Genomic DNA, 288,358 nt, shown 5'->3' on the forward strand with positions numbered 1-288,358 from the left:
GCGTTGGATGAAAGAAAGCTGTGTAAAGTCCCGATGCTTGTGTGCGTTGCAATCGATATCCCATTAGGAAAAAAGGGCTGAAGTATTGCGTGAGCTTGTGCAAACGTGCTTCACAACTAGATTGCTTTTTCAAATTATTATTCAATTCAGTCGTAGTAGTTTTATCCGATCTTTATTTCTTGGTGAATATTTCGCGCTATTAAACGCCATCGCTACTTTAAATACACTTCGCAGTGGAAATTTAATTCAATCCCCGCAGACGCGACTGCGAACTAAAAAGTATCATCTTGATACGAATAACGCATCTAAAACTCTGGCCAACTTTACGTTTAAAGATCTAAGCCACTTTTGAAGCGTTATCCAGTTTTCAGTCAGGCTACATCATCTTACAATATCTTACATCCATCTTGACGATTTTATTTTCGATTTAGTTCGACGGAGGTGACACAAAGTTGAAATCGTCTTCGAGAGTGGTGAGATTCTCTTGGAACACGCCTCCCAAAGGTAATATCGCAATGAAATCTGGTTTAGCCTCTCAACCCTGCTCCAGTGGGGACTAGCGTGCCCCCGTGGTTTATCCCTGAACCCGTCGTAATTCCCCCTCAACCTCTCGTACACCACGATACACGTTGTGCGTAACGCAAATTCATGTCGTCGGGGTATTCTCTGTCAAATTAGAACGGACCATAATGCATACATTATGGAAAGCAACGTAACTCCCACTTGGATCATCTTGTCCTCTGACGATGTGCCCGGGTGAAATTGCATTGCACAACAAAATTGACTCTTCCTTCTTTATTCGAGCCTTGGACCTGGCCAACTAACTCATTGACTTTTAAACGTTGATTAAACTTTTATGCGACTAAACTCGATAAAAAATCACGAATATATATTTAGAATATGGGTTGTCGCGATTCGAGTAGATGAAGAATTTTTATTGTTGAATATTCCGATTTCTTTATCGTGACAAAAGGAAGAAGGAGAGTGGAAAGATAGATGCTTACGGCTGTGAAGGAAAGCAACGACAAAAGATTGTTTAAAATACATGAATATTAATGACTCGCGAACACCTCTGAATGTTTCCGGAGAAAGCAAGCAAGCCGGTCAAGGAATTTATAACATTCATTGTGTTACAAATAAAAGAGCAAATGGAGAAGCAGTACAGCATTTAAAAAAATGTAGCTGAACTAATGGGTTGAAATTCTCGGCATTCCTCAAGGGAACAATACCGTAAGACTCAGGAACGCGTAAGAATATGTTAAGGATATCGTGTCATAAAAGCTTTATAATTTTTACGATAACCAAAATATATTATAATATAAAGAATTTGAATTATAAAACTCAGGTCCATTTTTCTCGAAATTGTTATACGAGGTGTCTCTAGTGTACATATCCTACACAATGACATTAAAGAAACAGAGTAACATTAAAGAGACTACAGCGTTATATACTCGTACTAATTTCAAGCTACATTCTCTATGCACTGTAAATCTCGTTAGTCTTCAATTATGCTCAAAGTTTCGAGATATGAAACAGTCATTAGGAGAAGGAGCTAGCTAATCGCGTCTGCTCGATGATAGATACTATCTACTTCATAAATGAACTGTTTGCAGAAGATTGATGAATGATGCTTGAACCAAACGCTTACAGTTCAGAAGTTTAATCGAATCCAACTTATCCTATAATTACATGTCGTCTCATTCTTCGTACCTGCCAACTCTTCCTATATGCACTTTTAATTAAAACGTAGTCTGCAGATCGCTATCTCTTTTCGTCGACTCCTTGAGTACAAAACTTCGAGAAACGTGACGACGACTATCCCCCCAGCTCGCATTCAGATTGCAACACAACATCCTGCAGTAATGTAACAGGGGAAACATCTGGGCACGCCAGCAAGTTAAACTAAGACTGATGACGGAGCCAGACAGGAACTTCAGTCGCCATAGCGGTGAACCACACGAATCCCGTTCAGCCTTTCAACATACCTATCCACGGGGATACCGGCTGGTGGCACACTTCCTCTTCAGAAACGGATCGACAAGTTGGAACTCGCCAGGCCAGAAGCCACGGCGAATATTAATCCCGTTTCCTTGGTCGACATCCTGGTCAGCTTTCTCCCCCGGTGTACTCCGTAGAAATTTCCGATCCCTTCGTCGACCTTCGATGTTATTGCAGTCACGTTAGGAGGGAAGGTTACCAATAAAAAGGCGACATTTCACGCCCCGGGCACTGGATATAAAATCCACGACTTTTGTGGACTAAGAGAACGCGAATTTGACGATCTCCCTTTTCAACTATCTTGCGCCTTACCGCCACGATATTAAATCTTACGAGCTACTTGTCACGCTATAGCCTTGAGAATCGACACGTTATCTTTCTATTTGCTTCAAATCGAATGGACCGATGTGCAACAAGCCTAAACTATATGCGTTAATCCACTTCGTTTAAATTGTATGTAATTTCATAGTTAAACTATATCCAGGCGCTGTTAGTATAATTTTGTTCTTGAGATTAAATTAACAAATGAGTCGCTACCGACTAATAAGGTTCATTTTACGGTAAAAACGAGAATGGAGGAGAATGAAGGAGTCTATTATTCGTTAATACAAAGGAAGTTCATAGCGAACTCAAACAACGGTTGAGACAAAGGCATGGAGAATATTTTAAGATTCGACGTAAGAACGAACGGAATGACAGGTGAAGATAGAAAGGGATGTCGGTGTCGGGAAGATGGTCGCGGCTGGCCCGGAAGATGGTATTAATCAAATGAAGCGGTTTCTGTTACAAGCGAGGCGAAGATGGGTCTGAGCTGCCTGCCGGTACCCCGGGGATAATCAATCTGGAGAATTAGATCAGATAGCTGGTTGTACGTGAGCCAACTCCGTCTCCTTAGATTTATCCAGTCGCTAAGAAGCCTGATAAAGTACGCTGCGCTACCTCGATATCGAATAAATTCTGCGCTTTTGCTTATCAGATGGGCACAATCGTTCGCGGCTTTCAGCAAATTTATCAACTCACGATTGACGCTTAGATAATCATGCTGTCAATACAATTTGATGGCTTTATGCTATTTTTTCTAGCATCAAATTGAAATGTTATTTTACCACTTATTAAATTTTCTTTCCAAGCGTATAAATCATTTCAGAAATATCGAGTAAAGTTATAGTTGTACGTCGTTTCTTCTCCTTAATTTACTTTAACGTGGATTCCAAAAGTTTCCTCAAATTGAAATTTCAAATCGACAATTTCTACGTGTTAAAAAGAGGAACGCCACAGGAGCATCTTGGCCGCAGTGTATTACGAGGATGAATAATAACAAAAAATAACGTTTCTTCTCTCCCTTTAGTACAGTCTTATTTTCACACGACCTCTTTTAAGCGTGATATACGAGGATAGCTTGGTGCGCCGCTTTCAAAGCTGCGCCCTGTTTTCATCCTACTACTACGTACGCAGGGAAAATGGAAAAATTCACGAAAATACTAGATATACAAAACATGTTCACCTAAAACCGTACCTTTCTCCCATTTTCTCTCTACTAGTTGGAGAATGAATCTTTTGCTGTAAGAATTTACGTACGTTACTCTACAAAACTGGATTCCGTGGGTGTCATTACCGTGTTACAAGAGGAAACATTTGTGGCGAGGAACTGCTCGCAACTTTGTGCTTCTTGTACGTATGTGAAAGAAAAAGTTTCCACGGTTTAAACTTAGCAAATAATTTAAACATTGAGACCGACTGCAGAAAAAATTCACCGCGGAAGGAATGCTTTCGTTATCCATTTGAAGCGGTTCCGTGCGTAACATTTACATTATGCAAAGCTATTTTTAACTATCCTAATTAAAGGAAATTAAAGGAGGAGTAGTAGGAAATTTGTCGAAGGTAATAAACATCCTAGATTTGTGATCTAGATTAGTTGATATAATAGACAATCGCGAACTCGTGTTTTACTAATCATAATATAACGTGGAACTACAAGCTAGTAAGATAAATTATACATTAATTGAACTAAAGCAACAGCAAAGTGGATTATGGTTATGGATAAAGATAACGTGGAATTAGGAAGAACTTGTGAAGAAACCTTAACTGTTGGATGAATACCATTCGAAATTTTATATTACAATTCTTTTATTTGATTCTAAATACAATTGTATTCGTACATTTCATTATGCTTCCCTAGTGACAAATAAAACCTTCCATTAAAATTTCTATTAAAATTAAAGATTCAATTTTCTATCCACTAGCTCTTTATTTGTTTGAAAATCCTATTCTAATTCTCCTGTACCAGTTCTGTGATAATCCTCCAAAGTATGTAATCTTCACGAAAACGAGACCTTTATTGTCGATACATACAAGCTTTTTGGCTTATATAAAAGGATAATTTTTTAATGAGAGAGAAATGCGGTAAAAATGACCGCAGAATTACTTGGCCAATTAAAAGATACTTATATTTGTGGTAATAGTGCGCTAACAAATAGCACCATACAAAGTATGAATGTTACACAGCTATGTAGGATACTACCTGGTTAAATGAAATCACTACATCTTAAACAAATCGCGTACATTAGCTGACTCTATAATGAATATGCTACGACCTGGTATACTCTCTAAAACATTCAAACGAGGATTACTTTCGTCGACTTCATTTTATGAGAACTAAAATCCTGAGGTCAATATACCGTTAACTATTAAAATAAACTTATCAAGCAATTTATATTACGAGGTTACGTTTAGTATAAGGCGCAAAGATTCTCGTTACACGACGACAGGACGTTTGGTATTTTGATTACTTATTAACCTACTACTAACATCATATTAGTTACATCTTAGATACATAAATACAATTAACAGCTAATTGATTATATAGTAGCATAATAACTACATGCCTTTATGCATATATGTATATAAATATGATCTATTGGAGTTGAGATAAAATAACATCCACTGGAGGAAATACTATTTACCAAAAAATACACTTTCTTATGTTGATATAAAGATTGGTTAGTTTGATTTTTAGAAAATTCGCATGATATTTGAGATTTGTGGAAGAATCTGTAATTTACACATTTACCATATTCCACCTCATATTTTATTACGTCGTTCTATGTCTTTGCATCGATCGTGTTAGTATAGCCTTATTATTATTAATACTAAATAAGATATTAAAATCAAAGAATCTGTCCCTTAAATTTGCAGTCTTTTGTGAATAATCACCAATATTCACAATTTTGATATATCTAAATGCAATATTGGACAACTTATTAAACGCAAGGTTCTACGTAATTTCCGGGGAACAGACCCGTTATACCATCCATGACCCCCTCCCACCACCCATCGTCATTCTTTTTTAGTACATAAATTACAGAGCTTTCCTGGAAGCTCAATTCATCCTCCTTGTCGGCATAATAATCATAAATTGCAACAACTAAAATGGTAATATTTGATTACATCTTAATACTACTTAGATATTCTATGGTCTAAAAAGTATCACAACATACCTTTTTCGATATAATTCTTTGGCACCCAACCAGGGAGATCTTCCTCATCCGGTACAATAGGCATAATAGCACCACTAGATTGTGTAGGTCTACCAAATTGCGGATGTTCTTCTTGTTCTGGTGGTGGTGGAGGTGGTAATGGTGGGCTACTTGCACCACTACTTCGACTAACTTGATGACTCAATCTTTCTGACAAAGTGTGATAACTGGTAAAATCTAACGTATTACCAGTTATACCGACTAAGGGCGAAGGTGGCGCTAGAAATGGAAACGGATATTTATATAATTCCATCGTTTATTACTTAAATCTAAGTCCAATCAAATAAGAACTTACGAGGCATACTATTGTGTTGTTCCTGGGCATACCCTGCTGTTACGCTAGGTGGAGCTGGTGGTGGTGTTTGCGGATGACTTTGCAATGGATGAACTGTTCCCACTTGAGGTGGCGAAGTATGTTGGGTTGCAGTGTTTGTATGTGTATTGTGATTAGTATTGTGTACTGCGTGAGATGTGGTATGTGCATGTAAAGGCAGAGTACTATAACCAGGACCACGTTCTCTTCTTGGATGACCTAGTGGATAATTAGGAGCATAATGACTAGGAACTTGAGGCGGAGCAACTGCAGGTGGTGTTCTGTATTCTCGGGATCCTTTGCTCAATGTTCCTAGAGGTAAAATAGAAAATTCATATTAAATAATCTAATGTCATTTTAAAGTAGATATATATGTATACATATATATTAGTTTTATATTTACCAGTTCTTACTGTCTGAGGAGGGGTAGGTGGCTTAGTAGTAGGAGCTGGTCCTACCATAGCAGCACCTAAACCAGAACCAGTGGAAGCTGCACCTAAACTTTGAACACTGCCCTGACTTCCACCACGTTGCTTACTTCTTGGAGTACCACTACTACGTACTCCATGTCCAATATCATCCAAGATTGTGTAATCAATACTCTTTCTTACATATTTAATTGGTTTTTCAGGATTTGCTGGTGCAATAATTTTGTACTGACGTACTGTAATTTTATTAGCTGTTAATACTCCAATTTCTCTTCTAGCTACTTTCTCTTTGTGTATCATAACTGTTTGAGCAATATGGTTCATTTGGCTTTCCATCTCAGCAAGCTGAGATGTTTGTAAATCCAATAATTGTAAAAAATTATAAGCAAGGGTATTTATTTGATAGGCTACACTAGCCAATGACTGAGTAGTAAAATTTTTGGTTTCTTCTAAAGCTATTCTCTTGTTTTCAGCTTGAAAATAATTTGCTTCACAATAATCAGCAACCCGTTCAAGATTGATATGATTATCAGCCAGGTTGTTTCTTCCCTCAGGAATTTCCTGGCCGAGAAATGCTGCTAGCTCTGCCATAACCTCAGAGTCACTGCCTACCCCTGATGATACACAATAAGAACCGGATCCTTAAGAGAACCAGAGTAATTGTATTTAAGAAGATTTGTACATTTTATTTATGTTTGATGTAGATGACATTCTCGAGTACATCGTGAAATTATTATATACTTTAAATGATATTATATGCAATAATCGAAGTAACAAAGTAAAACAAAAAGCTATGAGTCAAAAAATTCGTTTAACTTTGAAGAATGAGGTTATGTAACTTTCATAAGAAATTCGCAAAAGATTTCCCGAATAACTAGAATAATATTTAAGTGTGTTTTCGATAATTTTATGTTGTTAGGACGAAAAAATAAAGAATTATTAACTATGTAATAATTGTTTGGAGGGCGGTGTCCCGTATGTAGGATGCAAAATGGAGGTGGAACTTAAATCTAAAGATTAATCATGGAAAATGAAACGTCGATACAATAAATGATTTGAAAAAAATAGAAAATGAACTAACGGTACTCAGCCATGTCGTAACTACCAGCTATTACACCTTCTTTAATTCATAATTACCAAGGATCTCAGAAACTGATAAAAAATAAATAACGATTTACGTTACGCGACACGACACTCAGTATGAACAAGTGATGCACCGAAACACTAGTGACGGCGTACACTGCAATTTCCATGCAGTTAGCACGAATGTTCTTGATTTTGGTTAAAATTGGAGCACGAATACGATCGCGGTATACTCGTATAGTAACTGACTAGCAAAGACATATTAAACGATAAGATTGAAAAAAGAAGATTGTACAAAAGAGAAAGAAAATTAGCTTTCGGTAAAGTATTAAAAGAAGGGAAAAATGACAGATTCTTCGAGACCTCGTGTGGTTCGTATCGATTACTCTCGAGACATCGAACAATATTACAAAATACAGTAATTACATTGTAAATTTGCAAAGGTAGGCCAGTAAAAGAAACATTCGTTGCGATTGAAATACTAGATATTAATATTGTAAAATACAAATAAAGATTTTTATTAAATTATTGTATATTTAACTATGGTCGATAAAAAGTGATATACTCCCTTTTAATTGAGTGTTCAGATCATTCGACGCCAGATTCGTAGAGTCAACAATTATTTCGTTGATTAAAAGTATGAAACAAGGAATTCGGTTGAAGTACTATCGTTCACGGTAATTCGAAAAATGATATTTTCTGTGTGTACTTGCGGAACTAATAAATCGTTGCGAAGAAGTTGATTCGCAATATAGCAATCATTATCTCTTGTCGAACTCCTTGACGAATAATTCTTAAAATGAATAGTCTTTTAAAAGAATTGGAAGCTTTAAAAATTAAGGGCGAATTTCATGAGGAAAAGTTATGGACAAAATGCAATAATCTTATAGAAATGAGTTATGTTCCTGAAAGAATCGACGGTGCTAGTCGACCATGCGAAGAAAATGACTTCAGAGGGTATAGACAAATTATAGATAGAAATTTGCAAGATATCAGATCTATGATTCAGCATATCATTTACTGTCGTCATGAAGGACACGTGCAAGTAAAATTAGATTCATCGATAGTAAAAACTTTAACAATCAATTTGTTAATACTCATTGGAGAACAACACGAACAAAATGTTTGGAACACAACAGAATCTGTGTCCATCACCAAAGACTTGACTAGCAAAATCTTGAAGTTATACAAATATCAAAGCATCTCACAACTTTTAACGGAACAAGATAACTTTAATGCAGTATTATTAGCACTAAGGCCTAAGTTACAGAAAGATATTTGGAAAATTAATCCAGCAGCTGTAGCAAGTTACAAATGGTTTTTATATCAAATTGAGGTTCGTAAACCAAATTCAAGAGACAATGATCAAGTAATTACGTGTTAAAATTTATAATTTATATTTATCTTTTTTAGAAACCAGCTTTATATAACCATATTAGTGGTGTGCTTCCAACAGCTTTAATAATTATTGATGATTATGTGCCAGAAAACATTGTACTAGGTCTTGAATGTTTGTATCAAATTATTCAACATTCTCACTTGGTAAAAATTTATATTATATAATTTCAAGTATAATGTTGTTCACCAATATAAGTTACTAATTTTATGTTTGGATATTTAGAAAAAAGGATTGATTGACATCGGATATGCCAAAGTAATTTTTCATGCTTTAGAATGCTTAAGTCATCAAAGAGAAGCCAAATATGTAATTTTGATATATAAATGCTTAACAAATTTATTAGCTACCATTGAACATTGGGATAATACATTAAATGTTTTTGAAGTAAGTTTAAGAAATTAGTATTTATATGTATTAATTTAAGTATAAATCTTGTAATGTTTTGTATTATTACAGTGGACGAAGAGGGATGATATTTTAGCTGTTCTACTAGACAATATGGAATTTGAACAAAATGTGGAATTAAGATGTGTGTATATGTTGAGTTTACCTCAACTGTTGACTAATATTGGTTGTGCCAAGTGGTGTGAAAGATTAACAAGAATACTTTCCGAGTATTGTGAACATCATACAGATCTAAAAACATTAAAAGCAACATTGGAGGTAAATACCTTCATTATATATTTTACTTTTATTATATGTTACCTTTATTACATATTAAATATAATTTTTTAGACTGCAAAAACTTTCCTCTTGATGTTTCATCTTCGAGTGGCAGCTCACTGCGTACCTCTGTATACTGCTTTTTTAAAGCTGCATTTTGATTTAACAAAAACTCCAGTATTTGACAAGGAAATAATGCAGAACTTGGACGACTGTATTTGTTTATTATATAAATTATCCCCAAATGTAGGTTGTACAGTAATGAATGATGATCGAATGCGTTCAGTGATAAAAAATAGTTTGCAAGTAGTATGCTTAGGTGATACTAAGTATTTTCAGTGAATGAATTATATAAATCTGTTTTAAAACCTAACAATAAATATATTATTTAAGAAAAGAAAAGATTATTTTTTGTAGAGAAAGAGTTTTAGAATATAGTATGATAAAATATAATAAACAGTATGTACTTAGATGTTTTATGTTGTGATCTAATAAATTCGAAAAATTTATGATACTTTGTATTGTAAAATAGAGACTTTTATTAGAAATTTTATTTTTAACTACTCTTATACCTCATATGTAAAACACATTATTAGATTACAGAAATAAGATGGATATTTAATCACAAAATTGGTACCTAAGTAAACTTTGTAATTTCTAACATTTTTGATACTTACATAATTCCAACTAATATATGCTTACATATATAATCAGTATTATGTCTAATCTTTATATTAATACTATTTCTGAACACGAAAGATAAATAAAAAACAATTTTTCTTTCAAGTTATTTACTTTATTTTTTATATTAATCATCTTGTATTAATATTAGTTATGAAGAAATTAAAATTCTCGACTTCGTACCAAAAGATAAGATATATATACAGATTTATCTGAATACGCATAAACAACATATATATATATATGCACATATGTTATTAGAGAGATATTAAATAGGGGAAGAAATAATTATTGATGATCATTCTACATTCAGAATTGAAGAAAGAATGTCTCCACTTCTTGTTATAATACTAGTTTTATTACTGGGATATAAAATCTACAAAAGTATAAGTACACTAACAAATACACCACCATGTAAGTTTCACAACATTAAAATAATTCCATGCGTTATATTTAAATTATCTGCATTCATTCTCTTTTATTACAATTTAAATATTTTACCATAATAGGCATTTCGCGATTGCCAATAGTAGGATCTTATTGGTATTTATTATGGTATGATTACAAATATCCTTTTAAAGCTATGACGTATTATGCAAATAAGTTGAAATCTAAAGTCTTGACATGCCACTTTGGTGGTATTGTGACTGTAGTTGCGAATGATTATAACAGTATTAAAGAAGTACTAACGAAAGATGATTTTGACGGAAGAGCGTGCACTTTAGACGTTCTCTTAGCAAGATCCTTTGGAGAATCATTAGGTATTTCCTTGTGAAGAAAATTTGATACGTTTATAAAAGGGGAATGCCAAAAATAATGCTTCACATTTGTAATTGCATGAAATTCCAGGTATCTTTTTCGTCGAAGGTTTATTTTGGCAAGAACAAAAAAGATTTGTTTTTCGACATATGAGAGATTTTGGATTTGGTAGAAGACATGAAAAATTTGAAACGATCGCAATGGAAGAAATTGCAATTCTCATTGACATGCTGAAAGAAGGTTCCATTAACGAAAAAGAAAAGGTACTTGAGGACACGATGAGAATTATTTTAAAATTGAAAATTGATTACTAATTGACGTTTCAATGAATTTATTAGACAATCTTAAGAAGTGGTTCCGCGCGATTTCCGGATATTCTGTATCCATATGTTGCGAATACTATATGGTATATAATGTTTGGCGAAAAATTCGATCGTTCAGAATATCATAAACTGAGATATTTTTGTGAATCTGCTATGATGTTTCAAAGAGCATCTGACACTACTGGAGGAGCTCTTTTTCAATTTTGGTTCTTAAAGTATTTTGGAAATATGTTTGGATATAAAAATATAATGCTAGGAAATTATCGTATGGTAGATTTCATTATGGTACATATCAATTTTACGTTTATACTTATAAATTATATTATTTTAATATACTAAATAACTATAAAATATCATGATTTTAAAGGAACACTTAGACAAGAGAAAATACTCAGATAATGAGGACGATAAAGGTTTAGTAGATCGATATTTAAAGGTTTTAAACGGAAACACTAAAGGAAAATCATTCTCCGAGAAACAACTTATTATGATTCTTGTGGATATCATGTTTCCAGCTTTATCTGCGGTGCCAAGTGCTCTTCTACACACAATCAAGCTTATAATGCATCATCCAGAAGTAATAAAAATTATAAGAGAGGAAATAGATAAAGTGGTTGGAACTGGAAGACTCATTACGTGGCAAGACAGGAAGAAGTATACATTATTCGTATTGTAATTATCATGTGGCAGAAAATATTTCACTGAAAAATCTTAAAAATGTTTTAGTTTACCATATATCGAAGCGACAATACGGGAATCGCTTAGATACGAAACATTGACACCATTCGGCGTATTCCATAAAGCGTTAAAGAAAACTACTCTTTCTGGTTTTGATGTTGCCAAGGATACAATAGTAATTACCAATTTAGACGGACTAAATACAGACGTCGATTTATGGGGTGATCCCCATAATTTTAGACCTGAAAGATTTCTCACAGAAGATGGTAAACTGCGTAAAGATCTCACATTTTCTTTTGGATTTGGTATGTAAAGAATTTTTGGAAAATTTTAACAACACTATCAGTAATAACGTTTTATCTCTCTTTGTACTAGGGCATCGTGTGTGTATGGGTGAAACCTTTACGAGATATAATATGTTCGAGATAATCGCCGTATTAATACAAAACTTTAACTTTTCGTTTATAGAGGGTGAACCAAATAGTCTCAAAGATAAAATGCCAGGTTTAATTGTTAGTCCAAAAGAAATGTGGATTCGAGTGGAACCACGTTATACCTAACTATTTTTATATAATTTTTCATTCAAATATTTTTATTAACATATAACACACTAACAATATATTTAACCTTACTGAAACAATTTTTATTCTAATTTGAAATGATAAAAACTACGAAACTGTAAGGATTAAAAATAGAAAATCATATATAATTTGTGTACTATAAATTTATTTCATAATCTGAGATAGAGACAAAAGTTACATTGCATTGAATAAACGTAATTAATATACAAAGATTTTCATAAGAGTTGACTACAAACAAGTTTCATTGATGATTGGTTATACTATGTTAAGTGGTCTACAAAATTGTCAATATTTTTAAAATATTCAGTGCCCATAAAATAAAAACTTTATATACATATATTGCAACTTTGAAGAAGGTAGGGAAGATATGCTTAATCTTATGAGCATATCATATCATATCATATCATAAAAATTAAGAGCTTACTTAAATATATACATTTTAATGTTTATTTTCCCAAATTTTCTATTCTTTCTTTTATCTTTTATACAGAATATTTATTGATTTTATGATCTCCCAATATCGAAAATAAGCGTAAATTAATTACACTTCCTACCTGTTCAGTGATATAATAATTTTTACATTATAATTAGAAAATACTGTAAATGCGATTACAAATATAAAATATTGAAACTCTTGGTATTTGTATAATATATTATATTGTTAATGAAAATTTTTGTAAATAATTTATGAAACGAGTTAATGAATTTTCGAAAAACAACATTAATATTAATTGAAAATAAAAACATTTGTACATTTAATTTTGCCAATAATGGCAGAACATTATTTTTTAATACAGTACAAAAGTACTGTTGTTTTACACATATACCTTAATATTTTCTTATTACTATTGTAAATATACATACAATTCTGCAAAACTATTATGTTATTAACCTCTTGCATAACAAAAGGTTCTTCAAGTGGTACGAAATCAACAAGACATAAAATCACATTGTACATAGCTTCACATGTGTATTTGAGTTATGAATTAGGATTTAAATTTACAATGCACTTTTTTTGTAAATGTTCAGATAGTCTATTTCATATAACTTCCCATATGAAATACCTTTATTCTCTGTGTACCAAAACATATAATCCCAAAACTGATAATACTGCATATTTAAATTTGGGATATTCATTCATACATATTGTAACCATTCCTACATATGGCAAAAAACCCCTTGCTCTGCCAACAACGTCTTTATGTGTCAACCATAATTGACCAGCTGCATATAAACCTCTATCATCAACAGAATTATTATCACCCTTTGTTAGAAATTTAACAGTATTATTTTGATCACCCCTAAAATACATAAATTATTTTTTTTAATAATTCGATGTATATCTACTTTTTATTCTTGTTGTCATTAAGATTTAAAAGATACTTACTTCTCATGTAGTTTAAGTACTCTGTGTACAATTGGAATATCTCTACCCTCAACTTTAAAAACAACAATTTCTCCTACCCTGACTGGTTCATCTTGGTAATTGGTTAAAAATAACAAATCTCCCCTATGGAAAGCTGGTTCCATACTACCACTATAATATTAAAATTTCCATGCATAAAAAATCATGTTTTAAAATACTGAAACGTTAAATTAAATCTATAAATTATGCAAAAAGTATAAAATTTAATGTTTCTCTATTATTAATATTATCACACAACTTATGATTCTTAAATAATACGTAATGCATAATCACTCCAATACGTAATGATCCATTGAACAAAACATAGTTAATAGTATATAAGAAATCGACACCGTGTACAAAATTTAATAGAAAATCAATAACATTACAGATGAAAACTAGATTTATTCGCGCGAAAGATGCGTCAAATGTAACTATTAGGTTAAGTATTCAAATACCTGAGAACGACCACGATCGGACTTTCACTACCTGTTACAACCATTAAGCCTTTCCATATCATCAGAGCAGATGTAACGATCATACCAAAACTTAACATCTGATACAGGAACTGTAAAAAGAATCGAAAACAGTGATAAAGCCTATTTATCGACCATATGTGCTCGCTCTAAGAATCTACGGTAATTCGAAGGAAGAAATTCGTTTACCTGCCGTTTATTCATTCGCCGTACATCGTCGAATATAGATTGCAACATTGTCACAACTGTTTTCTATAAAAATCACGATACCAAGTTAAACAAAACAATTTCAACTTTACTCCGCTTGAACACAACCGGCAACAACCAGTAAACGTATCGTTCAATGTACCACGTCACGTAAACAATGAATAAGGAACGTTGGAACAATTGGAACGGTCCAAATGGTATAGTCCACATCCGTTAGTGAACGAAGGAACGCGCGCGGTTACACTTTTGAATAACGTACTTCAGATATTTTTCACATTAAACTATTATTAGTGCTCAAATATTGTTTTAAACAAACCAATTTGGGTCAAAGTTGTTGTACAATTGTAGTCTTGCAAAATTATATAGTATGTGCCGGTAATCCTTCAAAACTTTTGCAATCACTTTCCGATATCCGTAGCTCCTAGAGAAGCGTAGACATCTTGCCTTAATTCGAATGCAACTGCATTATGAAAATTTCTCATGATGAATGGAAATATCTTTCACGGAGTAACAACATGAAATAATGTAAAGGTATGTATATTTTTGTACGATAGATTATTTAATTATTCAAAATGGTGTCTAAAATTAAAATTTAAGATATATGTAAATTATAATTCTGATTCTAATATGTGAGAAGTAATACGAATATATGTATATTAAATGTATCCCGAAAACGTTATGAAAAATATTATTATAAGTATGGGGAGAGATTTATCCATAAAGTTTATCTATTTTTGTTGGATCGTCGGATTTGAATCGAGCAACGAATATTTCTGGCGCCATATTAACTTCCGCGTCTATCTTTTGCAATGTGTGACGATTGAGCATATTATTCTCATTGAAAGTATTGAGTTTCTGAGCATTTGCAGCAAAATCGGTTCTTCTGATTGAATCACCATGGTTTTCTTCGTCGAGATACCATTGTGATACCATTTCTTTCAGCGGTTGCAAATGATTCACATTTTTTTGAACTTTCTCTAATTCCTCGTTACAAAGTCGTTCCACTTCCATCAATTTCTGCTTATACGCGTTTGCTATCATTTTCCATCGGGCATTATAACGCTTTTCCGCCTGAATAAATGAGTATTCGTCTTGATATTTAGCCAAACGTTTCTCGTATTCGAGTATTGTCAATTCTCTGAACGCATCCTCTGAGGAGATATCTAAAACATCCCCTGTACCATAAATTAATCAATCCGTTATTAAAACATTATTCAAATATTTTACATCTCGTTTCCTAAGAAAAATTACCCAAATTGTTAGATAATGGCGATTCGGCAGCATAGGCTGCTGCAGCTGCACGTGCGGCTGCAGTTGCTTCTTCCAAAGCCAATGCATCATCCTTTTCACGTAAAAATTGCAATTCTCCTTTTTCTTTTTTCCAAAGTTCTATTTCCTTCCTTAATTCTTCTTTTAAGTTCCTCATTACTTCACTGAGCGACTCTATTCGCTCCCGAAGAATGTAGCTATTAGTTACGAAAATTATTCAATATAACGTGTGATATTTTTTCTTTTCTTTAATTGACAAAGGTTTTTTTTAACATAGCGTGTACTTTAAATCTTTATCGTCTTGGCCATCTTCTACTGACTGTGCGCCCTCTAAAATCACCGAGTCTTCTGGCTGTTCAAGAACAGCTGAGAGCTTTTCTAATGAATCATCATTCTCATTCTCAGAAACACGATCATAATTTGGCAACACGCTTCCTAGATCCAATGTTAAATCGACGTCCGCTTGATCCTTTATCCTTTGCTCCTCATTGGATAATTCTATGCATTGATTGTTAACATTTTGAATGCTGTCGGTATTACTTGAGCTATCTGTTGAAATTTCTGTCGAAGACTCATGCTCGTTTTCCATTTATGATATTTTCTTAAAATTACTGATTTGACAAACTTTCTAATCAATGATGGATTATTTAAAATTCTGGTTGACTGAAGTTATTTCACTTTACATACGTCATTTTTTGATATGACATTGTTTTTTCATTATGTCTAAGTTACTATAAAAAACTTGATTCCATATATGTTTATAAATATCATACATTTGTAAGGGTAGATATTCAAGGTGATATAGTAATTTTATACCAATTGCCTTATAAGGAAGATAAAAATATTTAAAGTCGCTTCACGATTGTCTATGATGCTCCGTTCTAAAAGAAAATCTCCTAACTCTATACAACGTGGGTATGTGTGTTATATTGAATTTTTGATACAGGATGACTGTACCGGTAGTGAGTAGTGAGTGACCTCTTCTGCTATCGGTACTATGTTAATTTAGTAGGTTATTATTGATTTCTCTTTGCTCAAGTTAAATATTTAAGAAATCTCAATGATTTTTCTGTAATAGCAGCATAGAAGTCGAAAATTTGTTAATTGTAAACAAACTGAACAGATGAGTTTATTTTCCATGTATCAAAATTAAACTTTCTGTCATACATGTATATTAGTTACATTATTGCACAGGTTATGTGCATTGATTTTAATTGTAATGGTGAAAACAGGAAAACGTATTTATCGAAATACGTTTCAAAGTGTTAATTTCCAAGTCTCATTATTTTAAATTAGTGACAGAACCTGTATATGTCGAGATACGATGACAGGATGAGGTTAATTAGCATTTGAATATAAAAAAATTTTGTACTCGAATTTTTCCTGTATCAAGGTTCTTAATTATCAGAAAACATGTTTATATACTTCTGGTCATTGGTGTGCTGGTATTTCAGACCCATTGTAAAATGGTTATTAAGACACACAACACGAATGTGTGAACTTCAAAGAATTTGTTATGGAGAATTACCTGGAGCACCGAGAACATTAGCTGTAGAAGAATCTCTTAAGTTATCTAGGAATGCTAATATTAAAACTCTTATAGTCTACTTGAATGATCTCGCTGATCAGCGTGCAATCACAAAACAGACAAAGCAAAAGATTTTGAAGGAAGCTATTATAACCATATTGGTGACTAAGAAAGTAAATCCAACAGCTCATCCTGACTTTGCCAAGTCATTTGGTAAATGTATAGAACTAATTTGGGGCTATAGACAACTTTGTGTGGAATGTGAAGAGCTTAGAAAAACACCATATGACGCTGACAATTCTGAGCATGAGTTCCTACTATTAAAATTATGGAATTTGTTGATGCCTTATGAGCCTTTAGATGCTAGAGTTACCAAACAGTGGCAACACATCGGCTTTCAGGGTGATGATCCAAAAACAGATTTCCGTGGAATGGGCATTTTGGGATTAGAAAATCTAGTTTATTTTGCTCAAGAGTATCCCAGTGCTGCAACACACGTGTTATCACATTCTACACATCCACGTTATGGTTATGCATTTGCCATAGTAGGCATAAATTTAACAAGCATGGCTCTAAGATTATTAAGGGATGGAAGTGCCAAGACTCATATTTATAATTCTTCAAAGGGTTTTCCAACAATTCGCGCATTTCATCAACTTTACTGTTATCTTTTCTATGAATTTGATGGATTTTGGATTGATTCAAAACCAAGCAATATGATGGAATTTTCATCCATACAAGAAAAGTTTGAAAATAGTATCAGAATGGCATTAGCTGACTCATCTACTGTCTTTAGGATAAATATATCAATTGATAATGTTTAAAATAGATGCAATATTTTCTGTTAATAAGTCTAAAACTATCGCAGAGAGTGAACATTTTCTTATTACAATGCACAAAGCTACTTGCTCTGATATATGTAGCACAGAGTGTCTTGTGAATGAATAGAACATCATTATTGCAAATTATGAAGAATATAAAATATAAAGCAAAACATAAATATTATGAAATAATTAAGTTACAGAAAAATACAAAGAATCTTGATGCATTTGATATTATATTTTTACTTTATTTTTCTACTGGTAATAAAGGTAATAAAGGAATTATATGTGTTACCTAACGAATGTGAAGGGGTTCACATATAAATTCATTCAACATCATTTATTTATCATAAGTTAAAGTACAACGTTTACCCAAATAAATATATTACTTTCAATCTACTTTTATTTAATTTTTTAAATAGGTATATGTAAATATAAAATTTTATTATAATTTTATTATATGGATTCAGATGACTTTCTTGGGGAAATGCATATCATGTTTAGTAGATGCCATCATGTGTGTAACAGCAATAATTTTTATTCAAAAGTGTTTATTGTAAAATATAGGAAACATTTGTGTTAAAAAAAGATTAGACGCAGTGACTATTATAGATATTTTATACGAAATAGAAAATGCAATTGTTAGAAATAAAAAAATATATATACATATACATATAAATATATATATATATATATGTTTTTGTATCTCTTTAAAATATTCATATTACGGGAGATGATCAAATATATATATATATATAATTATGAAAATAAGAAATTATGCGAATTGTTAAAAGTATAAAAATAAGAGATTCACTGTAAGTAAGAACTTTATTCATCTTATCTATGTATATACATACATTGTGATTTGTACAAAATCATGATCAATAATAACTTGATGCAGTATCCATAATATATGTCTTTGATACATGAAATGGCTAGTCCCTTTTTTGTGCCATTTCAGTTGTGCGTCTGAATTTAAAAACTACGGAAATTATAACAAATACGCTGATTGCTATGCTACTGATCCATGGTTTTTCACGTAAGAAACTCGCAACTGTATCTCCAAGGTCATCGCTGAAACGGGAACATATTTATATCATAATTGTACTACACTAATATCCATGTACAAAGAGTTGAATCTACTAATAAATGTGTTCAAACTTACAGTCGACGTCGTGGTACTGGGACAGTCTCAGCATGCGCATTTTTGTAATATTCTTTTGCAAATGATGTAAAAGAATTAATGTCGTATTTTGGAATCTGATAACGATACATTTTACCATGTCTAAAGCTACAAGTACAAAATAAATTATGTTAAATATTAAAACATCGTATTGTATCATTAATTCTGTTTATTATTATAGCATCTTATGGTGTGCTTACTATTTATCTCTTATGTACTTACAATATAAATTCTGGAGTTTCATAAACATTAAATCTTCTTGCCGTGGATGCTCCAGTTGTGTATTTGTCGATACGTGCTACATTAACCCTTCGTTTTAGTTTTGCACCTACAGCCTCCCACCTTGGAATCAGTCTACTACATTCCACACAGTCTGTACTGCCACTGTTTTTATAAAAGAATTGTACTTTAAATATCTGCCAAATAAGAAATATGCATACATACAAAACATGAGGAACCTAAGACTTACAACATAACAAACCAATCCCCGGTTGTAGCTCCACTACTTGCTTGTGTTAGATGTTCAAATGTATCGTCAGTTAATTCCTTCACTGTAGGTTCCTTGTTTTCACTGAACATAGTTAAAATTTCTTCAGCATTCAAAGGTCCTAAAAAAGATGATTAAATGGAAATTGATAAGTTAATAAAAGCATTTTTTATTAAGATATATTATTTTTAATGTTAATGACTATACCATCATATAATAAAGGCACACCATGCCTAAAGAACACAAGTGCTGGTTCTTTATCGTCACTATAGACACGAAGCAATTGACTGTCAATAGCTTCCACAACCAAAATAGATAAAGAATTTAGATCTTGTATTAAATGAATCATTTCATTCTTATAGTTATCACACGTTGTGCATTGACGCTGTTTGCTTGCTGTAAATATTATCCGTATTTGAACATTTTACATATAAGAACTGCTAGTTGAATGAATTATAATTTTTAACATGAGAGAGTCAAGGAAAAGGGAATTTAAAAAAAGATAAAAGTTCAGTCAATAGGTTATGCCAAGATTTCTTTAGAGTAAATTTTATCGAATTTCTCACTAAAAATATTATTTTTATTATGATATTATATAATTAAATATTAGATATTATTTATATTATAAATAAACTTAATATCAATTATCATGGAAAATGTTCTTTTATTCTGATAAATGAAAAAATACGTGTAAACATTAATCAAAACTTACTAAAAAGCGCGACTACATATTTCTCAGTTTTTATAAGATTTATAAGTTCTTCATCACTCACTGTTTCGAGATTGGCAGAGTGAACGCCAACGAAACTACATATCAATATGAAAAATATTATTTGTAACATTTCGTATTGAATTAGATCAACAGTATTGGCTGGAATATTTTTACCGACAATCTGTTACACCAAAGAGGTTAACATGTTCTACTTCATCTTATTTTATTCTACTCTAGAGGAATTGTTTGAAATCCGAGAAATTGTAATTTATTTTCTGTTTTTACCAACGGGTTAAGATCAAGTAGATTATTCTGTCACTCATAACTTTTCTCAAGATTTATAAAATCTTTATAATAAATAATTTTTCGTAATACTACATATTAGTATTTAATGTACATGATGTATAAAAACAGGGAAAGAATTACGAAATAATAATATTTCACCTTATTTCATTGCATATAGAAGTGGTTAAGATAAAAGTTCAAATTTAATGTGTACAAATGTATCCATGTTCTTTTCAAACCTTTGCTAAAAGATTTTCAGAACAAGTACCATTATTTTTCTGTACTTTATTTTTCGAACTTTTCTTAATTTGAATTTGAAGCTCACATTGCTTGTTTTTCATGTCTCTAAAAATTTATACGTATGCTTGTAAATCCCTTTCTGCAAGCAGCATGACAGGAAAGTAAATATAAGAAAGATACTTTAGCAGAAAAATATGCTTTACGTGTTCGTGCGTAGTACGTTTAACAAAGAGAACAGGTGATTTTGTGCAAATAATTGTATTCCAGCGATAGTTTTTTCAATCTTTTGTCGTAAAATAGTTTCAGATGATATTCCATTGTTGCATAATATGAATCACAAGAATTTATTTACGTCCTCTGAATTTACGCATTTACATTTAAATAATCTCGGAGTTTTTTTACAAATTATATCATCAATGGTAACAGTAAATATAGCAATTATATAATTAAAGAAATATTTTTCAGCATGATAGTCATGTGTACTTAATAGATCGATATCATGGTAAAAGGTTAATGACATATGATAAATATATCTAATTATGCAACGTCTGTTGAAATTTAATATCATTGAGATATGCAATATAACTTACTATCGACTAATTCCACAAATTGTACACCGCAGAATTGTACAAGTCAAAGTCAGAACTAATCTTAGCACGCAAACCTAAGTAAAAATTGACTCGATTAATATATTTAAATCAGACTAATTATATGAATGATATAATTGATCATTAAGATCTTGATAAACCGCAGTAGCTAACGTAGCAAATCCACATCCACAATGTTGGTCAATAAGTGCTCATCACATGGCGCAAACTATTTTCTTGAGTAAGCATACTTTAAATATTTTTTATTCTGAACCAATGCTCATAGATTGCTTTTGTAATCGCTGTCTTGATGTTAGGGGTGCTTCCGTGAAACTTCACGGCCCTGGTCACGAACCAGCAGTCGAAGGTCGAGTAGTATAGTGGTAGATGGTAACGACGTGAAACGTGACGCATATAGTAACAGTGTACGTCGAGGGGGATGTACTGGTATGTAGAGTGTAGAGAATCGACGTCGGGAACCAGCACAGGGTGGCTGACTTCGTCGAAGCGACGCGACGTCAGGGTGGATTCACGGGGTGGTTGGTAGTCGCGTGCTCTTATCGTCAGGTGAACAACTTTTGTATGGATATAATCGGTTTACCAAATATTTTTCCGAGTTACTGTTACCCGTATCGGGATCTAGCCACGTCTCCGTGACACGCAAAACTTCTGCATCGTCGTGAGTATTAAAGTTAATGTTACCTTTTGCAAAATAACGGCGCACGAGCTCGTAGAACAGGAGAATGTTAGAGCTTCGGTCTGATTCTAATTGAGGGCAACGTGCACTTTATCGAATCAATGAGCGTCCCTCAAACGTTTAAAGAATTATCTTGCATTTAAGGAAGATAATCGGAGACAATTACTCGAAAACTATATAAGTCATGCGATTACGTAATTTACATATGTTCTCTCCATTCTCATAATAATTAAGTGTTTAAAACACTGTTTCCTATAGTTATCACAAGTAGTATATTTCTTCTTCAGTGATGAAGGAATTTCTTTTCCCTTCTTTGCGGAGGAACTTGTCGCTACGTAATCTTATGCAGAATGTTTTATTCAAAAGTATTTAATTTTTTAACAGTTATCTCGAATCGAATGTATGTTCTTACTGTGTTTGATCCAGGGTAGAGAGAAACGATTTTGTGGCTTATTTGAAAGTAAAATGTTTAGCATTACAGAACGCAACAATTGTATATACATTGTTAATGGTCTTAACATTGAAAAGCACGTTGCGTTGAATTCCTTGCGAATTTACTCGTCTACGTTAATTTGAAAAATCATTACGTTCTTTTAAATATGAAAATTCTCTTATTAAAAGATTCATTATATTCGAAAAATTCAAATGTACGATGATAATCTTTCATTATAAAAATGAAATTTTCGAAGCACCTCGTAATACGACCGTTGTTTCCACATAAAATGATATTGATGGTTTTATGCAAACATATCCTGAAGTTTTTTTTCATTTTACTCCCAGCTATTCGCATTCCCCGCTCGAGTACGTTATGAAAATATTTTTATGGATAAATCGAACGTAACATTCTTTTATGTTACTCGTATTTCTATTGAATGTGTTCCGAATGGAACCAATTTTCAAAGATAAATTAAAAATTTAATTAATATATGTATATTAAAATTAACGATAGGAGGCAATGATTATATTGTGAAAATGAACTTTGCCCGTCCGCTAATCGTTCTTCTCGTTGTATTTTCTGTTTCAAGCCAATCAAATTAGCGTAGTTATTGCCTAAACTTTTACACTGAATACGTTTTATGCTATGTTAAAAAATGAAATAAATGAATTTTTCGTACGAGTCGCGAGATAAATTTTCATCATACAGAAATTCACTTATTGTTAGTAAATTGTTTCATCACGTAAAACATGTTTACTTGTTGTTTTAATTTGAGCTATATTGTACAAAAGTCCGGGAACTTTCATTGTAATTGAAAATTATTAAAAACATTGAAAGATCGATTGTAACATTGAGTTGGAAGAGAATAGAAATAAAAGTATCGTGCGAATCAGCGAATAACTCTAGGCATTGATATTCCTACGTGAGAGAGATTATTGTATAGCCATGCAGATTAGTATCGTGTTTTCTTTCATAGAATAATACCTTGTTAAATCGATAACAGATGATAACGGAACCAAGTGCCTTGTTATGCGACACGATGCTGTCACATTATCTTGATATTGTCTCTTGATATTGAATATCTGCATCCGTAATTTCCTCGATTCGCCTACTTGAAGATAAATAGTAAACATTTCAAGTTCTATCATTGGGAATCAATGTAATGTTATCAAGTGCGTAATTTTATCACTATTATTTGATAGTATCTAATCAATTAATAATTAGTCAATAGTTATCAAGCAAAATCTTTTCACAATCTTAACGATTAGTACACTAGGAAAATTACAAGAGTTTTGCAAGAGTTTCAGCAAGAGATATAGATAAAGCAAGCTCGTTCGTTCTCTAACCACTTTTGAGCAACGTCCATTTGATTTTCAGCATAACTGCTCACGTATGTAGCACGTGTTCCCTTACACGCGATGCTCGTGATTTGTTCGTCCTTTTATTAAGAGGAAGACACCGGGACCGAGATGGCGCAGGATATCCCGGAGGCGACGTACGTACCGGAAGTGGAGGAGGATGCGAGAAAGGAACGAGAACGGCGGGCTGTTGAAGAGGGAACGGCCTCGTGGAGACGACGAAAGGAGGAGTTGCAACGTCAAAAGCACCGTGAACAGCGAGAAGTATGCGTCGTAAATGACTATTATGTTAACTCGAGCACCGTTTATGTCACTGGCCTTTGCTGACCACGAGCCTCTTTGGCTTTACCAATTTCGTTTGGTGTGGTTGTCGGCGATCGGATGAAGATCAACACTGTACTTTCGTATCGGCAACAATCCTTATTTTTTCCCTTTGATGGCATTTCTTCGAAAGCTTGGCAATAACCGTGGAGATTTACGAGGCCGTGTAAAAGATTCTTCACGCTACAATGGGATTTCATGTGGTCACAGCCATTCAAGCCCTGTAAAATAGAAATGGGGAACAATATCGAGAATGGTAGATGGCACTTAGGCTTGTCATCATAGTTTATTGCACGAAAATAGTCGAAGAGTAAAACAGTATGTTTTTGGTTCTCTCTCGACTGTAAATTTTGCCAACAACGTTTGATACACAATTTAATGGAAATGATTTATAGCGGAACGTTTTATTAAAAGGCACTAAAATTTTCAGTAAAGTGGTTTATACCTCGCTACGATTCAGATTTCGTTGCAATTGAAATGTTATTTCTTTTTTTACATGGCTCGCGAATGTTAAAGCGAATCGTTGAGCGTAATTTGTATAAACCGTATCATTAGTAGCTGTGCTGTAATTACTGCGTATATTTGCCTTGGTAGTTGTAAGAAATATTTCACTAACGAGCGCAAATGTTTTCACTGGTTTTAATGGAACTCGCATGTACCTTTAGTTATTGTTAGTTGGACTACATTTTTATCCATCATTTCTAACGATATCCAATGTAAATGGATTATATTTCTTTCGCTATGATGAATCGCAAACTGTTAAACGACAACTAGGTTGACAGGCAGGCATTTCTATTACATTAAAATAGGAGACCATTATTTAGTATGATTAAAAGCAGATAAAAGTAATAACTCCTTTAGTTACGTTCCTAAATTTTCTATGGGTTTTAATGATATATAAAAGATGATAAAAAATAAAAAATAAAAATACAAAACAAAATAGTTGCAAGGTTCAAAAATTTTTTTTTTTAATATAATTTAAAATTTTTTGATTTTAGTTCTAATGCATGTTTTAGAAAGATGGAATTTCTCTTTAAAAGGATTGTAAATATCCATTTTATCACAAAAACGCCAGAAATGGGTATTATCAGAGTGAGCTCGAATTTTTTTTTACTACAGAGAACAATTTCTGGTAGGAGATACATATGTGTGTAGTGACTAGCCCGTGAAATTCAATAAAACATTAAAATATTCAGTGTTGTAAAGTGCATCCGAATTACTTATCTCGAAGCGTCAACGTTGGATTAAGAACAGTTGAATATTAGTAGCATGCTACAAAGGCTGTGCCAAGGAATTTTTCTCTAGATATTAATAAACAGGAGCATTTATCTGTAGATTACAGTGATGAATCAACATGAGAATTCCAAAATCCGTGAACTGTACCTCTTGTGCGTTAAAAGGCATACCTCATTGCGATGCTCACAGAAAGGGATTACTCGACATTCTAATGAAAATGTTTCGCTAAAACCGAGTTAGAACAGGAATTTAAAGCGGTTCATTTTCTTTTTTGTTTTAAATGGCATTTATTAAGGTTTAGCATTATTCAAGTTTTTTCTTATATAACTCCGTAATTCTTTAACATAGAATTACGCGGGAAAATATTATAAAATATTACACTAAGCATTAAAGTGATCTTAATGCAAAATATTAAAGTTAGTTTAGTGCTATTCCAACGGAATATATTCGGGCTTTAAATTTTCCATCTGCTAAAGTATATTATCAAAATATTAACGTACTTGTAACCGTGTTTTGGGAAAAGTTATTATCTCATAAGATTTCACTGGAGAAATATTGATATCCACGGTAAGCTGGTGAAAAGAGAAAGTTCAGTTTCGTTCAAATCTTCAGCAGATTTATAAAACCATGCTGAACGGTATTGAAGGAAACTTCGCCCTTTAAAACTGTGCGGACAATATGGACTCGATAAGCGCTCAGTAGAATCAATCTGTGTAGCGTCAGACAAGCGGAACGCGCCAGTACAGTATTCCCAACAGTGTTACCTATTTTGGATACATTTATTTTCATGTTAATTCTAATTAGTTCACATATATGCTTTTACATTTACCTACACTTTCTCATTATTAAAAGGTAGAAATTTGTAAATCAATCAATGAAGCAACAAATTGAGTAACTGTTTCTTCCTTTTTACAGCTCCAGCAAATCTTGGAGAACTATTCGCCTTGGGGTAAACCAGGTGGTGGTGCTCCTTGTGCTGCAACCCTTAGAAAGAAAAACGTTCCTCTAGAACCCCCGGAATTATCAAAATGTCATAATTTCAGCCAGGTAAAGTTTTAAACAATTTATGTATCATTTAAATAAAAAAATATCGAACTTGGATAAAGAGATATGTCATAATTTTCACTACATTTGACATAAATTCGATCGTCTCTGACTAGATAACCATTGACATTTTTTATGCGATACGTGGTTATTCCCTGCTTTTTTGCTATTTTTGCTGTCATTTTTACGTTGCTACACTGTCGATTCGCAGGCAATGGATTTCTGTCAATCAATGACATTCTCTGTTCTTGATAAAAAGGTTGTTGCATGCGCAATATCTTTCTCATAGACACTGGGATTACTAACCTAATGATTAAAAAATACATGCAAATAGTCCAAAGTATGAATGAAATTAATTATTAATCACGAGCGTAAATATTTAAACGAGCTCTTTTTGCCGATTTTCGAGCTTTTCAATGTTCGTAATAAATTTCAATTAAGGACGAATTAAAAAACTTGCCACTCCTACCGCATCGCAGAGATGGACAAAATCGCGATAATAGTGAATATATTTTCGCAAATTGGATGCTATTCATTCATTATGAGTGGCGTCAAAAACAAAAATTTGTAAATCGATTTCACGGGGAAAACACACGCGTCGAAGTTTCGATTTTTATTAATCAATCATATATTTAAATTTTATTAATTGATTTTTTACAATCACTCAATTTTTGCATTAAATTAAAGAGTTTTAATCAATCGACCGCTTGGCATTTTTGAACACGTTCATTGCTTTTTCATTAAGTATTTTAATATTAATGCATGAAATGCGCTAACAATTTGCAAAGACATGAATTAATCATTCTCAATCTACGGTTTTAATCATAACTAGCTTTTCAAGTAGATACGATTAATTATCATCAATAATTTAACCTATTATTCTCGTGCTAGCGATTTTGTCGTTGCAAGTAAATATTTAATTATACTTTTCTAATTCATTAGAACAAATAATCTCATTTTTCTTCCAGCGATACCTTATCTTCTATCCATTTAACGTGCTTTACTCTTACTAGAGAGCTTCTCCTGATTAAAAATTAACAAAATCATACGAAGCAGACGAAAGTCGAAGTTCTTTTATTTTTAATGAAAATGAAATTCTTTTAAAATTCCTTTGTTAATTCAATCTGAATGATATAATTCACTGTGTTACCTGAAATCCTGAATGAAATTTGTTTCGCTCGCCTGAAGTAACGTTACCATGTTAGCCATACCAACAACTTATCAAAGCAAAAGCCGCGCGTGAAGCCAAGGACGATGAGTTCACGAAATTCCGGGCACGAAAATCTACGAATAATATTATTCCTTGACGTGACCTTATATACAAATACAAATGGAGGAGAAAGTGGGACAGAACCGAAGATTGTTGGGGAAATTAGGGCGCCCTTGTTTGCAGAAAACAGCGAGCAATTCGCGTTGAAGGATGTCGTTCTAACCCTTATTATCCTGCCAATTACGAGAACCATTATCATCGTAAAGATGCATTCGCCGTTGCCCGATAATAACCGTGCAAATGTTTGCCTCCGATATGTTTCCAGTAACGTAACTAACCCGCGATCGTTCGTGATCGTGATTCGGGATCTAGTTCACGAAGATTATTTGCAATTCAAAGTTATGATAAAAAAAGATAGTATGCGACTGTTGTTACGTCTCACATATACTGGTCTGTTATTTTCTGTTTAAAACGTGTGATCGTGGAGTGGGTGTTTTATAGCAGTTCTCTTTATAGCCTCTTCGACTAGCAAATGACTTCGATCATTTCAAGAATACATTCAATATTATATGAAGATTGCAGAAGAAGAGTATGACAATAAGACGAGAGTACAAGAATAAGACAAATTTTCTAGTTTTCACAGGAAAGTTATTTTAAGATAAGGAATGAATTTTTAGTTAGTTTTCGAATTTTACATGTATCTTTTGATACTCTTCATAATTTTTAAAATATCGTTTGTCATTATGTTAAGATATCGTTTGTCTTGATAATTATCTTTGGCTTCCAATTGTCGTGCTTCATATATCTTAAGTTTCATTTCCGTTAATGTTCTCTTTGATTAAAAGTCGAATAAATTCTTCGAAAATCAGTCCCATTGCAATTAATATCACGATGATGTCGTAATAGAGAGTGGCTGATAAAAAAGATTCGTTCATGACAAGATGGTGGAAAAATTGGAAGGTAGTCATCGTTATCACGGTTGTACCGATAAGATCCGGCGATATCGCCATCACTCGATGACGGTGCCTTTCATTAACATCTCAAGCTGCCTCGAGCACGAAACCTTTCCGCTATCTCGATGGCTTATCGATCGGATCATATTGATGTTCTTTACATGCTTAACGATTGTTAGTTAACGAACTTCGAGTAGATCTTTCTTCACGATAATTCTCGATTGGTAAGTTAATTTGCTTGTATAGCTTCTCACAATTTTGTATTAGATCGCAGGAAATTGAGTACTATACGATTATTGAGAAACTTATTATTGCAAAAGCTCGATGTTTCTCAGAAATCTTTTCTTCTAAGCAGTAATTAGTCTTAAATAATAATAATTAACGTTTCCAATTATCGACACTTTTCGTAATCCATTAAAAGTTTAGGATATTTTCTAGTTGCTACAAAGATGAATAGTTCGTGCAATAATAACGTAATACTATAAACGTTTCGAAATGAGCGAAGTCCGATCGTAGTAGTTTGCGTAAGAGAAATTTCGTAATGGTCTTTCCTTGTACGGTAAACGTGAAACACCTTTTTCGTAGCAATAACGTCGATAAAGAGAGAACGTCTACATAGTCCGTTTCCGGTCAGACCGTAGACGTATCGTTCCCCGATCACGTAAAGTTAGAAACGTTTCTACTAGCTTCAGCAAGAAAGTCAATTTCTCTTGCAGGGAGACGCGAAAATTTCCTTGGAAAATTCCAACGAAAAATAGACCGCAACGTCGCGTTGTCCCTTTGTTTTAGACATTAGTCATTCTGAATCGACCGTTGAACTTTCTTTTGGGAAATTAAATTACATGAATAAGAATCGAAAATTTGATAATGTTGCGGGATGGATTTAACACTCGAACGTTCGTATCTCCTTCGAAGAAAATTCCAGTGACATGTTTCGGAAAAATCATGTGTACAAAGGTGTCTAAATGTGTAACAAGTAAATGGTCTATTAAAAGTTTATCGTAATGCTCGAGTGGTGAATTCATCTCGAATATTAGGATACAAGGTGCAATGATTTCGAGCACGTGCTTGAATGCGAAGCAGCCACCTTGTGGGTGTAGGAAACGAACCTTGGAAACTGCTTAATATGCTATGACGCCGTGTGCTTAGCTGGCACCGCTCTGGCCGTGGGGTCGACCTGGTCCGGGTGGAGTTCCTTGGAGGGATCCCAAGTTGCTGGGTGCGCGCTTCCTCGAATCTCTGGTACGCATATTCCTCGATGCGTTAGGTACTAGGACCCACCAACGATCAGCTTGTTAGTCAGGCTTTGTTTCTCGTTCTCAAATTTGCCTGTAATTAGGGACTTTGGGTTTGTGTTCTTATAAATTTCACATTTATGTTTATTTATCTCCGGTCCGTTTAATTTTCATTTATAGCTAGGAATCACCTTAGTATACACCGATCATTCACTCGTTCATAGATTCTTCTTACCTGAACGTTAAGATTTGTTGGAAATTGGCTGGAAAGTTGTACATAGGCTTTGTTCGTACACTTACATGGAGCTTGTAGATCGGGATTGCATGAGCCATTAGCAAAGGGAGATTGAATCCTCCGAACCGTACAGAGACGAGATCAAGGCGTGCTGGGTTTTCCGTCTGAATTTTTACGACTTGTGCATACGCAGGTTAAAGTCCCGTGATAGAAACGAATGCAACGACGCGTACCGTGTCGGTAGGAACGGCTGTAGGTTTTTCTATCGAGCTGGAATATCATCGTACACGGTGGGTGTTGGTAAACAGCGTTTGATGTGGAAATTAGCGCTTATATGAACATGCTTTCGAGGCACGGCGGTTGCGTTTCCGTGGAGACGCGGCTTCAATCGAGCACGCTATCCAACCCTAGTTTCCTTTCGGGCTTTCCTCTGCCTCTTAGCCTCAACTTGGTCAACCATCCTCAAGGACGAAACTCTTAATTTTTAATTAACCGCCGTAGCATCCCCGAACGACAAACACATAACTGTGCCACGTTACTGCGTAATTGAACGATCCTCTGACCAGCTTCCACAGCCCGAAAGTTTAAACTGAAATTTATTAGCCCGTTCTACTTCAGCCAAGTTTACTTCTTCCTGTACGTAAACTCGTCCTCTCACTATCACCCTTCCTACTCCCTGTTTCTCTTCATCCTTTCCACTGGAGGTCCCCCAGCGCGTGAATCTTCCTTCACCTCTTCAAAACCGTTACGTCTTCTCTCTTTCTCGGCATGAAGCTGCTTCCGGGCATGAATTTATGGAAGGTTTTCTGTTTTTCTTCTTAATAAACCACACAGCCTTACTGTAACTAACCAGCTAACTAGAATGACGTTGATGAATGAACGATGCAACCGCGTTAAGTCAAGCCTAGACTAGCTAAGCGATTACTGATTATCTGATGATAGATTTTTCTTGTCAGCTCTATTGCCCTTCCTCGTGATTTATTCTTTGATTTTCTTATTCGTTTTTAGTTGTTTGAAGAATTTTTCCCTTTAGTTAATTTTTCAACTTTCTGAGCTTCGTTTTTTCCTTTTTTTACTCGACATTGCAGATTGAACGAACGATAGTTTCAGTGGTTAAGTCAACGCGAATCAAGATACGATTCTAATTTCAGTTTCATCGGATTTCGACGAACGATACTCAATAAATGCCGCTGTTACTTTTATCAAGATATGAATCCTAACTAGACAGCGATGGATTTAACAAGATGTAAAAAGTTGGTAGACTAGAAAAAGTTTGAAAGATTATATCTAATGGCACTTTGTTAGAACACTGCTACGTTGCTAGATGTTAGAAGCGATGAACTCGAATCGAAGACGCGAATACCAATGAACTCCTGTCTGTCTTAAGTCGATTCGATTTGCACTGCACAAGCTGCATCGGTTGCAGCGAGTCATCACGTTGAATCCTTTCAGGGCTGGACGAGCAATTCGACCATCGAAAGGTTACACAGAAGGAGTATTAATCCTTTGCCCGTCACGAATATGAACAAGTTCTTTGATGATAAAGCAGAACCAGGTAAACGGATGGAAATTCTCGGTGTCGGCGTGGGAAGGTCAGCATCCGGTTTCTAGGTCAGTCTATTTCCTAGGTATCGCTACGGATATGCAGCTGATACAGGATTCAAAAAATCCCTACAACGAGGAAGTTCAGGTGTACGAATTGACTGGGGGTGTGGAATTGGTCCCGCTTTTAACTAGCAGACGATATTGCTCGCAATCGCAATCGCAAAACAATCGTCACGTTGCCACCGATGCCACTCGACCTGGATACATGATAGACCCGTACGTATTATGTTTTGGAAATGAATTTTTTAGGTACTCGTTAATGCTTTATTACATGCATCATTTTCACTTTTGATATCCGACTTTTTATACGTTTTCGTCCATTCTTAATTTTGTTATTGTACTTCAGCGTTTTATCTCATGGATCGTTTTGATTTGTAGATACGTTCTCCATTCACGATTTTTGTTCTGTTGCTTGGTAATGAATAATTTTTAGTTTCCTCCTCAGGTGTTCAAAGTTTCATTATCGTGTCGAGTTCAATCTCGACGTGTCGAAAGACACGCCATATCAAAATGCGACGAACCATGAGCCTACAATGCAGGTCTGGTTAGCGTTGTTACGCTACTCGGAGGATGTAACTGCATTACAGCAGTAATCAACCCATTGACCCGAACTCTCTCGACCTCGACAAGTTCAGCTGACGGTTCCTCTTTAGCATCCCTCTTCCTCTCGAATGTTTGTCAACGTTACAGTCTGTCGCTCTGTATGTTCGTCAACAGTTTTACTTGCAATATCTTCTCGCTCCTCTCTCTAATTTTCTCTAGTTTCAAGGTGTTTCGGCAACTAAGTGTTGAAAAATCATTCGAGACAGCTGCCTCGTCGAGTATCGTCGTTCACGTCAGTCATTTCCCTTTTACTTTCTCCTTGCACTTTAAGATATTGCTTTTCTTCTCCGCCTCTCTGTGATCTTACGCTTTCCGTTTTGTATTATGACTCGATTCGTGTAATACGAAACGAGCGTAAGCGCACGACTAATTCTACTTGAAACGCACGCTTGTTTAAAGAAAATTTATTTGCGACAGTTTAAATCACTGTTCGTTAGAATTTGCACATCTTTGAGGGTTTTGGCGGTTTTCAGATTGATCATAAATATTTTTCATTGAAAATGTTTTTTGAATCCTCTTATATATGCGCGTTATAATTATATACCAATATATCAATCATGAATTTGAAATGTCAAAGACTGAGAGGGTTTTCCTCTCGGGAATGATGCGTCTTGAATAATTTAATCACGATAATAATTACTTTATTGGTTCAATAAAATATCAGCCGTAGAATATAGAATTATACAATAATATTTTCATAGATTCTACAATTATAGAACTATATTTGTGGAATCTAAAACTATATCCTACAGTTATTCCATAATTTTAGATTCAAAATCCATTATTCCTGAGAGGATAATTTTCTCAGTCTTTGACGTTTCAGATTCATTATTGGTATATTGATGAATGTTTCTATTCGCTGACAACATGCACGTCTATGACTTTTGAATCAGCGCAAACTTCCGTCAAAGTTTGCACATGAAATTTTGCAAAGTAGCATCATCACGTTGTCAATTAATCGTTTTGCCATTCTGTTCTCATTGAAATAATATAGTGGAGGGCATAGGGAATATTGTTTTATCATGACGTCGTTGTACCGATTACAGATAGGAACACTGAGAGACTAATGTATAACGAGACACTTTGATAGCGTTTAATGGAATTTTGTATGAAGCAGCCGCTAGCGGCGTGTTACGTTGTTTATAATATGATTGGACGTCAGCAGAACACTGTGCAATTAATCATCGTTGATTATCGACTCCTTCGTAGAAGAAAAGGTGACAGAATCGATGCGATATATTTTTCTTTACGCTCTAAAATGAACCTTTCGATAATCTATCATTTTTAATCTATTACACCATTGTCTTCTTTTCTTTCATAAAATAACAGCGAGAAAAGAAGATATGTAAAGAAGGAAAATTCCAGAAATGGGTGTTCTAATTCGATTCTTGCGTTCGTTAATGAAGGTACTTTTATCTCGTAGATCGATTCTTGAGAAAAGAAAAGATAGCGGAACAATGTCTCGCACTTATTTCTACTGTTAGTCCAGCGACTACACAAAATTTGATGTTGAGCCAAAAGGACACGATCAGCAAACCTCCCAACAGTTTCTACCTTGATCTTCTGTAACTTCTTTATAAAGTTACAAGTTTAAAACAAGTATCTCTGGAAGATAAAAAAATTCTTTTCCATTGGCTCGTTGCGTGTTTCCTTTTAATTAGTGGTTCGTGTTCCATTCCAGTTATGCAGATTCTAAATATCTGGAAAGTTGGAAGTTGCCATTTTGCAACAACTCGATAGAACTTCAATTTATTCCGAAAGTTTTCTGATCGTTATAACCTCCGTTGTTTTCGTTGGTCTACTTTCGATTTATCTTTTATTCTCTTCTTTACAACACGGAGGAAGATTTCTTCCAGCTAGTAAAAAGCCAACCCATCCCAATCGCAAGAAAGAGGGATTAGCCCTTGTAGAATAAAAATATTGCACTCTCATCGGAGTTTCTGGACTTTTATCTGCATAATGTCTCGCACGTTAGTAACTATTAAAAAGTAAATACCCTCAGCGAATCGCTGTCCGACGTAGTCTCGTAGAGTAACATCGCGCTTATCTCTTCTTTGAGAGGCTGGTTAAATCTTCCGGGACAGACGGACAAGGAATTATTTCAAATTCACGGTTGAATTTTTAAAGAACGTAAATTGATTTTTATAATTTTTTATAGTACTTTATTCATTTTACAAAAACGAAGAGCAAAGTCGTTTCATTACATTTTATCATGAATTTTATTTACTTACTTTTACTGAATTGTTGCATCATCGTACGAGCTTCTTCTAAATTGATCAAACTGATCAACTTTTAACAATTTCTTTCTACGATTTCCAATTCAAATAGTAAAGTTCAACTTGCATAGTAAATTCCAAGATAAATTAACAAAATTGTTTTCTCAGTAATATCACTATTTTTTCTGCTTTTCAATTTATGAAGTCGAACAATGTGGGTTCTAAATAGTTCATATTGCATCAGTTTTACATTACTGCATGAAATTTATTTGCTCGCGAGAAAACATTGATAAAATTGCACGAAACTACGGTACTTGGATAATATTCGCGTAAAAAGTCAAGTATGGTTCACAAACAATATTGCAATAGTTTTCTGAGGGCTGTAGAAGTTTGTATTGCGGCAGGTCTCTCTCGTAAGTGGAAGCGCGGTAACAAGTAGTTGGCAAACGTGTTTGCTTCATACATTAACGTCGTAAAAAAGGCTGCTATCGTTGCGGCGACCATTGTTTTGTAGACACTTTTCTTGCTTCTTACGATTCTCTTAACGTGCTTTCACATTACATCCTGACGTTTGCCAACTTTTTCAACAACGTGACTCGATGAAAGTTTTATAGATTCCGGTGAAGTTTATCGGAGAAATAGAGAAGAGTTTTCCTTTCAACAAGAAAGCTGTTTCAAGAGCCGTTCTTTCTTCCTTGTTCGCCATTTATACTCTACTTTGTCAAAATATTAGTCTGCTTTCTGCGGTGGATTTTAAAGTCCATTCCAGCGGATTAAAACTTATTTTCTTGTATTGAAAATAGCATTTAAGAGCATTTGAAAATAGCCCGCGTTCGTTTTGAAGTGAATTTCACAACATTGGCATTATCGTAACTTCCCATACAAATCGTAATGAATGTTGCGGCCATTATCTGAACCGGCGAAATCAAAAGTTATCGTCGGAATATTTATATCAGCCGTTACAGGCGAAAGCCTCACCTGCAACTATCCGCAACTTCACCGCAGTTTTCAATATGTGCGAAGCGATTATAGACCACAATTTTGGCTGTTTCTGATCGAATGTTCGATCGATAACCATAATTTCCGGTTAATCGTTTTGGGAAAAGATGTTGTTCACGCACGAGCGGCCTTCTTTGAACACCAAAAATTCAGAACACGCGTGATTCGTTTCGGCGAAACTTTGATTTGTTGCGTTACACGAAACACGTGTCTGGGATGCAGGAGCAAAACAACGCGGAGCTTTCGTGTCACATTTTTTTTCATTTGCCAAAGTTATTCGGATCAATGTGTTTGAGAAGCAAGAAGACGTAATGAAAGTGAGGAACGAGTGGAATGATATTGAAAATATTGAAATCTGCCAAGTTTATCTGCGTCGCTTTTGTAGATTGCGATCGTTGGAGGTTGAAAATCGCGAATACATCGCTGAACTCGCCGAGCAAGTACAACGGAAACGAGAGAAGGCATTGGTAAGTGTATTGCAATCGATAACACGTTAGACTAACTCGATTTCTAATTAACAGACGACTTGATAAAATCAAACGATAGCGTACTATGTTCGAAAGTAATATTTCCAATTTCTGAGTGAACAATAATGTATTAGCTATTTTGAGATTTCATCAAGTTTCGATCGGCAATCGCTTAATTTGATTCGATTCTACGATGTAGCTTGTAAAGGGATGATTTTTATTCCAGGAGGAACAAAAGATTGAGTTGGAAAGCTGTCGAAGACATTTCGATACCTGGAGAAAGTTGTGGGGTCGGCCGGGTCACGGTGCACCCATAGATCACGCCCATCGTAACAATCTCTACAACATTCTCTACCATCCAGCTATCTATTGAATTTCTACTTGCTGCACTGTGCAAAATCAGAACTGTATCTTCCACTTTCTTTTCGTGCAATGGAGGAACTTGTACGAAATCTCTTTATGTTACGAGAAGAATTGCTACAGGGCGAGCAACTATAAAAGATAATAGGTTCGCGATTCTACAATACAATACGACGATAGAACGACGGAGTTGCAGGTTTCCTAGGAGAATAGATCTAGGAAGAATGGAATTTAGTAAGTCTTCGAGTTGATAGAGAAATGATGGGTTGTTATGAAATAGTTTGAAGCTGTTTGCAGTGAAACAAGAGGAGAATGAATTGAAAGTTGTGGATCAGAAGCGTTCAGCGTAACACGATGTAACTTAATAGGTGGAAGTATGGAAATGATGATAATGTGTATGATAATACGCGAAGCAGTGTATATTGCGAAATTAATTAGAGATTTTGTAGAATGGAGAATGGACCGCGGGGAATGTAGAATTAGTTAATAAGATTTTCATTGTGCTTTCGAGTTTCACACAGATTCACGTTTTTATTGTTTGACACCGTATCTCGTTATTTTGAAAAAGAAGCACCAGAAATAGCGTGTTTTAATATTTTACATGCGTATTAGGCACATGTCGTCATAAATGTATAACGAACTAGCTGAAATTAGCCGTGTTTGCACACGTACGGGAGATGCTCTATTTTGAGTTGTTTTTTAAATATTTCGTCTGTCCATAGAAATATGGAAGAGAAATCAGTACGAGTGGTTTTCGCAAGGTAATACATGTCGAATCGAGTGAGAAGAGATGTCGGGTGAGCTATTAAATTTTATGAAAGCTCTCCAAGAGCGGGAGACGTTTGATAAGGTAGAAACGTGCTACGATTGACCACATTTCAAAGGAGCAATCTCGAGAGAACGTGACTACCCTTCAAACCGATGATTTTTAAATTTCATGAAAGCCAAAGAATTTGGATCTATTCGTATGTGTGTATTTTGTGCGTTTAAACGCATTGACTGATCCAGGGATTCCAACTTCGAAGATAGTCAAAAGAAATGAATCGCTGCTGTCGATACAGCTGTCCTCGAAAACCTTTATTGGTTGCTTCGGTTCACGAGCATCAAAGGACGAAAGCTAACGGGTGAGAGGAGAGAGGAAAGAGAAACAGCCGGGCTTATAAAACAGTTTGCAATATCACATGCCATGCTAAATGGTTGTGCGTTTGAACACGGCGTTCAAAGATCTCCAGTGTTCTATAATATTTCAGGAAAATACTCGATAGAGGTTCGACCTGAAATGCTCTCGTTACTTGTGCTGCATTGAAATTAAACGAAATTGCATTTAAACGATCTGGGATACATAAATACAAATATGATTAAAAAACAAATTTTCGCTTTATTTTACAAACAAGATATAAAGTGGGAGAAGTAATATCGTATAAAGTGTACCTTTCACATCCTGCAAGTTCCATGTCTGTTTCTTCGTTCCTGTAAATGATTTCTTCCTATTTGAATATTTATTGGTAAGACATTGTAGATTACTCGAACGAAAATAGTTTAAGACAAAATATACGAAAATTATTTCTTCGTTAGAAACACTGATTGTTATTAATGAAAGCACATGTAAAGTATAACGAACCTAACTAACAATAAGAGAGTTATTCAATCCTTGAGCAAACATTTGCAGGTTTCTCTATTGAACATCGGCTCAATAATACGTTAATTAAATTTGCGATTAATGATCAATTAGTGGCCAATCTGAGAAAAAGGACAGAATTCGCTCGATTCCACTGGACGTCTCGAATTTAATTTGGATGTTGTTCCGACAGCACGGTGCAGTTTCTATTCCTAAACGTGTACCTTTGTTCCGCCGCCGGGCATAGAGAACGCTAGTTTCATCCTTTCCAGGGTACGTTTTCCTCCCCCTAGAAAGCCACGGAATCCAGCGCTGTCGCGCATCTCTCTGGTTACGATCTCACCGTCCGAGCCGCAGCCACCGCCGGCCGAAAGCTACGCTTTCCCCATTGTCTGACTATTGTATTCCGTTACCACTGTGTGTCCGTTCGTTTGTATAAGAGTGATTCATTTTCCGCGAAATATCAGTTCCTGCGCCGCATGAATTGCAACTCGCACGGCCGCGTAAAACCGCCGCGCATTGCCAACCCTTCCTCCCTTCAACACATCCACCCCTGTATTCCACCCTCTTCCTCTCGTTGTCCTCCTCTTCTATATCGTTTATTCATTTCTATCTCTTTTCGTAGAGAGCGCGCATTGTCGCGAAATTGGGTCGGTCGCTTGCCTGAAATGAGATACGCGACCAGTGTCGGTGTCGGTGAAAATTGGTCATTGCTATCTCGTTTTCTCCTACATTTCCCCCTCCCCTTTTTTTGTACCCTCTTTCTTTTGCGTCCCTGTTTGACGCGTATTTAGGGAGCGACGCAGAATGGAAAAACATCGCCCTTCCTTCCGGTTAGTTGTTCGTGGAAGACTCTTTAATTTCCGGCTGAACATTCGAGGAGAGCCGAATCGCAACCACGAATCGTGTATCCCAAGTGTACTTGGCATTGTACCCTTAAACAGGGATTGCAAAGCTACCGTATGAATTTATTTTTAAAAATTAACAAAGGTTCTACAGTCCTAAAATAAAAATCCCAATGTATATTTATTTACCAGCGTGTAAATAAGTTCTATGTACATTTATATATGTAAGTTTAATAACATGAATTGGAAGTTATATTTAAAAGATTTTTTTATGATAATCATACAGGTAATGGCGTCGAATGGCGGATATAATTTGCCAGCTCTTCTTCCACACGTCCTAGAAACGTCATCATTTTTCCTATGTCCTCTTCTTTCTGGGCCATACACCATCTCCTTCCATATCAGTTGGATTGTGAACGCGACATCGATAACAAGTTTGACAGTTTCGTGTATGGATACGAATACATGCTCGTATATTCCGTTCGCACGTGACGCTCTCCGCGCATAGAAAACGCACGTGTATCATCGTAATAGTATATCGATAGTTTGGTGTGCGTGGAATATAGTTTTCGCGTGTGTGCGTTACCTTTTTCTTTTATGTGCGAACGAAATGAAAACCTGGATTAAAGGGATACTTTTTGGAATCTGAAGCAACATCGTGTTATGGTCTACGAACGGTGAGTCATAATTCTTATTTCTCATTCTTTTTTTCTTGGTGTCTCGTAAATAATTATTCGTATATCGTTTGAGATCGAATAAAAATTAATAGCAGCGCGCGGGAAATTTATTAACAGCCAGTAATCGAAGCGAATTTTCGTATGGCGTTGCCAACAAACACGAATAATTTTGTCTCATACAGAGATACGTGACCGTGCAAGCGACGGAAAAATTTCAGTCGCACCGACCACGAGTCCGATGATTAACAGCTCGGCCCTTAACGAGCACTTCGGTTCTACTTAATTAGAGATCGGGTAATTTATACGGCAGACGCGTTTCACGTTCACCGGTGACGTTCCTTTCTTCCTTTGTAGCAACGCTTCCTCCCCTATCTCACTTTTATTTTTCACCGTTAATTGTCCCGCGGCCTTAAAGAAGTGTAATAAATTTCCGTCTCGCGAACCTTTCCATACGGGCGAGGCGGCGCAGCGATTAATTATTTTCCGCTGTTTTATATACAGAACTCGGTTTCTTTGTTCACGTGGCAGAATCGATCTGCTTGATCAATACGAACAAAGAAAGCGCAGGTAGGTTTTTCCTAGCCATCGTAAAGGCGAGGAATATAAAATATTTCTTTTATATTAGAACTTTTAATTTGATTAGATGCGGCCCTTTTTATCGAGATTCAACTAGTAATTTCTGTAAGAGCCACCGTAACAAATTTATTCGATGAAAAGCCACTCTCAGGAGCCCGTAGCGTTGCACGCTGTGAAATTTATTAGTTTTAGAACCGATAGGAGATTCTCTATTGTATCGTCGATAAGCTTTTTGATAGAATTGGTTGCTCTCGAGAATATTGCCACTATAAACAAGAAACGCGATCAATTTTTAATAGCCATGGATTTTTATTACGTCACGAGGGAATTATTGACCGTTAAATGAAGTTAAATGAGTTTCTTATTGTTTCCCTCTGACCGAGCAAACAACTTAAAACGAAGTTTTTTTCTGTAAATACGTGAAAACTATCTTAAAGGCCGGCCGAATTTCAAGTGGCCTGAACGCGAACTGAAAATAAGTGGGTCGAATCGCAATTCTACTCGGCTAGTAGGTTTCTTTTTTCACGGGCTGGCAGACGGATCGATCTTCGTCTTGCTGAGATCTGCGTCGAAATCGGTTTTCCTAACCGGGAGTTACCGCGAACGCCGATAATTGATTTTACAAGTTTCAGTTGGCAAAGCCTTTTCTGTCTGTTTGTAAATCGTCAGCTCCGGAGTGCAAGCAATAGATCGCGAAATCACGAAACTTTCGCCTGGCGCACGAAGCCCATATCGACCGAACGTTTCTCCAACCGTATAGATAGGAACGTACGTAATATTTGTTTTGCCGCGATTCAAGAGTTGCTTAGAACTCGCTGCTATGATTGATCGCTATTGTTTGAAAACCGTAATTCTGATTAAATACGAGTCGATCCAAGTATGAAGAACTGTTAGAATAATCGAGGCTTTCAGAAACCATGCTGATCAGCTCCACGAAATTCAAACGTAGAAGATGACACTATGTTAAATAACTTTTGTCGCGTTTCGATTGTTTGCTGAGATGTAATGCAAGTGATTATTTTATTTTTTCTATCAAAGAGTCTTTTGATTGATAGAAATGTTGACGTTGCTGATGTGGCTGAAGGATCACATTATTATAAGACAGGATATTTATTTCATGTACTTCGCGTGATTGTTAGCTGTTCAAATCTCTTCGTGTCAACATGGAGCTCGGTCATAAAATCTCCAAAATTATTCGAATTTGGTGCGCTTTATTGGTATGTGATTTACGATAACCAACGATAATCAAGAATAACGTGGACTGAAATGGTATATATTACTTTGCGATAGTAAATTCTAATTTCGCGGCTATTTCGCTCGCGCGAGAAATGCGACAGAGAAAACATAAATTATCGGTGACGATCGTTGGCAAGGAGTTGTACACGTGCTCGTCTTACGCGGTTAGAAAACTTCTCGTTCACGTCACGGAACGTACCCGGTGAATTTAAATTTCGACACGGCCCTGATTCTGATTTTCATCTCTGCTCGTTGGCTTCACGTTCGTCCATTTGTCTTCGTATCCACGTTTGTGCCTCTACCACCATTTTTATCGAGTTTGCTGGTGCAACCGGAATTCAAGTAGATACGAGCTCGCGGCTCGAGATCGCGCGGAATACCGTTCAATTGAATTTCAGTTAGAAGAGAATTGCGTGTTGCACGATCGATGTCGTTCATCGTTCGCGACTAGCGCCGTTAACTTTTCCTGATTCGACTAATTTTCAAGAAAATCAGAGATTACTTTCCAATGATATTCTATTATTCTTCTTCGTATCTCTCTATTTCCGAGTAAGTTTGTTATCGCCTTCTTTTCAATCTACGAAGCTCCATTTTACTGATCTAATTGTTTTCAGTGCTCTACATAAAGATTTCCAAATTTACTGCATCCTGTCTCTTCCGTCGAATAACATCCGAGTTAAATCAACTCGATTTGACTTAATTAAATGTAAGTAAAATGAATTAAAGGATAATATGGTTTGACGAGAAGGAAAGTTCACTGATTTGCCCATATCCAATTCCGTGTCGAGCCGCGGAGAACATGGAATAACTTGGTCAAGTGCATCAAGATTTATTCAATGATCTTCACGATGCAAGATCGTCTCTCTTTACAGAGACAGCATCTTCGTTCACTCTTTTATCAATAAATCTTCTTAGTGTCAGGAAATATGCAGAAAATACTTCAGTCGTGTGTTTCATCCCCAATATTCGCCTATCTGTTCGTTATTTATTGTACGTAGAATTCGAATTCGATGAAATCCTGCGATATCGGGAATTTCAGGAAAAATATAATGAACGAAACAACGAATCGCTGATAAACGGGGTGGAAAAGCAAAGCGACTCAAAGAGTGAGATAGCTGCATGGATCGCAACAATTTGCAAGCTATCAAACTGTTGAATCGATACGATCCGATACCTGTATGACAGCTGCTATTGAGAGCGTTGATGACTAGAAGCTTAGTAAAGCGCGCTTTTGTCACTGAATGGGTATTTTATCATGGAAAATCGTGATTAAGCGTCGAGATTGTAATATCGATCGATCGACCCTTTTGGTTCGGCGTTCGTTTCCTCAAATTTGATATTTCCCCAGCCAGAGGGAATAACAGTTATACAGATATAAAAATGAAAAAGGTCACGAAACTTTGGATGCGGTCGAGCTTTTTCTGGCGACGGCCAGCAAGTTGGATAACCGAGAGCGCAATGACGAAAGAAGGAATGGTGTAACAGGAATTTCATCAGGCAAAACGTTACAAACATCAGCCTGTGTTATTCAGCCACCGCCATGGAAAACACTCGCACGATTTTGCTAAAGTTACATTAACCTCGATGCATTCGAGACGCGAGTTATTCACGGCATTTCGAGTAACGCGGTACATTCTCCAATTAATTTATCTCGCTGGAATACGAATTTCCCCGTTACATCCGGCAGGTTGAGGCTGATGAACAAACATCCGTTAAAAAGAAACAATATACGTGTTTCGGAATGTTACAATTTATGTTTACCTCTTGACATAACGCAATGGCGATCGATTCAGATTAAACGACTTCAAAAATAATTACTTCTTTATCTTGAAAATTTTCTGTATATCTACATCAGATGTTGGGTCGTTCGGAAAGATTGTATTATTCTTCATGGTTGATAGATTTTATTGTGTGTTCGACGAGGTTGCAAGGAAATTGTTTATTGCGTCGTTTTGATAAATAATAAAACGTTGAGTTCTTAGTCAGGCATTAAGTACAATATTTACATCTTAAACAATCGATGCTTTTAGCTTTTCATAGGAAATGTATTGTAATGTTTAACAGAATTTAACATAAAAAACGACAGTAAAATAGATGTTAGTGATAAAAATTACTGTAATAAGGAGTACTAATTAAAAACATATGCGAATGAACTGACGGGTATTAAAAAGTGACTATGGAATATATGCAATTTCAAGGTTCCTACATCGTTGTTGAACGACATGGTATATTTTTCTGAAACGATTACAGGCATTTCTGTAGGTCAAAAATATCGATCGGTGAATTATTTTGGGTCAAGAACTTCGGGATATTTACAGGCGGTAGAATTTCTTTATTTTTAAAAATATTCAAAGTGAAATTCGTGGGCCTACGTGTTTCGTCGTCGCGTCTCGATGCACGCGACAGCTCGAGTTTTCGTGCATCACGAAATTTGCTGGAAAATCCTGTTGCCACGTTGATGTATGAATAATACATGGATGTTTTATCGAAACAACGACAAGAGATGGAACGAGTGTTACTTTAGATACGATCAAGTCAGCTCGTTCAACGAGAGCAAAGAAAATGGTTATTGTTTAATTAAAACGATTTCCATTTTCTGATCGCAAACACATTTCAATGTTTGTAACAGTAGAAACGAGAATGGGATTACGAAACAGAAAGACAGCTTGTTTCTTGGAAATATGAAAAGGGTATTTGATGCGCGGATATAGCGAATGGATGGCTTCGATTGATTCGAATAAAACCACATAATTCTCGTTCTCTGTACACTAGAAATCTCATCAAAAGCGAACCTTCTATAGCGATACCAAAGCCATGCTTTTCCGACTAAATTTAATACGTCTGAATTAAAAAATGTGACATGCGGTTGATTTTTCGTTCTGGAAATATAAATAATGTGTGTGTTATAAAAAATAATAATGGATGAAATGCGATGAAAGGGAAGTGTATGTGTGCATATCAGTTAGCAAACACGTTCGATTTTAATTAAAATACTGGTTAATAAAAATAAGGTATTATAAAATCATTTTGCGTTTGATGTTTCAGTATTGACAAAAGCTCTTTGTACACGAAATATCCAAATGCAGATAAATATTAAATAATAGGGATTAAAACGTGTTTCATCTACCGTTTTCCAAAATGCGGACGAATAATGTGCATAAATTTTCCCGTGCTAAGATGGCCAATGATGACCGAGGGAGCTATATAATTTCATGTTAATCCGATTTCATCATCATTGTCATAATTTATAAGTTGCATGTGGCTTTCTACTCTTAGTTGCAGCACCGGGAAATCTAATTGTCATCTTTTTGTAAAGATTGCATCATTGCATCGATATAATATTATTAGAAATATTCGAATATGGTCTATTCGTCGTAATTGTTAAAAGTACACTGCTAAAAGATGAAAGGAAGGAAAAAGAAAGCGAGGAACAAAATCCCGGGTTGAACGATGCAAAGCCAACGATGTTGCATTAAAAAATATTTTGGAGAAAAATTTTACTCCGGGGATAATATTTAGTAGCCTATTACCCAAATGCACTGATTATACGCGTCGCCAAAGATATTGTTCCCGGGAGGAAATTAAACGAAATAAAACCCCCGGCACATGCTCGTCGGATTATTCCACTGGAAATCCAGCTGGAAAGAGAAGAGGCCGAAAATCGTGCCACGCTTATGAATTATCGAATATGTCGTTCATTCGCGAACGTGTTCGTTGCACGTAGATCCAACGTAAGATTTTTCAGTTACGTATAGGTAGTCACAAAGGTCAAAATAAACACAAAAGTACAATGAAATTGTAATAAAATTGGAAATTTTGTAATTACCAATACAATTTTATTTCCAGGTGCTGTCGTATTAAATGTTCGTTATTTCTTAATTTCTTTTAGAAAGATGTTAATGTATCGAGTAAATTCAAATTAAATTACTAGAAATAGTAATTACGATGTTGATATAAATAGTCACGAGACCGATAATTATCGAAGATAATGTACGATTCGTGTATTGTTAACAGTGCACTGTACATTTGATCATTCCCATTTCATCAGGAAATTAATTGAAAATACAATCATGGTTATCGTTCTCATTATTGTTTGACATACAAGCTATCATATTTGCTAATCATAATAAACCTTAGATATAACGCTCGATATCTTCGTTTATTCAGTTTCAATAGAAAAATGATAACGCTCTATAGGTTCTATAAATCGAGCAAGTAAAATTTGTTTCACAGAAATCTATCGATCGTTTTATAAAGATAATTTAATTGAGTTTAATTGACGGTTCAGTCATTAAGCTACGAGAAGTTTAACTTTTGTCCTTTGGTATTTTATTTAACCTAACAGAGTTACTTTGCAGTAGACATGGAACTTGTTAATTTCTATTCATTGCACAAATGAAAAATCGCGTCGAGAAATGTTACTCTCTTGTAAAGTTCTCCCATGGGGAAGCAGCATATCGCGGTTTTGCTGTCGTCCAACAATCAATTGAAATCGCCGAAAGTCAGAGTGAAAATTTTTTGTTCGCTGTCATCGATTTTTCGATTTCTTCCTCCATTTGTCGCTCGGCTGAATTTTTACGAGGCAATTTTTTTTACAAGTGAACACGAGTTCTCATGGCGAGAGAGGGATGTTTGCAAATTTTCGATCGCATCGCTGAACAGCCGGTATATGGCCGAAAGCTGATGTTTCAATTCCTTTTAAGGTTCAATTGTTCTCCGTTTTGTGCACTCTACATGCAATATCTCACTTTTCAATGGTATATTGTTCATTGTTTGTAAATTATCAATTAACTTTTCTCGACTATCTGTGACTCTGTTATCGTTTTTGGACTTTTATATCCAATCTCATTTTCATTTTAATCGAAATCTCCATGGAAATCAATAAACCGATGATCGGTAAATCAACATTTTGTTTTAAGAAACACATTAGCATCCACTTCGATATTTTTTTCCAACCTAAGGAACAAGAGATACGATTGTTTCCAAAATAATTCAGAAAACAGCAGGATTAACAAATAGAAACATGATCGAGATTACATTTAATCAGATTGGAGCGCCAGAATAACATGCAGATTTGACGATGAAATGCAATTATTTGCGAACTATGGAACCACGCGAACACTCAGCTATCTCACGAGTTCCTCGGATCTTGTCTATCGTTATCGACAACCCCGATTCCCATTCGCAGAACATGACGCTACGAATCGTGCATGTAACACCGTTTCCAACCAAGAGCTCAACATTTCAGCTAAGACCGAATCCGTCTTATACAGTGGAAGGGTAATTCCGTCACTGGGACTTAATCGTGGCAAAGCACGTGTTGCGATCGAAACAACATCTATCCAGCCCGTTTCCACGCCGAATTTCAAGGAAACGAGCCGTCTTCTCTTCTTCCCTGCCTCTCTCTCTCCTTCTCTCTCTCTCTTCTCCTTCGAATAGAAAGATGGACCATCGATGAAATTCGGTGGTCTAACTTGTCATTGGTGACGAGTAACTTGGAAGTTGGCAAATTCGAAACTCTAAATCGAACTAATACACTTAATGGAGCAAAAGTGGGGGAAAATTGTTTGGTTTCTAGCGGTGAACTAATGGCAGCGAAACTGTAATCAGTCTTAATGCTGATTTTGCGGCTTTAGTTTTCCGGTTGTTTGGCTAGGATCTCTTTGATTCCTTTAGTTCTCTGAGCACGATAGTCGTATTGCCACCGATATTTACGCAATTTCATATTTTTATTAACCGACGCTGAACATTAACTTGTTCGAATGAACAAAGTACGTACTATTGTATTTTATTTTGGACATTTTAATATAATCTTGTATATTATATGCATTTTATATATTTGTAGGTATTTAAGCTTCTTATAAATACATAAAAATTCGTGGTCTAGCGATAGCTAGCTGCCTTGACAGGGTACGGCTTTTGAGAAAAAGCCTTGTTTGCTCCATTTGTGTGCTTTTTAATAGCGATAGAGAAAAAAGAAGGTTAGAGAGCGAATAGGTTCGCTTGAAACCGCAGTCAAGATCATGATAAACGAGTGAAGTACGTGATTTTAGCGAGTTACGTAATCTCAGCCGGGGGCTTTTCAGCTAACCGTTTGGTGTCGAATCGGAAAAGTCTCGGACGTAATCGGAATCGTGAAGAAGAGAATTATGTGGGAGAGCGGAAAACGAACGAGTAATATCGATCCGCGGTACTCGAAGTGTTAACCGAGTTGGCGCAAGTCCGACGCAAGGACAATCGGCCACTGCGTTAGTGCTCTGTCTGCGGTTCCAGGATTGTTTCCGAAAGAAGTTCCGTCTTCTAACTAAAAACAAAGGATCTTTAAAAAGTTTCTCGGACTTCTTTAGCTTCGAAGAACAGAAAAAAAGGAAGGGTTGAGAAAGAATTAATTTAATCAGACGCGCGATTCCTGAAAATAAGTAGCTAACTTTGTAGATTATTTTCTTCAATTCGCAACAGTAGTTATTTACGGCTATAGTTACTCGATAAAGGATGTATCAAGCAATCTGTGAAAACCGTTCCAACGAATTTTATTTTATTTTATTTTTTTTTTTTTTTTTTTTTTTTAACAAAAGCCACGAAGTATTACGTGAAAAGGATCGATTTATGCATGGTGCTCGATATTTCTGATAAATAGCGATGGAGAGGAGAGAGTTGGAGGAGATCGAAATTTCATCGATAGCGACCGATAATATGTGAGAATCGAGCGCTCGAAGGTACCATTATTTTCGACGAGATGTCGAGATAGGCATTGCGGCTCCCACTATCACAGACATTTCTATCAGTTCATACAACCCGCGGCACGATAAACCGGCTTACAATTAGTCCTGCTTCAGTCATTATTCGGACCAAGTAATTAAGAGCGACTTTAAACGAGGCGCTATCGTTATTAGAGTAACCGGTACTCGTTTGAATTTTCATGAAATATGTTGGGAATTAATCCTCTGCTAATACAACAAAATCAGCAAGTATTTAGAATTAAAAATTTTGAAAGTGATTATTTCGCATATCTATCTATCGCAATCAGATACAAAAAGTACGTATCTTTAATTCTTTGTAGATAGCAAAATTAATAATTGAGTCGTGTACTATGGTATTTAATATAGATAGTAGCTGTCTAACAGCCGTAATTTAGATGATTAAAACGATACAGAGATTGTGTTGAACAACGAATTCAATGTAATCGTGCAGCTGCTTTAGCAATTAGGTACTGCGGAGAAATATTTTCGACGTTATCTCTAAACGTTCTGAAAAAGTCGTTTATTGTTTTACGGAGTAGCTATTGAAATACCGCTTTGAAAATAGTTACGAGGGCATGATGATTCAAACAATTTCAATTTGCGTTGAATGCACCGTCTTAGAGAAGTTTTCTTTGAAAGCCACTCCTTGTACCTTTACACGTTTCTACATTTTGTCGTAAAAGACACGTTGTGTTTTTACCCGTTTCTGCTCGTCTTTCCGTGCGACGCTTCTAAAGTGGCAAGATTAGAGAAAGTTTTTTCCAAGGCTGTTTCCCGGTTCTTTCCGTCACATCCACCGCGCTCAATCCGAAGCTTGTCTAGCTTTTAGGTAAACTTTTTAAGCAACAGCTGTATAAATAATCGAAACGCAACGTACAATTCCACCGTGTTTTATCTTTCTTTCTGATTGAATTTGCTGATTGAAATATCAGCAGGTTCGAATTAGGAATCTGAAAAATTCTGTAATTTACTATACGGTTAATACCGAATCATCGACATGGTTCGAGATGAATCATTCTGTAAACTACCCAGATTTTTAATTTAATAACTTTAAAAATTTGTTTGCGATATATTAAAATATTTCCGAGTGACTGATATTACTAAATAAATTAATAATTAGATATCCTCGATGAAGATACTTTGTTATTTAAACGGTCGATATTTTAATTTTGAAATTGTGAAAGGCGGAAGATCTCTTGTTCAGTTAAGTTTTCAGGTTGATCAAAGAGCTGGTGTTTTTGTTTGTAATAACGTGATTCGAACAAACGAACCGGCCACTTTTAATGCGAGGTTTTTTTTCAGTAGCATTCGCGCATTTGAACGTATCCGCGATTAATGGTCTCCATTTAGAATGTAACTGTAGGACAGTAGGTGGCTGGTGAAGCGTGCATCAAACGGGATTAAAGAGCGAAACGAAAAACGTTTGGACAGCTCTATCAGCCGAGAAAAATGTGTACGCTGTGGATGGTTTCCACTCTACGTTTTTGTCCTTTATTTCACGCAATTTCGTGTCCTCTGTGAACGACAGCCCACCGCCCTATCACCGCGACATCTTCGCAACGCGTTTCTCGTCTTTGACATCTTCCAGCAGAAGTTCTGATTCATTGTTTCTCGATATATGATAGATCGATTGTGATTAATTTGTAAATTACAATTATCAATTACATTACGAATCGGTGGTTAGTTTCCGGTTGCTGGAAAAAGGGAAGCAGAAAAAGAAAGAAAATCAGGTTAAGATTGTCAGCAGGGATTAATGCAAGGAAATACGATAAGTGGACAGGAGACATTTCGTTGAGACGCCGGAAAATTTATATAAACTACGGAGAATCGGGTTGAAGAGATAGAAGCGAACCGAAATAGTTGGGAGTACGCGGCTTATTTTAAGGATTCCAATTATCCGAAACATCCCGAGTATTCTATCGATTTTTCTGCTTCGAATATTTATTTATTTGAATAATTTTAATATTTTTTATTTTAACATCCTATTCATGGAATTCATATTTTATTCTATTTTATCTGTCGGAGATTCGTCAGTCATTCGAAACGTAAAATTATTCTTGGAAATTTTTGATAGCTGGATATCTTTTGTTTTTTGGAAAGTGGATATCTTTGGATGATAATAATTTAGAAGGGATGCTCATACAACAAGTTGTTGGTTAAAAAAGAATTTGCATTTTTATTACAGTGACATATGTATATGTTACAGTACACAGCATGTGAGATCTTTCACGATGCATTCGAACATTCACGATACACACTTATCGACCGTATCCGGTTCTATTCAACGCAACGAGCAACATGGCCTATCGCAGTTACATTCTCGCTAGAGCCCAGTTTCTCTTTGTCACCTGAACTACGATTCGCTGGTTATTACGCAACCTAATTTCCAATGTATATTCTGATAACATCCGTGCCGTTTAGCCTATGATACAGCAAAGAGGTGCGATAGTCCCACAGTACCAAATATTCGTATCCACGAGTGCACGTTTCCACGATGCAACAACGATATCAACGATATACTCGAAAAGTCGCGAACTCGAAGAATCAATACCGGCGTTGTATGTTTTGCTTAATTCACGAACGCGAAAAGACGTTTTTCGTTTTTGGCGAGTCGATTTTAACTTCTACGTCGAGCCAAGCGGAATCAATGCTTTCAGCCTAACTGAGCTACATTTTGCTAAATGAAGAATCGTTGAAATTGTTCGCCTAAATTGTTTAAATTCTTCTTGAACGTCGCTGTTCATCTCGCAACAACGATTCGAAACTGTTCACTTATGTACAAACGTGTCTCGTTACCAGCGTACGAACGATCCACGAACGATGATCCTCGCACGATAGTGTCGTACCTTCGCCACGCGATTCATCATCGTCTGACAGGGTAACTGGCCCCTTGCTGCGTTGCTAGCGGAAATTCAAGAACGCAGTTATACGAAACGACGCGTCGCATTGTCCGCTGTTACGCCGTTACCCATGCGACCGGTTTGCCGAGCCATTTAGAAAACACAATACACCATGCTTCGCGCGAGTCCGAATGGGTCCTTGCGTACCATGTTTATACTCATAAATCGTCCAGAGAACGCGACTGCTGCGTAATGAAATTCTCCGATCCTACGCAGACCACGATGCACCGAACACACTTGCCGTACAGAGCCTGTTACGTACGTTCACGATCCACCGAGTAAAGCTACATCGAATAAAGTTAAGACTCGTAGAAAATTCACATATAAAATGCTCGGTTAACTAGGTCGTTCACTTTTAATGTTTGCACAAACGCGACACAAACTTTTTGGCTGAAGTTTCTTTTCGTCGCTTCAAAGTCAACGATCTTCCTTGAGAGCTTTTCGTTTCGGTTGATTAGTTAACTTCGATTTGAGGGTTCGAGTTCGATCGAGAAGGAGAAAACTGCCACGAGTCGGGAAGGTTACGCGTTTGACGATAGAATCCAGGAGGAAAAATCATCCAGATCTGTTCAAACGTTCGAAACCTCCACGCCTCGGGAGTTTTTTAACTTGTCTCATACATTCAAGTTAGTGTTGCCCATACTGTTGATGAAGTTCGAGTGTTGACCGTCTTGGCTGGCCTGTCTGGCCGCGTGTCCAGCTTCTCCGCTCTGAATGCTAAAGTGTCTGTAGGAAATGTACTCCGGAGGAATCGGTTGTTCCCTTTTCACGGTCTCTCTTTGCTTCTTCACCTTCAGATAGCCGAGAACGGACACGAGAAGCAAGAACACAACGAATCCCATGCAACAGCCGACTATCAAACCCAAACGTCTTGTCAGGAAACTGCTGACACTACCGACATCGCCCATCGACGAACCATCGCTGCTGATTACCGCGTCCGGCGATTCCAGGGTCTTCACTTCGGTGCAACGACTCGTAGACGAATCTGCCATTTGCATATCCGACGGCGACTCCAATGTTTCGTGGTTCGAGAAGTTAAATTGGTCCATCGTGTCTTCTTCGAGACGTTGGCCCATCCAATTGCCCAAGCCAAATACGCAGATCAAATACCGGGTGTTTGGGGAGAGCTTTGAGAGTTTCGTCGAACGCGAATTTGGCTCCAGGATCTTTGCTCGGATCTGAAAATTTTATCGAGAAAAAGATGATTAACAAGATTAGAATTTTTTTTACAGAATACGGTATACTCATAATATATTAGAGACTAATTCGTAGATCATGTACCTCTATGAATCTGATCGTGTCAGTCACGATTTGATGCGTTTTTAATCGATATAAGCTCTCGTATATAGATGTAGGTATTTAGAATGATCGAGAAGAAAAACACGAAGATGTAAAGAGAGGTACATGAAAATTAATCACTGAACATTGTACAAATTGAGAAATTCCATAGAGGCCGAGGATCAATAAATTAGCTATTACTATATAAAGGCAATGTCTTGGTGTTACCTCATCGATGTTTTCCATTGTGTGGTAAGCCACTTGATAGCCGCGAATACCCGAGTGATTTCTACTCTGCCACGATACCAAAACGGAGAACGGTTGGATATCTTGAATCGCAAGTTTCAAGACGAGAGGCGCGGAACAGAAGGCGTGCGGGTCCAGCTCGAGGAACACCAATCCTTGTAATTCTGGTGGCTGTTGGCACCTGAGTAATCCGCTGTCCATGTCGTTCATTCGCAATCCACCCCCTCGATTCCGTGTTACGCCACCGCCCACCAGCTTCTGATGATCACGCAGCCACTCCCAGAGCTCTTGAGATTCGCAACCGCAGTGCAGTGGGTTCTCTATATTCAGAAAAACGTTTAATCTTGCATAATTACTGTTTCACGAGAGATGGATGAATATCGCTGTCGTAGAAGTAAAGGTTGCTACACTATACCTCGGGAATGTTAATAACAATTTTACACTTTTACGGCACGTGCTCTCTATCTAAATCATAATTATCCAGAGAATTATAGAATTTCAGGGAATCTTAGAATTTATCTTTGAATTTTTCTGAATGTGAAGTGGATCGTGCGATGGCAGTTAGCACCATCGACACAATGCTGACGAAACGTTTGGAACTCAACTTCCTTAGAAACGTAGTTCGTATCTTAGATTCTACAAACTCTATGATATCAGCACGAAAGTCTCAAATCTTTGAATAACTGTAACTGAAAAAGGTGAGTAGGAAAAAAATATTTAAGTAGATTACCTTCTGCACGAAGACTCCGTATTTGCGTTTCCAGTGGTCGGAAGGCATTCAACGGCAAATTCTCTAAATAATTCCTACTCAGATCGAGAATTCTCAGTTTCTTCAAGGGCTTGAACGCATCCGGAGAAATGGAAGATATCCAATTCCCGTAGAGATGAAGTTCAGCGAGATTCTCGAGATGTTGGAACGTGCTCTTACCCACACCGCCGATCTGATTATACGAGAGATCCAGCACTTGTAGGGCCTTTAGATCAGGCGGGAAATCCTCGAGTTCTTTCAAACGATTGTGCGTGAGATTAAGTATCCTGAGGTGTTCCAGTCCTTTTAATCTCTCCTGAGGCAGTAGTTCGAGCTCGTTCATGCTTAAGTCTAAGGTTAATAGTTCGAGCAAACTGCGGAACGCGCTCGGCGACACTCGCGAAATCATGTTGTTGCCCATGAACAAGTGCATTAACGCTGGGAACGCTTCGAAGTCCTGGCTCGTAACGATCGTCAGATTCGTTCCAGAAATGTGAATCTCCTGAAGAGCAGGATACTTTGCTTTTGAACTAATCTCGTGTATCCTGACTAATGGATTGGCCGTGACATTCAACCAGGTTAAGTTTGGGATATTTTGCGCGGACAGGGCGACAGCCGGGATCTGATGAAATTTGTTAGCGGCCAACTCGACTTTGCGAAGTAAGTTGGATCGGGCAAAGAAGTTGGCCGGCAAAGCAGCTAGATGATTGTGACTCAGGTCTACCGATATCAATCGAGAGAGATTCACGCCGGCGAACCCAGAAAGAGTCATGATGTAATTACCACGCAGATCCAATTCCCGTAAATTGGTCAACCCGTTTAACTTTGACATGTCTACGTTTACAATCACGTTGTTAGCCAGTGACAGAAACTCAACGGTAGTTGCGTTCGCGAACACATCGTACGGTATCTCTTGAAATCTGTTACCGTCCAGTTTTACTTCTTTCAACGAGTCCAAACCAAGGAAGAGAAGACTAGGTAGCATCCGGAGGAGATTGTTGCTTAACAGAAGTTTACCAAGATTCTTATTCTTCGAGAATATCTCTGGTGGCATTCTGTAGAGCTGAGAAGAATCCATAGCCAGATGTTGAAGAGACGGTAGTCCGTCTAAAGAATTTCCATTGATCTGACTAAAATTGTTGTACGATATTCTTAACACCCTGAGTCCAGGAATGTCAAGACGATCCAACGTAGAGGCAGTGAGATGATTGTGTTCCAAATTCAATTCGTACAGGTTGTTCAACCCTCTGAACGCTCCGTTTTCGATTACGCTAACGGTACAGTTCTTGAGATTCAACGTCCGGATCGGTAAGCCCTCTTGGAAGATCTTGTCGTGCAACACGTTCAGATGATTGTTGGCCAGGTCAAGCACGCGAAGTCGCTTTAAAGCGGTCAATGCATAAGGGTCCAAGCGACGCAGCCCATTGTCCTGCAGATAAAGTTCTTCCAGCTCGTGTAATTCCGAGAAAGTTCTCACTGTGACGTGGCTTAAGCGGTTCATGCTTAGCTCGAGGAACTTGAGCGCCTGCATCGGCTGAAAGGCGGTGTCCTCGATTCGTGAGATGGAGTTATTTGTTAGATATAATCGCTCAACCAGCAACAGGTCCCGGAACAAAGGAGCCTGGAGGCGGGTTAATCTGTTGTGGCCGAGCCACATGATTCTGACCGACGCTTGGCCTCTTAAGGAATCATTGTGCAGGACACCGAGGCCGTTGTTGTCTAACTGTATGGAGACCAACGAGCTGCCGCTGTTCCCATTTTGTCCGACATCGTTCGACACTTGGAACACATCGCCCAACACCGCCAAAAGATTACCTTGAAGATTCACGTGTTGGAGGCTGTGCAGGGATCTCAAAGCGCCGGTTTCCATGTCCGTTATCGCGTTATTCTGTAAATGCAGTTCCAAGAGCGATGGTAAAGGCGCGAAAACGCCTCTCTTTACTTCGGTAATCTGATTGTCTTGCAGTCGCAGCTCTCTCAACGACTTTGCTTTCGCGAACGTCCCCACCTCCAGCTCGCGGATGTTGTTTCCATCTAGAGACAGGGTCGAGAGATTGTCGCAGTGCTCGAGAAAGTCTCGCGGCACTTTCTCGATGTAGTTGCCGCTCAAGTGTAGCTGTGTCAGGTGGCTTAACGTCGCTAGACCGCGCGCGTCGATTTTCCTAATAGCGTTTTGTTGAAGATACACCACCGATAAGCTTGTACTTCCAGCGAACGTTTCAGCGGGTATTTCCAGGATGTTGTTCTCCGCCAGGAATAGCTCCTTCAGCTCTGGTAACTTGGAGAACACGCCGCGGATGTAATGAATGTGATTGTTACTAAGATCGATGGACCTAAGCCTCTGGTTTGCTCTGAACGTGGATACATCCAGTGACACGATCTTGTTGTGGCTTAGATCGATGGACTCGAGATCGATCAGTGATATGAACGCGTCCTTATCGACGAACTCGACGGCGTTATAGTAGAGAGACAGAGTCTTGAGGGACGGACAGCAGCGAAAACAGTTGAGCGGGATCTTCTTGAAGTTGTTGCTGGTTAGATCGAGAAAGTTTAGAGCATCTAATCTCGAGTATCCATCTTCTGGAAGCTCGGATACCTCGTTCCAGGCTAGTCTAAGCGACGTTAGGTGTTCCAATCTCCTTAAAGACGTCATAGGAAATACTCGGATTTTATTTTCAGCCAGACTTAGATCCGTCAGAGTATCTTCCAAGCCTGCGAACGCGTATTCTGATATTTTTATTATCTGGTTGCCCTTCAGGTTCAATTTAATCAGAGAAAGTCCGTAGAAGCTGTAACTAGGAAGCTCGTGCACCAGATTCGCCTCTAAATCCAGAGCTTTCAGGGAACTCAAGGTTGCCATCGCCTTCTGTGGCACGTGTGGAAGTCGACCAGACACCAGCGCCAAGGATTCTAAACTTTTGCTTAATCGTTTAAACGCATCTTCGCTTATTTCGCGAATTGCCGAATGAGATATCTGCAGATGCCTGATCTGAGAACCGGCTGGAAAGGCGATAGATCGAAGTTCCTCCACTCTTCTGTCTAGCTCGTAAACGCTTAGGGATTGAACTATCGCTCCTGGAACAGTCGTTATCGTAATTCACTCGATCTACTTAACCAAAACACGTAGATTATACGCTGAATATGTGATATAATGGATTCAAAGCTATTCGAGACGTAATATCTGTTTGCATAAAAACCAATTCAGCGAGATAAACGTAGGAGTTACTCAAGATCCCTTAATTGAGAACACAATCTAAACGTATTCGGGTAATTATTCCGTGCGGTGTTGAATACAAGCTCGCTTAATCGGGTCTCGGGACAAAGGGGAAGAAAATCCCGTCCGGCGGAAACGAAATCCCTTATTTATCCTAATGTATTCCCTCGTCATAGATGGTGGCCTCGCGTAATACGTACCTTCTCCTCCAGCGGCGTGTATTACACTGGACAAAGCGGTCCTGAGGGATTCCTCGGTGGCCCCGGCACATTCCAGGAACAGCCCGTCCTCGAAATTGTAACAAGGGCAGCCAGGTATCGTGTCTGGTGGTGGACACTTGGCGCTCCTCGCTTCCTGTGCTGCCATGCAAGCTGCCAACACCACCGAATAGATAAAACGAAAACCGTCGCGGTTACCACGAGTCTCGTGTCCGCCACGCGACGAGTCCGAGTCCCGCCACTTGCGTCTCGTCCGCGGCCAAGTCGTCCACATATTATTATCGCGCCGTTCTGGTCCAGGATCGTCCCAATCCTCTCATCGTTTCTCTCGACGACACTCGATCTTGCTGCTGTGCCCCTATACAAACGCGTTATTCGTTGTATAAATAATGCACAGTAATTCACAATTTGGGAAATATGTTAGCCAGTGTATAATTTAATGATTTCTACTGTATGTATAATTCATAGTACTACCTTTTATAAATTTCTGAATATTTCTATCTACGTGATAAAATAATTATCGTAGCAGTTAGCTATGTGCTACTCCTAATCTCTCTCACGCCTAATAATCATATCTTCGATAGCCGATAATTGCATGATTTAGAGTCACTAATCATCGTAACGCATCTGCATAATCTCACACACGCACTCTAAGTACCTGCCATAAATCATCCGAATGCAGAATAGCTTTGAGATAGTTTATCTTTGATGGCCCGTAAAAATACGTCGTTGGAAATGAGAGATAATTAGGTAGAAAAAATTCAGGAATTCGGCTATCAGAATTTTACGTCCTTAAGCCAAATTCTCAGGTATAGAACTTCCTCTTATAACGCGTTCAGTGGCGTTCACTCGCGTACACGTAACAGCTAACTCGAAACGCTATGTGGAGCGTTGATTCTTCCATAATGGTAGGTTAATAGCTTAGTCGCGTGCCACGTGTTATGAAATATTCCCACCGACTTTATGATTTTTTTCACTTATACTTTATCTTGGCGTTGTGTTTCTTCGTATCAAAGTCGAAAGCGAGGGATTTGTAATACATTTAATAACAGGTGGAAATTACTAAGAATCGAGCCATGTTTGAATTAGAATAATCGATTCTTCGCACGATCTGGCAATGTATCGTTTGTATGGAGTCCTAAAAGAATACGCGTTATCCGCTTGGATGAAAACTTCTACGCTTCGCGACAATATTCTTTGATTCATACGTAATTCGTGTGACCCGAAAAATGGAACACGTACGTTTGAGATTGTTAACCGATGTGCGTGAAGAAATATTCCAAGAAAATGTTAATGTCGGTAAAACGTTGATAAAAGAGCGAAGGTTGTTCACGCACGCGAACTTTTTCATGCGTAATTCCATATGCTTGCGAGTGGATTACATTTACGATTAATCGATACCTGTGTTCTACTATTCGTGTACCTCGTTCAACGTAAATACTCTGAGAACATTTACAACGTTACGTAAGCTCCCACGGAATCATCAGTTCGATGATCAAGATAACTTAGAAACCGCAGTGTGTAATTTCTGCTACAGTATAGTATTCTTATCACACGCACATTTGCATAATGACGCGATGCAAAATAATACGAGATAAAATCGTGCGTAAGGCGGGAGTAGAACTGGTCGGTTACTAGTCAGACATCGGGACGCGAGTTTACTCGGCGAAGTAAAATAGGGTTATCACGCGGACGAATATTGATTATAACTAGATTAAAAGGCGAGAACAGCGCGCGACTTGGTCAACGAAGTTCCGATTGTAGATGTACAACTTGAATCATGCTCCAGAGGTGGAATAGGTTCGTCAGCGCGCGAGTAAATACACACCGACTATGGGTATTTCAGCAAGTAGAATCGTACCGTTCTTGAATAGACAAATATAGCGAGGCTGCACTTGACACAGCAAGTAGAACGAGACGGTCTTCTCTGGACGAATACGCTGCCAGCCAGCATAAACGGCCAGGTGGAGTATAACCGTTCGTCGTTACGCAAATACACTCAGCCTGAACCTGATTCAGCGAGTAAAGAAGACCTGTTTATGACTCCGAATACATATCAAAATTGCGGAGCACCGTAGTAAAAACTATTTAAATATGTATATTCACACATAATACGAATATATACGGTCCCATTTATAAGTATTAGGGCATTTAGGAAAAACGAAGCAAATCTTTAAAATGATTAGGAAACAATGCTAGAAGATACTGAAATTTTTATCATTTTACAATGTTTTGTTCTATAAGTGCTATAAAATTGTGAAAGTATAATTGTTTATGGCACGTATAACGAGAAAGTTATTCATCTAATTTACAGTTACATTGTGAAAACAACTAAATAATTATTCGTTCGTTTTTCACCAAACGTATATTTCGTACAATATTTTCATTTATTATTTGCATAACGATACCAGTTCCAATGGGTATCAGAAGTTTCATATATCAGACACGGGATTCTGCACCTTGGCTTGCTCCAGTTCGTACAAAGAGAGTCGTGATCCCCAAGATCAGCCGGTCGTAATTTAATGTCCGTGGTAAATCTTCGGGGTTCGGATGTCGTCAGGTGCGCAATGACCCGCTACGTTTGGAAAAATATGGCTGGATCGGCTGACTGTTGGACAGGATTTTCAAATAGACGTTCGATAATAGTCAGCCGATTGTGTGTAAGGCGGGTGTGTTCGGAAATACAGGAGCGTCAAGACTCGTAAGTTCCCAGTAGGTTATGTTCAACATTAAGTTAAGGAGAACAAGTTTGTTAGGGGTTGCGCTTACCGCAGGTTAGACGCCCGGAGAACGGCAGTGAAGTAGAAAAATCAATATTTCCTTCGGCGTTACGAGCCACGGCTTTGAGCTTTTAATTAATGCGTAATGCAGATTTTTAATCATTACCGGTAGCGTGCGACCGGCTCGAGCTCGGGCCTGATTACGCGCAGCAACGCGCTGTTTATTAATATGATTTTTCGTGATTCTTTCGTGCTCGTAATGCTTCACATCGTTCGCAATTCGATATAAGTGCTTCTTTGGAATTCGTGCCTGCGTGGAGTTGAAGCAGGAAATACAGAGCTGGATTCGATATTCCTCCTTTATTCGCGTGCACTTTCTTGGAATAGCATCTCGTAAAGTTTATACGACCTCACAGACTAACTGGCTTGTTAGTAGACATTAGAAATTACGAATTCGTGTTCTCGCGAGATAGAAGATATCTTGAGCGGCGATAAATCGGCGGCCATTAATTTCCAATTGGTAGATGTCTGAGCGGAATAGGTAACTGAAGAGAGAGAGAGAGAGAGAGAGAGAGAGATCCGCAACTTCTCCGAAGAACGTAGCCTCTGGAGCATTTAAAGTTTAAGCTTGAGCCTCAACTCAGTCAGCCAGTTTCGAGTAAAAATTTTCCGCCCAAAGTATCTTGAAAGAGGACTATTTAACTTTCTCGTTGTCTTCAGCGAGCCGTTTCAAACCAGATTTCCATAAAGCGCGTGCTTCGTTGTCGTGGATTTCTTTGACCGCTACGCGTGTAGTTAATGTTTTGAGACTCTGGAGATTGATTACAATTTAAGCAGAATCCCGTTGGTGTATCGTCGACGCACATCAGAAACGTAGCACGCACGTGCGCCGATTCTACACACGTGACTATCGTAATGATCGTGTTACTGTTTTCCTCGTTTCGCCAGTTAATGCCTTCAAAAGCGTACAGGTGTCGTGGCGGTAGGGTGATACGAAGAGAGAGCCTCGTCGTCGCTAGTTTCTCGTGGAAAATGCCTCGTATGGGGAAGGACCGAAATATGGCAGGGTTTAATAAAGGACGCCGGCTTTCCCTGCGAACCCAAGCACAGCTGCATTGCGAGAGACACTCGTGCCGCATTTAATTAAGCGTTGCAGCGACGCTTAATCTTCAAACTGCATTCGCCAAGTCGAAATACGCCAGATGAAATTGAATACTTTCCGTGGTGCATATCTTACGTTCTGCCGTTTATCGCTGTATCATGGGAAAAGGATTCGTCCGTAGACCACTCGCGGATCTAACCTAGATTTACTGTCTGTTCAGAATTCCATGCATGAGTTTGTGAGTAGAGAAGTTGATAAATATTGACAGGAAATACTGGCACGACTGTGTCTTTCCGGAGACTGGTTTCTACTGACACGGTTTTTAAAATGTAAATTTTAATATGTCGTATTTCATAGAATCGTAAATCTTCATCTCGCTGTTACGAACGTTGTCCTGCAACTAAATTTATCGATCTACGTGCAGATAGCAAAGCAGAGCGAACATTTTTCGAAGGAAATAAGAGCAATTATTTGGCAAAGGCATTTGGAAAGAAAACGACAGATTTTAATTACCTTTTGTTAGCTTGTGTTGAAAAATTAAAATAAATATATTTGTCTTCGAACGAAGGAGTTTTGTTTATGAAGCAACATCTACGAAAATCAACGACGAAGGATGGTAAACAGCATGGCAAATACAAATCTGCGACCGCGGAACAAATTGTAATTTCTATTTCAGCTGTGAATTCAGAAGAGCCGAAGTATACTTGAGCTTCCATTACTCGAGTTTCGCAAAGTAGAATTGGCTTTGTGTTGTAGGAGCAAGTTCCAAACAGATCAGAATTAGGGTACAGAGATAGATCCTTTACATTCATGAGAGAGGAATATATTAACGAAACTACATGCGATCAATTGACATAAATCTATCTAAATAAATATTTTATCGATTTTGTAGACACTCACAAATAACGGTCGGTTGAGCAATACAAGAAATTGTTTTCGTAAATCCTAAATCCTTCTGCATTTGTCAGGTCACTAGGTTCGAATATTTAAATAGAAATTGCCTGATATTCTGTTACTTGGATCCTCTTACCATCCACCGTTTTATCCCTTATTGATCCCGTACAGTTGAATCCCAGAGCGTTACCCACAATACACGCCGCTCATCTTTGCTACTTCAGCATCCAGAGTGCGTCGAGTGCCGTGCAAACTTCTCGGTTACTTCTCAATGCTCGGTGAACTAGTTTCAGCAACGATAGATTATTAGAATTCCGTATCGCGAAATAACTCACAGCGTCTATGTAATCAGGGTGATGTTAGCGAACCGCGTATAGGAATATCTATCACGAGATCGTTACAATGTATCATTAGATGAACGATTATCAAAATTATCTTCTTCTCTTTCAAAAACACAACAGTCTGAAGACATAATAAGTGGAAGAAATATAATTTTACAACCCTTGGGCAATCCTTACAGATACGTAGTCGGACAAATTTAGGCGACTATTATAATTTTAGTTTGAAACCATCGACTCTAACAGTCCAAATGTGCAATATTTCAATTAATCCATAAAATGTACAACCAAGACGATTATAGCGACCGTAGTTGCGCGAGAGAGAAGCAATAAGGTGGTTCGGGGGCAGTATCGGTTATACGAAATTCTCAATCCTCTTTTACTTGGATTCGCATTCCGGATGAATGGGGTTGATTCATTGTATATAGTGGAACGTTCGACCACAGACATCCGCGTGCAAGCTTCTCGATTACTTTACGATCAAACCTCACAAACCGGTGGCGGGTTAGAAGATCCGTAATCTGGATAGGACCCATACGATTCGACCAATCTGGCAGGATCACGGACATCGATTCTCGTCGTTGCGCTGGCGGAACGAGCCATCGTAGAACTCGCGGTCTGGAACGTTTTGGTCCATTAAGACCACAAGAAAATTGAATTCCGGCGCGACAGCGAGCGCGCAAGCTCGGATTAAATCGTTGCGGTGCACGGACGAAACCGCGTTCGCTAATGAAGCGCGCTGCGTTGAATATAAAAGGGATGCCACAGAATCCTTCCGACCCTCCCGCGACATCTTCCAGCCATCCTCCTGTCCACCGCTGTCGAAAGGAAGTGCAATTAACCCTGCCTCTTGTCGGGGCCTTTTAGTTTTTTCGAGCTTCCAACCCTCGAATTGAAGGAGTAGGTGTGACCGTTATCGCGCGTGAATGGAATATTTGAGAATTTGTCGTTCCATAATCGTTCGTAACGTTGGAACCGAATCTCCCATTTGTCACATTAACGATTTCCCCTTTCGCTTGCTTCCCCTTGCCACCTCACATTCTGTCAGTTACTCAATTTTCCAGTGCCTCTAATTTCCGCAAAAAGCCGCGCATCTCTAGGCGCTCTCGAAATTACTTCGTCGTACGCGTACCAAGCAAAAGTTTAATTGCACCACGCGTTTTCTACCGCTGTCAGGTCATTTCTTTTCGTTGAAAATGAACGAACGAAACTCGTCCTTTAACGACAAAGCACGGCTGCATTGGAGTCGACTCCTCGTCGAATCAGCCAACTTCGGGACGAACCAAAGAGCCACGTCTAATAAGCCACCGAGAGGCTTGCAGTTGTTCACCTATTTAAATAGCACCGACGATGGTAATGAGAATGCAAATGGCACGGCACGACCAAGCCAGCTTTCCTGCACACGTCACGGAATAATAAAAGGGAGCGGTTCCCTTCCCAGGACTTTGCTTCCTCGGGACACGTGTCTTGGTACTTTCTTTCTAATTGAGAATCGTGGTTGTAAAATATCAATGGAAACGTCGGAACTCGAACGAACTTTGGTAGAACTGCACCTAGATATTCTTGATATCGTCAGGCTACTATTTTTCTTTTAATAACCAGACTACAAGCATTTACGAATTCATAGAAAATAAACAGAATTCACGTAATCTTAAGAAATGTATAAAATGTCCAACGTACGATACTGTTTATTATATTTAGTGGACGAAACAAATGTTCACCTTGATTCCATTTCTTTGCTCTTGTTGATAAAAATATGAATTTGTACAAATATCTGTCGTGCATTATAAAGATACATCATCGATGTCATAATCCATCACCTATTTCCCTCAATTCTGATCTCAATTAACTCAAAGAGCCCCGGACACGTCTCAAAGTGATTAATCGTCGTTCTGTGTCGTAACACTGACATGCTAGATTCTCTTACGATCGAGAATATTATTAAAATCTAAAATTACGATAATGAATGCAGTGTTAGCCTCTGCCGTGTTATAAAAACTCCCGGTTATGCTAATTTCAGAAACGAAATTTCAAAGATTCGTCGCATCGTTGACGGTGCCGCGGGCCAATATCACAGACACGCCGCTAAGCCATGATGAAAAACGCTTTCCAGGCCACTGGACATGATTATCCTCTTAGGGCAACGACTCCTTATAACGCGGGCGAAAAGCAGCTTCCACAAACGCCGACACGAAGCTAGCAGCTTATACCAGCTGCCTGATTATTAAAAGTTAAACCTTACTTTCCAACGGTAGGGCAAGGAGAACAGGGAAGTGAAAGAGAAAGAAAGGAAGAGATAGAAAGAAGGAGAATAGGCCAGGATGGAGAAAAATCGGAGGTGGGGATTTGGGCTGTAACCTCTTTAACCTCTTTGCATAAAATTAAAGCTAATCATATTCATTTTGCCGGTGCAGTTCCTCGAAATCCTCGAAACTGTGCCGGAACATTACGACTCTGAATTTATAATGATGACAATGAAAATTTGTACCGCCGAGTTTCGAGGGTTTCTTGCCGGAATTTCAACCTCGCCGCCTGCACGATAATTAGGTTGAAGTCTCTAGACACGACGATCGTCGAGAACCTGCCGTTTGTGACGCAGATTTCTAACAAGTAAACGTGCGTTATTTCTCCCTTCTATTTCCATATTCTGGCACAAACTACGCTATTCTAGGATCGAATCAAAGATCTCTAGGAACACGATGATTCGGCGAAAGTTGCGAAATATTGGCTTATTTCGATGCTTATAGTCGGTCCTCCGTGAAAAAAATCCTACAATAATATTACCTTAATAATATTTAATTATCGTGGAAACGATATACACGGTGATTCTAATTTCGTGATACAATTGAAGTGAGGGAGATATTATACTGTGGCTCGAAATAAGAGGGAAATCAAGACCGACTGAACTTGAAAAATACATTCCACGCGTTCAAAAGGATTAACGGTTTTGAAACAAGTTCAAGGACTAAACGTAGATCCCGAGTAGCGTTGGAAATTGAGAAGGAGCATTGCTATACGGTCTTTGAGGTCGGGGAACAAGCTCCTTTGATACTCTTAGAACACGAGGCACTCGTCAGACGCGGCGAATTCCATCGGGAGGAAACGCCGCGCGGAATTATAGAAAATATTCCTTTCGTTAGCCATCCGTGCCGGTCGCGGCATTCGTGCAAAAGCTGCTCGGGATTCTTCAAAGGGCCGACGCAGGTACCAAGTACATACGCGAATCTCTTTACTGCACGGGAAAAAAATTTGTGTATTCTGCTTAATAAGAAGAGAGGGATACCAGAAGAGAGAAGATAGTCTATTAGAAAGGCGATCTTCCTTGGGCTCTGCTGTGAGCTCTGTAACAGGTTCGAAATCGATCCGAGATAAAACGAGAGAAAGCGAGTAACCGTTGGTTCTGTGTTTCTTGAAAAATTAACAACCCGATGGGTAATTCGCGAGATAATTGAAAAGGAAAGGGAACGTCGATTTCGAGGAAAGAGGAATTCTTGTATGAATAATTTAAACCGAAAAAACGATCGTGCTACGTAAGAATTTTTCAGAGCTATACCGTACGCGCACGTTCCACGTTAACGACAGAATTTACTTAGGAAATTACATTTAGCGTAGATTAATACTGTTAATTGAAAAATTTTTTGTTCGCTTTGGAGAGGATGAAAAAAAGCTAGTGGCTGTGGCAGAAAGGAAAAGAACGTTAAATTAATTGTTCCAAGTGCAACGCGCGCGAAGACGAGAACAGTTTCTTGATTCCTCTCGAGTCCGCTTCGTCATGGCGAACGTCGTTAGCTAAGGATAAATAAAAAAATCACTCCCCTTAGGGAGACCGGAACTTGGGAAAAGGCGAATTAAAACTGTCGCCGGGAGAAGCATTTATCAGCATTCGAAGAAATGATTCGTACTTTACTGCGCGGAGTTCTCGATCGATCCCGTATTTTCTTCGGAAAACAAAAAGTTTGGAGCATCCTCGTCGTGTTTTATCGTCAAGTTACGACTCCTTCGGTTCGATATCACCCCTTTCTTTTCTTCCCGTTTCGGAAAAAAGTTGCCGAGACACGCAAAATCTTGCTGGAGCTGCTAGTAGTAAAACCGTCATTAGTCAGGCGTAGGCTTTTATTTATGTTGTTCGAAGGATTATGGCTCTTAAAGTTTGCCACGGAAGAAGTAATATAGCTTTTTCAAACATTAAACCACGTATATCTCATTCTTCGTTAATGTTCTCTTTTTTCCCTTTCTGCTCGATTGTTTCGTGGCGTAAAACGAGCAGCTAATATCCTGTTTTGTGAACTTTCAACCTTGTATCGACCACCAGGAACAGGATGTAACTCGACAAGAAAAGAAAAGTGGCCGATGTCTTCAAAGAACGTTTAATCTCGTTGATCTTATAAAAAGGCTTCTGCTACAGAATTAGTATGCCGGAGACGAGGAAAGAATCTCCGACGTGGAAAAGATTTTATTACCGATAATTAGAGATTTTTAAAGGCAATTAGTAGACGAAGTAGGTTGGTATATTGCAAATTGCAACAAAGTCGTTCTCGGAAGAAAGTTCGATTTTATCGACGTCGTGCGCATGCAATTTTATTTCGCTGCCAGCCGGTCGTTAATTTCCCTACAGAAAAGACATTCAAACGTAGAAAAAGCATCCCGTGTAATTTTTTCCTTTTATCTTAACATACTTTTCCTAGGTTTCAACGTTATGCAAGAACACGGTTTACGATTGAATACACTTCGTGCAAATATTATTTCAAATACGAATGAAATACAAATTTGAAACGTATAAAATGGAAATTGCATAACTTTCGGTTCACATGCTTTACGCGAATATTTTACGCTAATTACAGAATAATGGAATTTTCCATTGAAACTTTCAAGTCAATTGTTTCATCCAGTTACTCGTCTCTTTATATTCGTTACTTTCGTCCGATTTCGAATAATTTTTGTATTTCTCGTTTTTGAATAATGGTATTACAGTCGTGTTCGTTGTTGTTCGTCAAAGTAGATAGATTTCGACGTTAGCACGAGAAAATCGTGATCGACAATGACTTCGTCGTAGTTGGTTCAATGGAGCTTGGAATTTTCAAGTCTGGAGAAGTGCTTCTTTAACTTCCAGCCAGGTGAACGTTGAGTAACCAGCTCCATCGATTTTCCAACGTGTCTTCGGGCATATATTAATAATGTAAGCAGACTTGTGATATCTCTCGTTCCATAAAATATTCATAGAAACTTCTGTCTTACGTTTATTGATACAACTTTAATCGTATTCTGACAGGAAAATTTAAAGTTCGCAATCAAGAAATGTCAATACATCGACGTATAAGGCCAAACTGATCAACTCCACTTTTTCTCAGTCTCTTAATTTCGTTATATCGTGGTACACGACGAATGTTCAATTTTGAGATATTGCTTTTTAATGGACACGATGATAGGTTAAACTAGGTATCACAATAATCGTGTCACGATATATATAGTTGCACAACCGATCTTGTGATTGTGACACGTTGATACTGCGTGTTCCTCGTGTTACGCTGAAAACAATCCTTGTCTGTGATGCGCTTTGAATAATGACTGTCCTCGCCAACACTCGACACAGGTTCTACACGATTTAATAGTAGAATAATATGGGACCATGAACACCTGTTACAGGAGCCGTACATGCATGCAGAAGAAAGATATTGCAAATATGAAGCTAGTAGCGTGTTAAGTTTGCAGAAAGTTTGGAAACTTTCTACGCGTTTCGTTGAAAATCCTATGATTGTATACCAAAATAAAAAATACGAAAGAATGCGTTAAAAATATAATATACGACAGCAGCGTGTTACAGATATGGGATAAAAATAACGTGTAGGAGAAATGTTAGACAGGGATCATAAATATAAAGCAAATATTCGCAATATATGGTTTAGTAAACAGAAAATCGGAAAATGGATTACGAACATTTGAATATTTAAAAATGCTTTTTAGATTGAATCTGTTAGTAAAAAGATAGTAAGCGTGGTAAAATAATATTTCAAAAAACAGTAGATGATGTATATAAAAAATAGTAATAGAAAAATACATGGAATACTGAGAATTCGTATTGATCAGATTTCTGGTGAAAGATCGCGTAGTAAAATAATATTTAAAAAAATAGGAGATGATGCAAATAAAAAATAGTAATAGAAAAATACACGGAATAGTGAGAATTCGTATTGATCAGGTTTCTGGTGAACGATCGCGGCTTTCAGGGATCAAGTTTGAATAACAGCGATACATGCAAGGATTGGAAGAAGTTGTAGGAATATCGGCGGTAGGAGCAAGGATCCTGATTTACACTATATCCGATTTCTCCGTGCACAATGTCTCTAACGTGGCTACCTTGAGAACCGATACCAAATACATGTACATACTATCGCCAATAGCGGTTCCTATTCTCCGACACATTAAAAACATACACATTCGTAATTCCTGCTATCCGTATTTGATACAAGTCTTAAATAATCCCATTGAATAGCGTGGTCGATTTACGAGGCCTTACGATGATCTCTCAAAAGATGCTTTTGAAATAGTTTAACGGAATTTGATAGATACCATGGAAACCGTAACACAGCGGCGCTGCAGCTTGTAGCTCGGTCGAATGAATGCTTAATTTCATTGGGGATTCAACTCTCATACCGCGTCATGGCGGACGTGCTATAACTAATAAAATTAACGAGTATTCCAGCACAATTCTTCCAAGTTATTTTAATTATTTTTACTAACTGAACGAACGAATCGAAGCAAGTCTCGTTGGTTCTACCATATGTCAATCGTATAAAATCAATCAATGATATCAAATATGTAAAAATGGAATAATACAAAATAATAAAGGTAATAATTTTGCATACTTTATATTACTACAATATGTTTCCTCGGTCCAGATGAATTTCAATGAGTAACGAATAACAATGAATTTCAATGATTATAATACGATATCGTCTGGAAATATAGTTTCGTATAACTGACAATGAAATGGAGATTTTGAATGCTGTTATAAATCTGTGAAAAACATCTATATTTCCAGCCAGGTTATTTATGGTTGAACAGAGGCAGCTGATCTATGTGCGAGGAATATACACACAGATATTTCTATTGCTTGCTTCTCAATCTACCTCCAGATTTTCGCATCCACATGTTTGCTGCCCGATTCTAATCACGGAAAAGATGTTAGCTCTCGGCGAAATAAGTCGATAGAATGGAACTTCACGAGGAACCACACGTCCATTTCGTTTGCTTCTTCGCCAAACCTCTCGAAAGACGAACTGGTATTAGATGCAGCATCTAGAAAAAAGGTTTCAGCAAGTTTTCTTCTCGAGCGGCATCTTTGCGATCCGCATTCACTCCTGATCAGGATGTATTCGTGGTCTTTACGATCAGCGGAAATTTTCTCAACTTCTTCCGGAAGGTGTTCGTAACCGGGAGTGAAAGCTCGGGCTTAAGAAACAGGACTAGTAGCGTCTCGCGATCCTGACTAGGCAGGCGTGAAATCCTGGAAGGACCGGGATCCAATCTGCTTGTAAAAGCAGAAACGCCACACAGTGTGGAACCAGTATCTCATCTTTCTTCCATCTCTCTCTGCCGCGTTCCTTCTCTCGTAAATCCGAGACGGACCCGCAATCTCGATGGATTACGTACACTCCGACGCGATTTTACAGCGCAACAGGGGAACCAGGGTACTGCAGCTATCCATCGAAACTTCCTAAGTCCGACGACGTCGAATCCTTGTCCAGTAAATTTCTAAGGATCCGGCCGCTTTCCCATTGACCACTCCGATGCTAGAAATAATCTTTTCTGCAGCCGTTCGAAGAACCTCGTGACGAAGTTTGAAGAAATTGTATTCAACACTCGTTTAAATAGGGATTGCATTGTTGGCCGATGTAAAGAAGAATTTAATGAGGAGGTTGTTGTAAGTGTAGTAAAATTCCATTTATCGAACTCACGGACGTAATAATTCTTACAATCGAAGTTCATATGGTAGAAAATAACGTAAACGAGGTTCGATGCATCTTTTTCTGCAAGTTACCTTATAATTTCGTGAAATCACGTTTCTTCGCGTAACTCATAATAGAAGAGCTTTTAAAGGGCGTATTTCGCAAAACACGAAGCTACGTTTTATCGATTCCAGCGGCGATCAGTCGTTTCGAAGGATCAAGCTTCGACGAGGTGCACAGTCCAATTAACCGTCGCTTTTTTCTGCCTGAGAAATTCCGATAGTTCAGCCTGCCTCGTTATCTCTCCTTTTTATACCTTCGTCGTTATAATTCGATAATTCCCGTGTTTGCCAGCTTTTCCTTCAGCAGTTGACGATCCAATAGGAACGTTTCGGTATAATGGGAAGGACTTTACTCGCGGGAAAAGAAATATCCCCGACGGCGAAGGATCGTCGTTAGAAGCTAGCAGGATTGTTTCACGACGAAGGGATTCTCGGTATCCGAGATTCCCGGTTAGATTGAAAGGGATTTTCGAAACAGGATGGCCTTCGTTGGAATCCTTTGCCCGTTCGTGATTCGATTTCGACCAGACGTATCTTTGATACACTCTGGCAGAAATTACCTCTTCCTTCTATGAAGTCTAACGTCTATGAAGTTATTTACACAGCGGAAGCTCAATCTGTATTCATTGATTCGGAAAAGAAGCGAACATTTGAAAGTTCCACGAGCAACTGCGTCGAAATTGTCGAAGGTCTTTTCTTTCTTCTACGTCAGTGGAAGAAAAGGGAATATTGCCGGCGCGATAAAGTTAAGAACAGGAGAGAGATGCAGGTGGAACGAACGGGTTATCATAAAACTCGTACACCGTCAAGTCGAGAAATATTGAATTCTGCGACTAGCAAAGAGCGACCGAGAGCCGAATAATTAACGCGATTATATTGCAATTGTTTTGCGAGCACGAAATAATTTATAATGTGAACGTGGTCAGTGTCGGATTAAAGCACAAAAATTTATTTCATGCGAGCGCAATTTAAGCGCGTTTTAATTAAAACTTCCACCGGACGATTTGTAATTTAAACTTTTATACCTGGTACGCGTGGGTAAAAGTGGCGAATACCGCCGAAGAAAATTTCGGACGAGCGGTTAAATGAGACGCAAGGAAAATGTTCTTTTTTTTCATTTCTTCCTTCCGTCGTGTGTTGAACAGTATGTTTCAATTCGCACATGTTAATTACTCGGTATAGCAAGGTTGCTTCTGCTTAACGCGCGTCCAAGTCTCGTAACGTTCAACCTCTTCGTTCTCTATGCTAAATTCGTCCGAGAAATACGGTGCCCTCTTTTTATTTGCGCTCGTTTAACGCTAATGACACGTCACCCGGCGTTGTGGTCGAAAAATTCACGCTCATTAGAAGTTCGCATCGTCTCTGCTCACGAACTTTTCCTCTGAATAAGATTCGGAATCCTTATGGCATAATGCTGCCTATGCTTTTCCATCGTTTGTCAAAAAATGTTCCGATTTTATGAATTCGCATGGTGAAATTTTCAAAGTTCCACTTGAATTTTTACCACGCTGCAACGCTGCTTCCCCAAATGTGTTTCGATAACATATGATTAAGAACGATCTATCGGAATCATTGAAAATGGAGTGGACTGTTAACTATGTATCAGGTCGTCCGAAAATTTTCTTTCGTTTTATAAGGAAATAATGGATGCACAACATTTTCCGTTTTATATTATTTTATAGAGTTACGTATGCTCCATTTTGTTCTATCAAAATAAAGATCACAACGTTCGACAGATTAGGTTTCATGTTTGTATAAAGATGCGTTGTTGTAAAAGAAAGGCGCTTTTCGGACAACCTAGTACTTTCTTTTACTTTATAAGCGTGATACGAGCTATGGAGGTTAAAATCTAACGCCAAGAACGTAATTTTCCAGTAATCTTTATGTCAATAGGAATTCTGTTTTACACTCTCATTTAAAATATTTTGTTTTATAGCACTAACACTTGCCGCTTGATCAGTTGTCGTAAAATTTCCGAGAACTCAGCGTAACGATCTCGAACAACGTCGAAAATTTCGGATAGTATCACGAGAATTAAGAACTGCTTCACGATCTATGCACCATTAAAAGAAAAAAAACTATAGTTATCTGTCAAGAATTTCAAGTAGTCCAGTGTAAATTCAACTTGTCGTGAAAGGACGTATAAAACAGAGGCACAAAATTATAAACACTGCATTGCCCTCATAGCTGAGACATTCTTCGCCAGAAATCCTTTTCAAGCTTTCAAACAATCCTGAAAGAGCGTCCCTAAATGCACAGCTTTTCAACCGTTTCAGTATGATTCCAAGGTGGCTGCGGGTGGTCCATCACAGCCTGCCACGAGCAGAGGATCTGTTTCTATCAACAGGCGAGATCAGGTGGTCGCGTGGGTTATTCTTGTCCCGTCAGTGTCTCCGCAGTGGCGAGCATTACTAGCGAAAAAAATGGCCGGTCTGTGTTTCCTAGCATCCGGCTTCATTTCAGATTTAGGTCGCGATAAACGCACGATGCTCGGACGTCTATCGTGAGCGTGGTTGTTTCCTTGTACGTTGCTTATCTCCGCAGCAAACGATCTCCTCTTCAACTTCACGGGGGAAGGTCTCTTTCACAAAAAACAAAAAAAAAAAAAAAAAAAAGAAGGAGGAACGAGGGGAAAAACTACACCCAGGCAAAGTCGAGACCTCGGCTCACGACTACCCTTCCGTTCCGCATGAAAAAACATCCGTGAAACATCCGGCTCGAGTCTTTTATATACGGGCGGCGTAAGCACCGAACCGGAAATCGTCCGATTTCTGCCGCGATAACGTGTTTTCATCGAGCTTGCGCGTGATGATAAGTCGAATAAAAATATCGAAACGAGAGTCCTTAGAATCTGCCGCTGTATTTTTGCAATGATTTTTGTCGTTTTTTTTTCTTATGTTTAAACCAACCGATTTAAGGAATTTAAGGAAACTGTAAAATAAAATTGGATCTATATTAATTTAAATGAAATTTTCGTGGAAATTAATTTGTTATTAGATTTTGTAGTAAAACTACTAAGAATAGAAATTGCTAAGTTAATTTAAGCTTTGGTTCTGTTAAAACTTATTTTGTAGTCTATCTTTGGTATACGATTTGGATTTGATTAAGATTTTCTAGACAGTCGTTTGAACGTAACAGCGGAATATATAACGATAAAAAAATTTTTCAATATTCAACGTTAATCGAATATTTCAGTTGAACATTTACATTTTCCCATTAAAAATTGGATTCACGAAAAAAAATCTAACACCTCATCCGATAATAATCCGGGGTTTCATGAAGGATAGACTCGTTCTCTGGTTCGTTCGTGAATGGAAATTACGAAAATCATTATCGTACCGTATGCCTTTGATCTTGTTAACGAGACGCGGGTAAAAATGCGGATGCTTGATGCTCGTATACAGGTTAATTTAAACCCGCAGACGCGTTATCGATCGCTACATTTCAACGGTGCTACTAATCCCGCATTTTAGACAAATAAAAAATATATTTTTCCATTTTATTCATCTGTCAAATTCTTGCCTCGCCTTTTTCCTTTAAACTCACACAAAATCCAGGATTAACATTTTCAATTTTTCGTTGCTTTTTCAATCTCGAATCACGGCCGTGGAAAGAAAAATATTTTTATTTCTAAAGATAGCAAAAATAGCGGAGAAACGAACCAAATGAAATTTTTCCGTGCGATTTCGATAAATTCCTTCTTGAAATTATTTTCCAGATTTATAGGGCTGATGTTCTTAATTTAGAATTCTTGCTCCAGGAGTAAGAGAGCCATTCCAGAAAATGCAAATCACGGTTACGTGCGAGGAGCGCAAGAAGGCTCGATGAAAGGTAGATTCAATCATCGTTAACCTTGACGGGATTTATTAATTAATCGTGGTACTAAAAGCGGCTCAACTCTTATCGTGTAACTTCTATTAAGATCAACACCGTGATTAAGGACTCGAACATTTAGCCGAGCAATCGATCAATTTCACAAGTAGCTTTCATCGTTTCGAGCTGTTGGATTTTCGAAACCTAACAAAAATTTAATTTATTCTCTGAAATTAAACGATGCACGCTTGTACATCGGGCAACGAATAAACGAGTTTTGAGATATTCTTTGACACGAATCGATTTTCATCCGGTACGCTTCATTCGCGTGAAAATTTAAATATCCCGCGATGCGTTATCGGTCTCAAAGCGACCCGCGTTATTATTCAATTAAAAACGATTAATTAGAGTTATTACCGTCTGTCTTCTGATCTCCGCTCTCGATGTTATTGGATTCATCGTTCAAATTAACGACGCATCGAAAAATTAACCGGCACGTACGAAGCGTGTTAAATGATAGAGAAACCAGGACACGCATCACGGCGATTACTTCGTTTAAAACATTTGGGTAATATTTTTAAGGTTTAGAATTAAGAACGTCGAGTAAACAACAACAGTCTCTTCTTCGAGAAAATCTTACAATTTGCGAGCCCGTTTTTAAGATTCTCCAAAAATGATCAATAACTTTCCCGAATTATCAGAGGCAAATTTAACTTAAAGAAGGAGAGTTATCGTTTCGAGCGAGCAACTAGAATAGCTGAAAATCATCAAACACATTGAGCGAAAATTAATCCAATCTTCCGAGTAGATCTTCGAAACATCTGTCAAGCGCTCACCAAAATCTCATTAACTCTTGCAATCTCAAATCCATCTCCAAATGCTTTATTTTGTTATTACAACCAACTGTATCTTCTAAAACTTTTGCTCGCTGCATTTTCTTTAACTGGGTTATCACTAACGTTTCCATTAGATTCTTGACATTCCTAAATGCGTTCACCGTCGATTTTTATGATAGATGTGATTTCAACGAATAAGTTATCGGCGTGGATGTAAGAAGCGTTATCGGCGCCATATGTTTCCAGGTATGACGCGGAAATGCAAATTGCGAAGAGCCACAGCGGCGGCTTGTAGCGATACGCACTGCATGTCTTTAATTTATATGCGAGCCACGGTCGCGAGATTTACGAGTGCCATGGAGCCAAACTCCCGAAAGTCGGCGCGAGAAAAAATTCTCTCAGCCCAGTTGGAAAATTCTTCCTCGCGACTGGCCAACTAATTAGTTAATATTAGTGAGACCTCACTGCGTCCGCCGACCCGCCGACATTCTCACGAGACGTTGGAGAATACTTGGCGGATTAAAGCGCTTACTCTGATCGTACGGTGGTTTTACCTTTGGCGATGTCTTGAGCCACTTCGTTTGGCCTAGATCCTTTACGCGACAAAAATGGATAGCCGATACGTAGCTGGAGAAACGACCGTGTACTTGACGTTCTTGACGAACTTTGCTTCTCTCGTATATATTACGTTATTCCTCTGAATTCTATTATGACATTAATATAGGGCACCAAGTTCTACTTTAATAAGTTTAAAACGAAGCTCGTGTTCGACTTTCGTAAGGATCTATATTGATCCTAACATCATCTCCGATGCCTCACTCGAAATAATCCCCGGTATGATATATGGCTGGTTCGTATTAGACTTTGATTACCCAGCTGGCGTTCTGGTAACCCTCTACAAAGGGTTTATGGGGTTATATAATCCGACCAGTCTGTGCCAGCACTCTTTCGAAGCCCTCGCCGAATCTGGAGCGCTGTAAAATAATGGATAACCGGTATGCGCTAGCTTTATTAACCGTTTTATGGCTTCAGACGTGAAACTCGAACGATTCGTGCTCGTCTTCTCACAATTGAATCTCATTCGGCGCGCAATTAAAGAACTCATCGACGGTGGCAAATGATACCAAGGAACTTTACCAAGTCGGACAGGCAGCGATTATTCGAATTATTATCGAAAGATCAGTTCGCGTTTGAACTCCTTTTAAAATTGTTCCCGAGTTCTAATTTAATTTCGAGGACCGATTTCGCATCGAAGACGATTCAACGCTTCATTGTTTCGCAAAGGCAGAAAAGGGTTGCGCGATCATGCGAAAGTTCGAGAAAATTGACGAAAGACTGATTTTAGATTAGATTAGCTTTACGAATTCATCGTCGTGCGTTGTCGTGACAAGTATGAAATTAACTCTTTGACGATGTAATCAAAAGATAAAACATTCGAATAATTGTTTTTCCATTCTCAAGATTTCTTACTGTATCAGATATTTCATGTCACTGTAATGTCATGGTTTCAGATACTTTCGATCTTTCAGTCCATGAAAGAGATAAATTTGAATCTCAACAAGCATACGGCGAAATAACGTCTCGAGTATGCCACGTTAGGTGCTTTTACCGCTTACATTGATCAAGTTTAGAAAAGTTTGACGGCCGTAATTCAGCAAGAGAACACCATCAGCGCGGAACGATTAACAAAACAACGGCTAATTATTCACGAGGTATGAATTGCAAGGTTGGATTAATAAAGGATGCTATAGCATCTTGGTAAGCCGTCGGCTGGAATTAAATTTCCCCTTGTAAACTGTAGGTATAGTTTGCATAGCCATTACGAGCCTCCAGAGCCACTTTACTGTTCCGCCTCAGTGTCGTGCTATCGCGGTTCTACTCTGCCGTGTCTGTATTAAATTAGTAGCCATTGCTTTATAGTTTCCGTCGCTGCCCTCTGCCCGTTTCCAATTGTACCTCGCACAAAAATATTTATCCGTTTCAGTGCAGCTTCTAGTTTCAGTCGGATGGCGATTTGTTAAGTTGATCGAAAAACTTGTTTCATTTAAATCGTAATTCCTCTAACATCGGAAACTAGCGGCTGGTCTGCGTGAACTATTTTTGATGCTGTACGTGGGTACGAGTAAAAAGTTAAGCGAAAAAGTCGAACGTTACACGAATACGGTCAATATTTGCACGGAGCTCGAATCTGTCACGGACACACGAGCGGGCCGTATTTCGCTCTGTCTCGGGAATTATTTTTGTAACTGTCACCGTTACGCGAATCTCATAAATCTCTGGGTGCAGCCCGATCTTTTGTTCGTCGTATTCACGGCCTGACAAAGCTGGCTGCAAACGTTCCTAGAAAAATACGAGGTTTGACTCGCATAAAATATCGTGATCATGAACGATCCAGCTACGATTTAAAGAATATCATAACACTTGCTTGCACAAAAGGATCATTTGCATAATATTCCCTTCTCAATGATACAATAAACTTGAAACAATAACGTTTTTGTCGAGAGCATTTTTCATCGTTCGTATCGAGCCGGAGCGTGCCTATTTGCATATTTATAACGAACGTTTATTCCCTTTACAAGTTAGTCAGGTTTCTAGTTATTTTATTATTAATACGTATTAATTTTTAGTTACAAAGTGCATATACGACTAATCCTCAAACACCCAGCGAACAAACCCGGGAATATTCAGAATGAGAATGCACAGTTTACGATCGCTGTTAAACGAAACAGAGAATAAGAATGCGGATCTATTCAGAGCGAGTAGAAGGAGGTGGAGGGTGTTTTGCATTCAGAATGTGCGGTTCCGGCTGGTCTAGCGACCCGAAGACTCTAACCTCGAGTTTGCTTCCTGTTATGAGCCCCCGGTTTCCCGAATTCAAAGCTTACGCAGCCATTGTTTCGCGGTTGCAGTTTGCATATTCGAAATGTATTTGAACTCGTTACTTTTCCACCTTTTGCGGGGAAGTTACCGCGCTCTACATTCCTCTTTATCTCGTGAGAACACAATTCCAGGTTTACACGTATTGCGAAAGAAATGCAAACTCGCTACTTCGAATTTTAAAGAGAATATTAAACCGTGTTAACTGTGCAATATCCATGATACGAATTCTGGTTAGAAATAATACTACGAGTTTCGACAATTACGAACGATAATTTCCTAATTGCATACGAAGTTGTGAAACTCGATTTAATCGTAAAATAAAAAATAAAATAATCGGAAATCTTGTCTTGCATAAACTCATAGTCTAATTATATCCTGATCAAAAAGGGCAAGTGTTCAAGGACTTCTACGTCGAGATCTTAATTCTTTGCGAGGATAAAAATATCGCTTACGCGATTGCGACTCTTGTAGCAAACTTGGAACATGGAATAAGAGGGTAGCGTGTATATTTTGTTTACTTTTAAAGTAGCCCTGCCGGAAGTAGCGTCGACGGAAGTTTTTATCGGTAAGATCCTGACGCGATCAATGTCGCGTTCAAGTGAAACTTCAACGAGAACTCGGAGAAGAAGGAAGAATTTCAAGGGCTGAAATAAGAGGAAGTTCGAACGAGTCGAAAATCCCATTGAATTGAAACTTGGAGGGATGCAAAGCACGACTTACCTCGATAAAAATTCTTCTATTTTCGTGATGAATGAATTCTTCGTTATCGCAACGAGGCGAAAGCTCTCGCAATTCAAAGTTCCAACTTAAAGGTACTTTTAATTGGAAAGATTCTCGTTGGTGATTCGCTCCCGCCTAGCTTTTTACCACTCGCATAAATAACGCTTTAGAGTCGCGCGACCCTCATGCTCGAAATACGTGCAATTCCACCGACAGAAGCCGACACACGATCATTAAGAATTCTACCGGTGTAAGCGGAGATTAGCGCCTGGCCAAGTCGTGCGTAATTTAATATGCAAACAAGAAAAATGTTACTATAAAGAAAAGAAGTTTATTGAGCCGAGCCACGCGCTGTATTTATATCTGCGCATAATTCAAATTCACCCTTCCCTTTTCAGAATTACGCGTGCCGGTTGACGCATATCCGTTGCAACTTAGAAATTGAAAAGTTTTATTGTTCTTTACGAGCCATTGGCTGATCAAGTCGAAGAGTAATGTTCAGCAATTTAACTCGATCGAGGAAAGGGAACGGTAACGAAATATTAACTGCTGTATCGCTCACCGATCGAGTGGACGATACGTTATCGACGGCCAAGTTGTACCACTAAAAAATTGCGAATAATTCATGGCCAAGCTATCGAGTCGACCAGCTGCAAACATCAGAGGCTGAGAATGAAACGAGCATTGTTCTCTGGCAGTCGACTATTTTCTGCTGCTATTTTCATCGCGTCCAATCTCCGTAATTATCGTGCCGGCGATCCATCGATCGATCGATCCTATCGACATCAATTGTTACCGTTAAGCCTGTACGCGCGTGTATCGTTGGATGCTGGCTGGTCCGCTCGACGAGTAGAGACTAGGACAAGCCTAGTTAAATCGATCATCGGCCACTATTTTTTTTTCTCTCTTTTTTTTCGAGCTTTAACCAGCCTACCGAAGGCTGAGTTTCGCCACGTGTAAGTGTCACGCACCATCGGTATCGCTAATTGCGCCAACCATTAAGGATTCTCCAACTTGAACAATAAATGGTCGTTACGAGTTCTGGGCTACGCCGCGCCGTTGTATAAAGCGCACTTCATCACGGGGGAGGCTTCTTCTCTTTTATCGCAAATTAATTAATCCCAGACAGTTTTCATTAAAACTGCGGGAGACGCGGAGGCCTGCTTTGCGGGATCCGCCTCGAAAGCATTGCTCGCTCCCCTCGCCATCTCGCTCCTGCCTCCTTAGGTTAGTGTTTCCGCAGGATTCGATTAATTTCTTCGGTGCCTGTAGTTGACTCGCAGAGAACCCGACTACTGCACGTGTATCGTGTCGTACTCATATCATCCGTCTCTTTTATTTCTATTCTACCGCGTATCGACGAATTACTTTTTTTTTACAGTTCCTTTTGTTCCTGTATTTGCAAGCTAATAACTTTTTTGGATACTCTTTCTCTCTTTTACATTCTTTTTTTTTTATTATCTTTTGTAGGGTTGAAAGAGCCGTTTCAAAATGTTTTATGAAATGCGTACAATAGACGCATAAGTTTTCTATGGTCAACGTTCAAACGTTAGGTTGTTTGGAAAATTGGTAGCATTTTTGACAATAAACACGCGTATTCTACGTCAAATTTCTATTCGTATATTTCGATACTAAACTTTTGGACAAATATTGTTTCTCGTACGAAGAAGAAGCCGGAATCGATCGATTATTAAGATTTTGTTCTCTGGTAGAAAAGATACGACTGTTTCTGATTACATTGGACGAATCTGTGAATCTGAAAATCTACATAGAAGTTACATTGTTTAGTGCAAATATGTTAGAAACATAACATTTGTGATCTCTGTGAAATATGGATATATACGGAGTAGATACTGTGTAGTTTCTATACACATTTTCGGATTTGTTTCAAACTTTATCAATATAAATTCGATAATCGAAATTAGCCTTATACAAGATAGCCTCGTTACAATGGCAATTTCGAAATATTTCACGACACAGATAAATAAATCATTGGAAATGTTTCTCTCTGAAAACATTGCTCGTCCCGTGTTTTATTTGTTGGTTTACCAATTTTGACATCGAACGTTTCATTAATAAACGTTTGTCTCATAAATTTAGCAGATTTCATAGCGATTAATCGGATATGTCCGGCAACATATGGATAACGCGTTGCATATTTTATTAAGCATTGTGTATGCATTTATATTTCCGCTTCATTCTCGGTATTAAACATGTATTACCCTATTTATCAAAGTTTACCGACTATTTAATCAATATTGTGAATCAATTCGTAACAATGGCGAACGGATATTCCGGTTATAAAAACGAATGGAACGCCGTTCGAGGAAATATCGCAGCGTGCTAACTTTTTAATACGGTTCTCTTAACTTTCGCTCGTTATCTCTTATCATCAGCGAGTGATCTATGTATATTGTTCTAGGTTTCCCTAGCACAAAACTAAATACTACAGCAACAACGTGTTAAATTCTCGTTAATCAGGTGCTAATTACTCGGAAAGACTTTTTAGAAAATTCAATTTAAACAAGATTCTCGGTTGTTATTTTTGAAACGTGGCTTCAGAAAGCTAGCGAGCTCGCGTTTTTACTCAGCCCCCCCCCCGAGGCCAAAGTTAACAGAGGAGTTTCATCGAAAAAAGGAAAATCCATGAAAGCAGCTGATTCTTTGCTCGGATCGAGTTAAAGGAATGTTTGCGTGTTAACAACAACTACTTCTTGATCACACAACTTTATCTATCTTGCGAAGCCCTCTGATCTCCGTCGTCGACAGTAGTTTGCCTTCGGAAACCGCTAGCCGGAAAGGGTAGAAGAATGAAAATCGCGCGGCAAGCTTTTTCCGCGAATCCGATTCCGAACTTCGGACTCTCGAGAGGTTTCTGTTCAAACGTTTCACGAAGACGAACGAATCAGCGAAGAAAAGGAAGACAGCTCAAGCAGAAGCACCTCGAGTATTTTTCCAACTCTTTTTCCTGCTTCTGGTAAAGATTGTGAGGAAACGCAATCGTGTTGCTTTTGACGTTAACCGTGCTCGTTTCTCAAACATTCAATCGAATTTCCTTTGATTCGATTAAGGAGATCGCAAAGTATATTTAGCTGAGAATGTATACGGATATCTTGCAGTAGAATCGGTTAGAAACGTTCGTTTATCGAAACTGTGATTCAGAAATATAATTGGAAATTTGTTAACAAGAGACACGAATTCTAAAGAACTTAGTAACGCGAAGTCTAAAACTTACGATTCTTATTTTTTCCTTTTTTCACGTGAAACTAATTTTTTCTCATTCCCCTTTGGCCGCAAAGTTATCGCCGTGTAACGACCCGGCTCGGATAATCGATCGCGATTTTCTTTCACGCGGAAACTTCAACCGCGTCTGAACGTTTATGCAAATCGTCTGCAGCCTTTAAAAGGCCGAAATTAGGTTAGCCTCGTGGTGATCTAACGATTCCGCCGTCACGAAACCCTCGCTCCTTATTTCTCTACGTCGTAAACTCATTTGGGTTAAACGGATTTTCATGGAAGCCTCTAGCACACGCCGTGCTTTCCACCATTGTAATAAAGAACCATACCTTTTTTTTTAAATATTTTAAGGTATCAAGTTTATCCACGATAGATGCGAAGACCACAGACAAAGTACATCACATTTCTGCTTTTTCTTACAAGGGAGTAATTTTAAAACGAAGAAGATACTCTTCGTTGGCATTTCTGTGTCTTTTAATATTCTTGGTTTTTTAAATACAACCTTCTGAATTTATTATCATCTTTTTTTTTTGCTTTTCATACATTGTTTCCTTTTCCAACTGTAGCGACACATGATTCAATCTCATATTGTTGTGCCTTGGAGTGTCAACGTTGTTTTGGCTTCTTAGATTCAAAGGTAAACAAACTCCGGACAAAATATTATCGCTGTTATTTGTAATTGTCAACCGGAGTTACATTCGAATTTTTTATAATACCACGGGTCGATACAAATAGAGGAACGTGCTCTTTAGGACAATCATTATAGCGAGTTATTGTTGAAGTGATCATCGCTTCTAAGAAAACTCTACATCTGTTCTTTAGTTTTCTCAAGCACTGAAGCCATCGACAGCGCATAAACAAAAAATGTCGAAGGCAAACCATAAACTGTACACAGGCAACGTTGGCTTCAAGGTTTTTCAGTCATAAGGTAACAGTGCTAGCGTGCGGATCTGAATCAGCTCAATTATATTCCGAACTTTGTATTTACACTTTAGTATTCAAAAAATATATATTTTCTACCTTACAATTTATTCACGTGTTCCTTTGTATTCACATACGTCTAATAACCTCAGCTCAGTCGAATAACGAGCGTAGTATTGAACAGTAGCATTGAGCGTGTATTTTAATATACACTGACTATTACAATTTTAACATTCGTCTCTTTAATAAACCAACACGTCTAATAAACCACCTCGAAACTATAATACACGAAACGCTTCTTTCCACAATTTAGTATTATAATGAGAAAAGTGTACGAAAATGGAATTATCACGCGCATTTCCCGCGATTTTCCCATGTAATTTAAGCGCTATGTACGTAATCGTGACTCGATGGAAATCGAACGAAACACAAGTGTTTGAGGTATGTGGATCAGAGAATGACAGTATCGAGGTTGGAACTTGCTCGTATTCCCAGTGGCGGTTGAAAACGGTACGCGAAACTGAAACTACGTGGGTACACGTATTATTGCATTTGAAACTATGCCGTGTTCGTGAAAGATATTTTCGTAATAACAAGACGACAGTTGCAGTTAGTATCTCGATTCGTACACTGGAGGCTGGCTAAGCGTCGCCGTTTGCTACAGGTTGCCAGTAGCGTTCCAACGATGATAGCGTGTAATTAGAACACTAACTCGCGAATTCCTTTATTAGAATCGTTGTCTAACGACACAAGCGTAGCAAATGATTGTACGATTTTATCGAAAACCGACGTGAAACGCGCATTGCATAGAAGGTAAACGATTTCGAATAATCTACATTGCTTCCGATAATTTTCCTCTATATTCGTAACGAAGTCAACTCCTAGTATTTGTCTCTCATTTTAGAAGCGAAGTGAAACAAATGAAAGAGCTAAAAGCGAAAGACAGAGAGGAAGAGATTAAATTAGAGTCGAAGAAGGAAGCAAAAGTAAAGGCTTTAATTTCGAGTCGACAGGAAAAAAATATAATTGCTAACGATCCACGTTTGGCTGGCTGTTAACAAACGTTCCTCGGTATGCGCTGTTTCGCAATCAACAGCTTGGAGTAGCGTAGAACGGTTCAAATCGAGCACGCCTCGTTAACCATTTTCGGTTTTTGCCTTCTACCCGAATGAATCGAGCATCGAGCATCTTTCGAGGACGATGCCAACGACCTAACCGGAGCCAGAATCGGTAGCCGGTCCGACGTAATTGCCCTTGCTTCGAACTGCTTTGTTCTCTCTAATCGGCATTAACATTGCCTTGATGTTCGTCAATCTGACGGATAGACGGTGAATTCCGTTTGACGCACCTACTGTTGGAATGCGAGCCCCCAACAGTTTGGAATCCGGCCATTTTACGCTACAATAGTAATCGCAAGCTCGATCGTGACATCAGACGGTCACCATAGCTCACCGGATCACGATCCTGACAGCTTACGTTCAACGATGCTTCCGATAAATTTGCTAATCGGATAATGAAATTGATTAAGATTCGATCGAAGACTATCTACGAGAGAAAGTTCTGGTAATTCCATGATCGTCATTGATTTGTAACTTGAAATGGAATTATCTATCATGCTAGATTAGATGGAAAGTTTCCTTGTTTTTGTTTTTCGAAAAAAAAGAAATCGATTTTTCTCGATACTTCTGTGCATAGTGACAAATGCGTCATGATAATTTTCTGTTCTTGGCCAGACAAAAAGTTTTACAGATGCCTTTAACATGATTTATCGATTCATACTATCAGTACATTCAAGTAATCGTTTAGTCATTTTTGCAGTCATTGTTTTCTATCGAGTACCATTTATTGTAAATCCTCGACTAAGATAGTAAATGTACAAACAAAACATCTCGTCAGATTTTTGCAGTTAAGCTAATGGATAAAAATATTTGTTGTTCTATAGCAAGCTTACGATCAATAGTTATACTATAACAGATAACGTTTAATCTAACGTAAATAAGCTTAATCTCTACAATGTAAGATAACTAAGTCGCCATATCTTTTTGTTTTTTATTAAATATCGCGTTACAAAGTTAAGATTCAAGGAAGGAGCCACTCATTCGAGTGATAACATTTTTTCGTTCCAAGGAAATCCAGAAGCGAAATGTTCGATCCTTGGAACGCTTGAGCGGAACGACCGGCAAACGTACGTACGAGTGGAAGGTTTGCATGAAAACGGAAGATCGGTTTCTGAGAACGTTCAGCCGCGACGAGTTTCGTTCGACTACGGTAAAAATCTCTTTTGCAAGATAGAAGGAAAAGGGGAGAGAAGCGTTCACGGAGTTGCTAGGCGAGGTTGTCGAGCAGCAGAAGTGCGTGAACAGCGTAGACCTGGATTCAAGTGGTGTCGAGGCAGTGCGTTTTAATTATGGCCAGCCTGCTTTTCTAACCTTCGTCAAGCACGTCGTGCTATTAGACCCGAGATTATTCCTACTAATTATCTTAATTACGCGTGCCTGTAAACGGCACAGCTAAGCTAAAACCGACGACCGCGTATAATTTGGCAATTTCGAGTTGAATAAAAGCCACAGTACGAGATAAACACGCAATTTTTCCCCTCCCTATGTACACTCCTTTTTTATAAATTTTACGACGCTCATAGAAGGTCAGGTAACCGTCAACCGTTACGAGGAGAATACTTGCTAGAATCTCTATGAATTATTATGGTAACTGTAATTTTATGTGAATTAAGAGAGCGAGAGGTTGCATGAACTTCGATAAGCGAAGGGTCCATAGATTCAATGTTATAATACAAATTTTTATCACCAATGAGATTTTATTATCTTTTGCTCGTATTGTATTTCAAATCTATTGCTACTTGCAGCACTTAGCATGGCTGTACCTTTTATGATGGGAGAATGAAAGTTTTCGAAAGGAACGATACGTTTTAATTTATATGATATTTCACTAGCCATAAGTCAAGTAAAACGACAAGAGCCTAAAGTTTCAACGTTGAGTTACAAGCCACTAAGCTCGTAGTAGATAAGATTTTACTTCGATATTACTTTTCCTGCGTTATAACGGCGCTGCAATGCAAGAAGTTTCTTAATTACGCGTTTCTCGGACCCCGTGTGATCTATTCACGGCTACAAGATATAGTATTTTAAAGCGGTGTATATTGCCACCCCGTTGACCATTTTCACGTTAAATACACACTGTCGATGTCGATTTTAATAGGACATTAGCCAAAGTGGATTAAATTTATCGCGTTGAATATGCCGCGCGCATGGCTTCATATTCCACTTTCGTTATTCTCGTGTCATTTATTCCGATATAAAAATACTGGAAAAAATTTGAGAATTTCGTATTTCAATCTTTTTTGTTGGTTTCATATTTGAAATAGAAGTACTTTGAATGTAAAAGTACGTATAATGCTCATTCCAGGAATACAGGCGCGTTAAAATTCTCCGATATTAACGGGATATCGATCCAAGAACGGTTGCCAAGCATCGAATATCGTCGTAAACGGTGAATAAAATTTTCCCCTATTTACAAAGCTCCGATCAATCGATCGTCGACCAAGTCAGCCGAAATTTTGTCGCGAAAAATCGATATATCACGATCTCCGTGACGCTCGAGTTTCCGGGGACGCGAAACTCAACTCGGGGATCGACGAAACAACGTTTTATCTCGCAGAATATCTCACCCCGTTTTCGGCGAGCGATCGTGCTCGTCATTCAGACGCACTTCCACCCCCTTGAATAAGCGGCAGGCTGCGTTGCACCATCCCTCGAGCATCGTGCAGCATTTTTCATCGGTAGCTTATAAATATCTTCGTCTTTCCGTGGTTCCTTCCTCGTTTCTCTAGCCGTGCTTAGCTACAAAGAAATTGACGGTCGAGACGAAGCTCTCCGTATCATCCGATGATATACCGTGATGCATGCAAGGTATTTTTCAATCGTGTCGATTGTACGATTTCTACTCGTCAGTAGTTGAGAATTATCGCTTGAAATGTGAATTTAAAGTTTAATCTCTCGTTCAGAGAAACGAGTTTCATTGAAAGAGAGGAAAGTGTCGGATAGCCGTGTCTTCTACTTTAATTTTAATGAGTTAGCGAGAAATAAATATGCATAATGTCTTTTTTCCTTGTCCTTTGCTAGACGTCTAGCAACTTTATTATTCACAGAGTCGCCCAATTTTCACGTCAATTGTTTACTGTCAACTATTCAATCTTAAAGAAACGTCACCTACGTATATTTGCTCGACGGCTTGACACGGATACATTTTTTACTCACCGTTAATGAACAGTTTTAATTGGAACAGCCATTTTACTGTACATCATTCGCGAAGTGGTACGCGCGTACGACCACTACGAATTGCACCGGTAGCTGCACCGACGGCTGTCGAAATGGTCGAAAAAAAAAGGAAACAGTGGCAGTTCGGTAATTTTGCTTGACTTTGTTATTAGAACGACCTCGCGTTCGAATATTTTCGCTATCTACCGATTAATTTTTCGAACTGCTGACATTTCTATTCCCGGTTCGCGCGAGATTCTATCACGGCCGTATTTAATTTTATATCTAGCAGCTGTACCTACAAAACTGGCCGCGGCAATTTCCATTTGAGAGGCGGTGCGGCCTTTAGAGACAGTTTTTAGTCGAAAATATGAATTGCAAAACTTATATATACATTGGACCGCGTCGAACGCGCTGGCGAGCCACTGTGGAAATTGGACTTTTCGAGATTGCGAGTCTCCTGCTCAAGGAATATCCATGAAAAATTCCTCGGCGCGCAGATACATCGGAAAAAGCATTCGATTCTTGTCAATCGAATCTAATTCACTTTTCCATCGTCCTTAATTAAATCCTAGCCTGGTGGATATCAGAGCGAAGGAGAACAATCGGGGAAGATTGACGCCGGCAACTTTACAATCGTTTCGAACCGTTTTCTTTTGTCGCTCTTTACATTTCAATTTCCACCGCTCGGAGCAATTTTTCCTATTCTCGTCTAACTTCGGACAGCGTACGCGAAGTTTGTTCGCCGAAACACCAAGCGTCCGGAAGGCAGCAAAAAGAGCAAGGGGCAGAATTGAAACACACGAGAGCGAAGAAGGATTCGGGACGTGGGAGTGCATAAAGGTTGGCAATCTTCACAGTTTTACCGAGAAACCGCCACCAACGTTATTCAGGAATTACAGTGGACGCGCCTTGTTCCGACCGTAGCCACTTTCCTGGCACAATGTTACGTCTAAGCTAGAGACGCCTTTGTCCGGGCGAATTCTTCACAGCTAACGAAAACCCTTCAGCGTAGCCGACCATCGTGCTCCCATCTCATTTTCCTCGCATGAGATTCTGCTGCAGCCCCAACTCACGGCTTGTCTGACTCCACGACCCGGTGTAATGAGCTGCCAGACATTGCTTCAGACTCACTTAAAACCGACGAAATATCTCAGAACAACGACTACCAACTGTCCCTCACAAGATACAGACACGGAGCTGACCTCTCTGGTTTCAATGAAATGTAATGTACATGCTGCTACGCACCAGTCCTGATGAAACAACGGGGTTTAATGAAAGAGAAAAAAGTTATTCGCGTAAGGGTGGTGTTTCGAACCCATGTGCTGCAGCAATAAATGACAAATTCCAGGCAACGATCGGCGAGGGCTATAATTTATATTTATTAAAATAATTCATTGTTTCTATTATTCTAATGCGAATAACGAATGGCGATTTGTTCGCACAGTCCAATTTCAATGTTTGTTACTAAACATAACGGGACAATGATCACGAACGTGAAATTAAATTTTTCCATTTTCACAGGGCATATATGACATATTGCGTACTCGCGTATGTCGCGACAATTATTCGAAGAACGTGCTTTCATTTAATTTCATGGTATTCCAACTATGTTGATTTACCGGATGGACTGTTGCGTACTGAAAATTTAATTAGAATCGCATTGCCTGGTCGCGTGTTGTGCTTTCGATAATAATGCATGCGCGGGTTAATTAATTTGCAGTCCCGAATGCGCGACTGTTTAGCATTACGTGTGTAACGACGCTTTCCCCTGTGCCCGAGTTCCAGCTATTCTCTTTCGTCCCCGGCAATTTGTTCAATGCCTATCGGAAAGTACAATGCGTTTTACGCGTTCCACGAACCAAAGAAATAAAAATTCATTTGAAAAATACGTGTACAGTTTTTGGAAAAAGAAATCTATTTTAATATACTTATTACATTTATATCTGTTATCTCTCTGTTTTTTTTTTTTTTTTTTTTTTTTTTAACGGAACCGATATAGTGTTGGTTATTAATTTTCATTTATATGATTTATCAAATGACCCGCTCAAAAGCCATACTGATCAACTCCATAGATGGAAAAATAGAGGAACGCGATGGCGTTTCGAATATTTTTTAACGTTTACTTAAAAATTGTGCAATTATTTATATCATCTATACGAATAGCTTGTGAAAATAAATTAGTTGTCGTTTTAAAAGCCTTACGAAAAGATAAATATAAATAAATGCGAAATAATAGATAAATATTACTTGAAAATCATATTTTAATTTCAATATATTCTTTATATTTATATATATACTATATATATACTATATTACGTATATACCTTCCTGTTTTTTTTTTTTTTTTAACAAATATAATATAGTATTGATTATTAGTTTTCGTTATATGATCTTTGAGATAACAATGGACGAATCTTGGTGCGTATGTTCATTGAAAAATGCTGGTCTACGTCGAATGAAAGTCGAGTTGCAAAAGGTGGATGCAGGAAGGAGAAGGAGAGGATTATCCCTGAAAAGAGTTGTGAGACAAAGTCCTATGGAGTAGCGAGCTACAACCGCGAACGAGGGCTAATAACCTAGGAAGTTAATTACGGCCGTAAACTGCAAGGGGGTTGTTTGACTATCCCTTCGTAGCAAGGGTGGCTGACATAACGTGGCCTCGTTATAACAGAGCCGCGCTAATCCCTCGTCTCGCATTGCCCTTTCGAAGCGATCGCACATCGTGAAAAACACCCTCTCACCCTGCGTGCCGCAAATCTATGGAAATTAACTCGAAACCCCGACTTAACCTACGGCTAACCGCGCGCTAACGCCTGCAACTCTTTCTCATAATTATTTTCCACGTTCAAACTTTATTTTGTGATCTGATTCTTTAATGCATTTACCTTCTAAGTTCGTAAATTCGATCGGAGGTTAAAGCTCCGATCGAACCAAATAATTTGAGATGTTTTTATCAAACATAAGGATTCGCTGAGGAACGTGTATCAATTCTAGCATAAGCTTAGTTACAATTTATTTCTAACTTATATTCTCAAAGCTTTGATGGTATCAGACATCGTTAATTACGAGTATTAAATAAAAATTAACGCGTACGAACTTCACTGCGGATAGATCAACGGATGATTCTACTTAAAGCTTTAGTTTAGTAGGTGATTATAAAGCTCTCACAGAGAATACTACTTACCGCAATTATTTTGTCCTACAGGAATAATTGCAGGGATGGAAAAATGGCTACAAAGTTTGGTATAGTTATTTCTATGGTAAATAATGAAACGACTGCGATTAAAACGCGGTCCGAAAAAAGTAGAACATGGTACTGAAGAGACTGATAACTACGAGGGAAGAACGAATGTTTACAGTATGAATAATTCATTGTTTCGGTGAAATTGCCCCCGGCACCGGTATGAACAATGAATGAATGCAGTTCGCAATAAGCCAAGAAGAAAATTACACGCAGAAATAATGCTATGGCGAAACTTTGTTCCTGTGGCGTGGTGCCGGTTCTACACGAGTACCATGTTAGTCCTTGCTTGTTGCGAAATCTACGGGCATGTATCTTCCAGCGTAAATCACGAGCAGAAGTATTGCATTCAGCCATTATTACTGAGAATTTGTTCTATCCGCGTTATTAAACGACAGAGAACCATCGTAATCTCAAGCATTAATTAAGCTTAAACGAAAGTTCTAATTAAACGAAGAAAACTTTCTTGTTTACCAAGTATAGTACGCCTCCTTGTGTACCAGCTATTCGTCATTTTTCTTTCGTCTCTGGCGTTTGCCTGGAAGAAATCTACATATAGATGTCTGATAATGGAAAAAGATCACTTTTCTGACAAAAATCGGATACTGGACCGTGGTTCCGGAATCGACGCGGACCATGTTCTATTTCAGCGGTGTATCGTTGCCTGCGTACCACCAAAACAATGCGTGTCAGAGAACATTTTTGCGACCGATCCGGAAAACGTTTCCTTTATCCGTGGCGCGCGAGCCGGATTGATCGGTGAAAAAAATAGGCTGTGACTCGCTTTTTTCCCCTAGCTGGACAGCGATATCATTCAAATTTGATGAATATTGACAGTCGGTAGGCGCTCTGGTTGATTATCTTTATGCGCGGTTTGTTTTACAAACCAACGTTGCTAATGGCGTGCGTGCACACCAGAAACCGATTGAAAATTTCAGCGTTATCGAAGTTTGAAATTTTGATAAATCGTTTCGAATTCATTGCGTGGGTCCAAAAAGGAAACTAGGTCACATCGCACTTTAACCGTCAAAAAGAGAAAAAGAAAAAATTTGATAAAACCCTGTCAATTCCTCGATTGACTTTCGTCCGACTCTTTATTCCCCCGTGAATAATACCGATGGCTGATTCAGTTGCTTTTCTTTTCTTCTCAATTATGAAGAATTGTTATCAAGGGTACCCGTTATAAAAATTCTGTTTCCAATACGATGTATGGAAATAGCTTGCACATAGAGCTTTCAATCTATTGTGGCGTGCTACATTTTATAGAATGTTGTGTCATTCTTTCTTCGTTACGCGTTCTTCTCGTTGAGTATTTCTATTTGAAGTTGAAACTAACATTGTTCGCTAATAAATTGTACTCCTCTTTTTCATCGAAATAACGCGATTTCGATTACCTGTTTTGATATATACCCGTATCGGTTCGATATCGCGGTTTAGAAATTGTTCAATTTAACAAATATAATCTTTTATCATTTGTATAGATTCTTTAATTAATTAACATTGAGTTAATGATAGCAATTAGAACAGGATCGTGGTATTTGGAAATTTTACAAGTATCACGCATTTTCGCGTCGTTAATAATCGATTCCCTACAGATACAAAAAAAGGGAGAAGATTGCAGTGACGCAGATAAATGGCGAATTTATTCGCGACGGTGGATCTCGGGCCTTAAATTGGTCTCGGTAAAAGGAAAGTAAGAAACTGATCTGCTAGAGCGTAGCTGGCCGTATAATTAGGCGGGACACGACAGAAACGAAATCGGCACGCATAAACGCGTGAAGCACGCGAGGCCGTGTGGTTCTAGGTGTTTATCGTCTTTCGAGTGGCTTGGCACTTCGAGGAATCTTATCGTGAGTTACATTCCGTGCGTGTACTCCACTCATTGAAAAAACTTACGATTTTTCACGATAAGAAATCGAAGCTTCGATGTGTTCTTCAATGAAAGGAAGCTATCGAGTGTGAAAAAATGTTTGAAGGTATAAGAAAGTATAGAAAACAATTTCGATATGGAAAGTTTCTTTCTCAGGAAAAATCAGAAGGCAAAAGAATAAATTGATACAGGGTCTATGATAAAAGTCAAGTATCTAACTATCTTCTCGTTATCGTTGACAGCTACTCGAAATGGTATTATCTTTGATTAATTGAATAAAAACGATTTAAGAATAACGATTTCAGATAATCGTAATGTACAAGTAAATAGATGATTAATATCGCCGCGTACTATAAAAAGCCGTTCGTGTTCCTCTTGATTCAATAGTTCATCATGTTTCGACTAACGATTACAACGTGTTTCTTATTGTTCGCGCTAAGCGCGGCAGTAGACGTGAACTGGTACAAGAATGCCATCGTGTACCAAATCTACCCGAGGAGTTTCAAAGACAGCAACGGAGATGGTATCGGCGATTTGAACGGTATTACCAGCAAACTAGAGCATATTAAAGACATCGGTGCCACTGCTCTCTGGCTATCACCAATTTATAAGAGTCCACAAGTTGATTTCGGCTATGACATCTCCAACTTTACCGACGTCGATCCCACTTACGGAACTCTAGCAGATTTCGACAAACTGGTAGCCAAGGCCAAGTCCCTCGGTCTCAAGGTGATCCTGGATTTCGTGCCTAATCATAGTTCTCCCGAGCATCCCTGGTTCAAGAAGAGTGTTCAAAAGGTTAAGCCATACGACGAGTACTACGTCTGGCGCGACGCCAAGATCGTCAACGGAACCAGACAACCGCCAAACAACTGGTTAAGTAACTTTGGAGGCTCGGCTTGGGAATGGAACGACGTCCGCAAGCAATACTATTTGCATCAGTTCGCTGCAGGTCAACCAGACTTGAACTACCGCAACAAAGATTTGGATCAAGAGATAAAGGATGTGTTCACATTCTGGATGAACCGTGGGGTCGATGGTTTCCGCATTGACGCCATCAATTTCATGTTCGAGGATGTCAATTTTAGGGATGAACCGAGCGCAAACAGAACCGATATCCCTAGTGACGATTACGACAGTCTGATTCATATTTACACGTTAGATCAGAACGAAACCTACAACACGCTCAGCAGCTGGAGAAAGTTGATGAACGACCACTCCAACCGTACCAATGCCGATCCTAGGCTAATTCTCACGGAAGCATACACCAATCACGAACGAACCATCAAATACTACAGCTCTGGCTCCAATGTTCCCTTCAACTTTATGTTCATCATGGACTTGAACAACAGATCTACCGCGGCCGACTACAAAAATCTGATAGATAAGTGGGTGAACACCGTGCCGAGTGGCAGCGTGCCGAATTGGGTCGTGGGCAACCACGATAACCATCGTGTGGCATCCAGATTCGGCACTGGACGAGCTAATATGATTATCCAGATGGCGATGATTTTACCTGGTATAGCGGTTATTTATAACGGAGACGAAATCGGAATGATAGACAGACCATTCACGTACAACGAGACTGTCGACCCAGCCGGTTGCAACGCTGGCCCTACAAGATACTTCGTGAAATCCAGAGATCCAGAAAGGACACCGTTCCAATGGGACAATAGCACCAGCGCTGGATTCTCCAATAGTACGAAAACCTGGTTGCCTGTGCATCCCAATTATAAGACCCTGAACCTGCAAGCTGAGAAGGAAGCAACTAGCTCCCCATACAAGCTGTTCAAACAGTTAATGAACATAAAGAAACGACCAGTAATCGCAAGCGGCTCCTTAAACGTAGCAGTATTGGATAAGCAAGTTTTGGGTATTACTCGTACTCTAGGAAGCGAAACTGTAATCGTTATGCTCAATTTCGGCAGTGAACCTGTCACTGTAAATGCTAGAGCTTCCTTGCCAGTTCCTCCTGCCTTGGTACTTCATGCTATCAATATCGATTCCCATCTTCGTCCAGGTACCATGGTTTTCACCAATTCGATAACCGTTCCCGCATCTGCTTCCGTCATGTATACCTCTCCTAATATATATCGTTCCATGAATGAATAATTTTAATTTTGCATTTCTTTACGGGTTTTAGCAACGTTGAAGAATCATCTGTACTATGTTATTAATGTATTGAAGATCAATTTTTAATAAACCTTATTGTATTTACTTCGTTTTTATGGTTGTAATTTTTTAATCGTACAGTTCCATTTAAAACTGTTTCGGTATTATTTTCCAGAAATTTTTCCATCTCTACGTAGAATTATTCGCCGATAAACCTCGGTTCGAAGTAGACAATAAACTTCCGACGCTTCCCTGCAGCTTTTATGAAAATTTAACGAACCTCCAGCATCACAAGTAGCGAACTTCCATAATTATTTGCGCCAGAAATGGCAAAACTACGCGAATATTAAATGCAAAATCCTGTTAACAAGATCACGACTGTTTAAAACAAAGTGGTTAATTGTACATTACAATTTTTATCGCATCGCACCGTCGCTGTTGTACGCTCGTCCCGATTAAAAAGCTCAATCTCCGCTCGCGCGTGCAATATCAAGCCTCGCGATTTTTCCCTGCTGAGGCATTCCAATGAATAAATCAATGACTACATTTTTAAAACGTGACGAATTACGTTGGTTTCGTATCGTCAGTGAATCGCAAATTTCGCTGCATTTTAAACGACAGCCCTTAACGGGGAGAAAAGTCGTTAAAGTATAAATTTAGAATCGACCGCGAACTAAATCAAGGTATCCAATAAAAATAATTAATTAGAAACGCAGCTGATGGCGAGTATTTCCAGTCGAATTTTCCACGCCGTAAATTATGGATGAATCAGACGCGGTTAAAATAGACTTTCTCTGTTCTCTTTTCTTTCACCGATTTCCTCAGCTACGAAGAAAAAGCATCGCGGCTGTCGATCCATAGCTCGTTAATTAATTGTCCATTTACGGATTTAATGTGATTGCATTATTTAGCGCGGCAGAACTCGTTCATGAATTTTCGAATATTCATAGAATAATTACATCGTGGCGCTCTCAAGCCGCGGGAAGAGACGATCACGGTAGAGATTTTATCTCTATTCCGTGGTAATGTACCAATTAAAAGTACCGCGATACCTGGAATTCGCAGGATTCCATAGGACGAAAAAGGAAAAAAATTAGTTCGCCAACTTGGTCCGTTAATTCCTAGCATAATCCGAAGTTCTTTCGGTTATTCCTTGAGAAGCAGTTTCCTTCACTTCCGGAAATCGTTATCTTCGAACGTTTCTTCCTTTGAGCGTTCGCCTTCTGTCAGATTTCATAGTCAAACCCTTGACTCGTTAAATGCACCGTTTTCAGGTAGTTAATGACGTTAGCAGGGTAGAATAAACCATTGAAATAAGTCGTGTCGCGTGAATCGCAGCTAACAACCTTGGTAACAACAGACTCAATTCCTAGAAATATTCTGTCAAGTTGGTAGAGAGAAAGTGGAGAGCATTGTTTGGTCGTTCTCTGGAAGACGTAGCGAGTAAGAGGGGATGGGCGTGAGGGGTGGTGAGAGGCAGCATACCGTTGGAGGCCGTATACGCATACGAGTGCCTGAGTGGAAATTCTCAAGTTTTCATGCAGACAGCCTCCAGTGTGCACCACCGCGGCGCTGCACCAATCACGTTGAGTGCACATTCTTCAACCTATCCTCCTGTCTCTTGTTCCCGTTATTTCTCTTCCTCTTTCAGACGTCGCCGAGACACTTGGAAAAGGTGCGCCCTCGCGCACACCATCGACTTCATTTGTATACACACGTTGTATGTATTCGCAACGTGCTTTCACATCCCGTCGAGAATCGACGTAGACATCTTTTTCTCTTCTCTGATCTTTCTCTCTTTCTTTCCCTCCGGCCTCTGTTCTTCCGGCATACGAATTAAGCCGCCACTTCTCCACGATAGGATCAATCATCGGTGGTTTGTTTCTCTCTGCCCTCTCAGGATATGAAGAACAGTTGACGCGATAAATGATAAGGCGCGGTCGACCGATCTCCGAGTATTCCATTTACGTTTCTGTCATGCCTCGTTCAATAGACCGTGCCTGATATGGTGAACGAGAAGTTTGTCCTATTTTGATATTAACACGTGCATCGAGCATCCAATTTTCGTTATCTACGATGCTGCCTGCATTCGTATTGTCACGAAAACAATTACTCGTCGGTATAACGAAGAAAACGACGTTGATAACGACAAATTTAATCAGTTTTCATCACTGGTCGTGAGGCAAAGTCATACCTCCACCCGTTGACGGAGTACCGAATAAGAAAGTCCTCGATTTTCGTGGAAGCACGCGAGCTATATTAAAACACTTCCCGACAAAATTTCATTCCCGGCTAGGTTGCATCGTAGTCATCGCTGGCGTTCCAGCGTGCGCCCAGCAATCTGTACCAAATATTTTGACGACGAACATCCTAGAACTCTCATCTTATTTGCCGCGCGGTAACTCACAGGCTCTTAATTAATTCGCGACCTCCTGCTGGGCTCCCTACTCCCTCGTCTTCCGGCGACGTCCTTCTCTCTTTGCAGTCGCTTTCGACGCCTGTTTCCTTCCTTTCGATCCACGGACCGTGAATTTTCGCGCACAACTCAGGTCGCCGTTTCAAAGGATTGTCCTGCGATGCAATGCAAAGAAGGGAAAGAGAAAGAAGGACGTTGCATAGCGAAGGATTGCGTACGTTTCACAAGTGTCACGTGAGAATCACGCGATCACCGAGGTCTCCGCGTGTTCTTTAATTAATCCGTTAGGGAAGAGAATCGAATTTCGTGAGCGACGTCGCCGTCGTAACCCTCGGCTACGGTTATCGGACGACGAACGTTGCCTCGTTAGCATAAGAGAGGCTGCATTATCATAAAATCGAAACACGTAACGAGCGAACTAAAAATAGTCAAACTCACCCCTGCTCGTCGCCTGAATTCTATTCGGGGGTGACTATCCTTGACTGGTTGAACGAGCCTCGTTGCCTGATGCAAAGTCGATGTACCTGGAACGTTAACGTAACGTATAAGCTCAAGATATTCTCTTGCTCTTTAAATACCAAAAAAAAAAAAAAACGAATTACGGTAGACATTGATTTAATAAGACATTAAAAAATTTACAATTAATATTTCCATACTTGGCATACTATATATTACACGGAACATACAATAAACGATAAATGTATTTCTTTTCGATCAAACTGATGTTACATTTCAGTGTTTTACGTCATCTTCGTGAAACCATTCAGGAAAACGTACTTCTATTATTATCGATCAATAAAAGATAATCATTACTTAGGTTAGGATAAACCGAAAGGAATCAGTTTCGAAAGGCTGAAGATTACGTTGTTTTTGTGTCACTCTGTACTACACGTACTTCACCGTCCCGCTTTAAACGGGAATTTTCAATCAGCGTAGAATGCATCAGGACGATTATGGGGAGGAGCACGTGCTTCAGTGCGTTTCCAAGGATTCAGAGACGCCTTGCTCACGATTCAGCGATAAGCTATCGTTCCATCGGTAAATAGCGAACAGGGATCCCGATTGTTCTCCCCTGTTTGCCGGCGTGTGAAATGTCCCCCGTGAGAGCGTCGATCGAGTGTATTGGTTTTCCCGATCGCGACCGGGGGCAGGTCATCCTATATTGACCGGCGGATTTTATACTCGGCTCGAATCCAATTATCCTGAATAATTTATCGGCGAATCACAAACGTTAATGACATCGGGCCGAATTAAGCGAGCTTTCGAAAAGTGCGGCGACGACCACCAGTACCGCGGGAGAATACGTTTCTGTCGCCAATTAGTATTCATGTCGCGGATAAAGTTCCCATTTTTACGTCGGTCCGGCACGCCGGCCAGTTCGATTATACGCGTTGTACGGCTGTCGACGCGCATTTTCGAACCGACGCCCACGATAACCGACCTCGCGTTCTCGCGTTTTTGATTGCTTTTCGATCGGCTACCATCGCACGCCATCCATCCCACCACTGAATCGTTCGCGTTTTCGCGATCATGCGTTTTTTCTATCAAATGTTCCACTCTGATGCTCCTTTATCCATAATTGACTTTGAGTACCCTCCCCTTTCGACTTGTCCGATCGAACGTCCGCCATATCTATCAAAGCTTTGTTTAGTTATCGCGAAATCGCGAACAGTATTCTTCTTCTTGATTCTGGCTCGTTCATCGAGATCACTCATCATCTTGGCAAACCTATTCCGCCGAGGGTGCAAGAAGCTTCACAGAGCGAGGAAGCGATCGTTCAACGTCGTTGACAGGGCGGAGGCGCAAAAACTAGGCGACGGATGCACCGAGCGCGTTAAACGGGAAACACTTTAGCGGAATTCGGAGAAACCTGGCTTCCTTCCCGAGGAAAACCGGTCTAAGTGGCTCCGAAATTCTAACAGACGCCGATGTGCCTAAAGTATTAGCTGCTATTTATCAGTTAACTTTCCGTTCTGGTCGACACCTCCCAGGGAATATCGCTTAGTCAGTGCTGGCCGTGGTTCGGGTCGGAGAATAGGGACGCGAGGGGAAGCTAAGAATCGAGCTCGAGAGGAAACTTTACCGTTCCGCGGAGATATATCTTTGGACTTCTTTCGTTTGACACCGCAGCAGAAGCTTGGTTCGGGAAGTTTTAATGATTCCTACCAGACTGTTCCCTTATACGTCAGGCAGATACTTCGAGGAACTGATGGATTTCTGCAAAACATAGGTTCAATTTTTTTCGAACAGTTTCTGTCCGAGAATGACGCACAAAAGAATTTACGTAGAACTGGATTTAATGCAAGAATCAATTTATCAACCATAAGCGTGACAATATCTACTGATACTTATTACAGATCGAATGCTTTTCATTAATTTTATTTTCTAATTATTTTCAGATAAATTTCTTATTTCATTTCGTTTAGTTATTTTATTCGTGGACTCTTATTATACGAACTGTTTGTTTCCCAACGAATTGAGATAAATATACAGTTCTATTATAGACAGGTTTTTTAAATCTACGAGCCCAATGAGAAAAAGTCAGCAAACGATGCTTCCACCGTATGCGAATGCTCGCTTTGCCCACGCCATACGCTACAGCTAGTTTTGTTATATTTTATACTTTAACTTGAAATGTTTCATATAATCCGTAATTTAACGTTTCGCGTCACGCATTTTCTATTTACCAGCACCAAACAGAATTGCTAGTTAATAAACAATTAAATCCACCAGCTTCAACCACATTTTCAATGGGTGTCATTTAAACGATCCGTCAATGAATTTTCTTCTCCATTTTTATTTATTTCGTTACGTAAAATATTTCTTCCAAGTATTTTGTTTATAGGTGAATTCAGATCGAAGTGAATACTAAATTGTCGATCTAAATTCATTCGGCAAATAGAACAGATTTTTTCCATCTGCGTTGAAAATACTCCGGGGAATCGAAATATCTCGCGGATACGCGATAACTAATAAAACGCGTCAGTGATTTTTGAGCTATTTCGCCGCGCGTAAATGTTTTCCTTTAATGAAATTCAATTTCTCCCTCGTCACCTACCTCCTTTCTTTTACGCTCTAACTTTTGTGTTTACACGCTTCAGCCCGTTGCATGCAATGGATAACAGTTGGCACGCATCGTTCGCTTCGTTCGCTCTTTCATTGGGTCTGTTTGCTCTGATAACAAAATATCGACATACATATTAGGTTGTCTGGAAAGTGTCTTTCTTTTAGACACGTCTTTTACAGCAACGCGTCTTTATACAAACATGAAACCTAATCTGTCGAACGTTGTGATCTTTATTTTGACAGAACAAAATGGACTATACGTAATTAGATAAAATAATAAAAAGGAAAAATGTTGCGCATCTGTTATTTCCTTATAAAACGAAAGAAACTTTTCGGACGACCTAATATTTACTTATGCGAATTCAGAAGTGAATCACGCGTGCTAATTTTTTAAAATTCAGTACGTATAGTATAGCGTTTCGGGCAACATTCTAGTCGTTTAATCACGTGTCAAGTTGGTTGTACTCCAATGTCGTTGAACAAGTTTGCAAACCAAATATGACCACGACGTTAGTCAGTATGAGCACGTACAGTGTATCTAATTAGTCAGTTAATTAAAGATATTCAGTGGTGTTCTCGGTTGAACGTGGCAAGAAAACGAGAAGTGGAAACGTGGCAACGATAGTATCAAACGTACCATTTTTAATTCGCCTGTCCGGCGTGTTTGCTTTATTCCTCTGGAGAAGTTAACGAACTTCCCTATCGCGTTAAAACATTATCAGTCGGAGGCTTTACAGCTCTGGCTCGTTGTAATGTCGTAAAGTAACTTTGAGTCGTGATATTGTCGCTGCGACGCTTTTATGGTTAATAGCGTGTCATTTAATTATCATAAACGCGACCGGGCCAGCGAGTTTCCAGCCGAGGAACTTTTGTTTTAAACGCTCTGTAACGAAGTTACGACCGTTCATTGAAACGTCTCTCTTTGAACGTCGCGTCGCCGATTGTCCCGCTCGAAACACGAACGAGCAACTTCCGACGAAGTCAGCCCACGATTTCGCTTTTCCTCTTTCCATTGCTTTAATCACGAATCGATGAATATTCCGTGTAATCACGAAACGTCCACCTTCCCCTTCTCTTCCCAAGGTAATTTTTTACTTTTTATGTAGAGAAAAAGCATAAAACACTTTGATTACTTATTTGATTGCACAACTCTGCGCTTTCGTGCATCTTCGAAATTTCTCAAGGATACATAAAAATCCGCAGCCTAATTATCAGTTACTCTTGTTGGTGTTGAATTGTGCTAGATTTTTGAATTAAATGTTACTACACTAGATAGTACACATAAAAACCACTATCATTCCACGAAATACTTCATGCACTACCTCTACGAGCACGCACGTGCATCACCGTACTCGATTGCTGTTTACACGTCCAGTATGGACTTTCCTGGACAACAAATCCAGTTGCGGTGGTTTCAAAAAGCCATCAGCATCGAGGTTGTTTGCGTTAGTTTGGTAAAAAACGGCATTGTAACCCGAGTCCAGCGACAAATTCGGGAACGTGTCCGATCTAGACGCAGGCCAGAGAGTGTGTAACTGGACGCAGACGTGGCTAACTGCATTAGCTCGTTGCCGTGGACCGGAGGGTCCTTTGAGGGTGGTGTGGCAGCCGAATACCAATCAGTTATGTCAATTGGCCCCAACAAAGTAATGAATGGTAATTGCGAGCCGCCATCCGGTCGCACGTCCATCCGTTCGTCTCACGCCATGGCGTTTCCACCCCTTTACCCCATTCCATCAGCCCCTGTTCCCTTTTCCATCCGTCACGAGTCGAGTCTCTCATCGATTTTAAATCGTCTAATCGGATTCTATCGCGAACCACCCGGCCAAAGGGCGCTCGGTAATCACCTACTGGTCCGACTAAACGTTCGTCCAGCCTTCGAACCGGCCTCCAGCTATTCTGAATCCTGCAGACCGTCCCTCGTCTACTATTTCTTCGATTTCTTTTTGCCTGATTCTACGTTATATTCCGTTGGAAATTCGCTTAAATATCGGTTAAGGCAGTGACTGGCTGTGACCCAAGTTCAGACGCAGTATGAGGAATGGGCTGTATCGCGAAACTTTCTGACAACGTGGAAATTAGGGTTGTCGAACGACATGCATCAAGAGGACGCTTCTGATCCTTAGAGGGCTTATAGCTGACTAGAAAATGAGGATCGTTTGTGTACACACAGGATGGTTTTAGTTTAATAGAGTGGTGATAGAATATTCGTAAACGCTTCTCTTCTCCTTTTACATGCATTTGTAAAATACCATAATTTCCTGGGCAGATATTTCTGTAAAATGCACATTAATAATTATACACAGGATTAAAGATCTTTGCATGTGACGCTTTGAATTCTTACTGCTTGTGAAAAAGATAATAGAAGCGGTTTCGTTATGTTCGTATCAAATGCCATAGGATTTAAAGTTTAAAGCAACAAAATATGGCGTAAGCAACAAATATGAGATAAAGCAAAGCTGCTGCTCTTCTGTTATCTGCTAATTACACAAGGTAATTACGCATCTTGCAGGGCCAGTGGCCGCGTAACTCGGAAAAATGAGATTCCACCTGGATGATTATTCTAGTTGCGTCCATGCACAGTAGTTCGTGCGTTTTATTGCTAGCAGCGACGTACGTGGGATATTTTTTTCATGTGCAATGTTACGTTAATATCTCACAGTTTTCCCCGTCGAACCAATTATTTGGTGCTTCCGTTTAAGGCATTCATACAGTGAATTACTTATTTTCTTATCGTCATAATAAACGAAGTGTTTTTAAAATTGCGGCCAATTTGGGTCTTCTTGCGTCTTCCTCGCTCGTTGGAAGCTGGCCACGTAATTACACAGACAGAAATTTATAGTTTAATCGGGGCAATTAATGTTTGCGGGATAATGGGCTAATAATTGTTTAGCAGCCATCTGCGCGAGTAGCACGCATTGCCTCGTTAATTTTAAACAACAGTTTCATTGCGGCATGCGTGCGGTTTTTCTCCAGGGACTTTTTGGTCCTGTCCGGGCGCGTCCAACTCCGTTGATTGCGTTTGGAAACCGATTTTCTATACGCGAAAAACGAGCAAGACCCGTGATGGATTTCTTTTATCCAACGTGATGATCGAATCGAATTCAGTTTTCCTAAAAGCTAAAAGCGGAGGTCTACCGGACGTCGGAAACGAAAAAAAAAGATTCTTATTTCCTTCGGTAATATTACGCGGAAAAATTTGACGAGGTATCAGCCAGAAAAATTCGATCCATCGGTGGCGTCTACCAATCCGGACGATTGTCACGCGACACGATTCCGATTAAGCGCGGATGCGCGGCCATGGGATCCCAATTAATCCGGCGATCCCAACCGCGAAAATTACAGAATCGAATTAAATCGTTGTTTACACAGAGCTTTCTTCCATCGGCACGCTCTGTTTATGATCGAATTCGATTCAATGGCGTCATATCGAATACGCGATAAACCAGATCGATGCGCGGTTGTGCTCGAGACATCGGCAAACATTGCCTTCACCCCGGCTGCTCGGATTGAAATTCCCCGATACAATTCGATGTTTACACGTCCCAGCCGCTCGTTTTCGCTCAGACTTTCAACACCGTTCTCTTTCTTCCAACCTCATTCTTCGTAGTTTGCACGCGTCTTACGAGCCACCTTCTATCGAGAGCTGATGTCTTGCCTCGTTTACCGACATCTTGAAAGGCATCGACGCGATAATGCACCACCTGAGCCACCAAACTCTCAGAGTCTGTCGCTACTTGATTTACCGATAAACATTTCCTATCTTCTCTTTATATCGCGCTAATCCATATTCGTTCTAGCCTTTGCTAATATCAACTCGTTTTTTTACATTCGATCGTTTTTTATTATAGAAATTACAAATATCGAGTTGCTTGCAACGGGATACAAGAAAATTGTCGAGGCCCTCTTTTTGCGGAACTAACGTTGCACTGAGTTAGGTGCATTTGAAAGGAATAGAAATTTGTCATACACGATCTTTTTCAAATATTATCAAATCCTAATCCTATCGTTATGCAAATGTATTCACCGACAATAATATTAAAATTTCTTCAAATAATTCTATCTAATGAATATTTCACGAAGCGTATTCCGCTTATTTCTTCGCAAGGAACCAAACACGATTGTATTCAGAGACGCGCTATCAAATTAAGGCCTTATCGTTTCTTGCAAACGTCAAACATGATATACAAGCTCGTAGCTTTGTGCAAATAGCTTTCGGCGCTAGCGACAAAGCGTCACGAATTCGCAGAATTCTGCAATTAATTCTTCATTCGCATCGCGTAAGCGGCTGTCGCCGCTGCTGTTCGGTGAAATTTTAATAAGTCGTTAACAACGAACGTGTACGCTCACGCGTTATACATAGAGAGGAACAAGCGAATTTCTAACAGCATCGCTTGGACATACGAATCGTACGCTCCAAGCTATCATGTTACATTTAATCAGGCTGATAATCGCTCTGAGAGAAGCGGCGTTCCTTTGAAGAATATTATGGGATCAGTCGCTCGAGCACCGACCCAGATCGGAAAAAATTGTAACGTTCTGCTTTATAGAATTTTTGTGTACCGCATTTAATCCATCAAAGCCGATGTGACGCAATTTCTCTAATATGGTCGATAAATCTGACCTGGCTTACGTTTATATATATCTATCACTATGGATTTTACCATTGCTTTAATATAAAATAGCAAATTGGAGAATGACGTTGAAAGATCGTGTCACGACTTTTATTTTCCTTAAATGATCCGCAGCTAACTATAAGTATCGGTAATAATACCTATGAGTGAAATGATCTCGTAACCTTCGGATAATCTTAGTCGATAATATCACAATTTTAATTAAGAGCGACTTAAATCGCCTGTGACACAATTTCGATAACTTCCGGCGATCTTCAAATAATATTAAATATTAATGACATAACCGTAATGAACATTTTGTTTGTCAATTTTAAAATGACCTTAAGCATGAGTGGTACGTCCTGTGGATAATTTCTCGTGCTATTAAAACGATGAATACAAATCCAGCGAGTGCGTTGAAGCAAATTAATCAAATTAATGTTTTATAATTTGCGAATCAATGGCAAAATTCCATGTGTTTTGTTTAAGCAAATTTAACGGGTTTCTTCGTAAGCTATCACAACGTAATTACGCACGGCACATTGTTAGAATATTTTGACTCTGAATGAAAAACCGAGTTCACGGGATGCGTTGCCAGATTTTTCTTTTTTTTTCTCTCTCTCTTTTTTCGCTGATCGATCATCTCGTTGATAACGACCGCGTCATCGAAAAATATGCGATACACGAGATCAGGCCGCGTTTTCGATAACAAACACACCACTTATGTAACAACAACACGACGAGTATCGGCCCGTTTGTCGTTCAACTGAATAAACAATACAGTGGAAAGATTACCGCGATAACGTTTCCATTATAGTCGATACAGTATCGTACAGAGATCTTACACTGTTTGCGCCAACATCAGCTACTGTATGTTATCAATTAAATGAATTTCAAACTATTTCCTGTAATCGATCGTGACCCCTCAACTTTTCTATCGAGATCCAAAGAAAATATTGATAATGAGGTTGTTGAAATTTAAAAAAGCTATATTTGTATATGCAAATGGCAAGAAAAAATATACAATAGTAGAATTATCCAGTCTAAACATACCTCTTAGTCTTTTACTCCTTCGATTTTAACAATGAATGACGAATGTGCAATGTTCCGTGAAAAAACTAACGGCGTGCCTAATATCAAAAATTTGATAATCGGTATCTTCGAAATAGATATCGCTGGAATGAGTGAAAATCAAAATTTTGCATGGAAATATTTTTGACTTATATCGCTCCGCTGTGATATCTCATATCGCATAACGTTTGAAATTTATACCCCGATGACATAAATTTTGACAATTACGCCTGTGGTTCTACAATGTAATACAAATAACCGAGATAATTGAAATGCGGGCTGACTTTCACGTACATACGATATTTCTAATATACACGTGACCACGTATCGATTACTGGTTTCCACGGTGAAAATGCAACATCGGCCCCTATTAAATGCACGAAAAGCATTACGTCGCGAATGGATCGTCGGATTTTCAGTCATATCTGTAACATAGTGGTCGGCCACGCGTTGCCACTGTTGCAATATCCGAAATTGCGTCAGGATAATCCATTTAAAATCGGACCTAATTCGTGGTTATTTTTGAATGAAAGCAAAAGCGAACAAACCAGTGGTAGACACAACGCATCAGTTTAACTTGATTTTGCATTGGCCACAGTCATAGTATATATCGTTTCAACGAACAAAAATACGTAACGATATCGCGGTGATAGATCTTTCTATCTACGCTAAACGTTCTGATTTCACAGAGTACGAATAAAGTTACAAAATTACGCTGTTTGATATTCTTTTACGCGATTGGAACATACGTTCTTTCTTTTATAAATTGAAAAGCTTTCTGAAAAACGGTTCATGAATCAATCAATCAAAAAACGTATAATACACGTACAGTTGCTAGTCAAATAATCGGATTATCATGAAATTCTTTAAATATAACATAAAGAGCTGAACACAGATAACGTTAAAAAGCTGGAAAAACGTTTAATTCATTTAACATATTGTTTGGCGAACCGCTTTCCCAGAAAGTTCCTCAATTATGTTTTCATTCGATACTCTTATTACGAATACGATGTTGTAACTTGTATGTGAAATTACTAAAATTAATTGCTACATCTTCACTTTTGTATATCCGTGATCCGGAGACCGCTGTTACGAAGAGAATAGAATTTAGTGAAAAAATTCAAAATAAGGAAAGGTCCATATTATTGTGCCCTTGAATATAAATTTTGTTTTGGGTTACAAGGTCTAGAAACAAAAGAGCTATAAGTAGATTTCTATTGCTGTTTCTTGTAGCCTTCAGCTAAAGCTACACACCAAGGTTAACATTTTGGTAATGTTCTTTTCTATAAATATATGAACGTGCTCCTTATCATATGCTATTGTATCGTAACACTGAGAGTGCGAGGATCTGGATCAGTATACACTATACCTATACTTATTTCAATATATTTTTCTATTACAAATATATCCACTCGTTCTTCTATCAGTCAACCTCAACATTTAGGAGACGATCTAAATAAAGAACACAGTACCGTAAACTGTTTGTCAAAGATCGCCTTACTCCTTTACATGTGTTCAAAACTCAATCACAATGGATTTCGTTAATGGAACGTTCCGCTCGTTTCGAAACGTAGTTCCCTTTTACGCGTGTCGATTCTACTGGGTTGATCCTGATAGCTGAAACTACTTGCTCGCGTTCATAAACATTGATTTTATTGATCATCGTTGCACGAAGCAACGTACAGAAACGTGGGGAATTTTAAATTTCACATGAAAGTATATCGAGATTTGTTTGATGAAAGGAGAATTTCAATCCGTGTAATTCTAAAAGCTCCACGGCTATTGTTCGAGAAACGGTCATTGTAAAATCTTGCTTTCTCTTAACACTCTCTATAAAACAAATGTTGTAATCGCTAAATATCTTGTTTGTTAGTATTTTTCAAGATTTCCACATCATCATAAATTTTTCGATAAATCGGAACATTTTCAAAAAGATTGAGATGATCCAAGGGATCTGGTCCGCTTGAAACTTCATTTTGTACTTAGTTTCAATTTCGTTTTCAATCACAATCCTCGTTTCCAGCAAGATCGCCTCTTACATTGGCTACCACTGAAATACAGCTAGTCGTTCACAACGCACGTAGCATGTAGCTATACATTCTTCTTATTAGAACGATTTTTCTTTTATACGATGCCGTTTATTTAAACATGCAACTCGCTAACTTGTTTCCCTTGTTAATTACATCCGAAATTTCTCTATCTCTTCACTCTCGAAACGCACGAGCTAAAAGTATCTGCGTCAAGAAAATCCATTTGCATAACTGAATCGAAACACCATCTGTCTCATCACCCTCGGCAAATACGTTAAACGCCTTCGATTTGTATAAATCAATGTAACCCCCTAAACTATCTTTACACTTTCGAGACTAATCTTCTTCGTGACGTCGTATATCTACCCTTAGCTGGATATGGCGTGCAGCTTAGCAAAAGTAGGGTCCATAATAAAAAAAAGATTTTCCTGAGAATGGCTGGAACAGTTCGACAGATGCGTGAATGTGTGGGTGGCACGCATACGTGGCACCTGGTGCCCAGGGTAAAGCCATGGAAAGAGCGGAGAGGCTGGTGGTAAGTGCAGTCGTTCGGTGGCAGTAGCGGGGTTCGTGTAAAGTGCTCGCAAATCAGACCCGATAAAATGGTAATCGCGGCCTTGGAAGGAGCGGCGTGTTAGTTGATGCTGGCGAGAGAAAAGAAAACGGGGGTGCGAGGTCCTCGCCTGTCGACAATTTCTTCCGACACGCTGCCAATCAATGCTGCGGCGGAAAGTTCCTGCTTTTAAGAACACGCCACATTCTGCACGAGCTTCATGGGAAACGTACGAACCACTTTCCACTCTTTCTTCGTTTTTTTTCCCTCCCCTTCTCTTTCTTTTCTCTTTAGTTTCTTTCTTCTTGCCGAAGGAAAGGTGGTTATGATGGCCATGATGGATGCGTGTTCGAGGTGTGTTTATCCATTTGAAATTACAGACGATGTGCCACGGAACACGAGAACGAATAAGCGGAAAGTCCAGACGTGGTCTAAGGAAACCGGTTGTTCATCGAGCAACAAAGTCGGCCGAGATATACAGGTCCGGTTAAGTAGCTTCTCGCTACAAATCGCGCTTGTACAGAGAACGCGATAATGGATACTTTCTCGTTTGCTCGAGTTCCTCCGCTGCGGAATGAAATATCGTGCAAAGGTAATGAAACATGAACAAGTATTACGGAAAATTTTTCGAGAGAACGGATAACGGTACGGAGCAACTAGAAATTCTGCTTAAAGGTAGCAGACTTTTTGAGATAGTCTGCAGATATCTCGGCTAAATACTTGTTTTATCCTTAGAGAGAAGATTATGGACTCTCCGCTTTTCGTAATCAGGAAATATGATTCTTACGGTCTCGCATGAAATTCTACATGAATTCAGATACTTCTCCGTCGTAGTAAGATATGATTCTTACTAAACTACTGTTGTCACGCTAACTCTCTTCATAAAGTACATACATGTTCTCTCCGGTTACACCTTTTGATATCAGATGTGTGTACAAATTTATATTTTTTAATGTATTTCTTCAAATGCAACTAAAAAATAGTATTTATCTCTTAGAGAAAACTGAACCTTAACATCATTTTCATAATATGGAGAAGAGTATCAGAAACTTCAGCATTTATGTATCTTCGTAGAGAAACATTCTTCCCCCCTTCCCTCAAAGATAATTACATTAAATTAATTGCTAGAAGAACAACATTGCGGTTTAATAAATGCAACTACTAAGTATCTAATCTAAAAGCTACACATCTGTGATATTGACAAAAATATACAGCACATACTTTACTTTGGATGTTCTATACACACGTATATATCTTTATATATGTTTCCCATTTCAAATTTCCCGTAAATGTAGCCGCACTCCGCTAATACCAACTAATAGATATAACTAATAGATAAAGCACGTTATCATAATATCAGTTAGATTAGCTAAAATCCAACACCTATCAAATGCAAATTCTGTTTTCCTCTCGGAGCTTTCGCGTTAATCTCGGGGCACACAAATCGAGCATGGAAAGCACTGGCGGCAACTATTTCGCTGAATTCAATACGAAATTCGAACTGCCGGTACACGTAAGGAACGGGACGGCGGCAACACATCGGTGTAGCAAGTTGGACAAGTTCTATCGGCAGTCAGGTTAACGCGTGCATCTATATGCGGCGTGCATGCAACGCGTTGCAGCGTTGAAGCGTTGTTGCGAGCTGCTGCATGCGCGTGTCGAGCCCGTAGATCGGCTAGGCTATGACAATCACCGTCAAATTGCGCGCGACGCGAAACAGGCGTGGTCCCGCTCAGTTAACTATAACTAATTCCTTGATAATTGTCGGGGCTTTGATCTGCACGTCATCATCCAGTTTCCGGTTCAACGAGATCGCTATTTAACCGCGCTATTCGTCCGTGACAGCTTTGGCCAAATTTTCCATCATTTTTCAACTTTATTTCTGTACGATTCAACAATTTTTTGATTTTTATAACGATAGCCATCGAAATAATTGAACGTGTTACAGGTATAGGGTTGCAGCGTGGAAGAAATGAATCGTATTGTTTTATACCGCTAGAAGCGCAACCATTCAGTCGTCCGCAGGGAAATTGAAGGAATCGTTAAAAGTATTATTTCTTTGCTCAAGGTCTTCTTCGGTTTTTTTTTTTTTTTTTTGGAACGCCATTTTTATTGACCAACGCCAATTCTTTTTCTTTAATTTCTACATTTGACGTGCAACTAAAAGCAGTATTTGTCATGCAGTTTTTACAAAATACAAGAGAATGATTCAAGTGATAAAAAACGATGAAAACTTTTCGAACAAACCAATATTACCTAAATAAAGAATTTATAGCGTATATTTATAAGAATTTATATAATGATAGGGCATTTTGTTACGTTGGAAAATATAACAGATTCAGAACGCGCCCGTTGATTAAAGCAACACACGAACTGATATTTATGTTTTTCACGCGACGCGGGAAACCGTGCGAGGAAATTGAATGAAAATATCAATTTTTGCGGAAGCCACTTGCTTCTCATCATTAGGGTAGAGACGCAAACTGTTCCGCCGATATTCTTATCGACCTCCTTAATTCGATAGTGTTCAATTCCTCCCCGATGGACTTTTGACCTGAATTTCCAACGATAAATTCTTTTCTCCCCGGGCCTGTAACAGGTTCGAAGACTTCATTTGTTCCAAGTTTCATTCTTCGAGGGCGGAAGATCGAGGTGTCAGTGAGAAAGAGAAAGAGAAAGAGGAGGAAAACTCCGGGAAGAAGTGGGCGAAATTGATTTGTTGGGAGCAACTCGAGTAACCAGAATCTAGACTTATGGAGCACATTTTTCATTTCCAATTACTTTTTTCTCAGTTCGAGAACTGGATTCCACTTCTCTTAATATTTATACTTTGATTTAACACTAATCATCAAAATGAAATGTAAATTTTGAAAGTTTCAAACGAATCATATTTTTAGATCGCCAAATTATTTTTTTTTTTTTTTTTTTAAGAAATGAAATTGATCGTTACGGAAATGTAGTATTTTTCGTTTCAAGCGCCTACTAAAAATATCCTTAAAATCTTCAACATGCTCTTGTTTGTTAAAGCGAGATTCAGCTATAAAAATTCGAGAACGGGATGGTTGCAAGGCAATGCAGCATGGTTAAAAAAAGAAAAAGAAGAAAAAACAATCCCTCCAGCAAATCTGGGAACATAGTTTTGCTTCGAATATTGTGTTTTCGAATATCCCGTTCGATGAAACTCATTAAGTAAATTAAATTAGAATTAAGTGAAATGAAATTTCTCGATTGTACAAAAATATCCCGGCTTACTAGCATTACCTTTGTTAAATAGCCACAATAAAGATTTAAATTGCAATTGGAGGAAGTCTAATTTATAATTATAAAAAACTAACTCGAGGCGAGTCTTGAAATATACCAGTTATTTACTACACAGAGCTGGGAAATCCTCGATTTATCTTGCCGTTTCTGTTCTGTCGTTGAAAATTCTCATCAATGAAGAAGTACTTTTTAAACGTGCTCCATGAGGAACGAGTTCTGGCCCGACGTAACCCGATCAGAGGCAATCGGAAGGGGCGTTTATCAAGGCGAATTGCTTTCAATTGGAACGGAACGAGTCGGCAGAGAAACAGGCTCCTCCTTATCTAAGCGAGAATTTCCGAATGACTTGATACAAATGGGGCCGTGACTTCTGTCACAATTTCACGCGAAAGGGTCAGGGATAGAAGTTGATTCTGTGGTACACGGTGAACGTATATACAAGAGCTAGCAGTCGCCGGATGAGCTTCGTGGATCGGCAGGAAGTGTTCATCGACGGGACCGGGAGCTAATGCGTTCACTGCACGTGTGCCACTTGTAGTACAGTTTATAGAGCGCGCGTAAGTTTCATACGCGTACATGTACGCAAATTTCACGGCGAAGGTTTATGACCGGACATACCACGCGAGTGGCAGTGAAAATTTTACGCGCCATCTTCTTCCAGGAATTGAACATCTCCACGTAATTTCCTTCGGATACTAATTGAATTTTCCTGTTTTATTATTTATAAGCTTTCACGTTTTATATTTCATGAGAAATATAAGTAACGTATTGAATCATTCCATGAATAATTTCGTGTTTACGTATGTTAGTTGAATTATAACTTTTCAAAGTGAAACGTAATATTGAGACACTGCATACGTGACATTACGGAATTTTCTAACATTTCTAATACATAATTTTCACACATGATATTATATGATATTAATTTTTTAATTAATTAATATGATATTAATAAATATCGTAATCTTTGAGTTCCTATTTTGTGAGATAAAGATTCGCAGTCCTTGGAGCGAAATGATCAAAAATATGTCACTATTGAATTCACCAGATTTCTCTATTAATTCCTTCTAATTGCCAGTCATACATTTCGAAAAGTGTCGTTCGTTCTGGTTCTAGAAATTCAGGATATTACTCAGGGAATGAGGTGACATTTACAAACTAGTATATAATTAATATCCGAAGTAGTTGTTATACACCTAACTCGTTAATAACTAGTAATTCGGGAATATATTTGACTATTAATGTAAGGGACAGCTTGAAATAATTGCGAAATTATTTCGCTGATCGATCATCGGATTCTAGCGAGTTACTGGCGTTTACTGCGATTCAGGTCACTCCGGTTACAACGTTTCTGGCTTGGTCATTTTGTTCAGTGTGCCGCATGTTTCAGCGGATGCACGCTACCAAGTCGATGAAACGTCTGTAATTTCCGGCCACTATCGATCCTTATGTTTCTGCTGAAGGTATGTTTGCAAGAATGGCGGAAACTTGGATGGAGAATCTCCCTAGTCTCCCAGAATGCAATCGCAACACTTTGTTCAGTTTCAATCAAACATCAATCTTGCGCTATTAAATAGTTGTTTTAATTTAATTAATACAAAATAAAAAAATAACAGATCAGGAACGAATAAATATCAGTCAGCGCGGAAATTGAACGAACGATCGACAAAAATTCGGGTGAACGTATGAAAGTGACAGTGCGGATTATCGGCCGTTGAAACCCGATTATCGATATAATGGTGCATAATCTGGATCGATCCTCGGAATATAATGATTCACGATTGGAAAACGCACAGTCAGCCCTAACACAATAACTAAGCATACCGGTCCGCGATCGAATAATACGTTCCCCATTAAATTGTCGCGCTAAAACGCGCGAATACAGCGTTTATATTTTCCCAACGTGGAATATTCATAATTCTCGCGGCTTCGACCGATCCAGAAATTATTTACCGACGAAATTACCCAGCTACCGCTTCCGCGATATTATCTCGTGGCCAAATTGGTCGCCATGGGAGTGATGTTTAAGGGGCATCGAGAGAACTCGAGGGTTCTTGTTCCCTCGCGAGAGACGCTTGCTTTCGCGGCGAGCGAATTATGCGCCGTGTAAATAGGCCACGGAATTGTCAGATGCACCTTCGCCTCGTTTGTGCTTCTGGGACGTCAATTACTGAAATTCGTCCGACTTCTAGTTATTACTACAGCATGAGAAGTTAACTATTTGCAGTCAGAGTGTACTTGCGTGTTTACTACTCTCATTAAATCATTTTTGCTATTTCGATCGTATTCTCAGTGACTTACGTCTGCTTCCGATTTCTGCATCGATATACTTTGGAGATACACAGGCTCCCGAAAGTATTCGAACATTTGTGGTATATTATGCGTGTTGTACGAAACTTTTGGAGATTTCATTAAATATTGTACCGATTTTGTATCATTCTGAACATCTTATACTAATTTTTTATTCAGTACAATCTCAAAGGAGTTAACGGCTACCAGAATCGACATGGAATTTCCACAATCCAATTCTTCCCCCGCTTCTTTAATTTTTTCCACACGGTGTTCCAATCTTGTTCTCTCGTTTAATTTGTCGAAGATTCTCTCCTGTAAGCGGCAGGAGATAGCTAAGTAAGCTGAAATTTGTTTGGAAATCAATGAAGCAGCCGCGTAATATTAATCGCAGCCCTGCGACTATCGATCCCGGAAATTCAATTATACAAATTCAATTACGCGATTGATACTTCAAATAATCGGCCGAAGGGAAGACAAAATCAATCATACGCTGCATTCGGAAATCGTTGTACCACTTCGAATTAAATTCAATCGAATCATCGTAAATCAAACTCGATTACCTCCACTCTTTTGCTCTTGTTTCTTTCAGCTTCGTATTTCCAGAAAGGTACCGCTCTCTTTTCGTCTCGACGTTATTTCCACTTGTTAGAATTTCATCGTTTCGCGTTAATAGAGCTGAAAATGTAGCTTTTCTGCATACTTTAGAGCGTCGTGAAACGAGAGAGAGAGAGAGGGAGAGAGAGAGAGAGCATAATATTGTATTACGTAGACTATTTAGACTTTGACGAGAACTGGTCCCTCTATTCGTGACAGCTTCGCGCACGGAAAGAATTTCCTTATCGGGTCAGATTGCTATATTTCCCTCGGAAAAAGGTTTCTCGATTCCCAGGAACGTTACGACGATCCGATTTTTGCATAAACGCGATAGAACGTAATTTACGCGATATGACGTTCGCAGTCAAGACAATAGAAAAAACTTTAGTACGCGGCCCCCCTTGTCGCGACCTATGAATAATGCATCGGTTGAAATGTAATTCATGAAATTCAGATGTGTTTATGTAACGAAATTACGTATTAAATTTCGCTTATTCCATTATTAATATTCCAACAGGCGGATCCCCCCACCACCGACCGGATAAAGTAGCTCGCATGATTTGAATAATTTCAGAATTCCATCGATCAAGCACAACTGCCAGCATACTTTTCGATCAAATTGACATTCCGCGGAGGTTCGTTGTATAAGTAAGCTATGCTGATGAATGTTTTACCATGCAGGAGAAATTCTTTGATAAATAGAAAGTAATTTAATAGTCAACTAGTAGAAGTAAAAGATATTCCTTGCCAAGCATTTACATCTATTTGTTCCAAAACATTGGTCTCACAGAGTACTACTAAAATCAACAAAATTAACAAAATTAATAAATCATCGTATTTTTTTCTATATTCCTTTTGTAATCTTCAAATGTTTGAATAGGTAGTTTCCTAATCATTCTCAAGGATAACTAGCTTTCTGTAATTTCGATATTTACGAACGTTGGTGTATATTTGCTACATAAATATTCGCCACTCAATCGAGAGTGTATTATCCCCAAGCATAATACGTTTAGACGAATCTCTGCCCTCGATCGAATACAGTACCTTCTATATTCATTGCTTTGACAGGCAGTTTCAAATCGCGATTCAATCCTATCAGTCGATAAAACGCGTAATATTTCCTGTACTTCTGCGATTTTCCGTCTGAGTCGAAGGATCGTGGAACAATTGAGAACGATAATCGTGTCGACAGAGTTGTTTCCACGAGGCATGGGATCGATCTCGCTTAAATAAATCAGCGAATAAACGAGGAAAGGAGACTAGAGCCAACGAGAGTATCGAGGACCTCGAATTGCCATTAAATTGCGGACGAAGAGATGGATGGGAGGTGGCGGTAGGAAGCCGATCGTCGTTAACGAAGCGCAAACGAGTCGAGCAAACAGCAGGATCGAGACGGAGGTAACACAGCGCGGAAAACAATGACTGCAGGCTGCTTGCTGCCTGCTGCTTACTTTTCAGCCAATTCGAGCGCGCCATCGTCTCCCCGGGGGTCGACAACTTCCGGATAAATCAAATATGTAGTAGACACGATGGCCGTGAAAGGGGTGACTCGATTGTTTCAGACAAGTATGTTGGAGATTCTTTGTTGTACCTTCGTGAGAAATGTCTACAGCCCGGGAGCTGGTGAAACGCGATAATGTCGTGTGTAATTAATTCGACGAGGTTTGCGTCACGTTCCACCGATCCGGGGTTGGATCGATCCTGTTAGGCTTCTTGCATGTGTTTGCGGAATATGGATTTCGAATTTCGTGGGGTTGCTACATGAGCGACGATGCCTTGATAATGGTGCTTATTAAGGCTGATCGAGGTGTGGTTGATCGGAAGGAGCCTCGCACCCTCCAGCAACCCCCGCACGAGTAGCGCGAACCTTGTACCCACCCGATTCTACATGTATGACGTCCGTCGACTCGTGTTTGCTCCATAATTTATTTATGGAAATGATTCTATTCCACGGTGATATCTTAATCATGAAATTGAAGCAGCTTCGATTTTTCTACCAAAGATGTCTCGTCTAACTTTTTACGAGAAAGAATTTAAAATGAACGATTCTAAAAATAATTATCCATTCTTTTAATTTCTTAGCTAGAAATAGCTATTTTAAGCTTTTTATAGGAAATAGATATTAACACAATGTGTGTATAACGCAATGAAATGTATAGCATAATACTATGTGAAAGGAGTGCTGGAAGATCGACGATTTTATTCGCAACAACCAATTAAAATAAAATAACGATAGAAACATTTCGAAAGGTACGAGAAAGAAATAACATTTTTAACATAGAGGTAGTTCTTCAGAAGTTTTTCAGAATTCGTAAGAACAGCGACAACGTGGACGATGGTGAGGAACGATGGAAAATATTATTTGTCTTATTTTTATATAAAAACGATTCACAAGAAACGTCGTATGCACGACGTGCATTTTTCGCTATATACGCGACGATCCTCCTTTCATAGGAGATGGTGGCTTCGAGCTTCACGTCGTAGCGTGATATCGTGACTCTTTCACCACCGTACATGTCGTCATTTGCGATATTACAGTTCACAAACTGTCCGGCAGCAAGGTCCTTTGAGATGTCATTGTTCTAAAGCAGTTCCGAGCAGAATCGTGTGAACAAAAGGGGTCGTGTTCACTGCACGTTGTTTGCGATAACAGTATCCGTCTGTGCCGTTACTTCGCTACTGTGTATTTCACTGCAACGGATCAGTTGCCAAGGGAAGAAGAGAAAAAGAAAAACGAAAAAGGAGGAAGAAGTTGAGTCGCTCGGGTACTGAGCTCGTTTCAATGCTAGATAGAGATTAAGGGAGTTTTGATTCCTTGAATCAGTGACAGCAGATTTATCTTCTTTGGCAAAGTAATTATAAGATGCAAAGATATTTCTTTAAGCGAAGATTAAAGGGGGCAAACACGATAAGTCACGTCTGTCTTTTATAAAATTATTAAAATTTAATGCACTGCCAACTGATTCCCGTATTACTTAAATTTCAGAGATCTTAATATGTAGATTTTGCTCCTAATCTATCCATCCGTTCCTAACATTACATAAATCTCTTTCTGACCTAATAAAACCACTTTAATCGGAGATTAAACGTATGAGTGCGATTTAAAGAAAAATAAAAAGTAGCAAGATATATCGCGTAACGTTGGATAGCGTTAACTAGGAAATCCGATATTCTCCTCGAAAATGAAAAAAAGATCGCCGTATATCCGATACGATGTAAAAAGGGACACAAGCACCGAGCCGGGATTATCCTAACAAAGAACTCTGACAACACAGAAATTCGATTTCCTCGTGGAAACGAAGATAAAAATTTTACTAAAATTTAATTGAAGTTGATGCACTGTATCGGTGCTTCGGTTCGACGAAGAAAACCAGTTCAAGTTGCATCCTTTTCGGATTCGACATATTTCGGATTCGTGCTCTTAATTATTCACGCCAATTATTTACCTGAAACGTTATTAACTTATTCTCGATTATTCATACCAATTACAGCATTATTCGTCACCGGTGTAAACATTGCCTGATCTCATTCCCGATCAAATACCGTGCACTGAAAATTAAACGATCTTATATGAGATCCGTAAACTCGTCGTTTACGAGGGTCAACACGAACGACCCAATTTTCCGGCACGTATTTTTCGACTATCTCGCATCGGGAAAAACGTTTGCACGGTGGCTTACGTGCAAAAACCATGAACACGAACCGCGTGAAATCCAAACGATATCTCTCGAAAGCAATTTTCGAGATTTTTGGAATTCTTCGAGCGCGTCGGTTCCTCTCAGACTATTCTCCTAAGCCGGGAAGTTGTTAAAGTTTTTGCAAAAAGCAATTACTGCTCGACTAATTTTTGTTCTTTCTGTCGGCCGTCCTCGAAATGCGGTGGCTCTCGCGCGATAAAGAATTGTCCCCGAGAAGAAGAAGGTTGGAAATTGTTTCTTCGCGAACTTTTAACGAAGGATAATTACGGCATCACCTGAAATCTCTTCTCGAGGACGTTTCTATTTGGAAAATATTAATCCTTTGAAAATTAGATTTGGAATTTTCTCTTGGTTATGTAAATGATGCGTTAAATTGTATATTTAAATGAAATACATGACTACCGAACAGATGGAAGTTTTATAAGAAATGTTCTCCACTTCAACTTGATTAGGAGACTCGAAGCATGACTCTTCAAGGCAAAGATTTTTCCTTAATTTTACTGAAATATTACGAGGGAGATCGTGTTAGACGAGATAGAGTAAGTATCTACGTCATTTCTCTCGCAGACGCATGCTTTAATAATTACTTCGGATGATACAGTCTCCGTGAATTACGCGAGACATCGCAGATTGCGCTGTAATTTATTAAATTTACATCTTTAGGGTGTTTGAAAAAATGGGCTGGCTCATATCTCGGTAGTCGTCTAAATACGCGTATCGATTAAATAATTGCACGCCGCTGGTCAACTCGTGGAATATAAAGTAAAACGCGTACGAGGTGTGTATTTAAAAAATTTCTCCACTTTATATCATGGCGGGTAAGATTACAGAACTTACAGCCAGCAATTCTTTATACACCTCACAAAATATTAAAATTTTACTTTACTCTGGAAATATCAAATTCGTCTAAATTAATTAAAATGAATTTGTCATATTCTTCTCGCGTGTTCTTCTTATAGTGTTTATAAGTGCACATTAGTTAGTTGTTTTAGCACTAAATACCGTATATACATATTTATATATAAATTTTTAATATTGAAAAAAAAGAGCAATAATAAAGTTACGTTCATTCGTCTCGGCATAAAACATACGCTCTCACTTTGCAATGATATTTTATAAGATTTTATTTTAATAAAACTGATGTTTCTATGAGGCGTACAAAAATTATCGTCAGCGACTGTATATTTTAGGTCCGATTAATTCCATAGAGAGTTATAATCGTCGAGATCGCTGTATTGGACAAAAGATCAAGAGTTTTGTTGGTGCGCACCTGGAGCTTGATGAATACATCAATAAGTTACAGCGTAATCTCCTTTTCATCCTTTTATCATTATCTATTCCAAAATCGTAATATTCTAGAGTGACCGATTAGACTGAGTAATTCGTTTTAACACTGGCCGTTACTGAAAAGATCCGTGTAAAGATACATCTAAATATTCGAGACGGGGTGCTTAATTACCTCCAAAGCCTCTTAACGCAAGTTTTATCGAAATGAAGTCATTATACAAACACACCGAGGACGGAATCGCGGAAAATGTTCTTGAGCTTGATAAATTCGTCTCTTGTTTAATCACACGCCAGTGGTTTGCGTGTTACGCCACTAATCGATAATCCGAAACACGACCGGCACACCTTTCAAGATATTCCTAGAAAATACTTGTTGAGAATCGTGGATCTTAATCGCCACAATAAATATATAGGAACGGTTCGATTACTCTTAGAATTGATATCAAAGTAGTTTCAGATTTATTTGAGATGTGATTTACAAGATATTCATCGATACTCATTTCCACGCGTCTTAGCACTCTCTTTGTCTCACCATCTTCTTTACCACATTACCAACCGAACAGTTGCATTTTTCTGTTTTACGAGACGCTGTGCACGTGCATACCTCACACACTTATACTCATATATGTGTATTATACTACTACGCTAATCACACAAAATTACATATATCTCAATAATACCAATCCCAAAATTACCTAAGGACTTAGAGTGGAGTATCTGAAACTCTATTATACGAATATTCTGTTATTCGATTGTTTGCGATGTCTTTGTGTGCCACGGGGATGACGCGATAAGGAATAAACGTCAGCTGATGTTCGATACGTTATTAATTTACAAACCATCCTGTTAAGAACAAAATGTGTGAGTGATTTCGTAGTGTATCTGATTCGACCCAGCCATCGGAAAATTTTTCCCAGTTAACGAGGCGACCATTAATCATCATGCTAAGCGGACGCCAGAAGTGCCATCTGAAATATATCTGATCGTGAAAGTGTTGGCATCTTAACATTTAGGTCAACGAAATGCAGAGTGACAAACTGCCGAGAACCGTTCTTTATTCATTAACTCGTTTGGTTCTATTTAATCACCGATGAGTCCCACTCACGTCGAACGAGACTGGAAATCCTTTAACGAGGAACTACAAGATAATTAACCGACAGCTCAATTAACTTTACCAAGCATCGAATTATGACGCAGCTTAGACCCTGATGCGCACGATGAAGTGTATTTTTCGGCTAAAAGCTTAACGAAGCATCGTCGTTTCAGTCTTCCATCTATAAAAGTTGTTATGACGAAATAGCGTAGTAGTACAAATTTATAGGCATTTATCTTCTCAATTGTTTAAGGATTACGTTCATTTAACGAAATATATTTGTAATCCAGTTGACGTGAATATTATATCCCGAAGATTGTCAGTTCGATTAGCAAGTTAACTCGCTCTTCCCGATTAAACGGTTAAAAATGGGCCAAACTAAACAAACAAAAAAAAAAAAAAAAAAAAAGAAAGAAAAGGATGGTATTTAAAGAATCGCTAATTGTCCTCGACGATTTCAAAGCTCGTTCGTCAGTCAACCGAGCAAGAACACTCGCGTTTTTTCCAGGGATGACGACAGGCGCCGGGCATGACGTTTTCCGTCAGATTTCGTTGAACGACTAGTTGAAAATGCGAAAACGAAGGACCCTTGTGATCTGCCTGCATCTCCTGTTTCCCATGAAACGCGAGTAGCTCAGTCGTACGCGCACGTAAACCGGGCCAAAGAGAGCGCGCACCGGCAACGCTGCGATCCGTCTAGAGACGTCAAAGTTCCTGTCGACTAATTACCACGCCTCTTGCCCCTCTGACAGCCAGACAGCCGGTACTAATGCGACGGAGTAGCTCTTGCACGCCGGGACATCCGTCAAATCTCATTTGCCTGCCTCTTACGATTCAGTGTTTCACCGACTGCCGAGGTTCAGCTCGATTCCAGCTCCGCGCGACGAGCAACGAGAGTCGTTTAGGTTCGTAGACGTGCAACACGGCCAATAATAACCGACTCGGCGAGCGTAAAATTAGTTTCTGATTGGATTAACCCGACCTAGTCGACCGACGGATGTTCCTCCCAGCTTTTTCACCGGATGGCTATTTTCGCGAGACCGGACGAAGTTGTCGGCCATCGACCGACGTGTCCTCCTACACACATTGTCGACTATTCGACTTTCACGTGGTAGCTGTAGCCCGCAGCGAGGCTCTCATTACGACGTAAATAGAACTAACGGTGCTCTATACAAATCAAGTGGTGCACGTGGTTATGTAAAGAGCAATGACTCGGAAGAATTTAAAGACAGCTTGCAGATATTTAGGATTTACGTTAAGGGAGAAGGAGGGCGTATAAATTGTGAGAGCGATTAATCTTGCTTTATGTTTCGTTTTACTAGTGCAATCGTTAAACTTAACTTTAATTTGATTTTAAAACACAGTAATTAATAAACTGCGGACACTTATGTACTTATGGGAAATTTCAAGGTGTAAAATGCACAGAGTGCGCATAATACAGAGAGGTATATGAAATATACAAGGTACAGTGACGTCTAAAATTTTCGCTATAATTGAAAAACATGAATTTGCACCAATTTTATGATTAATATAGAAATTTTGAATGAAAAATTGAATGGAAATATTATACGTAATTTAAACCCAGTAATGTTTAATTTGTCACGCGTTTCACTCGATATGACGAAGCAAGGGGTTGTAGTCGTCGAGCTCACGTAGATCTCGGAATCTGTGTGATCCACTGGTGGATCCACAGGTTTCTTTCCGTTCTCTGACTTCTATCGGAAGTTGGTGGATTCGCGGTGTTTAACTTGTCTTGTAAGTTCCGGTTTAACGTGCGCAAAATACATGGACGCCAGGATTCAGGCAGTATGTAATTCTAGCAACTCAGGTCGTAACGTTATCCTGTTCATTCCTGACTAATCCTCATTGCGGTTTAAACGTTTCAGTTCCGGGATATACCTACGTTTTGGAAGGCTCAGGCGTCGGACAGGCAAGAAAATGTGGCTCGCTTCGTCACTGGCAGAGGAGAAATTATGCAAATGGATAGGCGATGGTTCGGAAGTTTAGCAAAAATGTTTGAGATACCATTGATATTATAATTCGGCAGGCAGTGTTTCTTAAATCTTATCCGCATTACGGTACCATATCGGAAATACCGACGGCCTATAATTTGTCGTGCTGAATTATGCATGTAGGCGCAAGGACTGCAATTTCAATATTTGCCAGAGATCGATATTTTCGTTGACTTTTACAACGCTTAACCGCGCGACGCGGCGTTCAGAAGGAATATTTGCATAACGACGATACGAGGAATCGTAAAGTCAATTTCGTGCACACCGTTTCTCACGTACAGTATATGTACTTTCGCTTAACCAGCTTTTATAGGGCCAAATATCTGGCCGTTTAGTTCAGAAATGTATAGATTTATTATTCATCAATGAAAAGAAATTTATAACGCTTATTATCTATATACAGGATGTAACAAAATGTGTAATGAATATTTGTAGGGTCGATCCCTAATCGTTGGAATATAAAGTCGACTCGTTTGCAATCTTCTAAATCAGAATAGATAAGCGGAGTCCCATAAGAAGACGGTCAAAATGTTGGAAGGAACGAAACTGCGTCGTTATCCTCCAGACAGCTTCGCATTTGGCTAGCAGCTTCATCTATTACAGAATTTCCCGGACGACGGGTGCAATTTCTACGATCATCGCATGAATATGCAAAATGTACGTTCAAACAGCTCGATGGTGAACTGGCTAGAGGGAATTACAATTCTAGCGGAACATTTTCGAAAACAGGACACGATGCGACCAAAACTATCACCGTTGCAAACTATGTTTTTATTGTATGCGATTTCACGACACGGTTTGGCCTCTGCGCGGATAAATCGCTCGCCTGGTGTTGATAAATGATATTTTGATTTGCGAATTTCCGTAACGTCAAGCCCGTTATTTTCGATAGTTTGCACCGTGAAAATCATGAAAATCATAACGCAGGAAAGTACACGTATACGATAAAAGCTTCGAAGCGGAGAGAAAAAAAACTTCACCAAGAAGAAAAGCAAGAACTTTGTTTCAAGTTGTAAGTTTCTTTCGTGCACGGATTGTTCACGTTCAGCGAACGATATTTGCCGCACCCTGTATATTTACGCTTGCCACCACTGTCGCTAACTTTCCGGAAAATCGTGGCCTCGAGAAAACTTTCTTAATTATCGGCGGATGAGCTACAAGAGGAAGTATTGGTTTCGGAGGTCGGTCGAACGCTGGATCGAGGCTGGCCAAGTAACCGTGCAACTTATTCGCATGATTTTTCCCATTCTTGCGAACCACGAAATTAGAAGTGAGACGAAGAAACCGATAGGTGACGATGGAAGGCCTTGGAGGCAGAAACAGCAGAACGACGAGGCAAAATCTAGCGGCAGTCAGCATCCGTGAGGAATAGATGGATCTTGGTAGGGGTACATTATAATGAAATCGGTTTTCGCTTAGCGCGCCTCCAAGCAGCCTTTATTAAATCTGTGATTCCGCCGTTTTCCTTTCTCTCCTTCGTTTTTTACTTCTCTCCATCTTTCCACAGACCGCGTCTTTTTCTTTTCTTCTCCTTTTCCTTCTTCTTCTTCATTTTTTTCTCTCTTTCTTTATTATTCTCGACTTCATTCTCGATAGACGGCGCGAAAGAGGTGAGCAGGTCTTTCGACTGTCTTTCATCCCCTACCCGGTGCAAGCCCTACTCGTCTTCCAAAGGATCTTGGTCGGATTTACAATGGGAATTCGTATTATAGTTCCCTGCCTTTCGCCTGTTTCCCCGGCGGATTGTCGTCGGAACGACGAACAGAGCCGCGAATATACGACTCGCCGAGAGATTGTGCCTGACTTGCGATTTTTATGGTCTTCCGGCTCGAAAGAGGGAAAAATATAAGCACCGAGCTTCGAGAATATTCCGCAGCAAGGCCGGCTGTAATAACTTATTAAAAGCCGGGAACTCAACACGAAAAGAAGCTTTCTACCTTTTATTGGCTGAAACAATCCTCTCCTTTAGTCGTGCACTAACCTTTCGCTGACACGACTCAAGAATTACGCTCTTACCAAAGCAGACAATTCGCGAGTTACCCAATTCTTACACATCGTTTTTTCTCGCGTATGAGATACGAGTCGAAATTCCCCAGACAGAAAGCACCAAACAATTCGAAGCAGCTAAGTGTTGACGGAACAATGAGTTCGCTTATTGAATCTGGCCGTGATTTATGCATATCGGGGCGCCGCACCGTTTGTCGCTTTCCAATTTGCGCGTTCAACCGACGCCTGTGCGCGGCCGGGAACGTGCAAATCATTTCAGACGGTGCGGCACGGCGTGGAAAAACAGTACGGGAAATCTGTAGTTTTTTAGCTGCAGACGGTAGACCTGCCGTGTCGAAGGATATGAAAGCCTGTAGATCGATATTAAACGGTGATTTAACAAACTTTTATTAAAATTCAATGAAATCCGATCGTTTATCGCGCCGTCATCGTTGAAAACGTGCGTGGACAACGAAAATCAAATTAGTTTCCTCGTTGAGGACGTCGTTACTTTTTAAATTCAACCGAAGCCTGTCGACAACTGGTACGTGGACGAATACATAAATAACGAAGCCGAACGTGCTCGTTATCGTCAAGTGACGCGACCATCGAACATGATTTTTTCATTTAATTTCCTTTCCATAGCGTCAAATTTGTACAATCTCTGACCGACGGCACGTTTGCAAAATCTGTAACATTTTTTATTCAACCTATTTTTTCTTCTTTAGTTCTTCTACAATTTTTTGCAAGTAATGTACGGGATTGGATATATTTTATATTTTTCGAAATATTGTAAAGTTTCAAAATTGTTTTCTCGTTTTTATGATTTTTTGTCAACGTTTTTCATCGACGTGGTGGAGTTTAGGTTGGAATATATTTCTATACATTCATCAGTATTCTCCTGTGTCCACAAAGTTTACACATTTTTTTCTTGACTCGGCGTTCTCGAAAGATTTACAACGTCAAAGCCTTCTCTTTTTCGTTTTTTTAAAAAGATTCGTACCTTTTTATGGAAAATTTTCAATACCTTTCTTTTCGCTTTGTTTTATCAGAACTTGTGTTTCCAAAATCGCATTTACTGTGATGGAAACAACACTGGTGAGGAAAAGCGGTTGAAACTTTTTTGCATGAAGCATCCGAGATCGATGCAGGTTGCTTCGCAACCACTCGACTCACTTTACCATCCTGTTGCCCTATCTCGTTTATCAATTTGGCCACATTTGTCACATACGGATGGTAATCCACTGCAGGTCTAAATTAACAATTACTCCTATTTCACCATAAATGCAGTGGCGATTACATCGCCGCAGATATCTATTTTATTCCCCACGTTGCTGCATCCACAACATGGAAACGTATACCATCGTACGTAATAGTATTTGGTAATTACTTACTGAATGTATTCTATTACCGTATTTGCACATTCGGTGCAATTCGACCAACATTTTTAAAGATCAGTATTTTCCTTATATTTTCTATTTTATGAGAATTTTTCATTCTTCTCGTTAATCGTATTAAAGGAGTTCCAATTGAATTCAATCGTACAAACGTTTCATATATTTCCAGTAGTTTGAAAGTGTCGATATATGTATGGCCGATAATATATCATTTTACACCTAACTTGGCACCCGGCAACATGTTGCACACTTAAAATTCTGCGATCGTCTGGCTCGTTTTCTTCATTGACAAATTCTTCCAAGGAACCTGACGTTCGACGTTAATCGAGCACGTTGTATCGCCGCCGCGGAATACGGTTAACTGCGACCACGTTGCAGCTCGTGCGTTCGTGTGGGTGTACACATTAAACGGGTGGTCGGGCGCGCGTTCAAGCCAGCAGCATATCCGGTCTCGGTGATTTAATGGAAAGCGAAGCTATCTATGCGTTTACCTTTGTCATTATCATCGCACGTGTGTCGCCTCTGTCTTCTGGCGTCTCCGTTCGTCAATTTTCCTTTTTCTCCCCTTGGCTCAATTTCTCGTTTTTCTGTTCCGGCCTCTTTGTCTTCCTCTTTTCCGCCCTTAATTCGATGCAAGAGTTACTCGCTGGGAAACGTAACAGCCTACGAGCTTGCCAGATTAGTTCTGAATATAGTTGGCTAGAGTCTGCGAGAATCTCCAGATTGCCATGAATATTTGACGGCGTACGACCCCAAAGGTGTGCTTTCCAGGTGGAGAAGATGCCACCACGTTGAATCACGTGGCTTTCCATGTGTTCATCGATTCTAACTGGTATCGTAAAACGACCCTGCTTCGATCCTATTTTGGTCTACTTCGGGCAAAGTTGACTGCACCGTCTTGTTAAAGCTGCGAACCATCTGTGAACCATTGTTCATCGTACCAGCGTGTTTAAATCAGCTATTGATTAGCAATTTTCATTTTCGGAATCATTGATCCATGACTCAGAGTTTAACATGATTTCGTGCCATAAATCGAGGCGAAAGCTCTCTTTCAGAACGCGTTCGTTATTTTTGGATCACTCTTACCACACTTCGCCACGTCGTGTTCATAGTACATTAAATTTAATGAACGCGTTAACGAAGCTGAATAGGTACGTTGCTTGGCGCAATACGTGTGTAGGACGCGGACTACCATCAAGCATTCCTGCGGATACGTAATCGTTTTAATCTTTCCGCCATGTTAAATAATTTAGATTACCTCGTATTTCTTCAGGATAAGTCTCGCAGGTTCTATCTGACTCCATTCTTCAGTGTCTCACACCGGGATCGTTTAAGCGTCGTATAACAATGCTGAAATTCTTTTCTCGCCTATTCAAAGTACATTTTAATCTCCAGTTACCCCTGAATATATGTCAAACCCGATATTTTCTTTTCTCCGACCGCGAATTTCAAAACGAATTTAGGAGCTTAGCGGGACAGCGTTAAAAGGAATTCGCGATTCTCGCGCACAATGTCTCTGGGGCTTGGTCCAAAGTTATAATATGTTAATGCGTGAAAATTTCCCTAACTTTTATAACCCAGCTGCCATATAACGTTACGTTACACTTGCTTCCAGTACGAGCGTCTTCCCAATAGAAATTTCAATTCATTTATTTACTTCCCGCAGGATATCTCGTCAAAGTGCATTGAATCAACTTGAAAATGGATCTCCGTGGAAATTTCGAGGGTAAAGTAGCTAAATCCTTGCGGCAGCGTTCATTTGAAGATTTCGTTAATTAATACGATTTCGAGAGAATTGGGTTGGACAACGGTGCACGTAAAACCTATTCATCGATTAGGGGAATTTTTTTACGTTTCCCCGTGCTACAGTCGCTATTCTTTCGTGTAATTGATTCTCGTTGCTCCATCGCATGATGTAACGGTAATTAATAATCGTGTGCCACGACAAGGGTTTTATCGAGAGCTACTTTTTAACGGCGCATCGTAGCGGTGTCACGTTGCTTCCTATGGCGCTCCGAGATCGCTGTGATTTCCCCATACATAAAATGGGAAACACGTACGCGAACACAACACGAGAGGCACGTACTCGATCGAATCGTTAGAAAGCAGAGGCTGTAACTCGAAGCCGTTCCATCGATTTTCAATAATTTTTTCGTATCGTGCTGCGAAGTTACGTCTCTCTCGACGTGGTATTAAAATATTATCGAAACGGCATGTCTCTTCTATCTCGTCTGCCGCGAATCACGTCAATCAATTTCAATGGGTTTTTCCTCTTTTTTAATACCAGTATCCGATGCCGGTTGGCTCCGAGTTGCGCAGTTTGTAGCAATCGAGTGCAAAAATGTAAAAGTGGATGAAAATTTCGTTATAAAATCATGGGACTGACGTGAATCGCGAGAAGTCGAGTGCAAGCGAGCATTCTGTTTTATGAGTTTCCCTGAGTGTCATCGATCGCACATTTCAGCCTCTCCTATTGGATTAATTTTATACTATCTTATTATTCCCCTTGGTTCTAGTCGAAATGATTGATCGTTCAGCCGAAAAATATATATAAAAAAAATTCGTTTTGCGAAATCTGTCAAAAATTTTGGTCTTATGTATTTCGTATTTTTTTATATTTCGATAAGTTTTCGAGTCATCTAAGATTTTGACGTTGAAAAAAACTCCCAACTCATAGTTACAAACGTTTCTTTTAGAACACAAGTAGCCTTAGTTACACGTGTCTGGTTGAAAATCATAATTGTGTAAGTCAGCTCATCTCTCGAAGTTAATCTTCGTAAAGCTTCATAGAATCTTGATAGCAAAAGAGAATTATCATTTCGCTATAATCCCAGGTCTTTCAAGATATTAGTCGGTCAACACGTTCCTGACTCGAACGATCAATAACGATCGATCACGAGTAGAATAAGTCAGCAAACGATCCGTCCCTAACATTAGAAGTCGGTCTTTGACAGTGAATAAAGCAGACAGAACTGGCCGCGGAAGAGCGAATTAATCAGTTAGTTAGAAACTCGGTCGACATTAGAAACCCATCGTGTTCACGGAGCAAGTAACTAGGCCAACTAAAACTACCTGCTCCTAATAACTATCCTACTCTCATGAAAGTTACTCCCTTTCCGCATAGCTCGTTTTGTCGATATAAAAGGACGCGAATGGAATTTTATGTTTAGTCAGCGATTCTTTCAGCTATCTTTCGATTACGAAAATAGACCCCGATTTAACGATTTCGAATTCTTCGCGACAGCCCTGAGCCGTTATATCGATGTCGACCGTCGTGACAGCTGTATCGACAATATCGCATCGATATCTGACGTCGAACGAAGCAACGCCTTTGTCGTCCCGCGTCATTCAGAGCAACGGTGCTGAATATTTTGCGTCGCACCACGTTATCGAAAAAACTTCTCGCTCATCTGATCACATTCCTACGAATATCAATTATAATATAAAGCATCGCTACATTACGAATGTTTATGCAAATTGGAATTTGTATGAATATTTAGTTGTATTACTTTACTGAACTAGTTTAACTTAACGTTTTAGAAATCTCTACTACTGACAGAAACTTATTATATAATTTGTTGGAAAGATATTTGACAATTTGGCGATTCTACGATCTCCATCATCAGTGTATAATTATAATTATAATTAATATTCTGTTATCCGATTCGAAACAGACGCAGACGTTGAGTCATACGATCTCGGAGATATCTCTGAGCAGTAACTAAGGATTCAGTATCTGGGTCATATGCAAGGATTTACATGACCAGTCAATTTGTGGATTACAGCTGAATAAGTCATTGGGTTAGCGAAATGAATTACCCAAACCATAAGATAATGATTGTCTCTAAAATCAAGTAAAAAATAAACGTTCGAAAATCATTGCGATTAGCCCGATAAAAAATTCTTGTCGCAAACACGTCAAAGGTTAAGTCGAAAGTAAAAGATATATCGTCCGTCTGATACAAAACTCGTTTCACACTAACGCGATAAACATCACTGTTGTTCTTTCCAACAAGACACAGGGGATGATTCTCGTGTCTGCGATGTGCATCCTCGCGATTCGTGTAACGAAGAAGCGCGAACCAGAGGTTCAATTTCTCAACGTTTCCGCGTGTGAATCGTCGTAGAAGAAACTCAGAGCTAACAGAGAAACAATTCTTTTCCTTCTCTTTGAATCAATTTCACGTTCACGTACGTGCGGACGTATTCAAGTGAGAAAGAAACGATCGCAATGGTACGACCCTTTTAGCGGGATAATGCCCTCGATATTATCGCTAATTCTCGTCAACCAGCACCGCGATGAATAATAGTCTGGAAACGAGCGGCTCGCAGAAAAGAACCGTCTAGTGGTGTAATTAAGAAATTCTTCACGGAGACGCGACGATGGACCGCCATTTTAAGTTGCGCGCAAAGGTAGAGACCAACGGGCAAACCTATTTACTTGCGACCCTCGTGCAAATTCTCGCGTCTGAGATTTTCGTCGCAACGGGATAGCCTTTTCTGTAAACAGAGACGAATTGCTTAAAGCGAAGCCTTTATGCCGGCTAGGGACGGAATGGAGCACGGTTTAACGAATTTCTCGTACCGTCCACGAGTAATAGCTCGATTGTCAGTCGACGGAATTCACCATGACGTTTTTCACTGCGCCACTCTGTTTGTCTCGTGGCTCTACCACGGCTGCCCTTCTGCAACGTGTCTACACTTGGTAAGCTCCTTATAATTTTTACTGAAGGGAAAACAATGCTTCACAGAATCGATAGCGTGCCATTGAAAATTTCCCTTGTTCACGATCTCTTTCTCAAGAAAGAACGTGATTCTAAAGCTTGTTAGTAATTAAGGAACGGGAATTTCACAATAATGCTTGTTGTCTGACGATTCGGAAATTTCTCGTGAAATCTTGCCAGATGGTTGGAAAAATATAAAAACAAGAATCGATTTCTTTGAAGTCGTTGACATAACGAATGCAGTGTTCTCGCTTTCGTGTCGAAACGACGAGGCCGCTTTTCCGGCCGATATTATCATCGAAATCGAGCGCGGACGGCGCTGGGAACAGGATCGCCGTCTTTCGTGGGATTATCATTTAAATTGGCAATCGATACTAGACCAGAATTATTCCTATCTCCTTTTCTTCTCTATTTTTTCATTTCATTTTTGTCCTTTTCTTCCTCCTATCCTTCTTCCCTTCGTTATTTCTTTTTTTCATTCGTTTCACCACGTGTATGTTCACCATGTAGTTACTGTTCATCCTATCACATTAGACATCGCACAATTTGAATGTATCACCACGAAATTTTTGAAATTAAAAAATAAATCCTTTCCTTTTCAGGGAATCGCTGATAGCGAGATAACAAAACTTTGTTTCCGCTCGATATTTGCTTTCTCGCTTTTTTCTTGGCAAACGAACTGGATGAAATATACTAAGAAAACCGTAGCGACGCATTCTTGGATGTTTGCCTTTGTTGCATCGTCGTGGAAACACCACGGAATTTTTCCTCGATGGTAGAACTTTCTTTTATCGATACAAAGTCAGCAACGAGTATCAAAAAGGATTCATCGATGTCTCAAGCACACTCTTTCTCCACGCCCTTTATTTTCATATCTGTCAAAGGGTTATTTTTCCAATTAACCATGAAGAGTTAGGATCCATTGCCGTGGCCATGACGTGTACACGACAAATCCGCTGTTTCATGCCTCTGTGCACACGATACCGGAGCAAACCTAAGCTTGAATGGCTCCATCGAGACTCGTAGCATTTGATCTGGTTACACAACCTCGGCACAGAATTCTCCTCTCCCTCCTCACCTTTGCAAGCCTGTAATTCCTTTACCGATACCAACCACGTTCGATTACGTTTCTTCGATGAACATTAATTTCGAGGTTCGCCGAGCCGGACTCCTTTGTTCCACGATGCTTCTTCGTTTTTGCTTCGAGGCATTTATCAACGTGCACGCGTGCATCCAATACATCCATGTGCATTGTCTCGCGAAACGCATCAGTTTATCAAATAAAACACGTTTCGGCATTTTATGTCGTCGTAAACTTTCTTGTTTTACGTTCCAGTGTCTTCGTCCATGAAGACACTCGTTTCAAATATCTCGCGAACTAATCACGCTTGTATCGCTTTGTTTCATTTCCTTTTTTTATGTAGAATGACGAGTGACTTTTCCATGTATTTTTCGTCTAACAACGGAGAAGGTACTTCTTCTATTATCGAGGTGAATTTTAGTTTGACAGAATCTGATAAAACGTGACATTCAGATGGTGAAGTTACGTAAGAGTAGCTGACGTGAGATTCTATAACGTTGAATGAAGCGTAAATTTTGAAAAAGTAACACCTTTCGTATGAGGAAATAAAACGAGAACTCAATGATATCTCGTTTGTATAATATACGCAGAACATTCCACGTAAATTAATGGGGACCACAGCAAAACGTTTGAATATTTATAATTAGCGAGTAAATCATTGCCGTTTAAACAGTAGCATTTCATGTTTGTAACGAATGTCGGTGATTAATTTGTAATTGTAATTACCATTATACTGGATTGTTTGTTCATTAACATTGTGATTTTTTTTCGTTTCCTTTGTTTCTACTTTTCTATTGATTTTACACACAAAAGAGAGAGAGAGAGAGAGAGAAGGAAAAAGGAGAGAGAGAGAGATTCAATTACTTTGATCACTTTGAAAGATAGCGTCATTGAACGAAATGATAATTTGTTAAAAAATTTTGCATGAATGCACTTATTCGTATAGGTCGGCGGAGGCGGCGAGAAATAAACGACGCAAGAAATTTATTGTTATCGCGGAGGCGATATCGCGAGAAATTCACGTTTCACGCATCGAAAGTTTTCATCGAAAGAAACGCGTGTTCCCAGGCGAAAATTACTCGTTACGAAATGTTAAAATGAAATTTCCTACTACACCCGTGTTTTTACGATCTTCGTCGATTAACGGTGTACGGTTTGCTTTTACTACCGCGTGGAACACAGTGAGAACTAAATTTGTTATAATATTTTAAGATACGATAACCGAGGTAGCTATAAATCGCTGTAATATCATTAATTTGCTACGAAATAAAATTCTGTCGTATTATTTGATCTATGTTCGTAATTCTCTCTTTCTCCCTGCGTAACATCGAGTCTATTTTACGGCGACGTCGTTACGATCCTTCTTTTCTTTCCATGAATAATTTCGAACCAGGAAGTACGGAGAAGAAATCTGATCTCTCGCGTCAACTGTCGATCCATTCTTCGGCAATTATTCGAATATTTCTATTCTTCGCGCAACTGGAAATATTTGATCGAGCAGAAATAGAATTTGCTGCAAGTTTCCGAAAACTTTATTGACCGTACCGAGTTTTACTAGTTGGAATATTTTAAAATTACCGACGTTGAAAAAACACGTACAAATCCATCGTGTGAAAGCAGTTGTTTCGAGTTCTAACTAAGAGGCCACAATACGCCAGGTTCACGAAAGTTTAATAATTAACGATGTTTTTACAAACATTCCGTCGAAACTTCTTCGAGCAAATGATTCATGAATTGCGGGCGCGACCGAATCAATAACGCGCTCGGTGCCATGAATCACGCGAAACATGACATCCGGTACACACCGAGTGTAACAAGCGTTGATAAAGATATTTCATTACTCTACTTTTGGAGCAGACTTAACAGCAACGCGACCCTTATTACTATATATATATATATATCTGTCCCATCTATTTCCAAAATTAAACGAGACCGCTGCTAAACTTTTCAGTTGGATATATGTTTAGCACGTTCCTTATTATATTCCAAGTCTGCTTCCTTCTAATTACTAAATCGAGAAACGAAATGTCAGGCTGCTAAAAATCGCTACTTTCTTCGAAGCAAATCAACGTGCATAAAATACGTAAAACGTTAGATTCACGTACTAATTTATAAAATTACGTGAGGCTATTTTCTAAGTCAATCTACGGCGAAAACAAGCTTGAAAAAACAACGTCTGTCTAATATTCTCGCAAGATTCTGCAAAGGAAAGAATATCCAGAGGTCTCTACAAGCTTCATCAAACTTTATTCAGAGTGACGTGCCGCACATTTTTCTTTCACGAGACGGAGCCAATGTTTTGATCGAGGAAAATACTCAGCTCCGTTTTCACTGCGATAGAGCAGCGCGAAGGGTGCAGTGATTTGTGTTTCTAATCTCGAAGGGGCATTCAAAATGAACGCAAACGGTGAATAGACGTATCGACTGTAACGGAGAACGAGCAAAAAACGTCGTCGATGGAATTGCGACGTCAACTTTTTGGTATCGGATGAGACTCACCTCCGTTCCCTTCTATCGAGCGGCTCGAAACGTCGCTCGGACCAACCGATACTTCTAATTGCTCGGGCTTAGCCGGGCCAGTCAGTCGATACTCGGTTTGGATCGAAAGAACGAATGAAAGAAAAGACCAGTCTGTTGTCACGAGAATTGCGTTTTTGCGTGCGGTTCGATAACACGGTCCCAGGCACGGCGTGACAGCCATCGAAATAATTCTTCAAGGAGAAACGAATCGCTTTCTGTGCTCGATAAACGCCAAGAAAAGTTTCGGGAATCCTAAACAGCAACATCCAGATGAGGAAAAAGTATGAAGTGGAGGAAACTCGCGGGGAATACGGTCACGAAACTGTGCCAGTATCGAGGGTGTAACGAATCGAAGGTACTACTCGGAATATTTCTGTTGCCTAGCTGCGTTTAATAAGACCCGATCACGCGATGTAATTATTTTCTGTTGAAAACCGAGAGACGAAAAAAGAAACATGGAACGGTTAGCGAGCGATTAAACTTCGATCGATTGAAACGATCGGATCTATTCCTGACGTGCGTCATTAATTCTTAAAGAAAGGATAGGATGACGATGAATTTTGTAAAATTATAATTCTAATGGGAACAAATTGGAAATTAGGACGGTTAAGTAGTACGAGTCGAGCATAGGCGAATAGGTGGCATCAGACGTTACGTGTAATAACGGTACCGAATTGATTTCTGGGTTATACTCGTGAAATGCTTGTGCACGTATAGTATATAGTCGAACATAGGTGGAAAAAGTTTGAAAAAGCAACCGCAAGTACGCTTAAACATAGAAAAACCGCGGAGGCAAGTAGTACGACTCAACCATTTCGTCGAATCGCGGGTCGCTTTGCTTTCTGCGCTTCGTGCTATTTTCTTTCGGATCTCGGTTACACTCGTGAAAAGCCTTTAGCACCGAGTCGTAAAGCAAGAGCACGAAACTTGTCACAAAAGCGAAAGAACGCGAAATTCCAACTATAGCATTACATCCTCTTTAAAGAGGAGAAAGAAGAAAAGGAGGGAAGAAAGTCGGGAATTGAAACGCGTCACGATACCGCAAACAGGGTGTTGCGTCGCGCCGCGTCGCTCCTTCCCCCTTTTATCGAGGTCCAATGCGAACCAAGTTGAACCAAAAACCGCGACAACGTGTCACGCGAGTCGGTTTTTCCACTCGAGTACCGCAAATCGATTCGCAAATTTCGTTTACCACACGCATTTCCAACCAAAATCTGCCCGTTTACACGCTTCTTAATAAAAATCCTCGACAACGGGCAGCGTTCGCCATGATTCTTTGACAAACTCGCCCCTGGATCGAAACAACATCGGCTAGTTGGATTCTATTCCCGCGCAGCACGAATTATATTAGTTGCACAGCACGTGTCGAGTTTCGATAGCTTCCTTGACTCAATCAAATCACGTTTATACAGAAAATCCGCAAGACGCGAATAGTATCGATACCTCATCGAATGGAACCATTACCTCCTGAGCGATCCTCGGTTGGTCGGAGCAAACTCGCGTACACACGTAGATTAATCACAGCACCATCCACTCGGACGATCGATTCGTGATCGTTTAAGAAAAAATAAAAAAAAAAAGAAGAAAGGGAGCAAGGAAGAGATCGCGAACGATAGAAAATTAATATTCCTCGCGGTTAAATCTCGATCTCGACGTAACGAACCGACAGACGGAGAACGGAACAGCGTCGATCGACGACGGAGAAATCGACGATGCGAAGGTGCACGTGTTGCCGCGACGTGCGCCCACGCTAGACTGGCGCACGGTCGGTCGCTCGGTTGGCCGCCTGACTCGTCGCTGACTCTCCCTACTGCGTGGTTGGCCGACCGGCTGGATGGCGGGGTGGTTCGCTGACTGCATGGTAGAATCGCTAGCCGGAACAACCCTTTCCCTTGTTGCTCGCCACTCTTCGCGTCGGCCCTCTGTTTTCTCCGAGGCCAGCATTGCTGAATGTTAGAGTCACACTCGTGTTTTGAGTCTACTGGAAAAACTTTTCGGTTCGATCCGCCGTCGAGGACTAAACTTCGCTAACTGGACTTTTCCTACAGAAAGGAAAAGAGAAAGAGAGAGAGAGAGAGCATTCAATGTAAATTTTCCGACGTCGCTCGTTTTTTATCGACCATTTTGTAGGACGCTGAGTACCTTCGAACCGAGCCGTGCAGAGGAAGGAAGACAGTCGAGTCACGTACTTCCTTTCTTTCAATTCCGACGTCCTAAAGATATCTTTCACTGCGTTCTCGTGATTTTTTCATCGGGAATCCGAAAGGTGCTCGGAGCAGTTCCTAAATTAGGCAGAAGGAGGTTGAGTTCGAGTTAGATACGCCCTTGGATTTAAGTTTCTCTGAGAAGCTTTGGCAGTGTGCATTATCATTCAGATCATTATCCCGTACCGTCGTGGGATTTGTCGAGGCTCCTCGTGCGTGTTTCCTCCTCACGATCGAATTGACTTAATGACACTTTGATCTCGTGGCTGCTTGAAATCTAGTTTCGCGAAATTCCAACGATGCTGCGGCGATGCTGAGTGCAGCTTCTATTACCGTAAGTGTGGGCTATAGACACGCCGTTGAAACTTGCCCTATGACAAGCGAACGCGGCAGATTGCATTGAATTCACACCCCAACATTAAGTAGCATGCAAATTATTGCAAGCGGAGTTTAATTAAAGTCACACGATCGACACTGCGGCACATTGAAATCCGGATCCTGATAATTTATCCACCGAGCAAAAAGTTTACGCCCTGTTGGAATCTGTGTTGGCTTCTGATCGCCGCACAACGAGCCGGAAAACTATCCAGCGCAAAGGTTCTTTCGACTACATCTCCATCGAATTAACCACGCTGAGGCAGAGAGGAAACAGTTGAGCGGAACAGGAAGTCGTAGAATAGAAACTAGCCTGTCTGATGCACCGGTCCCGTTCAACTCGCAATTCCCATTACTTTGAAGTCTCTCACGGAAGAATATTTGCCTGTCTGTCTGGCGTCACTCAGTCCCTTTGTTATTCCACGACTCCTCAACGCTTTTCTTCCACTGGTTGGTCGATCGACCTAACTTATCATCCGATCTGTGCCACTTCCAGCTGCTTAACACGTTCGAGTCACTACGCGTTAACTCACGCACGACGAGTCGTATTGATTTAAGTGGTTCTTAACTTCTAACTTTTGCCAAACGTTTCTGGCTTTGTTCGATCGGTTATCCGGTCAATCTCTGCCCTTAATAGCGGCTATTAGACGCAATCAGCTACACGATAACGCGAAATTATAGAGAATCACGATTATGCAATTACTAACCTTTTTGGGTTTCGCGGAGACGAAAGAACGCCGCGTGTCTTCCATATCACGAAGGTTTAAGTTAACCGTGAGAAGACACGAACCCGAGTTAATAGCGACTGTACATTCCTGCCTGAGCTCTACCATGCTAGATATATTCTATTCTGGTTTTATTTCCTCATCGTTTCAATTATTCTCGTCTTAGTTGCTATCTTGTTCTCTTGAAGAGTTTCATCGCGCATCTGACGTTTTGAATCGTTTCATCACTTAAACACCTAGTTGAAAATAAAACGTTTCGAAACTTCAGGATATTTTATTCAGAAAATTCTACGTTTAATATCGAATTAAATTATTCCAATATCCGTTGAAGCTTCAGAGAAAGACACGGTTTGTGAGAAATAAGATTTTTAAGCTACCAAGATTATAAGTCGCCTTTATTTTCTATTCTTGTTCTTTTTATAAAACACATCGTGCAAATATACTTCAATATTTTACAATTAATCCATAGAAATATTAATAACTCGCGCAAGTATTAATATATTCAAAGAATTACGAACGTATCCGGAAGCTTTTCGCTTTATCGCACCGCAACGGATATGATTAAATCAGAAATTAACGAAAATATTCATCGCATATAGGAGAAGCTATTTTCAACACAGACGAGAACCGATACACAGAGCACTATGTTGCACAGAAGCCTGTAAAATTCTCTCAAGTTATTGACGATCGCGGACCCAGGCTCATTTCCGCGTTAAACCAGAATTTCAGGACGATAAAACGGCCGAGTAACAGCATTTTTACGCGCGAATCTCGCCGTTGCGCGATCGAAATCAGGATAAATCCCATTCGTCGAGAGAGACGCGACAGGACAATATGAACGACCCGACAAAACAAGCAGCCTCAAAACCGCGTTGTTTTATTATCAATGGAAAAGATCGTGAAATATTCAGCGCGCAATTATTATGATACATCGATTCATCGATGCGACGTATACACGAACTTTTATCATGCGAATACGCGGTGTCTGTCGATTAACATCGACATTACAGCGTCGTTCGTCAAGATGAGAAGCCGTGCGCGCTTCACACTGACGTTTCAATCGCGATTGTTCCTCGCAAATCGCTTTTTTTTTTTGATCGCATATCGTGCATTTCCCACGATCGGCTTTTGTTCATACGTACGTTACATCGACTAAAGTCGGTAGCTGGGAGACTGCTTCTACCGGAGAGTTTCGCAGAATCGATAAAGTATCGACGATACGTCAAGTTCGATGACGGAGAAGGCGGGGTCTTAGACCTTGCATCGATTAGATTACAGTTTTGGATACTTTGGTGACTTACACCGTCGCATCGTCTAGTCATCTTTCGTTCATCAAAGAAGATATTCCGAGCGCGTGAAATTTAGAAATTCCTTGCAATAGAATTCTTTGCGTCGTAGTAACGTCCCGTGTGATTTTTACAACGATCGGCATCTCGTATTTCTGAAAGCCTCTCGTGACAAGTTAATGGGAAGAGCGGTTTATAGAATTGGATGTTTGTTACCGTTTACACGTTTCACAATATTTGCCTGTTTATTACGTTGTATTGTTGATTAGATTAGAATAATTATTACACGAATTTCTTTCAATTATAAGAGGCATAAAGCTGCGATTTCAAAATCAACAAATTTCAAAATTTGTATTTCCATATTTCCTCTATTTTATAATATTCCGTTTTTCCTTCCCTTTCAGTGAAATATCGAGTCCCCGCTGCACTGTCATCGCCGGATGCAGAGGATATAGAGAAAGAGGACTTCAAAAGATCGTGGTAAGTAGATTCAAGTTTATAGAAGAAAATTTTATACAAACAGAACTCGCAGAACGTAGATTTTAAAAAGAATATACGAAACTAAAGATCCAGATAACAAAAAGATAATAGTGAAAATATGCTAAAGATTTTTGTATGATTAATAGTAGCATACGACTCGTGTTAAAATTCCCGGAAGTTTCATTATCGTAATCCATTCTACGTTCTCACAAAACATTGTTCAACTCAGCTATGGAACCCGGAGCATAGTAAAATCATTTGGTAGCAGCAAGATAGAATGACAGATAGATAGAAACTCGCGGCGAAGCAGTTACAGGAAATGATCGCGTGTGAAGCAGTTTTTCAGGAAACGTAACACGGACCATAAATCGCGGCGATTTGCGAGCGGACGCGTTCGTTTTGCCAGACTTCCGTCGCAGGGCAGAAGAAGAGCCGCGCGGTTTGACGCCTTGATTTCAAGCGGCTCGATGATCGCCGCGTGACAAATGGCCGTGACGCGAGAGCTAGCTCGTGGCCTGGCTGCACGCACACGCCGACACAATTAATGGGGATCCTTGGGGATCGCGAGAGGTGGCCGACCGGAGATCGAAAATATATCGTGGAATACGAATCGGCGACGCGAGGTAACGGCGCGCGACGCGACCCTCCGAGTGATTTACGATCGCGAAATTCGAGGAAAGGAGAATTTTAGTGTTCCCTGCCGTTTACTCGGCCCCTTCTGTTTCAAATCTGCTATTGCGAGAAATACCGCGGATTACGATCGACTAATGCCTTGATTTACAATCTTTCATAAAAATGTTCGAACGCCTGTAGGAATTTTTTTACGCTCGTATCGCGTGTCTTGTACGAAACATTTCAAAATTTCATTAGCGCTGTAACGAAGAAAAAAATGTCTATCGAGATAAATTGTCGGCTCGGCTCGCCGAGATGTCTGACTATGAAGGGAATATTCTACTCGTCATGCGTATACTAAAACTCTAGAGCGAGGAAGAACATAAAGATGATCTACTTAATCGTAGAAGCTGAAGCTCCACTAAACTTAGTGAAGTAGCAAATTGCGTGTTAAACGAGCCAGCATAGACGTGCAAAAACGAAATCATTTCACGTGGAAAAATTGGAAGAGAAAAAGCGCATGTAGCCTGTACGTCAATCAAAATTCACTTTTTTCCATTGTTCGAGCTGCAAACTGTTCTCATCAACTCTGGAAGTTCTATTCGAAGAAAAATTGCCAACAATACTCTCTCTCTGTTAACAAGTGATTCGCTATTCCTTATCATTAAGTTAACGCTGCTATCGATACTCGAACGATGAAGTACGATGCTTTTACTTGATTGCTTGGATGGTGATAAATATTAGCGAATGATTCGCGATATTATAAAACGTTAACACGAAGAAGTCATCGAGAGATATTAAGACAGTTGAAATATTAGCGAACACTTCACGAGCACATCAAACGTTCGATATACGAGTTAATTACGAGCAAAACATTGGACGAGTGAGTCCGCGAGCCTTGCACGAATGCATTCTATGTGACAAACACAGAGAGCATAGGGGAAAATGGAAAGGATCGTTGCTCTCATCGGAGGCGTTCGATTGCAACGACGTGTTGGAACTGACGGTGCAGCCACTGCTGGTGTACCGTTTCTTTGCCAGGCTTTAGGCTTCAAAGCAACGTATCTCTGAAAGCCACGGAAAAAACAACCTGAAAGCAGTAAATACACGGCCACATCGAGATCATGATCAAACAGCTGTTCGCATCTCGCTATTCACCGGCCAATGAATGCGCTCTACAGAACTTTGCGATAATCCTATGGCTTATATCGATTACCGTAGCACCGCTCCGCTGGCGGTTGTTTCTCAAGGCGTGAAACAACCAGCCTAAGAAGGATTTGTAACTGGAGAGCACGGGTTTTAAGGCAATCTTCAGGCCGCCTTCTCTTGATTAGTTTCACCGCTGGAACTGGATCGCGCAACGAGACTCGTTTAAAAGTTGATTCAAGCTAGTTGCCTCTTTCTTTCTCCTCTTCTCGTTTTCTTTTCCTTCTTCGTACGAGAACTATAGGAACTTGTGCTTCTTCCGTATTGGAATTACCGTCCCCCGATGGCTGTATTGAAAAAAATGTCACGCTGTTCGTCGTTTATGTTGGTGTCGCATGCAATTTTTTGTTAACTGGATGCAGCTGGCTACGTTGTTTAAAGCTAATCAATTTAGCACCATTACCATGTAAAATTGACGCGCCTCGGAGTTTAATCAATATTTGAGGATTATTGTGGATATGAAATGGCCGTTGCGCGTATTTATTTACTCTCGGTGAACGATAAATATTTACGGCATTGTTATTTTATCGTTATGCCTTTGCGCGACACTGTTCGACCTTCAATTTTCCAAGCGTAAACTGTTACATTCCAAGCTGTGTTCTTTTCTAACGAAAAAAATCCAAAAAATTGGCCAGATATAGTGAATCGTACTCGAAAAACGGATGATACGTGGACTTCCTAGTTAGATCAAAGCAAATTGAATAGTTTTGTTGAAATCTTCATTCGCCTAATTAACGTCGTAAACGAGCGAATTCTTACGATGTGGATGCAAACAGCAGGGTTTAATCGTCGCCTCATTACGTAAGATGCTACGGGACTGGAACACCTTAATCCTTAACAAACAGGGGAATCGTTTGCGTTCGCGTCTTCTTGCGTCCCCAAAGCTTCTACTTAAATCTTCACGTAGCTTAATTATCTCTACACCCAGACAATGAAACGATTTTAATTTTCTGGCCGATCTTTTCTTTTTCATTCTCCTTTCTCCCATTCTTTCTTTCGTTTTATCGTCTATAAATATAAATTCACCGACTTGGCGCCCATGAAATTTCGTTTGCCAACGCCGCGCACAACTTCGTCGACGAAACTTCTTCGAGTTTCCTTACTTTCCATGGGAATATGCGCCGATAAAGTACATTAAACGCGGTAGGCTTGTATCCCTGGATGAAGTTTAATTTTAATGCGCCAAATATCGGGAAACACGGATTGCCCCTCGCGAAATTTCGTCGTAACGGCAACGGATTCGGGGAATAACTGCGTCGAAAACACTTGGGAAATTTAGCTAACGGTGAATTTCACGACTCGATCTGCTTGAAGATTCGTGTTTAATTTAGCATGCTTTCAGCAGACACGACGACACTTTACGGATAAATTGCCGCGACATAAGGTAAACTCGCGCAATGATTCGCGATGTGGCGAAAAAATATATGGCGAATGACAATAACCTCGATACCTACTGAGAATTGTATTTTATCGTTCCATTTAGCTTCCTGTATATTTTTCTCCCTCTCTTTTATAGCCGCTATTTGTTAGACGCGAAGATTTCCACATTCGCATAAAAGGTGTGGTGAACATTTTTACGTTAAATCGCATTTAGCAAAATGATGTGGCAATTGGGAGGATACAAAAACGCGTGAAAAAAATATGTTTGAAAAAGAGGACGACAGGACGAGCGAATATAAAATAGTAAAAGCGACAGTTTAAATTCACTACAACTCCAAATTCGGCAATGGATGGATATTTTTGGTCCAGGTAGTTCTTCTATTTGCGTTCCCGTTTCGCCATGCGTATCGTTCGATATATCGAGTGTGGCCAAGCTCGATATTTTATTTGCATAATACCTTGGAATGAACGAATTTAGGAAAACATTTCAAAGATTACAATTTTTCAGTTCGATCGTTGCAAATGATCGGATACGTTTTCGTTTTCTATCTGAAATCGTTTCGAGATTATATTACATCGTTAAATTCCATTGGAGCGTCCAAATATAACGGCAATGACATCGATTTAATTTCATCCAGATTTTCAATGTTTGAAGGAAAACTCAGAGGCGTGACAATATTTTGAAGATGAGATTGCTTGATCAATTTAATCCTTCCTAATTGTATCTCAAATGAACCCTGTTCCGTGAAGTCACGCAGCTCGTCGCACCACTTTGACAACGTATGATGGATATTAGTTTGTCAGTAGACACCTTGATGAAGCTCGATTATAACGACGCCGTTATCGACAACGTTATCAGGTGAACTACACGTCCGAATTATGTTCTTCTTCGTGTTTGAAATTTGAAGATGTATTTTCTATACATCTGACTCCTTTTGCAAAATAATTTATCAAATTAATTTAGTGAATTGTCAAACAGGTAAAAATTTTTGTTAATTTGCAACGTTATATCAAACATACTATTTAATACATGTCTCTGAAACATTTAAAATGCGCATGAAATTATGTTATTTTATCAGTAGTTTAAAATAAGGAAACATTTATATTTCCTTATTTTCATATATTATATAGTTAGTCGAAAGTTACGCATCTTACTACTGAGAATTCGCAGCCAGTTAGCAGGCTTAGTAGCCAGCGAGTCAAGAGACGTGGAATGGATAATAATATTTCAATGTTCTATATAATAAAAAATGATATAGAAAATTGGAATATGCCTGAGTTCATTCGCAATTAAATAAATCGATAATTTGTACAAAACATCTAGAAACGTGTTAACGAGCCTTCAAATGAACCGTCTAAGTCTTGCTAAACAATCGACTGTACGCTTGAAAATGGTCGCAACGCAGGAAACCGCAGGATCCAGTTGCCTAACACAAGAAACCCCAAATTTGATTTCAACTCGCAAGGAACTGTACACTTTAATCCATTTTATCTTAGCAAATTATTAAACTTTACTTCATCGCATCAACGTGCTATAAAATCCAATTCCTTAACGTCGAACCCATCCCTTTTAACCCCTAACGCTACCAGAATTCCGAAACGTCCGAATACCATATATGTAACTATGAAACCGGAATGTTTGTATAGAAAATACACGTTTATTGTATGAAAATGATTAAAAATATTTTATTCGAAGTATTGCCCATCGCTAGCTATACATTTTTCCCACCTGTCTGAAAATTGGTGGATGCCACGCCAAAAAAAGTTTCGCTTTTTTGTGAAAGAAAGAAAGTGAAGTGCTGATCAGAAAGTACGTGTCCCATCGATGCAAATAAATAGTAATCGGACGGAGCCAAGTCTGGTGAGTAAGCCGCGTGCGAAAGTATTTCCCAACTGAACGCTTCAATCGTTTCCTTGACCGGTTTTGCTGTATCATGAAGTAAAATTACTTTGTGTTGCCTTTTTTGATATTCTGGTCGTTTTTCACGCAAAGTTTGATTCAAATCGATCATTTGTTGTCGGTAACGCTCAGTATTAACGGTTTCGCCAGGTTTTAACGGCTTATAATAGATCATATCCTTCTGATCCCACCAAACACAGAGCATTGTCTTCCGTCCATAGCGATTTGGTCTTGTAGTCGATGTCGGTGGTTCGCCTGGAGCTACCCATGATCTTTTACGCTTAGGATTCTCAAAATATATTCACTTTTCATCGCGGGTCACAATTCGGTGGAGAAATGACTTCTTTTTGTATCTGGCGAGCAGCATTTCGCAAGTGGTTTTTCGGTTTTCCTGCTGTCTTTCATTCAGTTCATGTGGAACCCATTTTCCCACCTTCTGGATCTTTCCCATGGCTTTCAAACGTATGGAGACGGCTTCTCGTGTCACGTTTAATTGATCAGCGAGTTGTTGTTGCGTTTGAGCGTCATCCTCATCCAACAATGCTTGCAATTCTCTGTCTTGAAACTTTTTCGGTGGTCTTCCACGTTCTTCGTTCCTCACGTCTAAATCGCCACTTCTGAATTTTTTAAACCACTCAAAGCACTGTGATTTACCAAGAGCATGCTCACCGTAAGCTTCGACAAGCATTCGATGCGATTCTGCAGCAGTTTTCTTCAAATGGTAACAGAAAATCAATGCTGTCCGCAAATCGTAATTTCCAGGCACAAAATTCGACATGTTCAACGCTATTACAAACTAGGCTGTTGTATGAAACTTGTATTGTTCTGAGTCGAAAATGTTTGTGAGATGTCAACAAAGACTTTTGGCATCAATGACGCAGTTTAGTGATAACTACATTATCAGCTAGGGCCATCTATAGGCAAATCCCGGTTTCATACTTACAGACCTAATATAAGTATGTTCCACAGTCCTAAATCCTAAATTTACCGCAGCAAACACGAGACTCTTCAATACCATCCTCGCAGACGCCTTCCTCTTTAAAAACCATTCACTTCAAAATTAAAGATACAGGATGAAAGGTGAAAGGTGAAAGACGAAAGGCGAAAGGCGAAAGGTGCGATATTCTCGCAAGTTCGCCGCTAGCGCTTTCGGCGGCATCGATGTCAAGGATACGCGTCAGGTTCGCGCATACGTCATCGCAACAATCTAACGCGTACTCGGTAGTCGGATCATATATAATGCGTTCCACCACGCGGATATACAGAACGGGGCCGGTAAACGACCGAAATCTGGACGCCGATAACATACGTACACACGTATGCACGGCCATTGCATACGCATTTGCATCTGGCATCCGACGCAAGCCGACCTCTCTCGTGGATATGCATGAAGGATCGAGGTGAAATTTTGGCTAAACTTGAAGCGCTCACGAATTCCGAGTACAACGTCAAGGACACGTGTACGACCATCCTTGAAATTGCATCGACTGTCTTATTTCCACGCTCGATGCCTCAACCCCGCAGCTTTTTATTCCTATTATATTTACAGAATCATGGAACACCGCGCGGAAAAAGCACAAAAAGTCGACTTCTTTGTTCGTGACTTTCAAACATTCCACGTTCAAGGTACTTCGCCTGGGAACTTGTTTCTGTAATCCGATGGCAAGCGGCCTTGTCGTTTGCGTTTTCGATTGGTTGCTCGTTCATAGTTTCGCGAATATATAATGCGAATGTGTATGCGTTAAAAACAGTTCGAAATTTGACTGACATTCGTAGCGAGACACGCGAATTCACAGATCATTGGCTTTTCTTTCGATCTATCCTTTTTTCTTTGGAATTTGAAAATGTCGAGAATAAGTAAATGGTAAGGTGCACGCGATGGGAGAATAATTTAATATCTTGTGAGTCTAACGAGAAAAATTGCTAGAAGGATACGATCGAAGGAACGATTATGACTATGTAGCCGGCAATTAGGGTGTTTCGTGCCGCCTGCTACCGAGAGCCAAGCACCGTGTTTATTCAAAATAATCTTTTGAACTTCTGTCGATAAGCCGTAGTACCGTTTTACCGATAAATTCATCGAAGCATATCTGTCATTTTCTATAATATAAAACTCGTAGTCGTTGGAAAACACAAGCATAAATAACACACAATACCAAACGTATAGTTGATACATATATATTCGTATCGTCGTTTTCCTGTTTTACAAACTAAAAATATAAATCAGTATGGCTCTCATTCACAGGCTTCAACTTAATTATAACCATTGAATGAGGCCAACACTGAACTGTTCTTAGAAAAAAACGTCACTCCAAGCTTCATTCGCCAAGAATAATAAATAATATTGTTATACAGGCTAACAATAGCGATATTAATTGAAAAAAAGAAAGGATCATCGATCGAGCAACCGTATGACACAAAGCGGTGAGCTTAGAAGCAACTACGAGCAATCTCGGAATTGCACCGATACTATCGATAGAAGAGAAGAATTAAGCAAACGAACGGCTCGGCTTATTGCTCCCATCAGCTGAATCGAAGTACCAGCCGGGGCAATAATTGAATTACACCGTGTACGGTAGGAAACAAAAGCATCGGCCGAATTAAATGAACCAGCTGCTACACGAGCTTATACTCGAAAGCTAGAGAAGCTTTCCCTCTGCCGATGGTAATCGCGCCGTACCACGCGCGTCCGATATTTCCTCGAGATCCACCGTGAAGTTCTGCATTTCGTGAGTCGCTTTATTCCGCGCTCGCTCGCGGCGATTCTCGTCCGAAAAGTGCAATCTTCGAATCCGGAGAAGCTGAAGACGCTCAGAGGGAAGAGAATAGTTGTCGACATTGTGTTTCTTGGCTAGACGCGATGGGACGAGTAAATGTAACGTGTATTCTGCAAGTATTCTTCAAGAGATCTGTAATGGTATAGGTTTTATAGTTGTGAGGTGAGCGAAAGCCTTGCAAATTCAATCGGAACGCCGTTGTTATCGAATAACTGATTCAACGAGGAAGGAATTTTTGATTTATATTGACCAGCAATCGCTGTATTTTAAACGAATATCGTTACAATTTTCACAAAACCAATTCACTTCGCCACATGTACGTATTAACGTCAAAGAGAATCACACGTAAATAATGATACAGCTTGTTAAATTTCTATCGTACTTTCAGTAGTGTTCGAATATTAGTAAGGGTCACTCGTTGCATGAATCTACGTCTCTATGTGTTGTGCAACTGTTAATTATTTACTATGCCACGCTAAAACTATCTTTCTATACAATTGAAGTTTTTTAGGTGGAAGAAATAAAAGATGTATATCGAATCGAGTAACGACAGATCAAAGGTCTCAAAAGCCAACTAGGTTAGAAAAACGAAAGAAAGTGGAGATACTGACTGGATTGTTCCTTTCGGAGAGGAAACGTCTAAGAAAGAGAGAAGTGACGGCCGAACGTCGAGGGGATTCGACAACTTCTTGAAAATGCCGGCCACGAATTTACCCTGACCGCGCTGCCATGCTGGAAAATCAAATCCCAACGGACAGTAGCCGAGCCTTTTCGTCTCTTTCTGTGGCGAATACTTTTGCAGACGCGAGCGAAAACTTTCGCTGCCGCTAAACGAGTCAACTAAACTTCCAGTTTTGGGAAGCCAGCAGCGTATTTGAAATCGCGACGATGAAAAAGAATACGATATCGCGCACGAATATTTGTCCAACTTCGTTCGCTCTGTCCCCGCTTTTACGACCCGGACGCTTTATTAGATGACTCTCGACTGAAACTGCAAAGATGTCAACGCGACTTCCGAATAAAAAATTCCGAGTAGAGAGCGTATTTCGAATTTTTCATCTCGCATCTAGCATCTGTCGAGATTCACCGATAATCGAAAGTTGGAGATGGGACGTAAATTATTCAAAGTTCTTCGATTCAATTACGGAGAGTAAAAATATATTCTTAGCCGGAAGCCGGTCGAAATCGATAACACCAGTGAGTAGTTTCTTTACACAAGCTGTATTTTTGTCATCAGGTCTTCACGCGGCAACCTGCATGCAAATCAATTCACGTATTTTCTCAATCAATTCTCAATTTTTATCAATAGCTCAATATAAACACCACACGTATTATTTTATTACTTACTTCGCTATCGCTTCATGCAAATCTTCCACGCGAATCGTCTTTCCCGCTTTTGCTCAAAATTACGATACAGTACTCGGTTCGTCATTTAGAAAATATCTAAGCTTAGGTTTTTAACTTTGGGATTCGTTGTTTCCGTCTGGAATACGTCGAATCTCTGACATTCTTATTATTTAAAAAATTGCTGGCACACAGCAAGGGAGCGATGTGCCTGAAACAAAGCAGCACGTTTTGTTTTTCACCGATATATTGTGAAAAACTCCGATAGCTGCATATTCCTCATACTCTCATTTTCAACGAACATCTCAAAATCGCTAGCTCGTTGTTGGTCATCGAGCGGCATCGTTTAGGCAAATGTGCTAGAAAGCCCATTGCGGAAGAACTTCCATTACTTGATATCGCGTGAAGAACTGTGTCAAATGAAAATATATGAGCCTCGCTTTATGCACGTTCGTAGCTGGTGAAAGGAAACCGGTCGCAAGAAGCGACCAGCTCTATGAGGTGGCACTTCTTTCAGAATTTGCTTTGCAGTGGACCATCCGGCTTGATAACGTATCAACTGGCCCGGTTATCAATGCAGCGAGTTTATTCAGTGATCTCAGATATTTAATGAAAAGCTTACTCTAACCTGCTTTCAAACACAGATTATACGAACTACTTATCTGTGCTGTGTTTGGTCATTTCCGATTCAATCTGCTTTTCTGTTTCTGAACCCTTCGTGAGCTTTTCTTTGATCAATGTAATAGGGTCTATAGATTGTGCACACAAGTTTGACAAAATGTGGAGATGGCAGGTGAAAAACACGACAAGTCACAATCGATCATTTACGTTATAGTTGATTATCATCAATGAGTTAAATTTAGATCGCTTTATGTAAAACTTAGACCGCCAATGTTACAATGTATTTAATCCTAACCCAAATCTAAGCGAAGCTCTTTTTGCGAATATGTCAGAAACTAAATCCTAGTCATACGTACAGTTCGAAAATTACTCAGAATGTCGAGCTTAATATCATATTTCAAGGCCATAGAAATCGAACAATTGTCTCTATTTCAACTAATTATCGTCGTTTCTGTTTACAAGAGGGCTCGAAAATTATCCCCCAATTCTTTCCAACGATCGATCACTCTACTAGACGAATGGATGTTTTAATCAGGCTTTAATCAAGACTCCTTGGGAACGGATCCATTTTTTAAATTCGTCGGTAGCCCATCGCGGACGTGGAAAGTGACGCATTAAGAACCATTTATCTACGGTGAAAGAGAGCATCCAATCCGTTCCTTCCGCCGGAGCAAATGAAATTCCCCAGAGTGGAAAAAAGGAAAACGCGACAAAGCGGAGATGATTTGTCAGGACGAAGGGGGGATAAAAAAAGAAGAGAGTTGGCTAATGCACGCTCGGAGGAAACATATCGGTGACTCGGATATAATTTTCATCTCCGAATTTCACATCCGGCCGGTGTGCGTTCCGTTCTCCATTCAGGATGCACGTAGCCCGGGATGATGTCTCACGTAAAGCCACCAACGCTCAACGTAACAAGGCAAACATGCGCGTATCCTTATCGCGGCTGAGTCGTGCCACGACATCCGGTAACGCAACCTCGGCTTTCGCAACAGAACCGGGACGCGGACTTTCCCTCGTAAAATTTCGTATCTCACTTAGAGACGACAGCGACCAGGCAAACGCAGGATCATGAGTCCCGAAGGAAAGCAAACATGCCAATCTAGGTGCCAGGTTAGCACACGCATTATAAGATGTTTTGCTCTTTCAGATCATGGTTACACGCGATGTATGAAGTCTGAATTATCGATCTGATTATTTGATATTTTATTTGATACGGATGATATGTTCATAGGAATTATTTGTGGCGAAAGTTCACGAATATTAGATTGTCCGAAAAGTTTCTTTCGTTTTATGAGGAAATAATAGACGCACAATGTTTTTTGTTTTATATTAGTTTATTGAATTATGCACGAATATAATAATAGAGATAAAACGAAATGGACCACACCTAATTCAATAAAATAATATAAAACAGAAATTGTTGTTTATATATTATCACCTTATGAAACGAAAGAAACTTTTCGGACAACCTAATACTTTCGTGAGTTATCGAAACATACGGTTTAAACGTACAGCGAAATGTTACTAAAAATCTTGTCACTAGAAACACATTTAGAGATCATCCAAATGGATGAGGCGCACCTTATTATTATTAATAATTATCGTAATGGAAATCATGACGTGTAAAAGAATATTAGCTTCCTAAGAAGCGATTTTCGACGAAGCTGTAAGAAGGTTGACTTCGCAAAGCACGGCTTCGCATCGTCATCGGTTACCTAATTTAAGAACAGCTTTAAGAGAAGAGCGAAGAATGCGGTCATCCGCGAAGCCTCTTTTTGGTAATGCATCCGCTTTCCATCGGCATGAATATAACAATAACGATAATCAATATTCATGGAAAGCGACTGCGTACTCGTGATGCGGAGAGAAAATTAACATAAAAGCATGCGTGTTTAAATTTATCAAAGAAATTTTGAAGATCGAACGCTTTGAACGAATTATTTCGCGCATAACACAGTCGGTTTACCGCTACGACGAACTTTATCGACGTAGAAAGTCGATTTTACTACCCCTTATTTTCCATTCGATCGAAATGCTTGGCTAAAATCGTAAAACCGAAGATATAATTACCGTCGTGATTTCACGCTTTAGTGCTGCAATTTCTTCTCTAATCTGTTCGTCGGTAAACGGTCAATTTGCATGATGTTTGCAGTTTATTTAAAAATATGGTATTATCGTTTCATACTGACCGCGGAATGAAAATATCCGACGGACTCTTCCACTAGAGCTATTTTCACGATTTGCTTGTGAAATTTTATCGACCTCTGAATGTATTTAAACGCATTCAAATGCATTGTGTTTTGGTATACAATAGGTATATAACCGTATTTCTGTCGCAATAAAAGCCAACGCTGTATTTAGCGGAGTTTGATAATTAATAAAAAATAATTTCTCTCGCGAACTTAAGGAGAACTCGATCCTGAAAGTTCTCGATTTAATATCACGAGTACACAGGAATTTTATGTTTCAATAGTATTACCGAAAACACTGTTAATAATAGTATTACCGAGAAAACATTTTTGGTAGTTGCAAAAGCAAAGAATCTGAAACCTGATCGTTTTGACAAATACGATAGCCTCGATGTAAGAATCTACGTCTTTTAACAGAAGAAATCCCTTCTATGGCGTGACAATTATACTCTGTGTCAAACTATTTACAAAATCGGAGGAAGTATAGAAGAATAAGCTGGAACAGTGGAATGTATCGAAGGACTCGTCATGGGGCTTGTCAAGTATATCTTGACGCGTGTATATTAGGGAGTAAGCCAGCAGATCTGACTTTCAGATCTTCTCCGGGGAAGGGAGAGGCGGCAAACGCGAAGGGGTTAATCGCCCCGCTATAAATTACCAGGCTTGATGCATTGCTACGTGGTTGGTTGGTCGACTGAGCTCCACGCTGGTCTTTGATATATGCATATATGCCTTCCATGCACACACGCGCCAAATTGCACACACGTACGTGAACTCGGTACGCGTGACGATGTAAGACGCGTTCCGCGCGCCTACGTGTCTCTCTATTCTGATGCAGGCTTAGGTGCAAGGTTGACCGACATCTTACGTTATACAATGCACTGCGTGCGTGAATATGTGTGATCGCGTGTCACTGGATTAGGCCATTCTTGCGTCCATTCTGCTGTTGTACCGCTCTAACATCGGACAGCGCGTATGACTACAAACCATCCGACATACAATGGGGGAAGAACATGATAAGTAAAATTTTCTATTTCTATAGCAGGCAAATTTTAAAATTCAATACGTTGTCAGTATCAAAATTATCTTTTCATCTAATTTAGGAGGTAAACGCAGGATTGTATAGTCCTCATAATTCTCAAAGATCAAAGAAGAAGAAAATCAGCAAAAATGTACTTTCGTTTCATGAATTTTTTAATTGCAGTAATTGAGGATTCTTATGAATGTGGAATAATAGGGGTAGCTTCAATCGGTCTTTTAAAGAAATGATACGCTGTTAAAGTTTCGTTGGAATAAACGACATTTCGTGCATACACCCACCTAATACAATATAATTTCAATCGATTTAACAGCGAGTAGTTAAAAGTGGAATTCTTCTTTTCCTTTAACGAACTCGGAACAAATGCTTTATTCACTGAACCACGGAGATTATTACGTCTTCCTTACAATTATACCTCTGCGAATGGAAATGTGTTCTTTTTCTGTAATATTATATATCATTCTGCCAGCATATAAAAGAACACATTTAATTTAAATTAAGACGTCATTCTACAACGATAGAATTTCGTTTTGCAATAAATTTCTAGCATATAATTTTTCTTTAAGTTTCCTCGATTCCATTTCTTTTCCAAACTCATCAGACTCTACGTTTCCGCGAAGAACCTGTTCTCAAACGATACTTCGAATAACAGGAAACTATTCCAACCTTGTTTCACCGCATCGAGTACTCTCGTGATACTATTTTTCCATACCGCAAACTACCCCAACGTTACTTATCCTCTATGGAAAGCTCGAAATTTCGCGGCCCCCGTGTTAAGTGCGAAATTATTCAGAAAACTTGATACGATCTTCTCAAGCGTGTACCTCGGTAAGATTGCATTCCGAACACTGGGTGCGTGATGTAGGAGAATCTACGATTGCTTTTGCGCGGAGACCGGGGAAACTCGACGTCTCCCTCGGCGCTTTCGGTGCATTACAGGAAGCAATTATGACTACATGTTCTTTCCGGTCGTAGATAACGACGATTCGCTCATACGTGAAGAATGGCTGTGGTCTTTAGCCATTTAAGCATTCGTAAACGTAACAAAGAATGTTTCGCTTTCTAACAAATTTGTAATCATCTCTATACCTATATTGATTTATCCATCAATGTTATTGGTGACTCAGAATTAATTTTATAGTTATCGATAAGTAATTCGATAGATTTTTTTATGAAAAGATTTTTTAAAGTAACAGATTTCCAAAGTCAATCCTTTGACATTGTAATGAACAATCTGAGAAATAACTTTCATTGTTGCCAAAGTTTCTTGCGGTTTCTTGCGGATGAAAGAAAATAGAATGTAGAAGGATTAAATTTTGTATTTCTATGCAGCACATATCACAAACCCTTGGCCGCCAGTATATGTAGAACTACTTGACAATTACTTCTAATTTGCATTCTACTTTGATCGTCGACACAAAGCAATTTTTTTAGTTCTGCTTCAATATTATCTCGGGGCGCAGAGTTCGTTAAGAGTAGCTACTTACACGCGTCATCGCGTCGTCTCCTCTTCCGTTTCACCATATTTTTCCACTGCAGGCCTTAATCCAGCTCTCTGTCCGCCAAGCTTTTGCTTATAATTAACGTAACGAGCAAACTTTCAGACTGTATCCCTCGCCATAAAAACAAAGTAATCGCCGTTAACATCGGAACATCTCTCTCTCTTCCTCCCTCTCCCTCTCTCACGGAATTCAATTCCCACGGTAAATTAAATCCTACTGCCATTTCAATCGACTCTAAAACGTTCTGGATCCCGAGATTTTTCCACGGCTTATTTCTGCCGTGATCCTTAAAAAGCGTTTACCGTTCGTAAAGATCGCATTTAGATAACTAATAGGAGCGGAGTAATTTTTACGACACGGCCTGGATATCTCGTCAGTGCGATCTGCGTCTTTAACGCGATCCAGGACTCGGTAAAAACTTGGACGGTCGTTCGTTCTTCGAATGGCTTAGCTCAGTTCTCAAAAGCCACGGCGAAATGCTTAAAACGCGTGAATCACCGTATAAAACTGTACTGTTAAATGAATTTTTGCTCGAGATTCCTAACGGGTTGCGTGACACGTGTCACGAAAGTTACGCGGTTCATATGCCTTTTTGCTCCGTGCCGCCCTGTCACGTTTCTGGGGATCCGCGAACGTTTATTTCTCGGAAAGAAAGAAAACGATTCCAGCTAGACGATGGTTTAACTCCCGAAGATGATAAATAAAACGTGTCGTTTGCAAAAACGATGACACAATTGTTATAATTAAACAGCGGATATTTGTTCAGTTCAAATTTATATTTATTATAAATCGTATATATACATTATACATAAATATGTATAAAAATTCATTCCATTAAAACATAGATTTTAAGTTTCTAACTATTTTAAGATACTATATTCCAGAATAAATAATTCACTATTAAAACTATATCAATCGTAAACCTCTGTCAAGACTATGTGGCAACATATAATTAAATTGAGAACAGTATGATATTTAATATAATAATTTGCCACTTCGTTAGCACACAAAATTGAAACGCTTTATGAAAATTATCAGTACTTCGTGATCATGGCATTTTCGATTAATTTTCCCGCGCCGCTTTGATATACGCGTTTGTTATATACTCCTTAGAGACGCCATGGAAATACGTGTTTCGAACGACGCGGCGTCTCTGCTATATGTGTACGCGCGTTAGTTTCGAGGGATGTTGCTACCAACCGGTTTTAAATTTCTGCGAAAGAACCGAAGAGTGCCGGCTCCCATAAAAATATATTCCATTCCAAAGCCCGCCTAAACAGCCCTCTGAATCTTGCTAACTCCTCGTTTGCACAGCTATTCATGAAATGCCTTCGCTTCTGCATTTTTTGCACTTCGCGTCTCTGTACGCTATTTACACTATTTTTACGCTTTGTAAATCCCCGCGATCCTGCAGCCAGACTGTCTGCATGTCAGATTCCAACATGCTCCACCTCCTCTTCAGGGTAGACACCCTGTGCTTTCCTAAACGTTTCTGCAAATTATTTCCCCGTACCGACGACAATTAACAGTTATCAAACGAATCAGAGTGATATCTTTTCGAACACCTAATTTTTTAATCCGTAGCGGCACCCGACAGTAAACTTTCCAACGGTTTCTATCTGTTGTAATAAATTTCATTGTTAAATATACTCAAGTGTTTCTTCCTCTCACTCTCACGATCCATCACCTCAGATCTATATGCGTATTTTTGTTTCATTAACAGCGATAAGTACAAAATTAATCGAACGTTCGTTTGTAACTCGGACTCTGTTGCGAAAGAAAAGCGACAAAAGGACGCAAACTGTCGATTCTAAGGACGCTCAATAGATGAAACAGAGAAGGAGAGATTCGGATCGTTGTCTCGGAACAAAGTCGAAACTCGCCCGGCCCACCATCCGTCAGATCCTATTTTCGATGTCCAGAAGCTTTGCGATTCTAATGGTATTCATCGGACTCCTATAACTTTCGTGGCACTTGTGTATGGAAAACGATATAGGTTGGTACGGACACAAGGCCACGGGGCCAGGATACGTCGACTGAAAGAACCACCCACACGAACGCGAATTTCCATCTGGACGATTCAATTTCTCGACGTCGCGACGCGTCGCCTGGTTCGACCTTCGCGATCCTTCTCACACTCCGGAAAAAAGGAAATCTCGTCTCGATGTCTCGCGATCCGTGCGCGTGCTCGCGAATGCCTCTCCTCCGCGATTCTTGGGAATCGAACAGCACGTTCGACGCGATGGCTTTGAAGAAAATGCGGTCTCAGAAAGAAGAGGGATCCTTAGTCGCTTTTATGCGAGGAAATTGAAACGTTAAGATGCCCGTGGAAATCCGCTGTAAGAGAATGCAATTCGAGTCTTTCTTTTTTCGGTACATCGTCTCCCTTTATCAATCTGTTCCTTTATAACCGCCCCGTCTCCCCTTTGTGAATTTCTTCTCCGTTTTATTAATTTTTAACCTCGTACGTCGCGCGCAACAAAGAAACCAGAGCTTCGGATCGGAACGGCGATCCATTGTTCGTTTCGTTTCGTACCAGTCAATACATCTTTCGCTGCTGTCGATAGGTCGGGACGAGGGGTCGGAAGACAAGGGAAGTATCGATAAAACGCAGCTTCCGAAGCGGCGAATTATGCTGTTTCCGTTGACGCGTATTGCATCGATATCGATTACCTCGTCAAATTACGTCGTTACCCCGATTGCCGGGCGAGACGCTATTAATTAAATTCAGACACCCTTTAACCGTGACCATCGAGATTTATGGCTCCCGTGACAGAGCCGTGCATATTCTGTCCAGTCGCCAATCAATAGTTTTTCACTATCCGTGAATCGAGTCGTCGAGTTTTAAGCTGCTTTGCGCCGTGGACGTATCGAGAATTTTAATTGCCTCAGCCTTTTACTTTGTGATATGAAATTATAAAAAGTTTCCATTGTACCTTGTCCTTCTACAATTAGGATTTGTAACTATGCAAATCGTCCAATTACCAATCATATGCATAGATCTTCTCTAGGATTCCGTTTCTAGATACAGATAATTAGTTTTCATGACGAATGAACTCTAATCAATTTAATCATTTTTATATTTATGCTTCTTGCTTCGATATTGTACCGATAATTTGCTTCTGACGTAATAATTTCAGATATTAAAGGGTTGTGACCCGTTAACCAAGTCCATTTTACAGCTTGTAACGAAGTAATAAATAAATCAGGACGAGAGAGTTTGTAGAAAATTTTTAGCGGAAATAGATTTGTCGTTAGATTTCTCCAGCTATTTGTCGGGATCGTAATTGCTATTAACTTTGATTAGCCAGCGAAACGAAAGCGTAGACTTTTCAAAGTATCTCAAACGTTCACCTTTTCAGACGGAATTCCAAGCAAATCGTAATCACGAGCTGTTTAAGAGATGAATCGGTGATAATGATTGTAGTGAAGCTGAGAATACCTTAGCGACGAATTACGAGGTACTCGATCCCTTTTCTTTTCTTATTCATCTCCTTAGACCTGGCTGACTGATTTATTCTATATTCACTCATTCATTCTATTCATCTTTCATTCATTATTTTCATTCCACGATATTCAATATTCGAAATTTCAAAAATAGATTGTGCACGATCTATTGTACGCTTTATTGTACGATCTAACAGCGGAGCAGCAGAATTCTCCGCTGCAGTAGAGTAGACTCCGTCATTGAAGGAACTTTGGAAATAAAATTAAAGAGGAGCAGCCATTCCGTACACGAAGTACAAATTCGAGGCTTTACGGGGAACGTCGATGAACGACAGCAGACGTCGAGACGAATTTCTGGTAACTGAGACTCGCTGTCATCCTGCGACCTAATGCACGCGAAACACGGCCAGACGTTGGAAATTTGCAACGGAATGGGATACAACGCGACGTGAACGTAAAAAGAGGCTTATGGCGGGTAAACATTTACTGAAAAACGTAGCGAATTATAGAAAATACGACTGCAAAAAGTTTTTCGATAAAATTTAACGAGAGGAATCAAACTACAGTGGGTGAAAAAAGTATTCGAACAATTACCACAGACAATTTGTAAGAACACATTACGCGCGTTATACGAAATCGTTTTAAATTCCATCAGTACTATGACGATGTGATCATAGTTATATCTGCAGTATATTTGCATAAAAAAATATATATTTTTTTTAGATTCATTTCAAACTTTTATCGATAGAATTATGATGCTCGTGTCTCGTTATTGGTGCTAATGAAATTTCAGAATGTTTTGTGTAATGTATTTTACAAATGTGCAAATACTTCGGTAACCGCTTTAAATGCAGACAGCTTTTACCAGTTTCATTATGCTAATTTTTAATTCACGCAGAACAGTAAATAATGCAAATAATTTCTGAGGACGTTTGGCCAATGAGAAAACCAGGAAATCGAAAAGATGTAATTGGACATGCAATGGGTCGAAATTACGCAAAGACGAACACGTTGCAGGACGTTCTGAGAGCGACACGTTTCGGTGCTGACTTTCGTGGCAGCGATCGACCGTGAATGACATAATCACAGAATTTCGCCGGCACGATGAAATTTCACTCTTATTTCTTCTTTCTGCCCACTTACCACCTAGCTCCTACCCTCATCGGTCGTCGCCACTTCACGCTACACCCCTTCCCACCTCTGACCGTTCGCTCGGCTTTGTTTCTCCCTTTATCAAGTCGCTTCCTTCCCTCGAATCGCGCCGGCAATTTCACTGTCTCGACTCAGGTCGACCAAAGGAATTCCGTGAGTCGGTCTTTTATATCCCTTAAAAAGATTTTCTGTACTTTAATGAAAAAAGCTTTTCCATAGGGCCGCCGCTACTCGAGACACCATCTTCTCTTCCGTGACCTCTTCCTCTTCCTCCGTTCTTTCTTTCTCTTTCTTTTGTCTCTTCTTTCAGTTACTTTTATTTTTTTTTCTCAACATCGACCTTCCGCGATCCTTTCGCCGATTTCTCCTACCTCTCCCTTTACTCTTTGGAAATATCAACTCGACTTTGTCTCTCTGCATCCTCTGTATTGTATCTTCACGATGGTTTCCTTCTCTCGCTATATCTCTTCTCCTTCTTTTCGTTTCGTTTTTCACATTTCTGTTTCCACGTTTGACCTGTTCTATCCTCTCTTTCCACAGAGAAAATTAAGGAAGAGGAGGATCTTTCTGAATCCTTCGCTCTCGACGTCTACGTTCTTCGTACATTCTTCTATAGTCCCCCATTTCTCTGTCGATTGTTCCCTTCGCTTCTTTATTCGCAACTCCCCCTCCCTCCTTGGGGCTTTTTCTCTGTTCCCGTTTGCTCTTTTGCTCCTCGCGCTTCCTTCTATTTGTATATCCTGTTGAAGGTGAAATAAACCCGCTTCGTCTCCATTCTTATCGCTCTTCCATCCCCGACCGCGCTTTCTCGTCTTATGTCACCTTCCTGCATTCTGTACTTTCCTTTCTATTTGCAGTGGCTGATGAATGTACTCAGATTTTCTGATACGCTCTTCCCACGGCTGAAAGAACTTCTCTAATGTTCGGAACACCTAGCAATATCTTCACGATTTTTATATAAGATTCATCTTGAATTCAGAGTCCTGGCATCTTTTGATATCCCTGGCAATCGCGAGCCACGCAACTTCAGCCGTATCAGCCTCGCTCTCTGTTTTGCCAACTTTTTCCCTGTCACCTTTCCACGCTCGCCAGTGAAAAAGTAGTCTACCGATAGCGACCGACGAGAAACAATGAGGAAGCTGTTTCAGCGACAATCGGCACGGAAAACTTTCCAGTTCGTAGTGAAGAAACTTTGATAACAAATTTCCAGTCTGGTAAAAATGCTTCGGAATACATATTTCCTGCAGAAACTCTAAGTTGAAAGTGATCAGACCTGATCGTACGGCGTACAAATTGCTTGTCGCGACCGCGCGGCGTACGATGATCAAAGGTATGTTTGATAATGCGACGTGTCAAAGATACTCGATCCTTTCAGACGTCATTCGATCAACGAACGAATGCTTCTGTCTCTCAACACCAATCTCAAACGTCAGATGGATTAACGTATACAAAACTGACCTGTATGAATTCACGTTATCGATTAGAGGGTCGACCTATGAATAGGAAAATCTCTGTGAACTCCCATTGATACGGATAATAGTTGTCGATATCTGGCCTGGACGTAGTAATTCGCAGGAAGGGTCCGTTTTGGTTGAAGGAAGACATACGGTATCGGGCTTCTCGGCCGGCTGGTCAGACTATTACGTCGAATGGCGCAGCGTTAATGACGAATGTGCTCTAACAATCGTTTACCATGTTCCGTAGCGCCATTACAGAGATTGCCTCTGGTCTTCTCTATAATTGTCAAGTATCACGGAGATTTCTATAGTCGTGAATATAAAGAAATATTTTTCTATTAAGATGTAACTTCGAGGACTTTTCGTATCTATGCACGCATAACTTCCACTTTGCCATTGATATTTCATCGTTGAGGATCTACAGACGTTCTAACGCTATACATCGGAGGGTAAAAATTGACTCATCGAAGATAATATTCCCTTTGATTGTTTGGATGATCTTGTTTGTAGAGACTGACAAGGTAACATACAAATCGGTCAATCGTTGATTTGGTGATTTGTCATAGAGGTTCTATGACCGACGCAGTCTCTAGTTCGAGATCCATTTCAGACGATATCGCGGATAGGTTATGCAATCCTGGCAGATACGCTATCGGTGGTGGTCGGAATGGCGTAAACGCGGACTGGAGATACTGGTTGCATAAGCAGCGTCACGGTAAAGACGAGCCAGGGAGCAGGTTAGCGTGTGAGAGGGTCGAGGATCTGGCCGGTTGTCACAAACCACCTCGAGTGATCTATGGCTCTAATTAATGGCAATCTCCGGAGGCCCCTAGCTTTCCGCGTGGATTTCAATTATCTACCATCAGTTTACCTGGTCCGTTCGGTAAACCGATTAAAGTTTTTGTAATCCGAATACAAGAGATCTCTCCATTTAACAGAATGGATTTGCTTCACGGTACCTGCAGCTTGCCGGTATGCTTGTCATCGTGCCACCAAGATGTGACCAATTGAACGTGTAGCTCACCATCGACCGAACCTCTTTGTCTAGGAAACCGCATGGTTCTAAGAAACCCACTATATCTTCTCTCGAGGATGTACGCGTGTGTTGGCTTTAGACGTCTATCAAATATTAGCACAGTTTGTCCAATGTTTAAATTATTATTTTTTATATGATCAGACGTAACAATTGAAATGTTTCCCAAAAGAAAATTCTTGCATTTAGACTTTGAGAAAGTAACGCACAGAAAGTCTATCTTTGGAATTGTCCTTAAAAGAAGCAATTTATGGATTCACTCTAAGTTCCATCCTGAATATATGATAATATCGTATTATTCATTGCTAGAGATTGGTGTGACTGTGACGTAAAAGAAGAGTGTTCTGTAACGTATACAATCCTTAGACTTTCTAAGTAACTTCCCCCAAAAGCAACGGTGTTCTTCCGATGCATCGTCGACCCAGTCAACTTCACTGTTGATTCAACACGTAAGTTCAACAGTATACAATTGAAATTACGTAGCTTCGTTTCCTACTGTACGACCGGATTGTCAAAGTTTTGATATATCGGTTACATCAACGGAGAGTGCTTTCTCTCGATTACCTTATACATCTTCATTACCGAAAACAGTGGCAAATTATATTCACATGCAATAACTTTGATGATTGGAATAATACCAAAACGTCGCGGAACGAACGAACTCGAACAGAATCGAGCTGAAATATTCATGAGCTATGCATAGAACATGCTATCGGTATACGTAATAGGAAAACCCGCGAGTTTGATATAATTAACATGTAACAGGTTTGCTCGTAGCTGTATGTACATGGTGTCTTCTTGAATCTATTCGATGGTTTCGCTTCATAGGTCGAGCAAAGCTTCACAGCCTTACGAAAATATTTGCACACTCATATTCTCTGATTTTTTAATGTCATCTTATGATTGAACAGGGCAATAATTTTAACCTGACATAATCGAAACTGAAAACGATCTTAGTTTACAAAAACGCGCGTTTAACTGAGAAACCAAATAAGAAGATAATTCATCCCAAAAGACAATTTGTCCGAGAAACAAATTGGCAACGTACTGAATTCTAAAACATCTCTGTAAAAATTAGGAGATACGATTTATCTCATATGATACAGCCTTCGATATTATTCTCAACTGCCCAATTCATTAATTAACCTCGTCGATAAATCGAAGCAAATCTGCATCTAAAGTTTGGGTCCCGAGAATGAACGACTTCCGCGGTACGAAACGAACGAAACATTACGCTTTCTCCTATTTCGAAAATTACACGACCAGAGTTAAGAGACAGAAGCTAAAACCAGGTTCGTAGCAATTCGTGTTCGTACGAGGTGAAACCGGCTTCAGGCTGGCGCGTAACTCTTTCGGGATTCTCGGAACGGTGTTTACGGGAAGCGAGGAGCAAACACTAGCGCACGAGGGTGCTCTTGGTAAAAGAAAAGCCATGGCCCAGCTATAATACACGCTATAAAAGTAATTCACTTTTCCGTGTGCATCATCCAATATCGTTTCCAGCATCGAAACGTAGCCAGAATCAAAATGTACGGGTAAGTTAACCTTTCAAGCTGTTTCCCTTTTCTTTTTCCCGTGTATCGCTTCCGTCTTCGAGCTACATGAGGCGTGCAATTCCGCTTGCTTCATGAAACATTCCTCGTGCTGGTCTCGGCATTTCCCTCTTCCATCAATACATGCTCGGCCACATCAACCGAGCATGGTTCCATCTTGAAAACATGCAGCTTCGAGATGCTTCAAAGACGCAACACCCTTTCACGATCCTCTTTGTTTCTATTTCTGCCGGGTCTGACTGTTCAACATGACGTTTCAATTTTCTGCCAACTATTCTACGAGGTTCACAATCGTACAGCGACCTTTCAGAGCTCGTTAGGTCCCTATTGGCAAGGCAAAACGATTTTTTAAGTTAGGGTTCTCCTTTGTCGGTTGCCTAATTGCATCTATCTTTTACTCTGACGAAATAGTAGTAAATTGTGGATTTTCATACATTTATGCGAGATTTATGAGTACAAAAGCGTAAATGTAAAATGATTATAATATGGAAAACTCTCAGATATATCAGGGGCAATTAATGAAGTTTCTGGGTACTCTCGAATAAACTTGAATGTCAAAGTTGATGAATCTGGAAATTATCTAGGATTTGTCTTTAAGAAGAAGGATACGAACTGAGGAAGCGGTTTATCAAGCTTTGCTTCGCAGGTGAATGGCACATCTCATCTACTGAATTTTCATCATTCGCTGGATAGGTCCCTTGCGAGTCATTAACGATCCTTCTATGGATCAACCGTCACGACTGCGAATCTTCTCTGCGAAATCCCTATCTACCCACTACACTAGTGTATAACAGTCATGATATAGTAAAATTCTAAATTAATCATATGAAAAAGAGATTCGAGTAATTTCAATCAACGCAAGTGATGTATCCATTCCTTTAGCCTAATGTATAATAATACAATGGAATTAATTATTCTAGATTTTGTTCCAGCAATTAAGAACAATGAGAGTAATGAAAAGAAAGATTATTTAAAATAGCAACAGTTAGGACACAAGAAAATTTGAAGTTTTCACCAGCGAAATTAAAAATGAAACGCGCAGACTTCAACGAAATTCACACATAATAGCAATCGAGGTAGAACAGTACTTAATACGTCCATAGTCGATTTTGCATATTTGATTTCAATCGGAGGATAATCCAGAACATCGATAGCCTAAAATTATTCGGATTCACGGACACAGATTCATCGTATTCACGGATGTTTTCGTGTCTCGTGTGCCTGACCAATTCACGCCATGGAAAGATTTGCGTCGGTGGCGAAGCTTTGGCAAGATGCCCAGTTGCCAGAAACCCTGGTCTAGCTTCTATTTACTTGAGGAATTTCAGTGATTATCGGCAAAGGATTTACACGAGAATCTCACCCTCTGAGTTATCTCTGTGACGCTGCTGATTAGAAGTTTACATTCCACCAAGAGTAACGTTACGAACGGTGTCAAAGAAATCTCCGGACCATTTCATAACAAATTACAAGGACGCTTCAAAAAACTGATCTTTGATGCAACAAATTCTTTCTGTAGTTTCTTTCATTTTTCACATCAGTTTTTACATACTTTGATCTTTCGTTTCTTTTAATTTTCAAGATATACGCGTGTACAGTGAGGTGTACGAAATTAGGATCGTTGGTTACACGCCTTTCTTTCGTGTTATTCGTCTGGTTTCCCCTGTTCACAAGGTAGCTTCAATCTTTCATGCAATTCGTTGCTTCCCAGCGCGTACATAACATTTTTGTATACTCTTGGCCGATTGTTCCTCGTGGCTTCTGTTTTACGCCGCTTCATCGGACATTGGTTATTTATAGGATTTTTTTAAAACGCATTGCCGCACGGATTTTTGTCTAGAATGTATATAAATTGCGTCCGCAAATGGGCAATGAATAAACAAGAAAAAAAGTACACCGTCTCGCTGGTGCAAAAATACACAATATATTTTATTGTTTCGTATACACGAAGTGGCCTTTAAACGAACGTTTTTGATATTTATTGCCATGAACTACGGTTTCTGTGCGTGTCATGCAAATATAGACACAGTTTATAATTGAAAATATAAAAGAAAGAAACAAAGTCCCTGCCTCTAATCTGTAATTATATCTAGAAGAAAAATAATATATTCCATGAAACGTATTCTATATAGAATGACTTACGTAAGTACTCGAACATTTCTATACCTATTATACGTGTTATATGGAACATTTCTCAAAATTTTATCGGTACTGCGATGAAACCCGACTATCATTATTACACCGCTAAAGTTTGGAACAAATTTGGAAATGTACGTACAAGCCACAAGATATTTAATGCAAGTATAAATTTCCACTTAAACACTTTCTAACATCCGTGTACACTTTTAGATTGGTTCCAAATTTTATTAATATAATTGCGAAGTACGTTTCCCATTTGGAGATGTATAACATACATAATATATTCATACAAAGTTTCTACAGTGGAACTCTATTTATTGGAACAAAATTTTAGTTAATGTTCGACTAACTGAACTTGCGAACTTACTTATCTCAATACGAGCTCCTATTATATAAACGAAAAATAATAGATAGCGGAGTATATCGGTGATCCTCTATTACACGAACTCCAATTACGTAACCCGTTTGCCCGGAACAAGCACCGGATAAATGGAATTCTACTGTACAAAATTTTCAATATTTTTGAGTCACTGTGATTCGTATCGGCTATACGATCGAACCTTTTACAATGCATTCAATTAACCGCACCGAACTCATTTCTTTTCAAACAAAACTCTCCAGCAACCACGGAATCCCTGCGTGATCCCATATATGGGTCAGTCTGCATTGAGCCTAAAGACGAACGCGCGTTTAATTCACGAAATGTCCGCGGGGCAGACGAGAAATCTCGTCGACCTCGGTCGAAGTAATCGCCGCCACGTCGACGATCGCTTGATTGCGACGTCTCCATAAATACCGGAGCTCTCTGCGTCCAGCAGAGCGTTTCCATGATGGTTTCGTCGCTGATTCGAGCGGCGCCGCTTCTGTGTACGCGACTTTCCACCTGACGCCTCAGGCTCTTTAATACCATTTCCAAGCTGGTCTTTTGGAGTTCGATCTCGATGTACAACGTACACGCGCCGGTCGCCTGGCAAACACGATCCGATGAACCGGTAGAAAATCGAGAAGATCGACGCATTGCCAAAGCTCACGTGCCAGATTCTGGTTCGTTAATTTGTTCCCTCGGCGTGGCTGGATGTTCGCAAACTTCCTCGGTGAGATTGTTCCGTAAACGGTGTATAGTCTATGCTCTAAAACTCTAAACTATGATATTTTCTCGAAAATAGAAGAAGTTTAAGAGGATCGTAGTACTCCTTGTACAAAGTGGACGAGTTTCGACTTGCATATCGAGCTTATTCGATAGTAAAGTATAAACAGAGCCAAGCCTGTGGTATCCTAAGCATAGTTGTTGATTATTAATCAGTAAACCGAACTATGAAGCAAGTGGTCCTTAAAAGTACCAAACAGAAATTAGTCCGGAATTTGCAGAACGTTCGCTTCAAGTATTGCTACGGCGTGTCGAATGCAAATGCGTCGAGCAAGTTTCTAATTCGAAGAATATCAGTTTTGGATATTTCGTTAAGAATTCAAGCGGTCCAAGGACGTTACAGTTTAGAGGAAACTTTGTTTAGCGAACTTTTATTAGTTTATTGTGTAAGAGCTCAGTTTTCGTCGCGCGTTTAACGAGGAATTAATTAATTAATACGGCAAATATAGTTAACGCAACGTTGTTAGGCAGCGCAAAGACCGAACGAAGGATAGGTAGAAGACACGAACTTTCGTTGTTCGGTATAATCTTTCATAACTTCGTACTTGTCTCATAGATGCTGATCAATTTGAATATAAAGATCGCACAGCCATTACCGATAATTACATTTAATAGCCTTTCGATCATGCGAGCGACGTACGAATATTATGGCGCGCTGATCAGGTCAGGGCGAAATGCGCGCAATGAGTAATTCATTGCGTAGCTTTGTTAATTTATGACGGCATTCCATGTAAAGTACTCTGTATGTCCATCGGCATGTTTTTGTTTGAAATGGATTCTATGTACCGAGTCAATGTTAACAAAAATACGGCTGGATATGAATAAATATCGAGCAGATGCAAAATAGATCATATGCAGGAAAGTCAAACGAAGAATAGAGTATCCAATGATTTCATTGATTGCTGTAATATAGTTTCGTTAGAAATTGAAAATTGGCAATAACTTGCGAAATGGGTGTGCGAACCTGTTTGGTGTCTTTAAAGGGGCGGTACTGGCTGAAATTCTGATTCAACAGTTTAATGGAATATGCAATTTCTGTGGAAATTGACCACTGATAAACTCAAACAACTTGTAACTTGTTCTGCGTGACTCGACACGAATGCCGATACGGCGTGCACTGTTCGATTACACAACGCAGCTAAATCTCTTCATGATCCAGGAATATTCTCTAGTCACCTGGCACCACGAAACTCGGCATTCGAATTGAATCGTTAACGAATTGTCTTACGAAGTCCGTTCCATTTATTAGTCTCGAAATCACGCTTCATCGTTATCTATTACTATATATATAGGGGAAACTTTCATCGAAGTTCGTTACTATATCCGTAGGTATTCGAGATTTTATCGTAGAAAGATGGTATAACTTGCTAAATTACCATCGTTCAGATTTAGTTCGAGCCACGAGGAGATTTGCTACTGCACGAAATAGGATATAGATCGGAGAAACATTCGACATGGAACAACGCCGTTTAAAATTACCGCGTCCTAGGAAATTTGCAAGCCACTTTATTAGCCAGTTTAATGGGCTCATTCTCTCTTGATTAATTGCGGAAACCGTTCGTGTAACGAAGGAAGACATTCAACAGGATTCCTGCATAAAAAGTACACTCGTTCGATGTACCGAATCATTTCGTTATCGACAAAACGATAAAACTTACAGCGAATGACTGTTATCATCAAGCGACCATTTGCAGGACGAAACGCACGCGACCATTCCCGAGTTAATTAACCAATTTGCATGATCGATCCGGCGTTTCAACCCAGCTACGATTTTTCCACATCAAACCAGAACGTGTTCCTCTTTCGTATTCTGTTTTTGCGCACGGTCGAACGAGATGGCTAAAGATTCGAATTGTATCGTAGAATCTTTTTAATCCTTCAACCTTTTAAATCACGTGCTCTTTTATCGACAATTTCCATGAGAAGAGAAAGATAAAAATCGACGGAGAGATTTAAATGTCGAACGATGTGGATTACTGTTTAAAAGCATTAAGATTATTTTTTAGATATTTGCGGTTTAAAGGAAATAAATTAGAGAATAACGCAATTCAATGTTTGTTATCTTCAGCAGGTTTCATTCTGGAATAATTTATTTTAGCTTCTAGATCTAACGTAAATATAATGATAATGTAAATTAAAGCGGTGTATACAAAGTAGAATAAACAGGAATACATTTTTCATTTTCATTCTGAATATTCACTTCCGATATTCATGTACATTTGTTTACCGTTTGACCTTCTCGATTTTCCAACAGAACATCGACTTCGATATCGACTTCGATACAATATCCACGGTCGAAAGATTTTTCCAAGTATAACGTTTCAATTTAATGTAAGGTATTTCGATTTCCAGCAGCAATTCCACGTCCTCTCGACCATTTCGAATCTAACAAAATAAAAGGAAAAGGCAAAAACATCGTAGAAGGGAAAATATCCGACGTCTGTGTCGCGTTATCTTTAAGTGTGGGGTAGATGGGAAAGGGGGAAGAAGTGCGTCGAGAGGGAAAATAGCAGAGAAGAGAGATTGAAGTTAATCCGTGCGAATCTAAATTAAGGGCCGAGGGTCAACTTGGATAGATAGCTCGGAAGTGGAGTCTAGTTCCGGTAGAATAGTTAGCCGGAAAGTAAATCCGCCGTTTCAGCCTCCGCGGGGAAACATTCGTAGACTTTGGCCAATTTCAAATTATTCCACCAGCTACACCTGATTACTTGACACCGGCTCGGAAAAAAATACCCTCGGCGTTCGTCGGCTCCCTTCCGTGTACCTTGGATTTATTTTACTTTCGGCGGTTCCTCCATGTACCTGCAGGCGTCTTGACAACCTCGTAAGATTTAACAAATTGAATTGTTTAGGGAACGCCGACGACCAAGTGGATTTTACTGTGTAGGTTTTTCTTATTTAAATGATCGTCAACTCGGCAAGTTGCTACAGACCAAAGATAAATATTTCAGATTTCTTGGATGGGAACTTTTACGTCGGTAAACACGATGGTAATTTCAAAAATGGCTGTCAATAATAATTCTTACATTCAGGTTGAAATAAATGATGCGGGAGTAACCAGAAACTTTGTAACCCTAATTGAGAATTATGCGAATCCTTGCAATTCTTAATATTTATCACAGACACAAATATATTCATTGTTTCTTAGAATTGGAAATTTTCGAAGAGATTTTCGAACCTTATGAGAGACATCAAACAATCAACCATCTTGTATTACTAAATTATGATCAATTAGACGAATTGGCATATTAAGAATTTCTCATCGAATGTTAACGTTTGATTAAACTCCGAACGTGAACGTGAATGGAGGGATTGTCGTTCAGGCGTATTACGTCCTCTCGAAGGTATGCGATTCTCATTTCGTGCTAATACTCATCGTACGACGAGTTATTGGGCCCAGTATGTTTAACGATGCTTGCCTGATCCCCCGAACTGAAGATATTACGTCGAACCATAAGTCCTCTTCAGGATGCAGTGGAACTGGTAACACAATTTCGCTAGCCGTGCTGTGAAACGAGTACGCAGGGGAATCGTCGACGATAATGTTCGCGAGTGCACGATCATAACTTCCTTCGAGCCCTTTCGAACCCCTTACTCGTGCAAACGTTACTCTGTAACTCGCCATATTACATCCATAACGTTTCTATAATTATAATTTTGAAATATCGCACGTATTTTTCAGTCATCTTTCTTTCTATAGAAAGTATCACAAAATATGCGGGAATATTAATAGAGTCGATTCTTAATCTGATAATAGAGCAAGTCGATCAATCAGCCACATTCGATCATTTTCCTCGCAAGGGACAGCGAAGCATACGACGTGTGAGTGAGATTGAGAGGACTGTCGGCTGATTTATTGATTCGCACTACTTAAATTATTCGTAACTTGAAAACTAAGCCTCAAACGAATTTTCTTTTCTTCCTTCATCGTTTTAATGTCCAGTATCCTATAAATATCTTCCACGTACTATGCGACATCCTTTAAATTCGACTCTTAAGAATTTCTTAATGTTGACTATACTCAACAGTAGGGAATTTATTCTAAAACGTGGCGAGATCGTAGGAATGTGAGTCACTTGAGGGCCGTTCAGCATGGTCCCAATTTCCCAAGGCGACCGTATGCATCGTACGATGGTCCCAAAGTGGTTCGCAATAATAATGCGGAGTGGTTGCAGCCGCATCGTCGATAGGGCACCGAGGGAAGCGTCATCAATCATGCGGAGGCCGATGTTCGTATAAGTATACACGGGTCGCTGGTGCGTTGCACTCGACAAGATGAGCGGTGTTGCCCTTCTGCTGGTACAGCGTTCATCGGCAGCGACCAGAATGCTCGTTCCGATCGGTGCGCCTAATCGCTATCGATCATTATAGTAGGCGGGTCTGTAACAAATTGGTGCTCGTTGCCTCGTGTCCGTGACGCTGAATCAAGATTTCCCTCGAAACGCGCGAAACCACGATTCACCTGCCAAGACAACAGGCTCAAGACAGTTCGATCGATTTAACAACCTTGTTGTTCATAAATGAAGACAATAGTCGGAAATAAAATAAGCCTATTCTTGTTGACTTTTATTTTTATTCTTAGCTTGATCTTGATTTAATTGTCTGCTGCAGCTTCATAAATTTGTTAGCGTATCAATTATTTTTAACAGGTTAGTTTCATTTTTTATATCATATTTAAATTCTCTGGTTTAATCGAAATCAGTAAATCGATAAAACCGTACTTGCTATGTTTCTCTCTTATGATTTTATAACGACAACCTATATGCTATATGCGTTATGCGAGGCAATTTATGTTATATGTGCTATCAATAATTAGTACTGGAAAAGTAATCGAAGAAATAAGATCGCGTAGGAAGAGATGATATTTATTGATCTCGAGAGACAGGAAACAATAACAGTTCAGAAACAGAGCCATCAAGACTTGGAAATATTAGTGGGGTTGTCTTTTGGTTAGAGATCAATCTGAAATTAGTCAGTATGGTTCGCGTGATAGAAAAATTCACGGTCAATCTAATATCCTGCAAGAGTATTTTGATACGGTGACACGAGCGTTTAAATATGGACAAACTGATTGGACGACGTATTACCGAAACGCTACTGTTGTTCAATCTTCCCAGGCGCAGATCATACACTGTCAATCGAATGCAAATAGAACGTTTATTAATTATCGATCGATATTAAGATAGACGCGGTGAATAGACACGGTAATTAGAAACAACGAATTAAGCCGGAATGCGTTCATGAATTGGCAAATTCGTCATTAAACGGAAACTTCCGGCGTACCGAGCCGTGATTAATTATTCTTCGGCGTTTCCACGCATCCATCTTCCGATCCTTAATTAGTATGCAGAGCTATATCGATCCTGTTTCGGACAAACGCCGAAAACTTACTCCACCAACTAACTTTCGGCCTTAAACAACCATTGAAATTAAACGTGACTAATATATCTCGATTATATCGAAACAAACGTCTCTGAAAAGTATCAAACGGCTAGTATCCTCGATATCGCAATTATTCCTGTCGACGTATTTTCTCATTTCGGCTGAACCAACCTCCGAGAAACTGCCCCATATATTCCGTCCTCTATAATCGCTCGAATGTATAAACTTATCCCCCAGTGGTTTCAAGATATTCCACGAACCCGCAACGCTAGAGGATTTTCCAGGCGAAGGTTGCAGAATGCAAGGATAAGAGGAATGCTAGCTGTAACAAAGAACATGCGAAGAGTGATTATCCGGCTGCGAAATTGTCCGAAATGCCACTACCCACTTTTTCTCTTTCTCTCATCTCGTTTCTTTTTTGCTTTTTTGTTTCAACTTCTCCCTCGTTAGTCAACGATTCACCCCTTGTTTTCCGCCTTCCTCTTTCATCACATCGTTTTAGCCGCGCTGCGGGACAAGGAGAACTGCGAATCGACACTGCGAACCATAAAAAAGGACATGCACGGAAAAGGGGACGAAAGTTGCGGGTTAAACGAAAGCTGGGAAGGGTTGAAGGGTGGGGGATTGACAGACAGCGAGAGGTTTCGCGGAACGGTACAAAGCTTCGCAAACAATGCGCGAGGATTTAGACAATTGGTGGGATCGAAATGGCCGCGCGAACCTCGTCCTATGGGAGTTGAAACCCGGGCGCAACACGCTTTCGGTTTTATGGGCGCGAGTGGCCGGAAAAGCGATTTTCCGTGGGGGCGGAGGAACGCTGGAATAAAATAAAATGCACGGAAACACGGAGAAAGAGAAATTGTTCGTGTTGCGAATGAGGGGCGGAGGGAAAGGGTGGACCTCCTGATCGTAGCTACATCGGATCGACGCGTGCTGGCTCTGTACTTTCATTATTCCACCCTTTGATGACGAAAATCTCGGTCGACTCTTTTTCCTCGCTTGTCGGTGAAATCGGGCTGGAATGGAGCTGCAGCCTGGCGATTCCAGCCTCACGTAACTAAAAGTTTAATACTGGGATTTATCTACTGCTGAGCCAAGTTTTTTGGTATATTTTTTGCAACGAATGTTCGTATTAAAGTATCGATAGTGGTGGAGAAATGATTCAGGGAATATACGAATAAATTAGAATACATGGCGCCATTTGCAGTAACTTACAAATGTATTCGAACACTTGGAGAAATGTTTTACGCGAATATTACGTGTATTATACTATCATGTGAAAATTTTTGGAATTTTTTTATCACTACAACGAGATTCGATTTTCATGATTATGTTGGTAAAGTTTGAAATCAATACTTTCGTAAACCAATGGTTTGATAACGTATGACTGATGTACGTATGAGTTTGATCGATTGAAAAACAAAAAATTAGAGTCCATTGTGAAAAACAATTTTATATATTATTTTTCTACATTCGGATAAAAATCTGGCTGCAACTCATCTATACAAAATATTTTAACGAGAGTATAAGGTTCCTCGAGTTCACCGACCTTTATCGTTATAAATTTAGCGATGTTCATATTAGTCTACCCGCGCTAAACTTTTCTTCCTCGGGGCTTGTTCTACAAAACATCCAATTATAGACTCGCGAGATCATCGAGAAACACCAAATCACGATACTTTTCAATTACCGGTAATGAAATGAACCGAGACCCCCTTCGGACCACTTATTTCCAACCCCGTTCGACTCGATTCTGAAGGGTTCTATGGAACTCATTACGTTCGGGTTCGTTGAAACTCGTACGATTCTCACGATGGAGCGAGGGGCGGAATCGCGAGCCTGCTAATGACGAAATTAAAGTTGCTTGAACGACGTCGACGAAAATTCTCGTTACTTGCGTTGCGGAGCTTCATTTACCTCACGACGCTATTTCTTTTTATACTCTATGATTTCATTCCATCCATTTGCAATGCCATTTCTGTGGCTTCACAGGAGACCCGTGTAAAACTTCGAGCGTTTTCCTATAAAAGGCCAGGACATGAATAAATACAGTTTGAAGCGTATGAGGTTGATCTGCTTTCGAACGTCGCGTCATACGTATGTCACGGATCAAATTTCTGTTTAGCACGTGCTACGCCAGATGCGATGGTCCTTGCGAGATTCCTCATAGTCTGGGCGTTAAGAGCTATCCATTGTTAACACTAACCCGCAACAGGCCTAAGGAGACACCGTAAACCGAATCTGTTCAGTTTCATTTCTCTTCACATAAACATTTTCGGTTTACAGATGGTCCTCATGTTTGTTGCACGCTCTTAACTATTACGGAGAAAGCGGGTGTCTGGCGAGATAACAGACTTTTCCCATGAACAAGGATGCCCATATCTGGTTTTCTTTGTCGTAATAACTTCATTTATTAACCAATGGGCATCGCGGATCATTACCCTCACTTTTCTACCGAAAAGTGCGGACGACGAATCCGCGTTCTGAGTTCAAAAGGGTACACCCACACCGAGCTTTCTTCCTTGATGGTACGAGCCAGGTTCGAACAGTTCTTCTTCCGATCTTTTTTGTAACAAAAAACCTAACTGTGAAAAATAAACTTGATTTCATACTGAATCTTGTGCTTTCACTTTAAAAATTACGTGACACGTACGTCGTATACGCGCATGTGCTTACTAGAAATGGTAAATTTAAGAAATCTACGTTCGATGTAAATTTATCTCGCGTCGAAACTATTCCTTTAAAGAATAGCAGCAGATTTCATAAAGAGAAAATACCGATTAAGGAACCGATTAACAAGAATCCCGTGTTCTCCAGTTTGACGAATACGAAACTTGGACGAAACTTGGTCGAAATTTGACAACGTGTTAGAAAGCGCTACGTTTTCCCCGGATTTAAGGTAGCATCCGATACACTTTGTATTCAGAGGGTAATAGTTTCTCTGGTGAAAAGTTTCCACCGCCGGAACCGAACGTGTCTTCGCCCGTGTACGTCCCGTGACATCTTTCCTCGATGTACAAGCGATCCACCTACCCGGTGGTTTGCGATACTAAACTGCTTCAAAGTTACGACACGTAAGCCGATCTCGCCGCTTCGGAAAGTGTCGTGTGTGAACCAAGGCTGCGGCAGCGTCGAACGTGACTCGTTATCCGTAAAGGGGATCGATGCTGAATAGAGGCGGATGGTAACGCGTCTTTTAAGTACCCAGCGCGAAAATTAGTGGACGGAACGGGCATGTTTTCGAGCCACGAACACATCGGAATTTCGATACCGATTCTCGTTTACTTCGATGGAAACCACTCGGCGTGGAGAGATCGCAAGGATACGTCGAGTTTGTAGGAGTCTTGTCTGCTCTTGTTTGTACGTTTAACTGATAACTGGTCATTTTATCACATAGACAGAAATGTTCAAATGTTTACGAAAGCTTGTATCGTAAATTGTATACACTGGTTCGTACGAAACTATTCGAACATTTCTAACACACCCCTATACATAAAATCTTTTAGAATTTGTCAATAAATGTAACGAGTAAGTGTCCTAATATTTACGACTGCTTTGAAGTTTGTCCAACTCTACAAGGAATGAATGTTTAGCTCACAATGCAGTACCAAGAAAAGCGTAATTTAAGTGTTTTTACTTTCTCTTCTTAAAACTCACGATGACAGAAACTGAGTGACTACATCGAACGCTCGAAGCTCCACGCGTCCTTACAAAAATAATGATATCGTCCCTCTTTGTCGCAGAAATGCAATTGCGCCCCGTGGTCGCATTAAGAGCTAATGTTCTGGTAAATTCATGTTCCGCGTCCACGACAAAATTAATTCTCGTGCTCGCGTTTCTCTCATTTTTCATCCCCCCTGGTCGTGGCGTGGCAACCAGATCGAAAAACACAGCAGGGGAAAGTTGCCGCGTAAAAAGACGGCGACCAACGTTTCGGTGGCTCCGTTTTTCACGAACGACGGGTTTAAGGTTTAAATTAATTTGAACGACTCTCCAGCGTGTTTGAGACCACTCAGCAACCGGCCACGTACCCCTCTCAAAGTGTTTTGAAGTGATTTATAGCCCGTGTCGCGCTAATCTCAGTCCCTGGCTCATATTTTCATTAGAATTAATCCGCGATGAAAGTTACACGTATCCATTACACGTTCTCATCTGTCGACGCAGGGGATGATATTTAGTTTGTACCGGTAACAGACGAGAAACCTCTGTTCTATCAGGCCGCAGTTGTCTAATCACGATCTAAGCTAAGCTGTTTTCGGTGTTTCGAAACGGCGCGTGAAATTGTACGTGATATTAAAGCGTAACGAGGGTAAAGTAGGCGAGTTCTCGAAAGCTCTCTTTTGGAAGAGGGTGGAACAAAGTGGAACTTTTCAAGTGTACGGGCTTGAATTTGTTGAGCGGTGGAATAATGATTCGGTAATCGCTCGGCATGCTCGGATGATAATTTGGGTCAAACCTTTATTTAAGTCCCATGGTAAACGATATTATCTCGCGTATTTAAAAGGTTTGGCCAGCAAAAAATATTCGTCGTATTGTAATCTCGATCGTGTTCGTTTCGACGTTTAATCGCGATAATTTTCATATCAGGTCGTATGGTTTTCGACTACTTTTTGTCGATCCTGATCCACGCAGGTTAAATAGAATTCGCATTATTGCAAGTCACGGCTTCGTTCGCTCAACGAATCTTCACTTCTCCAGGTGGTAACTGATTCTTAGCCGCACCATCCAAATCGAGTTCATCGTCTTCGAACATATACCGCAAATTGAACGGGGCTCGCTCTAATCATTTCGCGTTCTCCCCAGATAGTGTTTACGTCGTATTTATAGCGACCACGTACCTTTCGCTGTCACACGAAACCGTTCTCCTGTAAAATATCACTGTTGCCATTGCTTTCCAATCGATATTACTTTCTTCCAATTGAAGAATATGGCTATGGAGAAAATAATGGAAATTTTCATGGTTGCAATTAAATAAAATCTGTTCCCGATCATCGCAAAAAAACGTTTCCCGTTTGATGGAGAATTTATATTAGGAAGTATTTTCTGCTTCTCGAAATGCCCGCAACGCAGAAAGAAAGTAACCGCCGAGGAAATAACCGCGGTTGCAATTATAAATTTTTATGGTTACAACTGTAAGAAAACGCGAAGCTTCAAGCACTTTCAGCGGTCGTTTGGTTTTCCAATCTAGGAAGAGAAAGCAATAGCCGCGAGAGCTTGAATTAAATTAGGTCATTCTGGATACTGCGTCACGAATTAGAGAAAAATCGAACGTCCAAAGAATACGCTAGTAATAATCAACGAATTGTTGTTTATAATATTCCATTACATCAATTTACGATCTGCTGCATCGCGATAAAAGATGTATACTTTTAGCAAGTATTCCTTTGTTATTAAATTTCATCGAAGATTAATTGGTCTGAGAGATTTCAGCGAAGATGTCTGGGATTCTACAGATTTATCACGAAATTGAATGTAAGCACGTTATCTGATCTAGCTTTCAATAAATTACGGGCCGGTATACGAAAAGATCTTATCAGAAGAGTAATTTTCCCGATCATTATCTACTAAGTGACGAAATGGCTTTGTCATTTATTCACCGTAAGCATGTTTGTTGCTGTTTTAATATTTATATAAGAGGCATAATAGCGAGAAGATTCGATCGATTCGATAAATATAATGGGATTTTCCGCGTAAGTAGGCTTCATCTGTGTAATGTGTGTGATATATTCATATACGAGTTATCGACTGGCGTTAATTATAGTCTCTTTCAACCTCGTAGCACGGTAAAAAAAGAAAGAAAAGAGAAAACATCGAACTTTAGTTCACAACGCGGTTTGAGTTTTCTCCTAAGGCAACTCGGCTATGAAACTCTCCCTAACTCCGAGCCCCTATTTTCCAACGTGCATCGGAGGTGAGATACATTTGTTGATCTTAATCCTCCAAAATTACCCCTACGCGTTCAACCGTACTTAGAACCTTAAAAGCAGGCTATTTAACCGAGAGATGTAAATAAATAAATCTAGAATGTAAATGAATAAGGGAAGAATGTACGCACGAAAGTTTGATTAATGGTATTTTATTGATTAATTTTTAGATTTGACAGAAGAGCGAGACACATCTCTAGAATCGTCAGATTCGAAATATCTACGTAAATATAGTCTAAAAATGAACTCTATTTACTAGAATAAAAGTATCAGAATTACCTTAATGAGATCATATTTGCCAAGAAGAATGGTACAATTCACAAAAACAATTGTTCAACTTTACATAGATGATCATTAAAACCCAAAGAGTGGGAAAAATCTTTTCTCGTCGCTAGATAATTGATTAATGAGTGATTTTCCACTTCAAACTTTCTTCATTTTAACAAATTTGCAAAATAATAAAACCCAACAATTGCTAAAGAAGAAAGGTGGTTTTCATTATTAAATAATTAATTAATAATTTCCTACTTCAACTATTCCAAAATAATTCTCTTTTCTCGATTGTGCACCACTTTTCCACCAAACCAACGATATTAATTTCCCAACTTTTAAAAAGTAAGAAGCGTTCCCTTAGAAATTTCCTTTATTAAAAGATAAATAATAACAAGAGTACCTTCGCTACGTTGAATGGACGATCTCCCGGCACGCAGAATGATTCGCCGGACGATCTCACGATGAAAAGCGGCGCACAAGGGAGAAGAGGACGGGGAATCGGTGGTTTCGTTGTTTCGCAACGCGGCAGCCTACCCGACGATCGATCGTCGAACGACAACGAGGGCGGTCGTCACGAAATTTCCGCGGTCCGTATGGAACAAAAGCGCGTAACACGAGGTTGCGTCTCTTCAACGTGTAACCGAGTTACAGCATAGAGAGAAATCTGCGCGAGGAAAGGTGCAGCCTCCGTCTGTGTATCGTTTGAAATCGCGACGTGTTATTACCTTACGTGTTCGGCGTGTCGAAAAAGCACGCGAGGAAAACGAGAAGCGTCTTCCTCCCCTCTGGCGGCTATTGAATTTTCATAGATACGTCACACGAGGAGCGATCGACGTCTCCAATCTTCTTTATCGTTTTCCTTACCGTATGAATAAAATATCGCGCATCATTTAGCCGCGTATTCCATCGCACGAACAACCATTCGTATTCTGTTCCTCTTACTCTCCTGCATATTTTTCAATGCTACCTACGAATGCGTATAAAAGCGTGGATAAAACGCTGCTTATAACATTAAGTGGTTGATTTTTTAATTCATTTGTATTCTACCAGAATAATGTTAAACTAGAAACGTTAATTGCATTAATAGAAATCGACATGCTGATTGTATGATATTGCAATAAAGGTTGTCTTTCAACTTATATATAGGCGATCATAATGTTGCGGTTATTCAAAAGTGTATAAGTAGAGTAGAAGCTTAAATATTTATAACTTCTAGATAAAGTTCGGCGTGAAAATATTCAAAAGATGGAAGTGCAGATCGATTTTGTGCTACTTTCGTTAGGAATTAAAAAGTAGCGTGAAGACAAAGTAGAATTAGAATTAAAAATGTACGGAGACGATGAGACATCATAAAACTACAAAGGCGACACAGAAAACGATCCTTTAATTATTCTCAGCAGCGTATAACCGCGTCTATCGACTGTCATCTATCTTATCTACCAATGAGACCGACTTCCTCATATCTTTAAAACATCTCTACTTATCAACGTAAGAAGTCTTCAAGAGCGAGGAACAAGAAACGCAGAAAAATATGAGATGCGTGGAAGATGATGTGAAAGATGCAGTGCGGTATAGCATCTTCGTCAGCAGCAGCAAGTGTTGGTCAACAAATTTCCCGGAATGTTGGCGGGTATGTTTCGCGTGTGGATATTTGGCCCGGACCAGGGCAAAAGTAGAACGAGCCCATGTTAGAAACGTGTACATTGTACTTGCCGCGGTGGAATGATATAGGCAGACCACCCAGCTACGGCGACACAAGGGGTTGCTATAATGAGCGGCCCGACCTCGACATGTAGGCCAAGCTCTGACGCATACCTACCTGCGCCGCTGCATGCACACTACCTGGACTTTCCACGCTCGTAATACCAGGTCTCGGTTCGTTAAAGTGCGAACGACCAGGAAGGGACGACTCGGCGCGTCTGCGAACAAGCGACTTCACACTCCATCGGGACTGTTCATCGGATAAGAAACGCCTGGTTGGAATCCAGTCTTCCCTTCGCGCATCCACGCTTCCTACCCTTTATGCCGCCTACTTCACCGATAACTAATTGTATCGGCGCGAGGGTTGTTTGCCTGAATCGATGATCGGGCTGATTCCACGCTCGTCAGGATTCTACCCTCTAACAGAGGCTGATGGTTTCCAACCAACGATTTCAACTTTAAAGTACGGTAGTTGATGAAAGTATTAAAACGCTTTCTAGGAACCCTTCTACGAATATATTATTGTGTTATGAGAAACATTTTGAAATTTTGTTCCTATTATCTTCAACGTGATGACCAATACTTTAGAAAAATCCATATTTTAGATATAAATATTTGTGGAAGCAACCGTATAACCAAATTTCAGAAATATACGGTTCGTTGTCAAGATATGGGGATTGAGAGTTGTTCTCATATGAAAAGCAAGAAATATAAAGAAATTAGAGAAATTTCATCTGGCAAATATCTCACTATTTGTACAATCGTCTCTGTATTAGAAAATAGACAGCTATGTGTAATCTGTAAACTGAAAACGTATGTGGTTAACGGCACTGCCTTTGAGTTAACTATAGAGCGTGGATCATTCTCTGTTTCTGTCACATTTGTCGCAGTTCACGAATGAAGAATTTAATCAAACATTTAACAGTCCGAATATTGCCTGAGGTGTTTGGACTTGAAAATAATCGAGGAATGTGTAAATGTTCGTCCTACACGAATGATATTTAATCGATTTCACGATCCAATCGGCTATTGAAATTGTTTGCTATGAAACTTAGAATTATTCGTGACGAAAGACAGAGCAAGTTGAAAGGTGCGTATTCGTCTTTCCCTTGTTCGTCGGCTGTGCATAATGCAGTAATTGTCAAGCTGAAGACGTTCGTCTTCGTTTGCAGCTTCTTTGTTCAGCGAGAAGAACGATTCAGAGAATGAGCGGAAAGCGTCATTAATTAAACGTTCAAACAAAGTGTAACGCCAAAGGTTAATGTTTCTTTCGTAGCTTCGTTGCATTGTGCGATGATTTCGTCTGTTCTCCTTCAGGATGCTTTAGAGAGCGTTAATAGGAGCAAAATTTAATTACCGCCGAATACTAGGAAAGGCAATGATGATTGTTAAATGTTTGCATATTGTTTTGAATGTGTTAAAATTATTTATACATTAACAGCTTGGATGGGACAACAGAATTTTAGAATTTCGGAATCAACAAATCTTGCAATTTCAGAAGCTTAAAATGTTTAAAAGCGTACAAGTGCGAGGATACTAGAATATGAAACTTTAGGATATTAAAACAGCGAAGTAGTAAAATACTAGAATAGCATGATAGTACGATATCAGAATATTGAAAGTAGAATGATAAAATGATCGGATATTAAAACCAGATATCGCAAAGAAAGTGCTCGGATGACCATTGTTACTTCAATACTCCTGACAAAACATCGAAGAAAACTTTTCACTCGATTCTCACTTCACTTGAATCATTGTGTTGCAACGATGCGTTAAATCTCGAATTCGTTAAAATACGAATGCTTAATTAGATTGAATTCCGAGCCTAGAGATCTCCAGGAACGAATTGTGAAAAGAAAGGGGAGAAAAAGGGAGTAAAACGATGGAAACGATGATACGCATTCTCCGTTTCAAATCTGGAAGAAAGTTTCGGGGCGAAGGATCGTGGATGGGACTTATAATCGTAGTCTAAGGAATCGAGCAATTAAACGGAGTTGTAACTTGGAATCTGTCCCGATGACGAGAAATCCCCTTCCTGGTAACTTCTGAAAGTCGTAGCAGCAGCTAGATTACGGTGAACGAACGATGCATATCGACCGGATTTTCCATGGAAAATCGCACATTTCTACTAGTCGCGGAAAACGCGTCAAAGACTCCTTTCGAAGGGACACTTCTCTCTAGATAACAAAGAAGTATGTAGCATATCATTTGATTTCAAGTTGCTCCATTGTTTGACTTGCTTCTAATCTCCATGATTTTCAAACGAATACGTTTAACGTGTTTCACTAAGCATGGAATCGAGTTGTCCGTAGATTGAAGACGAACAGCTCCTTCCTTGGACAAGACCAAAGATAATTCATCGTGTTCAATATGACTCCAGATATTGTAGGAATGTTAGATTACAAGCAGATTACTTGTTTCATATAAAATAAAACAAATGTAATTACATTTGACATTGCAACTATCGACCTTTAATGTGTAGTTAAATGTGATATACACGATGAATTGGAATTAAAGCAACAAAACAAAAACGCATAACATAAAAATTCGATAATAAGAATTTTGACTGCCTCGTTGGTTCTAGTGTTAACGCTGAGATAAGAATTAAACAATAATAACTATTACTGTTAGTTAAAAAGAGGAACCGTCTCTATCCTAGAGATATCTATTTGGACTTCCAAGTGCTTCTCTCGATCCTTCAACGACTCAAACAGAATTCTCTTAGTTTTTAAAATTCCATATGCACAATAAATATTCTTGTCACGCGCAGCCTTTCCACGTGGCATCATGCATCCAAATCTACTCTTGCACTCTCCAAATCGCTTTTCGCTCGCAAACCGTACTTTGGCATAAACATTCGTTCGGTTCTCTATCGCTCGTCATCCACAGGAATTCCCATTCCCGCGATATTTCTTCCTCTTAAGTTATTCGCCAGCCATGTACGATAAAAAGTTTTCTTTCTGATCAAGCATCGAAAGTTTCGCCGAGTTTTCTGGCGCCATGCTGTCTTTGAAAGCTGGCCAACGAAAACTCGCAAAAGCAGCAATAATACCTACTCTGCGAACTTCAATACTGTCGTGATTAAACTGGATGAATGTTGCAACTTCGCTCACGAGGCTGCAAATTAATCAATATTTATGCCTCCACTCGTGCTGATGTTTCGTTCTAGTTTAATGAAAATTTAAACCGTGGAAAAATTAGCTTCGGCTTTTTATATCGTCGAATATATAATAGAGTGTCTAACTTAAATTAGTCGCCCAAATTATCCGCGCTGCTAAACTGATCGCCCGAATTATCTCTGCAGCTAGGATAAACGAATATGAGATCTAACGATTGGATTATAGAGTTTTACGCATTTATGGGAAACTTGAAGCTACAAAAATGCACAGAATACACATAATACGGGAAAATATACAGAATATTCAAAAGACAGTAAACGTTATAATATTTAATAGGTGAAACAGTTTTATACCCAGGTTTTAAAAGTCATTCCAATATCGTCGACATTTTTTTACATATTGTTTTATAAAAAGTAATATAAATTGAAATAGAAAGTTCAACTAGTAGAAGCAGAAAATTCAATGTGAGCGAAACATTCTGTATATGCATCGTATCAAAGAATTCATTCAGTTACAGGATAACTGTCATTGGATTTGGAAGTAAAATTTTCGTTGGCGGAAATTAAAACAGCAATCATTTTGCGTGTTTCTATTTGAATCCCTATATATAGGTCAGTAGAATGGATCAAACATTTCCACTGATAATGGAAACTGTCGCGTAATAGAGCACGTAGAAAATAGTTTGGTCACTTTTCGCGATATAATTGGTTCGGTACGTTGCAATTTTAAAACGCCGTTGGCAAATAGTTCAAGTCCAATGGTTTATTTTATTGACCCGTTCTCTGTGAAGGTTTGTATAATATTCGACGTTTCCAAAGGAAAATTGCACAAGCGATCCATCAATATTTATTGAACTCTATAAACAGGGATAGCTACTCAGAACATTGTATAAATATGACAAAGTAGACGGTATTTTTTTTATTTATGCCGGTCTGTTTGTACAGTTGCGCGATCGATGTCAGTCGATAATTTAAAATAATTTTCAGATACTGGAGGAAATCGTAAAGTGTTCCATCGACAACATGCTTTATTAATTTGCGTACTTGCAACGTTTCTCGCTTCGATAAATATTTCGCGAGATGAATTTTAAAACCGTGGGAGCGTTCGTCTCACGACTGATTTACAGTCGTCGTTATTCCGACTAATTGAATTTCATAAACAAATTTTAATGAACGCGACACAGTCCATTGATCGACGTTTTCGCACACGTACAGTGTTCACAACAAGTATCGTCATTGTACTTATCTCTCGACCAAACTCGAATTTCCAAAAATCTCCATTTTGCACCCTACGTATAACGTTTATCACGGTTTCACACTTTCCATACTTGTTCGCGTTACTTCGCGTTCCTCGGCACATCTCCACGGCCAGACGCGCTACGTACATTCTCGTTATGCTTTCCACGCTTCCAAACACCTCGTAAAAACTCCACGTTCTTACCATATCTTTTTGCACTTCCGTATCTCTAACATCTTTCACGGTTCGCACATTTCACTCATTTTCCATGCTTTTACACGTCGAGGATCTCGCGTGCCTCGTGGCTGTCTATAAAACTCCGCCACCCTTGTATCCGCCGTTTTAAATTCGCTTTACGTCGCGGTCTCTAACTGATCTTCTCGTCAGAGGCAAATTGATCTTGTTGCATAACTGGGGAACGCCAGCTGGCCGATTGATAGTTCAAACAAACGCTCGCGACTCGCTTGCACGCAACTCGCTCAACTCGTTCGATTACTACTGATTCGTAAAGCAGTTTCATCGGAAAGGAGGGGGCGGAACAGGGACATAGCGGATGAGGGCTACGGTAGGAAAGTTGCACGTAGACGTTCATCCGGCCACAATTATTCCGCTATCACCGTGTAAACTGCGAAACCGAGTTTCGTTTGGTTCGCCCTCTCTCGCGCTCACCCCCGCGACTGTCACATATGCCTGGCAGCGAGTTATTATTCTGGTCATTTGCTTAACAGAGTTATGCAAAATCGCGCAACTTCGGAAACCCCTTGTTGAACCTGGGGGAAGCGTCACGTGCGAACACAGCAATTTCGTGCTTCGTTATAAGTATTCATACGCGTTAAAAAGCGCCGAACAAGCCCTTACTTGGCGTTGTTTGCCCGTGTACCAGTCTGGCCCGCCGGTGAATTCTAAATCACGTGTACTAGGAGATAGCACCAACATCGGGCAATGATAAAAATAGGCGTCGAAACTCGTTCGAGCAAACGATAGAAATAGAATGATGAACAATTAACTAGTCCGCAATTAAGTATTTCACGATTGAAAATAGTTGCCGGTGGATATAAAATATGCCAAGAGTTTAAATCGAAGTAAATTCTTTCCTGGCGCTTTCTTGTTTCTGGCGCGAGGCCAACGGTTGGTTAACCTAACCCAAACCAAAACCTCGAAAGATCGTTGTTATCTTTCGGATAGACATTACACTTCGAAGGTTTACAGTCGGTTAAACGCTATCGTGTGAATCGTCCTGTTTCCGTAATACGAAAGCCACTCCGTGGAACTATGGACGTATTACTTCTTCGCAATTTGAGTTTCTTCCTCTCGATAATTACGACGAAAAACGAACCAAGATTTTAGAACGTCTTCCAATTTTATGAATATTCTATGACGTTTACGACGTTTTCGCCGTTGTTGAAGATCATACTTCTCCTTGACTTCTCTCGAATCAGCGGGATGCCATTAAGAGGAACGAAGCTTCGCTCGAAAAACTCGCACAAATGGACATTTGTTCGTTGTAGTACCTTCGAACTCTGGTCGATAAATACGTAATCTAGGAGTGACCTAAAATTTCCTGCGGAATTCTTAATGCCAATGCAAGAATCTACGTAACCAAACTCCGCGAGAATTCATTTCGACGATTATTACGGCTCGAGCCAGCAGGTCATAGAGCGGATACGCGGAGAATCAGTTCGCGATGAACGCTCGCAGCTTCTATGAATCATTCGATTAATCTTCCTTCTCGCCAACTCTATAATTCGATTACCGAAAATCTGATTAAGTTGTCGGATTATCGCTATATCCGAAGCTGCGGGGATTCGCTCGAGACAGCATAATCGGCCGACTTTCGCCGAACGTGTAACCGAGAATCTCTTGTAAGATCCGCGGTAAAGAGATGGGAAACAAAATTGCATCAGAAAAATGTCGATTGAATGATAACGTGGAATATCATTGAATTATTGAATGGAGGGAATCGAACGACACATGAAAATTTTACAAAACTCGTTTAACTATTGAAAAATGAAAGGTTGTCCCACCCATTTTGATGAAAACTGTTTTTTCCCATTGGACGTTGTTAGCTTGCAGAATATTCGTGGATTTAATTGCCAATAGAAAATGTTAAAAAAATTTATACAGAAAGCTGAAAATTCGATATATTTTATAAGGCATATCCCCTAGGAGTGACAGGCCAATTTTGACACAAATTAAGAGATTCATGGAGCAGCCAAAAATATCCCACGCATGTATCTCTTTTATCGGCACTCGTTCGCATTTAGAGGCGAGAACAGCCCCGAAATTCGAGAGTCAAAAACAGAACCTTTCAGTCAAGTCTCTTTATAAAAACATTAATCGATTTTCACGCAAAATCATTTGCATATACTGCACATCTAAATTCAGAGTCCTGATAAATCAGAATTTTCATTCCATGTAATATGAATTTCTTAATTTTGTTCGATTCTATATGATATAAATTCTAATTTACAAAATTCACGGAAATAATTATTAACGAAATTTATATAAACGAGATATTTCCTCTTGGAAGAAGAAAATTTTGTAAGTTAATCTAGAGAATCATTTTAAATGGAAAATATCTTCTATACGTATAGATACATATATTCTGTCCCTAGCATGATAGAAATTATTTTGAATTTGATAGAAATTCCGAGGTAAAAGCAATGAAATCGAAAATTTACAAATTACTGTCTTCTCAATGACACGATTAATCATCGAACATGATTCGATTCGCAAAGGTGTTTAGCGATCGATCGTACGTGGTTACGGTGTAGCGTCAATCACTCCACAAAGGATCGGTTCTAAGTACATCACATCGCGATAAATAATGTCGATATTCTACTCACAGTAAAATTGGATGGTAACTGAAGCGTAGACAAGCATCGGATACTCACGCCGTGGCATAGCCAGCCAAGGCATCGACATTATGTTGTGTAATATGGAATTCGGTAAATGATGTGGAACGATCCATTTGTACGAGCCAGAATTCATCCTCTTTGTAACCATCGGCTCCTGTTGGTTCCCTTTGTTCGATTATTTCTTTTGAAATCGAGCTGGCGATTCTATTTTTTCGACTTAAAGCAAAATAATCAAAACGATTGCTTTTCTATTCTCTGAAAAAACAAAGATCCCTTTGCTCTTTTCAAAATTACAATTTTTTTTTTAATTTTATTCAAGCGACAAAGTACGGAATATATATCCGAACTGAAATGGTCGTTTCAAAACGATTTCTTTTATATCCTTTGAAAAAAAAAAAAAAACGAAACGTTCAATTCTACTTGAAAAATAAAATTCTTTTTAATCCCTTCAAAGCAATCAAGTCAGGAATATTTCGATGAAAATAATACTTTAACAGATTTCGATTCATCCGAAACTACAAAGCTTGCAGCTTTCCGCAAAATTTTCGCGACGTTTTTTTGCGATTTTATTTTCCACTCGATAGAAGCCGGAGAAAAACGAAGGTCGCATAGAACCGCGAAATTGGTCGCGTTTAATATCTGCAATTCAGTGAGTAGGAGGTGAACGGGCATAGACGAAAGTTCATTATTATACTAAAATGTACAGAGAACCGCAATGGAAAGAGACCCGCGGTCATCTATAGAGAGAAACACCTTTTGACCGAGACTTTAGGTAATTGGCGTGAGTTTGCAGCCGAGTTTCGTGTTCTTTGAGGAAGGCTTCGAAGTTGAGAGCCAGTCAGACGAACGACAATTAACACGCATCCGTAACCCCGAAAACTTTGAACGTGTCGCTGGACGCCAGGTTCGTGTCTCGCAAACTTTTAAGAAGGATTGTTATTGGCCCCTTTGTTTCGTTCTCCGTCTACCATTCTACGAAGCTAGACGATGGAAAACAAAGCTGTTGGACGAGTAAAGTACTCTCGGTCTGAACTGTATTGATGTTTCTCCTAACGATAAACGAAGTTTCCCCGAGCGAAGTTTGCGTTGCAATCACGACCCAAGGATTGCGTGCTTCGCGTTTGTGATTTCTTCGAATCGTACGATTTTTATTGCGTACGCGGAACTTCCTCTTTTCCAAACGTTCCACATTTCGCTCGGATGCGTCGACAGCGTTGCATTTTATTCGAAACTTTTAGGATTAACGAATTTTGGGGGAAAGTCTCCAACATATGAAAATTCGCGCTCGTAAATATCTCGAAATTTTTAATTGAAAATGTCTACCATTGGATTATTCTACACCGCGAATAGGTAACGAACAACGAACCGGCCGTTATTGCATTTCATGCTGGCGCGTTCACGCATCGAGCGTTTATTTATTACAAGCAGGGTGAAAAATTTATTTACCGTAACAAATGAAGCACCGCTAATCCATTTACGGCGGGAGATTAAAATCGAACTCAATTAATTATCGTCCTTCGATACAGCCGGCACGATAATGCACCGGCCAGGAAGACAACTTCTACAATCGCTTTAATGATCAAATAAATTATATCGAGCGGAGAACGATTTCATCCCCGACGAGGTTCCCAATTGTAAAACGGTTCCTCGTTGATTGCTTCGGAAATTATTCGAAAACCTGGCAAAATTACCAATGAATATTCTGTACACCGTCTGTAGTCCTGTGGCGATTTATTTCCCTCACTTTAAACCCCTCTGGCAAAGAAACCCTAATCAAAAAATCATTTCAATTCGATTAACGATCGATATCGTCGGATTCCATTAGACGCGTAAATATTTCACTATTTAGTAATCCAGTTATCTTCGACACGTCTAATCAATCAAACGTTGTCGAACAATGGCTGCGTGGCCCATTCGCTCGTGAAAACGTAGTTAATTAATAAAATCGTCGATTCGTGGCGTGGCGTTCACACGTCACAACTTTTGTCGTGGTTTGGAGAAGAGCTTTAATATCGATAGCCAAGCGTTGAAGCTCGCGATCGCAAATTAACGAGGCCGTCGATTGAAATGAAAGTAGCTCGAGCTCATCTGGAAGAGCTTTGTGCTCTGACCGAGCGCTCCCGTTCGAGCGCGGAAGTCAAATAAATCAAGCGCGAACAAGCGACGCCACGCTCTCTCCCGAACAATTACGCGACGCCCGTGTACGTGGCTTTGTTGCCTACGAAACCCAGCGTCGCCTGGGAAAACCTGTTTTCTTCCGCCAATGCCTCGATTCACAGCATAGGGCATGATTGTAACGCGATGCTCAAGAGGCCAATGATTTTATCACAGCGAAATCTTCAACAAGATGCACGAAGATGACTTTGACGAAGGATGAAACGATTCAAGCACAAGCATCTAAATATGAAACGTTAAGAGTTGCATGATTTATGACACGGTTTGGACAGTTATTGTCGTTTTTCGAAGAAATTCTGCATTCCCTTGCAACTCGAATGGTACGCGACTTGCAAGGTATTTGTTGGACTGCGGATATTTATGGTTTTTGGAAAATTCAAAGGTGCATAATTGGCAAAGTACATAGAGTATGCAAACATACATAAAACATGTAGTAAATTGATTATAATATTTAGAAGATGAAACACGTTTCTATTTAGGTCCTCTTTCATTAATTGCATTCATAGATATGTAAAAATGCATAATCCGCGATCTATTTATCAGTAGATATTACGTGATCAATCTCAGAATTTTATCTTGAATATTTTGATCTCAGAATATCTTGTAACTTGTATGTACAATTTCATATAACTTTTAAATTTCTCCAACATAATGATGACGGTCTTGTTTCGTTAGATTGCTAACGAAGTGTCAAAATCTTTTAAATAAAGACATCCGTAAAATGTTTCTAGGATAATCGTTCAAATACTCTCGTGAGTCATTGTACGTACAAATTTTTACAAGCAAGAAATTAATCGCGAGCAACACGAATGTTGAACGATCGTATATCTCGAGATATCTTCCTTTTTCTTTGTAGCGAGTCTCGAATTATCCGGTCGATTGGATTAGGCGGATAAAAGGGTCGTTTAACCGAAGGAGAAATTTCGAGTAACTATAAATTCGCGGAGTGGGTAATTTCAAGGAAATCGTCTGTGAATATGCAGGAATCGGAATGTTCCGGTTATTTGGGCTAGAAAATGAACGCTCGTAAAATCGTGGCACTTTGGGGTGGTAACTCCTTGAAAAATATGGAACTGTACGTTGATTGGAAATTGCGAGGAAGAAACCGGAAATCGATCATAGAGTGTACGCATTCGGTCGTAATAATTCATGGGCGCGAAAGATATTTTCAGCCGTGTGTGGCCAGGGAATAAAGGATGATTTTACGAAACAGAAATTTCAAGCTGTCGAGGGGACAATTCTCCTGGAAAATATGGCGATCCATTATGTTTGCGCGAAGCGAGAAATATTCGTGAAATTGAAACTTTTTTACTTTCGCATGATATATCGTCGATATGTACTACTGAGATTCGATCGAAGATACTCACGTGTCTACTTTTCTCGAGTCTTCTGCATTATTTTCTCACGACGATGGTCAGCTCTCGTTACCAAACGATGTTAATCGAATTACGAGGAAGACGGCTACTGAAATCGGAGTATCAAATGACTCTGCTGATGAAACGGCGGTTGGACATTCGACGGAGTAAAAAGTAGGCTGAAAAACTGACAGAAGGATTGAAATTCAGAAGGAAATGTCCTTTTCCTGCCGCTCCCCACATGTCAAACGGGACGTCTAATGGCGAAAAATTGCTTTTCACCATGGAACTGTCCGTAGAAGGAGGCTGGCTTGAGTGGAAGAAAGCATATTCCATTCCGGGTAGCGGAGAAAAGACGGCACGGATAATGATACTCTTCGAAGCAGAGGCGGAGACAATGGGGAAAGAAAAAATTAATTGCTCGCAGCATTATTCGAAGACCAGCGCGCGCGATCACCGAGTGGAAGATATCCCTGACGTAATTGTTGCACCGGCCATTACACGTAAACAATCGAATGGATTCAAGATCCGTGTCAGTAATTTTGAGCCCGTGTTCTGTGTTACCTATGAATATTAATTAATGTGCCGCCAATTTATCCCTTATTTGTTACGACATTGAATTCATCTGCGTGAAAATTAATAAGCAAAGTGAACCCGTAATTGGTGTTCGATTTCTCGCTTCGAGCGAAGATTCTGTAGGCGGGAATATTACAGGCTCGGCGATTATCGTCATAGCAAAAGCTCTCGTCGACGATGCAAAGACGATCTCGCAAAAAACATTCTTAATTTCCCCGTTCCCGTGATTTACGGCCAGAAAATTTCCAAATAAACGGGGCAAGTTCGCCGGTGGAAAGAGCGAAAAGCTCAAGCGATGAAATTAATTTACATCCCCGGGATCCGCGCCCTTAGAAAACTTTTCACGTAATGATTCGTTCCAACGGCGTCTTTACGACGTCCTCCCGGAGCCACGGGATGCTTTCAAAAATATCCTTCGGAATATCGGAACGTGGGATTATCAATTTTTTATGGTGCGATGTTGGAGTACTCCAGGGTATTATGATCCGCGGTTTTCAGTAGCAGCCGTATGCGCTAACATTGCTAATAAAAATTCCAGCGTCGTTGCTGGCTGCTCGAGCTACCCTTTAATAAACCATCGAATTTCAATTACGACCGTGAGAGAGGATGCTAGCTCATGAAAGTAGATGAAGAATTAATTGCTTCGTGCCTCCAGTAGAAATTAAACGCGTTAATCGACGTCTAGGGATTTCACTTCAATATTTTCTGCTACATTGCCTATGAAGAGAATCTATAGACAGTTTTAGAAACTCTTTCTATATATATATTATGCATATTATGCGAAGTATTTTGAAATTTCACTATCGCTGTAACGAGCCCCAAGTGTCATGGCTTTAACGCTAAAGTTTGGAAACTCTAAGATATTTACTGCAAGTATATCTTTTAGTTATTCATTATATTATTAAGCATGAATATTTTCAAAATTTAAATACTCCTGTAAAACCACTGTAGTTTCATTCGCTTCGATGAGATACACTCGGCGATTTGCGGCAATAATAAAGAGGACGTCGAGCTCTCGAACTTTCGAGCGCGTCTTGTGATGCCGTGTACTTTCGTCCTGCTACACATCAGCAAGTACATTCCGCGTTATGTCCCGTTACGAGCAGATGCACAAGTCGCGTTCCTGTTGAAGTACGTTCAACCGTTATATGAAAATAAACCGGGAACGTTCGAAACGAAAGAGAGATCCGAACCTTCGACCACGTTAAAAACTTTACTACCGTTTCGATTTCGCTAACGCTTTGCTCGCGTCGGCTGTGCAACTTTTGTGAGCGCAGTGCAACGACATGTTTACAAAGTAGCGAACGTCGTACCGCGTTTTCGCGAGTGGGATTAAGTCGCTTCATTCATCCAAGTGCGGATTTGCAGACGGATTTACTCTCAACGAGACTTCTTGCTGTCGTAGACGAACTACAAGTTGCGTTTAAGAAATGCGAAATTCTACAAATACGAAAATTCACTCTTGCAAATCCTCTTACTCGAACAGTCGAGTTGCATCAGAGACTTGAAAGGAGTTTTCTCGAATTTATCGGACTACGTTTTCCAGCATTTTCGTGTACGAGCAAAATTATTTTTAATCGAGCAAGAAGCATGCAAATGCGTCTCGTTTTCTCAATGCTGGAAAATTATAAAAAATGATAGGGTTATTATCTTTTCTTTTTAAATTTGAAACACCAACAATGTTACGTTTCATATACAACACTCTACATTATTATGTAAATAGTTTTGTTGTTTGTCGAATATATATATCCTACGCAGTCCATGAATTTCACGCTCCGATTTATCGACTTAAAAGTGTCAGTGGTAATTATTATCGAATTACTATGCACTTGGAAGCTTACAACAGAAAAAAAGATAACAAGGAAAACCGATATCTATATTGGATTAGTTTGGAAATTTGAACAATATGCATCTCGTTATCGGAATATTAGAGAGCTTATATGAATAATTTGTTTGTCTAGTGAATTACTATCAACTTAGTTTAAGTCTGGCAATATTCGCTGGATCAATATTAATTACTTTCTATACTATATAATGACGTTCACCACTATGCGGATGTTTCGAATCCGTCACGTTAATTGAAATTTCCAAAATTACAACGTATCATCGTTAACCACCACTGACATCGACGCTTTCATAAAGGAGGAATGAATAGTTGATGTACAGAGACGAGCAAGAGAGGAAACGATCTATTTTATCAAAGGGATAAATGAGAATACTTGCATTATTAATAATTAAGTTTCACCTGAGAAAGTTCTATAAATTTATGATAAATATATATACCTCCTATAATATATTTTTTAATACGTTCGCTTCTTCCAAAATTTACTCGATTCCTCATTTTGTAAGCTTTCACGAGTGTTACGCCGTATGAAGCGGCCAACAAGTCAGCCCTTGTTACCTGACTGTCAACGGCCCTCATATCGTTATTCGGACCTTCTACAAACTCAAGGACCCACCATATACTCTAACGATAGTTTAATGTCTAACGTATATAGATGGGTCAATTGGTCTGCACTAAAATTACGGGACGTAGAGTCCCAAAAAGTACTTTACGTTTACAGCGGGCTATTCACCACTACCTGGAATTTATTACGTGCTGGTAACAATCACGAATAAAACGGGTATCTGCCATACGGAAAGAGCGGATGTGTATACAAAGAAAAAAGGGACTTCATCCCAAAAAACAATATCATCCACTACCTAAGACGGTAGAAAGTCTCCCACTCCTGAGATGGCGAAAGAACGAACTGTGAGTCGAGTCTAGGCCAGTCTGTGCCACACATCTCCCGGGTTCCTTTGGCTCTTCAAGCTCTCGCGACAGTCAAGTCAACTGTTCGTACGACAATCGGGCATCATAGCAACTCTATGTTCCGTCTAAGTAATCAAATTCAACGACTTCGCTTGTGTATGAGAGTGTGTATCCGTGCAAATTAGAAATAAATATATATATTAATAAAATTGTAGACTACAGTTTTATTCCAACTGAACTACCCCTATTATCCCAAAAGAAATACGGTGATCGACCTGCTCGTGGTGTCGATTGATACAATCGTAACGGGAATTTACGACTCCCGTTGACGCGCCTCCTCGCGAACGCGTCTCCCCGCGACTGGCCGAATTTACAACGAGAAAAGCTTCCATCTTGGCCTGGCACCGTCTCGATACCATAAACCGTATTGTAAACCGTCCCAAATCCGCTCACAAGTTAAAGCAGTTAGGATATTTATCGCATTCGTTTTCGATACGGAAAGAATAATGTGAGTGAGAAAAGTTACTGCAAGTTTGATAGAAAATTGTCCAATCAAACACCGATCGTCATCGAGGAATATTGATCCAAAGAAACTTGTTTCGTCGGAGCAACTCTATCTCCAACTTTGTAGCGACTTTGAACGTACAGCTACTCAAACATCAACTATCCAAAAAGAAGTCGAAAGCCTCGAAATGCTTAAACAAGCTCCTGGAAATTGTGGTTTCCTCTAAACAATCGATAAAACCAGATCTTTATCCTCGTCTAGTTGAACTCTGATGGAAAGACAAGATAATTTCTCTGCGCCACCGAAATTTCACATTCGGCCATTCGCCGAACGAAGCATGGTGCAAACCTACGTGCTAAGTTGTGTAATTGGCTTCGTTTGTGAATCACGCGAACCTCTTCTCCATTCGGTTTGCGGTGCACGCGGGAGGTAAACTCCCTCGTTTAAAAGAACAAAAGGGGACAACGCTTTTCTGCTTGATGAAAGATTATTCCGAACGCTGTTGAACATCGATTATTCAATATCATGGAAGAAAAATCGCGTCACCGGCAGACCTATTTATTATATCGGCTTCGGCCGTTCCTTGCTTTCAGTTACATATTAACGAAACGATTGATCGATATAAAATGAAGATTGATGGACGAGGACTATCTTTCGATTTGTCCTGGTTTCTTAATGCCAAGTCAGGAAAGGCGATGAAAGGTGGAAGTAAGAAATATGGGATATATATATATATATTTCTAATTTCTATTCATAATTAATATTTTTTCTCGTGTCCGTGCCATTTCTTTCTTTCTTCGTAGTCTAATTCCAGACCCTGCCGCGTTTCTCCTGCCACGAATGAATACGTTTTCATTTGCACAAAGAGGTGCAATTTCTGCTTCTCGAATGATATTCCCTCTCGAAGAACACGTGCTAAACGTCTCGTTAAAACGTTATTTGTTCCCCTTAAAGTTCCAGCTCGAATAAACCGTGGCAAGCCTCGAATTTGCTTTTCGTAATTGCCCCCAGCCGGATAATCGCGAGATCATTTTCGTTATTGAATCTCGGCCCGTATGGTTTCTACCGTGGTTCAAACCAGTGATGAGCTATTTCGCCGTGGAAACGAATTGATTTTGCGCTCGAAATGCGATAAATTATCACGACATCGCCTTACAATGGCGGCCCGCTGCGTCTACCGTGTCGTTCTGGCTACATACAAGTTCCAATTTTAGGGATGAGAGCACTGCAATGCGACACTCGCGTACTACCTTTAACTATTGAAACATACGCACTGGGGAGAAATGGCCGATCAAACGCGATGTTGCCTCTATCTAAACGCTTTCTCGCGGAAAACACCCAATGAAACGCTCTTTCGAATTTTGTGTCTTCTTTTTTATACATAAATGTATTAGCTTGTCCAATAAGTTCGTGTCGTTCATTTCTCTCTTATTTAGATATCGTTCCTATCCTTTTTAGCTTTGTTTTATTCTTATTTCTTTGTATATATATATCAATGGACGATAGAATTTAAGCTTCTACTGTACCGACAAACTGCCTGTTTCATCTAACGAATCACCACTTTTATACAATACATGTTCTACCAAAGAACGTTATAAACAGCTGATCTTCAAGATTGCAATTCTGTCTCTGAAACCTATCAAGCCAGTTTGTACGATGATTAAACACTTTGTTTCCCCATTGTTGAAGTGGTCATCACTTCTAAGAAAACTCTACATCTGGTCTTTGAGTTTTCCCAAGCAGTGAAGCCATCGACAGTGTATAGACAAAAGACTGCGTCGAAGGCAGACCATAAACTGTAGACAGGCGACGATGGCTTCAGGGTTTTCAGTCAAACGTAGTAACACTGCTAGCGTCTGGATCTGGACCAGCTCAATTATATTCCGATTTGTATCTACACTTCAGTATTTAAAATATATTTTCTACCTTACAATCTACCCACGCGTTCCTTTGTATTCACATACATCTAATAACCTCAACACCTGTAAACGGAACAAATATTGCTTACAAGTAATATCGTTGTTAGAGCACGCGAGGCGGAGAATAATTCACTTCTTGTACTTGTCAAATTACCTAAAATTTTGTCCGTTTGATCAAAACTTCTTTTTCTCCCAAACACTGTCCCAATGGATACAGTTTGGATCGATCTCGATACGATACTCTCGTTGCATCGACACATGCAACGGCAGGGAGTAACAAAGAGCCTCGCTGTAGCAGTCACCGTAAATTCGGAAACGCTTCCACCTTCAATGGGACGTAAACTAAACTGAGCAACTGGAGCAAACCGAGGAAAAATCCTGATCCATCGTCAGCCAGAACGAGATCCACGGCGATCGTAAATCGTAATCTCTCGGTAAGAACACAGTTCTCCTTTGATGGCTTCTCATCGGGTCGATGGATCTGTAGAATTCCTTAAAGTCATCGAAGATCGGTAAGCGCGCTGACAGATATTAGCTCTAGCTAAGACTAACCGCACTTTAATTCCGACTTAGCCAGCGACGAAGTGAATCTCAGGTAAGTTTGTCTCGCGATTTGCGACAAAGTCGAGACGATGAGATCGCGTATATGTTTACGAGTTTATCTCGAACTGAGCCATGGCTCAGCGATTGTCTTCGGCTCCTTTGAATCGACGATTTGCAAACTGCGGTCTCGTCTTTGATCATTTTCGAATATCGACAGACGGCGAAATTATTGTGACGGATGCGATTTACTGGAAGAAATTCACGAGCATTTATCAAGGCAAATGAAAATCGTATTACTGGAAACGTAATCGAAAATTCTTGAAGATGATCATGACAATGAAAATCTAAATCTCGTGTTTAAAAACTCATCAAAAACACATAGCACACCAACTGTCGATTAACTTATCCACTATCTCAAACACGAGCTTTTAAAAAAAGATTTATTCTACATTTTCGGCTTACTTTCGCATAAAGAATCATCTGCTGTGCAATTTTACTACGCGCCCTGTATATGTTAATATGTTTTCCATGAGGTTACTCGATAATGCTTCCACTACTATCAGATTTTTAAAGACTATTCGGTATCGAATATCGCACTAAATTTTATGAGTATTTGGGACAGAAAATGGGACATCTACAGCTAAAGGATTCCGCGGGTGGAGCAACTCCTAAGGCGACACAGGACGATAAGAGTGGAACGACATTGTTGGTTCGTATCTTATGGCAGATGACGTCGGAAAAATATCTCGACAATGCCGATGACAAGCGGCTTCTGAACCTTATCTGTAAACTGAAGGGGCGGCTGGGAGGCGAAGAAAGCCCGGGAACGGCACCTGCCACCCTCTTTTCGCCGCAGCCGTGCAGGCAAGATGAAAAGGCCGTATTCAAGTTTACGACCTGTTCGCGGTATTTAATGGAGCCTGGAACGTCCGCGTGTCTTTTGCCAGTTCGCAGCTGGTGTACGTGCTCGTAAATGTTCCTCGGTTTGTTTTGTTGCCTCGTATCGGACTATGTTCCTCGAGACCCTCTGGATGCTTGGAATTAATTGGCGCGGAATTCGAGCGTCTGCGAATCGCGCCCTATCTGCGCGTGTATGCAAGAGATTAAATGGAAGTTTTAGATGTATGCGGATTAGAAGAAACACGTTACTCCTCGCCCATAAGTGTTAGATCGCTTACAGAGAATGAGATAAACTTGAAATATTATTAGGAGGTTAATAAAGCTTGTAATAATTGAAGATCGTAGGAGAAAGACTAGATGAATCGTGTGTTTTCTTTTGCTCGAAACACAATATCTTTTCAACTAATCACGTATTATCGAAATCGTTCTTCCAGCGAGTTTAGTTATGCAGTTTTCTTGAAGAGTATTAACATGAAAAAATAGTGGTTTCTAAAGTACTGGTTATTATATTTTAGTTTTGTCATCTACTAAGCTTTAGGCTTTAGCTTCGCAAAATTTGTTCGGCGAGGTTTAGATAGAGAGAATTGTCGGGAACGACGCGTAATTCTTAACTTTTAATGTTCGTAACTCTTCGTTATGACTTTCTCAAATGGCTTTTACAAAATTTTTGGATCGTTATCTCGCATGAATACAAAATTTTACCCCATTAATCATTTCCTTGATAATTTGACACAATTACCAACATCTCGTATAAAGTTAATGTATATGGTACTTATGGACGAGTGTGTAGGTTGCCTTATCGAATAACGACTAACTGCTAATGCTAAGTATAGACACACTTGGGAATTTACCGCGATCCAGACTATGCAACTAACGCTACTTGAAAATTACATAGCAGACTCAGCTATAGATGTATTATAATAATTATATACCCAGGATTACAGTTTAGCCTTGATGTCACGCAATGTTTGTATAAAACAAGCTTTGCATATATTATTTCCCAGTTTTATCAGAACGTGCAAAGTTAAAAATTGAAAGACTCCCCTAATCTTTCATCAGATCTTTACACGGAAGGAATGGTAATTCGATTTGTGTCCTCGAACCAAATTTTCCATGAGCAATGTGGCAATTCTGTCGGTGCATAGGAGCACGTAAAATTACCGGGGGACGAGCCTGTTTTATCGCAAATTAGGTTTAATCGACGGACTTCGGTAACCTTGTTAATCTCCGCGAGAATTCAGCCATCGACTGATCAATTTATTTCGCACGATCGCGCCCATTCGCACCTCCCGTCATTCTCACTATTTAATTATTATAGCCAGACAAGAAACGCGACCGCGATCGCTCGTTTGTTGCGTGCAGCCGCATTTTCAACCGCAACCCACCGCACATGTCCCCATTTTGACGTGTGCTCGCAAAAAAATAACATTACGGATGAAAATTCAGGCCGTTGAAATGGTAGAGTTCGTTCGGACACTTCGATCTGTACTATATTTCTATACTATCAATTATTCGTGTATTTGATATATATCATCATCGCGTACTAAGAATATCTCAATTCGAACAAAATGTATAAATTAATGAGGAATTAATAATTATACGCAGAACTCGCAATCTTTTTTTAAATAAATCATATATTTAAGCTACCGTTAATAAATATCTGAAATAGAAAAATATAATACGCTCCAAACGTTTCTGCGAGAGTGTAGATAAATAAGTAAATTCAACTACTTACTCTCCTTCTAAATTTGTAAACGTGGCGAACGCAGAAAATTTCAAGCTGCTCAAAGGGCAAGGCTAAAACTAATAAAAGAATCTTTGCTTTGACATTTTGACATTTGCATCGTTTACCTTTTCAACTTCTCAATTGTAGACTCAATAGCAACTAAGAAGAAGGAAGTCATTTAAAAACGAAAACGATCAAATTTTAATTCGTGAAACTTTCGGATGGCTGGGAAACGCTTTAAAGAGCGTCCAACACCGTGCCTGAGGGCAAACGCGAAACGATTCTCGACGGGAGGTTTTGCACGGCACGGCACGGCAAGTGTCACGGCCTCCGACGTATCGATCAGGCCGAGTGAATGCCGCGAAAGTAGCACGCCCTGCAGCGTACTCGCGCCTCTATTTTTTCGTGTTCGCGAATACAAACGAGCCTGTGCACAATTCTGGCCGGAGAGAAGTTGCTGGTGATACTGGATAAACACGATTTCGCGGAAACTTGGGCTAACTCGTTAATAGTACATGAGTCATGGTGCAGCGGCCTATTGTAAACATCGACTTGATGCACGAATTTTTAACGGAGATTTACTTTGTTACCGCACTCTGGTATTCTGGAGAACTCTGATATTCATATGCTTTGTCAGCGAGACTGGATAAACGTAGATAGAATTGAATTTGATTAAAAAAAAAAAAAAAAAAAAAAAATCGATGGATTTGCCAGAAGTTTGGCATTTGGAATCTAACGTATGTTTTAAAACCGACGGCTGTAGTATAAGAAGTAAGGAGATAAACAGGAAGAAGAATCGGTGGCTGCCAGGCCAAACTACGTTGTCGAGTAATTTATGATCCTCCGCAGTTCTAATTTCGTGGATAAGAAAAGTCTCTGGTATACGACAGGCTAGTGTATTCGTAAGTGATTGATACCGGCTGAAGGTGGAACGAAACAATGAAACTTGGCAGCATTTTTCCAAGAAAAATTAATTTAGAACGGGTCTCCGATGCAGAAGTGCTCGTTACTTTCTCTCTCTCTATATATATATAGATTTCTCTCGCATTTAAAAGAACGATCATATCTCTCACTCTTATGATTATTATAGTGAATTGGTCGTAAACTGTAACATAAGCGCGAGTTTCTCAGAAATTAAGCTGATCAACTCCGCTTTCTGTTCACTCTTCTCGATTTCTTACTCCCACGAGTTTATTTTGTTACGAGACGGCGGCACGAATAATGGCAAATTCCAAGATGAATGAAAAAGGATATCTAACCCTTGAAACATCATCGTATTTTCTGCTTCGCATTTTATAAAACTCGATCGATGTGTCTTGAGAAGGATTCAAGTATCGAGACATCTGATGACGCCAGCGAACGTCATGGAAACCTTAGACAGTAAATTAAATTTAGATTTTACCGGAAACCAACAAGAAACGCTATAGGGAAAACTTGAGTTGCGAGAATTCGAGAATAGATAGGAGCATCGTGACGATGCGATTTCCATACAGCGAAATCCGTTGCTTTCCTTCATTCCAGAGAACGCGACGTCGATTCGCGTTTCAAAATACACGCTGATCGAAATGCATATCGCGCCGTGTCGAAAGAGCAGCGTTGATCGTTATTCGAGAGAGATCGTTCGCACGAGAAACTCCGGATCGAGGTCTCCGAACGAATACGTCTCCCAACGACGCCACGATATTATAAATGACGAAAATTTGGTCTCCTCTTTCTGTTCGAGGCATCGACGAACCTTCTATTTACCAGAGTGTTGGCTTATCTTGTTTCCGCACGAGCTTCGTGATTTTTAAACAAACGTACACAATCAGGACCCACCTGGACTCCCATGAAAACGCGATATCAGTCGGCTCATCGTGGATGCAGCGACGTTAGTAATAAGCATGATGAAATATAGGAGTCTGTGATTTCGCTCGGGACAATGTGACGCGGCCCCCTGTTGGTTTTAGCAGAGGCTCCTTGCCGAGAGTAAATGCAAGAATGTGTATCCTAAATAGAGTACTGCCCGTAAAAATTTAAAATATATAGAATAAAGAATATATTGTTAGGATGGTTGCTTTTTTTCACCAATCCTCGTTTTCGAGAAAATTGAGTTTGAAAATCCGTCGAGTACACGTCTACTGAACTAACTGTAGATTAAATATGTTTTAACTCGATTCTCCCTACAGCGTAGCTTCAAATGAAAAATTTTTTCCTGCATTTCAAACTTATTTTTCGCGTAGAAAAGTTACCTGCAGCATGCTTCTAAATGAGGGCCACACCATGTATAATTACACCCTGTATATTCTTAGAGAATCTGACGAAACAGTGGATATTTCCTTCATTAACCCTTTCGCTACGGTCGTTTAAGAAAAAAGTCGCTATCCACAAACCAAGTTTCAAATTATCATCATGTTACTTAGCATAAAATATATAATAATAATAATAATAATAGAAAATGACAAGTTTATAATCCAAGCGGTTTTTAGAATGCGTTACATATGTGTGACGCGTGGTAGCAAAAGAATTTGATTAATGACAGACAATGGCCCATTTTCCTCTACTGCAGTACATTTCGATCAAGATTAACTTCTATGTGAAATTTACTTGGTGTTCATAACGATACGTTTGTTATAGGATAATTACTACACACCATGGTACAGTGATAAAATAATAGCGTTGAATGGAGCCTTATTAATATTCAATCGGTTGGCCTAGTTGGCAATTAAGCGAATGCTTGTTACCGTTAAAACATTAATAAGTATAGAAGAGTGGGGTGCAACAAGCTACTATTACTACTGCGAGCAATTAACGTTCGAATTAAAATTGATACAGAGTAAGTTCGTAACGATGTCGAGACCAAAAGGAACGTTGGAGTAAAACATACGTTGAAATAAATGTTATTCCTCTATACTACACTAATGCACGTCAAACGGAATGTTTGGTGAATCTCGCGTTGGTGCGTAGTAATTAAGTAATTAGCTAATTAATGACGCGAATGCGACAATAAAGGAAACGAAGAAATTTATTCGTGGAATAGTCCATAAACCACCCGTCGTCTCATTGTATCAGCAAGCTACCTTGAACAGTAAGCAGATTGCTAGTTTATCACATAATAATGGGAACGGAGCTTTCAACCTCTTAAGCTACTTGTTTCATTGTTGCCGAATACGTGACTTACCAAAGCTACTAGCGATAAGCGTTTCAACGCGCGTGTACGTTTCGATTCATCGTTGCATATTTCATTTGCCTGGAAAAGGCTCCTCGTACGGCAGACATCGTTAATTAGTGTTAAACGTTATTATCTAACACCCTTCATCCTGGTCTTGATAAGGAACGCTAAGTAACACGGTATTTAGTATCACGATAATATCTGAAAATTGACGTCACTCGTCACCGGTGACGAAATTCGAAAGCCGAAAGGACGATGAATTAAACGGGCCTTAATAGCTTTCTAAGTTCTGCCAGCTTAATATCAAAGGCTCTTGATACAACGACATGGTCCAAGGTGGGTATCGTGTCCAGCGATCAGCATTTAACACGTTCCAACTAGAAGTTGGTCATGGAAAACCTATTGTGCACGTATATCTCCAGAGAGATTTCGGTATATAATGGAGAAACTTGATTTCGAACCAACTTCTGGAAACTGTTGTAGGAATGTTGGCAGGTTTTCACTTATTGAATATACAATAAAATAACAAAAATCAGGTGGATTCGATTCTCTTAAACTCCATCTCTCTGAATTCCCATATGATTTTTTCAATCTTTCGTTTCTCACGAAGTTCTATCGTTTTATCGATCGAGTTGCGTGTTAGGGACTTCATACATACAGCGTACAATCTTGTCAGGTACAATAGAAGTTTATAATAGAAATTTCAATGTATTTATATCTATTTATATGTATATGGAAATTTATATGTGTCTCGTTAAAGTTCTGCTGTTGTAATTAATTATGGATTTTTGGCAATTCAATTCTTCTTGTATACTAATAGAAATCCTGTACCCTGCAACTTTATAATCTGTCATCTACAAAAGGTTCACTTTCACGCTACGGTTATCGAGAGATTCCATTCGTTGACCCTTTGAACTGGATTAGATTTTGCATTGTCAGTGGTTAATGCTGCTTTGTGAAATGCTGATTCACGGCCATTGTCGGCGAAAAAATATTTAACGAGAACAAAGTTCGGTTAGCGAAATAGCCGCGCCGTTTTATCAGCCGGAACTGGACGCGCGTTTTATAACTGAAGGGCGAACGCGATGTTCAACGGGCATTAATTTTCATTTCAGGCAAGTTAAACTTCGTTTCCAAGTCGACTAGAAGAATTTGCCAGCGCGTCGAGGAATGCAAATCGTTAAAAGTCGCACGAAGCTAATGCTGCGAGGAAACTCGAGCTGGCGATTGATAACGGTATTCGCGTTCCTTGCCTTCTTTCGCGATTACCACGCACGGCGCCACTGAACTTTGAGGTTGAAATAATTTAAATAATTTTATCATCTCTGCGAAATATATATTAGTATCTCGTAATTTATATAAACATATTTTTTCTTTTTTCAAATCAGTTTGAATTTTACCAATAGAATCACGGTAGTCAAATATTATAACTAGTCCACGGATATTCAGGCATTTACGAGAAACTTAAAGACCCAAAAATGCACAAAATGCAGGTAAAATGAGAAATATATAAAATATTAAAAATAAAGTACTCGTTATAATATGTAATAACTGAAAGAAGTTTCTGTTTAAGTTTCATTTCCTTAATAGAATTCATAAAAATATCAATTTGCATAAATATCCGCGGCATACTCGTAACGGTGCTAATGAAATTTCAATATGTTTCGTACAATATACATAATATATTCATGAAAAATATCTATAATTATTACGATACTTGTGTCTGTGGATAAATTTCTTAAATATGAAAAGAAGAAACGATTAAACGTCAGCGAATGATAAAAGATATTTTCGAATGATTGAGAGATTTAAGAGCAACAGGACACGTGACATTACGAGAGGGCAAAATAAAGAGTGGCATTTGTAGAACAATTTAATCTGGCTTTGGAGCTTGATCGCGACTCGCTTTGTTTCCGTTCCGTAACCGATAAACGGTATCGTCATCGTGATCAATAGCAGGTCGGCGTACCTGACGTTTCGATTAATTCTCGTTTTAATTACTCGCGATCGTTGCTCTACTTCTATTTGGTGACCAGTAAATACAATTATTGGCACTTCTACGATACCTCTGAGAATAGCCGTGGAAAAAGTGACGAAAATTTACCCCATTTTTCCATCGGGAGGATTTGTTTTCTCACGTTTTTCGCGTTGCACCGCTTTCGTATTTACCGATGCAGTTTCAATCAGTTATTGTGTTTGCTCGCGACGATTGCATAATTTTCTTTGTCGTTCCTTACGAACGTGAACGAACCGAGAAAAATTTCACCCGAATTTTCGCCGGAATTCCTCCCGTCATTGGGTCGATATCCAAGTAGAATGTCTCAAAAATGTCAGACACTTTTCTGTCTCATATCGTTTCCTTTATACACGAAATTTTCTTTATCGATAATTTCCGAATGTTTCCCTTTCATTATTTCATTATTTCAATACCCAATTAACAATAATATTTGTTGACTGTATAATAGCGTTAAATAAAGATTTATCCGAACTAAATATACAAGAGATCCTAGTATAGCGTATAAACCTAGTATACCTATTTTTTCATATTTAAAGGTAGACCATTTAATTGAATTTACGATAGGTAAAAAACAGCAAAGAAGCCTTATTCTATCATAACGTGGAAAATACAGTAAAAATATCAACTTTTTTACAGAATTGCACAAAGTGTCCAAACTATGGATCGTAGTGTATTTTCTCCGCAAATACACTGATATTCTCACCCCGGAATTTTCAACTGGGAAACCTTAATCAGAAGTCAGTGATACTGATTGCCCGGTTTCCTCACATGGTCTCGAGCACCCATACCTTTCTTCTTGGTCCACTCGAGACCGTGGTTCACCCGGGAACGAGGCGAACCGAAGATAAGTGGTGTCCCGCGGCTTGGGTAGGATCCAACTTCTCCTCTAAGCACAATTTAAGCGAAGAATTACAGCAAATAATGAACCTTTGAAAGAATCAGCATTTAGATAGCGTATTAGGAGTGGAATGTCAGCCGTTTAATACTTTTGCGTTGGGATTTCGCCACTCGACGGATCCTTTAAAACTTCTTCCCTCGATAAAACGTTCGCGGGATTTGCAAGAAACCCACGAGATTGTTCTTCCAGGGAACGAAACGCGCATTTAATACTGCGCTCTGTTATTTTCGCAAACTGGTTCCACTTTACGAGCCAGAACTTAGTAAACTTGCGTCCTTCTCCATCCAAAAAGTGAGTTGGTGAAATTCAAAGGGGCATGGCCTCGATTTTTCTCCATCTAACGTGTTTCTTACTAAAACATTTCTCGGTACAGCAACGTTTAAATATTTCGAGAAAAGTCACTCAAACAGATTTTATACAAATAAGCGTACAGGGTGTTACGAAATATGTGAGAGACATTTATAAGAATAGACACGATGAAGAATGTTCATATACCAAAATATGGTATAAGGTTTATTTCTTTTTAAGCTATGGACTATTTCAATCAACCAAACTGATCGATTCCATTTTTTATTCATTTTTCAATTTCATTACGCAAGTACACGATTAATACTAAATTCTCAAGGAAGAAACAAGTTACTTTCATAAGTTCGTCCGAAAATGAAAAAGTAAGTGAATATTCTAAGCTATCTCAAAATGAGTGTTTCTAAGATCATTACTTTTCAATCATTGGAGTCGAAGGCCCTTGAGTAGGTCGATATAACAGTAGAGATCACATTCATGTTCTTTGTTTCGGTCTGTGGATCTTGGGATAAGAAATACGAAGCGTAAGTGAAACAAATAGGTTCGTCGGCTAATTCGTTGACTTGGACTACTACTAAATTAAATTCCTTATATATTGATAATTAAATCTGTCTTCTTGTATACTTTATGATTTCGATGTTTAAAATCGATGCTACGAATGTATTTCGTGATACCCTGTACAAGATGGAACAAACAAGGCAACTTTTTCAAACAGCGGTGTGGAGTTTATCTGCTCTTATCTTGCTTCGATTAACGAAGAGAAGCTCGCCTGAGCGGAAGTTGCTCGTGCTTCCTTCAGAGCGGAAGTGACGGCTAGCTATGGCGTTTAACACGGTCTCGAATCAACCTTCGACAGTTACCGCGAAAAAGCGTAAGGCCAGAAACCGAGCAACCCCTGTGTAACCGCGTGGCGTTAAATTTCCAAAATAAACGAAAACTCCGAAGCTGTCAAGTGCACACGGTGGCTGGTACGAGCCCTGGAAATCAATTGTACTTTCGTGTCCGGCGGATTGCCAGAGCCGAAACAGAGACCGCGCTCTCCAACGAAAGCTCGCGAACCAGATGTTCAAGCGAATCGAACAATATCCGAGATCCATTGTAGCGGAATCTGTTCCGAACAATTGTTCACATTCTTTATCCTTCACCGAAAGTCTAAATCGCCGGTCTTCAAGGTCCCTTTGAATTTTACTTTCTCTGTGTCAACTTATATAAAATGTGAACCTCCGAAGGGAAACGATAATTTCACTGTGAAATTAATTAGAATTTTATGTTTCGTTAAATCGTCAAAAAGTAACCACCTAGTGGATAACCAGATTAGTTGTTATTTTAACGATACGTTAATACATTATCGAGGATAATAATACGTTCACGTGTTTTAAAAAAACGAATGAATCTGTTACTCTATATTTTATGTTACAAAAACAATTTCGTTGTTTCCATTAGTGAACCAAAGAAAAATTTGTATGTTAAGAGGCTACAGGAGAATATTGAAACAATTTATATCGTCTTCGGTTCTTGATGTAGTTTTATGTAACAATCGTGGTTAATCTGGACGCGTCACGCCAACTATCATTACCAGCGCTGCTACATGAATCCTAGATACAATTTATGAGCCATCGTGAGTTTCATTTCAAGCGGTCAACAATTTGGACCAATTTCTTTAGAAAAACTTCACTGACCCGAACTTGGGTCGGATATCAGTCGCTACGAAGGTCGTACGATTTAACACCGTGAAATCCTAGGATTTCGTGGAGCAGAATACGAGCTAGCGAGCTCGTAAACATATATTACGATTGTAGCTGGGGAACGAAAAAGGGCGTGCATCGTGTCGCGTGGCGATTTGGCCGAACATGGTTAGCTTGGAAAGAGGATTCGATTTGCGAATTAATGCGATAAGGCGAACACGGCCGCGACCCCATTTCAACACACCTAATAACCATGCTTCGACTTCTGATTATTGTCCCAGGTTACGCGCTCGATTTACGATCGTCCGGTGACCGTGTTATTTCACTGCGAAACAAATGACCACGAGAACCACGGCTAACGTGACACACGTGTACTCAACCGATCATTATTTCTGTCGAGGTAACTCGATTCTTTATCGTTATCGTTGCAGTAGGAATCGCCAGAACGCGTGGATCGAATGCTCGTGCATATCGTTGGACTACATCCTTCTCTTCTTTTTCTCTTTTCGATACGACATAATAGAATGGAACAAAGAACGATAAACTGGTTTTATACATTTAGAAATTAAATTTATCCCTTTGTTCGAACGCATAACGAATCAGACGCAAATACAATTCTTCCGTATTAAACTGACATGATAATTAATTTTACCAGAGTTCGAATAAGGAATTTCATTGCGTTATCGGGACAAATGTTGCCTCGTTATGCAGAGTTCCAGGTGACATTACACATTACCGAAATACGATTCGAAAGCCAACTCTGTTTTGAGAGTAAAGAATTTATTGGCAAAAAGAATCTGCCAACCGTGAAACGCTTAATTACTGGATAATGTATTAGAGAATACAATGTAAACTAACTAATTACTGCAAACTAGTTAATTTAGTAAACTAGTTAGAGCCATGTTATTCGCTCCTTTGAAATGGCGTAACAATTGTGTGTCGTTGTTCTGCTCCAAATCTCGTTGCACCGAAAATTTCTCAAAAATTTATCGTTCAAAACTGTGCACCAGTTAGTTTTAAGTAATTCCTGAAACTGCTATGTGTTAGAATAAACTTTGCGATTTGTAAGAATTTTATGTTTACTGTCTCACACATAATCATACATCCGGTGATGTACTTGTGAATCAGACACCTTCGAAGCTCAGAAGTTATAAACTTCTGATTCGAAAGGCAGTGTATGTTTATAAATTTTTATATAAAATAAAATTTTATATACAGTATATTTATGCTATTAAAGAGAAAAATCTATGAAGGAACAAATGTGATGGAGGTAGGAGAAGATGTAACAGGGAAATTATGGACGAGGGAAGGGCTGCGACAAGGGTGTGTGTGAAGTCCGATGTTATTTACTATTAAAAAGAAATTCTAGATATGTAATAATTCTACAATTACATTTTATTCTTATAAAACATATTTCGAATTGAATTGTGTATTTCATAACAATGAAAAATCTGTTATACAGTTATTTCTGCTATTTTCGCATGAAAAATTTTTATTTGTATTTACACAAACAATACGAAATTCTTTTATATTTGTTTGTTATTTTTTCAACAAGCTTCAGACGCGTACAGCATGGTTATTTATAAATGTCATTTAATGTACGGTCTATTTGAATTATTAAGCTTGATAAAACAAGTAAAATTCAACATTTTATTTGATGGGACACGCGCAACATTTTGGATGTATCGTTAACCTTCTCATACGCACGGATCTTAACTACGATGCGGTTTATAATTACTTTTGATCCATTAATTACGACTGTGCAGCACCTGGGACTCAATTAACAAATTCGTCCCACGAATCGTTCTTCAATTCCTCGACAATTAGATCACATAAAATCGTTATTGCTGCGGAGTGAACCATCTGATGAAAGTTTTGGTTAAACTGGGTCATACACCTCTTGGGAAATTTACACGGAATTCATCACTTTGTAAATCTAACATTAATCTCTGAAAGCCTTGCGCCGCTCTGGCTGTTGAAACGCTCTTCGCTCTGTGTGAAGATTTTGGTAATTACCATTCCTGAATCGACTCCATTCTAAAATTATTCTTCAACAACGCGATCGAATCGTTTATTAGCGTATTCTAGATATTAGAAACGGTTCGCGTGATCTTTGAACTTTATACTTCGCGAAGAACGGATCGATTTTGGCTATTTGCAAAGATCGTGACTAGCATGAACTGCATAAACATGTTTAACCATTTCAACCATTTTTAACTCTATTTACTCGGATATGAAAATAAATGTAACGACTCACGAAAGTATATTTTTATTTTTATATAGAAAATTCTACTGTTGTACAAATGATATAGTATGTCGTACAACGCGATACGGCCATCATGATCATATTCTTAAAGTTTGAAAGTGTTCATCGAGGTTATTTATTAGACGCATACATTTCACACAGATCTATTTCTCCCTCCATCTAGATGTTACAGTTTTATTAAATTTGGAAAAATCGGAGTACTTTATAACTCTATGATATAAAACTGTTTCATTACTATCTTGAATGACGCAGAATAAAACGAAAGAAAGTGGAAGATAGAAGAAGAAAGAGTTAAAAGAGGTGGCAATTTCACGGACGGTGTTATAAATGCCGCGTAAAATTTTTATTCGGCAAAAATTTCTGCTAACCCTTTTAAATAAAGCGCGGTAAACCGCGGAGCATGGTGGCAGTGATAAGGCAGTACGTTTTGGCTACGTGACCATGCACCGGCTATTAGAACGGTTTTGTTGCCGTGGGAAATTCCCGACGAAATTCGTTCACACGTTGATTTATTTATTCTCGTCTCGGTGCTCGCAGTATTAAATTATCACGATATCCAACCAGCGCCCTTGTTAGACAAGAAACGAAAGAAAAAAGTGAGGATTCTTCAACGTTTTTTTGAACGCAGCTGCTCGAATCATACTGTTCTGCCATCGTATTTTGCGCAACGATATTTCACCCGAATCTAAATTAATCTCTGTCGAGCACTAGTGCTTGAGAAAATGTCGTTCCAAGGTGGGATAAAAACAAAATTGTACTTCTGTGTTCATTTCACAATTAAAGATTTTATCAGGTGTTAGATGGTTTGAAAAATTGAAGAACGCGGATGAAAGATATAGCGAGTCGCATTTTTTGTCTTTTACAATAGAAGAGCAATGTTAAAATTCGATACGTTGCTACTTTCTCATCTGTCTTTCGAGTTTAATATTTGTTCTTGCCAGTTTTTCGGACATTTACAAACTGTTAGTAACGTTACTCGTCTCTTAGAAAACATCGAATCTATTAGGATGTTCTCTCCTGCAATTATTTTACATCAAACTACTACTTTTCAAACCATCGAGTGGTAAGAAAACAAAAACTAGAAAAGCTAATAAGAGAAAAGCTACGAAAAACAGACTTATCATATTCTTCCCGCGTGGCATTCGATTGTATTCGATCGAGAGAGATTGCTTGATAAAAATAAAGTGGAAAGAAACGTACGTGAAAGCTGGAAATCGAGCAACTACTATACATAAGGTGGAGGTCGTAGGTTGAATGCCGAAGTCGGAATAGAGCGACAAGCGTTGCGGAATCGAAGAAAATCCCGTCAACATTTTATCGCGCGCACTCGTAATTTCTGCAGTGTTTATGCACACACGTTCGTCGAAGTTCGGTCGGAAGACCGGCGCCTATTTCGATGTAACGCGGCGGTCGTTCGCGCCTGCTCGTAATCGCGCCGGGAATGCGCCTATAACTCGCTCGGCTAACCGCGTTTCTCAGGAAAACGTATTTCATAGCTCACATGCACACGCGCATAATGGAAGGAAGCAATCGATCAAGATAAGGTGAAATTGTATCGCAATAAAGAAAGTGCCGCGAGGGTGAACGACATGCCTTTGCGATCGAACGTCACGCTTACAGAGAATGGTAAAAAATATACTTCGGCGCGTGCACTGGACCTATACCGAGTTTCCACATGACGAATATATTTTGTATTAGTATGTTACTGTTTTTCACGAAAATTACTATAATAAACAAACCGGAAGTTATACCGTTGATCGACTCAATGTATTGAAAATAGACATTGATAAGTGAATTTATCGAAGTAAATCGTCTGCTTTCTCGAGAGTCGAATATTAATTGCATTATTTACGTAATGAAATTACGAAAACTGGAAGTGATCATTTAGCTTTTGACAGGTTAAAACGTACTTCTGAAGAAACTGCTACCGGTTACACGTCCATCGCAAAACCCAAACATATCATCGTATTTCTTCTGCTTGCAGAAGTAACGGTCTGCACTTTCTTCCTCCTGGTCAATTTTCCTGTCCGCTCATCGGTACGAACGTCGCATATAGTACCGTAGAAAATGATAAAAACCTGATGAAACTTATGACAGGGTGTTTGCTATTACGGCAAAGAAAAGATGGAAACAGTAGAAGTTGAAAATGTATGCTGTTTGCCGACTTACAGCCACCTTGCCTACTATCTGATAGTTTGCTATCCAGATAATAAAAAGAAAAAAGACTATCATTTATCTCATAGAAATAGCAATCTGATCCTGTCGTAAATTTCGTCTGACCTCAAATTCTTACAGTCCTACTTTCCTGAAATTTCTTTAGGGACCGACGAATGCTTTCTCTAGTACTAGATAAAAAAGTCAAATACAGTATCGATAATTTATCGATCATCGGGGGCGCATTCGCGTGCCACGATTAAACGTCCTGCATCTGACAACTGCACCATTTCGATATAGCGTTCCGGTCAAATTGCAACGCGGTGAGTTTTGCGGGTTATCGATGTATTTATGCGCCACTGCCGCCTACTATTTCCAACCAGCCGCCTCCCGTTCCCGATCGGCGGACGACGCGTTTGCTCGGCGTCGCTTGTTACTGGAATAATAATACCCTGTCGATGCGTGGTGGATAGGTTCGTTCCAATTGTATTTTCTGCGATCCTACGTATCCGTACGAGCGCGATATCACCGCGATTGTCATCGATTTAAAGGGACAATTGGAATCATTGTTGCGTCGTTTCGATGGGAACGCGCACGGGATGTCGCATTATCTAATTTAACGCTTGACACTTGCGATTTAAGAGGACGAAACATTGTTAACGTTCGTCGTTACGAACTCGATACGGACAATCGCGTTAAAACGTATCTTTCTCCGTATCTTTGCACCCAGCGCACCGTTTACCGCTTTATGAAACATTAAACGAGCCCGTTAACCCTTCTATCGGCAGATTATCTTTGTAGAACAATCTGACACACCTCCCGTTACGAGTAATCAAACTTTTACGTTCGCGATGAAGCACACCGATGCGTTTGACAACGTTTAATTCGAGCATTGGTAATGCATGGGAGTAGAAAAATGTTATAAAACCTGCGGTGTACTTTGCAAAGTATTGCGACGCCCACTTCTTTCAAGGTAGCATTAGACCGTGAACTGGGTCGATCCCTCTCGTCATGAAAGGTATATTTAGTACTCGTTATATCATTTAATGCGTAAAACAAGTCACAATCCATAAAAATATGAATTTGTACAAACATTCGCAGTTTGTTTTAGCTTATGGGATTCTGACTGTTTTATTAGAACATAAAACGATATATGGTGAACTATATGGTCGTTAAATAAAGATAGTATTATATCGACAATCCTTCTGACAAGTTAAATCGCCTTACGGTTAAGCTTTACTAAACAAAATCGCATAGACATGCTCATTAACCTAACCCGAAAGATACGGAACTCGTCACGGCACTGGTCGTATCCATTTAATTATCTGGGATCACTCTAATTCTGCGAAGGTACTTTGAACCTGATAAAATCACACGACACATGACCACCCTCTATCTGATAACATCACGTGACTCATTAACGGAAATGGTTTGACGAACGCGCCATTGCACACGGTATTTCATGGTGAATGAATTATAATATTTGTCCCCATAGCAGACGTCTCTTTCACTTTGTTTGTTTTTCCCAACAGAAAGAGAGGAAATGAAACAAAAAGACAAAGACAAAGAGAGAGAGAGAGGGAGAGAGAGAGGTAGGAAGAGTGGGAAAAGCAGACATTCTCGTTTTGTTGGATATTTATTCAACGTTCACCGCGAAATCGTTGGACCGGAAGTCGATCATCGGGTTTCATTAAAACCGTCATGTCGTTCGGCTGTATCTGGTCCATCAGAGAGTTTCCCAACTCGGAAAATATTTGGTGGCTGTCCCTTTGTCGCTTTCGTCGCTTTTGTCCCTGCCGTTTTATGCCCATAATTTCCCCCTTTACGCGCTAATGTGTCACACTGCATTACTCGATAATTAATGTCGCGCGGCCCGTCGAGCGACCTGTCGCGCGGAAAATGTCTGTTGCGATTGCTTCGTGTGATTCTGTCCTACGGGAGCGTGGGGTTAACTTCGTACATTTATATCGACTCGTATACTTTTTATTCTCCTCGTTTCCGAGCACACGTTCGTTCGTCGTACAGTACACGACGTATACACGAACGAATCGTTCCAGCTTTTCTCGTCACCGGTTTGCAGCTTCCCCGTTTAACGTTCCTTTGATCGAACACTTTGGTTTATGCTTTCGTCCATAAATTTCAAATTCTGCGTGAAACCCGGTATCAAATCGGCGTGCTACCAGAGAGTTAAACTTGTAATCTTCTAATCTGGTTTATTAATGGAGTTAGAGCAGGGAACTATAAGCTATTGGGCGAACTCGAAGTGGGACAATTTGTCATATCCTCGGATGCGTCGTAATTGCTCCCAAGTTTCGGTAATTCCATCTGGTAAGATTAAAATTCGTTATCGCGATGATGGAAATAGAACTTTTACACGGTGGATTGAATCGATAACCGAAACTGGAGAACATATTAACCGATTTTTCTTGTATCTTATATACCGGGAAATCGATCCCCGCTCGTCAGGGCTGATTTATAACGACCACTACTACTGCCAGTGTATCGCAGACTAACCTACGCTAAGCCAGTCTATTTGCAGCCTGGTAATAACACCGATGGATTACACGGATCAGCCGCCGGATTCCATGTCTATTTTTGCTTTTTCAGAAAATAGAAAAATCTAATTTTTAAGTTCATCTATCATCCTCGGTTATCCGTTCAATCACCGACGAAAGTGCTGTTATATCTTTTATCCACAAATTGTATACTTTCGTATCACTGTTCGTATCGATTGGAGAAATTATACGTTGTGCAATCTTATTCCCCTAGATAGTTCAACCGACTGTTCTGTGCTTATCGAAGAATAAACGAAACGTTCGTTTTAAAATTAATGGCTTTTTTTTTATAGCCTTTGTTTCTTTACTATGAGATCAAATTCATATCAAGACTGTGGAGCAAGAACACGATAAATTTTCGCACGATTTTTCATGAACGAAATACTCTAAAATTTGAGAATAATAAAAGCATCGACAAAAGAGATCTTATCAGATCCCGTGATTTTCATACGCAATCGAATTCATGTCAGAACCGACGTGTTCGTTGTTTTAAAACAAATTACGCGTCCCTTTGTAGTGCAACGATTCGTTTATCGTCTGACTTGTCGAAAAAAAGAGAAGAAAAAGAAAGAAGGCGGTGTTGAATCATTCAGGAAAGAAATGATACGGTAGAAAGAGGAGCAAACATGCGATCTTTGTGTCTTACTATCGTTCCGGAAAACATGTTTCAGAGTTATAATTGAGGGGCGTCGACGAAAAGTAGACTCCACTTTTACAAGTTCCGCGAGCAGTAGATTCGCAGACAAACTGCTGACGTTCATTTTGGCCCCGAGTGCTAACTGTAAATTACATCTTTCACCATCTGAAAGGAGGTTCGCTCGAATTCGTGAATGAGAAGTTTCCACGTATTTCCATGGGAGGAAACTCTGGCCCGTCGAAAACGTTTCGTGTTTTGTGTGTTGCATTTGTTCCGATCGAAGCCGAGCGGACGATTATGGTCACGAACGAGCTTCCTTCGAAGAACGATTCAATTTCTTGTCGCCGGTGCACTGGCTGACCCTTCATTCACCCACCGTCGCGTCGGATGCTTCTTAATGGCCCTCGTAAATAACAACCATGCGGTTTGCCACGCGAGTAACTGGCCATTTTATCGCGGTTGAATGGTCAACGGTGATCGATAGACCGAAGAGAAAGTGGCGTGCTTCTTGCCTAGCCAAACGGAACTCCCTTTAAGGAACGATTTCGAATTCTCCACACGGTATAGTATGACTAGGAGGATTCCGGAAATATATCCCAAGTATTCGCGTTATCGCATCGAACGAAAAAATTCCCCCAGTGGCCGTGCAAACGCTGGAATCTGCATACGTGTATAAATTCCGTAGGAAAACGCGAAAATTCGAAATCGAATAGCATCCGGCAGAACTCGAGCCATTTTTATAGCGCCGCCGGGGTTCGCAGAATTCTCGTTCAGTCCCATGAGAAAATTTGTTGAGTTGTCGCGGTTCAAGCGAAGTAAGAGACGATTTACGGGGCGGTTTACGATCTCGGGAAGCCAAGTTTTACGCGGCGTTGCTCATCAGCCAGTGTTGGCTCGTCGTTCTTATGCAACCATGAATCCCGTAGTTATTCCAGCCAGTGACAGGGTGTCGCGTTTTTACGAATGGACCGGATACAGATGACCGAAGAAATCTCCAGAGAGATCACCCGCGAGTAAAATTCACGACGGAAGCGAGAGGCGAGGCGCGGAAGCATGCGAGCGCGCCGACTACGTGCTGGCGAAACTTTCGAAGGACCGCTCTACCTTCCGTCAAGAGGCTCTCGCAGCAGCGCCTGCTTTCAGACCGATGGAGTACGCACTCCAACCCGACTCCGGTGATGCATATCTTCAGTTGCAAGCATTTTCACTCGGCTTATACGCAATATCCTCGAGTATTCTAATCGCGCTGCGCGAGTTCTCCACCGCTAACTCGCCAACTTCCGCTTTACAGCGCTGCCAGCCTCGGTCATTGTGTCTGTCAGCGAGTGTTTGCTTCTTTCGTTGGAGAATTTTTGGCTAAGTGGACGCGCCACTGTTCAAAATTAAAAGTACAGCCCGGTAGTAGACCAAAATCTCTGGGCAAACGAGAATTTTTGGACAATTGTTTGCGTTACGGTGTAATTAAATTTTAAGTGATAGAGGTGCGAGTGCTTGGGATTAAAATAAGAAGAAAAGATGATTACCGAAAATTTGGAGTGATCGAATATCTTTTGAAAATTTGCCACCTTAGACAGAAGGGAAAATGCTTAAATATCATTAAGATTAAAGAGATCGTAAAATAGAGAAAGAATCCACGGATATTAGGATATTGCAGGGAAAATGCACGTCCAAGTTGTATCGTATTTCATTGCGCTGTATTTCGTTGTCTGGTATCACATTGCGTTATAATTTCGTTCTGTAATACTGCGTTGCGTTGCATTTCGTCGTACTTTCGTGGTTTTAATATACTCAATTTTTATTTTATTCTGCTTTCCACACAGTTTAATTTCTTTTAATTTTTCCACCCTCACGGATATAGTACAAATATAATCCTTTATCACGTTAGTTTTTCATTCCATGCTTTTGATTTCGGAAATTAAAATTTGTGGTCTCGCTAATGTTCTGTTGGACATTCAGGCCATTATACAATTTGAATCTTTCCCGTGGTCAAAGACCTAAATTGAATCTTGGTGTATCCTATTTCTATTTTCTTTTCTTCGTTACTCTCTGTCCTGATTTATAAATATGACACCTTTAGTCGATAACGAAATTTTCATGCGGTCTGTCAAATCGCCTCTGTCAATTTCCACCGCTAGATATCGCGGACATAGAGCCAGTGGTAAATTCGTCCAAATTTTATCATTTCGGATCTTTTCGTTGAAATATTGAAATGAGTTCCGCTAGTTTCGTGTACTCTACAGTTCACAGGAATAAAAAAAAAAAAAACAAATTTCGAAAGGCAAAATATAATATCAGCACAGAGTGTAAAAAATGAAAGTCTCAGCGAATATCGCGAGAGAGATTTTCCCTTTGGCTGTGAGTTTGCAACGGTAGCGAATTTTCTTGGATTCGTTTTCTACGGAGGAAGCGGGACGCGTGTCGCTGATGGTTTTTCTAAGGAAAGAAAATTCGAAACTAAAGAAAGAAGAAGGGAGGGGCGGAGGAAGTTTCAGATATCGAAGGTAAATCTTACCCTGGGAAGAAAGTTGCAGCAAATCCGATGAAACATGAAATCTGATCATCTTGTGCCTGGAATTCTCGTGGAAATTTGCTAAAAGGCATACAAAATGAGACTGGGCGAGTTGAATCTTGCATGAAACTAGATTTTCAAAGAACTTGAAAGTGAATCTCTTAGCTGGAACAACCTCCATCCCTAAGGATCACGCGTTAATTTCGTAATTTTCGCGTCTCGTCGGGATACAAGGAAGAATTATTAACAATCCCCGAGAGTAAGATAAAGCATCGCATCTAAAAATCAACATACACGGTATCCCAGAAGAAAACCGAATAAATTTACCTCTGTGTTTCGTATGTCATCCTGCATAATTAAAAACCATATACAATCGCTAAAACAAGCAACTGCATACCGCTGTATTCATTATGTTTAATTACGTGATATCAATGAATATGTATGATACTACGTTTACACGATTACAGAAATTTGATACCATAAAAATGAAATGTAGAGTCCGACACAAAAGTGCTCAAAAAATAAGAATATGTCCACACATAGTTTTCATAGTCAGAAAGTATGTAGAAAATATGGCTAGTTATGTTTGTGTGCCTAAATCGACTACGATAAAAAAATCGAGTTATGGCAGAGTCCGGTGTTAAAAAATAAAAAGTTATGTAGAAGATATGGCCGATTAAAGTCATACACCTAGATAAGAGATATTTTATTCGACTGTACCGACGCGGTTAGTTAGTTAAACTTGTTCTACCATTTACTTCGAAGCTCTTTGTTCCGGCTGTGTAACGCGATAACTTCCGCGGTCGCACGTTGAGGTACAACCGGCCGGAAATTGGCAAGCTCTTTAAACAGCTTGGTGACCACTTAAAGAGTTGAACCCGCTGAATTGCTGGAGTGAATTCGGACGAAACGACGACGATTTGGCTTTCGTGAACACCACCAAGAAATTGTCACTCTCTCGCAAGAATTCCAATTAACTTCCCAGAGGGCAACGAACAGATCCGATCGAGTTTCCCATTGATCGAACGACGCACGGTTGCACACAGTTTCGTGTTCGAAGTTTCGGAAAATAATCTCAGTTTAATCCTCGTGTCTTACGCGAATCTATTGAACAAATATTAATATATAATTAATATACAATTAAAAATGTTGGACGTACGTATAGATCTGGATCCTATCCCTCGACTTTGATGAAAATCGCGCGAAGTACAATACACGAGTAAAGCAACGAGACATTCGAAAGATTACGAGTCACGCGAAAAGGGGTAGTTAAAAGCTTCGACACAAAATTCCGCCAATGGCGTTGACAAAGTGCGTAAAATCCTGGATATCGTCAAACACCTGTAGTTTTTTCGGCGTTCGCTAGAAAAGTTTGGGAAAGAATTGACCGATTCGCGGACAAAAGGACGCCGATGGCCAAAAAATAGCGACGATTTCGATAACTCCGTAGCTAGTCGTGGAAAACAATGACGCAATCAGCGGCGGCTACGCGTTCGTTCCTCTCACAAAGAACGGTATCTGGTAAAGCATCGAGTTAACCCGGAGGGTCGCTCGAACAGACCCTTTCAATGCTTTGTTTCCGCCGAGAGACTTGATCGAACATTCGTCAACCGTTGTTGGACGTATCGAGACAACCATTATTCGCGCGAAAAGAGTGATACGCGAATCGTTGTCCCGTTTAAGGCGAGCATCCGTCATACAGAATCAGGATTCTCGTCCCCGTTTCTCCGCTTGATCTCGTTTTCCCCTGGTGGACTCTACGCGCGATATACGTCAGAGAAACTTGGTCGAGGATATACAGGGACATCATTCCGATCGTCGATCATCCCCTCGGTTAGCTATGGCGTTCTCGATCTATCTTTGTAAAGCGAACCGCGTCGATGATGGTCCTGTCACTAGGTCCGCTTTAAACCGACGGGAGAGCGCAAATCGGGACGCTTCCGCGAGTTGACAAACGCCCGTCGACACGCGCGATCGGGTTTCTGATCGAGCGTCCCGACGCCACGCTTTTCCGGATCAGGGAACGAAAAGCGACATCATCGTCTTTATGTTACACGAACACCTTCCAATGGCTCATCGGGGAATCTGACGGTGATTCTTGAATGAAACCAAAGGGTTCTTATGGGAAGTAATGATTGCTTCGTTTAAAGAAAATGGCTTCGATGTTCATTAGCCCCACAGACATTGGCTAAAGCGTTTTACTCGAAGTACACGACATGAAAGGGATATAACGAGATCTAATGCCGTGTTTACGACGTTCACGTAATCGTTTGAGAGACTTTCGATTTAATTACGTTTAATTCCCTTATAACGTTGCTTTGAATCAAGATACTCATTTAATACGCTGGCATCGCGATTCTGGTATTAATTTTGCAAAGAGCAAAGTTATTTGAAACTATATCTTTCAACCGTTCATCCACATGTTCTAAGCTACCTATTTATAGTCAGCTGTCCATTTATAAGACACTATAAGATGTCGTGTTTATTCAGATAAAATGGTACAAAATTTCACTGGAAAATTAACGTGTTCTATGCCAATGAGACTGTGGGAGATGCTTTTACTCTAATCTACTTCTAGTGTTACGGGACACGTTGATTGCTCAAACAATGGCTACATGTGGGACGACACGGTCGATCGAGTTGGGCAAACATTTCACGCAAAATCAAGAGGCCACTTTGGTCTCGATGGGCAGTTTCGTCGTAAGAAACGTCTCGCTTAAGGAGCAATCTGGATCGCGGCCAACGACGAGGAACGATCTTTAAACGATGAAAAGTTACCACTAGCACCGTAACGATATCTTTTACATAACACTGATATACGGTGTCAGTTTTTCATGAGTTATGAAGCTGAAAGCCCGTCAAAATTGCAAGTCGCGTTTCTGTCTCCGAGAAGATAGTACAATCGTGGGAATTACGTTCCCTCGGAGCCAAGTACACAAGCCAATTACTCCAAGAATTTTCATTGCGTAAACGCTCGACAATCTTCTCTCCTGAGAATTAGCGAGTAACCGTTCATCTGGTGAAATTTCAGCAGAATACAGTTTCGTTTCGAGCGCAAGTTTTCCTGTATTAATGAAAATGGAACTGAAAATTCAATCCCACTGTTTGCATGTTGCATCCGGGTGAATAATCTCTTGCAAGATTCAGCCGTCAGCTATAAATAACGCATCAAATGAGATTATCGTTTATACGACATATTTGTCGTTCAAAAATATTTACTCTTTCCCATGGACATTGTCACCGTTTCGTAATTTTGATAATAATACAAGAAAAATGGATCATGTTCAAAGACAGTAATAGATAGTCCCTGTTTAAGTTTGTTTTTTTACAGAGAAGTAAAAGAAAAGGAAGATACCCTAGCGTCTTTAATTTCTTATCGACGGATTTCAATCATTTTTAGGAAAACGTTCGTTATATTATAATTATAATATATCATTTATTACATGACTGCTATGAATGTACTAATACTTATACGATGGAAAGACTATGATTTAATTAAACGATGAATTCGTGGATCTCGTGACAAAAGTTATTCTCGTAGAACCAGTTAATTTCCATTTAATGATTCCGTTATATTATGAATTTCATTTCCGAATACCAAAACGTATTATTATTTAACAAATTAAATTCCTGTTCGCAGTGTCGTCGATTAGGTTTTTTTTTCAAGAATAAATCAAGCTCGTGTATATTTTTACATGTATCTAGATCTGAGACGATAAGAGATGTAAATAGAGGAACAAGCGATCTATTTGATCGTAACTGTGACGCGCGGTGCAAATGATGCGAGCCGCGAGAATGGTCTCGCACGAAACGATTTTATATCGCGTGCATTCGATCCTTGTAAAAGGGTGTCGGATTTCGTCGCCGTGTCTGCCGCGCGGACGTGCATAATTCAGGCGAAAAAGTGTGTCGTTCAACGAGGGGCAAGCGTGGCGGCATTTTACCGTCGAGCATAAACCATTTTTCTCTGCCTGCAAAACAATGCACGCCGGTCGCCAGAGATGAAGCGCGACTCAAGCACAGGCCGCTATTTACGTGTGTAAAAAGCACACACACCGCGATTCAACCCCTGCTCACCTACTAGATGCTTTTTATTTCTCGTCAGAGTTCAATCTTTTGCAGCCGCGTTTCGGTATCACCGACGCTTATTTTCTAGTCACTCTGATGTAAATTCGAATCACTCGCAACTCGGATGACACACATTTTCTTTACCAATCAGAATCACTACACGTCGCATAATTTTACTCTTAGAGTGTATCTCCTGGAACACGTAGACGTTTTTTGGTCTATGGACTCACCGAAGATGATCTGCCAAAGTATGGAGCAAGGGAATAATGAAAGTTTCTTTTTTACCTTGGAATAACAGTGAACATTTTTCATCTTGATTTAGCGCGATATTATTAGAAGAAGATCAATAATGTATTTCTTTACTTTGCTCAGCTTTTTAGATATTAAATTGTAAGGAAAACTACTTTCGTCGTATATTCTACTGTTTTTAAAGACTTCGTCATAATCGTGGGAATTCTAACGTTCTGTATCTAGGCTCATCGAAACTTTCTTGTGAAAGCACACGCATCGAAGTACAAAATATACGGCCTCTGTTACGAGTTCCATGTCAAGCGTGAAGTCGAACAGGATAGAAATTGAACTTGGAATACACGCGAGAAGGAAATTGTTCCACGTTCTCTCGTACGGAAGACGTATACGAGGTGATACGACGTCTGCATCGTGAAGGAGAACGTGTGTATTCTCAATACATATTGAGGTATCATTTAGGAATTTATTTAGTCGTGCATCTTTCACGCCAAAAATACTTACTTGATGAAACATCCTGCTCGCCTATAAGTAATTGTTTCCTTTTTTACGGTTGCCAAGCTCGTACGCGTTTATTTTTAGTCTTGACATTTTTAGTGTTACGCAAGTGAGTACACGATTCGTTTAATATTACATGCATGTTACACAAATTGAAACACGTAATGTAGAACTAAATTTATCAGATACTAGAATAGGTACAGGTTTTTAATTTCCATTAAAAAGACCTATCGAAATTTTCTATTTACTCTTTTACTTTTCTATTTATATAGTTGTCACTATCAATTACGGGACGCGATACTGAAAGAATATAAAGTTTGGAGAAACACCAACACTCGGTCTGTCAGAAACATAAACTACGACTATAGACCTGGCGACTCTTCAGAATAGGAAGGAACGACAGAATGCTAGGCCGCTGGCAGGGGACGCCAGAATTTGATTGGAAACGCATGGTTTCCGAACTACAAAAATAGAAGAAAATAGCGAAAAAAATCGAAAGTAGGTTTTTCGAAACATTGTCGGTCGTGAATCGTTTGAAATCGAATTCGTCGGATAACAGCACGGAGCCGCGAAATTGCCAGTGACGTTCGATTCAGGTTTAACCGACGGCCACCGAACCTATTAACAATTTCGTTCGTATTGTTCGAGCGGCGAGAGGTAGAGGAAAAAAAAAAAAGAAAACAGCCGGAAAGAGAGGATAGGGTAAAAAATTTGTCGGAAACGGTGGAAACCGAGTGGCTCGAAAAGCGGCGCTCAAACAAAACGACCCCGAAATTCCATCTATCCAGCGTTTCAGCATACGATCGAATAAAACTTTCTATTTCTATATCTCTTCTGAATTTCCTTTGATGTCTAGATTTGCGCGAATTTCGTTCCGATCGATGGATTCCCGACATGCGAGCGAGAAACGATCTGGCTGGAAGGGGCCGGAATCGACGAATTCCACAAAGATCGCAATTGTAATAGCGTGTCGCACAGTGTTTCGAACGACTGTCAAAATGTCATGTGACACTATGCAGACTAACATCGTTTGGCGCTAAAATATTTGACCTACTATAGTTATTTTTTCATATATAATCATCTTTATATGAAAATTAACCTGTACATATCCTCGGAAACATCATCAAATTCAAAGCAGAAATCTTTAGACGAAGAAGATCATTAGTGACTTCTCCCTACGCATTACCCTATTTCGATAATGTTTGTAAGGATCCTTAATAATTTAGGAATTTAAAAACCAGGAAAAGAATTGGGTGATAGAAAATAATCAAAGTTACAACTTTTTCCCGGTCAGACGATCGTTATCAAATTCTACGCGTCACTCGAAACTTGTCCGCGTCAAGTTAAAAGCGCATAACTGGAAAACAGGTCGAGGCGAAAAAGTACCGGTAACAAATCACGCGTTACAAGCTTGAGTGAGTTGGCGAGGATCACTTGGCGATGTTACAGACGGAATGGGCGGAGGGCAACCAGCGAAGAGGCAAAATAAGAGAACAGGGACGAGAGAAGCTCGCAAGTGGGATGCCTTTGATTCCCTCTCTCGCGGACTGAATTCACCGCCAATGAGTTGGCCACACTCTGTACACCGGTGCAGTACACGTTCGTTAAAATACGCGCGTAATAATGTCTTCGTGCTCGTGCTTTTGCTTGTACCTAGGTGAAAGGTAATGAAACGGCTAGCTCGTGAAAACTTTTCCGCCGCTACGAGAGCCTTCTCTCTTTCTCTCCCTCTGTCTTTATCTCTTTCTCTTTCTGTTTTTATCTCTTTCTCTTTTTCTAGGTTTCTTTTCAGTCAGCCGCAGCATCGATATATTTAGAGTACATTTTCATCCAATCGCCAACAACTCGTCGGTGGCTTTCACCGACTTCCTATTTGTCACACGACCGTTTTATACCGCGGAGATTCCCCTATTCTTCTTAAAGGTTTCAGAAAGATTCTTTTATTCTTTGTTTATGTTTAAATCTAAATTTTCCACTGACCCTAATTAGATCGTTTAAGCTATTCAAAAGCCACATTGATCGTCTTCATAAACTAAAAAGTAGAAGGAAGTGTTGAGGATGCAAACAGTACTTGTTAGATTGATCTTGGAATCTGCGATTATTTATATCATCTCCTTGCAACGCTTATGTTATAGAACTGAGAAATAAATAAAAATTGAAGTTAAGCAGTTTATTGGCTTTCGAGAGGTTCGTTTAGCAATCTCAATCAGTTGCTTCACATATTACCAGACACTATATATCGAAACCGAAAGTAGCGAGAGTTGTTTTCAAAGATAATAGTTCTGATAGCGAGTGTAGTTATCAGAATAACGACTGATGATTTTTATCATTTTATCATTGTCTTCAACAAGAACATGATTCAATCTAGAGTACGTAGATATCTAAGCTGTGTCTACACTTGCTTGGTGTCATCAAGACGTACGAGGGCACTAGAGAGATGTGAATGTACGTTAAGAGCCTTCGAATGAGTGCTCGTTAATTATTGATCGGCTTTTTTCTCGTCGTGTATTCTTTCGTTTACCGCTCGTTATCCAAACTTCTCGCCTCCGATTCGCGGCTTTAAATGTTTAATCGAGTTACATTCCTCTCCATTATTCATGCATCTCAATATGGATCATTCGGCTTCCATTATTCATATATTGATACTTACGGTTGCGTCGTGACTTCGATAAATACGTTGCGGAAATTTCTACCGATACATTTGCTTTGCAAAAATCGGGAAAACGATGTTTGGCGGATTAACAAGATCACCGAGGCCAAACTGCTCGTGTATCGATAACCAGCGAAGAAACTTCGTCGTAGGTAGGTACCTGTAGCTCGAATAGAACAAATGAATTAAAGAAGACGAAGTTACTATATACGGCCTATTTTCAGAAAAATCTTTTTTTAGGTAAATTATGGGTAGTTACGAATAGAACGATGTGAATCGACGAAGATAACAGGAAACGTGTAACGACTTATGTAATAATAACGATAATTACATGAAACTCGTACTGCATACTTCTAAAGAATAGCGAAACATACAAAGCATCCACGGAAAAAGGGGGAACGTCAAGTTTCAGCGTTTCTCAGAAAAGGAAAATTTATTTTTCAATGTATAATGTCACAACTTCATATTGTCTCATAGATATTATATCAAAATAAAACATTTGATTTGTTATCTTATACTGCGTCATTTTCAACTTTTATGGTGTATCTTAATTTCTTATAAGTACTGCAAAATTCAGAAAATTTCTACTCAAATTTATGCGACATAGTGAAGAATACACATGACATGAAGAATACACAGGAGCGTACGAAAACATGTTAAACTCAAGATTCGTTAAAATTAACATTTCTCCTATTTCCCTTTGTCTATAAAAAAATTCTAAGCTCATTGGTATGCCATTTAGCCGCTAATTTTTCATCTTAAAAGATCAAAAGATACCTCCAAATGGAAATATCTCTTCACGATGCGAAAAGAAAAAGAATTCTATCTCGTTTCATCTGTATTCTATCCGAAAAAAATTCAACTCGGCCGTCTCGATGAAGCACCTGACGCACGATTTCTTCAGTCAGCCATTTCGTTTGAGTTTCATGCTGTTCGATCGAGGGATTACCAATCGAAATGGCGACTGGAAAGAGCGCGTTCACCTGCTGCGTAAGCCGCACGGAATTCAAGTAGCACTTTGTGTTTCGAGACGCCTTAAAAGTTTCCCCATTTCCGTGCTACGCTATCACGCCCCAGCCAACAGTCCAACCAGAAATCCTGCAGGCAATCCATTGCCAGGACTCTACTCTCAATCGTCGTTCGAGTGCGTTAACCTCCTCGATCTTTTCTTTACGATCCTTTTTATTTTTGTTTTTTTTTCTTTGCAAACGATTCACGATGTCGTGACTCGAATTGCGTGTCTTCTCGCGAACGAAAGAAACGAAGGGAAAAGGAGAAAAAGAGTGGGAACGACACGTATTTCCAGAAATTCACCGAGATTTCTCAGACGCCTCATCGAAGACACAACGTCGGATCTTTTCGTTTCGCTTCTTCTTTTATTTTCACAGTCACGCGCGAGAATAGTTCTGCGTCTATTATTCATGGTGCTGCAAAGTGGCGTCGCGCCGATGTCGATAGCTCTGATGGAAATCGGAACACCGCGATAGAAGGGAAATCTTCCCTACAACCGCGCACTCTAGATGCTTGACGTATTCACGAGGGACGAGCGAGCGATTTTGAAAAGTAGAATTCATATGTTGAAAATCGAAGGATGTGGATCGAGAAACAAAGAAGAGATTAAAACGCTCTATGAAACACGAATAGCAAAGAAAAATTATTCCAAGATAAAAGACTCTAACTTACAAATCGTCTGCTTTTCGTTATTAAAATATGTTGAGGTGGTCACCACTTCTAAGAAAACTCTACATCTGATTTTTTAGTTTTCTCAAGCACTGAAGCCATCGACAGCTTATAGACAAAAGACTAGGACGAAAGCAGACCATAAACGGTAGACAGGCGACGATGGCTTCAGGGCTTTCAATCATAGGGTAACACTGCTAGCGTGCGGATCTGGACCAGCTCAAATTATATTCCTATTTGTATTTACGCTTCTGTATTAAAATATATTTTCTACCTTACAATTTATCCACGCGTTCCTTTGTTCGCACATCTAATAACCTCAACAAAATAATTATGCTTCTATCTTTTATCGAAATAAGTTTAATAGTTGAATCGAAGTCGACACACTTTCGCCTTGTAGATTCGACGTATCCCAATTCTATTTTCGAAAAATATCGTTGTTTTGCATTTTAGAAGATTATCATTTTATAAAAATTGGAAAAACCAGCGATAGATTGTATTTACTGGTACATCCCTCTTCAAAAACAATATATATTTTAATATAATATACGTCTTTAGCCGTAGAATAATTGAATGTAATATCATAAAGGAAGACGACTCGACTTTCATGAGTGTTCATTGTTCTATTGTGCAGATAGCATTGAAAAACTTGGAACTTTATTTCAAGCAAAAGAGCATAAATTCACAGTCAATTTCATACGAATCATTGTACAAATAAATGACATACTTCTTGCTAAATGTAGACAAAGAAACTGAAGCTTTCAATGGACGTATCATGTGTTATAACCGAATAATGACTTACTAAGGAAGAACAAAGTTACATATAGTAACTCGATCGACGGTGCTTTGCATACTGCACGGTCGCGCCCACGGATCGTCCATTTTCCTCGATAAAACTTTTGCTCCACTGGGTAGCTACTACTTGTTGTACTTCCACCGTACTTTTTTACCACTACATCAGTAACCATTGATTTTTATACTCGCGTATTTCATGGACGCTCTTAAACATACATGAATAGTTTATTCGAAAATCCATGAGAAAGCCGAAGAATCCAAGGACCATTTACACGATACGAAACCAGAGCCGACTTACTTGTCAAAAAGTGAAATTTCTCTGTTTCTAAGAAACCCGGTTTTATAAGGTAGCGGTTGAATAAATTCATGAGACGCCAGATCAGGACTGTGTACGACTCATCGATTTGAAATTCGAATTCTATGTAAGTTCGCTGGATGACCCGGCGTAAGGGAATATCTGGAAAATTCTTTGACGGTATTACAACCGTATCATGTCTGTCGTTGGCGTTTACGGCCTCTTGAAAGTTTGTTCGAGCGAGCTTAACTTTTCCTAGTTCCCATAGTTCCCAGTTACGAAAATTCATGCAGCCTGGCGAGTTGTGTTTTATAGTGTATGGAATTAAAAAAGAAGAAAATAGAGAAACACTGGAACGAGAACGTGCATTCCAGCAACTTTTCCGCGCGTCCCCACCGCTGATAATTGTCGCATCAAAGTGGATCTCGATTCCGTGTCTCGCTTCCACTTATATCGATAACGCGTTTCTCGACATCGAAAATTGCGGAATATTTCCCGTCGTCTAGATCGAACTCGATACGTCGAACGTGCCGCAATTTTCGCTCGTTAAGGCCCCTAAATAACGAGGAATCGGTCTACGGTTTTTAATGACGCCACTCCGTGGCAGACGATGCAGCCAACACTCAAGAAATAGCACCTGGTTCGAGTAATTACTTCGTTAGAATGCAGGCTGACTTAACGAGTGTCGAGTTAACGAACTGTGTCAAGAATAGATCGTGTCTACTTATATATTCGATGGATTCTGTTTCTACGCGGAGAGATTTCACGAAGAAATTACTTTTCTTCAGCAATTTTCTTCTTCTTCTTGTTCGAATACGCTGATATATCCAGAGATTTAACACGCGATTTATTAAAGGGAAAGACAGCTTTTTGATCTGCGAGCTTAATGGAGATACTGCGCAAAGAGAAAGTTAACATTTCGTAAAGTCAAGTTAGTATAAAGTATTTTTTATACACATTTACTGTACTTATTGTACTATCAGACTTCTTGTTCTTTTTCGTTCATTGGCACACCTCTTTCTGTTGCTAATATTTTTAATTCTTTGAACAATTATAAGGAGACTGTCCGACACTTGTACGCGTAGAAATATTCATTTTTAAAATGGCAATTCATTCGTGAATAAAAAAATTCTATGCGACATGCCATGAATCTTTAAATTATTGTCGCGACACGAAATATCGTCATTATACATGAATATTTAAAAAGGATAGCATATTCGCTTTTCGTTTGGAGTAATTTAGACAGCGAGATTCGAGTTCTTGCAATTTCGATCGTTGGATTACAATTTCATTCGTCAAACAGTTCGGATTGCAAATTAATATTTCACTTCGCGGCGCTCTTTAAACAGGGAAATCGATTTCTCGGACATTTGGTTTTCCGCGGTCGTATTAAGACGCCGTACGCGATCATTCTGGGAGGGTGAATCGATTAATCGATCGTCGAAAGAAAATCTTCAACGATACCTGATTGGCTAGTTCGGGAACTGTTTCAATCAACTACCTCCCACCCCGCTCGCAAATTGGAATATTAAATGTAACGAGGGGAAACGTCACGGCGGGCGAGAAGTTCTAATTACTTTTGTTATTCACAAAATTGCTTTCAATGAAGCGAAATTTTGGAGAACAGCGTGCTTGGTTTATCGTCATCGATTATCGAGCAAAAAATAATGGATGTAATATACGGCATCGTTCAAAAGCAATGCTAAATCTCATGATTGTTTTCGAAATTGCATGCTGCCCCATATAGGTACACGTTGATCACGAGCTACTGGACGAAGACAAAGCGATTCGTCGAAAGTTTCGCAATTTGGATGCGGAAGCGGAGTATTCCTGTTAATAGGTATTGTCAATACTAGAATGCGACTCCTCTATCTAGTCTTGCCTCTCTGTCTCCCATTCGTACGCCTGCTAACTCTTTTGTTCCCCGTTTCATTCAGCTCGTATTATTGATTTTCTTTCTTTTTCGTTCATTTGCCCATTTTGTCCTTATTTATACTCGCATATAGTTATCCGACCCTTCTCGATTTATATTTCTCGATTTACGCAAATCCATTCATGCCCTTTCTCTCTACACACATGCTTCCACATCTTTCTTTTTTTTATTCTTATTTTTTTTTTTTTTTTTATTCAGTACTATTATTCGTTTCTCGCGTACTACTCGTTAGCTGAACCCTCTATTCATACCATCGTGTTCATTCGTTTCCCAATTCACCATAAACTTCGCGTAGCTACTCGCTCATCCGCTAATTCGGTAACTTATTCAAACCCTCATCCACTATTCATTCGCTCATTCATCCTGTCCCAAACGATTCTCTTTTTGTCCCAGTCTTACCAACCCATCAATCGCCCTCTTTCCATCATCTCCTGCCTATACACGTCAGCCTCTTTTCTCCACCTGCCTCCGCGTTTTCTCCGGTCGCGTTTCCATTACACATCTCACTACATATATCCTGGAATCCCTAGCGACAGCGCGACGACGTTACACAGGACGTTCTCGAGGGGTTAACACGAGCTGACAGTATGGAACGGGTTATAGAGGACACCGTGAAACCATGTCAAACGCATGTCGACGAACAATGTCTCTTGAACTGGTCGAATTTCGCAATCTCCTTATCTCCTTGTCCACCTCTGTTCTCAATATAATTCTGCATTTGGAATTATATATTCGTCAAAATAGAATGTCTATGTGCTTAATTCCCTTCCTCTGTTCTATCCTATCCTTGATCCCTTCTATTCCTGTCATCTTATAATTACAATTATATAAGTTTGTTTAAATACTACGTAAATATATTTAATTCGCTGCGTCGAAAAACTTTAGCACGACTTTGAAAATGCGAAGGCAAAAAAAGATTACAAACAATTCGTTTGTCTTTTCGGCAAGTATCTGCACGCGAACAAGACACGCGGAAGAACGATCGTGGTAAAGAATCAAGATGAAAGGGATCCGGCAATTCCCATTAGAAAATCGCTTTAGGAACTCGTAACACTCTTTTGTTACGTAAATTGAATCTACTCGTACGACTATCCTCCGTGGAATTTCTAACAGACACACTTCGACGAAGAATAAACCGAAGTTCTCGTTAAATATTGTCTTAACTGTGAAATTGAATCGATACAAATTATCGAGTTTCTCGCCAAAGCACATGACGTGTCTTTCATTCCAAGTCTTCTACGCTTCTACGACAATATATTTCTATATATTCTGTCTAAATGTACTCACGTTAATTGAAGCGTAGTCCTTACACTACTGAAAGAAATCCTTCTTACACCCTCGATTCATCCCAATCTACCGATCATCGTCCGAACGAAACAAGAAATTCGAGCAAAAATCCGCACCTCATGGTCACCACATGGTCACCACATTTAGCACACTGTCCTGGGCGCGTGAACAATCGCCTCGTTGCCGGTACAATCGGTGAAATCGGCGAAATCGGAACTCGGTGACCTGGCAATAAGAGTATCTCGCGATCCGTGCCCGTGGCGACGACTAACTTGAGAGTTCGACCACGCGACTGGTGCTTACAACGCGCAATTGCTTTGCGCAGTCGAAAGGTAGCGAGCAGGGACGAGAACGACTAAGTAGCAACGACACCCTGGACACCGTTCTCCGAATGGTCAGTTAATGGAACCACGTTACTTGTTTTGCTGTCGTATCCTCGTTGTTTGTGGTCTCACGCAACCACCGCATACCATTCGATTTTCCAACCAAATATCTTTCTCAGTTCATCTCGATGATCGCTCAAGTTGACACGTAATCTCGATGTATGCACGTGTAATACGTTACATTAAGGGCACGTTCACACGTGCAACGCGAGCACGAGTTTTATTCGAGTTTTTGTTTACTGTTCGGTCGCGCGACGGAGACTGTTGAAAGCCTGCGTTCGGCGGTCGATGATATATATAGCTTCCGTTGAAGGGAGGGGGTGAAAACTCATTGCGGAGTGTGCACGATGTTTTTCGAAGCTCTGTTTGAAACTGTAACGATCTGGGAAGGATTTCTGGATCGAAAGACAAAGTACGCTAAGTCCGTACATCATATTCCTATTCCATCTCATACGTTATGTTCGACAATAGTTCCGACGATAGACTCAATATGTGAGTTCGTACGTCAGAAGTCGAACATCTCTTTATATATGTCGGAGATGAAAGGACAACAGGGTCACCCGTTGGAATTGCTTGGAAAAGCCTCAATAGCATTCACGAAATAACCCAGACACAGTCATTCGAAACTTGAGACAATGAGCTTAGGCTCGAGGCGACAACCGGTCGCCGAGCGTAGCCGCGGTCACGGGATGAACGTTCCACCTAACAGAAAAGTACCAATATTATGAGACACACGTTATATTAACAATCAAACCCTGGGCAAAAGCAATGTCGCAGTTATGCGAGTCTGCCTAGCAACGGTAGCAGTTTGTTGGTATCTCAGGCCAACGTTAAACAAAGCTAACGCAATCGTAAGGAGAAGAAAGTTTCCATTACTCAATTATTCTTGTGATCTCCTTGGTGAGTGACACATCATCTAGAGAGCAATATAAAGAGCGTCATAGCGAGCGATATTTTTGTGCATAGAAATTCTATTCTGAGTTTAATAAAGAGTGAGCCCGTGGACCGTGGATTCGCTATATCGAACCTAAGATCATTGCCATTAGCGTCTAGTTACCGCGGTCACTGGTCGATCTTATTTCATCTGTATCTGTGTTAATAAACGTTATCTTGATTGTGAAACAACAATGAACAACCCAGGCGAAGATTCTTTACACGCCCATAATTCAAGCTCAAACAACTCAACTCCGACATATATTTTTTTCTTCTTTTACGAATAGATTGCATTGCACGATGTTAATTTATACAGAAAATACGAGCGGGAAAAGATTACGAAACAATTTAATCGAAGTACAGTTTCTTACCCTTTCCATTCGCTTGCTATTTCTTGCCCTAGAGATAAGTTTCGAACGTCGCCACTTTTCAAGAGGTCGAGTCGAAAATCCTGGAAAATTCGTTAAAATTCCGTTGCCAGCCAATTAAGAGTCAGCAAGGTTTAATAACCATGCATTTACGTTGGTAGTTTGATATTGTATCACGGGCGCGCGGCTGGGCGGTCGGGAAAGGTAATCTGAATTGAAGCCAGCCGTAAGTCTAGCGAGGTTCATTATAGTATACAGTCAGTTTAGCAGTTCGCCGCCTTTCGGGTATTAGAGTTCTTCAGGGAAAAGCAGTCGGTGGGTTTACACAGGATTTTCTGGGATTCAAACGTCGGGGCTGTCACTGTGGTGGAAAAGTTAGCCGACGTGCTCCGCCGTTTGGCTTCCGTTTCGCGCGACAGAGATTTCTCAAAATGTAAATTTAAAGCCGTGTCTTCACCTCGGCACAAATTTAACAACTCGAATCGCCGGATCTTTCAACAATGAGCCGTCGTATCTACCCTCTTGTTGTAAGTAGTCCGTAAAATTAACCGAATCATGCGTCCTATTCGAAAATTACATTTAATTAGTTATCCATTTTCTAGACGATGTCTCCGTATGTTCCGGAAATACTCGAGAGGAAATGGAGCTGATATACCGGGGATGGAAACTTATTTGCAAGCCTGGGATTATATCGGAACAACAGGATGAGATTAATCCTTAATTAAGAATATACTAGACCAGTGTACCTTCGTGTTCGAAGTATGTACAGAGAACGACGCGTCGAGGATAAATTGAGCGAAACAAACAGAGTGTTGACGAGTATCGCTGATATTTACGCTTAATTAATATTTCTCCCGAGGGTATTTGTCATGTCAACGAAACCGATTTGTTCCGTAACAGCGAAAAATTCGTAAGACCGCCCGTGGGGACGCGTACCGGTCGAATAATTTCGTTGGTAACGCGATTTATCAAACGGCCCGTTCGAGGACCTTTTGTGTTCGTTTCGTTCCTTCTCGTGTAACGTTTTCTTGCCTGAGAAAGTTCGTTCGACGTCCCCGCATACAGAAGGACTTGCGTAGGTACGAAGATTCCGCACGATTGTGTGTAACGTTCCGGAACACGAGAGCAGTCATGAGAAGTTTCCTTCTTCTCGACTTCTATTCCGAGACTATGATAAATTGTTTTTCATGTAGTTTCCGTAGCCACGGGTGCAACACTGATCCAATGGAAATCTTTTCCACGTTGGAAGCACGGCTGTCAAGCCCTCTGATGAGTTTAATCCGACCGATCGCTCAATTTCACGGATTTTCAGAGAAACTGCGACCTCCGTTAAGTCTCCAACTGCCCGGAGCACGTAAGGAATTCTGCAGAAAAGCCGCGGGATTCTTGGGCAAAAAGAATCATAAAATTTTTCTCCGGTGTGTTATTTCGTTCTCGGAACGATTAAATTTCCGTGACGTTTCATCTTTCACTTTTCGCGATCCACTCCTTTCCTCGAAAACAAAATCCAGAAATCTCGTTCACTCTTGATTAAAAACCAGCATAAATAATATCCACTTAAAGTCTCGAACTTGGCGTATTTTATGGAAAAGTTTGAAAGAGCGTATCGAGTAGAGAGGAAAAAGCGGATACCTTTCAAATGTTTCCAGGAGAAAATAATTTACAATTTAGTAATCGGCTTTACTGTAAAATCAAGATAAAATATAGTACGTTGACAATATCTTTCGATTTCCATATCGTTCAGAAATTCTATGTTTTAAAACATCTGCAAACATTATTATATTAAATATATATCTACTGAAACGGTAAATTATTTACTTGCGCGTAACATAAACTTTCGTTCAGCTTTTATATTATATAAACAGAAAAAACGGAACGAATATATGTTACTACCTAATACAAGTTACTGCGAGTTACTCCCTAGAACAATAGCTAATTAAGTTATTACTTAATCGTATAATAAGAACGTCATAATTCACAGAAAATTAGTACGAAACTGCTATAATAAATGTTCTGCTAATACTTTTTATAGCCACTAAATCCACATTCGTCTCTACACTTTCCGCAGTTAAACTCATTAAATTTCTGTAAAAAATTCTCCTTTCCTAATTCTGTCCGAACTGAGAACCACTGGTCCATACAATCATCGTAACATTAGGTGGACGCGTTCACGCAATTACCATAATTAATCGACTGGTGGAAAAACCGGTGGAAAGCGACGAAGAGGGTTGAGTCCGCGGGGCGGTGCGTTAAAGCGCATGTTGCCTTTCCCCTTGCAATTTTCAGCTTGCCTCCGGCAATTTGCGACAACTCGCACGCATCATTTCGCCGTGAACGAAATTAGCAAGGCGAGCACCGGCCTTCTCTTTCCTTTCGTGTGTGGTAAAAAGGAAAAACATCGGTGCGGCGCACGCGAATACAGGGACGCGATTACGAGCCGGGTTTGCTCCTAATTAAAGCGAGGAGACCGGTGGCAAACGGCGAATGAAACAGGAAAGGAATAGGGGATAATTTTTAAGAGAACGGAAACGAAGGAAGCGAGAAACGGAAAGTGAGCCGCGCCGGAGGATCGAGAAACCGGAAAGGAGTGAGGGTGGAAGTGCCGCAACTGCAAGATGTCGTCTTTTGCCTGTTCTCTCTTACTACGAACTGTTGCTCGGGAATGAGAAATTCACTCAAAATGTCTGACGAATACGTATTTTTCGCGAGTTCCCACTGAAATAACCTAGAGGTAACTGGTAGTTTAAAAATTTGTATGAAATAGTTTATTAATCAGTGGTCTTTATAAAAGTGGAATTTTTTGAAAATTAGGAACAAGATGTTAATCTATTAATTGGCAGGACGATTTACTTAAATTGATCTGGCAGTCCCCATTTTTTTTCGCGTATCATTTCAATTATCTTAGAAATTCGAATTTTTTAAAATTAAAATTCGAAGATTAGGAAGTGAAAGGAGGAATTAACATTAGAATATCTTCATTTAAGGATTTCCTATTTTTATTAGAAATGAATTACATCGTATTCAGACTTCCAAGAGCCTGATCTGGTTTTACAACGTTTAATTCCTTGATCATAGAAACTTCTAATTGCCGAATAATCCGACTAACGGGTTAGCGCGGATATTGCATCTCCGTGGATATTTTTTCAGTAATAGAAGAGAAAAGCTTTTCCTCCAAGAACCAGGTAGAGAACAAGCGATGATAGCCGCGAGACAAAAATTACATGAAAAATGCGCAATACGGAATAACAGAGTTTCATGGTGGAACGAATGAATGGTGGAAAAAAGCTGCGTATACCTTGAACTGGTGCAAAACCTTCCATTCGTCTAGGTCCTCTTTCTCCGAGGCTTCATCCGCATAATACACACGGTTCTCGCGTTACTCAAGGAGAAAAGGGGCAAAGCGGAGGCTGGGTCGGTAGGGCTGCTCTTTCAGCGGTTTTCATCTAAATTGGTGGTTTTTGTTTCTACCAGGTCTCGTCCGCGCTCTAGATTAGATTTCTAGCAGTGAAAGTTTTCCTGCCGGCTAATTATACCGCCGTCCCGGTTCGGTCTGCCGCGTGCACAATTTTCGAAGGCATTTTCCGCCGGCTACCAGCCCGATATTTCATTGGAAACCGTCTTTTGTTGTCGGACGTTTGCCGACGACCACCGACCAAATTACTTCCATGATCGTAAAAGTGATCCTTTCGTCCTGATGCGATGGGAAAAGGGAACCTTTCACCCCACGTTTCACCCTGGACCAGAATATCGGCTTCCACAGTCTCTCGAATCGCTGCATTAGACGGCTCCAGTTTATTTTACGCATTTAATGAAATAATCTGGAAGTGGGCAGAGAGTGAGAGAAAGAGACAGAGAGAAAAGGAATGACAATTATTCTATCGCGTCCTTTGACGCGAGGAAATACGGAGCCAGAACTATACGAAGAAAATCCTTAATGAAAGTATGGAGTAACAACGAAGGCGTCGGAGAGTAGGTCGAAGTCAACTGAGATGTAGGGTTACCTTTGATCTGATAATCCAGACGGAAATTTAAGCAGATTTAAACAGAGGCAACGCTTAGTGAATTCCGTATTGAAACCGAGCTTTAGAAGCTCCGCTCACAGTGCACTGATGTGGTTATACTCCGCGATTCAAAGTGAGGTATCGTATATACCGACGAGATTATGTTTGCGTATTTTCATCGAGCGCAACAAAACAGGCAGATTCTACGAGTAACAGTTCTAGCCTTCTCTCTGCTTACACGCTTTTTACGAGTAATTATATTCCAATTTTGTTTGTACAAATTAAACGAACGTGTGTTGCTTCGTTTGAAAATTTATGTGAGAGCAATATTCGCTACTTTATTACAACTGCGTACTGGATTATTTAGAAAGTTTGTAAGGTTTTTTTTTTTACAGTTTACGTCCAGTACCGTGTACGCGGAGCTAAAAGAGGATCAAGTTACGTTATGAATTTCATCACGTGGTAGACACTTTTCCAACTTTATTAAGTTTGAACATAATTTTTTCTAACCGAACAGTTTCTCTTCAAACGTAGATCGCTCGAAAATTGTTCATAATCGAGTTTGGCGAATATGGATTTTATAAAAATACAATTTTCTTCAAATTTTTACTTAGATTTAATTTTTTAAATAATCTAATATTTGTTTAATACGTACAGATCTGCAAAACTGTAACGGATGTGGTATGATCTGAATCGTATAAGTGCATTTAAATCCATTTCCCCGTGCATGGCATTTAATAATGCTGTCAATTAGGTGCCGGTTAGTATCATCGATCAGCAATAGTCTTGCCTGAAGCGTGTTGATGTCACTATACGTCGCGCGAACGCGTAATAATTTTAACGTTGCAATTATCGGGTGCACCTGTAATGAAGGCGGATTACGCTACTCGCGATTCAAGTGCAACCACGACCTTCGTAATTATAATATAACTGGAATGATTCATACGCATCCTGTGTGTTAGTAATCGCATTATGATTCGTCACGCTTGGATCTGTGCTTCTAGATAAGATAAATCTATATAATACCTCCAAGTTTCGAAAAAATATCAGTGCAAAAAATATTTTTACTTTAATAATTCTTCTTTTTCGGCATAGTATTAAGTTGACACATTGTCCTTCGCAATTATGCTGAATTTTAAAAACGATTTTTAGCCCTAGGTGGAACGTTTTAATAAATCACTTCTTTGTATCATTTTTAATGCTTATCAAGCACGTACGTTAATTTCTTGCAAACGTGTTATTGACTCGCGAGAATAAATTTCTTCGCAGTTTGCTGCAAATCAAAATTATACTACATATTTTTTAAAAACGTGATAATCGCATCGATCAGTTGGATTCATCCGAGGCAGGCTTATTTGCAGCAAATATTTTCCTCTGTTCACAGAAATAACATTGAAATTCTAAAATTAAATTCGAAGCGTCCGATACAATCACGAAACCACCGGATGAAAATAGGGAAATATCAATAGTTCGGGTTGCAATTCCATCTTTCCCTCTGTTCGATAAATTCCTCTGCTGGCCTCTGCTGGCCTTCGTTTGCCTCGTTCCACATACTCTCACGTAAAAGTTCCCTGTTGATTACATGAAACAAACATTTGTCCCGACCCGTCGCGTGTGCCCCGATCTCGACGAAACGACGAGCTTTTCTGAGGAAGCGGCTCGTTCGACGGCGTGTCAAGAATGAAGAAGGACGAATACGATCCTTTCATCTAAGTGACTGCTGCCGGCGCTCTTGGAATTACCCTTCAAATTGAATTGCAAAGGCTAACCTCATTCGCATCCATCGTCGGCCACTGACACGTATGACCGTTTCCACGTAGCTGTGCGATTGGTATCGAAAAATTACACGGTCTCTCTCCACTTCTTTGCCCGCCGTAAACGCAATCGGTGATCCTTTATTTTCACACGATCTCCACACGGAGTCGAATCGACTCGAGGTCTCCCTCTCCTTCGTTTCTTTTCTATTTCCTTCGCCGAGTCCATTACGGAGAATGGTGTCTTGGATTTGATCAGACGGTATGCCTTTCACGCCACCTACTATGCTCGCCGAGCTACTCCTCGCCGTGACACGTCAGAATTCTCCCAAACGTTTTACTCGACACGGGACCTAACGAATTTCAACCGCCTTTGAGTTTCCTTACTCTCCAGTTTTTCTTAAAAATATCCCCGTCTTACTATCCTTAGAGTTAGCGCTCTTTTCTCGATCGAGACGTTGCCACAAAAAGTCATGTTACTAATTCGAGCAAAATACTCTGGCTCACTGAAATATTTAAACACTTACCGTAGAAAACGTTTATGTATATTGTGTGTGTGTGTGTGTGTGTGTGTGTGTGTGTGTTATATGAAATAATTTGAAATTAGCGCAGCGATGAGACGACTCTCATGATTATATCGAACAAATTTGAAATCAATTTGAAAGTATATATCGAAGTCTATTAGTTATCGAGACGAAGCGATCGTGTAATTTCGTAACCGATGAAAGAAATACTGGTTTCAAGAAAGAGAACAGTATATAACGAAGCGATCGTAAAATAGCAGATCGATTCTCGTTCGGTCCAATTGGATAAGTCAATTTCAGTGTAATACGGAAATCGTCGGAATTTAATCCGAACCGATCAGGTTCATCTCACCTCGTTCCTCGAATATCGAAGAGTTGCCAATGAAGAACATTAATCAGTGTCGACAGCAGGTCAATTACTAGCAGAGGATCGTTAATAACAATCTTAACCTCGTTGAATCTTTATAAAGGCGGTAGCGCGAAGTTTGATGGGCAAAAAGATCAAATTAAGAGTATTCTCGGTGTTTAACTAGCTCGCAGTGCTATTACACTATCGTAGAAACTTTTCACCCACGCGATAAATCGAGCAATTCCTCTTACTGTTGCGGCGCGGCTTAATTAAGGATACTGTAAACATCGTCGGATTCCTACATAAAATTCCCATTACCGTTGTCCCTTCTGTTCGGGACGTTACTGCCGGCCTAAATTCTTCGACTCGCGAGTGATAAATTTCCTGCTGATTTACGACGTCGGTCCGTATGTCTCGAATTCGATTTAATTTGTTGGGCATTAAGGTCGGATAACGAGAATCGTTGAACTGCACCCAAATTGCTACTTTACCCATTAAGAGTAAACAACATTACGCTAACATTTCTTTTGCGATTTATTTTAGTCCATTTACATTATTGATTCTGCTTCTTTTAACATCGAGGCCATGAAAGACGATTCTACGGATTTTTTAAATTACCTTTTTCAACGCTATTTCCTTTTCCTAGAATCGAATCTTACAATTCTACGAAGTTCAACAAAACTAACGCTATGATCAATTATTTCTCTTCGAACGATAACAATTTTATTTGTACATTTCAAGACAATCTATAAATTATTTTATGAAGGATTTTAATAGGTTAGAAATCTCGCCTTCTCCATTTCTCAACATGCGCAAGATCGATAAACTCCTCACGACTGAGTAAGGCAAATATCCGAAAGTCTTTAATTTTCCTGGAAACAATTTTCGACTCTTATATTCTTATATCTTCCATTTAATCAAATCGAAATTTCTCAAAATTAGGGATTCGCGTGTTCCACCGTCTATATCCAGGACTTATGACGTAACCAATATATCTTGCACGGTATCTCTAATCTCGTGCTATGCTTGTAATCCTCGAGGAACTTCTCCGAGTTGCTAGCAGAGAGAATTGGAACACTGATTACGGGTGGATCAGTGAACGGTCCGGTGATATTCGGCACGCGCCGAAAACAGTGGTCTTATCCTTCGAAGGTGGACTTAGTTGAAGAGACGAGAACGGCTCCCTTTGCACTCGCTCGAGCGAACGTTCCAAAGGACAAATTCTGGCCGATCGTGATATCTGACTGGCACATACACGCAAACACAAGGCAACAATTATGCGGGATTAATGGACGCGTATTTCCCTCTCATGTAACCGGTGTCCTCGAAGCACAGTAATGCTCCTCATGATCGGATGGCAGAGGTGGCAACCTTTGTTTCCAGACTGGGGATGATCCGTTTTGGGCGGCTGCAATCGGTTTTCGCACTGTATAGATCCGCCGGTATGGCGTTGCGATAGTGAAACACAGAATTCAAGTAATATCCTCGGGAGTATTGTTCCTGTGTGTGGCTTCATCGGCGAGAATGGTTTCGATAATACGAGCGATCGAAACGGGACGTCGCATCATGATACCGTTGATTAATTTGTTGGCTGGTCCCCGCGAGAGAATTAAGTAGTATAAATCGGGTGTTGGTCAGCCAAGAACGGGATGTCCGTAATTTCAATGGGTTCGCGGTATTTATTATCGCATTTTATTGTATTGAAATCATTATTCTAAACAATGGACGAGCTCGATTTCCGGTTGCGGTGGGACAGGATCGCGGATCGATGTGCCGAGCTGCATTCAAACGAACCGTACGACAAATTGCACCATAGACGATGAAGTAACGGTTGCGCCAAACGAATATGATTTGTGTAATTAGCACGGCAATAGTAACGATACTGTACGACACATTAATCGCATTATGCTCTCGAACGATGTCATTTAAATGAGGTCTGATACCGATAGCTCGACCACGTGTAAATTGGAAACCCCGTGCCTCGCTGCACATTCACCTATTTTATTGGCCGTGTTGTGTAAATCAACTATCCGCGCTCTCCTAGATTCCACGCGGATTCCAGCAGTACGCACGCTGGTTACGACACTTTTACGAGACTTTAATTCCGTGTCGTTCAAAGTCCATTTGCTGCGCGGTCGGATCCCGATGAAAAAAAAAAGCGACAAGTAACCTGATTAATCGTATCGCGGACCAGCCGCTGTGTAAACGCACTCGAGTGCCAACCATCCCCCTTCCGATAATGCAGGCAATTTAAAATGTGCGCGAAACCCTTCGGCCACTTGGCCGTCCATCGATCAATCGAAGCGTAACACCGCGTCCTCTCCATTTGCGCTACCCCCGTTGCCCTTCCGGCCACGTAGATTCGATTCGAACAATCCGTGTACAATGGATTGCGATGCCTCGATGAAGCGCTAATTGCATCGCGGACCGATACGCGCAACACGATGCAAATGGTTCCAATATTACTTATACTGATCCTGTAAACGAGACCTTCGATGCCTGGGATCGGTGTGCGACTGAATTTCGCGGGGATACGAGCACGATCGACGCCGCTCGCGTGTAACTTTCCATCCAATCGTGTGTCATTCGATTTACTCTTTAGCGCTTTGTGTATTCAAGCGGAGCGTGTTCGACTGAAATTTTGAGGCAATTTTATCGATCATTTTTAACGAGAGATCTGTGTTGTAATTTATTCTGTGAATGGTGCGTGATGGTAAAGCCTGGAACGAATATTTCACAGGATAACCGGAACAGCGATGATCCACAGGTGAGCGATCAAAGGACGAATAGAATGGACGAGATATCGCTGCGGTAGGAAGAAGAATGCACCTTGTCGCGGGACGACTTGGGTGCCGGTCAAATTCCTCGTTTCGTTGGCAGCGGACTATTGCTTCGACTCTCTACGTGTCTCGAATGCCTGTAGAACGTCTCGTCCTCGTCTTCGAGACCGATGTTCCGGTTCCCCGCTGCTTTGCACATTGGTATTCCCACTATTTCCAGGTTGCTAACACCACGGGGTGTAGGTCTCCTCTTGGTTTCTCCTCTGGCTGGCCGCAATTTCCCCGCGTTTCCTGATCCTCTCTCGCTTCGAGCTGCATTTTCGTTCTTCCGGCGGCTTCGATTCTGGTCGGCTTCTTCTGGTTAGCGAGGAGAAACCGGGCGTGGTTTTCGAGGCTTCTTCCACTAACGGCGGCACAACAATCGGGATAACTTCCGTGCCGTGAACAGGGTGCACCTCTATTGCGCGCTGGTTCCATTATATGCCATGCCACGCACGTGGCTGGTAATTAAGGAAAGAAATAAAGCATCCGGAGGAAAGAGCTTCCGGCGGAAGATAATTGAATTTCGCGTAGCTGACGACCTGCTACTTATGAAATTTTTTCAAGCTACGAGCGAAACGTGCGCCCAGGCAAAGTGGGAATTTTTCTGTCTTATGAGAAACCGTCCCCCGTAGATATACACCGTGACGTTTTTCAAGTTTGAACATTTACATTTGCATGTTATAAAGTAGCTGTTGTTATTCCCAACGAGTAATATACGCTCGACTTTATACGCGTGACGCCGTTGTGAATATTGGAATTACCGTTCGATAAAGGGAAAGCAGATTACACCGTCCGGCAGATATAAAAATTATCGGACTGGCTGATTTTTATACATAAAAATGATTAATTCGTCGTTTCGCATTGTGACGCGGCGCAATGTAAAACGTGAGACTGCGCGCATGATACGTCGTATGCGGATTTCGATCAAATTTATACAATCTTATTAACGATACATGGCTATCATGTTGTGATGAATATCGTACAACTGATAATCCATCGGAATAAAATCGGAAGCGTAAACATTCGTATTCAACGATCGCTTCGAGCGAATCACACTTCACCATGTACGTATATCTCGCGAAATTTTTAATTTATTCGATATTTCTTTCTTATATTTCCATCCGTGCTGTGTGTATTTCCTATTAACTTAGTTTCGTGCATATTTAACAAAATTTCACTAATTTTATTTGCGAATGAAATTAATTTATCGAGAATGAATATGTAAGTAAAAAAGAGAAGAGATCGGTGAAAGAAAAAATAGACGAAGATAAAAGAAAATGCAAGGAAAATGACAAACTTTTCCTCTTATAACTTTCGAGATACCGATGCAATAACGCGGAATAAGACGTCAATCGAACTCCTTTTCTCGAAAACTTTCCTCGCTCGTTCAATCTCCAACGATCGAAGAAGGACCTTAATCGACATTTGGGTCAATCGTCTAATAAAACGAGATTTCCCGTGACAAGTTGATCTGCTAAAAAACTATGATCGCCAGATTGTTAAGATAATCGGGAAACTATGTTCGAAAGTCCGGAGTATCTTGGTTTCTGTCGTATGAAGGCGATTCGACGTCCTTCGAATAAACTGTTATCGAGGCGTAAGGAAATTGTAAAATCAGCTTCAGAAGTAGTATGTTCGGGATATAGAAGATCAAAGTAGTTTCTACGAAGCGGAGTACATTAAGGTTTGTTGCAGACGAGCGATTTCTCTCGCGCATAATGACAAAATAATTTGTTCTTCTAATTTTTAAACTTCTAATATTTTACAATTCATATTTCATTAGATCCTAGAAAAGATAAATTAAAAAGAACATTCATAATTTTTAAATAATGCATGAAATGATCCATAAAATGGTAAAAATATTTCACCGAATTCTGAAAAGGATAGATCGATGCATATCATGCACGACGGAAGATATTCTTAATTTTAAAATAAGGTTTCAAAATTAATGTCAAGAACGAACCATTTCTTAAGCAATTTCTAACAGTGTTACAGCTATTTCATTATATATTTTATGAAGTAATTCGTATTTTTAAAACATCGCAAAAAATACAATAGAGATTTAAATTAAGAGATCGAGGAATCTTTAGACAAAAAACGAGAAATCATTTATAACGTTGAAAATATTACTTTATCAATAAATATTCCAGTATTACTTAGCCTTAAAATCCTGAAACATTCTTTCATTAATCTGTATAAATATCACAAGAGTAAATATAATATATACAAATGTATTGCGTTATTTTTTATTCATCACGGATGTGCTCGCTCTTGTGTATTTCTCTCCGTATAATTCGACATACTCCCGACGTATTCACGCGACAAAACTCATTCGTCTACACCCCTCATTCGATCTTCCCTTTTGGAATTTCTCGGTATATAGATTCGAGCCGAATGAAGGTAACAGTTTCCTCTGATATAAAGGCAACAATATTTCGCCAACGAGCGAAACTTTGTCTCTATCAACCGAGACAACCGCAAACGACACCGTTTCAGAGGCTAAAGCCCCGGTGTTCGACCGATCCCTCGACCACAACCGGTCCCATCTCTGTTCACAGTCGCGATGGTTTCCTCCATCCATCTGTAGCAACCACACATCGCTTCCTCATTAACATCGCTATCGATTAAACACGACGTGACAATCTATTAAAGCGAAATGGCGATTGATCAACGGTCAAACTAAATTCGAAACAGAATCAACGACTACGGTCTATCTACCAGGACTGATAACGAGGATGGTTTCAAACTTAAATCCATCGATAGACGAACGATCGAAAGCACCCACACGACGCGATAGTCGAACGACAAAGCTCAAGTTCAGCCGCGTAAGCCGCGGGGATATTTGGTCGTTACAGCGATGGAGTCGCCTCATGAATTTTACATGACCGCGACGAACCATTATCAAATTCCGATAGACAATTGGAGCTCTCCTCGGTGCGGCGCGCGGTACCTGGAAAACGAGAGGGGTGGCAGCGAACGTTCGGGAACGTGCCGCGCGCAAAGATGCCTCCGTGTGGAACCAGGCCACCTCCTGGCTTCGTAAGTTTAAGGCTAGACGCTGCTGCTTCTTGCCTGCTCTCGTTTCCTAACCAGTCGAACTATCGTCCGAAACGTGTACCCATAATAGATGCAGCCTGCATTCCGCCACACTCCAGCAAACCAATCGACTATACCCATGAAATTTCTGCTTTCGCGAGCAGCATTCGAATCCACGTGTACGTTTGATTTTACATATCTACGTGTACACCCTTTTTTTCATAAGTACGATAGGTAGGACTGTGCGAGTCAATCAAACTTTGATATCTTAAAATTAAAAGTTTAACTTTCCGAAGAACAGTTAAACTCGTGGATCATCAGACACCATTCTTTGTCTTGATGTAACAACGAAAGAACATGGCAATATCGTTCAATTCGGATCTAACAAGAGAGAATAATTGACTAATGACATAAAGAAACTTCGCAAAATAACAAAATAACTACCACAAATAAACTTATATGCACAAGCTACTGAATTGTGATAATTACAACTGGAGATATTAATATTAGTATAGTTTGCTAGAACAAACTTTCTGTCCGAAGAGTAGAAGTTATAGATCCCCGTAAAAAATGACGGCCATCGATCTTCCAATATATTCACACGATATATTTCGCTGTTTATCACGTCGACTCGCCCACGACTGAATTCTAGCTTACGAGATGATAGATAAGAATATAGTTTATAGGATGAAGTAACAACGTCTGGCCAGTTCTTACTAGTCGAAACTTTGGTTACGAATACTGTACGTATGTTTTAGAAGGTGCTTGATATACGCGCGCATTGGGATACGCTCGTCGGCGCCGACTTTCTCTCTTTATGTTTGCCGGTGTACTTTTTCCTCGGAGTTTACCAATCAAACAAACTTAGTAAGGAATCAAAGTGTTTCCAACTGCTACCTTCACGACCCTTCTCAGTCATATATTTCGAAAAACTGAATCTATCGTTGGAAGTAAATGTTTGCTATTAATTACATCTTCGTGGTAACGTTCCCAAGACGCAGATCCAATACCGAAATTAATTTGCGACACTTTCAATATTTGAAAGTGAAAACTTTCGACAGCTTGGTGTTTATCCACTCCGAAAGTTTCTCGTTCTACTTGAGTCAAAATAAAATTGTCTATCGAATCTGAACGGATGTCGATTGATTTCCTGAAAGAACGACGAGGACAGAAGCAAGTGAAAATCCTTCCGTCGTCGGTAACGACGCAGCAATGCGAAGCAAACAGCTGGAAATGTTTGTCCGTGCAATGCGTCTCAATAAATTCCTGAAGAGTTATCGGTGGTGGGAGTGAATAGCAAACTGTTGGTGGAACATCGCGACGACCAATCCTCCGATGGTGGATCTGCGACGTGGTTGTCCTCATCGACGATGCACGATCCTGACAGGATTGAACGTACTCGGGGTTGCAGAGCTCGGATCGATGGCTGGTGACTCGAGAAAAACGAGGCCTGCGGCACGATTACTCTGTCCGTGCCTGTTGCGGAAGCGAGTTGCCGCTAACTGCCACGAAACACGAGAAAATCGAAGGGAACTCGAGGGGCTGTAACTAGTCGAGAGAGGAAAGAGTCGATGATAATGGGCCGGCCGTTATTAGCCGGTGATAAGCTCGCGGGGACGTACGCAAGACGTGCCTTTGATGCTAACGCGATATGCAGATCGACGATGTAAATGCCGAGCGACACCGAGGATATCTTGTTGCTTAACTTATTAGAGTCGACTATGTTGCTGGGATTGAGCGACGAATAGTATTGCTCAACCTTCATTAACAGAACATTGGAAAACTTATGGCGATTCCTTGTTATAATGATTAGAAAAAATAAATCTTCATTGAGGTGTTCTTCCTCTGTTTAATATTAATATTTGTTCAATAGTTCAAGACAGATCTCCAATTTGAAAATAAAACTTATTTGGAAAATTACGATATCCAGTAGATACATGTATATTTGAACGATATAGTTATAAGACTCGATATTTTAACATCTTCGATATTATAGTTGTAACGATCAACAATATTTTTGAAAATTTGGACATGGAATAGATTAACAAGATATCGAATCTGAAATTGTTCCTCCCTAAGGAACTTTTATCGTTGCTACTATTACTCCTTTTTAAAGAAAAGGATGGTTAGAGCTTACGTAAAGCGATCGTCCAACCTCCATCTCGATGCGAAACACCTAATACCGTGGAGCAAACTTTCCCTTGGCCAGACTCGAGTAGGAAAAAAGACAAACGCGAACAGCAGCAATTGGAAGGGTTCCATAATACGGTCTCTGATAGAGGATCCAGGCAGCCGGACTAGTGGCGAGTAGCAAAAAACGAGAAACAAATTTCAGGGGCATTAAGAAAGGAAGTTACTCTCGAGTCTTCGGCGTCGGTCTCCAAATGAACTTAACCCCCCACCTTCGAAGGGTGGATGGAAGTCGATGGAGCGCTATGGGGAAAACTGTTTAGCAAGGTAGCAGGCCAGTGCCACGAAAAGTACGAGGAAACAAGTTTTGGCAGGGACTTAACGTCACGTACCCTCGCATGAGGTCACTACGTGGACAAATATGTGTGCTTGTGCTCGCGAGCGCAACCCTCCTGACCACGATCGTGCTTATATACAGGTTCGGTATACAGATGTTACTTGTATCGCATGTGTAGGTATGTGTATACGTATGTACGCGTAGAATGGCCTCAGCAGAGCACGTAGCAACATACGGGCCAGCCGTACGTTTTCACACATATTGAACCGAAGTATATTTTAACGGGAGCGGGAGTGTTCTCTCGCCGCGTCCTGCTACTGGAAGGCTTCCAACCAGCACGAAAAACTAAAACGGTTCGCAAAGTCGGCAGAAATATGGCAACCGTACACCCACGATCCCGTACATCAAATATTACTGGAAGACTGAGCCTGCTGGCCATGCTGCACGCTCCACGCTTCGCCATGGCAACCTAGCTACGGTCTCCCCCGATTTCCGCCAAGCGGATCTCAATGTTAATCCCCTTGGAGTTCGTCTAATTTTAAGCACTGGATTAGACGATGAATACCTTCCCTTTAATTTTGTTTACGCGTCGATCAAGTCTGTTAGCTGAGTTATGGTTATATTTGAATATTCCAATATTATCGAATAAATTATTCTATAGAAGAAAAGTTCGGCGAATAAATTTCAACGTGATTTTTCAATAATTAAAGGGTATGGATCGAAACGAGTATTAAAGCTTCAAGGTTCGAAGTATAAAAGTTATCGTAGAAGCAATATTTTGTCGTTACCTATCCTTCATGTGACGTTGCAAAAGTTTATCCTATCCCAAGTATTTGTACCGTGCAAGCTGTAAACGGATATGTGCAGAAGTTCAACGAATGCAATCAACGTTCTACGTTCAAAGCCTTCAACGATCGAAGTCTTCGTGCCGCAGGGATTAAAGGTCTGTTATTTTCTGCCAAGCTAAAGAGCCCGATAAGCGCCTGAAAATTAGTTGGAAGATGAAAATTGTCGACTCTCGCTGCTCCGTTACAATTTTCCTGTCCTCCTCGTCCCCTTTCGTTAATCCCAGCAAATCCCGGGAAGCTTTCGCGCATATTCGATGCGTTCGTATTCTACGTGTCAATCGAATGTCAGAAATATGTTTCAATACTTTCTCTTCCAGCTTCCTATACATCCATTTTATGCAGAATCGTTACAACGCGGATTGTGAATGTTATTTAGATTTCTTTCAGAAACCGCTCATTATTCATTTCTTAATTTCGTTATGCAAGCACACGATTAATATTCACATTCTCAAGAATATTATTTATTTTCAAAGATTCATTTAGGAGATGAGATAAATAAGAGTATTCCAAGAAATGTAAACATTTTTAATTCGTTGTCTATCATCAGTGACCCACGCTTTGCCAAAGTTTTTATATTGATTGGAATCAGATAAATTCCATGGACTAACAAGTATGCAACAACGTGACTGACTTAAATAATATTGTCGGAGAAAAAGTACCTAAATGCGGTATAACGTTTTGCAAAAGTGAAGTGTTAATTAGTGCATTTCGATCTATTGTGGAGCCCAGGGAAAAATATATAATATTTGCGTAGCAGTGGACGCGTTAAGGATAATGTTCGAGCAGTTACATCGCATGAAACGACGATTCGGAAAAAGTTGAAGCTCCTTATATCTTTTACGAGGAGAATGTTAGGAAATTGGCCGGGGGCATCGTTCGACTGCAGAGACTCGATTCTGTGCTCCATGATTGAAGCTCGATAGAAAGAGCGGCAGACGTGGGAGTATGAGCAAACAGAAAAAGGACGGTCCAACGGAAAAAGAAGAAAGAGGACAAAGAGTAATTAACGCTGGGAATTAGCTGGTGGTTTATTGGTTTCACGGCGTGATGAATCGCTCCGCGAAATTGCATTATTTACGGAGGACGCAGGCGGCCGAAATATTTTCCATGCACACTTCTGTAATCGGATTAAGATGAGCGCGGAAAGCGTTCAGCGAACCGCGACGGGGAACAATCGAACCGTTTTTCGTTTCGGTGGCCGAATGGTTTCGTTTGTCGGACTTTCGATCGAGAGATCTCTTTCAATTGCGCGTCGATCGCGTGTTAAAAGTTCTGCCGAAAATTCCCGTGAGCTCTTTGCTTAAGCGGTCAAGACTTATGCCGTGACGTTCAACTTCCGGAAAAGCTTATCAAGCTCACCCCGGGGAAATCTAGTCGAAGCTATACAGTTTTCGCGGAGCACACCTCCTAGACAATATTTTCTCCTGCCTAATTCTTACCCTGCCACCACTTGCCGCTGCTATAAATAGGAAGTTTCACGTATAATTCTTTCATGAATTGTCTGCTCCTTCAAATCTCGCCCTTTTTACGTCTGTCCTGTCATATCAGAAGCTCGCTGCACCGATGCTTCGCGAGACACGTACAATAAGAATGGATTGAACTTGCTTGAACTGCACCGAAGATTAATTGACCATCGGAGCTCGAGAATTTCAGAGAAATGTGGTAGTTTCGCTGAAATGCGACGACGAACCTTGGTTATTCGCAATTTGTTTATAACCTTTATCGTCGCAACTGTTAGCTTGTCGAAAATGCTTGTCCCATGATCTGGCCGGATTTCGAATGGAAACGAGTTTCTAGTGCAGCAATGTTTATTCCAGAACTGTTCAATGCTCTACTGCTACCGGAAATTATTTTGACGAAATACGCAAGAACCGAAATGCAACAATTTGTGAGGGTACTTTTAGCTAAAAAAAAAAAAAAAAAAAATAAATAAATAAATAAAAAAAAGAAAATTGAATCGACGCAACATATGTGCCAGAAACGATGTAATCGAGTATGAAAGTAGAAATGTATCAGATTTAGCGATAAGCTTTCTAAATAAATTGCTAGATCAAGTTAAGGGACGTGCCGTGTGTTTACGATCCGATAACACGAATAAAGAGCGAAACTTCGTGATATGTCACTGCAGAAGACGGATGACTCTTGTCACTGTCAGCAGGTTCTTTTCATGGGTTTAGTGGATTTATGATAGCAGCGTTTCGCAATCTCTGCCTCTAGAAACAATGAAATTTATGGCAGTATGGACGATTTGCCTTCGGCATAAGGGATAATAAAACCATGGGGGAATGTTCGTAGGAGAATATAAGACTTCCATCGATAATAAAACTTTGATGAAAAATTGATTCTCTCGAGTGTATTTCTCAAAAACACTAAACGAGCGATTCGTTAAAAATTGGACGCAAGGAAGCGAATTAGTTGCATCCTGTATTGGAAAGCAAGAGGAATTTCAGCAGCTATTGTTTCACGGATTAACAGCAGTCTAGAATATAGAGGATGAACAGCAATGTCTGTGGTGGTAAATGCGCTTGATATCCTTCTCCGTTCTAAAAGATACGTATCCTAATTTATCCCCTTGATCCTTGAAAGGCTTCTAAGACGAGAGGTCTCGTTTCTGTGAAACCAGGGATAAGGATTGTATTTCGCGTTCAGTTACTGTCTTTGGCAGTTCCTTGCTTTCATCCAGCCAAACGATCGAATGTATTCCGTCGAATATTGCTTTCTCTTTTTAGAAAATTCAGTCAAATTTACACTTCCATTCGTAAATATTAGTTTGGTGAAATACAAATTTCTTCCAAGTTTAAACTTGACGAGCTAATAGCATCCATTAACTTTTGTCCTGTCGTCGATTAACGATCAGATTCAAGAAAAAGTATGCTATATGTTAAGAAAATTTATAATAGAATACCGTAATTTGTTATTTGGCAATCGTGAGTAATCAGAATATTCGTATGATTCTTCCTGGGAATATTTGGAAAAAGTTTCCTAGAAAGGTGCATTTAGGAAAAGCTAAAAAGCGAACATTCCCTAATCTAACTAGACAATTATTCAATACAGAAGAATAGTAAAGTAAAATTTGTTAGAGATTTCAAATAGGTGTTCTAGTACCTATTACCGACAGTGTGTACTTATTATGTCCGAGAAAGAATATTTTGACAAAATTTCATTCTTATCAGCATAGTAGCTGAGAAACGTAATTCATGCGGTACGATCGATAATCATTCAACGATTGGCATACGGCAGGCTCTTTCCCATTCGGATCGTACGTTGTAAGTGGAACGGAAGCAAATTCCGCGAAATAACGATTTCTACGTCGTTCGAAGAAATATCTCCTCCAATTCGTTTCTCCCGTTTTATTACTTGATTGAAAAAGGTCTGCATATTCACAGGATACGTGTGTCGCACATACAAGGAACCAACTTCGAAAGACACAGAAGCAGCGATATACATGTCATGGACATTAATTTTACTCTTTTCATTCTTTTCCCTTTTTACTATGGTAGACGGGCCATCGTGCAAGTTTATTGTCGTGCATCGACTGTTCTTTCCCTCTTTTCCGTGCCTCTTCGTGCACGCGGCCCTACATAGTACCGGGATCGCGTTCCACCGATTATTTATGTATCGTTCCCAAGCACGACGTATCGATTCAGAAACAGTCTCGAACAGCCCGGAATGGGCGAACGAAAATTAAGGAACATCACGAAAATCCGGTGTCGTTCCCGCTCTATGTGGAAATCTCGCGTCAACAGTTCGATAGAAGGTTTATACAACTAGGAAAACCACTCTTCTTGCTCTATCTCTACTGATATGACGCGCATTAAATCCTCGATGATTAATAAGTATATAATTAATCAGCAAAGAATTTGGTCGACAGCTACATCGTCTTTCACAATTGAATTAATACTATTTTAGTGACTTTTTAAAAGTCATAAGATACACGTTACTAGAAACAATAAATATCCTCGAATAATAGTAAGAAATTTGATAAATTACCTTGATCATCATATTTAATAAAAGATGATGAAATTTTCTTATTCTTGGCTTTCTTCTATGGACTTTAATGGAATGTCTTATGATTGTTTTATTTATAGGTATTGGAATATACGTTCATTCCCTTTAAATCTCCGTAATCCCAATCTTGCTATTCTAACCACATTCTCAAACAATTAAATTATTCGCTAATATTCGATATTAGGAAATCCCACGAGGATATATTGGAAAGCTAATTTTCCTACTTATCTTACATCCTCTCTTACTTTACCTTATCCAGAGCAGTATTTAATATTTCTGTAATCGATAAATCTGAAAACAGTAATTGGTTGCACACGTGCTACTATATATCGGGTTTTAATCATTTCCTGTTCTCGTCGAGAGAAGAAAAAAATTACAGATGAATCTTTCGCCGCTCTAAATTTTCAGAAGCAAGAATCGTTTTCAAAATCGTTTAATTTAAAAGAAAAACACCGATATTCGAAGAATTTTGAAAAGAAACGTCCAGTTAGCCATCATATGCTTCACTTTATACATTACATAGAAAATACAATATTTACTATGATACTCTTCCACGTGAATAACATTTTTCACCCACGAAAATAATTCATAGAAGTCGGATAGGAGCAAGGTGTCTGGTATCCGATTCTCGTAGTTTCCACAACGAAAGAAGATAACGTCTTTTCGTTCACGAAGAGACATTTATCAACTCCGCGCCGGCCGTGAACGAAAGACGAGAGGATTTATAACATTCACCTGTCGCTCGAGCGCTTAATAGCCGTGCACAATGTTCCAAAGGGACAGAGAACCCGCAGAGACAGAAGAGTGAGTGAGGGGAAAGGACGTCGGAAAAAGTTCCGTCAAAGTTTGCGGTTCCGTACGCCGTCAGGATATCTGTACGTCCAAGTTTTTTCGCGCGATCTAGCCAGGGCCAGAAATAAATCCCGGTGAACCCTTGGTCTGGAAAGCGAGCGCGGCAAAGACAGGGAAGGAAGCGCCATTGTTCCGTGGACGGCTGACGGCCGCGAAAATAAAAATCCGCGTCCGATGGCCAACGATCGTATGCCGGCTGTTTTTCAATGTCTGAAAAATCTCTCTCACTTTTTCTCTCTGTCTACTCGAGCCACGTCAAAGCCAACGAATGGATCTTCAAGTCGTCGAGAGTTGGACCGTAGAATTGACCGAGTGCTTCGTCATATCCCTAGATGGCGAGATATGAATATTGATAATTTGCCGAAAGCGTGTAATTTGTAGGATTTAAATTTCCGAATGGGACACCGCTGTGTCTTCGAGAAATTGGCCTGGGATTCGTGGAAAAGCGAAATATAGGGACCAAGGGAACTCTGATCCAATTGTGCCTGGGAGTGTGTAGAATCTTTTTAAAATTCGCTGCAGGAAATGGCTAGCCTCTTAAATAACGTCTGAAATTTGGGATAGCGGAACGCCCGGTGGAGAGCGTAGAATTTCAGAAGCTTAAAATTTAGAAGTTCTTGCGGGTAGTAATTGGAGCGTACGAAAGAAATTTTTAATGAAAGGATTTGAGGAGATTAATTAAAATGCCAGAACAACGTCACTAGTCGCCTCGGATAGCTTCTGTCTAGATGGAGAGAGAGAGGTGTTTACCGACTGTTCGTGTTCCTTTTTGTTTGTAAATCGAATAAAAATCATCTAACTAAATTGTTACCACAACCCGGAAATTTTGTAATTCAATATCCCATACAGGTAATACGAAAGAAAGTACACATTCTATTAAACAGCCCTGATATTTTTCATGGTCCTAGCTTCGAATATATTAAACGATCCTGGAAAGAGTAGGTATACCGCCTTGTTTGTATAAATTCGGAGGACCTACTTTGCCTCACGCGAATGAAACGGAAACGGGCACGAGCAAACTACGTTTTCAAATAAAAGCGCAAAATATGCATCGAGGAATTACGTATGCACTTGAAGGTACGAAAGAAAGAGGAATAAAACGAACTCAGGTTGCTTATGATGTTCCGCGATATTGCTCGTTCGACTCGTCTCTGCGCGAGACGACAACCAGCACAGGGTATTCCAGGTAAATATTAAACGTTTCCGTTGAACGAAAGGCAAATTTTCTTTCTCGAATTCTGGGACGGCGTTTTCAATAAGTCGTTGCTAAATCAATTCCTTTGTACTGTAAATTCGCTTCGTTTCAATTACCTGGGGAAGTCGCGTGCGAAGAAAAGTTGGGACAAAGGGTGCGGTATTGTTCTGTGGAGGAGACGCTCGTATACCATAAATCCTATATCAGCGGCGAATGCGGGAAATGGTTCGGAGACATTGTGGCGCGCATGGCCAATTTACGGTGCTCCACTTTGTGGAAATCCTCGATAAGAATTCCGTAACCTGTGTTACGGTGCAACTAATTTTAAATCGAATTATCTAATTTTGGCAAAGAGGTGAATTTTGGTAAATTCGGAGACACGATAACGTCGTTAAGAGATAGCTATGATGCATTATGACGCGACCTACTATTTGAAAGAAGAGATAAAAGGTTTGTAACGATATGAAAACTGGTTAGTTCCGAAAGAAGAATTAAAAGAATAGAAGAAAGAAAGAAGGGTCGCGTTAATAATAGCAGAAATGAATCCTTAAGTGATGGTTGAAAATGTTAATTTAAAAATAATGTTTAAGAACTACTACATTATTTCCTCTCGCATTGTAATACCAGGTTCCAAGAAATCCTACATATCACTGAAGGCTATTATTTGTTTAAAAGTCTGTTCTATCAAATTCTTGATCCACGAATAAAGACACAAGATAGGGCAGACACAAAGAAGATGCAACACAAAGACGAAAAAGGAAAAAGAAGGAGAAAAGAACTCTGACAGAGGCATAAGAAATGGTATGTAAATAAGAAGAAAGGAACCGAGTTAGATCTGTGTAAATGAAGCATAAGACACGGCTGTAAAAAGAACTATTCGCCGGCGATCCGGCAAAATTAAAAGGAACGTTTTTATTAAGCTATCAAAAATATGAGTTGAATTATTTTCAGACACGTCGAATCCTCCGGAGGTGAATGCAACGAGATCGATCCGGTCTAAAAATCCTAGTACTTTGTGAACGAATATATAGATGTATATATAATCGATATTCCGGGGTTGAAACTTTCATTAACTCCAGATGTGCAAATTCCCTGGTCCAATTAAATCGACTGGTTTTCGACGCGGTCTTAACGCTCTACTGCTATTTATTTTACATAGAAACTTTTATTCGTTCACGTGATCGTATTATATATTAATTAGGCAGAATTTTCTTAATAAAATTAAACGCAATACTAGACAAAGACCACCTAGTCAGACTCAGCTATTTAATAGTTAGGGACAAATATTCCTTTCTGCCATGATCGGTAGTTTATTGATGCTTGCTGTCTATTATAGCAATAATAATAAATAATCCAGGTTACTAAAATTCGTTGCAATATATTAATCTATTAATTCTTCATGATTATCTTTATACGAAGTAATAAATAAATTTGGGATCTGTCTAGGGAATAATAATCTCCAAGTTTAATCGGATCGTTATTTTATCTTATTCGGAGAGATTCTCAATTGGCAGTAAATTCGTAAAATAAATCATTCTACTTCCGTTCTTCCGAGAAATCTACGGCGTATCGCTGGAGACTAGCGAGATTGAACAACTTTTTATGGCAAAGCAACACACTTTAGATCAACCGAGAGAAAGCTAGGGGTCTATCGAGTATTTCGTTCGACGCGAAAAACGGTTCTTTTACGACGCTTTTCGTTCGATGGGGGCACAGTTTCTGGCAAGCAAGATATTTGGTTTCAAAGAACGTCGAGGCTCGTTCGTCTTGTGTAATCCGGCGGCGCGAAATTAGCAAGCGGATGAAAGGGTCCGAGACGAGAATTGAATCAATATCACAGCGTATTGCGCCGAGTGACACTAAACGCCTGTCAAAGGCTGCTTTTCGGGGAGATTGCACGTTACGTATTTCATCAAAGAGTTTGCATCACCTTTTGGTGCCATCACTTGCTCCGGTGACGGTGTTACGACGCCCGAAAATATTCAGCTACTTTGCATTCAATATCGTCGCTGATAATGTCGAACGTGTGCAGCTTTCGACCGGTATTAATCAATATTCAACCAATTTTCTTTCTTTTTTCCTTTTCCTTTTTGCTTCGTTTAATGGACCGTCAGCTTGATAAATTATTCACGCAATTCTTAAACGTAGCTCCTTTTTTCGCCCAAACGTTATTAAGTTCCTGGTGTGTACTCACGATTCTTAACTGACTTCCTAAGGCTCTGTCCATAACGAACTTTTTGTTTAAGATTGAAATTATGGAATAAGTCGCCTCGCTTTATCGGTCCCGCAACAGCTATAGCCACAGAAATGATGTTTATAGTCTACACAGAGATCAATTTCCTCTTCGTAAGGTTATTAATAGCATAGCTTGAAATATCGTTGATCTTCTACATATTAGTACAACGTAAGAGCTGCAGATTTCTTTAATTATGAGAGCGAGAAGTTCAGACGATCTTTTGTAGGGAATGATTGAGTTTCGATGGTAAAGATAGAATGGCATATAACATGATCCGAGTGCTTAAAAATCAAGGTGAAAAAGAGGACCGTGTTAAACACTAACTACGTATCTAAGTAATAAAGCTCATAATATAATAAAAGCCACAAATAAAATCCTCACAACACCGAAACCTTCCATCATTTTTTAAAGAAATAAAGTTTCTGCGAGAAAATCTATTCCGATTTTAACAGGAACGTCGTCTCCTTCTCAGAGATTCCTCGGCCACTCGCGTTACACCGTATTCTCAGTAATCCCGAGGTCTCAGCCCAGTAAATGAACGAAACTTTCTCAATTAAAACGCGTGTCCGTCGGTGTCGATTTCCTTCTGCCGGGGCTAATTAAAAGGAAAACAAAAATCTTCTTCCGGCGTCTGATCGGCTCGTATTGTTCTCACTTCCTCTCGAACTCAGTTCAACGGAAACTTCCGGAAGCCGATCTCGGATTAATCGCGAGAGACGAGCAACTCTCCTGCTTTCAGTTTTTTTTTTCTTTTTCTTCAGCTTCGTATCCAATGGTGGGTTCACGAAGGAGTTTGGATGAGCGCCGCATCGTGCCGATTCAGGAGCTTCGGTTTCAAACTGGAGAATAGAGGCTGTCGGTTAGAAGTGGAGGTAGAGGCGGTGAATTGGATGCTCGTCACGTAGAGAGCCGGTGACAAGCTACAACTATAGCGATATCTTCGGGAGGAAAAAGAATCGGTGACGAACGGACGAAGACATTGCTTCCATCGGTTTCTTCCTCGCCTCCTCCAGTGAAGAAAGAGAAAAGATAGAAGTTGGTAAAACGAGCAATCGAACAGGAGGAACGCTGTAAACCGAAGATCGGTTTATGAACTGGCCTCTTCAGCGACGCTCTCTTCCGCCAATGTGTCTTTATCGCGCTGTCATCGTGACGGATCGATGAAATAGAACGCTGAATCCTCGATTCTGGGATGCATGGCTTTTCAGACAAAAATGTGTACAATGTTTTTCAAAATTTACTTTGAAATTGACAATTATTTCTACTGTTTTCCCTTAAGAAATAAATTCATGAAAATGACATTTTTTCTTGGGATGCTGAATACCAATTGAGTACTTGACTAATGGAATTGAGAACTCCAGACAAAATAGATTTGATCAGTTTGATTGCTAAAAGAAGAAAATGTAGAACGCTCACAAAATTGTTCTTAACTAAAGACCACTTATCAGACAAATTCAATAATTTCATCCTATCTTGCTCTACATTTTGTGCACAAAGGGAATACTATTTCGAATAGTAATATTCGTGGAAAATTTCCCATGATCGGATGCCAAACAAACTGCTCGTCTATTTACACGTTATACGAAATCGTGCAATAAATACAATGGAACACAAATATTGATGCTTCCGTTATCTCCTATTATATGTATTTTTAGAGCGCATTTTACGTTCGTCGAATAATAGTTTGACTATAACGGCGAATATACAAAAAAGAAAGGAAGACATGGAGTCGAGATGCACTGTGCATCGATGATCGAAACCACTTCTGCTTCAAAATCAGTTCAATTCTACGCCGCGATCCGCGTTCTGAAACTGGCTTCGTATAAGACCAATTGAAACAGCCGGGGAAAAGCTAGAAATTAATGGGAACAACTCGATACAGTGGAGAACCGTTTTCACCGTCAACGCTGCCAATAGAATCGGTTTGTTCAATTGATTCCAGTAGACCCGTGCAATGAACGCAAACTTTCTATTGACAATTCGAACACGATGGAACGAGGCGCACTATAGATAACTGTCTCTGTCTTCTCGGTATCTCAATTAATTTAGATCTCATCCATAATTTGGCCACGTTATTCTCGTTATCCTCGTTACATCAGTTAAAAGAAGAAAGAATTAAACATTAAACGTCACTTAGTATTGCCATTTATTTTAGGATATTCGAGATATACCGCGTTTCCAACTTTATTTAGAGTTGCTTGACAATTTAAAATGATGGCGTTCACTTGTAATCCGATTTCGATTAATACAATTCCGTCTAACTCTCCATCTAGGTATGTTCATAAAAACCAAATCTAATTTATTCTTACTGCGAATACAAATTATAGAGGATCGAATACATGCTTCTTCCTTGAAATATTTTGTATTTTATCCGTCAGTTAGCCGAGCTCCGCCTTTTCTAAAGTTTCTTCTACGTTATTCTTTCTATAATGCCTCCTCCAACCTTTCCCACGTCATCTCTCTTTACAACCTATTTTACTTTCACATCATAACTCCGTTATCAATTTAAACGATAATATATCAGAATACAAGGTTAATAATAATATAAAGCTATTGCCATTTGATACGCTTTATCTATGAATAATACATTACTGATCCTTTAAATAAAATATTATACACAAATGCAATTTTACACTAACTGTAAGACAACACGAATGATAACTAAAACCATTTGAAACACAAAGAAACTGATTTTTCACATTCTTATAGCTACCATCTAGTCGTGTGGATAGTTACTCCATAACTAGATAATATATAGTTATTGCAGAAGCACTTTTACAGTAGAAAGTATAGCATCGGTGTCTTATCCGAGCGTAGCATCGAAAGCAACTGAGCTTCTAAAAGGCGGCTTTATGCAAAGTATCGAGTCTCACTGGGTCGGATTCAACGACGCAATAAAGCCGGGCGAAGGGATCGGCCTTTTCTCCGTCTGGCTGGTCCACTTAGCAAGTTATTAAAGGCAGAAAAGCCCGTTAGAGTTTCTACAGTCCGGTCGATCGGGCCGAAATTTCGGATTCTCGTGATTTATATTCGTCGAACGGGGCGAAAGTATGCGGGAGCTGGTCCATCCTCCCCTCTCCCCCTCTCCTCTGCCAAGCCAAAGGCGAGAACCACGGACGTTGGTTAAGTGCTTCTGGTGAAACTTTCCTTGAGATGCAAATCGCAATGCGCGCCACTCAAGAAGACACGGCCAGCGAAGTTAAATTGCGATCGAAGAGAGAGTGGGGATAGCTTGGGCGGCTTCGATTGAAACCGTCGCCTAATGAACTGTAATTGTCGCGAGACCAGAAATCAATGGCCGGATTGGCAATCGGCCGATGGCAGAGCAGCTGCATCGACTTTCCAGGAATTCTCTAGACCCAACCAACGATACACCTGTTATCTATTTAATTCCTCTTATCTGGTCGCTCGCAAGCGACCCAGGATCTGGCCAGGACTGAATCAAGACGCGCATGGAGGTGTTTCGGGGGTAGTTTGTGCTAACAACGGGTCGTTTGCCCGAAAGTAAGCCCAACCTCCGACCGCTTTGAATCGTTTGCGCAGGTTTCCCCGGATGTTTCTCGGGAATTGTCCGACACGATACTAGCCGACGACCGCACATTGCTTTGGGTAACATTTTGAGCTACAGAGAAAGCTAGGGTTGCGGAGGAACGTTAATTTGGTTGGTAGAGTTTAATTGTTATTTCTACGTGTTTTAATCTTGTGTTTTAACTGTTGAGAATGCGATGATGGCATGGCATGCGCTACGCGAAGATATTGAAATTTCCATGTTGGCGAGAGCAGAGAAGCATAGAACAGAGTATGCTATGAGGCCATGACTGTTCACGAAGGAAGGTAATGTACGAAGTGTTTCGTTTACTTGTACTTGTTAATATTTTAGTCGCTTTTACCGATACCGTTTACTACCGAATCTTAAGAGCTAAATAAATGGATTGAAGATCTACCAGTAACGTGAAACTTAGTATGTAAAGTTTGATCATGGTGATTTGTTAAATGTATGGTAAGCGAGGAATAAGGAGCCGATATCGTAGGTTGGATAACGTGTTTGGACATCGTTCTCGATACGATGGCATAGAATGTCCGCCGCAAAAACGGCACTTCCACATAGAGATTGTGGCGATATTGGAAGGAGAACAATTGAGCGTAGGTGCACCGCAGACGTTACCAGGGATACATTGTCCAGATGTGTTCAGAATCCTACGAATATCATGCGGTGTTCAACCTTTATGGTCCTAGACTCGAAAGTGCTTCCCATAAAGAAAGGTAGGAAATAGATTCTGCAGCAGGAGGAAAGAAGGAAGCTCACGAACGAATCCTGGCCGTTATCCTTTAGCCACGTCCCTCGTGTTTGCCCTTTGAAGTTGAATCGATAGAAAACCAGAGGGTTACGCCGGGAGCCGCGATACAACGGTACGCTACAGAAATTCCGAATTGGAAACACACTGGAAACAATGAAAATCAAATACTCGGAAAAGCATCCTGGGACGGATGTCTAAGATGTGCCCTGGTCTTCTTTACCAAATCCTTCGAGATCTCGGGAGTCTTTTACTTCTATTTCCTCAGACGAGCGAGAAGTAACTTCCAAGAGTATCAGCTATATTCCGGGCTACATCAGTAAATTGCCACACACATTCGAGCAAGTGATTTCCATGTGCACGCCCCGGCCAGATTGTTCGACAACCGCGACAAGAACTCTACGCTCGTTGTAATATTAGACGATAATGGCAGCTGCAGATGTTACTGGTGTCTAGCTATTTTCGAGACGAAGAGACGTCGGTTGCTTAATTAACGTTAGAGGGACGACTCGAAAATTCCAAGGTAATGACCACGGTCTTGGAATTTCTCTGTATTTCCTTTACTGTCGTAAAGAGCTCTAAGATACCGTGAAAGATTTTCGCTTCCTTTGGAGAGACACATCTGTGCGATATGGGAGTCTGACTTTCGGCCGTCATTTCTCAAATTGACAAATTGATATTATCATCATTTCCGGAGCTTGAAATGTTATTCGTATAACAAATAATTACGGTCTGTTAGAATTTGCTGTTAGCTCAGGCGCCATTGAGATAAGTTTGAGAAGTAAATTCTAGCTTTTCTGTCGTCCAGCTTCCATACTCAGACCGTGATGATGATAGGAATAGGAATACGAAGTCTTAAAAGCATTCGATGCTTGAGATTAAATAGAGTTGTGAATAGAATCGTAGAAGCACAGTACGCACATAACACAGGAAGTTTCAAATCAATATTCGGAATACTATAGTTAGGGAGTTTGAATAGTATTGTAGATAGAACATAGTTGCAAGTTCCTAAATATCATTCACGGTATTAACAGAATTACATGGAATAGGGCACAGTATCGGTAAGCAATCGCTGAACAATCATTAGCATTCGTTATTTTTTTACCATCGTAGGTCCATCAATTAGATTTTGAACGTTTTATCTAACTTGGCTCACTGGTGGTATCGATTTGTAGTTTTACGTTGACGATTAAAGTGGTTTATATTCAAACGTGCAAAAGTTTATCGCGATAAACATTAGTTGATTATGAATTTGTAGCACGTTCGAAAAAATCATTTGATTTTGATTACTTTGGAATTGTCTTTCGTTGAATTATTCAAATTACTGGAACGTGGAGTTACTTCTTCCTACTATTTCAATTGCCATTCCTTAGTCCGAAGAAAATTAAGATCAAGAAATAAAAAGGCGTTTGGACGACAAGAAGAAACTCGTTACCGCGTAACTCGTAATTGAATCTCGTCGAGGAATCAACAGTCGTTTCGCAGCTTCCGGTTGTTCCCGGAAGGTACGCGAGCGCAGCTTTCGCGCCGGGTTTCCAAGCGCGTAGAGATGCTTAAGGTGCGCTAAGTGTCGTATCGCGAGAGATCCTTCAGCAAGATATGATCCGGCGCAAGGAGAAGCGAAGTGGCGCGGTGTTATCATCGCGGGAGCGACTCGTTTCAGCCAAGCCATTAGCGCATCCGCGAACGTCAAACTTTGTATATCCGGCACACGCTCCACTTCCCGGCAAGTAGTTACATAGATAACCACGTGCGAGGCTTCCGGGAACACTAGAAAATCCACGATCTCCTTGATGAACGTTCGAGGATTGATCACCCTCGATAAATGTCTCGAGTACAGTTTAATATAATATTATCGCAAGCGGAATCATTGTCGTCCAATTTACGAGAAAATTGCGATAATGCTCCCGAATGTTCCTCGATCTATAACATCTTATATCTCTCGTACCAGAATAGAAGATTGTTCATTGGTTTCTGTGATATAAACTGGCAATAGTACGCGGACAGTTGCTCCTTTTCGACAGAATGTAATTTAGACAGAATACAATTTTATCGTGTTAGTTTGTTTCACTCAATTTATTGAAATAAGTGGAATGCGAAGCTGCGTTCGTATTGCAGCAGCCCTCTCAACTCGTGGCATAGAATTTAAACGAGAAATCCTTGTTTCAATCAGAGCTGTCGTAGGATGATTTAAAATTTCCCTTTTAAGGTGAGTATACTGCAAAAAAGATCAGAGCGTCTGTAGATGTCGTACAATATGCAGAAGTTTTATTATTTAAGAAGTTCATTATTCGTAATCTTTCGGTTATTATGTTATCCCAAATTAATAGAAATTGATCGATTTATGATTGCTTCTGCCAGGAGGATTTAAAACCGGTAGGACGAGTCATTCGCTCAATTATAATATAGCATCGGTAAAAATTCATGCGAACATAATATTTGTATGTATCTGCTAATTTTATAAGAATTCATTCCAGACTCGTACTTATTATTAATACAAATTGACTAAAGTGCCCACATTGCGACGGAGTTCACGGACATTCCTTTTTTCCACGATCTCTGGAACGTTTTCTCAAATAATTACCAGGAGGAACTCTTTCAATTACGGTAGTTTTACAGTGACTGTTCCTTCGCTGCTCGTTTCTTTTGTTCGATAAACTTGGGGAGACTAGTATCATTTCTGTTTCCCTTTCTACTGTACAGCCGAAGAACAAACACCTCGGAAAATTCTTTCCCTCCTTCCTTGCACGATAATAATGGAATACCAGCCATTTCTCGAACACGTGTCACGAAGAATCGCGAGTTTATGGATTTCATTGCCCCCCCTTTCCAGTAAACTTTCATGGAAAACTTCACGTTCCCCCATCTCGTTCGCACGACCGAAGAGGAATAGAGCAGAAGTTCGAGAACGGTTCTTTCCATCCGCGAGATTTCCATGGCCTTTGAGTTCGTCTCGCCTCGTAATCTCGCACAGTAGGTTTTCATTTCCCTAAGTTCGAAGCTCATCGAGCTGTTCCATTCGCTCGATGTTTCTCTCAAACGCTTAAATCTCGCTCTTCCTTTATCAACCGCTCAGATTTTCATCACTCGTGAATTATTTGCCCACATTTGTTTTATTTTCCGATACGGTTAATAGTTCTTTAGAAGTATGTTTAATTCAATTGGACAAATATTGTTTAATATTATTTCGGTACGAGATAATAATTACGGTAGCAATTACAAGCGCGTGTTATATATTCGCGGTCGGTGCATCAGTGGTAATAGACGTTCGTAGTCAGACAGGCCGGCGATTTGTAATTCAAGCTTCAACGGCAGTCATATCGAGACCCATGGCGAATAAAATCGAATATATTCATATATCGATAGAGTTGATACCTCATATGAAATTTAATAATGTGCAAAATATTTTAATAATAGGTTACAATAATTTCCATTTAAAAAAGATATTTGGTCGATCTAGATGAAAGTAGGAGGACTGTTGACATTTCCAGCCCCCTTGATGCATAGAATGAAATCAAAACTTTTGACCTAACTAGAACGGTGCTTATGAGCTGGTCTACAGGTTTATAAAGGCCGCGAAACCTCGTTTAATTACCATTCTTTCTGAATACCATCCGAAAGGAAAGATCTGTGAGCGTAAAAACCGCTTACCCGATAACCTGTTCCAACTTCCCCCTTTAATTCTTCGTTTCTACTACCTTTCTACCTATGAATACTCACCTTACCATCACAACCTTCTCGTTTCTTAATTATACTTTGCAATTAAATTGTATCCCTTGGACATGGATGCCTTTGTACCTCTTTATACGTCTTTGACTATCCATTTCCCCACCAGTATTTTACTATCAAGTTTTTTAACTTGTTATGTCTTGGTACAAAATCACTTACGTTAAAATACTACTTTTATTACGCACGATGGAATATACCATTTCCACTGAACCAAATGTGTTTAAAATTCGACTAAAGTTTATAAACACTGCTTCTTTTAAATCCTTCAAGATACTATAATTTGGCATCACTAATTACAGATATCATGTTTAATTACACAAACTACATTATAGTTTTGTACGTACTGCCATAATTAATTTTCCACAATATACTGTACAGTGAGATGAATTATTTGAGTTTCATGTTTCCTAGAACCATAACTACCTATCGCTATACCGTTATATGCAGTTCTATCATAACGACAGTAAAAAATATTTCTACCTGGAAGATAGAGTAAACATGAAATAAAAATCAGCAACGCTAAGATAATTCAGGATTTAAAAAGTTAAAGATAGGAATCATGTCGAGAGCAACGACGTATCTGTGGTATAATAAGCCAGAGAGTACAGGGTTGTTTCATTTCGCTGATTGACTGCCTCGTTAAGTAATGAAGAGGAATCCTGTGTAATTGAAGCACAAACGTATACCATGTTGTTTTTCCCCGCGCGCAAAACCCACAAAAAGCCGTGGCTGATCAAACGGAAGGCGAACTAGCGAAAAACGAAGGAAAGGAAGCAGTCTTAGGGCGGGGTGGTGGCTCGCGATCCGTATGATTCAACATTTTCGGAAGACAGACCACTTTCACCGGCGCGAGTCTTACGAAAGAGAGACAGAGAGAGAAAGAGAGAGAATCGACCACAGGAGAACTCGTCAAAGAGAAGAATTGTCGTGGTATTTTTCCTTTGCCGTCGTCGACGAGCTGCGTCGCTTCAAAGCAGCCCCTCTGAACTTTGCTTTCTCCGTAGGTCTTTACACGCGTATATATGGGATAAGTACTCGTTATTGCACCGAGCACTTACCATCTAAGAGTAATTGCAGAATCCTCTATGGCGTCGACGGCGGATGCTTTTCACCGCTAATGAAAGGCACGGAAGACGAAGGTGCGTGTGCCTAGCGTGTTGCACTCGCGCGAGCGAGCAACCGGTAACTTGGATACGCCTTCAATGTATGGATACAGTGAATGAGCCGTACGGCTGAAAGAAATCGCGCACAAGGTATCAATTAAATTATCACTGACAATGGAAGGTCGTGAAAGGATCGTGCGTGACTGCGTGCATATTTTTCATAACGTGAACGGCAAGTTATGCGATACAAAGGAAAATGGAGGTACATGTACAAATTATATTCATCGTGGTCCTAAATTTGTGGTACATTCGTGGTTAAAGAGAATCTACCTAGTTCCAAATATGAGGAAACTCGAGAATAATGAAATTGTATTGGAGAGTTCATCCTCGAGAAAATCGAGTTTGAACACTTATCGATTATACGTGAATTTATCTAATGATCTATGTATACATGGCTTTCTTTCTTTCACTACACCCATAGACTATACTGACGAAATCTAGGTGTCGTCAATATCCCGTATATAGTATAAAGTATCGAATCAGACAGAAACCTAAGTGGATTAAATATCAAAGGCGACGCTGGAAAGAAGAAAGAAAAAAAGTGTGAGATCGTTTCGATCGTATTAAAAGCAAAGAGGAAAGTGATCGTTTCCGAAACAATCAGCTCCCGGAAACAATACGAGAAAAAGTTCGACACCGAGCTTTATCTAGTCAATCGGTGTCTCGGCGTAATCGGCTTAATTGCGAAGAAGTTCGCCTGCAAACTCTCCCCTTGGTCCGAGCCAGCCACTTCGCCGATGTGTTTCGTCGTTCACTGACGTAGAAAGAAGCAGCAAGCCGCGGCAAGACAATGTCTGACAAAAACGACCATGAACGATGCCTATTAACCATTTCTTTTTAGCTAATTTCTCACGAACTCATACAATGAATAGATGGCGAGTATCTGAATATAGCTTGAATTTAAAAGGAAGGAAACTTTCTTCTTTTGAATGGTCGAAGAATTTTGGATTTAATCTTTTAATTTAGAAACAATGTAATTTCGTAGTAGCAAGAGTGCGTTAGATGAAATTATAATATATCAAGCGACTATAAACTTGAATGTGATAGAGTTACGAATAATATATGATCGAGGATGGACGAAGAATGATTTAGTGTTGTCTATAAAAGTCTATAAAGTCTATAAAAGTACGGTGTGATTGATAAACGAGAGAATTTTTGTGCCAGACGTCGAAAAGACGAGCTGCCGTAACGTGCAATTGAAATGTACTGTTATTCAATTAAATATTTTGTCACATGGCTCCTCGCTCCATTGGATCCGAAGATCAAAACAAGGAACGAATGGAACCAAGGGAATCCAATCAAGAATTAACGTACCCTTGAGGCGGAAGGTGCCGATGCCGGATAGCAAATGAAATTCCTTCGAGAATTTCAATTGCACGAAACTTAATCACGAGATCTAACGCTTAAACATCTTTTAAAACTCGTGGCTACGAGCGTGACTCGGCCTGGCGTCTTATGAAATTCTCACAGTCTATTCTGGAATCGTAACGTCGAAAATCACAAATCTACCAGGTTCAGGGGTGATTTACGAGTAGCAGACCGCGATTTTTCCCCATTAATTCGAGATCCGCGAGAATATTCCTACCGCCGCTGGGTCTAGACTACTTGGGAACGAAAAACGGGGACAACCGGTGGCGTGAGAAATGAAACCAACGCGGCAGAAGCGGAGCTTCGAAGCTCGTGAAACCCGCCGTTTTATACTCGATCGCGGCGCGGAACACTCGACGGAGAACGAAAGAGCACCCGGGGGAGTATTTGCTCGACGCTCCGATTAATCGGGAACCTGTAGCTACGCGTGCACGTTCCTCCGCCGATGAAAAGTTTGGCTTGACGGGTGGTGGAAGATGGCCGGAAAAAGGAGCTCGTTTCTGCCCCGTTTCATCGTGATTTTCGCTCGTGTCTCGACAGACGAATGACATTTTTATTTACTACTGGCACGTTTCTAAAGATCAAACGAGCTAGACAAAGGACAAAGTACAGCTGAGCCCTCCGTATCCGAACTAATAGGGAGACAAAAATGTCTGGATATATAATGGAATCGTCGAATATTGTAACAACCGGATTTTTAATACATACACTTAAATATTGAAATGAAGAAAATGTGTTACAAATCCAGATATCTGTCTACCAAATAACATCCTCATCTAATTTGGATCGCTTGATTTTATTAATCGCGCGTAGATACTTTTAATGATCAACAGGAAACAATATTTGTCACACAATATTTTGAAAAAGTACGTAATAAATAACTCTATAACATAGAGAACGTTACAAAATAAATCGGCTGTCAAAAGACGAAACTTCTCTACCAACTCAATACTTAAATTCACACATATTTGTAATAGTATAAGCTATTTATTACTAGCAAAGAATTACGTGCGTGAACAATACGCAGACGTTCGGAAATAAGAAACTTCGCTATATTTTCTTTTGTAAATTCCCTGCAATGTCGACGCGGTACCCAACAGCAAACGCCAAAGGCGACATTTGGTCTGTCTGACATTTGCAATTCAGTTTCCCTACTTAGCCGCTACATTAAACATTTCAACATCAAGTTCAAGCGGACTGCGCCAAAGAAGGTGAAAACTCGGCCGAGCAATTACACCGATTCTTCCCGGCGAGATAAACTCGACGACGAAGAATCGTGGTTGCAACGCGGCGCTGGAACCGTGGTAGCATATTTCAACCGGGCATAATTTCCCACCGAGCGTGAAATCGAACAATAACACGCGTAACCAGACCCGGCCAATTGATAACTACCAACGGACAAATCCCCTCTGCCTCGACAATGCTGGTGAAAAACGATCACGGAGATTGCTGTAAACCGGCCGGTTCTGTTTGCCAACACGTGAACTGAATAATTAAATACTCGGAAGTGATTCACGCGATTCATTGTGCGCGTTCGTTCTGCCGGGACGATCCTCTCGAGCGCGGCATGCACGCCGGAAACGCAAATACCAGATACCCCGGTAGGTCGGCCATCGAAATGTCAATAGCTCTTGCGCGAGATTAAATGTCACGTTGACGCACCGAGTAATCGAGAGAATGGCGTCTTTCCCCGCGTGTATGTACTTTCTTCCTCGTCCGACTATCTTCGTTTCGCTATACCGTCGCTGTAAGTGCAAGCTTCTGTGGACATTTACCTACGTATATCTGTGGAGTCGATGGCCTAACTTATTGCTTCTTTAGCGACGTTACTGGCTTTCGCGGTTTTCCATTGACTCGTTACATAGGTTCTCTGGCGTCAAACATGACAGAATTTTAGCTGCTTCGAGACCAGAGTGAAAGCTGTTGACGTATCGCGTCATATAGTGGAATATTTGCACGAGCAAGCTGATCAAACGGTGATTTTAATAATTTTGTTTCATGGGCACTGTGTTCCTCGGGAATCTATCTATCTATCATTGTGTAAAAACAAAATTGCGTATAGATATTTGGATGACAAGGTCTAGTTAGTCATTCGTGGTTGCTTGGTATTAATCACTTGGGAAAAAGAACCTGAACTCATATTGTACCGCAATCCTTTTTATACAGGCTAACTATTTTGATCGTCACGTAGCTTGCTGGTAAATCCCGTTATACCATGCATACGAGGAAAAAGTATGTCAATAACCACCAATTATTTGGAACTAGGCCTAGATTAATTATTTTGATTTAATAATTCCAAGCGATCGATTGGTTTTAGTTTTTCCTCAATTGTTCCTGTACCTCGGCCATTATATGGCCATTATAAACCTAGGCCCATCTCCCTGCACGTATACACACACATACATACACAATTTATTTCGTACACTTTCAACAGTAAAAATTGAACCGCGAAATGTCCGTATGCAGCTCTTGGTCGAAAAAGATTTTTTCCGCGCTAGATACCGGCTCGGACTTAATTTAAAAGATGTCTGCGAGAGGTAAAAGTTCCAGCACGGTAAGATAGTCGCGCATCAAAGTTGATGGAAGTACTGGTTACTAACAAAATTTCAAGTTTGACGTCGAACCACGCCGCATCTCGGTAAGCTACTTATGGAATAAGTAATGGACATATCACGGTGACCCAGTTTTAAGCTCTGTGCTGCCGGGAATAACGTCAATCCCGTGATGGAGACAAAATGTCTGCTAAGATTATGTAGTTCTACAGCTTTCTGGCTTTATTATACGTCAACAAACTCCAGTAAAAATAACGAAATATCCAGGTATCTAATCAACATGCTGTATCCTCTATACAATGAAATTTCATAATATGAAAATTTTGCGTATTAAATTTGTCGACAATTAGAATGCATAAGCTCGACATTTTTTTTTTTTTTTTTTTGTTTCTTCGCAGAGAAAGCCTTTTCTGTGAAGTCGTTACAGTTAATGACGTATATTCGCACGTTTGGTCGCCCACGTAATTGCATGGCTGAGCAAAACGGAAACTTCTTTGCTCGTTGATGAATATCTGCTTGGTCTGCGCGCGTTGCATCGCGCATTATATCGCGGGAAAACACGATAATGATTGGTATTAATTTCCCTTTTCTTGGCGGAAGAGATTTTCTCGTTCCGTAGCGCTCACAATGGCCAAGGTTCGTGCCGCAAGGCTGTGATTCAAGCACCTTCGTGTCCAGCAATTTGATACTGGTCACGTTCCAAATGCATTTGGAAAGAATGTAAGGCACAGCCAAGCAGAAATACTCGCGGCAGTCGGTCAGAAGGAGTGTCCGTGTAAGCCCTACGTGTACGTTTAATGGCCCTTTAATTTTGCCAAGTGACCAGTTCGGCAATTAATGGAAGAAGCTCGGCCCGATGGTAACAACGCCTCCCTCGCAGCGAAATATTGTCCTTCCGCGATCGGCCGTCCATTTTAAGCAGTTTCATTTCCCAACTTGACTTACATTCGCAATAATACTCTGAAACTTTTATACGAATTTGGAAATATTATATCATTAATGGATTAGAAAGGCGATAATAATAATTCCTCTTCTTCGTAATTAATTTGATCGAATTAATAATTCTTTCTCCCCAGAATTATTTTCGCGAGTTTCTGTTTATTATAATTGACATTCTGAAATTAACAATTCTTCTGCTGTATAATAAACGTTCGCAAATTTAATTCTCCTTTATAATTCATTCTCGGAAATTTTTCAAAATTAACGCTTTTTAAAATGTCACGCCTATATCAAATCGACGGTATCATAATTTTTTCAAATTGATTCTCATTATTCATTGGAAAATATTCTACGTTGAAAAATTACAAAATTTGAAATATATATTGTATATACGTACATAGATCCGATATCCGAACGATATACAAATAATGGACGATTTCGTTAAAATTCCATGCTATTTGTCTATTATTAATGGCAACTTTATCATCAGATCGGTCAGAACAAAGTGGACGTTAAACGTTATTGAACATCGTTATACTATTCGAATCAATGGTATCGATGTCTCGTGTATGTAGTATGTGACTGGAACCGTCATTAAAAAATCATGGATGCGTTTGTTCCAATAAGTTGATCACGTTAATTACGCCAGTCAAGAGAATCTCGCACTCGGATATTGAATTGTTTGGTTCGTAACTTCCATTGTCACGATCCTGGAAAGCTTTCAACTATTCATGTTGGTGTTTTGTCTTATATTACATACGTATTGTTTCTACACTTTTGCCTTGTTCGGTACAACACTCATGCATTAGTAATTTCTACTAAACCTATTATGCCAGAACAGTGAAACTTTGTTAGATTTTTTATACACGTTCATTTTTTTCACTTTTACATTTTTTTGGGGTCAACTTTTTCCCTTTGAAGTTGGTTTCTCTCTCTCTCTCTCCCCCCCTTTCATACTTGATTTTTTTATTTCTTTGGATTTTGTGTACCTTTTTTACACTTTAAATTCCCTTTTAGTCTTTTCGTTCCCTTTTTCAACTATTTTGAGGATTTTCTCTACCTTTGAAAGTCCTTTTTTCGCTACTTCTTTTGAACTCTTGTTATCTTTGCTTGGTTCTGTGGATATCTTTAAGAATAATATTCTTAATATTAGATTTATCGATTCAGAAGAATTTTTCGTTCTTTCGCAGCTGAAGTTTTCTTCTTTTTTTTTTTTTTTTTTGCATTAATAATTTTCTGAACGCTTTGATTTTGAAAGTGATTTTATGTCGATCGCAGGAATTATTTTATTAACCATATGGATTCACCGTTTCAAATTCGGACCATTATAATATTTTTAATATCATAAAGCCATTTAAGTGAGTTATTATTTCAACTCATTCATAAATTAACGCTAACGACGATGTTGTTTCTACGAAATAATACTGTTAATTCCGACTAATGAGGTATTTTGCCAACTATACAAATTTAATTCACCTCAAAATTCGATATGCTTATATATTTACAGTTATGAGATGATTAAACCAATAATCGCGCCAATTTTATTCCGAATACAATGAATAAATTGTATGCCCAAAGCACATTACGCTAAAATCTGCTTTCGTTTTAAACTAATAAACAGGTTTATTAACAAATTTCGTTCATTATTAACAAACTTAATTTGGACGTACCGACGTAGCTGTTTTAAAACTCTCCAGTTCGTATTTCACCTCGGTAGACAGAGCCTATGTGCAGCATCGTCGGTTTCTTTGGAAAAACTTCAGGTCATCAGCCGTTCTTCGGCGACTTACGCTTCCTTCGATGTCATACGTGTAATCTCGAAGCTGGAAAGGAGCAATCTGTCAAGAATCGAGTTCGCCGCTTGGACAGCGGCAATCTTATACACAGGATAGCCGAAAGTAACCAACGAGGGATCGAGTCGCTGACGTAAGTTATCGAATGTTCCAGCTAGTTCCCGTCACAGTCGCATCAAAGACCGACGAAGCGCTTTTTACTTCAACGGTGGACGAAGTCTCGTTAACAGGCGGATCGGTAACCGATGAGCAGTTTTTAAGTTTCTTTCGAACTCTCGACAGTAATAACGCTTCCACTTTTTATCCAGAGATGTAATTGGACGTCAGAGTTTTATGAAATGACAATCATGATTCTACCGTCAGTTTCTACGTATTACGTTAACGAAATACGCAACTGAATTCTATCGAGTATTTTAATAACACTGCAATATCACTCCATCTTGGTTGTCTTTGAGATACGTATATGTATAATATATGTAATTTGGCAAAAATTACTCTAATGTCTGACTATTTCGTAATATTCTGTAATACTAATATTTGATCGCGGTGTGTTCAAAATTTATATTTCATCGCAATATTTCCTTTCGAAATGGAGATATTAAAGTTGCAACACATCCAAGGTATATCTTGAGGGTATTTTGAGAGTATATCTATCTATTTTATAAAACAAGGATTTCTGTATTTTCCATGATGAGCGCTGCGATATTAATATATGATAATATTGGTAAAACGAATTAATTTACACGACGCAGGAATTAATTTGCAAGCTGTGTATTTGCAAGCTGCATATTTCGTGTGTATTTTTAATCATGAAAGTTGCTTCGTCATCCTGTCTCTGCAATCTGAATATCCACTGGTATATAACTATCCTCTCGTACATTTTATATTCTCCGCTAGCTTCTTTATACCGTACACTCTGCGTTTCCTTTCTGACATGGCCAACTGACGGCTGTTTCCTTTCATTCGGTTACATGAATTCTATTCAAAGAAATATAAACTGAACATTTCCTTTCTCTTCTTTCAGATAACCGTAATCTAGTTGAACCCGGTTTAATTTTTTCAGCGCTGAATTTTTATTTATACGAGATAATAGCATTTATTAAATCTATTAAGAAGAAATCTTTGACAAACTTACCACTAACTAACATCTGTTTTAACTAGAAGAAAAAATCGCTCATATTTCGGGATTCGAAAGTTTCCAGGGAAGGCCTTCTATCAAAGAGGTTAAAGTAATTTCAACGATATGAAACATCAGGCCTCTTTTGTGACGCAAGGACCGCAAAAATCGAATTATCTCCTGGATTCCATAGTGGAGTGACGCGATCGTATTGCATAATACACCGGGTGGAACGCAATTACCAAGAGCCAGCGAGGGATAGATGGTTATTTTAACGCGGCTCGGTTCGTCGTTTTTCATCTGGGCCACTTCTCGCAATTGAATTAAGAACCGAGTCGATAAGGGACCACGGAAAGAGGGTTAGGTTGGGAGGGGATGGTAATTGTAATTTAATTCATTTGTAGGGTCGAGCCACCGCGATCGTAAAATTCTGGTGAAGTTCATTAATCCCTCTCTTTCCCGCGGCCTTCATTAAATTAACCGGTTCCCTCATGTTTCCCATTTTTCCACCGTCTACGAGTTTCCACGGCGAAAAGATCAATTGTTAATAGTTATTTTGACGCGTACAAACTTAGTTATTATGTACTTACTTATGTACATGCGAAAAGTCGATAACCACTTCTGTTAGTTTTCTGCGTACTGTACAAATTTGATCTCGTTCGATGTGCTTGTTCGAAACATACTTGTCCAACAATAAGTTGGAAAAGCAAAAGCGATACATTATTCCAAGATAAATGTTTAATCGGCTGCAGCCAAGAGTGGACGAAGTTCCGCGCGAAATTCAAACACAGCTTCTATCGATCCAACAGCCGAAACCACCCCTAACGAAACGTGAATACCTCGCCCTCTGTGAGGGTAGCCTCGCAAGCTCGTTCCCGAATCTGCGTTATCAACGGCTTCACAGGATCAACCGTGTCCTCGTTGCTTTTGCAAATTCACCGTACGTGACATTCGACGCGCGTTTCGCTGCTTGTTACAGGCAGCCGATACAAAAGGGCGTTGCAGTCTGCTTCCTAGCAACCTCGTACTGCTATCCTACTTTTCAATCCATTTCTTATTTTGCAATTGACCAAAAGTAGAAAAAAGACGACACGTAATAGAAAACGGAGAAAAGCAACGTTGATTATACAATTTCATATTCCCATGCGGAACTACTATTCATTTTCATAAGATCGTTTCTCGCTTGTTCTCTTAATCAAATATTTAGTCACTTTCAGCCTCAATGTAACACGAAACGGAATCGTAAATCTCATTTTCGGACAATTACACGCGATCATCCCCCACGCAAACAATGTAACCGTAGCTTTGAAACGGGCCGGTCATCCATTAGAGAGTTTTTCGCGGGGCGAAACCGAGCGGTCTCGGCCGAAATCACAGGCTGTGCGATTTTCGCGTGTTTCGGTGGAATATTGGCGCGCGCAGGCCGCAGCAGGGCGAGGAGAGGGGGCGATCATAGCCGGCGGCGCTTGTGTATCCGAGAGCCGTAGCCTGGGAAATTAAATTTCCCATGGCGCGAGCACGGCACGAGCGTCGACGCGGACTACCAGAACCCGATGGACGGGCTGCAATGCAGTCGGTGGTTTGGCAATCCAACTGCGGTCGGATCGATGTGCATTTCACCATGAACCCTACTTGTCCTTTACTCCCTATATCCTCTTCTTCCGTACGGTACAAATAATGCAGTACCGTCTGGGCATTCTAGGCGCGATGCTAATTGCGCGTATCTCCGACTCTTGATCGTCCACTGTTCGACTTGTTCGAGATCTACCGGGAATTACGCCGGCCAAATTAACTTCGTGCTCTTGTAACGTCCAGGGTCTTCCTGCGCGACAATTTACCAACTAATAATACTGGTGAATTGACAAGTGACAGGTTACAGGTTATAAACTTCACTATTATAATTTTACAATTTTTCGTTGAACAGGGTAATCGGATGATCTGTACAGTAGTTTTTAATACGTGGTTGCATATTAAATTGTCAAAGTACTGTTCTCAGATAGCTTGATTGTAAAATTTGGTTGTGAAACTTCGTTTGATTTATTTGGTATCGTTGTGTAAGAATATTTATCAGAATTGACAATTTCTGACATGAAAAATTCCACGAACATTGTTAATGGAATTATGTAAGAGGTTTCGAGTTGTTCGATATTTGATCAGAATTCTTTTGCGATCTACTGAAAACTTGTTCTTCCTGACTATACTTCTCGGCTCGTAAAATTTCACTAATAATATTAATGCAATGTTTCAAAAGGATCTCGGTTTTGCGATCTTAAGGATAATATTTTGCAAACTGAGTAAAAAGATTTGTCATCAGTTTCCGACATTTCGATAGAAAATTCGTGACTTTTCGAAAGATAATGCGGAGTTTCCAAACAAAAACTTTAACAATATAATAGAGCGTTGGCGGACTGTGTAAATTGAAGAAAACAATTTTAAAGGTGGCACAGAGGTACACGTTAATTCAATGACGCAAAAGGTAGTTTAAAACGTACCACGGAATTCCACGGTCGCGGCTGCAGCAACACATCTCCTGAACTTCCCCGTAATTAAACGACACGCAAATTGAATCCCAAAGCAGTCATCAATCTTGCGCAGTATAAGTGGCGCTTGAACGCCGTTGCTCGAACACCGTTTCGCGCGAACATCTCGCGGCTATTTGCGCGGTTCATTTCTGCACATTACATTAATTAAATAATTAAATTGACTCCAATATTAAAAACCAAGCAAAGAATGTTCACAGAAAAATATAGTGACATTTGAAGACCGTAGGTGAAAAAAATAATAAAAACGTCCTGGTTAATTTTCCTATTTTGATGTCACTTCATGACCAAGAAAGAATATATTTTGACGCATTTTGTAGAAGTCAATGTATAACTGTTCGGACATACGAGATTTTAATACTTTCGCTATTCTAATATTTTACGAGTGATGTTCTTAAAAGTATGAAGAATGTAGGAAAGTATACTATGTTTGGTCAAATAAAAAAACAATTTTGGTAACACGGAATTAACGTTAATTCATCTAATAACTTATTAGATTTTTAAACTGTTTCTCTGTAAAAACAAATGTAAAACTTGATTTGTCCCGTTTTTCCTCTGCGATCTTCAAACGTATCTTTCGAATAGAAAAAAGGAATGAAATGAAAATGTACATGCACTGTTCATTAACGTTTTGAATTTTTCTCGAACAAAAAATGGAATTTCGATTACGCGGGAAATCGAGTTCGTTTTGATGACTGAACCGAATACGTTGAATCATAACCGACCAGTCCGGTGCTGTAAACGTGTATTGTAAAATGTCGCTGGAAACGAGTTTTCGTGCATTGGTCGGAAAGAATATCGAGAGAATGAACGAAACCATTGCGATTCTGTATAATTCTTCCAACTTCTGTGAAAGTTCGAAACGCAATGTTTATCAAGTTCTCGAATCGTACAAAAGAAAGTTACACTTCGGAATTTGAAAAATATACGGACTCTTCTTATGCAGTTCAATTTTTATCTCAAAAGAAATACGAAAGATTTATGTAGAAAAATTTTGTTCGAAGCTTATAAATAATAAATAACTTGATCGATGTATCATAGTGTTCTTACAAAACAGGCATTCTCGATAGAAAGATTTATTTAAAAATATTGAAATAAATTAAAATTCGCGTGCAGTAAAAATACATTTCTCTTGCCGAATAGAAAATCCTACTGAGTGAATTTTGAGTTTTTTGTACAATATTTTACACCTTCCACTTTTTGAATTTAGAAAATTCGTATATCTTTCCTGAACTAACTTCGTCCTAACAAATACAATCCTAAAGGTAAAAATCTCGTCGCTTGCAAAATACAAAAAGAGGAGAGAATGGCCAGTTATTTTTGGAAGGAGGCGAAAAATTGAACGCTCTTCGCACTTCAGATGACCGTTTCAACGTTGCACCGTGTCATTCTAACCGCACACGCGAAATATTCTGCAAAAAATCGCTTGTTTCGCGTTTTCACTGGATTCGGTTAGAAATCGGTAGATTTTCGTTTGACCCACGGTTTCCGGCTGCTTTCCAGCTCGTAAAATCCCCGTCATTGTCCGGCCGGATTATTCTGGTTGATCAGAGGGATCTGGGCGAATGGAAGAATCGAATCGGCCGATTACGTGGAAATGAAAACTCCCGTTAAATTTTACGCGAACCCAAAAATGCTGCGCGACCCCCGAATGTCTTGGTTGGTGATGTGTCGACTGCGTTTCCACGGGAAAGGAATTTTTTTCTCCTGGCTAAACTCGCGTTACCAGTTGCCAAGGTGAGGAAGAGAAAAGCAGAGAGGGCGGAGATGGGGAAACTGCGAGAAAAAGAGGGGTGGAGACAGTGAGGATATTCTGGCGTTGGCGGAGGCTCGCAGCCATCCCCGTCGGCTGTGCTATTTCCCGGCATTGTTCTTGATTTACGAGTCCTCCGGCGATTCTTCTTTCGGTCGCTAATTAACGAGGGGCCCGACTGAATTCGCGATTGTAACTCAGGAAAATTTAGAGGCCGCGAGATAACGCCACTCTCTGACCGTGTGTACGAACAAAAGGGCCCAGCGGTCGGGCATTCTTGCATTCAAATGCGATGATAAAGAAATCTTAATTATGCAGCGTCGCGACGTTACGCGTTATACAATCTCCGTTCTCAGATCGGTTGGTTGTTTCAAGCATAAAGTTCAAAGCGTAAAGCGACGATCGATCAAAGTTTAGGTTACGGTTGCTGTGGATGCGTATTCGAATGAATTATTCCAAGACTGCAAGGCATGCACTCATAAGAACCTCTATAGACAAATACTTCGTTACTGCGACGTATTGAGTTTGTCAGATTCTTCTTCTTCTTCTTCCTAGAGTCGTAGATTCTTCGAGTAAATTAATATCCAAACTGAAATGTGATAGACGTTGTTAAAAGTTCGAACCGATTTCGATAAACTGGCGAATTGTGATGTACAGAAAGTGCGTATTATTGCATTACATTTAATCCATGGCGCAACGTAAATGATGTAGCCCAGAAGTTTGAGTCATGCTGTGTGTTTGATGAAGATTTACCGCAAATTCGCACGCCTCATTCTACACCAAATCGATCACTTATAACACTCGACAAGGGTAAAAGTTTCGAACGTGTTGACGAAAGGATCTGAACAAAATTACGAGTTTATTCGAGAAGAATCTGTATCGGCAAGGAAAGCTGTCTGTATTCAATGTCGATCTCTTTGTGATCGTTTTGAAAATGTGACAGTAAGAGGGTATAAGTTGACTTCGTGGAAATTCAAGTTGAAAGAAAAGTAGAAAGGTTCGACTATCGACAGGAAGTTGGAGAAATATTTTAGCCTGTTTGACGTTCTCTTTTGTGTCCTTTCCTGTAACATACACCGGCAGGAATCCTTAGAGCAAACAAGAAGCACGATGCTCCTCTTAGGTCAATAACAGAATCACTGGCGGATACAACATATCGGTAGCTTGTCAAAAAGTTTCTTATCTGGAAACGAATTACCTTTCTGCGTGCAACACTGATGCATGAGAATACGCGTACACCTCTCTTCATAAGTATCACAGTGGCACGTTTACTGAAAATAAGATAAACTTGAAATATTGTTGGGAAGTTGCTAAAGCTTGAATTATAGCCTCTCTTGTAATCCTAGATCAAACAGAGATTATGAATATAATCTTAGGTAAGCAAAGAATCCATATATTGAACGTTTTAAGACAAATCTTATCTTTATGGTAATAAGATTACATTTTTCTTGTTTATATTTATTGAGTTTTTCGACCATTATTTTAACCAATTCTGACATTCGAATTATTAAAATGCTTCTATCGTATTTGCTGTTATTTAATTTCAAATTTTGGATATAAAAACTTCTCTGGATTTTTTTATTTAAATCGTACACAATTTTGTTAACAAGGTTTACATTAGAGAATTATTTGGGAAGAATGTGTTTGCCATAAAAATTATTTCCATTATTTGAACCTGTTGTCACACGTGTAAAGTGCAGATATGCTAATACTTACGAACGACGGTGCATATAAATTCAACTTATATTTACGGATTATTCCTCCGTCTGGGATTACCAGAAATCATTGCACAAGCAATTTTGCACGTAATTAATATCCACACGGTTTATAATTTCTCCCAATCCCGGTATTCAACAGGAATTCACCAGTTAGTTATGAACGATAACAGCCAGTGGTTTCTCATCAAATGCCCGGTTTTCTTTTTTCGCTGGGATTCGCCATAGAAAATTCGGTGGTTCGGCGCCAGTTTGCACGCTGCTTTATACAGTGTTCAGTTGCAAGCAACCGGCGAAAAAGCCGACGAAAACGCACGTCCTGCTTTCTGATTACTTTCGGCTAAGCGCATTACCGAGCGTCGATGAAAAGTGTGCCGTTGTTCCGCGTTTTCCGCCGCTGATTAAACATTCCATCGCAAAATACAATGCAATTAAAAGTTGGTCGCTTAATCCGGAATAATCCGCGGGAAATTCGCGGCAGGCGTGCGAGTATGCGAGCATCGTAAGCGAAGACAAATTTTTACCGGGTCCCTTGAATTTTTACCCCCATGTTGCATGATACACAAAATTCCTATTTTTCACAAACGAATTTTATATTCTACGTGTTAAGAGTCGGATGGAGTACGCTGACTTAAAGAAATTTCAGTATTCATACGTCTTCATACGTCGATAGCTAATACCCTGTCGCAAGTTTCGTAGTTGTCACCCTTTCAGACAGATCCTAACACGTCATATATCCACGACATCCAGCATCCATCGGGACGAATAGGTCGAACCCGTACGTTAATGCAATGTCGCTTTAAGCCTACGCGACTGCGTTAATTACGCGCGTAAGTTCATTGTCAGGCCGCCTCGTAGGCAACGTTAATTACCAAAGTGCCAAATTGGATCCACACGCGACGCTAGAAAAGAGCAGCCTTAATTCTCGCGAAAGCCGATTGGATTAGCGGTCACAGCCATTTTCCACGTAGCATGCTCTTTCCTGTTCCGTTCTACCCTTCCCGTGGTCTGAACCCTTGTCGAATTGAACGGAGGAATAGCAGAGGAAGAACCAGAGGAAGCTCCGTCTGCATAAAATTAACGGGCTAAAAGTTCTTGTTCCTGCGTCCGAGAAATTGCCGACCTATACTACTGCCATCACGGCCTCTCCGCTTTTCTCTATTTTCCGCTTATTTCTTCCGACGCGCTGTCACTTTCCTCTTTCCTACCTAACCTAACCCCGTTCCTCCAAACCCTTCCCCTCTCTCTTTCAATCTTTCCTTTTTCTCGTACCAATCGCTCACCTTCCTCTTTGTACCTATTCCCCTTTTTCCACCATCTACAACTTTCTATCCTTTTTCCATCGTAATTCTTGCCCTTCACCCTTTTTCTAACTATCCGTCGTTCTCTGTCCTCTTCTCTCGGGGTTCTCTTTTTCCCAGCGCACCACGCTTTAACCCCTTCTTAACCCCTTCTGTTACTTCTTTACCTCATCCCTCGTTCTCGTTGTTACCCTTTCCTTTCCAACCTTTAAAGGTCCTATACAGTTACCCTCTGCCACTTCTTGTCATTTTTCCTTCTCTCTTTCGCACCTTCCTAAATCTATATCTCGTCTTTCGGGATCTCCGCCTTCTTGCTTCGTCCAATTTTCTGACACGGGACGGTATCACAAATTTTCACCACGTTGCGTCTGCGATTCGTTGTGTCTCGCGCTCTAACTTGTCTTGTCACCCTTTCATTCCTCTACTCGTTCACAGCTGGTTCTTCATCTGACGCGTAATCCATTTTCCGCACTTGGTTCAATTCCCAGTCACTTTCCTCCCCATTTCCATTTCCATCGTCGTTTTCTTCCTCTTCGATACTCTTCTATTCTGTCGTAGTTGCTTCGTTTTTCCAGGGTTCCTGGTTGTATCTCATGGGCGAGTTTGATTAATCGTTTGAACCTGTGAACATTTGCACATATCCATTGGTCAGTATTTTTCGAAGCTCTATCGTGATAAATGTCCATATAGTGGACCATAGAAGTATTCGTATCTTCGTAATCATTCAATACGATTATTTATTTAAATTCTCTATTAGGCCATAAATAGTCTACGGATATTCACGCAAATTCATATTTTTATACACGCAGTTAAAAAGATAAGAATTAGGCAAAGATTTGTCTCGCTTATTCGGCATCTAAATATTTACATATTATATACATGTTTGGATTTTATATGCGTTCTATGCGCCTCTAAAATACATAAAAATCCGCAGTCTAATCATAATGCATTGCTACATTTCAATAAACGATACATTGATACAGTATCGTTTTCCCGATCAACGTTTAGCATCCTACAAAGCGTTTCCAGAATTAATGTCAATAGGGTACGGAAAAAAGCACAACCGGCGTTTCACGCATTTCGATGGCTCGTCGTCGCGTAACACGACAATTTCGGCCATATGAAAAACAGGTTGCAACCGGTGAAAAACGGGGGAATCGTTGCTAAAATGACCAATAAGTGTCGATGTTTTCCATTACTCTCGCAGAAAATTGTTAGCCGTATCGTGGCCAGGATAATATCGACCCTGTCACATGCTTCCATACACTGTGTGGCAAAGCTTGCAGCTACGCAACATGTGAAACAACAAGTTTTCGAATCAAATACATCGAATCGCTGCGACAGAATAGCATTTCACTACGTGAAGAGGCTGTTTTTATATACTTCGCGTTTTGAAAGGAATTAATTCGAGTTGCACAATGTCTGCCGAAAAGCTTATACTTTAACTCGCGCGAGCGAAATTTTTCGAGTAATCTGTCGGACGAAAGTTAGCTGAGTTTTGTGGGGAATGTAATTCACACCGCGATACAATGGAAAGCCGTGCATTAACTTGGTGAATTGTACTCGCGAATTATGCAAATATTTCGAGTTCTTATCTTTCATAGGTTTTCCACGAAATAAAAATATTCACTATCAGTTGTGTTATAAGTTTGCACACATCTGGGTATTATATTTTGAGATTTAATCTGTATTTTTGTTTTTTTTTGATATTGCAGAAATTATTCCACTTTCGAATTTGCAATATTTTCCGATGTTTATTGTTAATGTTGAAATATCTGGAATCATTTCAATATTTGGAAAATCGTTGTAGTTCAGGATCTACCGTAGGAGATTCGCCAAACATTCAAAGCGCAACGGATCGCCGTTAACACTTTGCACTCCGAATTTTATTTCAATTTCGTTACCAGCAGCTCTAAACGCTTTTAAGTGTTTTATTTGAAATTTACTTTAACTAAAAAATAAGACAATTTAAATAAACAAAGGATGAAACAAATTCACTTAAATACCAGTTTTATTCACACTATTGTTGTATTTTGTAATTTTTAAGTGTATGATGTATCTTGAAACAATTTCCAGGATGCAATCCTCGTTTTCTTTCGCACGTTTCACAAAAAAGGATGGACATGAAAGAATATCGAGTAGGACTCGACAAAGGAGTTCCCGAGATAAAAACTGATGTCGAGTCACACTCGACATAGGAGTGCAAAAGGTTAAAGAGAATAGTTTGGGGGTCAACAATTTTTAATGAGAAGCGGATCGCTCTATTTAGGAACGTTTAATAGTTAGGAGAAATCGAACCGTTGCAATTATGTAGCTTTCAGCCACTGTTCGATTACTGTTGCGCGTGAAAAACTCTCCGATTCCGCGGAAATATATTGGCGAGGACCCGGCTGTGAAACAAATCACGGCTAAAGAATGGGACCCGTCAAAGTTGCCTGAAACTTACTTTAATGGAATAATAACGAGCTATTAGCTCCTAGAGAAACCGAATAAATTCTAAACTGAAACTAATTAAACGCATTAAAACGTAAACTCTCGGCAATTTGTTTTTCGAAGAGCAATAAACGCGATGAAAAATTAAACGACTGAAAATAATTACGATCAAAGGGCACTGCAGGGTCGACAGCAAATATTGCTTGAATTTTTCCACATGAAACAATCCGCGGTTGTAAAACGTTATAAATCTCAAAAATAAGAAAAGATTTTGGAAAAGGCGAGATGCTATGATAAATAATTGAAAACTGTTGCTGTTTTACTGGAATATTTCTTGGTTCCACTTCTCATCAATGACGCGTTATATTTCCTTGATCAATCAGCTTGTTATCTTGATTTATGAGCCAACTCTCCGAGGGCACCGAGGGCAACCTGACCGCGACTTGCGATGTTCGACTTGAATTTATCTCCCCACGGAATGTCCGATCTATTCTCCGGGTATCGCATGAATATTTCACGCTAGTCCGTTGCTCCATGAAACTTGCACAGCTCGTTGCTTCAAGCTTGATTACACGAACGTTGACACGAAAGGTATCGCTTAAATTGATCGGCTAAAGATCTTCTTCACGCCCTTTAATCTTTCCCGAGGATTTTAGCTTTTCTCTCAGCCATAGTCTTCGACAGTTTCTAGGTCAAACACCCATAATCAGAGTAACAGAGATTTTTTTACCAACTATTCATGTAAACTTAAACTTAACTGTTAACTTAAGCTTAACTGTTACAGAGTAACAGGTAGAACATATCTAATACTATGTATTGTTAATAAACCATCATCTATCGATTACCAATACTCATTTCGTTAGTTCTCCACAATTCCAAGTCTCTATCGCCTGAAATAATTCTTCGAATTAATAAGAAATTCAGGAACGATAGACACAATCCAAGAATGACACGAAGTGAAAGTGTTTCTCTCAACCTTCTTCCATAAAACCTTGTTGTTCTGGTTACTGTAATTAAAGGCCAAAAAGGACACCGCGCAGTTTCTTGTTGTTCGTGGAATTACACCGTTGGACGTGGGCATCGTGTCGGCTGGTGAAGAGGCTGCTTTGACGCCGTTGAAGGGTAACTCTGCAAACAGTGTATGCGGGACCTTCACGCCGGTGCACTTAGGGCATCAGAGAGTTATGCGACGCGGGGGTTGGAACGATAACGGAGGCGAGGGTCTTGGCCAGCCAACCAGGGGTAAGAGCATTGCCGGTGGAGTTGAACAAGGTAATGGATGGCTCATAACCGAGTTACTTACGTACCGCAGCCCTTGCGTCTTGCATCGCCTCGTTCACGCTCACGATTTTCCTTCGCAGCGTCGTTCACCACGACGAAGCTTGCAAAAATTCGTGTCAATGTTTACGTTCGTGCCGCGAGATAATGCGGCTGTCTCGTCATCTTGACTCCACTCTCGAGTATCGCTCGTTTTCTTGCTCGTATCCAGCGTCGTCGTCGTCGTCGTCGTCGTCGTCGTCGGCGTCGTCGTCGACGTGAAATCAGTTTTTTAATAATGTTGAGAAGATTGAAAGAGCGGAATGTTTTTCACATAGCTTTTTCTGGAATTTGAAGAACGAAAGGCGAAAGTGTCTTTAGTGAATAGCCGTAGGCTATCAAAAGACGATAGAATAAGTGTGAAAGGAATTCTCCTCTTTTTTTGCTTCGTGTTCCTCAAAGAGTCGCTTTGTCGAGCAGCTAGCACGAATCGAAATTAGTCGGACGGATGACGAGAATTTTACCTCCTCGTGTACTTTCCCATTATTTTACATAATTTCCGCGTAATTTTCATTCGCGCCCGTTTTCACAGCGCTGATCCGTTTAATCTCTCGACGTGCTTCGATCTAATATCGTTTGATTAACTTCGAGTTTCGTCGCGACAAAACGAATTATTTTTAGTACGCGTATGAGTACGAGTTAATTAACGCGGCCGCCAGCGATCGCCGAGAACGCGTCTACTTTCGCGACTCGGTGTCGGGAAATTAAACCGAAATAGAGTTTTCCCCGGTGATATTTTCACGCTAGACAAACGCATCGATCGTAATTAAATACGCTTAATTGCGCTTCATCCGCCCGTACTTTTCTCGAACGAAATATCTGTCGCCCTTTTCAAATACGATCCGAGTGGGTCACCGTTGGTCAGCAGTATTTTTTATGTCTCATCTTCAACAGCACTTTTTACTCATTATATTATGCCGTCTGGTTGCTTTATTTTGTACCCATGTGCATAAATACCAAGGAAAAATTCGTGTGTACCGCTCACTCGCTCGCTCGCTCGTACGCACGCGTGCGCGCGATAACAACCTCCAGATAATGCGGTCGCAAGCGCGCGCCGAAACGAATTACATATATTTAATTATTCAAACGACATGTACAACTCTGTGTACGGTTGCAACCAGCGCTAATGAATCTCGATTACCGAGAGATGTTCTGCTATTGCAACGTTAAAATTGACAAATAATTATTATAAATAATTGAAAATATCACGACCGTGGACTTAGAGCGAAATGAATTGTACGCGCTTAATTATTCAACCGACGCGTGCAACGCTGTATAGTTACAGCGAGGAATGAATTACAGAATCGCTGTTCTCGCTGCTACGTTTCAACCAACCAAACTTCTAAATTTTAAACTTCAAATTAACATCTACGCGATCGACGACAGAAAACAAACGCGACAAATACATTTCTATTGATTCTTTTCATTTAATCGCCGTTTGGATATACATTGTCTATTTCTATTTAGAAATTGAAACAAATTCTTCAGTAATAAATCGCTAACCGAGCTTGTTTGAATATATAGTATCTTATCTGTTTCGTTCACTCGAGGAGAGACGCGATCGCGAAGAAGCACGTCAACGGGAGTCGTAAATTCCCGTTACGATTGGACAATCGACGCCGCGAAATGATCGATCCCATATTTCGGTTAGGATAATAGAGGTAGTTGAATTGAATATGACACTGATATAACAAATTATAAGCTACAGTTTATTCCAACAGCTTTGTAATGAATATACTTATACTGGTGCGTATGTATAAGTTAAGTAGGCGACTGATCTAAAGGTGGAAACCCGGTCAAAGGTGTTGACCGTTCGAAAGATGGAAAATTAGTGCCGTTCGGTAACGATGCTGTGGCAGAGGAAAGCTAAGGATAGGTGTGTTTCGCGCCCGGAATCATCGGATTTGTTGATGACAATTTTGACTAGGAAAGTGAGAGTAATAGACATTGCTTCTGATTGGATAATAGACGGCTGGTGGACTAAGAAGGGTCTTAGCCGCCCTCGAGAGAAAGTCGCTAACGGAAGATACTGAACGTAAGAGAAACCAACTTTCCCGTATCTTCCCGTAGTAGACAATAAACTATTCAGTGAAAGAATATTTGGTCGATCTGAAGGACCTTAAATAGAAAATGCCTGGGATTTATGGAGGGTACTTGAGACTATTGAGGATGTGAAGACATCTGGTTGCCATCCTCCCGCGACGTGTGGCCCGGTCTAGGCAGAGAGTCGGCCGACGTAACATTATCTACTAAATTTGTATAAAGTTCAAGTAGTATTGCTTAATAGGTCACTGACACTCGCCTGACTATATACTGTCTATATTTACTTAGAAATTTCCACGCTCTCAGAAGTGTTGTTCAATAATTCATTGACCATGATTGTCTGACTACATATAGTCTAAGTCTACTGAGAAATTTTCCAGTATATCCGTCGAAGATATTTCTGAGTGCTTATGAAATAATTTCTTAACAAAATAATAACACAGTTTCCATAAACCTTAAAAGTTTGAAACGGCTCGCAAATTTTGGTACCGACGACGTACAAAGTTTTGAAATTGCTCCCCTGTAAAAATCACGTGCTTCCCTTGTATGTACTCGCTTTTAATGAGCGTGTACGATCAAACAAACGAAAGGAAGTACAATTCCCACGACAATGCTTGTCTCGCGAGGAAAATACCAACGTTCACGTGATCAAATCGGCGATATATCCGGCAAGGAACACTAGCACGAAATAGATCCGAGCAACTCTCGACGCGAGTTTATTATATTTTTTCCGGGAATGTCGGTGGCGTTGACCGCGATTGTCTCGCCATGGAAGTGTGTAGAGCGACGCGGAGGAGCGAGGAGAAGCAGCTCGTGACAGGAATGAAAGGTACTTACCAATCTAATTCGTCAGAGAGCCAATCCACGAGGAAGGTAACAGCAATCTCGAAGCTCCTTCAACCAGGTTGGAACGCATTTTCTGACCAAAGAGATCGGAATGAAGTCTGTGGGAATCGTGAGCGGAAAACTTGCCCCGTTCTTGTCGTTCGTCACGGCGGGAATTTTCTTTCCTTCGGCAATTGCGCTCGGTCTTGTCTAATCTGTCCTCTCTTTTTCTCTCGGCTGCGTTTCCAAAGACGAACATCGATTCGTCACGAAAAGACGAAAGGCCAACGGAGAAATAAGTCAAAGGGAAGAAACATCAAAGCGCGGCCGTTTTCAGCACTCTATAAGACCGACACAAGGCGTTTGCTAGCGCTATGTAATTTCACGCGGTGCGTAAGGTCGTACAGGCTAACACAATGCTTTCCATCCCGTGGGAACTTGCCTCCGTGACGCTCTCCTATTCTTGAATCTGGAGTACCAAAGTCTTGCTCGTGATGAAATAGAAGAACTTTCCACTGTTTGCGTTCGTAATGCTCGCAGGCATGGAAGTCGTGGAAATAAAAATTTCTTCGAGCCTTAAACGAATAAATTTTACCCTACATTTTATAGTTATTGTTGAGGTTGACTGAGAGAGGAACGAGAGGATGAATTTGTAATAGAAAAATATATTGAAATAAGTATAGGTATAAGTGTAAGTACAGGTATAGTGTATGCTGATCCAGATCCTCACTCTCTCAGTGTTACGACACAATAGAATATGATAGGGAGCAGGCTCGTACATTTATAGCAAAGGACATGACCAAAAAAAGGTAACTTTGGTGCGCAACTCTAACTGAAGGCTGCAAGAAACAGCAATAACAATCTACTTATAGCTTTTTTGTTTCTAGTCTCTGTAACCCAAAATAACATTTATATTCAATGGCACAGTAGTATGGACCTCTCCTTGTTTTTAATTTTTTGCTTCACTAAATTCTTTTTTTCTTCGTAACAGCGGTGTCCAAGTCACGAATATACAAAAGAAAAAATGTAAATTTTTTCTTGAAGTAATTGCTTCAAAAGTTATTTCTGTATATAAAATAGAATATATAATACTGGGGCAATTTCGATAAGTATGTTTAAAATGCCATCAGATTCGTTTTTCGTTTTCTTTTCTTTTCTTTTTTTTCTTTGAAATTGCTCTGTTATTTATGCGATTAGCCAGTACATTGGAAGTGGAAGTTAAACTTGATAACCAGGTTGCTTTCGAAGTTTTCTTTGCGTTTGTTCCCATTTACAATGATCGCCCTGACCTTCAAAGAATTCTCGACTCTTTCCTCTACGTTCGTTCTGAAACAATGGATAAAGTGAACATCGTGGAATAGAGTTTCTTGGTTTGGTATGTATGCACCGCTAGAATTGTCTCATTTGTATCGTCAAGACTTCGCGTCTAAATAAATTGTATTATATTATCCTGACTGAACATGCTCACTGACTAGCACATCTTCAAGATCTGGCGATCTTCTGTGGAAATTTATCTATAGGCCATCCTTATAATTCCGAGTCCGAGCGCGGACACATTCCACTCGTGTCCTTTTTCTGCCTCGATGTCTCCCACTCTTACTGCTCTTTCGTACATGAATGTTGCACGCGGACAACACAAAATCAATCTTCTTGCGGTTTCAATGGATCTTTGGAGTCCTTGAATTTTAACGAAACAATTTGTAATTTTTCAGATTTTTGATATGCGTTTTGTGTTACACGTGAATAAAGAAAAATAGAAACCAGGACGTAAGATTCATGACACGCCCAAATTACGATTAAGAGCAGCGTTCACAACAACCAGAAGAAATAATTATAACGAGTCGCCTTGTGTTTGAATTAATGCCACGGTTTACAATTCATTCCAGAGTCTAACTTGCTGATAAAAATTGATAATAATTAGAAACGCCACATAATCTGAAGTTGCAGGCTCGGTTTAACAATAGCAAGATGATCGTATCTT

General features: G+C 39.6%; 10 protein-coding genes and 1 long non-coding RNA gene across 16 annotated transcripts; 5 read left to right on the forward strand and 6 right to left on the reverse strand.

Annotated features, from left to right (window-relative positions):
* Positions 1-4,107: 4,107 nt before the first annotated feature.
* On the reverse strand, positions 4,108-7,497 carry Abi (tyrosine kinase Abl). Of its 2 annotated transcripts, none has more exons than XM_072015888.1 (5): positions 7,357-7,497; positions 6,251-6,889; positions 5,830-6,159; positions 5,496-5,753; positions 4,108-5,422 (listed from the first exon to the last, which is right to left on the reverse strand). In XM_072015888.1, the coding sequence occupies exons 1-5, from the start codon at positions 7,367-7,369 to the stop codon at positions 5,259-5,261; spliced, it is 1,404 nt and encodes a 467-aa protein (XP_071871989.1). In that variant the 5' UTR covers positions 7,370-7,497; the 3' UTR covers positions 4,108-5,258. The 2 variants fall into 2 exon arrangements, with proteins under 2 accessions (XP_071871989.1, XP_071871988.1); XM_072015887.1 differs by having other exon boundaries at positions 6,251-6,916.
* Positions 7,498-8,084: 587 nt separating this feature from the next.
* On the forward strand, positions 8,085-9,968 carry LOC139993814 (TELO2-interacting protein 2). Its single transcript, XM_072015889.1, has 5 exons — positions 8,085-8,694; positions 8,772-8,900; positions 8,980-9,141; positions 9,214-9,420; positions 9,493-9,968. The coding sequence occupies exons 1-5, from the start codon at positions 8,158-8,160 to the stop codon at positions 9,760-9,762; spliced, it is 1,305 nt and encodes a 434-aa protein (XP_071871990.1). The 5' UTR covers positions 8,085-8,157; the 3' UTR covers positions 9,763-9,968.
* A 401-nt stretch (positions 9,969-10,369) lies between these two features.
* On the forward strand, positions 10,370-12,736 carry Cyp304a1 (Probable cytochrome P450 304a1). Of its 2 annotated transcripts, XM_072015885.1 has the most exons (7): positions 10,370-10,515; positions 10,611-10,862; positions 10,951-11,123; positions 11,199-11,468; positions 11,551-11,837; positions 11,910-12,166; positions 12,237-12,736. In XM_072015885.1, the coding sequence occupies exons 1-7, from the start codon at positions 10,428-10,430 to the stop codon at positions 12,419-12,421; spliced, it is 1,512 nt and encodes a 503-aa protein (XP_071871986.1). In that variant the 5' UTR covers positions 10,370-10,427; the 3' UTR covers positions 12,422-12,736. The 2 variants fall into 2 exon arrangements, with proteins under 2 accessions (XP_071871986.1, XP_071871987.1); XM_072015886.1 differs by lacking the exon at positions 10,611-10,862 and having other exon boundaries at positions 10,379-10,515.
* Twr (signal peptidase complex catalytic subunit SEC11 homolog C twr) lies at positions 12,568-14,689 on the reverse strand. Its single transcript, XM_072015895.1, has 4 exons — positions 14,513-14,689; positions 14,306-14,415; positions 13,830-13,979; positions 12,568-13,743 (listed from the first exon to the last, which is right to left on the reverse strand). The coding sequence occupies exons 1-4, from the start codon at positions 14,558-14,560 to the stop codon at positions 13,509-13,511; spliced, it is 543 nt and encodes a 180-aa protein (XP_071871996.1). The 5' UTR covers positions 14,561-14,689; the 3' UTR covers positions 12,568-13,508.
* Positions 14,690-15,079: 390 nt separating this feature from the next.
* On the reverse strand, positions 15,080-16,494 carry LOC139993815 (uncharacterized). The gene is made up of 3 exons (XM_072015890.1): positions 16,084-16,494; positions 15,782-15,996; positions 15,080-15,705 (listed from the first exon to the last, which is right to left on the reverse strand). The coding sequence occupies exons 1-3, from the start codon at positions 16,386-16,388 to the stop codon at positions 15,242-15,244; spliced, it is 984 nt and encodes a 327-aa protein (XP_071871991.1). The 5' UTR covers positions 16,389-16,494; the 3' UTR covers positions 15,080-15,241.
* Positions 16,495-16,588: 94 nt separating this feature from the next.
* On the forward strand, positions 16,589-19,475 carry LOC139993816 (ELMO domain-containing protein 2). Its single transcript, XM_072015891.1, has 2 exons — positions 16,589-16,714; positions 17,254-19,475. The coding sequence occupies exons 1-2, from the start codon at positions 16,668-16,670 to the stop codon at positions 18,149-18,151; spliced, it is 945 nt and encodes a 314-aa protein (XP_071871992.1). The 5' UTR covers positions 16,589-16,667; the 3' UTR covers positions 18,152-19,475.
* On the reverse strand, positions 18,958-20,907 carry LOC139993817 (thioredoxin domain-containing protein). Its single transcript, XM_072015893.1, has 6 exons — positions 20,531-20,907; positions 20,026-20,214; positions 19,801-19,939; positions 19,554-19,715; positions 19,314-19,439; positions 18,958-19,222 (listed from the first exon to the last, which is right to left on the reverse strand). The coding sequence occupies exons 1-6, from the start codon at positions 20,658-20,660 to the stop codon at positions 19,084-19,086; spliced, it is 885 nt and encodes a 294-aa protein (XP_071871994.1). The 5' UTR covers positions 20,661-20,907; the 3' UTR covers positions 18,958-19,083.
* A 775-nt stretch (positions 20,908-21,682) lies between these two features.
* Positions 21,683-37,187, forward strand: LOC139993818 (uncharacterized). Its single transcript, XM_072015894.1, has 8 exons — positions 21,683-21,883; positions 21,960-22,321; positions 24,153-24,397; positions 26,606-26,737; positions 31,820-31,922; positions 31,996-32,188; positions 36,176-36,257; positions 36,484-37,187. Exons 3-8 carry the CDS (start codon positions 24,245-24,247, stop codon positions 36,628-36,630), a joined length of 810 nt encoding a protein of 269 aa, XP_071871995.1. The 5' UTR covers positions 21,683-21,883; positions 21,960-22,321; positions 24,153-24,244; the 3' UTR covers positions 36,631-37,187.
* A 13,722-nt stretch (positions 37,188-50,909) lies between these two features.
* On the reverse strand, positions 50,910-230,258 carry LOC139993810 (uncharacterized). Of its 4 annotated transcripts, none has more exons than XM_072015883.1 (6): positions 229,719-230,258; positions 96,737-96,822; positions 56,896-57,271; positions 53,464-56,556; positions 52,716-53,053; positions 50,910-52,387 (listed from the first exon to the last, which is right to left on the reverse strand). In XM_072015883.1, exons 3-6 carry the CDS (start codon positions 57,185-57,187, stop codon positions 51,824-51,826), a joined length of 4,287 nt encoding a protein of 1,428 aa, XP_071871984.1. In that variant the 5' UTR covers positions 57,188-57,271; positions 96,737-96,822; positions 229,719-230,258; the 3' UTR covers positions 50,910-51,823. The 4 variants fall into 4 exon arrangements, with proteins under 4 accessions (XP_071871984.1, XP_071871982.1, XP_071871983.1 ...); XM_072015881.1 differs by lacking the exon at positions 229,719-230,258 and adding an exon at positions 135,041-135,320; XM_072015882.1 differs by lacking the exon at positions 229,719-230,258 and adding an exon at positions 135,020-135,320.
* Hbg2 (alpha-glucosidase) lies at positions 92,137-93,995 on the forward strand. The gene has a single exon (XM_072015205.1). It carries the CDS (start codon positions 92,164-92,166, stop codon positions 93,880-93,882), a length of 1,719 nt encoding a protein of 572 aa, XP_071871306.1. The 5' UTR covers positions 92,137-92,163; the 3' UTR covers positions 93,883-93,995.
* On the reverse strand, positions 219,718-221,000 carry LOC139993755 (uncharacterized). The gene is made up of 3 exons (XR_011801457.1): positions 220,739-221,000; positions 220,620-220,706; positions 219,718-220,527 (listed from the first exon to the last, which is right to left on the reverse strand). It is a non-coding gene; the product is annotated as an uncharacterized lncRNA (long non-coding RNA).
* Positions 230,259-288,358: the final 58,100 nt, after the last annotated feature.

The sequence above is a fragment of the Bombus fervidus genome, chromosome 13, assembly GCF_041682495.2.
Source record: "Bombus fervidus isolate BK054 chromosome 13, iyBomFerv1, whole genome shotgun sequence".
Lineage (NCBI taxonomy): Eukaryota > Metazoa > Arthropoda > Insecta > Hymenoptera > Apidae > Bombus > Bombus fervidus.

Excerpts from the sequence above, each read along its gene's own strand:
- Abi (XM_072015887.1), bottom strand. Across the intron at positions 6,160-6,250 it reads TCCTCAGACAGTAAGAACTG|GAACATTGAGCAAAGGATCC; the intron begins GTAAATATAAAA and ends TTTTACCTCTAG. Across the intron at positions 5,754-5,829 it reads ACAACACAATAGTATGCCTC|CGCCACCTTCGCCCTTAGTC; the intron begins GTAAGTTCTTAT and ends TTCCATTTCTAG.
- LOC139993814 (XM_072015889.1), top strand. The coding sequence starts at position 8,158 with ATGAATAGTCTTTTAAAAGAATTGGAAGCTTTAAAAATTAAGGGCGAA. Across the intron at positions 8,695-8,771 it reads GGTTTTTATATCAAATTGAG|AAACCAGCTTTATATAACCA; the intron begins GTTCGTAAACCA and ends TATCTTTTTTAG. Across the intron at positions 8,901-8,979 it reads TTATTCAACATTCTCACTTG|AAAAAAGGATTGATTGACAT; the intron begins GTAAAAATTTAT and ends TTGGATATTTAG.
- Cyp304a1 (XM_072015885.1), top strand. The coding sequence starts at position 10,428 with ATGTCTCCACTTCTTGTTATAATACTAGTTTTATTACTGGGATATAAA. Across the intron at positions 10,863-10,950 it reads ATCCTTTGGAGAATCATTAG|GTATCTTTTTCGTCGAAGGT; the intron begins GTATTTCCTTGT and ends ATGAAATTCCAG. Across the intron at positions 11,838-11,909 it reads ACGTGGCAAGACAGGAAGAA|TTTACCATATATCGAAGCGA; the intron begins GTATACATTATT and ends AAAATGTTTTAG.
- Twr (XM_072015895.1), bottom strand. The coding sequence starts at position 14,560 with ATGTTGCAATCTATATTCGACGATGTACGGCGAATGAATAAACGGCAG. Across the intron at positions 14,416-14,512 it reads GGCGAATGAATAAACGGCAG|TTCCTGTATCAGATGTTAAG; the intron begins GTAAACGAATTT and ends TTCTTTTTACAG. Across the intron at positions 13,980-14,305 it reads CCGATCGTGGTCGTTCTCAG|TGGTAGTATGGAACCAGCTT; the intron begins GTATTTGAATAC and ends TTAATATTATAG.
- LOC139993815 (XM_072015890.1), bottom strand. The coding sequence starts at position 16,388 with ATGGAAAACGAGCATGAGTCTTCGACAGAAATTTCAACAGATAGCTCA. Across the intron at positions 15,997-16,083 it reads CAAGACGATAAAGATTTAAA|CTACATTCTTCGGGAGCGAA; the intron begins GTACACGCTATG and ends CGTAACTAATAG. Across the intron at positions 15,706-15,781 it reads GCCATTATCTAACAATTTGG|GGGATGTTTTAGATATCTCC; the intron begins GTAATTTTTCTT and ends TTTATGGTACAG.
- LOC139993816 (XM_072015891.1), top strand. The coding sequence starts at position 16,668 with ATGATGCTCCGTTCTAAAAGAAAATCTCCTAACTCTATACAACGTGG. Across the intron at positions 16,715-17,253 it reads CCTAACTCTATACAACGTGG|ACCCATTGTAAAATGGTTAT; the intron begins GTATGTGTGTTA and ends CTGGTATTTCAG.
- LOC139993817 (XM_072015893.1), bottom strand. The coding sequence starts at position 20,660 with ATGTTACAAATAATATTTTTCATATTGATATGTAGTTTCGTTGGCGTT. Across the intron at positions 20,215-20,530 it reads ATATGTAGTCGCGCTTTTTA|CAAGCAAACAGCGTCAATGC; the intron begins GTAAGTTTTGAT and ends TAATATTTACAG. Across the intron at positions 19,716-19,800 it reads GGGGATTGGTTTGTTATGTT|TGGCAGTACAGACTGTGTGG; the intron begins GTAAGTCTTAGG and ends TTATAAAAACAG.
- LOC139993818 (XM_072015894.1), top strand. The coding sequence starts at position 24,245 with ATGGCGCAGGATATCCCGGAGGCGACGTACGTACCGGAAGTGGAGGAG. Across the intron at positions 24,398-26,605 it reads AGCACCGTGAACAGCGAGAA|CTCCAGCAAATCTTGGAGAA; the intron begins GTATGCGTCGTA and ends TCCTTTTTACAG. Across the intron at positions 36,258-36,483 it reads GGAAACGAGAGAAGGCATTG|GAGGAACAAAAGATTGAGTT; the intron begins GTAAGTGTATTG and ends TTTTTATTCCAG.
- LOC139993810 (XM_072015883.1), bottom strand. The coding sequence starts at position 57,187 with ATGTGGACGACTTGGCCGCGGACGAGACGCAAGTGGCGGGACTCGGAC. Across the intron at positions 53,054-53,463 it reads ACGGAGTCTTCGTGCAGAAG|AGAACCCACTGCACTGCGGT; the intron begins GTAATCTACTTA and ends TTCTGAATATAG. Across the intron at positions 52,388-52,715 it reads CAATGGAAAACATCGATGAG|ATCCGAGCAAAGATCCTGGA; the intron begins GTAACACCAAGA and ends TAAAATTTTCAG.
- Hbg2 (XM_072015205.1), top strand. The coding sequence starts at position 92,164 with ATGTTTCGACTAACGATTACAACGTGTTTCTTATTGTTCGCGCTAAGC.